This window comes from Ranitomeya variabilis, chromosome 4 (genome assembly GCF_051348905.1).
Source record: "Ranitomeya variabilis isolate aRanVar5 chromosome 4, aRanVar5.hap1, whole genome shotgun sequence".
NCBI classification, from domain to species: domain Eukaryota; kingdom Metazoa; phylum Chordata; class Amphibia; order Anura; family Dendrobatidae; genus Ranitomeya; species Ranitomeya variabilis.
In genome coordinates, this window is record NC_135235.1 from 603,838,859 (window position 1) to 604,127,216 (window position 288,358).

General features: G+C 45.7%; 2 protein-coding genes and 1 long non-coding RNA gene across 3 annotated transcripts in view; all 3 read right to left on the reverse strand.

Moving 5' to 3' along the window:
* Positions 1 to 6,713: 6,713 nt before the first annotated feature.
* LOC143766000 (uncharacterized) lies at positions 6,714 to 91,595 on the reverse strand. The gene is made up of 4 exons (XR_013213497.1): positions 91,535 to 91,595; positions 57,795 to 57,909; positions 40,205 to 40,334; positions 6,714 to 7,354 (listed from the first exon to the last, which is right to left on the reverse strand). It is a non-coding gene; the product is annotated as an uncharacterized LOC143766000 (long non-coding RNA).
* A 1,207-nt stretch (positions 91,596 to 92,802) lies between these two features.
* PTGIS (prostaglandin I2 synthase) lies at positions 92,803 to 144,918 on the reverse strand. The gene is made up of 11 exons (XM_077253304.1): positions 144,852 to 144,918; positions 140,080 to 140,187; positions 119,845 to 119,968; positions 108,944 to 109,122; positions 107,789 to 107,923; positions 107,563 to 107,702; positions 106,535 to 106,716; positions 100,340 to 100,496; positions 98,447 to 98,628; positions 98,021 to 98,172; positions 92,803 to 93,294 (listed from the first exon to the last, which is right to left on the reverse strand). Exons 2-11 carry the CDS (start codon positions 140,148 to 140,150, stop codon positions 93,135 to 93,137), a joined length of 1,482 nt encoding a protein of 493 aa, XP_077109419.1. The 5' UTR covers positions 140,151 to 140,187; positions 144,852 to 144,918; the 3' UTR covers positions 92,803 to 93,134.
* Positions 144,919 to 201,709: 56,791 nt separating this feature from the next.
* B4GALT5 (beta-1,4-galactosyltransferase 5) overlaps positions 201,710 to 288,358 on the reverse strand; it is a 103,092-nt gene continuing 16,443 nt past the window's right edge. The window contains 9 exon segments of the mRNA XM_077253305.1: positions 201,710 to 203,773; positions 211,987 to 212,088; positions 212,337 to 212,459; positions 212,561 to 212,748; positions 219,488 to 219,604; positions 219,728 to 219,849; positions 219,975 to 220,017; positions 220,020 to 220,090; positions 245,155 to 245,292. Coding sequence (XP_077109420.1) covers positions 203,626 to 203,773; positions 211,987 to 212,088; positions 212,337 to 212,459; positions 212,561 to 212,748; positions 219,488 to 219,604; positions 219,728 to 219,849; positions 219,975 to 220,017; positions 220,020 to 220,090; positions 245,155 to 245,292 — 1,052 coding nt within the window. The 3' untranslated portion in view covers positions 201,710 to 203,625.

A 288,358-nucleotide genomic window follows, 5' to 3' on the forward strand; every position in this document is an offset into this window, starting at 1 on the left:
ATTTCCAAAGGGTCGTTTGTTTAACCTATCTGTACCTGAGCATGCTGCCATGCGAGAGTATGTTAAGGAGTCCCTGGAAAAGGGACATATTCGTCCTTTTTCATCACCTTTAGGAGCTGGGTTTTTCTTTGTCTCTAAAAAGGATGGCTCGCTGAGGCCTTGTATTGATTATCGACTCCTGAATAAAATTACTGTCAAATATCAGTATCCGTTGCCGCTGCTTACTGATTTGTTTGCTCGCATAAGGGGGGGCTAAGTGGTTCTCCAAGATTGATCTCCGTGGGGCGTATAATTTGGTGCGAATTAAGCAAGGGGATGAGTGGAAAACCGCATTTAATACGCCTGAGGGCCACTTTGAGTATTTAGTAATGCCTTTCGGCCTTTCTAATGCACCTTCAGTTTTTCAGTCCTTTATGCATGATATTTTCCGTGAATATCTTGATAAATTTATGATTGTGTATTTGGACGATATTTTGATTTTTTCTGAGGACTGGGAGTCTCATGTTCAGCAGGTCAGGAGGGTTTTTCAGGTCTTGCGGGAGAATTCTCTGTGTGTAAAGGGTTCTAAGTGCGTTTTTGGGGTTCAAAAGATTTCCTTTTTAGGGTACATTTTTTCCCCTTCTTCTGTAGAGATGGACCCTGTCAAGGTTCGGGCTATTTGTGACTGGACGCAGCCTACTTCTCTAAAGGGTCTTCAGAAGTTCTTGGGCTTTGCTAATTTTTATCGTCGATTTATAACTGTTTTTTTCTGGTGTTGCTAAGCCTCTTACGGATTTGACTAAGAAGGGTGCTGATGTTGCCAATTGGTCCTCTGCCGCTGTGGAGGCCTTTCGGGAACTTAAGCGCCGCTTTTCGTCTGCCCCTGTGTTGCGCCAGCCTGATGTCTCTCTCCCCTTTCAGGTTGAGGTCGATGCTTCCGAGATCGGAGCGGGGGCGGTTTTTGTCGCAGAAAAGTTCCGATTGCTCAGTGATGAGACCTTGTGCGTTCTTTTCTCGAAAATTTTCTGCCGCCGAAAGAAATTATGATGTCGGTAATCGGTAGCTTTTGGCCATGAAGTGGGCATTTGAGGAGTGGCGTCATTGGCTTGAGGGTGCTAGACATCAGGTGGTGGTTTTGACTGATCACAAGAATCTGATTTATCTTGAGTCTGCCAGGCGCCTGAATCCTAGACAGGCGCGCTGGTCGTTGTTTTTCTCTCGGTTTAATTTTGTGGTCTCATATCTACCAGGTTCTAAGAATGTGAAGGCAGATGCCCTTTCTAGGAGTTTTGAGCCTGATTCCCCTGGTGATTCGGAACCTACAGGTATCCTTAAGGATGGGGTGATATTATCCGCTATTTCCCCAGATCTGCGACGTGCTTTGCAAGAGTTTCAGGCGGATAGACCTGATCGCTGCCCACCTGGTAGATTGTTTGTTCCTGATGATTGGACCAGTAGAGTCATCTCGGAGGTTCATTCTTCTACGCTGGCGGGTCATCCTGGAATTTTTGGTACCAGGGATTTGGTGGCTAGATCCTTCTGGTGGCCATCTCTGTCTCGAGATGTGCGTGTTTTTGTGCAGTCTTGTGATGTGTGTGCTCGGGCCAAGCCTTGTTGTTCTAGGGCTAGCGGGTTGTTGTTGCCCTTGCCTATTCCGAAGAGGCCTTGGACGCACATCTCGATGGACTTTATTTCTGATCTTCCTGTCTCTCAGAGGATGTCTGTTATCCGGGTGGTGTGTGACCGTTTTTCTAAGATGGTTCATTTGGTGCCATTGCCGAAGTTGCCTTCCTCGTCTGAGTTGGTTCCTTTGTTTTTTCAAAATGTGGTTCGCTTGCATGGTATTCCTGAAAATATCGTTTCTGATAGGGGTACCCAGTTCGTTTCTAGATTTTGGCGGGCATTCTGTACCAGGTTGGGCATTGATTTGTCTTTTTCGTCTGCCTTCCATCCTCAGACTAATGGCCAGACGGAGCGAACTAATCAGACTTTGGAGACGTATTTGAGGTGTTTTGTGTCTGCGGATCAGGATGATTGGGTTGCCTTTTTGCCGTTGGTGGAGTTTGCTCTTAATAATCGGGCTAGTTCGGCCACTTTGGTTTCCCCTTTCTTTTGCAATTCGGGGTTTCATCCCCGTTTTTCTTCTGGTCAGGCGGAGTCTTCGGATTGTCCTGGAGTAGATGCTGTGGTGGATCGGTTGTATCGGATTTGGGAACAAGTGGTGGACAATTTGAATTTGTCCCAGGAGAGGACTCCGCGGTTTGCTAACCGCCAGCGTCGGGTTGGTCCTCGTCTTCGTGTTGGGGACTTGGTGTGGTTGTCTTCCCGTTTTGTCCCAATGAGAGTTTCTTCTCCTAAATTTAAGCCTTGGTTCATCGGTCCCTATAGGATTTTGGAGATTATTAACCCTGTTTCCTTTCGTTTGGACCTCCCGGCATCTTTCGCTATCCATAATGTGTTCCATCGGTCGTTGTTGCGGAGATACGAGGTGCCGGTGGTTCCTTCTGCTGAGCCTCCTGCTCCTGTGCTGGTTGAGGGTGAATTGGAGTACGTTATAGAGAAGATCTTGGACTCCCGTATTTCCAGGCGGAGACTCCAGTATCTGGTTAAATGGAAGGGCTATGGTCAGGAAGATAATTCTTGGGTAACTGCCTCTGATGTTCATGCCTCGGATTTGGTTTGTGCATTTCATAGGGCTCATCCAGGTCGCCCTGGCGGTTCTTGTGAGGGTTCGGTGCCCCCTCCTTAAGGGGGGGGTACTGTTGTGATCCGCTTTTTGGGCTCCCCTAGTGGTGGCTGGTGGTACTGGAGACTTGTGTGTTCTTTTCTGCCTCAGCTCACCTGCTTCCATCAGTTTTGGGAGTTCCCTATTTAGCCTTGCTCTCCAGTCACTTCCTTGCCGGTCATCATTGTAACCTGAGTCTTTCAGTTGCATGTTCCTGCTACCAGTCTGCTGATCAGCTAAGTGGACTCTTGTCCTTTTTGTTTTGTGTTTTTTGTCCAGTTCACAGTTTGTCATTTCCTGTTACTGGAAGCTCTTGTGGACTGAAATTGCCACTCCTGTGTCATGAGTTGACACAGGAGTCTTAAAGTAATTTCAGGATGGGTTTTTGAAAGGGTTTTTCAGCTGACCGTGAAGTCCTCTTTTGTATCCTTCCTCTATCTAGTAAGTGGACCTCGCTTTGCTAAATCTACCTTCATACTGTGTATGTCTTTTCCTCTGAACTCACCGTTAATATATGTGGAGGCTACTATCATCTTTGGGGAATTTCACTAGAGGTAAGCCAGGTCTGTTCCTTCCTCTTCCAGGCGTAGTTAGTTCTCCGGCTGGCGCATGGCATCTAGGCAGCCGTAGGAATGCTTCCTGGCTACTGTTAGTTGTGTGGTAGATTTAGGTCACGGTCAGCTTGAGTTTCCATCACCCGAGGGCTAGTCTGTTATTTTGTGTTTCTGATGTTCCCATGCCATTGGGGAATCATGACAGGGCAGGCACAGCTCCGTGTTCCTTCTGTCTCGACCTCTGACAGGATCCCACCCCTGTCAGTGACCAACTAACTGAGCGAAGCTCAGCCAGCAATTAACTAACTTCCTCCCCAGGCAACCAGTTTTACCTAAGTGTGAGGAGTGCCCTAGTAAGTAGGACCAGAGCTTCCTCTGGTGGCCTGGAGTGCGAAATGTGTTGCATGTTTGTGATACCTGGATTCAGTTGTCTGTCTTTGCCTCCAAACGTAAGATCACTCCCCCCTAGAGGAAAATTACATTACTGCAATAATCAGGACCCTGGGGCGCTGCATATGTCTGGGCCCACAACAAGCCTTTGAAGGATCCTACACCTTGAGGCTCGAGGGACTCCAGAGGCACCAGCAGCTTCAAATAACTGTTTGCAGCTTTGTAATGGTATTTTGGCAGCTGCTCTCTTAATCCAATGAATTTGTCTGGCAGAAACCTTCCTCATTATACCTTTATCTGCATGAACTCTGTCTGTGCTCTGTTTCAGTCACAAATCTCTTCACAGTATGATGATCACTCTTAAGTTTTGTGAAATATCTAGTGTTTTCTATGTGCACTATTTAACGCTTTTCAGCAGCAGAGAGATCCTTTTTATTTCCCATATTGCTTGAAACCTGTGGCCTGCCTAATAATGTGTCATTTTTAAGTAGTTTTCCTTTAATTAGAATCACCTGGAAAACTAATTATCACATATGTTTAAGATTGATTTCAGTGATCCATTGAGCCCTGAGACACAATACCATCCACGAGTTTATTTGAAAAACAAAACAATTAAATCTTTATGACACTTAAATCCAATTTGCATAATAATTTGGAACACAGTTTATGGCAGGTTTCTTCATTATAGAGGTTGTATTTTTGGACGGAAATAGGACCCCATCTGGCATCACCATGAGTGGAGCCATGGGAGGCCATCCGCACCTCTCTGACTTCTATGGGAGTTCAGATCTTAGTTCAGCCTTGGGGTTCGGCTCTCATAGTTGACACTGGGTGCCATCATACGTGACCCCATTCTCCCATTGGAAGTACCTACATCCATCAGACATTTATGACATACTCTTTAAAGAAGTATTCTCAACTTTAAACATTACCCCTATATATAGTTTAGGGTATAACTTACCAATCATTGGAGGGCTGACTTCTGGGACCTCCACTGATCCCAAGAACTAGGACTTGGAAGCCCCCGTGTGAATGGAGTGGTGGTCAATCATGTACATTTTCGCTCTATATATTTTACATGGAACCTCCAGAGATACAGTAGCTGTGCTCCACGGTCAGCTGCTCTCCCATAATAATGAATGTAACAATAGGGCACATATTAGACCACGTCTCTATTCTCAGTGGTGGTCCCAGATATTAGACCCTCAGCGACTGGGACCATAGTCCCTCCATAGCCAATGCATCTCGAGAACAGGGGCTCTACAATGTGAATGGAGATAATGTCCCAATCTATGAGGTCTGATATCTGAGACCACCACCGATCCCAAGAACTGGGGCTCTACCATGTGAATGGGGATAAGGTCCCAATCTATTCTATTGGGGTCTGATATCTGAGACCACCACCGATCCCAAGAACTGGAGCCCTACCATATGAATGAAACAATGGTCAAATATGTGCTCTGCCGTTCCGTTCATATGGGAATGCCAGAGACCAGCTGACCACAGCACTTAGCGATCTCTGGCAGTCCTATTTAGAATGAATGGAGCAGGCATAAGGGGTAAATTTCAAATTTGTGAATAGCCCTACTCAACTTCAAGGGAACCTGTCACCCCCAAAATCGAAGGTGAGCTAAGCCCACCAGCATCAGGGGCTTATCTACAACATTCTGTAATGCTGTAGATAACCCCGCAATGTATCCTGAAAGATGAGAAAAAGAGGTCCCGGTCCGGTTATGGTCCGATGGGCGTCGCGGTCCGGTTTGGGGCCTCCTATCTTCATCAGATGACGTCCTCTTCTTGCCTTCACACTGCAGCTCTGGCGCAGGCGTACTTTGTCTGCTCTTTTGAGGGCAGAGCAAAGTACTGCAGTGCGCAGGCACCGGGAAAGGTCAGAGAGGCCCGGCGCCTGCGCACTGCAGTACTTTGCTCTGCCCTCAACAGGGCAGACAAAGTACACCTGCGCCGGAGCCGCAGTGTGAATACTAGAAGAGGACGTCATCGTAAGAAGATGGGAGGCCCATGACAGGACCGTGTCGCCCATCGTACCGGGACCGCCCCTGGGTGAGTATAATCTAACCTCTTTTTCTCATCTTTCAGGATACATCGGGGGCTTATGGAGCGGCCCCCAAACGCAGGACGACGGGGTACTCGAATCTGGGTCTCTCGGTTCTGAGGATGTCACGGTGGCCCGACCCGGTCCGTGGTCCTGCTAAGGGGCGCCCAATAAAAAGTGTAGGTGGTGGTGTAGGTCGCAGTAAATAACGAGGACACAGGGTTGCTGTCTCTTTACCTCTTTACTGAAGGCTTCGGCATCCGTAATCCAGAGCACTGCTAACAGGGCTGGCTGAGACCGGCCGGTCCGAAGGCACATCCAGAGTTCCCTTTGCAGGTGGAAATCAGTGCCTACCTACTAGCGCCTGTGTGTTGTAGTACTTCCCCGCTGAGCACCACGGGATAGTCCTCACAACTGTCGTGTACGTTTCTGTTCTTTCTCTCCGTCCCCCAGATGATATGGATAGGACGCACCTGTATGACGGGGTAGGCCTGGAGTTATTTTATAGGGACCCTAGAGACGCCCCTCTCCCACAATTGCCTCCGTTGTCTTCATTAGGTGATTTAGGTGAGGCAGCCAACCTAAAATTAACTGCCCTGCCGTTGGTTTGAAGTAATGCGTAGAGCCCAATACTTCCTCGGCGTTCTGGCCACCGGCTACGCGCCTCAGTAGGATGTTGCCGATCTCGGGGCACGACTGCTACTGGTTCTATCGCCTTTGTGCTGTGATCTCGTTTCTCACTTCTCCACAATATACTTCGCTTCGTGTCCTTTCTTAAGATGCCGCCGCAATGAAGTGTAGGCGCGGCTCCGTAACGATCTGTCCTTTTTGCTAGGCCTCTGCCAGGATCCCACCCCTGACAGGGACCCTCCTGGATCTTCCCAAGCAACCTCTTCTCTCACTAGGTGTTACCTGGGCAAAACCCAGTCAGCTTCTCCCTAACTTCCTATCCAACCCCCAGTTTTAACCAGAGTGTGAGGAGTGGCCTAATACATAGAACCCTTTGCTCCCCCTGGTGGCCGGAGTGTGAAGTGTAGTGTGTGACTGTGATACCTGGTCAGGTGAACTCCTTTAGTGCCATCAGACGTACCATCACTCCCCTTAGTGGCAGAGCGACAGTACTGCAACGACCAGGACTCTGGGGCGCTGCACTTATCTATAGCATTACAGAATGCTGTAGATAAGCCCCTGATGCTGGTGGGCTTAGCTCACCTTTGATTTTGGGGGTGACAGGTTCCCTTTAACCCATTTTTTTCTGCACTCCTGTTAGGTTGAACAATAAGAAATGTTCACTCTAGTTGCCTACTCCTGGCCTAATGCATATTGATCAGGTGCGCACTAAAGAAATACACCAGACAGACACAGTCAGATGTAAACTCTCCTTGATCAATCTATGGCTCAACTCCAAGGGTCCTTTATTTAATCAGAACACAGGTTTATGTAACCCCTGTAAGGGGGCTCGGTTAGCTCTGAGATGGGAGTGATCGTATGTATTCCATTGGTTAGTGGGTTGGGCAATGAGCAAGTCCGTGGGCGGATCCATGAGGTCATCAGGGTGGGTTGGTCCATGAGGTCATCAAGGTGGGCGTCACTGTGGGTGGATCCATGAGGTCATCAGGGTGGGCGTTATCTTGGATAGCAGCCCATGCTGTGCTGAAACAGGAAATGTAACAATAACTAATGAAAAACATTGGTTAGACTATTAGTAATACTAAACAGAAAAATGAAAATTAATATTTAACCAATGTGTCTATGGACAAGATATGGACAATCGTCGCTACGACAGCCTCTGTTTCTGTGTGAAACAGGAAATGGCAGCCATCTTTAGTGTCTCACTTTGATCTGAGAAAGCTTAAGTAAGGTTAAACAATACACGTTATGGGTCACTTCTCTCAATCTCTTATGTCTTGAGGTTAAATAAGTATTTGATCTTATGGCTCTCCTCAACAGTCCCCCCTGAATACTTTATTAACCCTTTTTTTTTATCTTGATCCCACCGTGGTTACATAAAATACACATGTGACTCACCCTGATGTACACATCCTAGATCCGACCGTCTCCCCGGGAGGGGGGAATTGGAGTTTTCACCAGTTTGAGACAAGTTTTCCCTTGTGGAAAACCTCCCTTTGTAGCTGGACTTTGACAAGCAGGTCAGATCCTACTCTGTCCCTAACTGTCTAACAAGTTTACAGTGTGAGAGATGGATCCAGGAGGCTCTCAGCAACCCTGACCGAAGTAGGAGTAGTCAAGAGCACTTGGTAGGGAGCCTAAAATCCCAACTCCAGAGATGTCTTTCTGATTAACTTCTTTACCAGCACGTAGTCACCAGGTTGCAAAGTATGGGTACCTTCACTGGAATCTGGATCTGTAATGGATGATAAAACTTGTACATGTGTTACTGACAGTTCTTTAGTAAGGACAATTACATAATTTACAAGAGTATCACTTCCTAAGGCTAGCTGTTGTGGAAAATATTGACCCAACCTTGGAGACCCCCAAAAAGAATCTCGTATGGTGTGAGTTTAGTGGGACCCCTTGGAGTGTTTCTGACTGAGTATAAGGCAATGCGCAAAATATCTGTCCAAGGAAGTCTGACCTCCTGACTGGCTTTCAGTATTTTATTTTTCAAGGTGCCATTCAATCTTTCTACTTTCCCACTGCTCTGGGGGTGATATGGAGTATGTAAACCCAAATCAGCGCCCACCAATGTCCATAGTTCCTTAGTCAGTGCTGCAGTGAGCGCAGGTCCTTGGTCACTCTCAATTACCTCTGGGATCCCATATCTGCATACTACTTCAGTCATCAGTCTCTTAACAGTCACTCTGGCAGTCATGTTTGTTACTGGATAGGCTTCGGGCCATCCTGAGAACATGTCAGTCACTACCAGTACATACTCGTACTTCCCTACTTTTGGCATTTGAATGTGATCAATCTGAATTCTCTGAAAGGGATAGAGTGGTTTAGCCAAATGTTTCTGAGTAACTTTCTGAGGCGGTGCTGGATTGCATGTTGCACACACAATGCAGGACTTGCAATATTTTTGGGTGACAGTAGAGATCCCAGGTGCCATATAAGTCTTCCAAATCAGGTCATTCATCTGATTCTTGCCTCTGTGGGTGATACCGTGTGCCCATTCTGTCACCGAGGGGTACAGATTATGGGATAGACAGACCTTTTTGTTCATCCTCCAGACTCCATCTTCATCCTTTTTAGCTCCTCCTCCTTGCCATGACTTCTTTTTATCATCTGATATCTTGTCTTGATGTAGATGGATAATGCTCATAAGACAGCCTTTAGGCCCTTCTTCAGTGTCTTGTGACACGTACACCGCTGCTTTCTCTTTCCCAAATGGATCCGCAGCATAGGTTTTTGCTGTTTTGTCAGCAAAGAAGTTCCCCCTTGCTTCTGGAGAATCCAATCTCCCGTGAGCTTTGATCTTGATCACTGCAACCTCCAAAGGTAGATCTAGAGCGGCCACAAGTTCTTATATGGTAGCAGCATGTTTTACAGGAGTTCCACTGGACGTTAGGTATCATCTGGCTGCCCAGATACTGCCAAAGTCATGAGCCACTCCGAAGGCATATCTTGAATCCATGTAGATGTTGACCACCTTCTCCGTCGCTTCCTGACAAGCCAACGTCAAAGCCTTAAGTTCCGCTTCTTGTGCAGACATGTGCGGTGGTAGGGATCCAGCTGAGATGACCTGGTCATGTGTAACCACGGCATATCCCGTATGGAATCTTCCTGTTTCATCGGCAAATCTGGAACCATCAGTGAAGAACGTCAGGTCAGCATGTGGGAATGGGTCTTCAGACACGTTTTTCTTGGAGGCTGCTTCTTCCTGCATTTGTTCGAGACAGTCATGATCCTCTGAGTGTGTAGAGGCATCTTCACCGAGAGCATCAGCATCATCATTCACATACCCCTGGAAAGAGGAAGAAGCATGGACGGGTTGAGGATGGTGCAGCGGACAAGAGTGACATTATCCAGACCAAGAGGGAACATTGAAGTCTCATATGACGCTGCAGCGACAGACGTTTAGGTTTCAAAAATAGCTTTTATGTTGTGTGGAGCCATTAAGAGAACCGAATGTCTTAAGATGATATCAGAATTTGGGATTCCAAGAGCTGGTGCAGACTGTATGGCCTGTTTAAGAGCGTAGAAATCTTCCACGGATTTGGGACATAGTGGAGATGCTGACGTCTTGAGGTCATCGTACAATGGCTGCATCAGCTTGGAGGCATCTGGAATCCATTGGCGACAATATGTGATAGGTCAGCCAACTCATCAGAGGCCCATGTCTTAAGTTGTTGGCAGAACCCAACACCAGAGTCCCATGTAGTGTCACTGGCAAGTGAGGCATCATTGAATGCGATTTCCATAACAGGCTAATATGCATCGCCTGTTTTAAGATTTGCCAGGGAAATGAGATCTTGCCACGTGGCTGGGTAATTACTTTGGATTTGAAGCATGCTTCTGTAGAAAGGCGTCAGCTGTTTTTCTGGATCTGGAACTTGGTTCAACAGAGTAGCAGCTTGCTGGGGTGTAAACTTGACATAAAGGGTGGGCTCCTCAGACATAAGCATTGGCACTGTTGGTGGTGGCACCTGAGGCGGGAGTAGAGATGGCAACGGGAGTACAGATTTAATCCCTTGTGTATGAGGAGCAGGAGGAGGTAACAGTCCTGGAATGAGGGGCTCTATTTGGGCAGCTCCAGTATTATGGTGTGGGGTCCAGGTGACGCAGGCAGTCTTAAAAGCTTTAACAGACCTGTCCTCATAACTTATTAACCTGATTTCGGAGAGTCAGCAAATGCTTGGGGGGCTACACTTATTTATATAATTCCAACGATTTCCCTTGTACATGCATGGACAGAGAAACCGAAAATGCCAACACCAATGGCAGGAATTGTCAAGGTCTCAATCTGCTCACTAATATTCGCATACTCTAAAATGCGAGTTATTGCTGCCCGGAGTTGTTGAGCACTAACGTCTGGATGTATAGGGTCAAAAGTAGGGGTCACAGTGTGTATGATCATTCTACACGGAAGATTGCCAGATTTAGTCACCGCTATGTCCCCAACAGCTATCTGACCACGTGACTCAACAATGATTTGACTGTCAGCTTGAATAGTCGCCCCTCCTGCTTCCACTATAGCTCTAGCTACACCTCCGTTGTGCTCTAACCGAGAATTGGCAGCATTAACAATAGCATCTGTCTCCATTGTTGTTATGTCACCCTTTCCGACCACTAACAAGGGTCCCTCAGGAAGTTCTTTTTCAAAAATAGGTTGCCAACATTCCCTCCCCTGTGTGCTGCTAAATTGGCAGTGGAAGTGACAGTAGAAAGGGTCTGTGACGGGGACAATCCAGGTGGGGGGATTGCTGGATTCACGACAGGAGTGATAGGGGAAAGGGTCCGTGCCCCATTGGAAACCACTGAGACGGGAAACATGGGTAAAGCCTGTTCACTTCCCGAAGGAATATAATATTGGCCATTGGTGGTCATTAAAGGGTAACAAGGATTTGGTGATGTGGTGTGTAGCCTTAGACTAAGATGTTCACCACCAGGAGCAGCACATTTGCCGTCCACAAAATGGCCGCCGCCAGAATTACATTTGCCATCCACAAAATGGCCACAGTTAGAATTACATTTGCCATCCACAAAATGGCCGCCTTCAAATTTACATTTCCCATCCACAAAATGGCCGCCATTAGAATTAATACTTTTGCCATCCACAAAATGGCCGCCGCCAGAATTAACACTTTTGCCATCCACAAAATGGCCGCTGCCAGAATTAACACTTTTGCCATCCACAAAATGGCCGCCGTTAGAATTAACACTTTTGCCATCCACAAAATAGCTGCCGCCAGAATTACATTTGCCATCCACAAAATGGCTGCCGTTAAAATTAACACTTTTGCCATCCACAAAATGGCTGCTGCCAGAATTACATTTGCCATCCACAAAATGGCCGCCGTTAGAATTAACACTTTTGCCATCCATACTATGGCCGCCGTTAGAATTAACACTTTTGCCATCCACAAAATGGCCGCCGTTAGAATTACATTTGCCATCCACAAAATGGCCTCCGTTAGCGTTAACACTTTTGCCATCCACAAAATGGCCGCCGTTACAATTAACACTTTTGCCATCCACAAAATGGCTGCTGCCAGAATTACATTTGCCATCCACAAAATGGCCGCTGTTAGAATTAACACTTTTGCTATCCACAAAATGGCTGCTTTTAGAATTAACACATTTGCCATCCATAAATTGGCTGCCATCAGAATTAGCTCATGGCCCATCCACAAAATGGCTGCTGCCAGAGTTAGCACATGGCTCTGGGCCACCGTTATACGGTGGTACCCGCTCACAGGATATATTTTTGTAATACACATAACTCAAAACTCTACCCTTTTTATTCCTTTCCTCTTCTACCCAATTTTCTCTATACAGACTTTCAGAGACTCTTTCCTATGTCCTAGCAGTAGACAACAATCCATTATCTTCTAGGATACCTTTTCTTCCTTTCAAGACAATCTTCCACTCCAGTGGCTGTAACCTCCCCCCTTCTGGCATTCCACACAACTTCATAAGCTTTTTACATTGTTTAACATGACTCTTCCCTTCACGAGTCGCCACTAATGTACACAGGTCTAACTTGCCATCTGAATTTGGCTTAGTGCCAATACGGCAGAACTGCATTTATTTCTCCATCTTTCTATAGATATATATACAACCCCTGGCAAAAATTATGGAATCACAGGCCTTGGAGGATGTTCATTCAGTTGTTAAATTTTGTAGAAAAAAACTGCAGCGCCCCAGAGACCTGGTCGTTGCAAAATCATCGCTCCGCCGCTAAGGGGAGTGATGGTACGTCTGATGGCACTGAAGGAGTTCACCTGACCAGGTATCACAGACACCAATACACTTCATAGTCTGGCCTCCAGGGGCAGCTAAGGGCGCTATGTATTAGGCCACTCCTCACAATCTGGTAAAACTGGGGGTTAGATAGGAAGTTAGACAGAAAGCTGACTGGGTTGGAACCAGGCAACATCCTGTGGCAGAGGGTGTTGCAGGGGAAGATTCAGGGCGGTCCCTGTCAGGGGTGGGATCCTGACAGAGGCCTAGCTGTCATGGTTCCCAATGGCAAGGGAACGTCAGAGAACTTAAATAACAGACTAGCTCTTGGGTGATGGAATCTCGAGCTGACCGTGAGCTAAACCTACCACACAACTAACAGTGGCCGGGTGACGTGCCTATGTTTTATCCCTAGACGCCCAGCGCCAGCCGGAGAACTAACTAACCCTAATAGAGGAAAAAACAGACCTGGCTTACCTCTAGGGAAATTCCCCCAAAAAGGAGACAGAAGCCCCCCACATATATTGACGGTGAGTTCAGAGGAAAAGACATACGCAATATGAAGGTAGGTTCAGCAAAGCGAGGTCCGCTTACTAGATAGTAAGAAGATACAAAAGGGAACTTCACGGTCAGCTGAAAACCCTATTAAAATACCATCCAGAAATTACTTTAAGACTCATGTGTCAACTCATGACACTGGAGTGGTAATTTCGGCCCACAAGAGCTTCCAGCTACAGAAACATAACATAACTGTGAACTGGAACAAAAATGCAAACAAACTTAGGACTAAGAGTCCAACTTAGCTGATAGTAGTCTAGAAGCAGGAACATGCAACAGAAAGGTTCTGGTTACATTGATGGCCGGCACTAGAATAACTGAGCAGCAAGGCTAAATAGGATACTCCCACATCCTGATGAAAACAGGTGAACAGAGAAAGTGAAGCACACAAGTCCAGTACCACCAGCGACCACCGGGGGAGCCCAAAAACCAAATTCACAACAGTACCCCCCCCTCAAGGAGGGAGCACCGAACCCTCACAAGAACCACCAGGGCGATCAGGATGAGCCCTATGAAAGGCACGGACCAAATCAGAGGCATGAACATCAGAGGCTGTCACCCAAGAATTATCCTCCTGACCGTAGCCCTTCCACTTGACCAGATACTGAAGTTTCCGTCTGGAAACACGGGAGTCCAAGATCTTCTCCACAACGTACTCCAATTCACCCTCAACCAACACCGGAGCGGGAGGCTCAACGGAAGGCACAACCGGTACCTCATACCTGCGCAATAATGACCGATGGAAAACATTATGGATAGAAAAAGATGCCGGGAGGTCCAATCGAAAGGACACAGGGTTAAGAATCTCCAAAATCTTATACGGGCCGATGAACCGAGGCTTAAACTTAGGAGAAGAAACCCTCATAGGGACAAAATGAGAAGACAACCACACCAAGTCCCCAACACGAAGACGAGGACCAACACGACGACGGCGGTTAGCAAAATGCCGAGTCTTCTCCTGGGACAACTCCAAATTGTCCACCACCTGTCCCCAAATCCGATGCAACCTATCCACCACAGTATCCACTCCAGGACAATCCGAAGACTCCACCTGACCAGAAGAAAAGCGAGGATGAAACCCCAAATTGCAAAAAAAAGGAGAAACCAAAGTGGCAGAACTAGCCCGATTATTGAGGGCAAACTCCGCCAACGGCAAAAAGGCAACCCAGTCATCCTGATCCGCAGACACAAAACACCTCAAATAAGTCTCCAAGGTCTGATTAGTTCGCTCAGTCTGGCCATTAGTCTGAGGATGGAACGCAGACGAAAAATACAAATCAATGCCCATCCTAGCACAGAACGCCCGCCAAAATCTAGACACGAACTGGGTCCCCCTGTCAGAAACGATATTCTCCGGAATACCATGCAAGCGAACCACATTTTGAAAAAACAGAGGAACCAACTCGGAAGAGGACGGCAACTTAGGCAAGGGCACCAAATGAACCATCTTTGAAAAACGGTCACACACCACCCAGATGACAGACATTTTCTGAGAAACAGGGAGATCAGAAATAAAATCCATAGAGATGTGAGTCCAAGGCCTCTTTGGAATAGGCAAAAATAACAACAATCCGCTAGCCCGAGAACAACAAGGTTTGGCCCGAGCACAAACATCACAAGACTGCACAAAAACTCGTACATCTCGAGACAGAGAAGGCCACCAGAAGGACCTAGCCACCAAATCCCTGGTACCAAAGATTCCGGGATGACCTGCCAACGCAGAAGAATGAACCTCCGAGATGACTCTACTGGTCCAATCATCAGGAACAAACAGTCTACCAGGCGGGCAACGATCAGGTCTATCCGCCTGAAACTCCTGCAAAGCCCGTCGCAGGTCTGGGGAAACAGCAGATAATATCACCCCATCCTTAAGGATACCTGTAGGTTCAGAATCACCAGGGAAATCAGGCTCAAAACTCCTAGAAAGGGCATCCGCCTTCACATTTTTAGAACCCGGTAAGTATGAGACCACAAAATTAAACCGAGAGAAAAACAACGACCAGCGCGCCTGTCTAGGATTCAGGCGCCTGGCAGACTCAAGATAAATCAAATTCTTGTGATCAGTCAATACCACCACCTGATGTCTAGCCCCCTCAAGCCAATGACGCCACTCCTCAAAAGCCCACTTCATAGCCAAAAGCTCCCGATTACCAATATCATAATTTCGCTCGGCGGGCGAAAATTTTCGAGAAAAGAACGCACAAGGTCTCATCACGGAGCAATCGGAACTTTTCTGCGACAAGACCGCCCCAGCTCCGATCTCGGAAGCATCGACCTCAACCTGAAAAGGAAGAGTAACATCAGGCTGACGCAACACAGGGGCGGAAGAAAAGCGGCGCTTAAGCTCCCGAAAGGCCTCCACAGCAGCAGGGGACCAATCAGCAACATCAGCACCCTTTTTGGTCAAATCAGTCAAAGGTTTAGCAACATCAGAAAAACCAGTTATAAATCGACGATAAAAATTAGCAAAGCCCAAAAATTTCTGAAGGCTCTTAAGCGAAGAAGGTTGCGTCCAATCACAAATAGCCCGAACCTTGACAGGATCCATCTCAATGGAAGAGGGGGAAAAAATGTACCCCCAAAAAAGAAATCTTTTGAACCCCAAAAATACACTTAGAACCCTTCACACACAAGGAATTAGCCCGCAAAACCTGAAAAACCCTCCTGACCTGTTGGACATGAGAATCCCAGTCATCCGAAAAAATCAAAACATCATCCAGATACACGATCATGAATTTATCCAAATATTCCCGGAAAATGTCATGCATAAAGGACTGAAAGACTGAAGGGGCATTTGAAAGACCAAAAGGCATTACTAAATACTCAAAATGGCCCTCGGGCGTATTAAATGCGGTCTTCCACTCATCCCCCTGCTTAATTCGCACCAAATTATACGCCCCACGGAGATCAATCTTAGAGAACCACTTAGCCCCTTTTATTCGAGCAAACAAATCAGTCAGCAGCGGCAGAGGATACTGATATCTGACTGTAATTTTATTCAAGAGTCGATAATCAATACACGGCCTCAAAGAGCCATCTTTTTTAGATACAAAGAAAAAACCGGCTCCTAAGGGAGATGAAGAAGGACGAATATGTCCCTTTTCCAGGGACTCCTTAATATATTCTCGCATAGCAGCATGTTCAGGTACAGACAGATTAAATAAACGACCCTTTGGAAATTTACTGCCCGGAATCAGATCTATGGTACAATCGCAATCTCTGTGAGGAGGTAGTGAACCAAGCTTAGGCTCCTCAAAAACATCACGATAATCAGATAAAAATTCCGGAATCTCAGAGGGAATAGATGACGAAATGGAAACCAAAGGTACGTCCCCATGAGCCCCCTGACATCCCCAGCTTAACACAGACATTGCTTTCCAGTCAAGAACTGGGTTATGAGATTGTAACCATGGCAATCCGAGCACCAAAACATCATGTAGATTGTACAACACAAGGAAGCGAATCGTCTCCTGATGGTCTGGATTCATACGCATAGTCACTTGTGTCCAGTATTGTGGTTTATTACTAGCCAATGGTGTAGAGTCAATACCCTTCAGAGGTATAGGAACTTCCAGAGGCTCTAGATCAAACCCACAGCGCCTGGCAAAGGACCAATCCATGAGACTCAAAGCGGCGCCAGAGTCGACATAGGCATCCGCGGTAATTGACGATAATGAACAAATCAAGGTCACAGACAAAATAAACTTAGACTGTAAAGTGCCAATTGAAATAGACTTATCAACCTTTTTTGTACGTTTAGAGCATGCTGATATAACATGAGTTGAATCACCACAATAGAAGCACAACCCATTTTTTCGCCTAAAATTCTGCCGTTCGCTTCTGGACAGAATTCTATCACATTGCATATTTTCTGGAGCCTTCTCAGAAGACACCGCCAAATGGTGCACAGGTTTGCGCTCCCGCAAACGCCGATCAATCTGAATAGCCATTGTCATGGACTCATTCAGACCTGTAGGTGCAGGGAACCCCACCATAACATCTTTAATGGCATCAGAGAGACCCTCTCTGAAATTCGCCGCCAGGGCGCACTCATTCCACTGAGTAAGCACAGACCATTTATGAAATTTTTGGCAGTATATTTCAACTTCATCTTGCCCTTGAGATAGGGCCATCAAGGTCTTTTCAGCCTGAATCTCTAAATTAGGTTCCTCATAAAGCAACCCCAAAGCCAGAAAAAACGCATCCACATTGAGCAACGCAGGATCCCCGGGTGCCAATGCAAATGCCCAGTCTTGAGGGTCACCCCGCAGCAAGGAAATCACTATCCCAACCTGCTGTGCGGGATCTCCAGCGGAGCGAGATCTCAGGGAAAGAAATAATTTACAATTATATTTGAAATTCAGGAAACGAGATCTATCCCCGGAGAAAAATTCTGGTATAGGAATTCTAGGTTCAGATATAGGGGCATGAATAACAAAATCCTGTAAATTTTGAACCTTCGTAGCAAGATTATTCAAACCTGTAGCCAAACTCTGAGGATCCATTTTAATCAGGTGAGATCAGAGCCATTCAAGGATTAGAAGGAGAGAGAGAGGCAAAGGCTGCAATTAGAGCAGAAATGCAACTGAGTCAACAATAGAGCAAGCTCAGAAGAAAAAAAAAAATAAAAATCTGCAGACTTCTTTTTCTCTCCTTTCTTCTGCCAACGGTTTTAACCCTTGGCCGGCCATACTGTCATGGTTCCCAATGGCAAGGGAACGTCAGAGAACTTAAATAACAGACTAGCTCTTGGGTGATGGAATCTCGAGCTGACCGTGAGCTAAACCTACCACACAACTAACAGTGGCCGGGTGACGTGCCTACGTTTTATCCCTAGACGCCCAGCGCCAGCCGGAGAACTAACTAACCCTAATAGAGGAAAAAACAGACCTGGCTTACCTCTAGGGAAATTCCCCCAAAAAGGAGACAGAAGCCCCCCACATATATTGACGGTGAGTTCAGAGGAAAAGACATACGCAGTATGAAGGTAGGTTCAGCAAAGCGAGGTCCGCTTACTAGATAGTAAGAAGATACAAAAGGGAACTTCACGGTCAGCTGAAAACCCTATTAAAATACCATCCAGAAATTACTTTAAGACTCATGTGTCAACTCATGACACCGGAGTGGTAATTTCGGCCCACAAGAGCTTCCAGCTACAGAAACATAACATAACTGTGAACTGGAACAAAAATGCAAACAAACTTAGGACTAAGAGTCCAACTTAGCTGATAGTAGTCTAGAAGCAGGAACATGCAACAGAAAGGCTCTGGTTACATTGATGGCCGGCACTAGAATAACTGAGCAGCAAGGCTAAATAGGATACTCCCACATCCTGATGAAAACAGGTGAACAGAGAAAGTGAAGCACACAAGTCCAGTACCACCAGCGACCACCGGGGGAGCCCAAAAACCAAATTCACAACACCTAGCGAACAGAAAAGAACGTTAAGGAACTGCGCCTGCACTACAACGCGGCGGTATCTCAAGAAAGGACAAGAATCGAGGTTTATTGTGGAGAGTGAGAAACGAGATCAAAGCAAAAAGGACATAACACCAATAGGAGTCGTGCTGTAAGATCGAGGCAACATCCTACTGAGGTGCGTAGCCGGTGGCCAGAACGCCGAGGAAGTATTAGGCTCCAAGGAATACTTCAAACAGAGGCAGGACAGTTGATTTTAGGTTGGCTGTCTCACCAAAATCACCTAAGAAGACATAGGGGGCAACTGTGGGAGAGGGGCGACGCTAGGGTCCCGGAAGAACTCCAGGCCTTCCCGTCATACGGGTGCGTCCTATCCATATCATCTGGGGGACGGAGAAGAACATCAGAATCAGTTGTGAGGGAACATCAGAAACAGACACAACAGTTGTGAGGACTATCCCGTGGTGCTCAGCAGGGAAGTACTACAACACACAGGCGCTAGAAAGAAGGCACAGATTTCCACCTGCAAAGGAAACTCTGGAGGTGCCATCGGAGCGGCCGGTCTCAGACAGCCCTGTTAACCGTACTCTGGATTGAGGATCCTGAAGCCTTCAATAAAGAGGTAAAGAGACTGCAACCCTGTGTCCTCGTTATTCATCACGACCCGCACCACACATCACCACCCTCAACTTTCATTGGACGCCCCTTAGCAGGGTCACGGACCAGATCTAGCCACCGTGACAACCCCAGAACTGAGACAGAGAGGCCCGGTACCGGGTACCCCTCGGCCCTGCGACAGTGGGGGCGCTCCAAAAGCAGATCACAGACATGGCACAAAACTAAAGTAATTTCAAATGGCAACTTTCTGGCTTTAAGAAACACTAAAAGAAATCAAGAACAAAAAATGTGGTAGTCAGCAATGGTTACTTTTTGTAACCAAGCATAGTGGAAAAATTATGGACTCACTCAATTCTGAGGAAAAAATTATGGAATCATGAAAAACAAACAAACATAAAAACTCTCCAAAACAGCACTAGTATTTTGTTGCACCACCTCTGGCTTTTATAACAGCTTGCAGTCTCTGAGGCATGGACTTAATTAGTGTCAAACAGTACTCTTCATCAGTCTGGCTCCAACTTTCTCTGATTGCTGTTGCCAGATCAGCTTTGCAGGTTGGAGCCTTGTCATGGACCATTTTAATCAACTTCCGCCAAAGATTTTCAATTGGATTGAGATCCGGACTATTTGCAGGCCATAACATTGACCTTATGTGTCTTTTTTCAAGGAATGTTTTCACCATGTTTGCTCTATGGCAGGATGCATTATCATCTTGAAAAATGATTTCATCATCCCCAAACATCCTTTCAATTGATGGGTTAAGATTAAGAAAAGTGTCCAAAATATCAACATAAACTTGTGCATTTATTGAAAATGTAATGACAGCTGTTGTGAGTTCCGTTCTTGGGCTCCATCCTGTGGTTGCAAATGGTATTTTTGGGAGTTCTGCTCTTGGGCTCCCTCTGGTGGTTTCAAGTGGAACTTAGCAGCTGCTTTCACTAATCGGTTCCCTGGCCTGGTTATTTAACTGGGCTTTGGGCTGTAGTGGATGCCAGCTGTCAATGTTCCTTCCTGTGGATTCAGTCCTTTCCTGGAAGTTCTCTGTTGGCCAGTCCATTTCAGCTTAAGATAAGTTCTGTTAGTTTTTGGGTGTTTCCCTGCCTATGACCTTTTGTTCAGTTTAAGTTATGTCTCTTTTGTCCAGCTTGTCATCATGAAATATTCCGGCTAGTTGGAAGCTCTGGGGTTGCAGATTTGCCCCTCCACACCGTGAGTCGGTGTGGAGGTTATTTTTTGTAAACTCTGCGTGGACATTTAGTTTTTATACTGACCGCACAGTAGCCTTTTCTTTCTCTGTCTATTTAGATAGTAGTGGCCTCCTTTGCTAAATCTAGTTTCATTTCTGAGTTTGTCTTTTCCCTCTTCACTCACCGTCAATATTTGTGGGGGGCTATCTTTCCTTTGGGGCTTTCTCTGAGGCGAGATAGTTTTCCGTTTCCATCTTCAGGGGTAGCTAGTTCTTAGGCTGTGAAGAGGCGTCTAGGCAGAGATAGGAACGCTCCATGGCTATTTCTAGTGTTGGTGTTAGGAGTAGGGATTGCGGTCAGTAAAGTTACCACCTCCTCAGAGCTAGTACATTATTTGTTTTACCCACTAGGTCATTTCAGTGCTGCTCCGTAATCACTAGGTCATATAGGTGATTACTGTCTGTAGAGCTGCCACCTCCTCTGTGCTTGTCCATGATTGGTTTTACCCACCAGGTCATCTCAGTACCACTCTGTAACCACCAGGTCATAACAGACAGCCTTCTCCCCAGTGCCTTTACCTGACATGCAGTCCCATATCATCAATGACTGTGGAAATTTGCATGTTCTCTTCAGGCAATCATCTTTATATATCTCATTGGAACGGTACCAAACAAAAGTTCCAGCATCATCACCATGCCCAATGCAGATTCGCGATTCATCTGTCATGTCGGACGCTGTTCAGACCAGGTCGTCCGACAGACAGTGGTAATTCCGCTTTTGTCCACTATGCGCTCATTGGCGTCCACTAGATTTTATGCAGCTGGTCCGCGGTTAATTTACCTGGTGATCGGATTGGAAGCTGGGCCACGCCCACTGCCTTTAAATAGTTCTCCTGAACATTGGGCGTCGCCGATTATAGCTTCTGTCTTGTGCGTTTGTTATCTCGGTCTGGAGTGGTGAGCAAGTAGTTGGAGTATCGTTGCTGGTGGTGTATTTCCCTTTGTCTTATTTACTCCTTCCTATATTTGTATTTACTTTGCCCTGCACATTTATAGTGTATTCCTGAGTGACTGCGGCGTGGTGTATATTTTCCGTTATCCTTGTCTGTGCTAACTGTGGGTATTGGTGCATTATCTTTTCACTGGGTGGTGAGCGGTGGTTTCAGCCTAGGGTTGAAACAGGAGACAGGGCGAGGGTCGAGGCCTGGACATGCACACCATCAGTGTAAACTCCAGGTTGAGGGTCAGTCAGTATTTCCCTAGTCTGAGGGAAATTGCAGGGGCCCGGATTATTAGCTCTCGCCCACCTAGTCTCCCCGTGACATTATAATCGGCCCAACAAAAAAAAAAAAAAAGGGGGTTTCTTTTTTTTGTGTGTTTTGTCATGGATCCCATGATTTCCATAAACCGCCAGTTGAGGGCGCTGTTCCTACAGGTCACTGAGTTGAGGGGGGCAGTGCAGCAACAGGGACTAGCAGTGTCTAATGTGCAAGCCGGAGTTACAGATAAAGTTGCTGAGCCTAAGTTTCCTTTGCCTGAAAAATTTACTGGGGAACGCAGTAAATTTGTTACTTTTCGTGAAGCTTGCAAACTGTATTTTCGGATGCGTCCGATCTCCTCCGGTAATGAGGCTCAGCGTGTGGGCCTGGTGTTGTCATTATTAAGCGGGGATCCCCAAGCATGGGCGTTTTCTTTGCCATCTGATTCAGCTGCATTTGACTCTGTGGAGAGTTTTTTTTCCCCTCTTGGAAATATTTACGATGAACCTGACAGAATGGCTCTAGCAGAATCTAAGATACGCACTATTCGCCAGGGTGAGCGAGTTGCAGAGGATTACTGTTCTGAATTTCGCCGCTGGGCGGTCGACACTCAGTGGAATGATTCCCCGCTGCGGAGTCACTTTATTCATGGAGTTTCTGATAGGGTTAAAAAAGCCCTCCTGATGTACGAGACTCCTACTTCACTAGATTCCGCTATGAGTCTTGTTGTCCGCATTGATCGCCGTTTGCGTCTGGGGGAGCATGAGACGCCGCCTGTGGGAGGAGGTTTAGGTTCACGTGAGGTTGCTGCAGGAGAGCCCACGGAACCTATGCAAATCGCAGGGGTATCACATGTTAAGCATCGAGCCCCTGTTCTCAGGAAGCAGGGAGCCTGTTTTTCCTGCGGTAAAACTGGTCATTTTAGTAATATCTGTCCTCTGCTGTCTAAGAAAAACGCAACGGCGGAAAAACGTCTAAACTCAGAGGGTGTGGAGGGGTCCAATCTGAGCTTATGTATATCCTCCATGATGGTTTCTCAGTGCATGCTCCCTGCCAAAGTTGTTGTCGCAGGCAGAGAGCTGCCAATCACCGCTTTTGTGGATAGTGGTTCTGCCACAAATCTCATTGATGAGGAGTTTGCGCGCACTGCTGGTTTTAGGATCGAAAAACTGCCTCATCCTATCCGCGTGGTCACCATCAATTCTGCTCCTCTCCCACAGGGGGAGATTACTGAGTTTGTGGCTGAGATTAAACTCCACATTGGGGTTCTTCATTTCGAGCAGGTTACATGCAAGGTGCTCAAGAGTCTTCCGGCACAATTGGTTCTGGGTTTTCCATGGTTGTCTACACACAACCCGGTGATTGACTGGAAAACTCAGGACATAATTCAGTGGAGTGATTTCTGTCAGGAAAATTGCTTGGCCACATGTGTTGCGGCTGTGACTCCAAGCGTTCCTGAGTCACTTCTGGATTTTGTGGATGTGTTCTCTGAGAAGGGTTGTTCAGAGTTGCCACCACATCGGCCCTATGACTGTACCATCAGGTTTAAGCCAGGGGCTAAATTGCCTAAAGCAAGGATGTTTAACATCTCCGGTCCGGAGAGACAAGCACTAAAGGATTACATTGCTGAAAGTTTGAGCAAAGGGCACATCAGACCTTCATCCTCACCTGTGGCAGCAGGGTTCTTCTTCGTTAAGAAGAAAGATGGTGGACAACGGCCGTGTCTGGATTTCAGGGAGTTAAACCAGATTACGATTTGTGATCCATACCCTATGCCATTGAAACCGGATTTGTTCAACCAGGTGGCAGGTGCTAAGTGGTTTACCAAGCTTGACCTCAGGGGGCATACAACCTCATAAGAGTCCGTCAAGGTGATGAGTGGAAGACGGCTTTTAATACCCCTGAGGGTCATTTTGCAAATTTGGTGATGCCATTTGGGTTGACAAACGCACCTGCAGTGTTTCAACATTTCATTAATGATGTTTTCTCGCATGTTTTGGGCAAATTTGTTATTGTGTACCTAGATGACATCCCCATATATTCTTGCGACCGTGATACTCATTTAGATCATGTCAGGCAGGTGTTACAGCTTCTCAGAGAGAATAAGCTATATGCAAAACTGGAGAAATGTGTGTTTTCGGTACAGGAGTTGCCTTTCTTGGGCTATATTGTGTCTGCTTCTGGTTTTAAAATGGACGCCGCTAAGGTGCAAGCGGTGTTGCATTGGGAACGGCCTGATAACCTGAAAGCACTTCAGCGGTTCCTTGAGTTTTCTAACTACTATAGGAAATTTATCAAGGATTTTTCCATCATTGCTAAACCTCTAACTGACATGACTAAAAAGGGTACCGATTTCTCCGTTTGGCCTGAGGCTGCTGTGTGCGCATTCGAATCTCTTAAGAACAAGATTGTTTCGGCCCCCATTCTTGTGCAGCCAGATGTATCGAAACCTTTTGTGGTGGAAGTCGATGCGTCTGAGGTTGGAGTGGGGGCGGTACTGTCACAAGGCTCATCTTTGAGTGATTTGCGTCCATGCGCCTATTTCTCCAAGAAACTGTCGTCCGCCGAACGTAACTATGATATCGGCAACAGGGAGTTGTTGGCTATTAAGTTGGCCTTTGAGGAATGGCGACACTTGTTGGAGGGGTCGGTACATCAGGTTACTGTTATTACCGATCATAAGAATCTGCTGTATTTGGAGTCAGCCAAGCGTCTGTCCCCCAGGCAGGCTCGCTGGGCTTTGTTGTTCACGCGGTTCAATTTTGTGTCACTTACAGACCGGGGTCTAAAAACACTAAGGCGGATGCTCTGTCCAGGTGTTTTCCGGGGTGAGAACCTCGGGAGGATCCAGTACCCATCCTCCAAAAGGGTGTTGTGGTTTCGGCTCTCACTACCGAGGTTGAGGCTGAGATTGCCGAGGCTCAGGAGGAGGTACCATCTGAGCTTCCCATCAACAAATCTTTTGTACCGCTTCATCTTCGCTTAAAGGTTTTGGCGGAGCATCATGATACTGTCCTGGCTGGTCACCCAGGGGTTAGAGGTTGGAGTTGGTGTCACGTCGGTTTTGGTGGCCCAAGATCCGACAGGATGTGGTCTCATACGTGTCAGCTTGTACCACGTGCGCTAGGGCTAAGACGCCCCGCTCCCGTCCTGTTGGCACACTACTTCCTCTTGAAGTACCTAGTAAGCCATGGACGGAAATCTCCATGGATTTCATTACTGATTTGCCCTCATCAGCTGGGAACACGGTCATCTTGGTGATTGTTGATCGGTTTTCTAAAATGTCGCACTTTGTGTCTTTGCCTTCATTGCCTAACGCTAAGACTCTGGCTCAGGTATTTGTGCAGGAGGTGGTCAGACTTCATGGGATTCCGTCTGACATCGTGTCTGATAGGGGGTCTCAGTTTGTGGCAAAATTTTGGAAAGCATTTTGCTCACGGCTGGGGATCAAGTTGTCTCATTCTTCGGCGTTCCATCCTCAGTCAAATGGTCAGACTGAGCGTATGAACCAAAATTTGGAACAGTACCTACGCTGCTTTGTCTCTGATAACCAGGAGGAGTGGTCTACCTTTCTTCCTTTGGCTGAGTTTGCCATCAATAATCACCGCCAGGAGTCGTCTGGGGAGTCTCTGTTTTTTTGTGTTTATGGGCTACATCCTCAATTTTGTACCTTGAGTCAGAGGGGCTCTTCCGGCATTCCGGAGGAGGATCAGTTAGGAGCACAATTGTCAGCAGTCTGGAGGAGAGTTAAACAGCGCCTGTTGAGTGTGGGTGCTAGGTACAAACGTGTGGCTGACAGTAGGCGTGTGCCAGGTCCGGACCTGAGTGTGGATGACTGGGTGTGGTTATCCACAAAAAACATAAGACTCAAAATACCGTCCCTTAAATTGGGTCCACGGTTTATTGGTCCATTTAGGGTCACCGCCGTCATTAACCCAGTAGCGTACCGATTGGAGCTCCCTACGGTGTATAAGATACACAACATGTTCCACAGGTCTCTTCTAAAGAAGGTGGTGGGTTCTGTGAACGCGGCGCCAATGCCACCTCCAGTCTTGGTGGATGGTAATTTGGAGTTTTAAGTCTCCAAGGTGGTTGACTCTCGTGTAGTGTGCCGCACTTTACAGTACTTGGTACACTGGCGTGGTTATGGGCCTGAGGAGAGGTCCTGGGTACCAGCCTCGGCTGGTCAGATTGATTCACCGCCGCCATCCGGACAAGCCGGGTCCTATAAGCCGTGAGGGCCCTAGGGTCCCTCGTAGAAGGCGGGGTACTGTCATGTCGGACGCTGTTCAGACCAGGTCGTCCGACAGACAGCGGTAATTCCGCTTTTGTCCACTATGCGCTCATTGGCGTCCACTAGATTTTATCCAGCTGGTCCAGGGTTAATTTACCTGGTGATCGGATTGGAAGCTGGGCCATGCCCACTGCCTTTAAATAGTTCTCCTGAACATTGGGCGTCGCCGATTATAGCTTCTGTCTCATGCGTTTGTTATCTCGGTCTGGAGTGGTGAGCAAGTAGTTGGAGTATCGTTGCTGGTGGTGTATTTCCCTTTGTCTTATTTACTCCTTCCTATATTTGTATTTACTTTGCCCTGCGCATTTATAGTGTATTCCTGAGTGACTGCGGCGTGGTGTATATTTTCCGTTATCCTTGTCTGTGCTAACTGTGGGTATTGGTGCATTATCTTTTCATTGGGTGGTGGGCAGTGGTTTCAGCCTAGGGTTGAAACAGGAGACAGGGCGAGGGTCGAGGCCTGGACATGCACACCATCAGTGTAAACTCCAGGTTGAGGGTCAGTCAGTATTTCCCTAGTCTGAGGGAAATTGCAGGGGCCCGGATTATTAGCTCTCGCCCACCTAGTCTCCCCGTGACATCATCATTGAATATGACTTTCATCCAGTCGTCCACAGTCCACAATTGCTTTTCCTTAGCCCATTGTAACCTTGTTTTTTTCTGGTTAAGGGGTTAATTATGGCTTTTGTTTAGCTTTTCTGTACGTAAATCCCATTTTCTTTAGGCGGTTTCTTACAGTTCGGTCACAGACGTTGACTCCAGTTTCCTCCCATTCGTTCCTCATTTGTTTTGTTGTGCATTTCCTGTTTTGGAGACATATTGCTTTAAGCTTCTGGTCTTGACTCTTTGATGTCTTCCTTGGTCTACCAGTATGTTTGCCTTTAACAACCTTCCCATGTTCTTTGTATTTGGTCCAGATTTTAGACACAGCTGTGAACAACCAGCATCTTTTGCAACATTGCGTGATGATTTACCCTCTGTTAAGAGTTTGATAAGCCTCTCCTTTGTTTCAATTGACATCTCTCATGTTGAAGCCATGATTCATGTCAGTCCACTTGGTGCAACAGATCTCCAAGGTGTGATCACTCCTTTTTAGATGCAGACTAACGAGCAGATCTAATTTGATGCATGTGTTATTTTTGGGTATGAAAATTTACAGGGTGATTCCATAATCATAATCCATAATTTTTTTCCTCAAAATTGAGTGATTCCATAATTTTTCCCTATGATTGGTTAAAAAAGTAACCATTACTGACTACCACATTTTTTGTTCTTGATTTCTTTTAGTGTTTCTTAAAGCCAGAAAGTTGCCATTTGAAATGACTGTAGTTTTGTGCCATGTCTGTGATCTGCTTTTTTTCTACAAAATTAAACAACTGAATGAACATTCTCCAAGGCCGGTGATTCCAAAGTTTTTGCCAGGGGTTGTATATATATCTATCAAGATAACAAACACCAAACAAACAATAAGACGGGGGAGATGACTCAAACCTGAGATTCTAAAGAGAACTGAGTCTGCAGCACACACTTCCTATTCCTTCTTGTCACGTGGTCCCTGTCTGACTTCCGTGTTCCGTACTTTACAAACCAATTATTCCCTACTTAATCAAATTACTCCTAAATTACCAGGCCCCATGCTGAGTCAATTCACTCCAAGTCACAAGGCAAAACTAAATTTAATAGGCTCGAACTGAGTCATCTAACTCCAACTTAACGGGCCGCTACACAATTTATTAGGCGCCAAACTGAGTCATCTCACTCCAAGTTAACGGGCCCCTACTTGTCATGCGGGTACTGGGTAGACTACAGCTGATTACCCGGGCCCCTGCAATATCCCTCAGACTAGGGAAAACCCTGTCTGTCCCTCTCCCAGAATTTACACTGATGGTGTGCTTGTCTGGGCCGCCAGGCCTGATCCTGACTCCTGTTTCAGTCCTATGCTGAAACCTCCACCCACCACCCAGTGATAAGACCAAACACCAACCCCTACAGAAAGCACAGACAGGGAAAACTAAAAACGCACCACGCTGCAGACACACAGGAAAACACTATAATGTGCACAGGGCAAAACAAATACAAATATAGGAAGGAGAAACATGACAAAGGATAATACAACACCAGATACGATATTTCTTCTCCTAGACCACCACTCCAGACCGAGATCACCAGGTACAAGACATAAGCTATAATCGGCGATGCCCAAAGTACCAGAATGACTATTTAAAGGCCATGGGCGTGACCCAGCCTCCAGCCCGATTACCAGCTAGATTAACCCCGGACAACCTGGATAAAGTCTAGCCGGCGCCACTGAGCATATAGTGGACGAATGTGGAATTACCGCTGTCTGTCGGATGCCCTAGTGTGAATAGCGTCCGACATGACACTACTAGGCCGAGTCAATTCACTCCAGGTCCTAGTTTCTCCTATACAGAACTGACAATCGTATCACAGGCGACAACCGTGTACTGTACCACAGACATTTTTTTTTTTTAAACACTGAAAATTCCACTTGCTCTCTTAACTACCAGTCATCTCCCCTCTTCACAGCACGTAACAGGCAGTAGGCAACTAAAGCATGTGACGGTTCTTGCAATTAAGTGACCAGCAGCGGAGAGACCCTTCTGCTGTCTTACAGATACCGCGAAAACCGGACACGGTCAGGCAATCTGCACAGGATACCCCGAAGGACACAGGTAAAGACTATAGATTATAAAAATCAGCAGACTTACCGTGTTCTGATAAGGAGGTGATCAGTCTCCTGGTTCGGGATATTCAGCGCGTCCTGCCGTTCCAGTCGCCGGTCCTCAGGGTTCAGGGCTTTTCCTCTGCTGGCCCCAGGTTGGGCAGCCAAATATGTTAAGTTGAACAATAAGAAATGTTCACTCTAGTTGCCTACTCCTGGCCTAATGGATATTGATCAGGTGCGCACTAAAGTAATACACCAGACAGACACAGTCAGATGTAAACTCTCCTTGATCAAGCTATGGCTCAGCTCCAAGGGTCCTTTATTTAATCAGAACAAAGGTTTGTATAACCCCTGTAAGGGGGCTCGGTAAGCCCTGAGATGGGAGTGATCGTATGTATTCCATTGGTTAGTGGGTTGGGCAATGAGCAAGTCCGTGGGCGGATCCATGAGGTCATCAGGGTGGGTTGGTCCATGAGGTCATCAAGGTGGGCGTCACTGTGGGTGGATCCATGAGGTCATCAGGGTGGGTGTTATCTTGGATATCAGCACATGGTGTGCTGAAACCGGAAATGGCAGCCATCTTTAGTGTCTCACTTTAACCCCTTTCTGTCATTGGACGTACTATTCCGTCCATGTGGGGTGGGCCCTACTTCCCAAGGACGGAATAGTACGTCCAGCACGATCGGCCGCGCTCACGGGGGGAGCGCGGCCGATCGCGGCCGGGTGTCAGCTGACTATCGCAGCTGACATCCGGCACTATGTGCCAGGATGCGGTCACGGACCGCCCCCGGCACATTAACCCCCGGCACACCGCGATCAAACATGATCGCGGTGTACCGGCGGTATAGGGAAGCATTGCGCAGGGAGGGGGCTCCCTGCGGGCTTCCCTGAGACCCCCGGAGCAACGCGATGTGATCGCGTTGCTCCGAGGGTCTCCTACCTCCTTCCTCGCTGCAGGTCCCGGATCCAAGATGGCCGCGGCATCCGGGTCCTGCAGGGAAGGAGGTGGCTTACCGAGTGTCTGCTCAGTGCAGACGCTGGTAAGCCTGCAGCCCTGTCAGTGAGATCGGTGATATGACAGAGTGCTGTGCACACTGTCAAATCACCGATCTGTGATGTCCCCCCCTGGGACAAAGTAAAAAAGTAAAAAAAAAATGTCCACATGTGTAAAAAAAATAATTCCTAAATAAATAAATAAAAAAAAATTATTCCCATAAATACATTTCTTTATCTAAATAAAAAACAAACAAACAATAAAAGTACACATATTTAGTATTGCCGCGTCCGTAACGACCCCACCTATAAAACTACATAACTAGTTAACCCCTTCAGTGAACACCGTAAAAAAAAAAAAAAAAAACCGAGGCAAAAAACAACGCTTTATTCTCATACCGCCAATCAAAAAGTGGAATAACACGCGATCAAAAATACGGATATAAATAACCATGGTACCGCTGAAAACGTCATCTTGTCCCGCAAAAAACGAGGCGCCATACACCATTATCAGCGAAAAAATTAAAAAGTTATAGTCCTCAGAATAAAGCGATGCCAAAATAATTATTTTTTCTATAAAATAGCTTTTATCGTATAAAAGCGCCAAAACATAAAAAAATGATGTAAATGAGATATCGCTGTAATCGTACTGACCCGAAGAATAAAACTGCTTTATCAATTTTACCAAACGCGGAACGGTATAAACGCCTCCCCCAAAAGAAATTAATGAATAGCTGGTTTTTGGTCATTCTGCCTCACAAAAATCGGAATAAAAAGCGATCAAAAAATCTCCCGTGCCCGAACATGTTACCAATAAAAACGTCAACTCGTCCCACAAAAAACAAGACCTCACATGACTCTGTGGACTCAAATATGGAAAAATTATAGCTCTCAAAATGTGGTAACGCAAAAAATATTTTTGCAATAAAAAGCGTCTTTCAGTGTGTGACGGCTGCCAATCATAAAAATCCGCTAAATAACCCGCTATAAAAGTAAATCAAACCCCCCTTAGGCTACGTTCACATTTGCGTTGTGCGCCGCAGCGTCGGCGACGCAACACACAACGCAGGAACACCGCATGCACAACGCTGCGTTTTGCGACGCATGCGTCCTTTTTTTGCTTGATTTTGTACGCACAAAAAATGCAACTTGCTGCGTCCTCTGCGCCATGATGCATGCGCCGCAGTGACGCATGCGTCGCAAAACGCAAGTGCAACGCATGTCCATGCGCCCCCATGTTAAATATAGGGGCGCATGACGCATGCGGCGATGTTGCGGCGCCCGACGCTGCGGCGCAGAACGCTAATGTGAACGTAGCCTTAGTTAGGGAAAAATTAAAAAAATTTTAAAAATGTATTTATTTCCATTTTCCCATTAGGGTTAGGGCTAGGGTTAGGGCTAGGGTTAGGGCTAGGGTTAGGGCTAGGGCTAGGGTTAGGGCTACATTTAGGGTTGGGGCTAAAGTTAGGGTTAGGGTTGGGGCTAAAGTTAGGGTTAGGGTTTGGATTACATTTACGGTTGGGAATAGGGTTGGGATTAGGGTTAGGGGTGTGTCTGGGTTAGAGGTGTGGTTAGGGTTACCGTTGGGATTAGGGTTAGGGGTGTGTGTGGATTAGGGTTTCAGTTATAATTGGGGGGTTTCCACTGTTTAGGCACATCAGGGGCTCTCCAAACGTGACATGGCGTCCCATTTCAATTCCAGCCAATTCTGCGTTGAAAAAGTAAAACAGTGCTCCTTCCCTTCCAAGCTCTCCCGTGCGCCCAAACGGGGGTTTACCCCAACATATGGGGTTCAGCGTACTCGGAACACATTGGAGAACAACTTTTGGGGTCCAATTTCTCCTGTTACCATTGGGAAAATACAAAACTGGGGGCTAAAAAATAATTTAGGGGGGAAATTTTTTATTTTTTTATTTTCACGGCTCTGCGTTATAAACTGTAGTGAAACACTTGGGGGTTCAAAGTTCTCACAACACAACTAGATAAGTTCCTTGGGGGGTATAGTTTCCAATATTGGGTCACTTGTGGGGGGTTTCTACTATTTAGGAACATTAGGGGCTCTGCAAACGCAATGTGACGCCTGCAGACCAATCCATCTAAGTCTGCATTGCAAATGATGCTCCTTCCCTTCCGAGCTCTGCCATGCGCTCAAACGGTGGTTCCCCCCCAGATATCAGGTATCAGCGTACTCAGGACAAATTGGACAACAATATATAGGGTCTAATTTCTCCTGTTACCCTTGGAAAAATACAAAACTGGGGGCTAAAAAATTATTTTTGTGGAAAAAAAATATTTTTTATTTGCACGGCTCTGCGTTATAAACTGTAGTGAAACACTTAGGGGTTCAAATCTCTCACAACACATCTAGATGAGTTCCTTAGGGGGTCTACTTTCCAAAATGGTGTCACTTGTGGGTTTTTTTTTACTGTTTAGGTACATTAGGGGCTCTGCAAATGCAATGTGACGCCTGCAGACCATTCCATCTAAGTCTGCATTCCAAATGGCGCTCTATCCCTTCCGAGCCCTCCCATGCGCCCAAACGGTGGTTCCCCCCCCACATATGGGGTATCAGCGTACTCAGGACAAATTGGACAACAACTTTTGGGGTACAATTTCTCCTGTTACCCTCGGGAAAATACAAAACTGGGGGCTAAAATATAATTTTTGTGGGAAAAAAGTTTTGTTTTATTTTTACGGCTCTGCATTATAAACTTCTGTGAAGCACTTGGTGGGTCAAAGTGCTCACCACACCTCTAGATAAGTTCCTTAGGGGGTCTACTTTCCAAAATGGTGTCACTTGTGGGGGGTTTCAATGTTTAGGCACATCAGGGGCTCCCCAAACGCAACATGGCGTCCCATCTCAATTCCAGTCAATTTTGCAGTGAAAAGTCAAACGGCGCTCCTTCCCTTCCGAGCTCTCCCATGCGCCCAAACAGTGGTTTACCCCCACATATGGGGTATCAGCGTACTCAGGACAAATTGTACAACAACTTTTGGGGTCCAATTTCTTCTCTTACCCTTAGGAAAATAAAAAATTGGGGGCGAAAAGATCATTTTTGTGAAAAAATATGATTTTTTATTTTTACGGTTCTGCATTATAAACTTCTGTGAAGCACTTGGTGGGTCAAAGTGCTCACCACACCTCTAGATAAGTTCCTTAGGAGGTCTACTTTCCAAAATGGTGTCACTTGTGGGAGATTTCAATGTTTAGGCACATCAGTGGCTCTCCAAACGCAACATGGCGTCCCATCTCAATTCCAGTCAATTTTGCATTGAAAAGTCAAATGGCGCTCCTTCGCTTCCGAGCTCTGTCATGCGCCCAAACAGTGGTTTACCCCCACATATGGGGTATCGTCGTACTCAGGACAAATTGTATAACATCTTTTGGGGTCCATTTTCTCCTGTTACCCTTGGTAAAATAAAACAAATTGGAGCTGAATTAAATTTTGTGTGAAAAAAAGTTAAATGTTCATTTTTATTTAAACATTCCAAAAATTCCTGTGAAACACCTGAAGGGTTAATAAACTTTTTGAATGTGGTTTTGAGCACCTTGAGGGGTGCAGTTTTTAGAATGGTGTCACACTTGGGTATTTTCTATCATATAGACCCCTCAAAATGACTTCAAATGAGATGTGATCCCTAAAAAAAAATGGTGTTGTAAAAATGAGAAATTGCTGGTCAACTTTTAACCCTTATAACTCCGTCACAAAAAAAAATTTTGATTCCAAAATTGTGCTGATGTAAAGTAGACATGTGGGAAATGTTACTTATTAAGTATTTTGTGTGACATATCACTGTGATTTAATTGCATAAAAATTCAAATTTGGAAAATTGCGAAATTTTCAAAATTTTCACCAAATTTCCATTTTTTTCACACATAAACGCAGGTAGTATCAAAGAAATTTTACCACTATCATGAAGTACAATATGTCACGAGAAAACCGTGTCAGAATCACCAGGATCCGTTGAAGCGTTCCAGAGTTATAACCTCATAAAGGGACAGTGGTCAGAATTGTAAAAATTGGCCCGGTCCATAATGTGCAAACCACCCTTGGGGGTGAAGGGGTTAATCTGAGAAAGCTTAAGTAAGGTTAAGCGATACATGTTATGGGTCACGTCTCTCAATCTCTTATGTCTTGAGGTTAATTAAGTATTTGATCTTATGGCTCTCCTCAACACTCACACTCAATCACAGACTACCATTTTTTGCGTTGCCCACCTTTGTCTACTTTGCACTCCATCTAGATGTCTTGGAGTTACCACATGGTCAATGTTATTTCTTAAATCCCTCTAACCCAAATACATCTGATCATGATCACCTGTTCTTTACACTCTACACTGTCTACAGCATCTTGCTAGTCTCTGTTGTCTGACTTAGAGGATACCCGCAGACACCTTTTATTATTTCCCCCTGGAGACCCACACTCCTATAGTGAGATCCAGCACACTGAGTGACTCTTCTCTTCATTAGTTACTTCCTCCCTGGCAGGTGCAACTCCCAGGCTGCAGGACACTCCATTGCCAACAAAAAAAGAACATCGCCCACTTGTGGCAGCATGCCATACTATCTCTGGCAGTTGCTATTTTAGGAACAAAGCTGGACACTTGGATGGGAGATGTCACCCTGAGGGAGTCCATGAATAATTGAGAAGATGTCAGCTTCTGTGTGTTATCGGTCACTGAATGGCAGAGTTAGCATTTTGCGTTGTGCCTGTTTTCTAGCACCCCACCCTCCTCGCATTGCTGAGATCTTCTCCCTTTGTTAGTAGATGATCAGCAGATATGAAATGCTAGCAGCAGCTTATGACCCACATTCATCTAGGCGGCTGCAGGAAATCTCTTGTCTTCTGCCGTTAATGAATTCACAAAGGTTCCTCCTAATGATGAGCGATTACACTGTAGGCGCCATGAGGAGCTGTGCTCGCTAAGTGATTGTGAACCACAGAAAGTTCACGTAATCGAGAGGCGAGCCCGCTCTCTGCTATTGTGTAGCCATTGTACGGAGAGCTTATCTCTGCCTCCATATGTTGAAGTCACTGTTCCCAGGTGGACACCTTTCATTTATGGGCCATTTAATCACTAAGACCCTTGACAGGAGCAGATGGGCCTATAAGATGTTGTGTGCATGGTGTTCAAAGGGGTGTTCTGTGTGGTTCTATGAATGTCTATATATAGTCAACGGTGTACGTACCATGGAGTTTGAAAGGGGCCAAAAGGTGAGGTGGCCCAGCCGGATATCAGATAGAAGAGCTGCATATTCCTGTGTTCAAATAATGGAGCCACAAGCAGGTATAGAACTTAAAGCCATCTTTAGAGATGGACAGTGACCATCATGATCAGGTCATAGGATTTTTACACCTATTGTGATCATTTTCTTTTCATGTCTGACCTTTCATATTATATCAAGGGGAAGTTTCGGCTTCTGCAGCCAGCATTTCCCTAAGTTTCCCACAGGCTCTGTCTAGTCATGGGGGTCCTATCGATGCCTCCCTTTGTTCCTGAAGTTACTGTCCTCAAACGTTTGTGTCCTTGCCTAATCATGGATGAAAATTTCCCATCTTAGATATCCTGTCCTACTAAATTATATTACGTTTTAAACTGTGTTTTTGAAAAGAACCTTTCAAAGTGTCATTCAACATCGCACATCTGAAGAAGTCAAAGACAACTCCAAGAAGTGACTGAAGCTTCCGGAATGCAGCCTCTACAGCCTCAGTTGAAGTCAATGCCCAGGTATACACAATAATGGTTGTAATGGAAGAATAAGAGCACTACTACCCAAGAGGTACATCAGTGCTCCTGTACTTTCTGCTCTAGATCCAGTAAATATGTGTAAAAGGTCCATGGTACAACCAAACATGGTGAAGGTGAGAACATTAATGTTCAGCTCGCACTGGAGGACTCCAAGCAGTGTGAAGAATATTCTGAGGATGGAGGGCTCAGAAATGGGCTCACAGATCCTTTTCTATCTGCTATTAAACATCACAGATCCTTTTATATCTGCTTTTAACCGAGTACACATCAGTAAGACAAATAAGGCCTAATCTAACAATCTTGTGGGGTGGTGGCTCTGCTTCCTTAAGGCCCCGTCTCACATAGCGAGATCGCTAGCGAGATCGCTGCTGAGTCACAAGTTTTGTGACGCAACAGCGACCTCCATAGCGATCTCGCTATGTGTGACACGTACCAGCGATCAGGCCCCTGCTGCGAGATCGCTGGTCGTGTCGGAATGGCCTGGACCTTTTTTTGGTCGTTGAGGCCCCGCTGACATTGCTGAATCGGTGTGTGTGACACCGATCCAGCGATGTCTTCACTGGTAACCAGGGTAAACATCGGGTTACTAAGCGCAGGGCCGCGCTTAGTAACCCGATGTTTACCCTGGTTACCAGCGTAAATGTAAAAAAAAACAAACAATACATACTCGCCTTCTGATGTCCGTCAGGTCCCTTGCCGTCTGCTTCCTGCTCTCACTGACTGCCGGCCGTACAGTGAGAAGTGAGAGCACAGCAGTGACGTCACCGCTGCGCTCTGCTCTCAGTGTACGGCGGCTCAGTCAGAGCAGGAAGCAGACGGCAAGGGACCTGGACACCGAAAGGCGAGTATGTACTGTTTGTTTTTTTTGGTAACCAGGGTAAACATCGGGTTACTAAGCGCGGCCCTGCGCTTAGTAACCCGATGTTTACCCTGGTTACCCGGGTGCTGCAGGGGGACTTCGGCATCGTTGAAGACAGTTTCAACGATGCCGAACTCGTTCCCCTGATCGTTGGTCGCTGGGGAGAGCGGTCTGTGTGACAGCTCCCCAGCGACCACACAGCGACTTACCAACGATCACGGCCAGGTCATATCGCTGGTCGTGATCGTTGGTAAATCGCTAAGTGAGACGGGGCCTTTAGGATCTGATCAAATGTATATTTGAGTTGTTAATTCTGCATTAGACCAGAAGATCTCGTTATATTACTGTAACATCTGTGCAAGTTTCTGCTTCGGCCACTAGACAGCGTTGCGCCTTTGTTGCCGATGATGGTTGACAGCATCAGTCCTATTTTATTGCTGGGATTTGTAGCTATGCCCAGTCTAGAAGCTATGGGGTTTACTTTATAAACCTATGCGAGTCAGTTACCATTGCCAGTCAATGTTTTTGCTACCTGGCTTTACCTATGTTTTGTGCTTCTGTTGTTTCATCCTGATTTATCCTGTTCTCTAACCTCAGCTAGGTAATTGACGGTTCACCGGCCAGATGATTTTGTACCTCTTGGATCTGACCCCGCTACCTGACTATCCTTCTTGCCAGCTTACGCCACTGAACAGCAGCTGACTCTGTGGCTCTTGCCCAGGGACCTCTGTGTAAGTCCAGATCCCTGTACAGGGGGTTAGGGGGTGAAGGTCCGAGCAACCCCTGGGTGGGTGACCACGAACAGTGCCAACGTGACAATTGCCCTCTTTATTTGTCACCCTTACTTCCTTGCCTGTCACCCTGCCCTCCTTATCTGTTGCCGTCTGTTAACCCTATTCTTTCCTGTTAACCCCCTACTTGATAATCTTATTCGTGCCTGTCAATCCCATCCCTGTCTGTTAATCTTGTTCTTGTCCTTGTCTGTTAACCCATTCTATGTCTTTTAAGAATGTCCCAGCCTATTTTCCTTTTAGTAGTTGTGAAACACATCGCTACCTGTTAACTACATTCCTGCCAGACCATCTGTCCCTGTCTGCTACTGTCCCTGTCTGTCAATTCCATCCGTTTCTCATAATCCCACTCTAACCTATTAATCCCACACCTGCTTGTATAGCCTATTCCTGCCTCTTATTCTCATCCCGATCTGTTACTCTATAAAGGTGTGTGGACTGGACTGACACATTCCTGTCCCTGAAGAAACCAATCGCATAGTGATGTATAATGTTGGTGGTGTAGGAGGAAAAGATCAGTGTCTTGTCCCCAGCTGCCGCCCCACTTCGCATAGTCGGCAGGATCAATTCTTGCATCTGTGAGGCTGTGTGGTACCTGGACTAAAGAAGTGCTCATGGGTCCACTGGCCGAATGCTACCAAGACCTTGGATCCAGAGGTATAGTCACTAACTATGACTCTCATCGGGGCCAATGATTCATTTGAGAGTTTGGAACTAACCACAATGTCTATGTGGAGAGATGAATTATAAATATAGAATATAGAATACCCATCGCAAGGTCAGTATGATCTCATGGCGGACGCGTGGGTCCAGTTTCTGAAAATGGAGGGTCGCAGCCGATGTTATGTGGTCTGTGTAATTTTTGGGGAACGGGGTTTTGCTGGACCTTGGTGGAGAACAGAGAGAAACTTAGGAGAGGGCTTTGAGGTTGGCCACCCTAGAGCTCCAACTACGGAAGGCTGGAGAGTTCCTCCACGGGCTCTTGGATCAATTGTCATTCAGGTCATGATTAGGGCATTTGTTAATGTCCATACCTCAGGAGCCCACTTGTGCCAGGAGATGGACCTGACTGATCTGGTGTATCCCCATGCTGGTCTAAGGGTCTTTAAGCTGTGAGAGGGTTCCACACCCATGGACTTTTGCTCCAAGAAGGACTGTGTCCTTATCACAAGGACCAATGTTTGGAGGAAGGGGTGAATTAGGACCTGATATCCTAACCGGGTTGAAAACTTGTGGGCCCTGGCGGAGCACTGCCAATGTTGAACCAGCAGGACTGCTGTTGAGGTCAAGTAGGTGGGACATGCCATTGGACTGATTGGGCAACTGTTGTTGTGTTGGTCTGCAGGTCCAAAGAACTTGAACTCTATGTTCCTGGTCCCAACCTAGTGGGCCTGGGGTCAGTAGTGACCAGTAAAAGAGACACTATATACCCCTGGGAGAAGAGACCATTGTTTAAGTGTTGTTGTTTGCATTGGTGTCTTACAGGCCATCACATGGTCAAGGACGACCATGGTTAAAGAGGGTAGGAAAGCAAGGGGAGTGGACTTGTATGTCACGCTCCTAACTCTGAAGACACCAATTGCGTAGTGATGTATAATATCAGTAGTGTATAGTATAGAATAAGACATAGTTTAGGGCTTAGGACATATATAGGCAGTATAAGGTAGTGACTATAGTTAGTGACATTAAGGTAAGTGTTAATGTTAGGGAGTAGCCCAGAGTGGGAGGGGCTTAGTATTAGGGCAAGTGACTGCTTAATGTAGATTGTTAGGGATATGTTCAAGTAAAAGCAAGAAGTGTCTGTGAGCAGTGCTGCCATTGTCAGTGAACTACACAGGACTAAATTAGTGGGACTAGTGGGTGGTCCCAACCCATAGATCCCGGGCACCAATAGTGGAAGAAGTAGGATGCGGAACCACTGAGCAGGTAGAGAGACCTTCTGATCAGGACTGTGGCGATAAGTTGTGACGAAGTATAGTGAAACAGTGTGCTTCACCCTCGCTTGAGTAGACTACAGTGGAAGGATACTGTGTGTGTGAAAATGCTTTACACTGTGAAAGAAACCTCCCCAAGACTTTGTACCCTCTACCCTTTGTACATAATCCTTGTCAAGTTGCCCTTCGGTAAAGAATGTGTTCTAGAATGAGAGACTCCTTTATTGAACTTTAGTACCTATGGTCCTGGATGGCCAATGTAGCGCCCCCACTGTCGCAGGGCCGAGGGGCACCCGGTACCGGGCCGCTACGTCTCGGTTCTGGGGTTGTCACGGTGGCTGGGCCCGGTCCGTGACCCTGCTGAGGGGCGTCCAGTGAAAGTTGAGAATGTGATGAGGTGGTGATGTTATGGTGCGGTGCAGGTCACAGTAAATAACGAGGACACCAGGTTGCAGTCTCTTTACCTCTTTACTGAAGGCTTCAGGATTCTCAGTCCGGAATACGGTTAACCGGGCTGCGGGAGTCCGGCCGGTCCGATGGCACCTCCAGAGTTCCCTTTGCAGGTGGAAATCTGTGCCTACCTTCTAGCGCTCGTGTGTTGTGGTCCTCCCCTGCTGTGCTTACGGGATAGTCCCCACAACTGTTGTGTCTGTTTCTGAAGTTCCCTCACAACTCGATTTTGATGTTCTTCTTCGTCCCCCCAGATGATATGGCTAGGACGCACCCGTATGACGGGTAGGCTCGGAGCTCTTCCGGGACCCTAGTGTCGCCCCTCTCCAACTGTTGCCCCCTATGTCTTCTTAGGTGATTTGAGTGAGACAGCCCGCCTATAACTGACTGTCCTGCCGTAGGTTTGAAGTAAGGCCTGGAGCTCAATACTTCCTCGGCGTTCCGGCCACCGGCTACGTGCCTCAGTAGGATGTTGCCTCGTCTTACAGCACGACTACTGGTGTTTCTCCTTGTTGCGTTGATCTCGTTTCTCACTCAGCACAACCAACCTCGCTTCTTGTCCTTTCTTAGGGTACCGCAGCGATCAGGTGCAGGCGTGGTCCCGTAACGTTCTCTCTGTTCGCTAGGCCTCTGTCAGGATCCCACCCCTGACAGGGACCCCCCTGAATCTTCCCCTGCAACACCCTCTGCCACAGGATGTTGCCTGGTTCCAACCCAGTCAGCTTCTCTCTAACTTCCTATCCAACCCCCAGTTTTACCAGACTGTGAGGAGTGGCCTAATACATAGCGCCCTTAGCTCCCCCTGGAGGCCAGACTGTGAAGTGTATTGGTGTCTGTGATACCTGATCAGGTGAACTCCTTCAGTGCCATCAGACGTACCATAGCCCCCCTTAGCGGCGGAGCATCAGTACTGCAACGACCAGGATTCTGGGGCGCTGCACTCCCCCCCCGGTTAAATCCAGTACTCCTGGACTGGGAAGAAAACAACAATACATGTCAGCAAAAAGACATACAATTTTGAAATGCAATAACAATAAGTAAATTTGAACAGAGCTTCCCTTTATGGGAGGTGAGGACACTTGAACGTTACAAACATGGTTAAATACTTTAAATAACATACTATAAATAACTTTTCTTACCCGACCGGGTATTCTACTAAGTGCAAACTTTTGAACAATAATTTAACGTTGCCTTTAAGGACGTACACGCTGAATCCACTAAAGACCTTCTTATAAAACACTATAAGGCTAATCAACTTTTCTTCATTTTCCATCTTTACATCTGCAGGACCGCCTGTCTATCTGCCCCAGGCCTACTGCCTCTCGTTCTGTTGCAGGACCGCCCCTTTCCGCCCGGGCCTTCTGCCTTTCTGCTACTATACACAGTATAGAACATATCATCCATCTCTCAGTTCAGGATCACCGAGCCATCTCTGTATGGCTCCTAGGAGGACTCACCGACTAACCCCGTACGGGTTCACTTCCTGACCTCATTCTCTAACACATTATTAAACATTCCTTACAATTAACTAGCTAACTACATATAACTGCTACCTGTCAGCATTATTACTTCTTCTTTTAAAGTATCATCATTCTCTAAGTGCTATCGATGAACGTCCCCTTTAAGAAGGGACCAAGTCTCTATGAGGTAGTGCAACTTCTCAAGCTGCAAGTCCGTATGCAGTAAGGACTCCGGTGCTGTTTCCAGGAACAGTTTCTTCGCAAAGAGTCCTTTCTTTTGTAAAACCAGTAGAGGGCACCTTTAAGAAGGTGCAAACTATTTACAATGAGTTTGTAATCATGCAGTCTTCATGATCCAGCAGTTCTTTCAACAACGATAAAACGAAAAACAAAAACAAAAGCAAAAAGGCAAAATAGGGATCCCGGGTAAACGAAGGGATCCCTTTAAGAATAACCCTAGTCGGGTTTAAAGCAGCAAAAAGCAGGGAAACAAACAGTTAACTATTTACATATCCATGGCATCGAGGTTTACTCTCGCTCTGGCAGCCGTAGCTCCACATAGACCTCGCTCGGCAAGGTGATCGGCGAGATCGGGGCCTTTAAGAAGTGCTCCATACCCGTGGCCCGATCCCAGGGTGTAAGGCGCCGGAGTCTATAGGTCCCAGGGAGAGGGGGTGCCGCGACGGGGCCTATCAGCAGGTCCTCTGCTGGCGGGGCAGGGTCGTTCTTCATACCTGCTTCAGATGCGGTCCCTCCGGTGACGATTTGCTCCGTCTCCGCTGGGATCTGGAACGCTGGTTGCAGGGCCTTGAGCTGCGGCGCTGTCCTCTCCGTTCGCAGCATCTCGCTTTTCGGCAGGGCATTGCTTTCTGGCTTTGGAGCGCTGGAACTTCTTTCTTGCTCCGAACCAGACGAGGCTGCCGACAGATGTCTGGTGAGGCTCCCGATGATGGTCTTCTTCCACCCGGCCTCAGTGCTCAGCTGCGTCTGCAGGAGTTGGTGGATCAGCTCGTCCACTCCGGTCTGCAGGAGGTCAGCGTCAACTGTGGAGGTCTGGCTGCGGTGCCTCTCCGGGTAGCTGGGGAAGTCCTCGGCTCCGACCCCACGCTTCGGCTCCGGGCGGCTGGCCATGGCATCCTCCATGTGGCTCGCTCCTTCTTCCTGGTCCTTTTCCCGCTCTCTCCTTCATGGGCGGTTTCGCTTCCTTTGTCTCCGCCCTCCATTGAGAATCAGGAGGCGGATCTCGGCTGCTGACGGACACGTCCTCAAGAGGCAGAAATACTTAGACTGGGCGGCCATTGTCTTTCGCGCTCTTCAGTTGGTCCACGCCTACTCCACGCCCCTCTTCTTCTCCTGCGCTCTCCTCAGCGCTGTAATGGCGGCGGTTTTTGGAGGCAAGTGGCAATGCACAGTCTTGGCAATAAGTCACAGTCCAAACACAGTAAATCACAGTTCCAAGGCACACATGATCTGATTCTTCAGGCTTAAGTAGATCCTGTTCGTGACGCCAAGTTGTAGCGACCCCACTGTCGCAGGGCCGAGGGGCACCCGGTACCGGGCCGCTACGTCTCGGTTCTGGGGTTGTCACGGTGGCTGGGCCCGGTCCGTGACCCTGCTGAGGGGCGTCCAGTGAAAGTTGAGAATGTGATGAGGTGGTGATGTTATGGTGCGGTGCAGGTCGCAGTAAATAACGAGGACACCAGGTTGCAGTCTCTTTACTGAAGGCTTCAGGATCCTCAGTCCGGAATACGGTTAACCGGGCTGCGGGAGTCCGGCCGGTCCGATGGCACCTCCAGAGTTCCCTTTGCAGGTGGAAATCTGTGCCTACCTTCTAGCGCTCGTGTGTTGTGGTCCTCCCCTGCTGTGCTTACGGGATAGTCCCCACAACTGTTGTGTCTGTTTCTGAAGTTCCCTCACAACTCGATTTTGATGTTCTTCTTCGTCCCTCCAGATGATATGGCTAGGACGCACCCGTATGACGGGTAGGCTCGGAGCTCTTCCGGGACCCTAGTGTTGCCCCTCTCCAACTGTTGCCCCCTATGTCTTCTTAGGTGATTTGAGTGAGACAGCCCGCCTATAACTGACTGTCCTGCCGTAGGTTTGAAGTAAGGCCTGGAGCTCAATACTTCCTCGGCGTTCCGGCCACCGGCTGCGCGTCTCAGTAGGATGTTGCCTCGTCTTACAGCACGACTCCTACTGGTGTTTCTCCTTGTTGCGTTGATCTCGTTTCTCACTCAGCACAATAAACCTCGCTTCTTGTCCTTTCTTAGGGTACCGCCGCGATCAGGTGCAGGCGTTGTCCCGTAACCTTCTCTCTGTTCGCTAGGCCTCTGTCAGGATCCTGTTGTGAATTCCTTTCTGGAGCTCCCTCCTGTGGCTGCTAATGGTATTTTTGTGAGTTCTGCCCTTGGGCTCCCTCTGGTGGTTTCGAGTGGAACTGCTGCTCCTTTAGCTGGCTGTAGCAGCTGCATTCACTGATCGCCTTGCCTGGGTTTGTTATTTAAACCTGCTCTGGGCTTTAGTTCATGCCAGCTGTCATTGTCTTAGGTTGGATTTTGTTCTCTCCTTGGATATCTCATATGGCCTGTCCTTGTCAGCAAAAGATAAGTTTCTGAGTTGTTGTTTGTCCATTTGCTTTGTACTCTATTGCTTTGCAAATATGTCTCATTTTGTCCAGCTTGTTGCTATGTCATATTCAGGCTAGCTGGAAGCTCTGGGGTAGCAGATTTGCCCCTCCACACCGTGAGTCGGTGTGGAGTTCATTTTTGTAAACTCTGATTGGATTTTTGTAGTTTTTAATACTGACCGCACAGTATCCTTTTCTCTCTGTCTATCAAGTTTAGTATTGGCCTCCTTTGCTGAAAACTGATTTCATTTCTGTGTATGTCATTTCCCTCTCCACTCACAGTCAATATTTGTGGGGGGCTATCTTTCCTTTTGGGGTTTTCTCTGAGGCAAGATAGCTTTCTATTTCCTTCTTTAGGGGTAGTTAATTCTTAGGCTGTGAAGAGGTGTCTAGGGAGAGTCAGGAACATCCCACGGCTATTACTAGTGTTGTTGTTAGGATTAGGGACTGCGGTGAGTAGAGATACCACCTCCTCAGAGCTCGTCCCATGTTGCGTTTTAGCCACCAGGTCATTTCAGTGTGGCCTCTTAACCACCAGGTCATAACAGTACAGCTGGCCCGCAAAGTGTTAAATGCATCTCAAAAGAGGGAAAAGAAAGTTCTGAGTAATTTTTTTTTCCTTTGTAGCTTGTTTTGTCTTTTTTTTCCCCTTAATCTCTGGGTGGTTCAGGATTTTGGTGCTGATATGGAGGTTCAGGGTCTGTCCTTGCGCGTGGATCAACTCGCTGCAAGGGTACAGAGTATCCAAGATTATGTTGTCCAGACTCCGGTATTAGAGCCTAGAATTCCTATTCCTGATTTATTTTCTGGGGATAGATCTAAATTTTTGAACTTTAAAAATAATTGCAGATTGTTTTTTGCTCTGAGACCCCGTTCCTCTGGTGACCCCATTCAGCAGGTGAAGATTGTTATTTCTTTGCTGTGTGGTGACCCGCAGGACTGGGCATTCTCCCTTGAGCCAGGAAATCCTGCATTGCTCAATATTGATGCATTTTTTCTCTGATCGCCCATGACGGCACCACGGAGAGAGGGGATCCGCCCACCAAGGACAGGAAACCTACGGATAAAAAAGGCGGTACCACTCTCCCGCATCAGTTGGTTTCCTGTCCTTGATGGGAGACCTATGGACTTACCAGATCGACGTGGGAATTCCGGGGCCATCTAGTCCGGTTCAGGCAGCTGGGGTCCCTCTGCCTCGGCTAAGGTGGTGACCCGAAGCGCCACCGCGAAGGGCTAGTGGGCCTCTAGGGTGTGCGGGGGAGGTGACAAGGAGTTCGCGGTCACCTCCCCAGGTAAGATGCAGCAGGCAACATCCAGGGGGGTCCCTCTGTGGTTGCGGGAGGTGCGGCGCGGCCCTCCCCAAAAAAACATGCGTCAGTCTGCACACTGCACTGCCATCGGGCGTGCAGAACCGCGCAGTAGGGACTGCATAGGACCGGAGGCGCCGGTCAGCAGCGCCATATATGCACTCCCGGCGCCATCTTGCTAGTTCGGCGCATGCCCGGGATTAAGCTGGTCTCGCGAGGCGCCGGCGAGGCGCTCGTACGGCTTCTGCGGGCGCCGCTTAAGCCCGATTGCGCAGGCGCCGGCGTTCGGCGCTCCTCGCCATCAGCCGGGCGCTACTGCGCAGGCGCCGACGTTCGGCCATCGGCTGGGTGCTACTGCGCAGGCGCCGGCGTTCGGCGCTCCTCGCCATCAGCCGGGCGCTACTGCGCAGGCGCGGATGTAAAAAAAAAAAAAAAAAAAAAACGGCGCGAAGGCTTTAAATGAGGAAAGTTACTTCCTCCTAGCGGCTCCGCAATATATCAGCAGAAGCCTCAAAAAAAAAAAAAGCTACTTGCAACTACACCAGAGTGTTGTCAAAGCAGTAACCGCAGACCAGCAGCAATATGAGCGACCCGGCATCTCCCTTGCCAGAATCATCTCCACCTATAGCAGCGCCACAGCAGCAGCAGCAGCAAAAAAGGCGACAGCAGCGCCAGGACACCAGCAACGAACGCCAGAGGTCCCAACGCAGTAAGGGGTCCAGTACGGCGTCGGGGAAAAAGCCAGAGGCGGAGAATCCCCAATCGGTATTTATGGGTCCTGGAGGTGGTAAGTGGATCTTCGTGAAAGTCAGAGACAGTAAGGTTATTATTTGTCTCTTTTAGGGGAGGAAGAGCGTAGGCAAAACAAAGCATAAAATTTGTGCCATCTGTAGAGAAGATCTTCCACCTGCCTGGGAGAAGACGCTGTGTAACACTTGCATACAGCAGACAGTATCTGAAAGTCTGCCAGGGTTTGCAACCGACTTAAAAAACCTGATTAAAGAGCAAGTAGAAGACACCCTTAGATCCCTAAAAAAGGGGAAAAAACGGAGAAAGACCAAGGATAGGTCTCCATCTCCGGTCTCAAAATCTGACAGCGACAGTGCGAGCTCAGTATCCTCCGACTCCTCCTCCTCATCTGCATCATCCACTTCTTCCTCGGGGGGGCACAACTGTTTCCCACTAGAGGACACCGATGGCATCATAAAGGCGGTGAGAAGTACTATGGGGTTAGTAGACTCCCACCCCAAAAAATCGGTACAGGACATCATGTTCGGGGGCCTAGAACAAAAAAAGAGGAGAGTTTTTCCACTTAATGATGCAATTGCGGCTTTAATCAAAAAAGAATGGAAAAAGCCCATGAAAAAGTCTCTCTTAACTCCCAAAAGGAAATACCCTTTTGAGGATGAATCCTGCTCCTTTTGGGAAAAAGCCCCCAAATTAGATGTGGCTATAGCCAAAGCATCAAAAAAATTCGCACTCCCGTTTGAAGACATGGGGGTACTAAAAGACCCTATGGACAAGAAGGCGGACGCCTTCCTCAAAGGCTCTTGGGAGGCAGCAGGGGGGGGGCTTAAAACCTGCAGTAGCAGCGGCGTGTACATCTCGCTCCCTAATGATTTGGCTAAACCAACTAGAGGGTCAATTAAAAGGGAAGACTTCCCGAGACTCAATACTGAATACTTTACCAGTAATGAGGGGAGCCGCGGCTTTCCTGGCTGACGCCTCGGCCGACTCAATCAGACTAGCCGCTAGGTCAGCAGCACTGGCTAATGCGGCCAGGCGCGCCCTCTGGCTTAAGAACTGGCCAGGCGATCTCCAAACTAAGACAAGACTGTGTACCATCCCCTGTGAAGGAGAATTCTTGTTTGGTTCCACTTTAGATGACATTTTGGAAAAAGCTGGGGACAAGAAAAAGTCCTTTCCTCCCTTGGGCCTCCCCTCTTACCGGAAGCCCTTTCGGAGCAAGAGGTTTTTCCGAAAGAACCCGGGGAGAGGCCAGGGGAAATGGGAGGATAAGAGGAACAAAAACAAGGGGTTTATCTTTAATAAAAACCCCAATGATAACAAGAAACCTCCGCAATGAAGGTTCGCCCCAGGTGGGAGGGAGGCTGTCTCGCTTTCTCCCAGCCTGGAAAAAGATTACATCCAGTCAATGGATACTGAACATTATAGAATCAGGACTGAGGTTAACATTCAAGAGATACCCTCGTCCCTCTTTTACGATGACATCTACAAGGTCTTCGGCAGAAGAGCAGCTGGCACTAGAAAGAGAAGTCATCGGGTTAGTAGAAAAGAGAGTTCTCCTGGAGGTCCCCCCTCAAGAAAGAGGACAAGGATACTATTCCCCTCTATTTCTGAGAAGGAAACCAGACGGGTCTTTCAGAACCATCATAAATCTGAAAAGTCTAAACAACTACTTAGAGGTTCAGGCATTCAAAATGGAAACGATAAAGTCATCTATCAAAATGCTGTTTCCTCAATGCTTCATGGTGGTTCTAGACCTAAAGGATGCATATTATCACGTCCCAATACACAAAGATCACCAAAGATTCCTCAGGATGGCGGTTCACATCAGAGGAGTCCTAAGCCACTTCCAGTTCTCAGCTCTGCCTTTTGGTCTAGCCATAGCCCCGAGGATTTTCACAAAACTGATTGCGGAGGTAATGGCCCACCTCAGAGAAGAAAATACCTTAATCGTACCATATCTGGACGATTTTCTGGTAATAGGCTCCTCCCCGCAGCACTGCGAGCATCAACTGGCAATTGTGATTCATTCCCTAAAAGAACTAGGCTGGCTAATAAACATAGAAAAATCCAGACTAATACCTTCTCAAGTTCAGGAGTACCTAGGTCTCACCCTAGACTCCATAAAAATGGAATGTCGGCTACCGGAGAACAAAATACAAAAACTAAAAAGTTTGGTATCGAGGGTTCAATCTCTCCCCTCCATAACACTCCGTCAGGGTATGTCCCTCCTAGGCTCCATGACCTCTTGCATCCCCGCAGTCCAGTGGGCCCAATTACATTCGAGAGACCTCCAATGGCAGATATTGTCAGAACAAACCCGTCTAGGAGAGCATTTAGACGGGCGGTTAATTCTATCTCCTCGTACCAGCCACTCTCTGACATGGTGGAAATCGCAGGAAAATCTTTCCCAGGGGGTCCCGTGGGTAATTCAGATCTCAAAAGTCCTAACTACGGACGCAAGCCCCTCAGGGTGGGGAGCTCATCTAGACGATCTGGTAGGCCAGGGCACCTGGTCTCCATCCCTAGCAGACAAATCCTCCAATATGAAGGAACTTCTGGCAGTCAAATTTGCCCTTCAGAAATTCTTGAAAGTCCTTCACTCTCATCATGTAAGAGTGATGTCGGACAACCGGGTGGTAGTATCTTACCTCAATCACCAGGGGGGCACCCGTTCCAAAAATCTAATGGAAGTGACCAACTCAATCCTGCAAATAGCCGAGAGCAACCTCCTATCCATAACAAGTCTACACATAAAAGGGGTAGACAACTACAAAGCGGACTTCCTCAGTCGGTCCAGCCTAAAACAGGGAGAATGGGAACTGAATCAGGCAATATTTACCCAGATCACAGAGAAATGGGGGGTTCCCAAAATAGATCTCTTTGCGAGTCACCTAAACAAAAAAGTAACCTCCTTTTGCTCCCTATCTCCCCTGGGGAACCCAGTAGTTGTGGACGCTTTCCTGATGTCTTGGAGCCATCATCTGCTCTATGCCTTTCCTCCTCTCATTCTGATTCCAGCGGTGCTGAGGAAGATTCGGGAGGACGGGGCGCTGGTTATCTTAATTGCCCCGTTCTGGCCGAAGAGACCTTGGTTCTCATGGATGAGGAAGATGTCAATGTCCGACCCCTGGGTATTACCAGACCTTCAGGATCTATTGTCGCAGGGCCCAGTCTGTCATCCAAGGGTCAAGAACTTGCACTTGACAGCTTGGCTCTTGAAAGGAAGCTGCTAAAAGACAGGGGGTTCTCCCCAGGGCTAATCTCAACCTTATTACAAAGTAGGAAGCCAGTTACAACGAAACAATATGGCAAGATATGGAAAAAGTTTCTGTCTTCATCAGGTGAAAAAATAGGGAAAGAAATTCCCCTTAATTCCATATTAGAATTCCTACAAAATGGGTTGCAGATGGGGCTGGCCACTAGTACCCTGAAAGTTCACGTGGCAGCATTGGGGGCCCTATTCAATTTTGATTTAGCTTCAAATAGGTGGGTCGCTAGATTCATAAAAGCAGCAGGAAGATCAAGGCCTCTTCCGATAAAAATCGTTCCTCAATGGGACTTAAACTTAGTCCTTAAAGCCCTGACCAGTCCACCATTCGAACCATTACACGAAGTTTCAATAAAAAACCTATCTCTCAAAACCGCTCTGTTAGTCGCCCTCACTTCTGCCCGTAGGGTCAGCGACTTACAGGCTCTTTCGGCTAACCCTCCTTACACACAATTTCTAGAGGATAGGGTCATTTTAAAAACAGACCCAGCATATCTCCCGAAAGTGGCATCAAAGTTCCACAGGTCTCAAGAGATTTCTCTCATTTCCTTCTGTCCCAACCCTGTAAACAAGAAGGAACAAACATTACATACACTAGATGTACGAAGATGTCTCTTACGCTACCTAGAAGTCACTAAGGAGAGTAGGGAGGATGCTTCTCTGTTTGTGTGTTTCCAGGGTCCCTGGAAGGGGAAAAAAGCATCGAAAGCCACCATAGCAAGATGGATTACGGATGCCATCAGTCTTTCATACTCAGCAAGTGGGATGTCCGTTCCCGGGGAGGTTAAGGCTCACTCAACAAGGGCAGTGGCATCTTCCTGGGCGGAGAAGGCCGGAGTTCCTATAGACCAGATATGTAGAGCTGCTACCTGGTCCTCACCATCTACATTCTATAGGCACTATAGATTGGACCTAAACTCCTCTTCGGACCTTACCTTCGGTAAAAGGGTTCTGGAAGCGGTGGTCCCTCCCTGAATGTACTATCTATGCAATTCTCTCCGTGGTGCCGTCATGGGCGATCAGAGAAAAATATAGTTCTTACCGATAACGGTATTTCTCTGAGCCCATGACGGCACCCGTACATTCCCTCCCTTCACTTATGGGTGCTCACATTAAATAGTTCCATAATTTATTCATAGTTTATTCATAGTTTTAAAGTCACGCGGTATCTCGTTATGCTAAACAGTTAAAGCTAACAAATGTTTTAGTAGTCTCCCATCATTTTCTATGTAAAACAACTGATGCGGGAGAGTGGTACCGCCTTTTTTATCCGTAGGTTTCCTGTCCTTGGTGGGCGGATCCCCTCTCTCCGTGGTGCCGTCATGGGCTCAGAGAAATACCGTTATTGGTAAGAACTATATTTTTCAAGCGCTCGGATTGCTGTATGACGAGCCTAATTCTGTGGATCAGGCAGAAAAAACTTTGCTGGCTCTGTGTCAGGGTCAGGAAGCAGCAGAAGTATACTGCCAGAAATTTAGGAAGTGGTCTGTGCTCACAAAATGGAATGAGTATGCCCTGGTAGCGATTTTCAGAAAGGGTCTTTCTGAAGCCCTTAAAGATGTTATGGTGGGGTTTCCCACGCCTGGCCTGCTGGTCTGAATTAGTCGATGTCTTTGGCCATTCAGATTGATCGGCGCCTGCGTGAGCGCAAGGTTGTGCACCATATGGCAGTGTCCTCTGAGCAGAGTCCTGAGCCTATGCAATGTGATAGGATTTTGACTAGAGCAGAAAGGCAGAAATTCAGACGTCAGAATGGCCTGTGTTTTTACTGTGGTGATTTTGCTCATGCTATTTCTGATTGCCCTAAGCGTACTAAGAGGGTCTCTAGGTCTGTTACCATTAGTACTGTACAGCCTAAATTTCTTTTGTCTGTTACCCTGATTTGCGTCATCCTTTTTTGTTATGGCATTTGTGGATTCTGGCGCTGCCCTGAACTTAATGGACTTAGAATTTGCCAAGCGCTGTGGTTTTTCCTTGGAGCCCTTGCGGAGCCCTATTCCCTTAAGGGGGATTGATGCTACGCCATTGGCCAAGAATAGACCTCAGTACTGGACACAGTTGACCATGTACATGGCTCCAGCACATCAGGAAAATATTCGCTTTTTGGTGTTGCATAATTTGCATGATGTTGTTGTGCTGGGTTTTCCATGGTTACAGGTACATAATCCAGTGCTGGATTGGCGATCTATGTCTGTAACTGGTTGGGGTTGTCAGGGGATACATAGTGATATTCCTTTCATGTCCATTTCCTCGTCCCCTTCTTCTGAAGTTCCTGAGTTTTTGTCGGATTTCCAGGATATATTTGATGAGCCCAAGTCCAGTTCCCTCCCTCCTCATAGGGACTGCGATTGTGCCATTAATTTGATTCCTGGCTGTAAGTTCCCTAAGGGCCGACTTTTCAATCTGTCGGTGCCAGAGCATGCCGCTATGCGGAGTTATGTAAAGGAGTCCTTGGAGAAGGGGCATATTCGCCTGTCTTCGTCACCGTTGGGAGCGGGATTTTTTTTTGTTGCCAAGAAGGATGGTTCCTTGAGACCCTGTATAGATTATCGCCTTCTCAATAAGATCACGGTCAAATTCCAGTACCCATTACCTTTACTTTCTGATTTGTTTGCTCGGATTAAGGGTGCCAGTTGGTTTACTAAAATCGACCTTCGAGGGGCGTATAATCTCGTGCGTATTAAACAAGGTGATGAATGGAAAACAGCATTTAATACGCCCGAAGGCCATTTTGAATATCTGGTGATGCCATTCGGGCTCTCTAATGCTCCATCGGTATTTCAGTCCTTTATGCATGATATCTTCCGGAATTATCTGGATAAATTCATGATTGTGTATTTGGATGATATTTTGTTTTTTTCCGATGATTGGGAGTCTCATGTGAAGCAGGTTAGGATGGTATTTCAGGTCCTTCGTGCTAATGCGTTGTTTGTGAAAGGGTCTAAGTGCCTCTTTGGAGTTCAGAAAGTTTCTTTTTTGGGTTTCATTTTTTCTCCCTCGGCTATTGAAATGGACCCTGTTAAAGTCCAGGCCATTCATGATTGGACTCAACCCACATCTGTAAAGAGCCTTCAAATATTTTTGGACTTTGCTAATTTTTATCGCCGCTTTATTGCTAATTTTTCTAGTGTGGTGAAGCCTCTGACCGATTTGACGAAGAAAGGCGCTGATGTGATGAATTGGTCCTCTGCGGCTGTTGAGGCCTTTCAGGGGCTTAAACGTCGTTTTACTTCTGCCCCTGTGTTGCGTCAGCCAGATGTTTCTCTCCCTTTTCAGGTTGAGGTTGATGCTTCTGAGATTGGGGCAGGGGCCGTTTTGTCTCAGAGAAATTCTGATGGCTCTTTGATGAAACCATGTGCTTTCTTCTCCAGAAAGTTTTCGCCTGCTGAGCGTAATTATGATGTCGGCAATCGGGAGTTGTTGGCTATGAAGTGGGCATTTGAGGAGTGGCGACATTGGCTTGAGGGAGCCAAGCATCGCGTGGTGGTCTTGACTGATCATAAAAATTTGATTTACCTAGAGTCTGCTAAACGGTTGAATCCTAGACAAGCTCGGTGGTCTCTGTTTTTCTCCCGTTTTGATTTTGTGGTCTCGTATCTTCCGGGATCTAAGAATGTGAAGGCTGATGCCCTTTCTAGGAGTTTTTTGGCTGATTCTCCGGGAGTTCTTGAGCCGGCTGGGATCCTCAAGGAGGGGGTGATTCTTTCTGCCATCTCCCCTGATTTGCGGCGGGTACTTCAGGAGTTTCAGGCTGATAAACCTGACCGCTGTCCAGTGGGGAAACTGTTTGTTCCTGATAAATGGACTAGCAGGGTGATTTCTGAGGTTCATTGTTCGGTGTTGGCTGGTCACCCTGGGATTTTCGGTACCAGAGATTTGGTGGCTAGGTCCTTTTGGTGGCCTTCCTTGTCGCGGGATGTGCGTTCGTTTGTGCAGTCCTGTGGGACCTGTGCTCGGGCTAAGCCTTGCTGTTCCCGTGCCAGTGGGTTGCTTTTGCCTTTGCCTATTCCTGAGAGGCCCTGGATGCATATTTCCATGGATTTTATTTCTGATCTTCCTGTTTCTCAGAAGATGTCTGTCATCTGGGTGGTTTGTGACCGGTTTTCTAAGATGGTCCATTTGGTACCGTTGCCTAAGTTGCCTTCCTCCTCTGATTTGGTTCCATTATTTTTTCAGCATGTGGTTCGTTTGCATGGTATTCCGGAGAATATTGTGTCTGACAGAGGTTCCCAGTTCGTTTCTAGGTTTTGGCGGTCCTTTTGTGCTAGAATGGGCATTGATTTGTCTTTTTCTTCAGCATTCCATCCTCAGACAAATGGCCAAACGGAGCGAACCAATCAGACCTTGGAAACCTATTTGAGATGCTTCGTGTCTGCTGATCAGGATGATTGGGTGACCTTTTTGCCGTTGGCCGAGTTTGCCCTTAATAATCGGGCTAGTTCGGCTACCTTGGTTTCGCCTATCTTTTGTAACTTTGGTTTTCATCCTCGTTTTTCTTCAGGGCAGCTTGAGCCTTCTGACTGTCCTGGTGTGGATTCTGTGGTGGACAGGTTGCAGCAAATTTGGACTCATGTGGTGGACAATTTGACGTTGTCTCAGGAGGAGGCTCAACGTTTTGCTAACCGTCGTCGGTGTGTTGGTCCCCGGCTTCGTGTTGGGGATTTGGTCTGGTTGTCTTCTCGTCACGTTCCTATGAAGGTTTCTTCCCCTAAGTTCAAGCCTCGCTTTATTGGGCCTTATAAGATTTCTGAAATTATCAATCCGGTGTCTTTTCGTTTGGCCCTTCCAGCTTCTTTTTCCATTCATAATGTGTTCCATAGATCCTTGTTGCGGAGATATGTGGTACCTATGGTTCCCTCCGTTGATCCTCCTGCTCCGGTGTTGGTTGAGGGGGAATTGGAATATGTGGTGGAGAAGATTTTGGATTCTCGTTTTTCGAGACGGAAGCTTCAGTATCTGGTCAAGTGGAAGGGTTATGGCCAGGAGGATAATTCTTGGGTTGTTGCCTCCGATGTTCATGCTGCCGATTTGGTTCGTGCTTTTCATTTGGCTCGTCCTGATTGGCCTGGGAGCTCTGGTGAGGGTTCGGTGACCCCTCCTCAAGGGGGGGTACTGTTGTGAATTCCGTTCTGGAGCTCCCTCCTGTGGCTGCTAATGGTATTTTTGTGAGTTCTGCCCTTGGGCTCCCTCTGGTGGTTTCGAGTGGAACTGCTGCTCCTTTAGCTGGCTGTAGCAGCTGCATTCACTGATCGCCTTGCCTGGGTTTGTTATTTAAACCTGCTCTGGGCTTTAGTTCATGCCAGCTGTCATTGTCTTAGGTTGGATTTTGTTCTCTCCTTGGATATCTCATATGGCCTGTCCTTGTCAGCAAAAGATAAGTTTCTGAGTTGTTGTTTGTCCATTTGCTTTGTACTCTATTGCTTTGCAAATATGTCTCATTTTGTCCAGCTTGTTGCTATGTCATATTCAGGTTAGCTGGAAGCTCTGGGGTAGCAGATTTGCCCCTCCACACCGTGAGTCGGTGTGGAGTTCATTTTTGTAAACTCTGCGTGGATTTTTGTAGTTTTTAATACTGACCGCACAGTATCCTTTTCTCTCTGTCTATCAAGTTTAGTATTGGCCTCCTTTGCTGAAAACTGATTTCATTTCTGTGTATGTCATTTCCCTCTCCACTCACTGTCAATATTTGTGGGGGGCTATCTTTCCTTTTGGGGTTTTCTCTGAGGCAAGATAGCTTTCTATTTCCTTCTTTAGGGGTAGTTAATTCTTAGGCTGTGAAGAGGTGTCTAGGGAGAGTCAGGAACATCCCACGGCTATTACTAGTGTTGTTGTTAGGATTAGGGACTGCGGTGAGTAGAGATACCACCTCCTCAGAGCTCGTCCCATGTTGCGTTTTAGCCACCAGGTCATTTCAGTGTGGCCTCTTAACCACCAGGTCATAACAGGATCCCACCCCTGACAGGGACCCCCCTGAATCTTCCCCTGCAACACCCTCTGCCACAGGATGTTGCCTGGTTCCAACCCAGTCAGCTTCTCTCTAACTTCCTATCCAACCCCCAGTTTTACCAGACTGTGAGGAGTGGCCTAATACATAGCGCCCTTAGCTCCCCCTGGAGGCCAGACTGTGAAGTTTATTGGTGTCTGTGATACCTGGTCAGGTGAACTCCTTGAGTGCCATCAGACGTACCATAGCCCCCCTTAGCGGCGGAGCATCAGTACTGCAACGACCAGGACTCTGGGGCGCTGCACCAGCACCATCGGCCACAGGTGGCCTGCACGGGCACAAGGCCCTCACAGCACCAACACCCAGCCAAGACCCACTCTTTCATGTAGCGCGCCAGGGCGTTACAGGAGAAAATCAGTGCCTAGCCCACGGCTACAACCCCATGCCAAGCTACAACCCCACCCCTACCTACTTTTGTTATCTGGCCCTTGCTTCATCTCAGTAGCTCCTCATAGTGTAATCTGTGGTTTCTCAGCAAGTCAACAGTGGATGCTCAGGATGTGATTAGTGGCTTCTCAACCTGTGATCAATGAATCTTCAGGGTGCACTCAGTGACTTTTCAGTGATTCATCAGTGGCTACTCCCAGCGTGATTAGTGGCTTCATAGTGTATTATCAGTGGCTCCTCAGCATGTACCGTAATCAGTGCTCCTAAGGGTACTGTCACACATTGGCACTTTGATCGCTACGACGGTACGATCCGTGACGTTCCAGCGATATCCATACGATATCGCAGTATCTGACACGCTACTGCGATCAGGGACCCCGCTGAGAATCGTACGTCGTAGCAGATCGTTTGAAACTTTATTTCGTCGCTGGATCTCCCGCTGTCGTCGCTGGATCGTTGTGTGTGACAGCGATCCAGCGATGCGTTCGCTTGTAACCAGGGTAAACATCGGGTTACTAAGCGCAGGGCCGCGCTTAGTAACCCGATGTTTACCATGGTTACCAGCGTAAAAGTAAAAAAAAAAAAACGTACATACTCACATTCCGGTGTCCTTCAGGTCCCTTGCCGTCTGCTTCCCGCTCTGACTGACTGCTGGCCGGAAAGTAAGAGCAGATCACAGCGGTGGCGTCACCGCTGTGATCTGCTTTCACTTTACGGCGGCACTCAGTCAGAGCGGGAAGCAGACGGCAAGGGACCTGAAGGACACCGGAATGTATGTACTGTTTGTTTTTTTTTACTTTTACGCTGGTAACCAGGGTAAACATCGGGTTACTAAGCGCGGCCCTGCGCTTAGTAACCCGATGTTTACCCTGGTTACCTGGGACCTCGGCATCGTTGGTCGCTGGAGAGCGGTCTGTGTGACAGCTCTCCAGCGACCACACAACGACTTTCCAACGATCACGGCCAGGTCGTATCGCTGGTCGTGATCGTTGGAAAGTTACAGAGTGTGACAGTACCCTTAGCATATGATCAGTTAATCCTCAGGGTGTGATCAGTTAATCCTTTGGATGTGATCAGTAATCCTCAGGTTATGATCACTTGCTACTCAAGGTGTGATCATTTTCTTCTCTGGATGTGATCAGTTATTACTGAAGGAGTGATCAATTGCATCTCAGAGTGGCATCAGTTGCACCTCAGGGTTTCATCAGTAGTTCCTTAGGATGTAATCAGTGGCTCCTCAGGATGAGATGAATGACTCCTCAGGGCACTGGTGGACACAGATATAAAAGGGCCCCTGTGCAAGAACAATATTTGGGCCCTTCCTTTACAGCCGAAGAGGTCCTAAAAATGCAAAATTGGAGGTAGAACTGGGCCCCCTCACTTCTTGGGCCCCTGTGCGGCCGCACAGGTTGCACCAATGATATGTCTGCCCCTGCCTCAGGGTGTGATCTGTGTCTGTTCTGGTTGTGATCAGTGATTCCCCCATGATGTGATGGGTGGTTCCTCAGGGTGTGATCAGTGGCTCCTCAGGGATTCATCAGTGGCTCCTCAGCCTGCGATCACTTTCTCCTCGGGGTGTGAACAATTATTTCTCAGTATGTGATCAGTAATCCTCAAGGTGCGATCTGTGGCTGTTTATTATGTGACCAGAGCAGGGGCGGACACTGACAGCTTGGGGCCCCTGTGCAAGAAATGTGTCTGGGCACCCCTCCTTTTATGGTGACAAAGCTAAGATATATATATAGTATATATAGCCACACACATATATATCTTAAATAGTCTCCTTTATTATGTATATTACCATCCCTTATTATACAGTGCCCTCTCTTGCTATGTACAGCACCGTACCATACATATTGGATTATATAGAGCCCTGTTCTTTACTATATACTCTCTTCTCTTGTTAGATAAATAATGCATTGACTGCTGATGGAGCATGGGAAAGCTTATTTTCTAATGGAGGAACTGATGGACTTGTCTTCTGGTCAAATGCTGCTCCATGAGCAGTCATTTTATATTATAACAAGAAAGGACTCTATGTAATAAAGAGAAGGCACTGAGAATAACAAAAATAACAAGAATATACTATGCAAGGGACAGCACTGTATGTAACAGCAGGTGAAGCTTTATAATAAGGGACGGCACCATATATAACTAGAAAGGATGGTACGTAATAAGCTATACACAAAAGGTGAGTACACTATGTACTAAGGAACTGTGCTATACATAATACGTGAGTACACTACATGCTAAGGGACTGTGCTATACATAATAAGTGTACTATATACTCAGTGACTGTGTTATACATAATAAACCTACATTCTTGCATCTGTGTGCAGTGTCGGTGTGCTGCCCTTTTTACAGACGTATTAAGCATGTCCTATTCTGTTCCTCAAATCTGTATCAGAACAAAACAATCTCTGACCCTCACGGATCTAATTATCAGATCCGTGATTTTACCAGATGTGTGTATGGATCTATAAAACTCTACGAGTCTGTCTTATAAAATAATTTGGTAGCACACAGACATTTTATAAATGTGAGATTGTACAGATTTTACAGATAACGTTATAACTCCAAGTCATACAGTGCAGATACAGAATAATACGTATTTATATCCAGGAACTTACTGCTGACATCTCGTCTGATTAGAGTCATTTTCTGATGTTTTTTCTCCATCTGATCAGACCTTTATGTCGACATTTCCTAGCCACGATACGTCTTGTCACGATGATCGTCGCAGCCCTAAAAAGGTCACATATATTGTATACATACGGTTGTGTGAAAAAGTGTTTGCTCCCTTCCTAATTTCCCATTCTTTTGCATATTTGTCACACTTAAATTTTTCAGATCACCAAATAAATTTAAATAATAGAGAAAGATAACACACGTAAACACAAAATGCAGTTTTTAAATGAAGGTCTTTATTATTAAGGGAAAATTCAAACCTACAGGGCCCTTTGTGAAAAAGTGATTGCCCCCTCTCTTAAAACATATATTAACTGTGGTTTATCACATATTTGGGAATTTCAAATTCCCCAGCCACACTCAGGCCTGATTACTGCCACACCTGTTCTCAATCAAGAAATAACTTAAAAAGGATCTGCCTGACTAAGTGAAGCAGACCAAAATATACTCAAAAGCTAGACATCATGCCGCGATCCAAAGAAATTCTGGGACAAATAAGAAACAAAGTTATTGAAATATATCAGTCTGGAAAAGTTTATAAAGCCATTCCTCAAGTTTTGAGACTTCAGCGAACAACAGTGAGAGCCATTATCCACAAATGGTGAAAACATGGAACAGTGGTGAACCTTCCCAGGAGCGGCTGGCAAACCAAAATTACCCCAAGAGCACAGTGACGAATAGAGATGGGAGAGCCCGAACAGTAAAGTTCGGCATCCCTACCGAACACCTACTGTTCAGGCACAGACACCAAACACTGTCTTCACCAGGAAGTCTGTGTTACTGTTTGTGTTCGGCCCTCTGAACATTGGGCATTTGCCGTGCTGTCATGAGCATGACAGCGCAGCAAACACCACTTCTGAATGGCGATAAAATCATCACTGTCAGTCAGACAGCCACGGTTCCCCCATTGTCAAAAGACAGGGTGAGCGCGCAGCTGTGATAGTATATAGTATAAAGTTTACCTCCGGTCATTGGTGTCAGCTGATGGGACTTATTTTAAAAAACAGCATGGATTCCCCTATATTTTTGATAAACAGCCAACTAAAACTCACATTTTAAAAAACGACGTGGGGTCCCCCCATTTTTGACAACCAGCCAAGAAAAGCAGACAGCTGGGGGCTGGTATTCTCAGGCTGGTAAGGGGCCATGGATATTGCCCCCAGCCTAAAAATAGCAGCCCACAGCCGCCCAGAAAAGGCATATTTATTAAATGCGTCAATTCTGGCGCTTTGCCCTGCGCTTCTCACTAGACCTGTAGCGGTGGCAAGTGGTTTTCATGTTTGTGGGGTTGACGTCATCTTTGTGTTGTCAGTTGACATCAAGCCCATGGATTAGTAATGGAGAGGCATCTTTAAGACACCTATCCATTAGTAATCCTATAGTTACATGGTAAATGGCGGCGAACCATTGGTGAATGAGCTACTGCGAGGGCAGCATCAGTGACTACCAGTGATGTCATTGAGGTTACTGACGGTATCTGAGTCTGCTTTCCCAGATGGGCAAAACTGCGGTGACCTAGGTGAGATCCCCACTAGCACCGTGAGAAAGTCTCATGGCACAGAGGCGAGTTCACCGCAGTTCACTGGGAGAATTTCATCGCAGTGAATTTGAACTGCGGTGAACTCGCCTCTGTACCGTGAGACTTTCTCATGGTGCTAGCGGGGATCTCACTGAGGTCACTGTAGTTCAGCCCTGCTGGGAATGCAGGCTCAGTGACCGACAGTAACCTTGGTGACGTCACCGCTAGTCATGAAGTCTGCGCTCACAGCAGCTCATTCACCAGTGGTTCTCAGCCTGGATGGTTGCATCTTGACAAAAAAACACCAGTATACAGGCAGAGATGCTTACCTGTTCAAGGCCTCCAACAATTGCACTAACCAAGGTGCAGCGGACCCAAGTTAAGATGGCAAGTACACAGGTGCAATAATACCGATAATGCAGCCACCCTACAATCAGGAATTGGCCGCTTGGTGCACCTGTGCAAACACATAGTCTGTATGTGGCATGGTCACACAGGAATGCAAAGTATATGGCTCCAAGCCTATTAATGACGCCATGTAGCGGGCTCACCATAATGCATCCTGTGTGAACAGAAGCCACAGTGTACAGAGCCATCTAGGGCCCAGCTGCACCCTGGAAAAATATACAGTGCACCAAAAACATAACAATGTATGCAAGGTATTGGTCGATATTATGGCCACAATATTTAAGCTGCCAACCCGCGTCAAGGGTCCTTACATATTGGCAGTCCTAATCTAAAAAAACACCATAAGAGGAAAGACCTCCACTATTCTAAACAAAAAAACACCGGTATACAGGCAGAGATGCTTACCTGTTCAAGGCCTCCAACAATTGCACTAACCAAGGTGCAGCGGACCCAAGTTAAGATGGCAAGTACACAGGTGCAATAGTACCGATAATGCAGCCACCCTACAATCAGGAATTGGCCGCTTGGTGCACCTGTGCAAACAAATAGTCTGTATGTGGCATGGTCACACAGGAATGCAAAGTATATGGCTTCAAGCCTATTAATGACGCCATGTAGCGGGCTAACCATAATGCATCCTGTGTGAACAGAGGCCACAGTGTACAGAGCCATCTAGGGCCCAGCTGCACCCTGGAAAAATATACAGTGCACCAAAAACATAACAATGTATGCAAGGTATTGGTCGATATTATGGCCACAATATTTAAGCTGCCAACCCACGTCAAGGGTCCTTACATATTGGCAGTCCTAATCTAAAAAAAACACCATAAGAGGAAAGACCTCCACTATTCTAAACAAAAAAAACACCATTATACAGGCAGAGATGCTTACCTGTTCAAGGCCTCCAACAATTGCACTAACCAAGGTGCAGCGGACCCAAGTTAAGATGGCAAGTACACAGGTGCAATAATACCGATAATGCAGCCACCCTACAATCAGGAATTGACCGCTTGGTGTACCTGTGCAAACAAATAATCTGTATGTGTTGTGTTCACACAGGAATGCAAAGTATATGGCTTCAAGCCTATTAATGACGCCATGTAGTGGGCTAACCATAATGCATACTGTGTGAACAGAGGCCACAGTGTACAGAGCCATCTAGGGCCCAGCCGCCCCCTGGAAAAATATACAGTGCACCAAAACATAACAATGTATGCAAGGTATTGGTCGATATTATGGCCACAATATTTAAGCTGCAAACCCGCGTCAAGGGTCCTTACATATTGGCAGTCCTAATCTAAAAAATAGAATAGTGGAGGTCTTTCCTCTTATGTTTTTTTTTAGATTAGGACTGCCAATATGTAAGGACCCTTGACGCGGGTTGGCAGCCTAAATATTGTGGCCATAATATCGACCAATACCTTGCATACATTGTTATGTTTTGGTGCACTGTATATTTTTCCAGGGTGCAGCTGGGCCCTAGATGGCTCTGTACACTGTGGCCTCTGTTCACACAGGATGCATTATGGTGAGCCCGCTACATGGCGTCATTAATAGGCTTGGAGCCATATACTTTGCATTCCTGTGTGACCATGCCACATACAGACTATTTGTTTGCACAGGTGCACCAAGCGGCCAATTCCTGATTGTAGGGTGGCTGCATTATCGATATTATTGCACCTGTGTACTTGCCATCTTAACTTGGGTCCGCTGCACCTTGGTTAGTGCAATTGTTGGAGGCCTTGAACAGGTAAGCATCTCTGCCTGTATACTGGTGTTTTTTTGTTTAGAATAATGGTTGCATCTTGGCACCGTCCAGGTTGAAAACTATTTATCCCACAGACATGGATTACGGTGTGGTATAAGACGAAGGACAGGTGAGGGATATTTTTTTTTCATTTTTGTTTTATTACAGAAGATGAGGTCTTCGGTGGAATTAGGCGTTACATGAGTATAACTGTTATTTTTAAATAAAAAAGTAAGTGTGTTTTGTTTCATTTAAAATAAAAGACTTTGTTCTGGCTGTGTCTTTAGTTAACATACAAGTATAGGATTAGTAATGGATAGGTGCTTATAGACGCCTCTCCATTACTAATTTGTGGGCTTGATGTCACCTGACAATACAAAGGTGACATCAACCCCCAAAATATGAACCCCACTTGCCACCACTACAGGGCAAGTGGGAAGAGCCGAGCGTATCTTTTCAGGTCGGTTATAGGCTGCTATTTTTAGGTTGTGGAGGCAATATTCATGGCCCCTTACCAGCCTGAGAATACCAGCCCCCCCAGCTGTTTGCTTTAGCAAGGCTGGCTGTCAAAAATGGGGGGGACCTCATGCCGTTTTTTAATCATTTTAAAAAACGATGTCAGTTTTGCCTGGCTGGTTATCAAAAATACGGGGAAATCCATGCTGTTTTGTTTTTTAAATTATTTATTTACAGCGCAGGAGACTGCTGATGAATACTTCCATCAGCTGCTGCTGCTCTCATTGTTATTAGCGGCAGCAGGCGGCAGAGCATTGTAAAAGAATAATTGCCAGCTATCGCAAACGCTTGATTGAAGTTGTTGCTGCTAAGGGTGGCCCAACCAGTTATTAGGTTTAGGGGCAATCACTTTTTCACACAGGGCCCTGTGGGTGTGGATTTCTTTTTCCCTTAGTAATAAAAAGATCTTCATTTAAAAATGCATTTTGTGTTTACTTGTGTTATCTTTGTCTAATGTTTACATTTGTTTGGTGATACGAAACATTTACGTGTGACAATCATGCAAAATAATTGGAAATCAGAAATGGGGAAACACTTTTTCACACAACTGTACATGTGTCTCCCTTGCACTGAGCCCCTGATTACAGATATGTGCGGCGCCCCAGTGTCCTAGTCATCGCAGTGATGTCATTATCCTTTTTAGGGGGAGAAGTGATGTCATGTCTGAAGGAAATGAAAGACAACCACATTCAGGTATCACACACATGCAACATGTTCACACTCCAGACCAGAAGGGGGAGCTCTAAGCCTGTTTAGGGTGAACTCCCCTATTTAACATCCTGGCTGGAGGAAGTCAGGGTTCAGTTCCTTTCAGGAGGACAGAGGGAGAGGAAGGAGTCCTGGAGCCTGAAGGGCTGCAGCTCCTGGAAGAAGACACTAAAGTGAATATATTGCAGAGAGTGTGCAGGAAAGCAGAGCACAGGAGAAGAATATCAGAGGGAGTTCAGCCAGGAGCAAGCTGCTTCCCTCTGAGGCGCAGAATCTGGTAGCCAGCGCACCGTGGAAGTGCTCTACACCTTGCTTCAGAGACTGGCAGAGCAGGTGATTCCAAGTTGCCTGTCCGGTGACACCGCTCAGAGGCCGGGGCGTGCTAGAGTCCCTAACCAAAGTCTCAAGTCACCAGCCATACGGGTTTGTCCTATCCATACCATCTGGGGGACAGAGAGAAAGAGACATTCCATCTACAATAGTTGTGAGGACCTTACCGAGTAGCTCAGCAGGGAGGTACTACAACACACAGGCGCTAGAGGAAGGCTACTGACTTCCACCTGGACAAGGGGACTCTGGAATTGCCTTCAGACCGACCGGACTCTGCCTGCCCTGTCACATACCTCCCAACCGTCCCGATTTCAGCGGGACAGTCCCGCTTTGGCACCGGGGTCCCGCTGTCCCGCTTCGGGCATTTAAAATCCCGAATTTGCGGCCGCCGGTGAAGCCCCGCCCACTTCCGGGACGTAGAGAGAGCCTGTTTTTTTTTTTTTTTTATAAAAGCTGCCTCCTGACCGCCCGCGCAACACCCCCCCCCCTCCCGCCCCCTGTGCGGCGCTGCCACGCTGAAGGAGAGAGCCTGCAGCAATCAAGAAGAAAGGTCAGCGATTCACTACCTCTGGCTGTGTGTGCACGGAGCTCCGGCTTCTGCTCTTAGCTGCTATCCCGGCAGAGAAGGAGAGACGGGGGAGGTGCCGGGATAGTGCAGAGCTGTGAGCAGGAGACTGAAGACTTCAGCAGAGAGCTGCACATGGACATCAGCCGCCCCTGCATCACAGAGGAGATTGTGTGTGTGTGATGTGTGTGATGGCTGCTTGTGTGTGTGTGATGGCTGCGTGTGTGTGTGTGATGGCTGCGTGTGTGTGTGTGATGGCTGCGTGTGTGTGTGTGTGATGGCTGCGTGTGTGTGTGTGATGGCTGCGTGTGTGTGTGTGATGGCTGCGTGTGTGTGTGTGATGGCTGCGTGTGTGTGTGTGATGGCTGCGTGTGTGTGTGATGGCTGCGTGTGTGTGTGATGGCTGCGTGTGTGTGTGATGGCTGCGTGTGTGTGTGTGTGATGGCTGCGTGTGTGTGTGTGATGGCTGCGTGTGTGTGTGTGATGGCTGCGTGTGTGTGTGTGATGGCTGGGTGTGTGTGTGTGATGGCTGTGTGTGTGTGATGGCTGTGTGTGTGTGTGTGTGATGGCTGCGTGTGTGTGTGTGATGGCTGTGTGTGTGTGATGGCTGTGTGTGTGTGATGGCTGTGTGTGTGTGATGGCTGTGTGTGTGTGATGGCTGCGTGTGTGTGATGGCTGCGTGTGTGTGATGGCTGCGTGTGTGTGTGTGTGTGTGTGTGATGGCTGCGTGTGTGTGTGTGTGTGTGATGTCTGCGTGTGTGTGTGATGGCTGCATGTGTGTGTGATGGCTGCGTGTGTGTGTGTGTGTGATGGCTGCGTGTGTGTGTGTGATGGCTGCGTGTGTGTGTGTGTGATGGCTGCGTGTGTGTGTGTGTGATGGCTGCGTGTGTGTGTGATGGCTGCGTGTGTGATGCATTTGTGTCAAAGCTGCATGTGTTTGTGAGCTGCGTGCGTGTGAGCTGCGTGCCTGTGTGTGAGCTGCGTGCCTGTATGTCATTATACAGTATGGAGCATCATGTGTGGTCATTATACAGTATGGAGCATCATGTGCGGTCATTATACAGTATGGAGCATCATGTGTGGCCATTATACAGTATGGAGCATCATGTGCGGTCATTATACAGTATGGAGCATCATGTGCGGTCATTATACAATATGGAGCATCATGTGCGGTCATTATACAGTATGGAGCATCATGTGCGGTCATTATACAGTATGGAGCATCATGTGCGGTCATTATACAGTATGGAGCATCATGTGTGGCCATTATACAGTATGGAGCATCATGTGCGGTCATTATACAGTATGGAGCATCATGTGCGGCCATTATACAGTATGGAGCATCATGTGCGGCCATTATACAGTATGGAGCATCATGTGCGGTCATTATACAGCCTGGAGCATCATGTGCGGTCATTATACAGTATGGAGCATCATGTGGGGTCATTATACAGTATGGAGCATCATGTGCGGTCATTATACAGTCTGGAGCATCATGTGCGGTCATTATACAGTATGGAGCATCATTTGCGGTCATACAGTATGGAGCATCATGTGCGGTCATTATACAGTATGGAGCATCATGTGCGGCCATTATACAGTATGGAGCATCATGTGGGGTCATTATACAGTATGGAGCATCATGTGGGGTCATTATACAGTATGGAGCATCATGTGCGGTCATTATACAGTATGGAGCATCATGTGTGTTCATTATACAGTATGGAGCATCATGTGCGGTCATACAGTATGGAGCATCATGTGCGGTCATTATACACTATGGAGCATCATGTGCGGTCATACAGTATGGAGCATCATGTGTGTTCATTATACAGTATGGAGCGTCATGTGTGGTCATTATATATTATGGAGCGTCATGTGTGGTCATCGTACAGTATGGAGCATCATGTGTGGCCATTATACAGTATGGGGCACTGTGTGGCCATATTTTTTTGTTTATAATTATTGTATATGAAACAGTGTGATCGGCAGTGCTAAATGGGTGTGGTTGGGATGTGGATATGGGTGTGACTAATTATGAATGGGTGTGGTCAGAGGCGTGGCCTAAAATTTGCCGCGGCGCGCAAAGCGCGCCGCAAACTTTGTCCCTCTTTCCCATCTTCAAAAGTTGGGAGGTATGCCTGTCATCTGGCGCTCCGGGCTGAGGATACCATCTGAAGTCTTCAGTAAACAAGGGAAAAGACTGCAAACCCGTCTCCTCGTTCTTTACTGCACCTTGCCCATATATAAACTCTTTTACTGGACACCCCTGAGGGCCACAGTCCGGGTCACCACCGTGACATTCCCCGAACCGAAGGACCCGGTGCCGAGTACCCCATTGCCCTACTCTGGGGGCGCTCCATATGTACTCCACCATTAATATACTATTAGCCACGCACCAATTTTAATATAAAGTGATAAGCAGTACTGTTCCCCCCATTAACTATAATTTCTTGTAGTGTATTTCACTCGTACTAATGAGTGGGGGGAAATACGCAATGAAAGCATGTAAAAAGTGGCAAAAAAATGCATGTATTTTAAGCAGCGTTCTTCCTGCCAACACATTAGGAAACGCAGCAGAATTTTCTCCTGCAAATCCTGAACGTGTGCACATAGCCTTAGTCCTGTCCTGTGTCCCCCATTCATTATAAGTATTTGATACCATCATAATGAATTTTGGGGTGGGAGAAGACATTATCAGGTGCTGAGCATCCTCCGCCACCTCCCATCTTTCAATTCATTATAAAGTGTCCTATGCACCTTACCGCCTCCTCTCCCAAGCAACAATACATTTTAAGTCCCTGATAAGTGTCATAATGAATTGTAAGATTGGGGAGAATGCTATCAGGGACTTAGCACCCTTCTCCATCAATCAGTTCATTTTACATTTATATCTAACGTCCCCCTTCCCCTCCTCCTGTTCATAACACCATTATAAGTCACCCTTACTCCCATCCCAATTCCCCACCCCCTTCATTGTCCTCTCACCCACATCCATCATTGTCCTCTCACTCACATCCATCATTGCCCTCTTTCCCACCTCATTCATTGTCCTCCACCCCACCTCCATAATTGTTCTCCCCACCACACATTAGTGTCGTCTCACCCACCTCACTCATTGTCCTCTCTACCACCTCCATCATTGTTCTCCTCCATCACACTTCAGTGTCCTCTCACCCACCCCACTCATTGACCTCTCCACCAACCCATCATTGTTCTCCCCATCAACACCTTAGTGTCCTCTTCCCCTCCCTCATCTTTGTTCTCCCCATCATACCTATGATGAGGGCAATCTGGCCAAGGACCCCGAAGCTTTGGACTCTGAGAAACAGGCCAGCTGGCCCTCAGTATTAGCCACCCTGCAAGGGTTCCCCTCCACCTTTGAGCCCTGGTGCAGCTGGAGACAAATTACTCCTCGGTGTGATCAGTGTCTTCTCAGCAAATCATCAATGGACCTATAGAGAGTTATCAGTGTCTTTCTCAGTGAGCAATGAGTAACTGCTTATTTCACTTTGTGGCATAGCATGGAATGGGAGCAGATCACCCTTGAAAAACTTATGTGCCCCCTGATAACATCATATGCAAATTGTCACTACCACTTATTTATAAGGGCCTTGCACCAGACTCTGATGTGGTCCCACCGTCCCCAGGAACTAGTTGTTACCTGGCAGTGGTCAGCAGTGAGAAGTGAAAAGGAATATGGACAGGGTACACCTGCATAAGCAAAGTGAACCATTTTTTACCCCTTCCCTCTGTCTTTCTGGCCTTCAGCTGTACTGGACCTAAGCCTTATTCATCTCCATACGATGTTCTAGGAGTTCTAATATCCGACCTTACTGCATTCTGTGTTTCTGTACTATAATTTACGGGAACTGTGGGGTGAGACGATGGTCTGGGATAATGCATGAGACATGATGACACCTTATGGAATGTGTGTGGACTAAATGAGGTAATGCTCTTATTGTGAAGGAAATGCAATAAATTAATCTAATACATAATTTATTGGGGTGTGACAATTTCTCACTTCTAGGTCTCCCAGTTACTTCCTTCACCAAGTAATAAGTGCAATTAGGCCTGACGAGGTGATAATCTTCTGTAATGGATCCTAATGGATGATGTTCTGAAAGCAAAGTTAATGGTAGTTTATAAGCTAAAAGCTAAATTCCAGGAGGAGGTCTCATTCCAGGATACAACACACTCATATTCTGGGATACACCACACTTGCATTCCAGGATATCACACATTTTTATTCTGGGATAAGGCACACTAACATTCCGGGACACCACACGCTCATATTCCTCCGGGATACACGACACTCACGCTCCAGGAAATGACACACTCATATTCTGGGACACACCACACTCACATTCTGCGATACATTGTGTAACGGGGTCTACCGTGCTGGAGTACCTCTTTCAGTACCACTCCGTGTTTCAGGAGGTCCACTCTGCTTTGGCTGGAGTCTGAATGAAAGGACGCTGGCTGGAATTCCTTGGTTACATGGACGCATATAAAAGATCACTGCTTCTCCATGTATTTCCAGTGTGAACAACAACTTTACTCACAGGACACAGAATATATATCACACAGATACAGAGGGCAGGCCAATTGAAAAGCGGCAGGCCAGACATACAGTACAATAGCCGCAGGTGGCCGGAGCCTGCCGTTATTTACTGTGGGAATTACAAAGGTGGGGAAGGTCAGAAGGGGGATATCTTGTCCCCTCTGCCCAGGGCGCAGCCTGTGGGCTGATGCATTAGGGACATGCATCTCCCATGGAACCTATTATACATACATATAATGGCACAACATATTCTGAGTGCTGTGGGGTTCCGTAACACGGCTCCCCTTTTCAGCGACGCGATCGGCATACACAGTCTGATCCTTAACGGATCGGTTTGGGGATGACCGAAGTTTATGGGGTTGGTACAAGTTCCGTTTGTCGACTTAGTCCATCGGCGTTACCGTTTTGTTTGCCGGGTCGGTAGTGGATGGTGAAGACCAGAGGTTGTAGGGCTAAACTCCACCGCAGTAATCTGGCGTTGTCTCCGGAGACCCGATTAAGCCAGACTAGGGGATTATGGTCCGTTAGGAGGGAAAACTGTCGTCCGTACAAATATGGTTGCAACTTTTTGAGTGCCCATACTACCGCCAGGCACTCCTTCTCGATGGCCGCATAGCTTACTTCACGGGGCAGTAGTTTCCGACTCAGGAAAGCTACCGGGTGTTCTTGGCCGTCCGGCCCGACTTGGCTCAGTACTGCCCCCAATCCAAACATAGAAGCGTCTGTGTGAACCAAGAAACATTTAGTTGGATCGGGTGCGGCCAATACAGGGGTATTGGTGAGGGCGTCCTTTAGCTGGCGGAAGGCTTCCTCACACTCTGGGGTCCAGGTTACCTGGCGGGGTTGGTTCTTACAGGTCAGATCAGTGAGGGGCTTGGCTATGCTGCTGTAATTGGGAACGAATTTCCAGTAATACCCCGCTGTCCCTAGAAACGCCATGACCTGGGTTTTACTGTGTGGGGTGGGCCATTTGGCTATGGCCTCAATCTTGGCTGGTTCTGGTCGCTGTTTCCCACTTCCCACCCAATGCCCTAAATACTGAACCTCTGCTTTGCCCACGTGACTCTTGTTTGGGTTCAGGGTGATTCCGGCCTTGTGGATCCTGTCCAATACTGTCTCTAGGTGATTTAGATGCTCTTCCTATGTCGCGCTGTAGATGGCGATGTCGTCCAGGTAGGCACAAGCATAGTCCTGGAGACCATCCAGAAGCCGGTCAGCCAGCCTCTGGAAGGTCGCCGGAGCATTCTTCATCCCGAATGGCATAACTCGAAACTGGAATAAGCCGAACGGGGTGACAAATGCCGACTTGGGAATAGCGTCAGGTCTAAGGGGAATCTGCCAGTAGCCTTTACATAGATCGATGGTGGTCAAATACTTTGCCCCCGCCAGCCGGTCTAACTACTCATCTACACGCGGCATGGGATACGCATCCATCACTGTTTTCTCATTGAGCTTACGATAGTCTACACAAAACCGTGTAGTCCCATCCTTCTTGGGCACTAACACTACGGGGGATGCCCAGGGACTATCTGAATCTTCAATGACTCCTAAACGCAACACCTCTTGTATCTCTTGTCGCATCCCTTCTCGTACAGACTCAGGGACGCGGAAGGGGGGTTGTCGCAGGCGGGTCGGATCCTGGGTCTCAACCTTGTGTTGTGCCAGGCGAGTGTACCCTGGTCCCCGAAAACATCCTCTGTTGCTGCCTCAACAACGCCTCCGCCTGCTGTCTCTCCCGGGGACCTAGGTCTTCACCCAAGTGTACCTGGTCCCATGTTTTAGACTGAGTCCTTTCCCCTAAGACATCAGGCAAGGGAAGTCCAGCTAAATCCTCTGCTTCAGGTGCACAGATGGCCACTACCTCTTCAGGGTGCTCCCGGTAGGGCTTCAGCATATTCGCGTGGAACATGCGGATAACCCTGGGGTCGTCACAATCGGCGACATTATAGGTGGTGTCGGCTATTTTCCCCACTACCTGGTAGGGCCCCTGCCATGCAGCTTGGAACTTGTTCTGCCTAGTGGGCTCTAAAACCAGGACCTTATGTCCTATTTCCAAGGTGCGTTCTCTGGCCCTCCGATCGTACCATACGCGCTGGCGCTGCTGAGCCACTTGCATGTTCCCACGTACAGCCTGGGTCAGCTCCTGTAGGCGATCCTGGAATTCCAGCACATAGGGTAGAATAGGTACCCCTTCTATGATGCCCTCCCCTTCCCAGTGTTCTAGCACTAAGTCTAGGGGTTTCCGTACCCGCCTCCCATATACCAGTTCAAACAGGGAGAACCCCGTTGATTCTTTGGGCACCTCCCAATAGGCAAACAGGAGGTGTGGCAAGAATTTCTCCCAGTCCCTGTAGGTCCTGGTAAAAGTCCCAATGAGTTGTTTTAACGTCCCGTTAAAGCGTTCACACAACCCATTGGTTTGCGGGTGGTACGGGGCGCTTCTAATGGACTTTACGCCGCACAGCTTTCACAGTTGTTTGGTCACCTCTGCTGTAAACTGGGTACCCTGGTCCGAGATAATCTCCCGGGGAAATCCAACCCGTGAAAAAACCTGGAGCAGGGCAGCCGCCACCGTCTCTGCCAGTATGTTAGGTAACGCAACCGCCTCTGGATACCGTGTGGCATAATCTACCACTGTCAATATATACCTTTTCCCTGATGGACTGGGTTTGGCTAACGGCCCTATCAGATCGACCGCTACTCGGCTAAATGGTTCCTCCACAATGGGGAGGGGGCGTAATTTGGCCTGGCATCGATCTCCCCTCTTGCCAATGCGCTGGCAACTGTCACAGGTCTGGCAGTACTGACGAACGTCATAGGTTACCCCCGCCTGTCATGATCTCAATGGCAAGAGAACATAGCATCAGCATATATAGGAACTAGCTCTTGGAAGATGGGAACTGAGCTGACCATGAACTAAACCTAACGCACAACTAGCAGTGGCTGGGTAGCATGCCTACGTTGATTCTAGATGCCCAGCACCAGCCGGAGGACTAAATAAAGCTAGCAGAGGAAAATATTAGTCCTAGCTCACCTCTAGAGAAATACCCCGAAAGGAGACAGAGGCCCCCCACATGTATTGGCGGTGAATTAAGATGAAATAACAAACGTAGTATGAAAATAGGTTTAGCAAATTTGAGGTCCACTTACTACATAGCAGAAGACAGAAAGGACACTTTCATGGTCAGCTGAAAACCCTATCAAAACACCATCCAGAAATTACTTTAAAACTCTGGCATTAACTCATAACACCAGAGTGGCAATTCCTGTTCACAAGAGCTTTCCAGACACAGTAACGAAACTACAGCTGTGAACTGGAACAAAAATGCAAAAACAAACATGGACAAGAGTCCAACTTATCTAGTAGTTGTCTAGGAGCAGGAACAAGCACAGAGAGGCTTCTGGTAACATTGTTGACCGGCAAGCAACTAACAGAGAAGCAAGGTTATATAGCGACTCCCACATCTTGATGGGAACAGGTGAACAGAGAAGATGAAGACACCAGTTCAATTCCACCAGTAGCCACCGGGGGAGCCCAGAATCCAAATTCACAACAGTACCCCCCCCTCAAGGAGGGGGCACCGAACCCTCACCAGAACCACCAGGGCGATCAGGATGGGCCCTATGAAAGGCACGAACCAGATCAGAGGCATGAACATCAGATGCATTCACCCAAGAATTATCCTCCTGGCCGTATCCCTTCCACTTGACCAGATACTGGAGTCTCCGTCTGGAAACACGGGAGTCTAAGATTTTCTCCACAACGTACTCCAACTCACCCTCAACCAACACCGGAGCAGGAGGCTCAACGGAAGGCACAACCGGTACCTCATACCTGCGCAATAATGACCGATGAAAAACGTTATGAATAGAAAAGGATGCAGGGAGGTCCAAACGGAAGGAAACAGGGTTAAGAATCTCCAATATCTTATACGGGCCGATGAACCGAGGCTTAAACTTAGGAGAAGAGACCCTCATAGGGACAAAACGAGAAGACAACCACACCAAATCCCCAACACAAAGCCGAGGACCAACACGACGGTGGCGGTTGGCAAAAAGCTGAGTCTTCTCCTGGGACAACCTCAAATTGTCCACCCCCTGCCCCCAGATCTGATGCAATCTCTCCACCACAGCATCCACTCCAGGACAATCCGAAGATTCCACCTGACCAGAGGAAAATCGAGGATGAAACCCCGAATTACAGAAAAACGGGGACACCAAAGTGGCAGAGCTGGCCCGATTATTGAGAGCGAACTCCGCCAATGGCAAAAAAGCAACCCAATCATCCTGGTCAGCAGACACAAAACACCTCAGATATGTCTCCAGGGTCTGATTAGTCCGCTCGGTCTGGCCATTCGTCTGAGGATGGAAAGCGGACGAAAAAGATAAATCTATGCCCATCCTAGCACAGAATGCCCGCCAAAATCTAGACACGAATTGGGTCCCTCTGTCAGAAATGATATTCTCAGGAATACCATGCAAACGAACAACATTTTGAAAAAACAGAGGAACCAACTCGGAAGAAGAAGGCAACTTGGGCAGAGGAACCAAATGGACCATCTTAGAGAAACGGTCACACACCACCCAGATGACAGACATCTTCTGAGAAACAGGCAGATCTGAAATAAAATCCATCGAGATGTGCGTCCAAGGCCTCTTAGGAATAGGCAAGGGCAACAATAATCCACTAGCCCGAGAACAACAAGGCTTGGCCCGAGCACAAACGTCACAAGACTGCACAAAGCCTCGCACATCTCGTGACAGGGAAGGCCACCAGAAGGACCTTGCCACCAAATCCCTGGTACCAAAAATGCCAGGATGACCTGCCAACGCAGAAGAATGAACCTCAGAGATGACTCTACTGGTCCAATCATCAGGAACAAACAGTTTATCAGGTGGGCAACGATCCGGTCTATCCGCCTGAAACTCCTGCAAGGCCCGCCGCAGGTCTGGAGAAACGGCAGACAATACCACTCCATCCTTAAGGATACCTGTGGGCTCAGAGTTACCAGGCGAGTCAGGCTCAAAACTCCTAGAAAGGGCATCCGCCTTAACATTCTTAGAACCCGGTAGGTATGACACCACAAAATTAAACCGAGAGAAAAATAATGACCAGCGCGCCTGTCTAGGATTCAGGCGCCTGGCGGTCTCAAGATAAATCAAATTTTTGTGGTCAGTCAATACCACCACCTGATGTCTGGCCCCCTCAAGCCAATGGCGCCACTCCTCAAAAGCCCACTTCATGGCCAAAAGCTCCCGATTCCCAACATCATAATTCCGCTCAGCGGGCGAAAATTTACGGGAAAAGAAGGCACAAGGCCTCATCACGGAGCAGTCAGAACTTTTCTGCGACAACACTGCCCCAGCTCCGATCTCAGAAGCGTCGACCTCAACCTGAAAAGGTAGAGCAACATCAGGCTGACGCAACACAGGGGCAGAGGAAAAACGGCGCTTAAGCTCCCGAAAGGCCTCCACAGCATCAGGGGACCAATCAGCAACATCAGCACCCTTCTTAGTCAAATCGGTCAATGGCTTAGCAATATCCGAAAAACCAGCAATAAATCGACGATAAAAGTTAGCAAAGCCCAAAAATTTCTGAAGACTCTTAAGAGAAGAGGGCTGCGTCCAATCACAAATAGCTTGAACCTTGACAGGATCCATTTCAATGGAAGAGGGAGAAAAAATATATCCCAAAAAGGAAATCCTCTGTACCCCAAAAACACACTTAGAACCCTTCACACACAAAGAATTAGACCGCAAAACCTGAAAAACCCTCCTGACTTGCTGGACATGAGAGTCCCAGTCATCCGAAAAAATCAGAATATCATCCAGATACACAATCATAAATTTATCCAAATAATCGCGAAAAATATCATGCATAAAGGACTGGAAAACTGACGGAGCATTTGAAAGACCAAAAGGCATCACTAAATACTCAAAGTGGCCCTCGGGCGTATTAAATGCGGTTTTCCACTCATCCCCCTGCCTAATTCGCACCAAATTATACGCCCCACGAAGGTCAATCTTAGAGAACCACTTGGCCCCCTTTATGCGAGCAAACAGATCAGTCAGCAACGGCAATGGGTATTGATATTTAACAGTGATTTTATTCAAAAGCCGATAATCAATACATGGTCTCAAAGAGCCGTCTTTTTTTGACACAAAGAAAAAACCGGCTCCTAAGGGAGATGACGATGGACGAATATGTCCCTTTTCCAAGGACTCCTTTATATATTCTCGCATAGCAGCATGTTCAGGCACAGACAGATTAAATAAACGACCCTTTGGGTATTTACTACCCGGGATTAAATCTATGGCACAATCGCACTCTCGGTGCGGAGGTAACGAACCAAGCTTGGATTCTTCAAAGACATCACGATAGTCAGACAGGAACTCAGGAATTTCAGAGGGAATAGATGATGAAATGGAAACCACAGGTACATCCCCATGAGCCCCCTTACATCCCCAGCTCAACACAGACATAGCTCTCCAGTCGAGGACTGGGTTGTGAGATTGCAGCCAAGGCAATCCTAGCACCAAATCATCATGTAGATTATACAGCACCAGAAAGCGAATAATCTCCTGGTGATCCGGATTAATACGCATAGTTACTTGTGTCCAGTATTGTGGTTTATTATTAGCCAATGGGGTGGAGTCAATCCCCTTCAGAGGAATAGGAGTCTCCAAAGGCTCTAAATCATACCCACAGCGTTTGGCAAAGGACCAATCCATAAGACTCAAAGCGGCGCCAGAGTCGACATAGGCGTCCGTGGTAATAGATGACAAAGAGCAAATCAGGGTCACAGATAGAATAAACCTAGACGGTAAGGTGCAAATGGAAACAGATTTATCAAGCTTTTTAGTGCGCTTAGAGCATGCTGATATAACATGAGTAGAATCACCACAATAGAAACACAACCCATTTTTCCGTCTAAAATTCTGCCGCTCGCTTCGGGACAGAATTCTATCACACTGCATACTCTCTGGCGACTTCTCAGTGGACACCGCCAGATGGTGCACTGGTTTGCGCTCCCGCAAACGCCTATCGATCTGAATAGCCATTGTCATGGACTCATTCAGACCCGCAGGCACAGGGAACCCCACCATAACATCCTTAATGGCATCAGAGAGACCCTCTCTGAAAGTCGCCGCCAGGGCGCACTCATTCCACTGAGTAAGCACAGACCATTTACGGAATCTTTGGCAGTAAATTTCCGCTTCATCTTGCCCCTGAGATAGGGACATCAAAGTTTTTTCTGCCTGAAGCTCCAAATGAGGTTCGTCATAAAGCAACCCCAAGGCCAGAAAAAACGCATCTACATTGAGCAACGCAGGATCCCCTGGTGTCAATGAAAAAGCCCAGTCTTGAGGGTCGCCCCGGAGCAAGGAAATCACAATCCTAACCTGCTGTGCAGGGTCTCCGGCAGAGCGAAATTTCAGGGACAAAAATAATTTGCAATTATTTCGAAAATTCTGAAACCCAGATCTATTCCCCGAGAAAAATTCCGGCAAAGGAATTCTCGGCTCAGATACAGGTGCATGGCAAACAAAGTCTTGCAAATTTTGTACCTTCGTGGCGAGATTATTCAAACCTGCAGTTACACTCTGAAGATCCATTACAAACAGGTGGACACAGAGCCATTCAAAGATTAGAAGGAGAGGAAAAAAAAAAAAAAAAAAAAAAAAAATTTCAGCAGACTTCTTATTTCTCTCCTTTCTCAGCCAAGGATTTTAACCCTTTAGTGGGCCGGTCAAACTGTCATGATCTCAATGGCAAGAGAACATAGCATCAGCATATATAGGAACTAGCTCTTGGAAGATGGGAACTGAGCTGACCATGAACTAAACCTAACGCACAACTAGCAGTGGCTGGGTAGCATGCCTACGTTGATTCTAGATGCCCAGCACCAGCCGGAGGACTAAATAAAGCTAGCAGAGGAAAATATTAGTCCTAGCTCACCTCTAGAGAAATACCCCGAAAGGAGACAGAGGCCCCCCACATGTATTGGCGGTGAATTAAGATGAAATAACAAACATAGTATGAAAATAGGTTTAGCAAATTTGAGGTCCACTTACTACATAGCAGAAGACAGAAAGGACACTTTCATGGTCAGCTGAAAACCCTATCAAAACACCATCCAGAAATTACTTTAAAACTCTGGCATTAACTCATAACACCAGAGTGGCAATTCCTGTTCACAAGAGCTTTCCAGACACAGTAACGAAACTACAGCTGTGAACTGGAACAAAAATGCAAAAACAAACATGGACAAGAGTCCAACTTATCTAGTAGTTGTCTAGGAGCAGGAACAAGCACAGAGAGGCTTCTGGTAACATTGTTGACCGGCAAGCAACTAACAGAGAAGCAAGGTTATATAGCGACTCCCACATCTTGATGGGAACAGGTGAACAGAGAAGATGAAGACACCAGTTCAATTCCACCAGTAGCCACCGGGGGAGCCCAGAATCCAAATTCACAACACCCGCCCAAAAGAAGTTTTGTGTCAGACGATGCCTGGTGCGGCTGACGCCGAAGTGCCCTGCCAAGGGTATGTCATGAGAGATTCGCAGTAACTCCTGCCTATACTTCTTGGGAACTACCAGTTGTCGTTTTATAGTGGGGCTCATCCTTGTTTGGTGCTGCTCTGTGATCCGGTAGAGGAGTCCCTGCTTCCATACAAACTGTTCCCCTTCCAGTACCCCTCTCCCCTCCTGTGCCTTCCCACGATATCCCTCCAATGAAGGATCCTCAAGTAACTCCCTCTTTAATTCAGCTGGGGTGGCCCAAGAAATGTGTCTGGCTATGGGAATACGTGCAGGGCTGAGATGTCTTACCTGGGCCTCCTCTGAGTGTGATTCCGCCTCCGCAGCTCGAGCTTGTCTCCAGGTGGTCACAGGATATGTCTCAGCCAGAGGGGCAACCGAGAAGGCAGACAACATTGGCCCCAAGTCAATTCCCAGCAAGACGTCTGCAGGCAAATCCTCCATCAAGCCGACCTCAACAAGGCCATCCCCGACTCTCCAGTTCAGGTGAATCCTGGCAGTGGGCAGTCGATGTATGGCTCCCCCTGCTACACGGACTGCCACTGTCCGGTCCGTCTTCTCTTGGTCCCGGATGAGATGAGGCTTCACAAGGGTCAAAGTTGCCCCGGAATCTCTTAGTCCCTGCATACGTTTCCCATTAACCCACACGACCTGTCAATGCTGTTGTCGATTATCTGCTCGGGCTGCCTGCACGGGTCTACTTCATGCAGCACTTCCTCCATCTCTTCCACCCCCTGGTTAGTCGTAGCCTCCCATGCCGGGTCAGCTTCGCCTTGGTAGCAGTGTACAGCGGCCCGGCTGAAGGTAGCTGTTCCCGCTTTTGGCCACTGGGTATGCTGAGTCCAGTTGGGACATTGTCTTTGCAGGTGGCCCAGCTGATGGCAGGTGTGGCATCGCGCCCCAGGGGGACTGTGGTAGGCTGGGTTTTTAGCTGGTCCCCCTACAATCTTCTGTGGTTTGGGGGCCTGCAGGTCCATGGGCGGACCCCTAGTGACCATCTTTGATCCGGACAACTGAGGCCTCCTAGCATCATGATGTTCATCGGCCAGACGAGCGGCCTCCTCAAGAGTCGTTGGCCGCCTGTCCCGAAGCCATTCCTGTGTCTCGGGGGTTAGTCCATTAAAGAATCATTCTAACAAGAAGAGCTGGAGGACATCCTCCTTAGTGGTTGCTTGGCTCCCTTGTACACACTGTAGCAGTGACCGCCGTAATTTACAGGCCCATTCAGCGTGGGTATCGGTTACGCGTTTTGTAAGTCCGCTGAACTTTTGGCGGTATGCCTCTGGTGTCAACGCATACCGGGCCAAGATCACTTCTTTGATCCGCTCATAGTCCATACAGTCCTCAACAGGTACCGTGCGATAGGCGTCTGCTGCCCGGCCTGTCAGCTTGCTGGCCAGAATCCGAACCCGTTTCTCTGGCTTCACTTGATGAAGGGCACACTGCCGCTCAAAGTCCTGCAGAAAGCCATCAATGTCTTCCTCTGCCTCCCCCAACTATCGGAAGGCATTATACTGGATCTTTTTGTGGCTTACCATTGAAGGTACCTGGGCGGAGGCCAGAGCTCCCCCTGCTCGCTGACTCTCCTCTCTCCGCTCTGCCATCTCCATCTTGGCCAGCTCCACTTTGGTCCGCTCTGCCATCTCCATCTTGGCTAGCTCTACCCTGTTCCGCTCGGCCATCTTTTCCTTCAGATCAGTACGCACATCAGCCATCACCTCTCGTATGATCTCTACTGCAGGGTTTGGGCCATAGAACGCCAGTCTGTTCTTTACCTCCCTCTGGAACTCAGTCTCCTCCATGTTCACACCTAGGGGGCGCTGCACTGTCGTGTTTCATGATGGCTGCTATCAAATCCGCTTTTGTTTTGTTGCTAGCGATTAAGCCTCGGGCTTCCACCAGATCTTTTAATGTAGTGCTCTTTAACTTCTGGTAGTTGTTTTCCATTCATTCCTTTCCTCCTGTAGACGGGGTATCACATCCCGCTGTCTGCCACCAGTGTAACGGGGTCTACCGTGCTGGAGTGCCTCTTTCAGTACCACCCCGGGTTTCAGGAGGTTCACTCTGCTTTGGCTGGAGTCTGAATGAAAGGACGCTGGCTGGAATTCCTTGGTTACATGGACGCATGTAAAAGATCACTGCTTCTCTATGTATTTCCAGTGTGAACAACAACTTTACTCACAGGACACAGAATAAATATCACACAGATACAGAGGGCAGGCCAATTGAAAAGCGGCAGGCCAGACATACATTACAATAGCCGCTGGTGGCCGTAGCCTGCCGATATTTACTGTGGGAATTACAAAGGTGGGAGAGGTCAGAAGGGGGATATCTTGTCCCCTCTGCCCAGGGCGCAGCCTGTGGGCTGATGCATTAGGGACATGCATCTCCCATGGAACCTATTATACATACACTCACCGGCCACTTTATTAGGTACACCATGCTAGTAATGGGTTGGACCCCCTTTTGCCTTCAGAACTGCCTCAATTCTTCGTGGCATAGATTCAACAAGGTGCTGGAAGTGCAGCGCCCCAGAGTCCTGGTCGTTGCAGTACTGTGGCTTCGCCACTAAGGGGAGCCATGGTGCGTTCGATGGCACTGAAGGAGTTCCTCCAATCAGGTATCACAGACACCAATATGTTTCACAGCTGGGCCTCCGGGGGGAGCTAAGGGTGCTATTCATTAGGCCACTCCCCACCATAGTGGGTAAACTGGGGGTCAGGCAGGAAGTTAGAGAGAACGCTGACTGGATTGAACGAAGCAACACCTAGTGAGAGAGGGTGTTGTGGAAGAAGAGACAGTAGGGTCTCTGCCAGGGGTGGGATCCTGGCAGAGGCTTGGCATTGAAAAGAACGTAACGGGACCGTGCCTGCTCAGCATAGCGGCGGTGCCCAAGAAAGGACTAGAAGCGAGATAGATTGTGCTGAGTGAGAAACGAGATCAAGCAGACGGAGAATACCAGCAGGGGTTTTGTTGAAAGAGGCAGCACCTTGCTGAGGCGCATTACCGGTGGCCGGAACGCCGAGGGAGTGGAATAATATACAGCTTTAAGCCATACTCCAAACAGCGGCAGGACAGTCAGTCTCAGGCGGGCTGTCTACCACATATCACCTATGAAGTCTTGGGGGGCAATTGCGGGAGAGGGGCGTCTCTAGGGTCCCGGAAGAACTCCAGGCCTACCTGACAAACGGGTGCCGTTCTTACTGTAACATCAGGAAGGGACGGAAGATTAGCAGAAGATCAGTTAATCGAGTTGTGAGGGAACTTAAGAAACAGACACAACAGTTGTGGGGTACTTTCCGTAAGCACAGCAGGGAAGGACTACAACACAAAGCGCTAAGAAGGAAGGCACTGATTTCCACCTGTGAAGAGAACTCTGGAGGTGCCATTGGACCGGCCGGACTTGCGCAGCCTGGTGAACCGTATCCTGGACTGAGGACTCAGAGATCTCCAGTAAAGAGGTAAAGAGACTGCAACCTGGTGTCCTCGTTATTTACCGCGACCTGCACCCCACAACTGCACCGCTACACCACCGTTATCACCACCTATTTCACCGGACGTCCCCCACTGACGGACAGGGCCACGGACCGGGTCTAGCCACCGTGACAACCCCAGGACGGAGATCCCAGAGGCCCGGCTCTGGGTACCCCTCGGCCCTGCGGCGGTGTGGGGGCGCTCCGCAATCTTGGCGTCACGAACAGGATCTACTTAAGCCTGAAGAATCAGGTCATGTGTGCCTAGAGACTGTGATTTGTTGTGCATGAACTGTAGCTTTATTGAGAGACTGTGTGTTACCATTGACCAAGAGAAGTTCCCGCCAAAAGCCGCCGCCATTGCTACTTTGGAGAAGAAGGAGGGCGTGCTATGGGAGGAGACTACCAGAATGGCGCGAGAAATGGATACCGCCCTCTGCGCTTCGGGCTGCAAGGAGATGACCTGCCCCAAAGCAGAAGACAACCTCCTGATTTGCAACGGCGGGAAGCAGGAGATGGAGAAGCCAGACCTCGGAGAAATGGCGGAGTCAGGTGCATGCACTGCCACCGACTATCAAGCAGCGATGATGAACAGCAAGTGCCTGAGCGAGGAAGATGCGACTCCGGCTTGCCTTTCTTCACCGGAGACGGACTTATGTCCCCTGCAGCCGGAGGACCTGAAACTCCTGGAACAGATAGCAGAGCTGAGTCCACCAACCCTGACCTTGGAGTCCGTGGAGGAGGAACCACAGCGAGCGGAGCAGCGTTCGGGGGCCGCATCGGAAGAGCCGCGGTCCGAGCAGCAGCCGACTCCAGCGTTCTTATCAGCGGACCGGATCGACATCGGTGGAACCACATCAGGCGTAGGTACGGAAGACGCCCCTGCTCCCCCTCACGAGTCCGCTTCCACGACCCACCTCCATCTCAGTAAAGGTCGACCCTTCTCGGCAGGGTTAATGGTGTTATCCCCTGGTGACCTGGGGAGGATGGTGCCACCGCTGTCGACTAGAGTGGGAGAGCCCGTGGATGTGAGTCTAGATGGAGTAGTTCTTCGGTGGGACAGCCCCTGGGTTGGGACAGATGGATCCCAGGAGAACGGGTTCACTCTTGCGGTGCTTACGTGGGAACAATATAGACAGTGCTTGATTCTACAGTGGAAAGGCCGGAAAGAGGCCGAGCCGATGGGTCCATCGAAAATACAACAATCCCCTCCGGCATGGGATGACAGAGACGTGATAAGGCGGGGCACTGTGTTGGCCTACCATGCAAGAAGGGGGTGGGGCCTCATACACGAGCCGGGATTGGATACTGACGTTTTTGTTGCGCACTGTAACGTGAGGGCTCCCTGCTGTGGCCGAAGTGGAGAACCATTGCAAAAGGGGGATCAGGTGACCTACAGCCGCCACCAGAACCCGCTCGGGTGGTATGCACGGAATGTTCGGCGGTGTATGTTTGGAGCCGCGACCCTTACCACCTCGGACCTGGTCCCAGGAGCACCCGACCTTGTCACCATCGCGACAGTGCGTCTGGTAGCGGCCACCGAGTTGGCCAGTCGAGTTCATTTGCACGTTTGAACCGCGGACACTGACACCACGGTGGTCGGGGGGCAGGAGCCCGAGCCACCTGAGAAAGAGTAAACCTCGGAAACCTGAAAATGTAAATAGTTACTGTTTGTTCTTTTGTTCCTGTTGCTGCTAAACCCGTTCAGGGTAAACTTTAAAAGGTGACCCCTTTGTTGACCCGGGGTCACTATTGTCGTTTTCTTGAAGTTTTGCACAAAGTTACACGAACTGCAGTAATCATGGACTGTGCATGATTCAAACTTTCCTGTAAATAGTTTGCACCTTCTTAAAGGTGCTTCCTACTGGTTTTAGTTAAAGACACTTTGCGAAGATGCCATTCCGGAGCTCTGGTATGGACTGGTAGGCTGAGAAGAAGAGCTACCTCAGAAAGACTTGATCTCCTCTTAAAGGGGAGGTGAGAATTGAACCTGAAAGTGATACTGTTTTGGAACAGTAATGTCATGATGATGCTTTGCAAGAAATGTAACCGTTTTACATGAAAAGTTATATGTGTTTAATATGTTTGAAATGTGAAGCTTGAATAATGTTCTTCAAAAGGAAAGATGCAGAAAGCCTGTTGAGGTAGACTAGAGTTCTGCATGGATAGAAACGTAAGAAAGTAATAATGAAGGTGAGGATAGAAGGTAAACCCTGCGTCCCCATAGAAAGTTAGTTCGTTACTAAGGACAGAAAGTAGACCCGTAGGGGTTAGTGAGTGAGTCCTTATAGGAGCCAGGCAGAGTGGGCTCCATGTTCTCAAACTGAAAGGAATGTTATGTCTATACTATGTATAGTAGAGAAAGGCAGTAGGCCCTGGCTGAACGGGGCGGTCCTGTAAAAGAAAGGAGAGGCAGTAGGTCTGGTGCCATAGGGACAGGCGGTCCTGCAGGTTCAAAAGTAGGAGAATGAAGAGTTACTTTGCCCTGTAATGTGATTATAGGAAGGCCTTTGATAAACTAAGAGTGTATGTTTCTTAAAGGCAATGTTAATTTATTGTTCCAGCATTTGCACTTAGTAGAATACCCGGTTGGGTAATGAGAGTAAATTGTAGCCTGTTGCTATGATATTTGATTATGTTTTGTAACGTTAAAGTGTCCTCACCTCCCATAAAGGGAAGCCTGTTCAAGTATGCTTATTGTTTTGCACTCAACAAATTTGTATGTCTTTTTGCTAACCTGTATTGTTGTTTTTCTTCCCAGTCCCGGAGTACTGTGTTTAACCAGGGGGGAGTGCAGCGCCCCAGAGTCCTGGTCGTTGCAGTACTGTGGCTTCGCCACTAAGGGGAGCCATGGTGCGTTCGATGGCACTGAAGGAGTTCCTCCAATCAGGTATCACAGACACCAATATGTTTCACAGCTGGGCCTCCGGGGGGAGCTAAGGGTGCTATTCATTAGGCCACTCCCCACCATAGTGGGTAAACTGGGGGTCAGGCAGGAAGTTAGAGAGAACGCTGACTGGATTGAACGAAGCAACACCTAGTGAGAGAGGGTGTTGTGGAGGAAGAGACAGTAGGGTCTCTGCCAGGGGTGGGATCCTGGCAGAGGCTTGGCATTGAAAAGAACGTAACGGGACCGTGCCTGCTCAGCATAGCGGCGGTGCCCAAGAAAGGACTAGAAGCGAGATAGATTGTGCTGAGTGAGAAACGAGATCAAGCAGACGGAGAATACCAGCAGGGGTTTTGTTGAAAGAGGCAGCACCTTGCTGAGGCGCATTACCGGTGGCCGGAACGCCGAGGGAGTGGAATAATATACAGCTTTAAGCCATACTCCAAACAGCGGCAGGACAGTCAGTCTCAGGCGGGCTGTCTACCACATATCACCTATGAAGTCTTGGGGGGCAATTGCGGGAGAGGGGCGTCTCTAGGGTCCCGGAAGAACTCCAGGCCTACCTGACAAACGGGTGCCGTTCTTACTGTAACATCAGGAAGGGACGGAAGATTAGCAGAAGATCAGTTAATCGAGTTGTGAGGGAACTTAAGAAACAGACACAACAGTTGTGGGGTACTTTCCGTAAGCACAGCAGGGAAGGACTACAATACAAAGCGCTAAGAAGGAAGGCACTGATTTCCACCTGTGAAGAGAACTCTGGAGGTGCCATTGGACCGGCCGGACTTGCGCAGCCTGGTGAACCGTATCCTGGACTGAGGACTCAGAGATCTCCAGTAAAGAGGTAAAGAGACTGCAACCTGGTGTCCTCGTTATTTACCGCGACCTGCACCCCACAACTGCACCGCTACACCACCGTTATCACCACCTATTTCACCGGACGTCCCCCACTGACGGACAGGGCCACGGACCGGGTCTAGCCACCGTGACAACCCCAGGACTGAGATCCCAGAGGCCCGGCTCCGGGTACCCCTCGGCCCTGCGGCGGTGTGGGGGCGCTCCGCAGAAGCATTCCTCAGAGATTTTGGTCCATATTGACATGATGGCATCACACAGTTGCCGCAGATTTGTCGGCTGCACATCCCAAAGATGCTCCATACAAGGCAGGATGGATCCATGCTTTCATGTTGTTTACGCCAAATTCTGACCCTACCATCCGAATGTCGCAGCAGAAATCGAGACTCATCAGACCAAGCAACGTTTTTCCAATCTTCTACTGTCCAATTTCGATGAGCTTGTACAAATTGTAGCCTCAGTTTCCTGTTCTTAGCTGAAAGGAGTGGTACCCGGTGTGGTCTTCTGCTGCTGTAGCCCATCTGCCTCAAAGTTCGACGCACTGTGCGTTCAGAGATGCTCTTAGGCCTACCTTGGTTGTAACGGGTGGCGATTTGAGTCACTGTTGCCTTTCTATCAGCTCGAACCAGTCTGCCCATTCTCCTCTGACCTCTGGCATCAACAAGGCATTTCCGCCCACAGAACTGCCGCTCACTGGATTTTTTTTCATTTTCGGACCATTCTCTGTAAACCCTAGAGATGGTTGTGCGTGAAAATCCCAGTAGATCAGCAGTTTCTGAAATACTCAGACCAGCCCTTCTGGCACCAACAACCATGCCACGTTCAAAGGCACTCAAATCACCTTTCTTCCCCATACTGATGCTCGGTTTGAACTGCAGGAGATTGTCTTGACCATGTCTACATGCCTAAATGCACTGAGTTGCCGCCATGTGATTGGCTGATTAGAAATTAAGTGTTAACAAGAAGTTGGACAGGTGTACCTAATAAAGTGGCCGGTGAGTGTATAATGGTACAACATATTCTGGGTGCTGGGGGGTTCCGTAACACACTGAATTCACATTCTGGGATACACGACACTAACTCACATTACGGGATTCACCAATTTCCCTTCATTCATATACATTCATATACCTAGTGTCACGATGGTATTGGGGAGAGGAAGGCCCTACAGATAGGGAAATGGTGGATGGTCACCACCTTAGCTCAAACCTGAGCCTGTCCCTGCACTCACCTTAGGCTACGTTCACATTTGCGTTGTGCGCCGCAGCGTCGGCGCCGCAGCGCACAACGCAAACAAAAACGCGGCAAAACGCACGCTAAAACGCTGCGTTTTGCGCCGCATGCGTCCTTTTTGGCCGAAAGTTGGATGCAAAAAAAATGCAACTTGAAGCGTTTCTTGCGTCCAATGCTTGCGGCCATGCAGCGCAAAACGCAGCACAACGCATGTCCATGCGCCCCCATGTTAAATATAAGGGCGCATGACGCATGCGGCGACGCTGCGGCGCCCGACGCTGCGGCGCTGACCGCAAATGTGAACGTAGCCTAACACCCTAAGCAGGTCCTTCCCCCCGCCGCCGTCATGAACCTAAGTCCCTCGCTGTCACCTAATACTGCCCTGGCTATTGCACTGGCCGGCAAGGGCGCTAGCCTCACCACTGCAGATAAAATCACACAGGGGACAGTGACAAATACCAAAGGAACAAGGTGAAAATACAGCACTTAGCTTCCAGATACCGCTGCCAAGCTCCACACCTCAGATAGCACAGCAACAGAACTGCAAACACCAGAAGTGGCTGACACAAGAGAGCTGCTCCTGCTAGGCTGGTCTCCACAGATAAACTCTATCACCAACAGGCAGCTGATGCATCGGGTGATCATTTAAAGGATGGCAGGAGTCACCATCGCGTCAGCTGACCCAGCAACACTTCAGTTTCACCAGATTGCCAGCGGTGGGGGGGGGGGGGGGGGGTCACTGGATCTGGACACTGTATGGTGAATTTAAAAGTCTCAATACTACATAGTTATTTTAAGGATGACAAAGAGAGAAGAATTTGGGAAGTCTAACGGATAAGAATGTTCAATTCTTTGACACTATGACTGAATTTAACACCTGGATTTATGACTCACTACATGGACACAACTCACACCTTCATCATATGGACTCCAGATGACTGAGGGAAAATTCCCATCACCTCTCCATTTGTATAAAAAAAACTACTTTGATTTCCTTGGCTTATCTTTAGGAGGAATCACCCCTTCCACCTCAAACTAATGTCCTGCTGTAATATCTCTTAAATGTTGTGCTCTTGTCTTTTTAATTCATTTGTAAACCTGCCTGAAGAAGGAGCCTATGTGCTCTGAAAGCTTGCAAATATATTTTTTCTGGTTTGCCAATAAAGGTATCACTCCTAGAATACTTTTCTCACTATTGGGAATAAAAGTATTTACATCAATTTTTCTGGCTAACACTGTGTCCCAATAAAATTATAATTTTTTTTATTGTTCATGATTATTTCCATGGGAAACCTTACAAGATGGTAGCAGGGACTCAATGTAACATAGTCCGAGAAGCTTCCCAAACGAAACCCCAAGGAATCATACAAAGTGTCCGCTAGGTCTGGATCTTCTCTATCCTCCTGCATGGTCGCTTACTTGTTATTGTCATTGATTCTTTATAGTACCATTTTCTGAAGCCTCATCCAAGGTATGCAATCTGTATAAAGGACCTGATTTGCACCACTGATTTCACCACTAATTACAGCACCTCTTGTGAGGTCTGCAATGCTTGCATGTCTGCATTACTTCTATCATTTTCAGATTCTCTTCTAACACAATAGCCTTCAAATATGTTTACTCCATTAAGGACCTCCCTGCTAGATAGTTTTCTTTTTTTTTGTTTGTTTGTTTTTATTAAATTTTGGAGAGCCCTGTCCAGTATCATAAAAATCTTCTTGACTTCTCTGGGAATCATATTCAAACTAAGTGGGTCAATCAATCCCCTGAACAATACTTTCCTACCCATTTCACTTTCCTCTGGGACAAATGAATGGACTTTCTGTAATTGTCACATCTCCAGCCTCTTGAAGGTCACCTTTCAAGACTATCTAAATTTGGTAGCTGTCTCTCGGCTCCCACTTTCAGTGCATAAATATTAGTGATGTCTGGGCTGAGGTCAACAAAACTTTAAAGTCTAATTAGTTTTAACTATGTACTTTTCTTTGGTGATGGAGAACACCCCTTTTTGGATCACTGAAAGCTTTGAAGTGCTCTAGAGTTAAAAGGCAAGAAATGAACAGATAGGAGACAACAGTCCAGTAATTAATCTGGGGATATGATGTGCCTTCATGATCTATTGAGCCATTTTGAGTGCTAAAACAGATTATCCCAATGACTTGACACTGAAGGCATCTTCCTACTCCCAGGATATCCTGCAGTATTCATATATTTTCCCACTTTTAGTGTGATGTCTATTGCTAAAAGTTACTTAGTGATTGGAAGGAGAGTTACCCATCCCTCCTTTGCTTTCACTGACCACTTATTTTCTCTTTCAAAGTTCCAGAGCCACTACCCAGTTCTCTACTTTTGTCTCTGGCCTCTTCATCCCTGGAACCCTGTCCTGTTATTTTACACTAGTCTCCTTGTCCTTATCACCCGGCCCTGTACTCCATTTTTTAAATCCTCATCCCTGATACCATGCTTCTATTCTCCATTTTTTTTTTATCTTTTGTGTTCTCATCTCTAGCACCCTGCCTTGTCCTCATCTTTGGTACTCTCCCCTATCCAACATTTTTAACTCTAATCTCATCTCTGCTACTTTGCCCTGTCCTCTATTTTTTACTCTTCCATGGTACCCTGCCGATGCTCTAAATTTTTTCATCTGAGTGCTTGTTCATTCCTGGTACAGTCATGCACAAAAGTTTTGAGACTCACACAAGGTTTTGCTTTCAGAAATTTTGCTGCTTCAGTTTTTATAGTAGCAATTTGCATTATCTCTAGATTATTATAAAGAGTAATCAGATGAATTGAAAAAAATTACAAAAGTAATTTCTTAAAATTATTTGGTGAAGAGGGTGCTCACTTAATAAGTCAGAGGTGCTCTGGAAAAATAATACAATAAGAAAAAACTCCGGCACACTACAATTCTTGAAATGAACAATTCTTTGTTTATTATTCTTTTTTCAAAATATTCTTTACTTTCTTTTTGTCTTCTTTTTTTCTTTTTTATTTGAAGATTCTCCTCAGGTATATGAAGCATGCAATGGCTAAATTATTCACACGGTGGTTGGGGATAATATGTTAATAAGGGACATGCTATTAAATGTCTCGACATTTGAAAGTCTTTTTATTCTTTTTGTTTTGTTGTCTTAAACAATTTTTCATATGTGTTACAGAAGGACATTATTTCTTGATAAAGGCTTTTCAGCCCGAAACGTTGAAAATATATGTGTCCATCAGAAGTTTGTTGAAGGTTTTTTTCATATATGGAATCCCACCGTTTTAAAGAATATTTTAAAAAATGAAAAAAGAATAAGAAAATATATGTGTCCATCAGAGAAAATATATGTGTCCATCAGAAGTTTGTTGAAGGTTTTTTTCATATATGGAATCCCACCGTTTAAAAGAATATTTTGAAAAATGAAAAAAGAATAATAAACAAAGAATTGTTCATTTCAAGAATTGTAGTGTGCCGGAGTTTTTTCTTAAAAGTACCGTAATTTTCGGACTACAAGACGCACTTTTACCCCCCAAAAAAGGGGGGAAAATGGGGGGTGCGTCTAATAGTCGAAATGCAGGCTTACCCGTGGCGGCAGAGGTGCGGTGGCAGAGGTGGGGCGGCAGACGTGCGGAGATGAGGAGGCGCAGTGAGCGGGGTCCCTTTCCCCGGTGAGGTGATGCAGCAGCCCGGTAAGGAGCAGAGCCGGGTGAATCCTGTTGTCATCGGTGGTGGCGGCCATCTTCCGGGGGCCGCGCGTGCGCAGATGTAGCGCTCTGCTTCCCGGGGCTTCAGGAAAATGGCCACGGGATGCCGCGCGTGCGCAGATGGGGATCGCGGCGGCCATTTTTCTGAAGTTCTTAGCTTCAGGAAAATGGCCGCGCGATCTCCATCTGCGCACGCGCGGCCTCCCGCGGCCATTTTCCTGAAGCCCCGGGAAGCAGAGCGCTTCATCTGCGCTCGCGCGGCCCCCGGAAGATGGCCGCCACCACCGATAACAACAGCATTCACCTGGCTCTGCTCCTTACCGGGCTGCTGCATCACCTCACCGGGGAAAGGGACCCTCTCACACCATACCTGTCACTGCGCCTCCTGATCCCAGCACCTCCTGATCCCAGCACCTCCTGATCCCTGCACCTCCTGATCCCTGCACCTCCTGATCGCAGCACCTCCTGATCGTAGCACCTCCTGATCGCAGCACCTCCTGATCGCAGCAGCTCCTGATCCCTGCACCTCCTCATCCCAGCACCTCCTCATCCCAGCACCTCTGCCGGTAACCAGTGCTGCAACCCTCCCATGGACACCAGGCCGTGGCATCGCCCACCTAAGCAGGAAGGGACCCTGCTCAGGTGCACGCCGTACCGCATCACCCCACCTCTGCCGACACCATGCCTCCTGTGACCCTGCTCTGCCACCGCCAGCCTTCAGGTAAGATACTGTAAATTCGGACAATAAGACGGACCCCCATCTTATAAAAAATCTTTTTTTCTGCAATTTTCACCCCAAATTTGGGGTGCGCCTTATGGTCCGGTGCATCTTATAGTCCGCGAAATACGGTAATTTCTTGCCATGAAAACTAAATTATTCACAAAAATCCAATTTCCACTGAATATCACCTTTGCCACAAAATGACCTGCTTAAATAATTTCAGTTATCTTCTTCTCAAGAGATAATAAGGACAAGACAACAGATTGGTTACTTTAAAATGGGGCTGGTGCTTAAAAGCAATGTCTTTTGTTAACCATGGTTACCCTTAAAGCGAACCTGTCACCCCCAAAATCGATGGTGAGGTATGCTCACCGGCATCAGGGGCTTATCTACAGCATTCTGTAATGCTGTAGATAAGCCGCCGATGTTACCTGAAAGGAGAAAAAGAGGTTAGATTATACTCACCCAGGGGCGGTCCCGCTCCGATGGGCGTCTCAGGTCTGCTCCGGCGCCTCCTATCTTCATTCCATGACATCCTCTTCTGGTCTCCGCGCCGCTGCTTCGGCGCAGGCGTACTTTGTCTGCCCTGTTGAGGGCAGAGCAAAGTACTGCAGTGCGCAGGCGCCGGTAAGGTCAGAGAGGCCCAGAAGAGGACGTCATGGAATGAAGATGGGAGGCACCGGAGCAGACCTGAGATGCCCATTTGACCACGGACCACAGCGGGACCGCCCAGGTGAGTATATTATAACCTCTTTTTCTCCTCTTTCAGGTAACATCGGGGGCTTATCTACAGCATTACAGAATGCTGTAGATAAGCCCCTGATGACGGTGAGCTTACCCCACCATCGATTTTGGGGGTGACAGGTTCCCTTTAAGATTGCCCATAAATTAAACATTTATAGAGTCAAGTACTTCAATGAAAGAGGTTCCATCACTGTGAAGGAGGCTTCAGGGCACTCGAGAAAGTCCAGCAAGTACAAATCTTCTAAAATGATTCATCTACGTGTTTGGTTCAATACTACTGCAGAGCTTGCTCAGAAATAGCAGCAGGCTGGTGTCACTCAATCTGTATGTACCGGGGCAAAATATTTTTTATCATGGTGTCAAGAAAGGGAGCAAAGAAGCCACTTCTTCTAAGTAAAACATCAAGGACAGATTTACATTCTGCATGAAGTACAGGGATTGGGCTTCAGAGGATTGGGATAAATCAAACTGTTTGAGAATCTGGAAGAATGAGTGTTTGGTGAAGACAAAGTGAGCACTACCATGTCCTGTATCATGCCAACAGTAAAACATCCTGAGACCATTTATGTGTGGGGTTACTTTTCATTCATGGAGGGGGCTCACTCACAATTTTGCCTAATAACACTTTTTACTTGCCTCTACTATCAGCCCACTGCAACTTGAACTTCACCTTGTTACTTAGCAAACAAACTCTCCTCTAGAAACAGGAAGCAGTTTTTACTTTATACTGGCCCTGATAGCTCCCACTGTGGGCCAGACCAAACACCTAACTATATCTGTCTCTTCCGCATGATGCTGGGCAGATCTCCCTTACAAACACTGTGCATCTTATAACTGTATACACTAAGCATGTTACAGTTACACTGCTTATCCCACTTTCTCCTATGTCTTAAACTCTAAACTATGTGTTGTCGTTTGCTTAGCCTAGACTTGTCCTGGAGTGTACATTACTCACACTAGGAATTACCTTTACAGTACCTACACAGCAACACAATTACCTAAAACACTATGCGTTATTATCTGTTACATTCCTAAAACCACATTACATAGTTCACACTTCACATATCACAATACATGTACAAAAATGCATGACACTATTCACATTAGGCGATTATTGTCTTTAGGGGCAGGAACACGACACTATAGTCCATATACCCTTTGCCACATCTGTGAATACTCACCCGTCCGTCGCCTGCCTCCGGCGCGCCTCCGACGGGGTCCCTTGCCGCTCTCCGCCTGTCATCTCAGGCTCGCAGTGCATCAGCGCTTCGCGCATGCGTGGTCGCGCTTTTCCCGCCGCTAAGCCCTCTGGGAGGTCGTGACCCACTGGCTCCGCCCCATCATGGCGGCGCCCATCCAATATTTCTTCTCGGCGTCTGCACAGGTAAGACGCCTGGTTATCTTTTGCGGTTACACTTGCCTTCCTGCTGGCGTACCCCCTTGGTCCCTGGCTTCCTTTCTCTGTTCGCTCTGCTCTGTGCCTCAGCCGTACCTGCCCTGTGCCTCAGCCTTACCTGCCCTGTGCCTCAGCCGTACCTGCTCTGTGCCTCAGCCGTACCTGCTCTGTGCCTCAGCCTTACCTGCCCTGTGCCTCATCCGTACCTGCCCTGTGCCTCAGCCGTACCTGCTCTGTGCCTCAGCCTTACCTGCCCTGTGTCTCATCCATGTCTGCCCTGTGTCTTGCCATGCCTGCTCTGTGTCTCTGCCGTACCTGCTCAGTGTCTTAGCCATACCTGCCCAGTGTCCACTCGTGCCTACCTGTTCCGTTTATTCCTGCTAGTTATTACCTTTTTCATTCCTCTCTTCCAGCATCATGCCACCGCTCCGTCTCTGGTCCTCCTGGTCCCATCTACCACCCATATTCCATAGTGTCCGCTTGTTCTCTGCTCTCGTCCACCACCTTAATACCCCAGTCTCTTCCCTCTCTTTATTTACCATTAGTCGCCCCTTTTGCCCCAGCCGTTGTGGTTCCATCCCCCCTTAGGCCTGCCCCTAACGCTTCCTGTATAGGGGGTGGTCCCATCAGGTCCGCTCGCCCTTGGGGGCTCTAGAACTATAGCCCAGAGGGTTCACTTTCGGGTCTTTCCTTCGAGCTCTGATACTCTTACACACTCTACACCTTAAGTCCTCAGTTCAAAACAAGCTGATTTTTAGAGGTTCTCCTGTTTTTATATGTAAAGGATCTATTGATCCATTGGAGCTCTCCTTTTTGAGTGTGTCAAGCAGGTTAAAACTAAAATAACCTGCTCAGCAAATAATGCCTCTCTTATGCTATTTTTTATAAATGAATAGAGTTTAGTTAGCTCTGGGAATCAAAGGACTTATGACCACCTCTTCCAAGTGACTCTATTAGACACCCTGACTCCTGGCTTGCCATGACTTCCTGCTTGGGGTGGAATCAAGTGATGTGATATACAGAATTAGAGATACTGTATATAAGAGACATATAGAGACGAAATGCAAACCCTTTATTGTCTGCATGTATATGCTATTTACAGTAAAACAATAGAGGATTGAATTTTCCAGTGAGTGGCTGCAGGAGAAACTTCTTGGATAATTGCGGCATCCATCTGGATGTAGATGTGCGTTGTGTTTCGTGGGGGCTTCATTCTGTGCTGTTGGAATCTATCCTATGATATTGGGCAGTGATCCACCCCCTATTTACTTGAACATGTCCCTTCCAGTTTTTCAGTCTGACCATATTATTTGGTTCTGATGGATTTTGGGACGGTGTCAGGTCACGGAGGACCAGATTGATCCTAAGAGGCTTATGTTCCACTACTAAATAGATATCTGTTCATATCGCCTTCGATATCGAAAGACCACATCGCCTACTGGTTGGACGACCCCAAATCCATATCGGCTCCGGTCAAACTCTGGAAAGGTTTCCTGTGGGTTTTTCAGTTCAAACTCAAAATTGAGCAGCATTAGCCAGACAAACCTGAAAGAGGGAAGCTTGGTTAGTGGGGATTTGTGTGGCCCCTTTTCAAATAGATGAGGATGGGAACAAATACAGAATGCTTGAAATTCACATAATTTTTAGACACCAAAGCCTCAAAAATTAAAGAAATATTACGAATAGAGAACTGCGTCTAATGGATAGTATTAGTGAGCTTAGCAATGGTGATGCGATTGCCGAGGGTGGCGCTCTTACTGAAGGTGGCGTGCTCATACAGAGATGAAAGTGCACCGATGAACGACCATTCATTGGACAAAAGATCAAACATTTGTCAATGTCCCCAAACACATTGCAGGCGAAATCAGACAATATTGGACCTTTTCAGCCAATGATGCAGCCAGTGCTGATTTTTGGCTGAAAAAAAAAAATCCCCATGCCTAATTGAAACTATTTCAGTCGTTCCTTCTTCAGTTGAAACAAGACAATCCTTCATTTCACAGAACCAGCTGGGCTTTCTTAGTGGTTGTGGTGTGCTTAGCATTAGAGGTGCTCTTAGGGTAGTGTACATTGTGATGGTAGTGTTCTACCAGAGGGTGTTTGCTCATAGAGGGTGGTTGTCTGACAGTGGTCAGAAGAATTACATTTCAGGTGTATATACATTGCATCATTATTTGGAAAGGGCATTCCAATGAACGCTCGTTTCACCGTTACCGGACAGTGTAAACAGGGCACTGATCATCCGATGAGCGAGCAAAAAACTTGATATTTGGATGAAATTATCTTTTGGTTTAGTTAAAAAAACATCATTCTGGACAGCAAATTGTTCAGTGTAAACAGGACCTGTGCTGCCAAAAACAATGGCAACCTTTGCGCGCAGAACAATTTATTTCTGATCGTTCTGTCCACTTCTGAAACAGAGCCTGCATGTTAAAAAAAGACTATTAAATGATAACCAATTGAAAAACATGTTGCAGAACTGCCGTTGTTTCACACTGGTCAGCTAGCGTAAACCCAGTTTAAATGACAAACATCCCCCAACTCCCCCACTACCTATATTTCATTCATTGACTTATTTCTAGAAGCTCAAACAATGGAGGTTCATTATCTTAGTTTCTTGGTCTAAGAAGGACACATGTCCTTTCTCTATGACTACTACTCTTTTAACTAACTTTTAAATCTCCAGTTGGTAATTTTTTGTTGTCTAGATGTTACATACCTTTCCCTTGTATCCAAGGCTCCATTTCCTTCCCCTGGTTTCGCTGCCCTCTGCTGCGCTCCACATTGGTTTTTGCAGGTTGCCCAGAGTGGATCAATGACATAGACCTATTATGGCCCATTTAAACACACGTCTGTGTCATGGGATTGAGACTCTAGTCCTACGTTTGGTGTGCCCCAGCAGCTGTGCTTTTTGTGTTTTTGTGCTTGCATTCATCCCTGCTGAGTTCCACTTCATCCATCATGCTGCTCCTGAGTTTCCTGTGTGTGCCTTTCTGCTTGCTGCATCAATGCCTGGGTTCCGTCTGCCCACCTGGACCTTAAGGTACCTTCACACGAAGCGACGCTGCAGCGATAGCGACAACGATGCCGATCGCTGCAGCGTCGCTGTTTGATCGCTGGAGAGCTGTCACACAGACCGCTCTCCAGCGACCAACGATGCCGAGGTCCCCGGGTAACCAGGGTAAACATCGGGTTGCTAAGCGCAGGGCCGCGCTTAGTAACCCGATGTTTACCCTGGTTACCAGCGTAAAAGTAAAAATAACAAACACTACATGCTCACCTGCGCGTCCCCCAGCGTCTGCTTCCTGACACTGACTGAGCTCCGGCCCTAACAGCAGAGCGGTGACGTCACCGCTGTGCTTTCACTTTCACTTTAGGGCCGGAGCTCAGTCAGTGTCAGGAAGCAGACGCTGGGGGACGCGCAGGTGAGTATGTACTGTTTGTTTTTTTTACTTTTACGCTGGTAACCAGGGTAAACATCGGGTTACTAAGCGCGGCCCTGCGCTTAGCAACCCGATGTTTACCCTGGTTACCAGTGTAAAATATCGCTGGTATCGTTGCGTTTGCTTTCAAACACAACGATACACGGCGATCGGACGACCAAATAAAGTTCTGGACTTTATTCAGCGACCAGCGACATCACAGCAGGATCCTGATCGCTGCTGCGTGTCAAACGAAACGATATCGCTAGCCAGGACGCTGCAACGTCAGGGATCGCTAGCGATATCGTTTCGTGTGAAGGTACCTTAAGGCTTAGAGGATCCACCTCAGCTGGTGAGCCCAACACAAGAGCATCTAGTCACCTATCTTTTAGTGTCAAATTGGTACTTTTTATCTTACACGGTCCGGTATCGTTTCTCCATGGATGTAGCGGCTTGTCACTTATTTTTGGGAGACATTCCGTTTCCTGTAAATTCCCTCAAGGTTCAGTCCTTGGCCCATGCACATGAAGGGGTTAAGGTTTTGCTCTCACATATGGCAGCAAATGGTGCACCAAATGACGGTGTCATAGAGTAGCTTCGTTGATCACTGGACCCTGCTCAGTGTTGGGTACACAAAGCCATAAACTAGATTTACACGCACATTTTTCTGAACTATCAGAATAATCTTGTAGATGATGAAATTGTTGGTGAGAGTTGGCCATTTACGCCGATACATATTTTGGTGAGATAAAACCCATTCTCAAATTCCTCATCTGTTATGACCATCCTAAAATAAAACCTCTCAATGCCCTACGATGAAATTGCCTTTAATTCACTTGATAAAAATAATATCAAATATCTATAAACTATCTTAAACTACTAACACTGACCTACAAAGCCATCCATAACCTTTCTCCTCCGTAGATTTCCAAACTAATCTCTCAATATCTTCCCTCACGTAATCTCCGGTCCTCCCAAGACCTCCTTCTCTCCTCCACGCTTATTCGATCCTCACCCAATCGCCTCCAAGACTTCTCCCGAATATCCCCCATCCTCTGGAATTCTGTGCCCCAACACGTCCGGTTATACACCACATTTGGATCCTTCAAAAGAAACCTGAAAACCCACCTCTTCAAAGAAGCTTACAACCTGTAATGACCACATGGCCACCTCAACACCATCGGAGCTACTGCAACCCTCAACCTACTGTCTCCTTCCCCATAATCCTGTAGAATATAAGCCCGCAAGGGCAGGGTCCTCTTCCCTCTGTATCAGTCTGTTATTGTTAGTTTTGTTTACTGTAAGTGATATTTGTAATTTGATATAACCCCTTCTCATGTACAGCACCATGGAATTAATGGTGCTATATAAATAAATAATAATTATAATAATAATAAATGAAAATGCATCTTTCTATATGGTTTTCTCTTCCATCAAGCTAGAATACGATTTATAGAACTGGTGTGATGAGTTTTTCATGGTGGAAATCCTTCCTCTTGCCACATATAGATGTCCTTCTTAACCAGGCTAGACAGCTGCTTGTAGTTCTGGTTTGAAGAGTCTTCAATGGCTTCTGTGTTGGATATCCTGCTTCCTATAACCTCCAGATGTTCACTAGGTTGAAATGGTTCACATAGACACAATGTGAACTAGGAGCCTTTTATGGCTTCAGATATTCTAGATCTTGTGTAAATAACCTTCTGTGGCATCAGTGATGGACGTCTTGTCTCTTGTAAACTCCAGATATTTTTCACTTCTGCTTTGGTTCTCTACCAGTCTCAACAGTGGCTTATAGACTTTGTGTAAGCAATCTTCTATGGACTCGGTGCTGGACATCCTGCTTCCTTTTAACTTGCAGATGTTCTTAACCTCAGCTCTCTTTCTACTCCAGGCTGGAGTGAAGCTTATAGACCTTAAAGCCTTAGTGTAGACATCCTGGCTCTGTTGACCTCCATATTCCGTGTCCTGAGTTCTGGGCAAATCTTCTTTTTTATTTTATTTCCATGTGGATCTGTCCTTGGACTCCCCGCTACAATTTTCATCTGATCACTATAAGGACTAGTGAACATGACCGTATTTTTGGCCCGAGTGCTGTATGTGAAAAAAAGCGGACAGCACCTGGATGTTTATTATTAAATGGGGCAGTGCAGATAAGCAATTTTTTTCATTGACGGATTAATGCGTGTTAAAAAAATTGCAGCGTGCACTAGTTTCTAAATCATATGAGACTCACCAATTCAAGTCTATGGGGGCGCGGAAAAAAAAATTGTATACTGTACGGAGCCATATTAAAGCATCCGATTTTTACAGACACATTGTAATTCTCTAACAAAGGAAACTGTGAATAGTCTTGTGAATGATTAATAGCTGCTGTTCAAAAAGTATTTCAACCAGAAAAATGGGATGGAAAAAAATCATCCCACTTTTCTGGATGAAACTCTGAATGATTTTTTATGTCAACCTACCCTCACGGAGATAATTGGGGCTCTTATTTACATTTGTGAGAGTTTTGGATCCTGACAATTCTTTTTTTTTCTGTGATGCTTTCATATTGGTTGTCTATCAGCTAGAAAATCTCCTTACAAATGGTGTACATGTTTTTGCTAGGTATCTTGTGGTAGGACACCTCTGGAATTTGTTGGTTTCAGGATTAAATGGGTGAAAGAGTTAAAGTGTCAGGAAGGTACACAGCAGTAAAGAGTGGTGAGCGCCTAGCAGTGATGTGTGGTGTTAAAAGCTAATTGCCTGATAATTATTTTTTGCAATACTGAGTTATGAGGCATCAGTGAATGGATTCGTAACTGCATGCTGCCAGACAGTACACATAATATCATCTCACGTTCCCTTACAGTTTAATGCTGTTGATTGCATGGAACCTCCCAATGCATATGTTCCTGCCGGCGCCCCAGGGCATGCTGATGTGCTTGAGTCTCCTGCCGGCCTTGTAGAAATCTGTCTTCTGAGAATAGTCTACATTGAGGAACCTGTCATACTGGAACATCTGGAAAAAGAGACCATCGATTACCTAAGTGCTTCCCCAACCCTTTATACACTTCAGGGATGATTATAGATCTATCTGCCTTCTGTACCCCCAGACCAGTAAATATTGTGCAGCATCAGGGCAGGACTTGCGGGACTAGTCCCAAATTCCTGCCTATTTGAGGACCATCAAAAAGAATGGCCATGATGAGTCTGTGGGGGCAGTTAAGCACCAGCTTGAGGCAGATGTTACGATTTGCCCTGTGTGTCCAATGTGTACGCTTTGCAGCAGTTACCTGCGGATCATGGTGGATCTCTGGGTCCATCTGAGGACTGACATAGGGAAAGAGGCAAAGCCTGTCTCCCCTCCTTAGGGTGTATTCCCTGCCATCCGCCAGCTTCAGGGACACCTCAGACAGCACTTCCCGTGTGACGAAGGGCGCGGTGGTTAAGCGCAGGCTCTCCTCTAAGGCACTGTCTGGAAAGAGCACAAATAAGCCTGTCTGTGATCACTGAGTATAATCTACATATTACAAGTCACCTGTGTCATACGTATAATACTCATGAAGAATATTATATGAAGGCCGTGGGCTGGAATTCCACTGTATAGCGGAGTTCACCTGCTATTATAGGTGACAGGATAACCGTACCTGTCATAGCTGTGATCACATGATGTGTCAGCACATGTGATCCTGTTTTTTTTTTTGTGATTCATGGCCTTCATCATATGTTGTGGTGTGTGATGGCTGCAGCCACTGTGTCTCCCACAGTTTTCCCTGTTTCTGCACCAAAGGAGCAGACACAAATTTGCTAGAAGGCCCCCATTTTTGCTCTTCCCCTAATGCAGGTGAGCCAGCAAATATTGGTAGTCACAGTGGCATTGAGTGGACGTCCCTTGTGAACTTTTAGCCCTTCCAGACTCCTTCTACCAGTCCACTACAGCACATGTATTGTAATTTGAAGAAAATTCTGATGTAATTATAATTTGTCCTGTAAACCTTTTATCTGTTGTTGTTTTTTTTTGCTGAAATCAGAAATACAAATTATAAAATGTTAAAAAAAGTTTTGTTTTTAAAATATATTTGCTATTTTTTAATTTATTTTTAGTTTCTATTAATGAAACAATTGTATTAGCTTATCTATTATTTATTTATTAGCTTATCAATTTTATTAGCTTACCCAATCTCCAAATGTAAGCCTAACCCTAACTAACCAGAAGCCTAAAGCTAATCCAATCTCTAGCCCCAACCTTAATGGGGTTGTTCAGCTTTAGGCTACAAGTCTCCAGTCACTCTATGTCCCTGCAGAATTGTGAATCCTCACACACCTTGAACTGCTCACTATGAGGATTCTCCGATGATGGCACTGGCAGCAATTTGCATACTTTCGGATACATTCTGACTAGACGTGTGTGGCCTCGCTCAGTGCAAGTGTGCATGCATCTAGTTGCATGTGGCATGTTATGCAAATCACATACATGCGCTCCCGAAGCTGTCACCAGAGAATCCTCAGAACACGCAGTGCAATTCACAAGTCTGCAGTCACACAGAGTGACTGTAGATTTGTAGCCTAACGCCAGGCAACCTCTTTAATGCTAGCCCTAATTAGTATTTAAAAAAGTGTAAAACTCTCAATGCAGCTTTAAGTAATGAATGAAGACAGTGTTGAATCAAGTACACCGCACATTATTCATCTGCACCGCACATTATTCATCTGCACCGCACATTATTCAAACTCTCTTATTCATTAACTACTCCTATTCGGTCATCTCGTTTATGTAGATTGTCAAAGACTGCTACGCTTTTCGTAGGCAGAAACTAACACAGCAAACCTCATTCGTTATACTGACCTTTGTCATGTCATTCACTGAGTAAGCAACTCATCTTGCCTGCTGTGTTCTATATAATCAGTGCCGCTTCAAGAAGTGGTACTTGCAGGCTCAAGTCATTTGTCATTAGAAGCATGGTGGAGGGTGGATTACTGCAACATTTTTTGATCTGATAGACTTTGGCGCTAGGAGCCACCGTCCCTGTAACCCCCCTCCTGCCGACATTATGCCTCGATGTAGATGTGACATCACCAGCCCCGCTTACCTTTCAATATGGAAATAAGAAAAAACCAGACGACTCCTTGAAGGAAAACAGACTTTTGACTGCACCGTGTACTTTACCCAGGTAGGGGCTACTCACTTAAGACAATGGCGTTGTCCAGTGTCTCCTGGCTAATCATGTGTCGCATTTCGTGGCCTCTCAGCAAATTCTCCAGTTCTGCTCGGATGGCAGCCATGGCCTCAGGGTTCTTCAGAAGAAACAGGAGAAGCCAAAAGGCGGCAGGGCCGGAGTTCCCCTAAAAAGAAATGATGGTAGTGAGAGTCACCACTTCACCTAAAGGTACCTTCACACGAAGCGACGCTGCAGCGATAGCGACAACTATGTCGATCGCTGCAGCGTCGCTGTTTGGTCGCTGGAGAGCTGTCACACAGACCGCTCTCCAGCGATCAACTATGCCGAGGTCCCCTGGTAACCAGGGTAAACATCGGGTAACTAAGCGCAGGGCCGCGCTTAGTAACCCGATGTTTACCCTGGTTACCAGCGTAAAATCTAAAAAAAACAAACAGCACATACTTACATTCACGTCCCCCTGCGTCCACTTCCTGACTGACTGAGCGCCGTACAGTGAGAGCAGAGCGGTGACGTCACCGCTGTGCTGCTTTCACTTTCACTTTGCGGCGCTGAGTCAGAGGAGGAAGCAGACTGCAGGGGACGCAATGTGAGTATGTGCTGTTTGTTTTTTTTACATTTTACGCTAGTAACCAGGGTAAACATCGGGTAACTAAGCGCGGCCCTGCGCTTAGTAACCCGATGTTTACCCTGGTTACCAGTGTAAAATATCGCTGGTATCGTTGCTTTTGCTTTCAAACACAACGATACACAGCGATCGGACGACCAAATAAAGTTCTGGACTTTATTCAGCGACCAGCGACATCACAGCAGGATCCTGATCGCTGCTGCGTGTCAAACGAAACGATATCGCTAGCGAGGACGCTGCAACGTCACGGATTGCTAGCGATATCGTTATAATGTCGTTTCGTGTGAAGGTACCTTAACACGTAGGTATTGTACAAACTGGACATTATACCAGGTAAATATAAACAGACATTGTCATGCCGGGTAAGTATATACTTTGATACATGGTGTAACTATACACATCGGAAATTATTGGGTAAATATCTGCCCTGGAAAAGAAAGTAAAGAGACATTCACCTGCGTGAAAATAATGCTGTGAATATGTTATGTTGATGTTTTCTTGCAGTTTAAATGGACAGTGTTACCTGAGAACTGTAGTATAAATAGTTTTGGCATAGTTCAGGTACCCCTCATTGATATTGCCACACGCTGGTAGCGTGAGTAAGACTGTGTATCTACCTGTTTTGCTTTTCAGACCTGGAGCAGAACTGTATGGCGTAGCGGAGATCAGGAATGGTCAATGCGCCTTTGTATATATATGTTTGCACTTTCTTCACCTGTGTGCACTTATGATAAATATTTTGTTTATGTAAGGTTTTGTTATGCAACGTTCAAGAACCGTACCTCCCATAAAGGGATGCTTCAGTTTTTCACCAGTTCACCTGTTGACATGCATGTCCAAAAATGTCTTTAACCTGTACTCTTGTTTTCCTTTCCCAGTCCGGGAGTACTGGAGTTAACGGGGGAGTGTATCACCTCAGATAACCGGATGTTACAATGATTTTGCCTTCCTTTCGGGGAGGGCGATATCATGCTTGGAAGCAAGGGGGATTCTCTTTACCAGGTAAGGCACCCACATACAACACGTTCTGAATCCTGGCCAGAAGGGGGAGCTCAGGACCCAAATTCAGAGGAGCTTTCCTCAGCTTCAAGTGTACTGGTCTGGAGGAGGAATTTGGTTAGTAGGAGAGAGACACTGAAGAGAAAGGAAGTCTGGAACGGAGTGCACACTACAGAGCTGTGCAGCCAGGACTGAGCTGCAGCTCCAGGGAAGGATGAGAACCCGAGGGGTGTTGAATGTGGTGGAGCTATTGAGGGAAGGAGCAAAGGAGTGGAAAAAGGGCTCAGAGGGGAACTGAGACCGGACACCCTCAGAGCCAGTGCGCAGGAACCTGGCACCTGGAGCCCGAGGTCGTGTTGTGCTCCAGGACACGCGGCAGAACTGGAGGGCATTGACTCTATGTAATTTGCCCACACCACACCTGAAGATGAAGCAGCACCTGAAGGGCCCGGGTCATGATAGAGACCCTGTAAAATGGCTCAAGCTGCCCGCCGTACAGGTACCTGTCCCAGGACAGGGGAAGGAAGGGGTCCTTTGCCATCAAGCTTCAGGCAGCAGGGACGTCGCACATCAGCGCAAGTAGGAAAGGCTTACGGACATCACCAGGAAGAGGGATCTACCTTTGCCTCCAGGCCAGCCGGGCCATACCATCACCTGTTCCTGGTACTCTGGACTGTGGGCTGCTACTGCCAGTAAACCAGGTAAAGAATTTACCACTCTGTGTCCTCCACTTATTTAACGGCATACACCATCCTTACCATATACCTTGGGAGCCCTAGGGACCCCGCTTCACCTGTGGGAAGCGTCACCATCTTGCTGCCACAACATCACCCCAGAGGACCTCTTTAAGCAGCGTCGGTCCCTATTGACCGAGAACCACAGGTGGCGTCACGAAAATACTTTCACGATTCCCCTAAAATACTTTTCCCCTTTAATTGAGTCCCAGGGCCACGGACCGGGTTACAGCCACCGTGACATCCCCTTTAAGTGCGACCGCACCCAGTACCGAGTACCCAAAGGCCCAGGCGGGCGACTCATATACACTGGATGTTATACCAGTTGGATTTATACACAGTTTGGCCTGATTCATTACGCATTTGTGCCTTTTTTCTCGTTTTTGGTGTTTTTCTACTGATTTTCATTTACACCATATTCTTCCTTTAATTTGCTCCTTTTTACAATCTATTTTATAAGTATTTGTCTCTTTTTTATGTTCGCGAATGTGGAATTTGTCGTGGCTTTCAGATATTTTCATCTGATTTATCAAATGCAACTTTTAAAAAAAATGTTGCAAAAAATGATAAAGACAATAATAAAGAACCTTTTTTATTTTGGGCAAAATTCACAAGCCATTTTGAAGAATTTGTTGCAAAAGACATCAAAGGATACCACAAAGAAAAAACACAAATGACAAATCATGCCCTTAATATTATGGTGGGTAAATACATTCACTGGATGTCATACTGGCTACATATAACCCTGGTTATTATACTGGTTGAAAATATTAGGTTATTATACACACACGAGTTTAAAACAGGTAAATATACGCTGGATGTTATACTGGGTTAATATTCATTATCTGCAGTAAATATACCATGTTTTTTTTACTAGATAAAAGTAATCTGTCAACAGGGTTTTGCTACCCCATCAGAAAGCAGCATGATGTAGAGAAAGAGAACCTGATTCCAGTGATGTGTCACTTACTGGGCTGATTGCTGTAGTTTTGATAAAATCATTGTTTTCTCTGCTGCAAATCTACCAGTTCTCTGAGCTTTGTATGACTCCGCCCACACCACTGATTGGCAGTGTACACTGTGCATAAGAAGATAGCTGCCAATCAGTGGTGTGGGCGGGGTTATACAGAGCTCAGCATTCAGAGGACTGCTAGGTATGCAGCAGAGAAAACTGTGATTTTATAAAAACTACAGCAAGCAGCCCTGTAAGTGACACATTGCTGCAATTTAGGGTCTCTCTCTTCATTATACTGCTCTCAGATTAGACCCTTTAAATATATGTTATGAAGGATAACTATACACAGTGGATATTATCTAGTCCTTGCAACATGGATGCCAGGTGGCTGGAGTGATGGAGTCTCGGGTAGTGGGTGTACACTATGTTCCAAATTATTATGCAAATTACATTTTTATCGGATTTTCCTAAATGGTCGTGCAAACGACAGTCAGTCTAATAAAAGTAATCACCCGTTAGATTATACATCAAATTTTATTGAAGAAACCTCCCAATGATAACAGTATAATCTCCAAAATGAATAAAAACTCAAAATGCACTGTTCCAAATTATTAGGCACAGTAGTATTTCTAAACATTTGATATGTTTTAAAGAACTGAAAATGCTCATTTGTGGAATTTGCAGCATTAGGAGGTCACATTCACTGAACAAAAAAGCTATTTAACGCCAAAACATCCTAAAAGGCCAAGTCACATGTTAACATAGGACCCCTTCATTGATATCACCTTTAGGCCATGTTCACACTTTGCGGGTTTTACCGCGGATCCGCGGCGATTTTGATGCTGCGGGTCCGCAGCAGTTTCCATAGCGTTTACATTTACATGTAAACCGTATGGAAACCGCAATCCGCTGTGCACATGCTGCAGGAAAAAACGCGCAGAAACGCAGCGGTTTACATTCCGCAGCATGTCACTTCTTTTGTGCAGAATCGCGGCAATTCTGCACACATAGGAATGCATTGATCCGCTTACTTCCCGCATGGGGCTGTGCCCACGATGCGGGAAGTAAGCGGATAATGTGCAGATGGTACCCGGGGTGGAGGAGAGGGGACTCTCCTCCAGGCCCTGGGAACCATATTAGTGTAAAAAAAAAAGAATTAAAATAAAAAATAATGATATACTCACCTCTCAGCGCTGCACGCGGCTGTCCGGTCTCAGGGTTGCTGTGCGAGCAGGACCTGCGGTGACGTCGCGGTCACGAAGGTCCTTCTCGCACAGCATCTTTGGAACCGGACCGCCGCGTGCAGAGGCGAGGAGATCGGGACGTCAGAGGGTGAGTATAAACCATTTTTTATTATTTTTAACATTACTATTGATGCTGCATATTGCTGCATATGCAGCATCAATAGTATAGGAGTAAACCCGCAGTGGAAACCGCAAAACAAACCGCGATAAATCTGCAGGGATAACCGCAGCGGTTTTGCCCTGCAGATTTATCAAATCCGCTGCGGGAGAACCCGCAAAGGACCCCGCAAAGTGTGCACATAGCCTTACAATTCCTGCATCCATTGAACTTGTGAGTTTTTGGAGAGATTCTGCTTGTATTTCTTTGCATGAAGTCAGAATAGCCTCCCAGAGCTGCTGTTTTGATGTGAACGGCCTCCCACCCTCATAGATCTTTTGCTTGATGATGCTCCAAAGGTTCTCTATAGGGTTGAGGTCAGGGGAAGATGGTGGCCACACCATGAGTTTATCTCCTTTTATGCCCATAGTACCCAATAACTCAGAGGGATTCTTTGCAGCATGAGATGGTGCATTGTCAGCATGAAGATGATTTTGCTCCTGAAGGCACATTTCTGCTTTTTATACCATGGAGGAAAGTTGTCAGTCAGAAACTCTATATACTTTGCAGAGGTCATTTTCACACCTTCAGGAACCTTAAAGGGCCCCACCAGCTGTTTCTCCATGATTCCGGCCCAAAACATGACTCCTCCACCTCTTTGCTGACGTTGCAGCCTTGTTGGGACATGGTGGCCATCCACCAACTATCCACTACTCCATCCATCTGGACCATCCAGGGTTGCTCAACACTTATCAGTAAACAAGACTGTTTGGAAATTAGTCTTCATGTATGTCTGGGCCCAATACAACCATTCCTGCTTGTGAACACTGTTTAAGGAAGGCCGAATAGTAGGTTTATGCACCACAGCAAGCCTTTGAAGGAGCCTACACCTTGAGGTTCGAGGGACTCCAGAGGCACTAGCAGCTTCAAATATCTGTTTGCTGCTTTGTAATGGCTTTTTAGCAGCTGCTCTCTTAATCCGATGAACTTGCCTGGCAGAAACCTTCCTCATTATGCCTTTATCAGCATGAACACGTCTGTGCTCAGATTCAGCCACAAATCTCTTAACAGTACGATGATCACGCTTATGTTTTTGGAAAATTTCTAATGTTTTCATCCCTTCACCAAGGCATTGCACTATTTGATGCTTTTCAGCAGCAGAGAGATCCTTTTTCTTTCCCATGTTACTTGAAAACTGTAACCTGTTTAATAATGTGGAACATCATTTTTAAGTAGTTTTCATTTAATTAGAATCACCTGGAAAACCAATTATCACATGTGTTTAAGACTGATTTCAGTGATCCATTGAGCCCTGAGACACAATACCATCCTCGAGTTTATTTGAAAAACAAAACAATTAAATCTTTATGACACTTAAATCCAATTTGCATAATAATTTGGAACACAGTGTAGGTGCTTTATGCAATTCACTGATGAGGAGTCGTGTGATTGTGCGTCCCTCCGGTTATTCCGGATGTTTATTTTCGCCATGTTATTCTTATTTCATTTATAAACCCCTCTTTCCCATAGTCAAGTGCGACTCTTACCTGTGTGGCCCACAGTTGGAGCAGCAGGGCTCTGCGCTGCATTGTCGTAGTTACACCCAGCTCCTGCAGGTGGCACTGATAGCTCTCCAGCCATTTACTTCTGCCAGGTTTTCTGCAGAGTTTCTCTGGGTCCAGGAGCTCCCAAAGCTTGTCCTTCACAGATCTGATCTCCTTCTTCTCCCCTACACAAGACAAGGGCATATTCACCTGTGTGTATAATAGGGGCATCTGGACAGATTATGTAGGACAGCCGGAGCGGAGGTTATCGGGGGTCTAGGGGGGGGGGGGGGGGGAGAAGGAGGGTCTGTGCTGTTCATCCCTGATGTTTTATGCCATTGCATTATGGACAGTTGACCCACAATAAAAAGTGATCAAGATGTATATATATCTCTATATCTCAAAATGTTCCAATAGAAAATACAGGTCAACACGCTAAAAACAGCTCCATCGACGGAAAAAAACAAACCAAAAAACGATAGTCAGATTGTCTCAGACAATGGTGACACAAAACCCTTTTTTTCTCTCTTTCAAAGGTTAGAAGGTTTTATAACCAGTAAAAAAATACGAGTTTGGTACCAAAGTAATTGTGTTGATCTGAAAAATTTAGTTTCCAAAATTCAAAAGCAGAATTGTAGGTTTTTTTTATTCTTAATGCCATTTCTCCCCACTTTGATCATTTTTTTTCAGTGCGCTAAAAGTTAAAATAAATGGTTTAATTCAAAACTATGATGCAAATAATAAGTCCTGATATGGCTATGTGAAAAAAAACCACAAAAAAATGAAAGCTGAAAAATGAAAACTGTCTCTGACAGGAAGGGGTTAAACAGCTGCATGGTAAAATGACTACATATAGTCTTATATACAGTAGGTGACAGCACAGCACTGGTCTATAGTGTATAAGGTGTGCCAGGGCTGCCCTCTAGTGGAGCTCAGGATGACTGCAGCTTTCTGTACACATCCAGTGATGCCAGCAGGTTATTTCCAAGGGACGATTGACCACTGTTCTGCAATTTTGTCTCCTGACTCACCGGCAGATAATTGGCCACGAGCGCTCTTCATCAGCAGCCGATCGACCTTCCTAAATTCGTTGTAAACATCCAGAGAATGTCTGAGGTCATCTTCCCTGCCCTGGTTGGACTCTGAGCCAAAGAGGGTTAAATACCCAGATCTGAGAGACAAGGAAGCCACCATGTTATCTGCAGCACCCCCTTTCTATGTCCTATCATGAAAAAAAAATCAAAACGCTGAATGTACCGTAACATCACACCGTAGCTGAAGTGTAACAACCCGTCGTCTCGCCATATTGTCCCCGATTCACTGCTTAGAACTGAAGAAAGATGGCAGAACATGGCGCTAGTCAGCTGCCGCAGACTCTGGTGTTGTAGATGCCTATAAAGAAAAAACAAGAAAAGAGCAAAAAGCTAAATGATGGAAGACACACAATGGGTCGTCGCTGTTGTCACACAAGGAGCAGTCGCCATTATTTTTATATAAGAGGTGGACACCCTTAGGCTACGTTCACATTTGCGGTGTGCGCCGCAGCGTCGCCGCCGCAACGCACAGCGCAAATGTGAACACATGCACAACGCTGCTTTTTGCGCCGCATGCGTCCTTTTTTCCATTGATTTTGGACGCAGCAAAAATGCAACTTGCTGCGTCCTCTGCGCCCCGACGCGGGCGCCGCAGGGACGCATGCGGCGCAAAAAGCAAGTGCACCGCATGTCCATGCGCCCCCATGTTAAATATAGGGGCGCATGATGCATGCGGCGCCGCTGCGGTGCCCGACGCTGCGGCGCTAGCCGCGAATGTGAACGTAGCCTCATAACGCACAAGGGTTGGTCACCATTATTACGCAGAGGGGGCATTCATGATTATGACACACACAGGGCGGTCGCCATTATTCCGCACAAAGGGCATTCATCATTATTACATACAAGGTTGCAATTATTATGCACAAGGGGAGGTCACCGTTATTACACACTAGGTCGCACAAGGGGAGGTCACCATTATTACACCCAAAGGGCGGTTGCCATTGTCATACATGAGGTGAGGTTGCCATTGTCATACGTAAGGGTATGTCACGGTAATACACATGTGGGGTATTCACCATTCTGATTACATATGTGCACAGGGGCGGTCAGGATCTGTATGGCGGGCACCATCCATATCCTACATTTCGCTATGACAGCAAAACTGGGACATTGAATAGCCAATGAGAGGAGTTAGTTATTATCCTGTGACCTAAGCCCCGCCATCTTACCATAGTGTTGCATTGTGGGCCGTCGCATACCACCACTATTATATGTCCAGAACCATATATACGATACCATAGCCCTTACTCCTCCCCCAAGATACCACCATAATTCATACAGATATTACCCTCTCCTTTACTATTCAGAGGATCCTTACGTTTTTAACATTTTCCTCTCCATTGCAGGATCGTAATCAGGGAGGCGGACATCAAACATCCTTTCCATTAATATCCTTGCATATTTCCCAAAATCAAGCTTGTCAGGAGATTCCATGAGGACGCCATCATAGGAATGGGGGTCCAGCAGCACTGTAACAAATTTCCCAGCAACCTTTATCTGAGGGGAACAACAAGAAGCCATGGTGTGTTAAGGGTGTACAATTGTGAGGGTATTCAGTTTGGGTTAAAAAAAGGCGAGGGTTCATTGTGAGAGGCGACTGGGCATGAGTGTTTGGGGTAGAGCCTAGCAAAAAGGCTCTCGGCGGCGCACATGGGCTCGCTAGTGTCATTTACGTATGTTTGGTGGGTGTGGGTGGATACTCTACCACTCTGTATGTTTAGTAGGTTAGCCCAAACACCTCGACTATGGACAAACCAAAGATAGTATCACACCAGGGAATAAGGTTTTAAAAAAACAACTTTTATTATACAATTGTAGTGGCAACAAATATTACATAAAAAATATGTTACATAAAATTTTATGTAACATATTTTTTATGTAATATTTGTTGCCACTACAATTGTATAATAAAAGTTGTTTTTTTAAAACCTTATTCCCTGGTGTGGTACTATCTTTGGTTTGTCCATAGTCGAGGTGTTTGGGCTAACCTACTACACGTGGTGGTGGTAATCACCCATTCTGCACAGAGTATACTAAAAGGTATATGTATATATATATATATATATATATATATATATATATATATATATATATATATATATATATGTCCTTATTTGGGATGTATTAAAATTGATAACCGGTGGTATATCTGTGTTCTAATACACTCTGTATGTTTGTGTGGGTGTCTTTGCTCTGATGAGACTGTACACGTTGGCAGGCAGGTTGCACTTATGCAGTTTCGTACCCATGGCTCAAAGACTGAGTCTCTAGTCTGCTACATGCTTAGGGTGCTGGTCAGGCACAGGTTCAGTAGTGTCAGGACTGGGGTAACTGGCCGCTTGGCTTAGCATCTGTTTTGTTCATGTGCATGATGGGCACAGTTCACTTACAGAGCAAGCTCAACCCTTATGCTATACTTCTCGGTGAAAGCGACAGGGTATTGTACCTAGCGTCAAAGAACTCTCTTGGCTCTGCATCTGCTTCAGTCATGTATGCGGTTACCACCATTTTGTTGCAGAGCAAGCTCAATCCTCGAGCTACTATCCCTGTGACGTTAACAGGGTATAGCACTTTGCATACTTGTGCCGTACCTCTCGGTGAAGTAACTGACCTTTGTACTCAGTGTTCCGTTCACACTGTGTGTTCAAGGTAACTCTTGCTATTTAGTTCAATTATTGTTCACGCTAGCAGCAGGGATCATCTCTGCACGGTCAGTGGCGTATCTAGGGGGGGGCAGCTGGGGCATGTGCCCCGGGCGCAGCCGGCAGGGGGGCGCAGTCGGGCCGCCTAATTCGGCGGTCCGCAGTGTCTCCCCCGGCGGCTGCATTCTGCCGCCCCTGGTCTGGGGTCAGCTGTTCTCTGTGCCGACTGTCAAGCTGACAGCCGGCACAGAGAAGCTGCAGAGCGCCGGCTCCCAACGTGTGCAGAGGTGGAGGGGGCCCCTGCAGGGTGGCTGCGGCGGGCAGCGAGAAATCCCTGCAGCTCCGCTGCCCAGCGATCTGTCTTCCTGCTTCCTCTCACACAGACGCGCCGCTGGATGACGTCATCATTCAACGGCCGTCTGTGTCAGAGGAAGGCGATGAGATGCTGCGGCAGAGCGCGAGGAGAGGTGAGAGGTGTGTGTGAGAATGTGTGTGTGTGAATATGTGTGTGAGAATGTGTGTGTGAGAATGTGTGAATGTGTGGGCGCGGGCAGGAGGAGCGCGGGCATACAAGGCCCCTTTATATGAGACTCTTCTCTGCCGCTGTTCCCACAGACGTGAGGAAACACAGCTCCTCCATAACAAAGGGCCCGTCCTGTCTGCTGCCGCACCGACTCTGTCCAGACACCTCTGGCCGCCATTACTGAAGCCTGTCCTGTGTAATACTGGGGTGTGAATGGTGAAAGTGAGGTAAACATGGCCGACCATAGAAACCGAATTCTACCATAGACCTACACCATGGATGGAAGTGTCGTACAATGGCACAAAGAAGAGGTTCGAACATTTTTGATGTGTGAAAACAGAAAAATAGCTGCTGGCATGGTGACCCCTAATGTCTAAGTCAGGGGGACCCCCATAAGTGTCACACACTCCAGGCCCCCATAAGTGTGTCAGGCATGGGGAAACCCATAAGTGTCACACACTCCAGGGCCCCCATAAGTGCCTCAGGCATGAGGACCCCCATAAGTGGCTCAATGGCACTAATGAGGGTTATGGAGATTTACCATGTGTGAAGACAGAAAAATAGCTGCTGGTATGGTGACCCCCATAAGTGTTGTACACTCAGGAGCCCCCATAAGTGTCTCCGATATGAGTCCCCTATAAGCATCTCAGGCATGGGGACCCCTATAAGTGTTGCACACTCAGGGGCTTCTATAAGTATTTGAGGCATGGAGACCCCCATAAGTAGGTCAGACATAGGACCTCCATACATTTTTCAGGCACACGTGCCCCCATAAGTAGCTCAGACATGGGTGCTCCATGAGTGTTTCTGGCACAGGGACCCCATAGGTTTCTCACACACAGGTGTCCCTATGAGAGGCTCAGACATGGGGACTCCTGTAAGTGTCTCAACCCCTAACAGACCCTATAATTTTCCAGACACAGATCAATACTTTGTGCTATTAATTTGGGGATTTATTGTCATTTTCCCAAGTCACATCTAGAGCTGCGTTCACATTTTTGGCAGCACCTGACCTTGTGATTCATAACCTGAGAGCCGGGATCTCACCGTGTAACGCTCCTCTAAGCAGAATTGTGAATGTAGCTCTGGACGGGACCGGAGTATAACTGAGTATAACACATGATGTACAGGGGGATGGGAGAGCTGGCTGACATCTGACATGTCTGGTTATACCGCCACACGGCCCCCCGGTTTCCCACCTTGCGGCGGCCATATTGATTGTACACACAGTGTATAATATCACTCAGTGTGTATGTGAATGTGTGTATGTGAATGTGTGTGTGTGTGAATGTGTGTGTGTGAATGTGTGTATGTGTGTGAGAATGTGTGTGTGTGTGTGTGTATGTGAATGTATGTGTGTGAGCATGTGTGTGTATGTGAATGTGTGTATGTGTTTGTGTGTGTGTGTATGTGAATGTGTGTATGTGTGTGGCTCAGTATTGGGTGTGTGTGTGTGTGTGTATCGCGCTGCAGGGGAATGTGCAGAGAAGTGAATGGTGTGGGGGGGGAGGAGAGGGCAATGATGGGGCTGACGGGGAAAGCGCAATGATGGGGATGGTGGAGGAGGAGAGGGCAATGATGGGGCTGACGGGGAGAGAGCAATGATGGGGATGGTGGAGGAGGAGAGGGCAATGATGGGGCTGACAGGGAGAGAGCAATGATGCGGATGGTAGAGGAGGAGAGGGCAATGATGGGGCTAACGGGGGGCATATGTCCTTGGGGGGGGGGGGGGCAAAATGAATTTTTGCCCCAGGTGCCAGAAACCCTAGATACACCTCTGTGCACGGTGGACCCCGGGTTGCAATTGCACTTTATTTATATTTTATTTAGTGCAATCAGACAACCCTAACAGAGGGTCTGCAGTATGAGGCATATAATGATGACTGTCCACAATGTGATCGATATAATAATGAGGGTTCATTGTATGAGGGGATATGAGTGTGAGGCTAGTCAGTTTCAGCGACATGAAGTTGAGGGTCTGCTGTATGAGGGATATGATGATAATTATTCACAATGTAAGGGATATGATGGTGAAGGGTATGATGCCTGGGGTCCACTGTATGAGGGTTATGATGGTGACGGTCCACAATTGTGAGGGTCTACAGTGCTAGGGGTATGATAGTGAGGGTCTGCTGTGTGAAAGATATGATGATGAAGAGTATAATAGTGAGGGGGCGCTGTATGAGGGAAATGATAGTGCAGGGTCCGCTGTATCAGGGGTATGAAAGCAGGACAAAATATAGGAATATATTAGGATCAGAACATTGTGTTACTATGTACAATTATATACAAAATGGCATTATGAGGGTAATGGTTTATGTATAGAATTCATGAGATGCACAGTCACCCTCTCCACTTCTTCCTCTGTAAATCACTATAATATCAGTCACCCCGCACTTGGAGGATTTTTATGTTTTCATTGTTACTAATCTCAATTTAAACTTGGCACATTCTTTACAAGTGACTTACTTCCTGCATCTCGGATTTTTCCATCACATAAGGCCGCTGCTTGAAAATGGGTTGTAGCTTTGTGCAGATGGGGTTGTGGCTTAGCTGAAAAGGGGCGCGGTTTAAAGTGTGACAATGTGTACAAAATTGTGCCAAAATTTTGAAAGCGAACCTGTCAGCAGGATTTTGCTCAGTAAACTACAGACAGTGTCAGGTTGGCGCCGTTATACTTATTAAACAACAACCACAAAACAGATTTCATCAGCCCAGGTATCATTTTAATCTGTATTTGTAACTTTCATTGAATGAGTGAGATTCTCGTGCTTCGGGGCGGTCTGTGTGTGGGGTGGTTATGTGATGCTCTGCTTAGATATGCATATGTACAGCTTATGACAGGTCACTGATCCTTCACTGACCTGTCCTCTATTTTTCAGACTGCATATATTATTGTGGGGTTAGATTAAAAAAATTTACTTCATCTAAAAGACACCAGCGGTGGTGTCTGCGCAGTAGCATCTATCACTTTCCGATAGAAGCTACTGCTAGAGAAAAAAAAATGTGGCTGTAGCAAAATGGTGCAGGCGCTTTCGCAGTAGCATCTATTGGAATGTGATAGATGCTACTGCGCAGACATTTGATGAAGTTAATTTTTTTTTACCCCATAATAGTATATCCAGTATGTAAAATAGGGGGGCAGGTCCCCGAAGGATCAGTGACCTGTCATAAGCTATACAGATGAATATGTAAGCAGATCACCACATAAAGCCCCGCTCACAGGTCACCCCAAAGCACAAGAATCTCATTAGCTGAAAACTACAAATAAAGATTAAACAACAACCACAAGGCAGATTTTATCAACCAAGGTATCATTTTAACCAGTATAACAGCGTCTCAAACCTGACAGTGTCTGTAGGTTACGGAGCAAAATCCTGCCGACAGGTACGCTTTAACCCCTTTCTGACATCTGATGTAATAATCGTCCATATGCCCTGGGTCTCTCTGACCAGGGACATATTATTACGTCATCGCGATTGCCGCCGGATGTCAGCTGATTCTGACAGCTGACACCCTGCACTAAGTGCCAGGAGCGGTCACGCTCCGCTCCCGGCACTTTAACTCCCTAAATGCTGTGCAGAGGGCTGACAGCCCCCCTGCCTATGGCTTGGAGACCCCGCAGCGTGACATGGTTTCTGATCATTGCCAAGGTGACCTGATATCGTCATGACGACATCTGGGTCACCAGAGCTAGGAAAGTTGCTGATCATGCGCAGTTGCTGATTAGCAAGTTTCTGTGTCAGTGCAGAGCTGACAGTTAGTACGGCATGGGGATGCTGCTGCATCCCTATGCTGTACAAGCAATCACCCTTCAAAAAATGATAGTCCCATAGTGAGGCAAAATAAAAAAAGAAACATCTTTTTAAAAAAATTGTAAAAAAATTAAAAAAAATAAATAAAAAAAGTCAAATGATATTGTATATCTAAATTAATATTTGTATGAAAAAAAAATAAACAATAAAAGTACACATATTTGATATCACCGCGACCGCAATGACCGACCTATAAAACAGTCCCACTAACCCCTTTAGTGAACATTATAAAGAAAATAAATGAAAAATACAAAAAAAATTCTTTATTATACCGCCAAATAAAATATGATAAAAAAGATGGATATAAACAAACATGGTACTGCTGAAAATATCATCTTGTCCCGCAAAAAAAAAGCTGCCAAACAGCTCAATAAGCAGAAAAATGAAAAAGTTATAGCCCTCAGAATAAAGTGATAAAAAATAATTGTATTATGTAAAAGTGCCAAAACATATGAAAATATATATAAATGGGGTATCGCTGTAATCGTACTGACCCTAAGATTAAAACTGCTTTATCAATTTTACCACGCACGGAATGGCATAAACCCCCCCAAAATAAAATCCGGAGTTGCTGGTTTTTGTTCATTCTGCCTCTCAAAAATTGTAATAGAAAGTGATCATAAAATGTCATGTGCCCGAAAATGGTACCAATAAAAATATCAACTCGTCCCTCGTTTGCATCGAGGTTTCCAAGTAAATCTTTGAAATACATGATTCAGACAGAATCTCTGGCTGAAGATTCCCTACAATGAGGCAGATGGAGGCATTGCGGCCCTGTCTGACATGTTATCCAGTGGTGTCTGGCAGAGGCTGCCCAGATGAAGTCCAGAGTAAAGGTACCGTCACATTTAGCGACGCTGCAGCGATATAGACAACGATCTAGATCGCTGCAGCGTCGCTGTGTGGTCGTTGTGTGGTCGCTGGAGAGCTGTCACACAGACAGCTCTCCAGCGACCAACGATGCCGGTCCCCGGGTAACCAGGGTAAACATCAGGTTACTAAGCGCAGGGCCGTGCTTAGTAACCCGATGTTTACCCTGGTTAAAAGTGCTAATGTAAAAAAAAACAAACACTACATACTTACATTCCGGTGTCTGTCCCCCGGCGCTGTGCTTTCCTGCACTGACTGTGAGCGCCGGCCGGAAAGCACAGCGGTGACGTCACCGCTGTAATCTGCTTTACGGCTGGCCGGCGCTGACAGTCTGTAGAAAAATTCCCCAAGGGGTATAGTTTCTAAAATGGGGTCAGTTGTGGGGGGTTTCCACTGTTTAGGCACATCAGGGTCTCTCCAAATGGGACATGATGTCCACTAATGATTCCAGGAAATTTTACATTCAAAAAGTCAAATTACATTCCTTCCCTTTCGAGCCCTGCCGTGCACACAAACAGTAGTTTTCTCCCTCATATGGGATATCGGCGTACTCAGGAGAAATTGCACTACAAATTGTAAGGAGCATTTCTCCTGTTACCCTTATAAAAATGCAAAATTTGGGGCTAAAAATAAAGTTTTTGTGAGAAAAATGTGATTTTATTATTTTCACGGCTCAACGTTATAAACATCTGTGAAGCACCTGGGGCTTCAAGATGCTCACCACACATCTAAATACATTCCTTGAGGGGTCTAGTTTACAAAATAGGGTCACTTGGGGATTTTCACTGTTTAGGCATATCAGAGGCTCTCCAAATGGAACATGGCATCCGCCAATTGTTCCAGCAAATTTTGCATCCAAAAAGTCAAATGGTGCTCTTTCCCTTCCGGGCTCTGCTGTGCACCCAAACAGTGGTTTTCTCCCTCATGTGGAATATCGGCATGCTCCGTAGAAATTACACAACAAATTTTGGGGTGCATTTTTTCCTGTTACCCTTGTCAAAATAAAAAAAAAATTGGATCTGAAATAATTTTGGGGGTGAAAAAAAGTTAAATGTTCATTTTTTTTCCACATTCCAAAAATTCCTGTGAAGCATCTGAAGGGTTAATAAACTTTTTATATGTGGTTTTGAGCACTGTGAAGGGTGCAGTTTTCAGAATGTGTCACTTTTGGGCATCTTTTATCCTTTAGACCCCTGAAAGTGGCTTCAAATGTGATTTGGCCTCTGAACAAAATGTTTTTGTAAATTTTGTGGTCAACTTTTAACCCTTATAATTTCCTAACCCCCCCAAAAACTGTTGGTTCCAAAATTGTGCTGATGTAAAGTAGACATGTGGGAAATGTTGCTTATTAAGTATTTTGTGTGACATCTCTCTGTGATTTAAGGGCATCAAAATTGAAAGTTACAAAATTGCTAAATTTTCTAAATTTTTGCCAAATTTCCATTTTTTTCACAAATAAAAGCAAGCCATATTAAATAAATTTTACCACTATCATGAAGCACAATATGTCACGATAAAAACAATCTCAGAATTACTGGGATCCGTTGATGCATTCCAGAATTATTCCCTCACAAAGTGACAGTGACATTGTAAAAATTGGCCTGGTCATTAATGTGCAAACCACCTTCGGGGAATAAAGGGGTTAAAGCAATCATGTAAAGTGAGCCAAGCAAGGGGTGGTGTAACATTAAACAAGTCAGTTACTGTGATAATTTTGGTGCATATTCAGACTGCTCCAATGACTTGACATGACCCCAGAACCGTTTTTAATTAATCCGTGTCTGTTATGTCATTACTCCTATGAAGCCCACCCTCCGCATAGCATTGTTCCCATATAATTCAGCCTGTGGCTGGGATTCATAGGAGATTGGTAATTATAAAATAAATTGTGTATTGTATAGGATATTTATTTAAAAAATAAATTAAAAGTATAAAAAAATTACATATTTGGTATTTATGCTGGAGCTAATCAAATATCACATACTTCCATATGAAAAAGAAAGTCGAATGCTAACATTTTTTCTGGTTACAGGGAAAGGTTCCTATAGATGTTGGAGAGAACAGTGAGCTTTTGACAATGATGCTTCTTAGATTTGGGGCTGCCTGAAACCCAGAAGTCGGGGGGTCTGGAAATATGGATTGTAATTGGGGATCTTTTTGTCATAAAGGTTGTAACTTCCGTGCAGCTCCCCCTAGCACCTCCAGATTTGGATAGTAGGTGACTACTAGAGGCAACCAGTTGCTTTCTTCTTTAGTTTTGTAATGTAGGAGGAGATTTCTAGATACTCTGGTGGCTCTCGTAATCTGGTTTTCAATTGTTCTTGGATGGTAGCCTTGGTTCAAAAAGGTCTTTCCGAGGCTTCCAAGAAAGCAACCAGGTGCTTCTAGTAGTCACCTACAATCCTAATCTGGAGGTGATAAGGTGGAGCAGCATGGAAATTACCACCTTTACTACATAAAGATGCCGGACTACAATCCATATTTCCAGACTTCCCTACTTCCGTGTTTTTGGCAGCCCCCAAATCTAAGAAGCATCATTGTCAGAAGCTCCCTGTCCTCTCCAACAGCTACAGGAACCTTTCTCTGCAACCAGAAAAAATGCCAAACTTGTCCATTTATAATGACCACGGACAAGGTAAAGATCCTCAACTCACATCAGGACTACAAGATCCCAGGTACTTTCAGCTGCGACACTTCTTATGTGGTGTACTTAATTATATGTAATAAATGTCCAGCTGGGGGTCTCTATGTAGGGGAGATATGGCAATAACTTAGAACAAGGATGAATTCTCATCGCCACACAATAAAAGAAAAAAGAATAGATCTTCCTGTGGCCAAACATTTCTGTATCCCTGATCACAGCATCATGGACATGAAATTACTAGTATTAAAAGTGCAAATTGCCTCTTCAGAGAGAAAGAGGACTTGAACTCTATAGTGCCACCTGTTAGACGTAGCGATCCTTCAAGTCATAATCAACCCTTTAACGAGTCTTGCAATATGATTTAGGATAAAAGCCAAATCAGAATCTCAATTTGCAGACACGGTGTTTCAGGCTATTGGCCCTCGTCAGTGCAAAGTATCAGAACTAACACTGACTTGGCTAGGTGGTGCTATAGAGTTCAAGTCCTCTTTCCCATTGTGAGTGGCACGATGAAGTGCGGAGACTTCAATTAGATCAAGCACCATGAGAATTTTGTCACTAATAATAGATGGAAGAAGAGGTCATGGCGGTCTGGGCCAAATGGGAAACAAAAGGGAAAATGAATGACGACAATCAGCGAAAATATCACTAGTGAGAACCTGTACAGTACACACATATACAGTCTGCAGAGCACTGGTGCAGGACAGATATAACCATTATATGGTGACTGTATTGTGGTGATATCAGTCCTAGTAGTGATTTTGAGGAAAGATTCCCCAGGCTTGAAGTTAAAGTCTGCAGTCAGCATATGTGCAGTATTATTATTCAATCTTATATAGCAATATTATTGGTAGTATTAGAAATATTAGTCTTGTAGTAAATCTTGTAGTACCAGTGCTAGCGGTGATCTCAATTTCTACTTTTGCATTGATGACCTATCCTCAGGATAGGTCTTCAATATCTGATTGGCCGGGGTTCGGCACCCCTGGCGATCAGCTGTTATTGGTGCTGAGGCCGGCTGGAAGTGTTCACCAAGCTGCTCCATTTTCTGGTAGTTCCGTACTTTACATCCGCCTCCTATTCAAATCAATAGAAGGCAGATGTGCAGTACCCTACGGCAGCCAGTACAAGTAGACAGATCAGCCATGCAAGTGAGTACTTCCGAACGGCTGCAGCCAATACCAGTAACTGATCGGCGGAGGTGCTGGACGCAAGGATAGGTCATCAGTGTAAAAGTAGTGGACAACCTCTTTAAGTATTGCAGGAGAGCCAGGTAGGCTAGGGTTAAATCCTATCACTACCGGTCCTGATTAGGTGCACCTGGATAGCTAGGACTATAACCAATACATATGTTCACTAGTCAGTCAGCTGGGAGAAGCTGAGCAGAGTGGGTTGTGTTGGAGCTGGAAAAGCCAGAATCTGAGAAGAGACAGCACAGGCTATGTGCACCAAACTTCAAGTATCACTGTTTGCTATTGATGGTTGCTGTTCTGTGTGACCAAACTGAGACTAGCTCAGCCACGTCTGAGTAGCCAGGTTCTGTATTGTTAGTTAGGACCTGGACAAGACTATGGATTTTGTGTTTATGATTTTGTTTTTGGTACTGTACAACCAGCGAAATTAAACATTATTCTGTTTATGATATAAAAACCATGTGGTTTCGTGTTCCAAGTGGACAGATTGAACCATAAGCATACATTATTGATATTGGTGATGGCTACTCACTGTGAATATGTCTCCATGTTTTGCCTTCATACGTGTTAAGAACATGGCTGCATCACTTCCAAATTCCAGTGCATGTCCTAGCCATGGAATGAGTCCACAGTCCAGGGGTGGCTCGTCATTCCGTCTAGAAACAGAAATAGTAATTCTGTGTCACTGAACTACTGACTCCATCATCGTCATCATCAAGTAGCATCAACATTACAGGCTTACACGCTCTTAAGCAGGTGCTGGATTTAGTTAAAGTGGGGCCTCACATATTGCACCATCACACAGAAACATTTCTGTTGTATTTATATGTGCTGAGTTCAGGGAGTCAAACAAGCGTGATCGACAATATTGAAATCATTCAACGCTTGTTTCCCAGACTCTTTACTCCAGCTGAGGAAGAATGATGGGTACAAATAGTCCTCGATACAGTATAATCCAGGTCCCATATAGTACATATAGTATAATTCACTGACCATGGTCCTAGATAGAGTATAATGCAGCCTCCTCAGAGTACAATGCAGGCCCCTTCAGAGTATACTGCAGCCCCCTCAGAGTATACTGCAGTCCCATACACAGTATAATGTAGACTCCTGAGAGTACAATGTAGTCCCCTCAGAGTACAATGCAGCCCCCTCAGAATATAATGCAGTCCCCTCAGAGTATACTGTAGCCACACACAGTATAATGTAGCCCCCTCAGAGTATAATTTTGGCCACACACACAGTATAATGTATCCCTCTCAGAGTATAATGCAGCCTCCCACAGAGTATAACGCAGCCCCTCTCAAAGTATAATGCAGCCCCCTCAGAGTATAATGTATTATCCTCATAAAGCATAATGCAGCCCCCTCAGAGAGTATAATACAGCCCCCTCAGTATAATACAGCCCCCTCAGAGTATAATGCAGCCCCCCTCAGAGTATAATGCAGCCCCCTCAGAGTATAATGCAGCCCCCTTATAGAGTATAATGTAATCCCCTCAGAGTATAATGTAGTCCCCTCATAAAGCATTACGTAGCCCACTAAGAGTATACTGCAGCCCCCTCAGAGTATACTGCAGCCCCCCTCAGAGTATACTTCAGCCTCCCTCATAGAGTATAATGTAGTCCCCTCAGAGTATAATGTAGTCCCCTCATAAAGCATAATGTAGCCCCATCAGAGTATACTGCAGACCCCCTCAGAGTATACTGCAGACCCCCTCATAGAGTATAATACTGCCCCAAACACACAGTATAATGTAGCCCCCTAATAGAGTATAATGTAGCTTCCTCAGAGCATAATGCAGCCCCCCACACAGAGTATTTTGCAACCCCCACCACACACTGTATAACAAAGCCCCTCACTCAGTGTAATGCAGCCCCCACAAACACAGTATAGTACAGCCCCCACACACAGTATAGTGCAGTCCCCACACAGAGTATAGTGCAGCCCCCCCACACACACAGTATAGTGCAGCCCCCCACAACGTATAATGCAGCCCCTCACCACACAGTATAATGCAGCCCCCACCACACAGTATAATGCAGCCTCCACACACAGAGTATATTGCAGCCCCCACACATACAGTATAGTGCAGTCCCCCCACACAGTATAATGCAGCCCCCCACACACAGTATAATGCAGCACCCCCCACAAAAACATGCTCAGTTTAATGCAGCCCCCCACATACACAGTATAATGCTGTAAGAAGAAGGTAGGAACCTCTCTCTCCCACGTGTCGACCTTGTGCATTTTGTTGAGTTAACTGTACTGTGCTGTATATTGCTGTCATATATGTTAATATGTGTCTGCTGTTGTATTTACTTTATGCAATGTAATGCAAGTGCTATGTTTGCAATGTTGTATCATGTAGAGTTCCCCTTTAATTGTCTTGTAATGTATGTGCTGTGATGTCTCTTGTGTTTGCACTGTTATGAACCTGTATTGTGTAAAGTTCGGTTAAGGACAGTAAAGGGTTAGTTTTGTGGGCTGGACTAGCAGCCCAAGGAACAGGAAGCTGCTGCTTCCAGTTCAGTTGCCCAGGCATGTTGGTCCTGGGCATATGCATGGGAACAGCCGGGGCATTGCCAGATCCCAGGAGGAAACCAAATCTGCTGCCCCGGACTAAAGACTGAAGTACCCCAACATGGCCCTAGGAATTCAGAAGGGCCCCTGCTGAAGTGACTAAAGCATCCAGATCCCAGCGAGTGGACTGCTGCTCAATTTCGGCTACCGTGGCTGTAGTGGGTGCAGCCGTGGAAAATGTCAGGGAAAGAACAGGAAGCCAGTATTGTATCCCTTGGACTTTAATACCCTGGACTGCCGCGGCTGGGGAAAAGCAAAGGTAAATATTGTGCGAGCTACATCCGTCCGTTTTTTCTTTTATGTACAAGGGGGTTGGGGTGCTCGCTGACCATTGGCTCAGTGGACTCTTTGTGGACTGTGACTTTAAGTGACCCTGCCAGGACTACCACCCCGGTTCTCCCTTGCAGGGCTGGCGTTAGGGGCAGGCAGACCAGGCAGCTGCCTGGGGCCCCCGCTCCTCCAGGGGCAGTGCTGTATACTACTGTGTGGGCTGTGCTGCATACTACTGTGTGGGCTGTGCTGTATACTACTGTGTGGGCAGTGCTGTATACTTATGTGTGGGCAGTGCTGTATACTTATGTGTGGGCAGTGCTGTATACTTATGTGTGGGCAGTGCTGTATACTACTGTGTGGGCAGTGCTGTATACTACTGTGTGGGCAGTGCTGTATACTACTGTGTGGGCAGTGCTGTATACTACTGTGTGGGCAGTGCTGTATACTACTGTGTGGGCTGTGCTGTATACTACTGTGTGGGCTGTGCTGTATACTACTGTGTGGGCTGTGCTGTATACTACTGTGTGGGCAGTGCTGTATACTACTGTGTGGGCAGTGCTGTATACTACTGTGTGGGCTGTGCTGTATACTACTGTGTGGGCTGTGCGGTATACTACTGTGTGGGCAGTGCTGTATACTACTGTGTGGGCAGTGCTGTATACTACTGTGTGGGCTGTGCTGTATACTACTGTGTGGGCTGTGCTGTATTCTACTGTGTGGGCAGTGCTGTAAACTACTGTGTGGACTGTGCTGTATACTATGTGGCTGTGTTATATATTTGGGGGGTACATTATACATTATATTCTATGGAGGAGGCAGTGTTATATACTGTGGGGAGCTGCATTATATTCTGTGGGGGGCTTTATAAGATTTTATGAGGGATGATTGCATCATACTCTTTGATGGGGCTACATTATATTCTATGGGGAGGTGGGCTGTATTATGTCCTGATCGGGGCTACATTATATTCTATGGGGGGCTGTATTATATTTATATTCTATGAGGGGTGATTGCATCATACTCTATGAGGGGGCTGCATTATATTCTATGGGGAGGTTACATTATACTCTGTGGGGTGTCTGTATTATACTCTGTGGGGTGGTGGCTGCATTATACTATATGTGGGCTGAATAATACTGAATCGAGAACTATGGGGAATACATTATACTATATGAGGAACTATGGGGTGCATTATACTATGGGAAGTGAATTGTACTACATGGATGACTGGCGGTGCATTATACTATATGGAGCACTGTGAGGAGTGTATTATGCTATATGGAGGACTGAGGAGTATATTTTAATATATGGAGGTCTATGAGGAGTGTATTATACTATATGGAGGACTATGGGAAGTGTATAATACTATATGGAAGACTATGAGGAGTGCATTTTACAATATGGAGGACTGTGGTGCACATTATAATATATGGAGGAGTATGGGGTGTTTTATACTAAACAAGCAAAATGCTGCATATTCATTAGCGAGACCGCTAAGTCATCTGGGTAATTTCGCAATGAATCTCTGGGAATGGAAGCTGGCGGCAGCCACGCGCGCATCGACACAGCTTCGCTGGACAACGGAGGGTGAGTATATAACTATTTTTTATTTTAATAATTTTTTTTAACAGGAATATGGTGCCCACACTGCTATATACTACGTGGGCTGTGTTATATACTACGTGGCCTGTGTTATATACTGCGTGGCCTGTGTTATATACTGCGTGGCCTGTGTTATATACTGCGTGGGCTGTGTTATATACTGCGTGGGCTGTGTTATATACTGCGTGGGTTGTGCTATATATTACGTGGGCAGTGTTATATACTGCGTGGCCTGTGTTATATACTGCGTGGCCCGTGTTATATACTGTGTGGGCTGTGCTATATATTACGTGGGCAGTGTTATATACTGCGTGGCCTGTGTTATATACTGCGTGGGCTGTGCTATATACTGTGTGGGCTGTGCTATATACTGTGTGGGCTGTGCTATATACTACGTGGCTGCTATATACTATGTGGGCAGTGTTATATACTACGTGGGCAATGTTATATACTGCGTGGGCTGTGTTATATACTGTTTGGTACGTGGCCTGTGCTATATACTATGTGGCTGTTATATACATACATATTCTAGAATACCCGATGCGTTAGAATCGGGCCACCATCTAGTATATAAATAACAGGCACCCCAAGCAAAAGTCAGACATTGAAAGGCAAACCTCCCAACTTTCTAAAGAAGCCCTCCTCCTCCTCCCATCAAAATTTGTATCCTCTTAATATATTACAGTCATCATATTATATGACACTGTGCACTTACAATTCCTAATTTTGCCTTTCTACCCAGGTAATTCTTCTGTTTTCCATTATCTCTATGACATCACGTGAATAAAAACTGACTAGCGGAATCCTTCTAAGCTCTATGATGAAACAGGAGGTCAATTTTCCCTGTTAGGCCGGGGTCACACTTGCGAGTGTGATGCGAGAAACTCGCACGTGTCTCTCACATCAATACACGGCACAGCTGCCGGCACTTGGGACCGGAGCCTTCAGCTTCATGTATTTCTATGCCGCACACTCCAGTTCGAGTGCCGGTGGCAGTGCCAGGTATTGATGTGAGAGACTCGTGCGAGTTTCTCGCATCACACTCGCAAGTGTGACCCCGGCCTTATATCATAATTCACTGAAAAAGACCCTGGCAGAGAGAATAAGTAGCAGCTGGGTCAGGAGTTGAAGAGGGGAATAATAAATGCAGGGACAAGAGACTTCCTGTTTCTACACAGAGTAGAGAAATGAGAATTAGCTCGGTAAAAACTGAGCAATTGTAAGTACACAGTACCATATAATATAATTGCAATATATTAAGAGAATAAAAACTAAGAGTACATATCCCGACATGGTCGGGATATGTATTGCGGCACTTGCACAATTATTTTGCCCTTTTTGCCCCACACAGTATGATTTCCCCACAAGCCAAACACAGTAAGATGGTCAATACAGCCCATGGTATTCACCACAGTCCCCAATATAGAGCTTGTATTTATTTCTATGTAGCTACATAGTGGGCCCCAAGAATGATTTTCTCTGGTGGGCCCAAGGTGATCCAGTTCAATTCTGCTTGTACCCCTCCCCTGTCTCAAGTTATGACTATCGCAGCTGACATCTGGCACTATGTGCCAGGAGCGGTCACGGACCACCCCTGGCACATTAACCCCCGGCACACTGCGACCAAACATGATCGCAGCGTTCCGGGGGCATAGGGAAGCATCGCGCAGGGAGGGTGGGCATGAGCTCGGGGGGTTTGTGGCCCCACTGTGCTACAAACCAGACTACCCTGGAAGGGGCGTGACTATGACAGCTGCCTGGGTTTTCACTGGAGCCTCTGATGGTGAGGTCAGGCTTGTGCAGCAGGCAGCTGCCAGGTGCTACTCCAGCGTGGTGTCTGGCTGTGGCTGCTGATCCCACTTGGGAGACAGGAACACCAGGATTGGTGCGGGCATCAGGCAGGACTGGCAGAAGAGCACGGCTGAAACTCAGACGAGTAGGCTGGCACGGCTGAGACACAGGGCTGGCAGAGACACGGCAGAGAACACAGGGCTTGCAGAGACATGGCAGAGAACACAGGGCTGGCAGAGACACAGGACTGGCAGGGACGGCAGGAACACAGGACTGGAAGGCACGGCAGGACTGGCAGGAACACTGGATTGGAAGGCACGGCAGAGAACACAGGACTGGTTGATGTGGTTTATGAAGGAACAGGTAGGGACCTGTTCACACTGGAGGTGCAGGTATGGATACGTAGTGTGGAGGAACAAGTAGGGACCTGTTCACACAGGAGGTGCAAGAACGGATATGAAATATGAAGGAACAGGTAGGGACCTGTTCACACAGGAGATGCAGGAAAGGAAATAAGCAGAAAGGAATGAGGTATGAAGGAACAGGTAGGGACCTGTTCACACAGGAGATGTAGGTACAGAAACAAGCCAGAAGGAAAGGAGAATGAAGGAACAGGTTGGGACCTGTTCACACAGGAAGAGAACCGCAAGGCTGCGAATAGGAATGGTAGAGCAGCAAGAGATAGTGTAGCAACAAAAGCTAAGCAGAGCAGAACCGCAAGGAATACGGAGAGTAGCTGCAGCGAGAGGTTTCTGCAGCAAAGCAGAGCGGAGCCACAAGGAATGTGGAGAGGAGCTGCAGCAAGGGATAACTGCAGCAGAAGATAAGCAGAGTAGAAAGGAGCAGAACCGCAGGAGTGCGGAGCAGAGGTAAAGCCACAAAGGTAAAGAGCAGGCAGAGCCGCAAGAGTGCCGAGTGTAAGCAGACTGAGAACACGAGGAAAGACACAGCAGGGAAGGAAGCCAAAGACAAAGACACAGGGACCAGGATATTCTGCCTCCTGGAGGGCGGACAACAAGATCAAGGCAATAAGACAGAGAAAAGCCTCCAGAGAGGGAGTAACTCAGAGCAAGGCCTGGCAAACTCAGAAGCTAAACACAAACTGAGCTAACACATTGCACAGGCCCAGAGCTGCATTATATACTGGAGGCCTCTTGGTAATTGGTCAGTAACAGATTAGGCAGATGCACCTGATTCCTATAAGAACCAGAGAGTTCAGGCGCTGCCCCCCTATACACACAGTCATGAAGCATGCAGACAGCAGAGACACAGAACATGGAGCTGGCATGAAACAGAAACCACATCATGGCCTGGAGCAGTGGGTAAAATAGTGTGAGAGATGAGAGGCCATGCCGTGATGCCAGCAGAGTTGTTACAGGGGCTCCCTGCGTGCTTCCCTGAGACCCTCGGTACAAGGCGATGTGCTCACCTTGTACCGAGTGTCTCCTCCCTGCAGGCCCCAGATCCAAAATGGCCACGGGGCTGCATCCGGATCCTGCAGGGAGGTGGCTTACCAAGCGCCTGCTCAGAGCAGGCGCTGGTAATCCAGGAGCAGTGCACGTCAGATCGCTGATCTGACATAGTGCATTGCAAAGTGTCAGATCAGCGATCTGACCTTATAACATGATGCTCCCCCCTGGGACAATGTTATAAAGTAAAAAAATAAATATTTAGATGTGTAAAAAAAAATAAATTCCTAAATAAAGAAAAAAAAATATATTGTTCCCATAAGTACATATCTAAATAAAAAAAAACAAAACAAACAACGCTTTATTATCATACCGCCGAACAAAAAGTGGAATAGCACGCGATCAAAAAGACAGATATAAATAACCATGGTACCACTGAAAACGTCATCTCGTCCCGCAAAAAACGAGCCGCCATACAGCATCATCAGCAAAAAATAAAAAAGTTATAGTCCTCAGAATAAAGCGATGCAAAAATAATTATTTTATCTATAAAATAGTTTTTATCGTATAAAACATAAAAAATTATATAAATGAGGTATCGCTGTAATCGTACTGACCTAAAGAATAGAACGGCTTTATCCATTTTATCAAATGCGGAACGGTATAAACGCCCCCCCCCCCCCCCCCCGGTCCCCAAAAAAAAGAAATTCATGAATAGCTGTTTTTGGGTCATACTGCCTCACAAAAATCGGAATAAAAAGCGATAAAAAAAGTCACGTGCCCAAAAATGTTACCAATAAAAACGTCAACTCGTCCTGCAAAAAACAAGACTTCACATGACTCTGTGGACCAAAATATGGAAAAATTATAGCTCTCAAAATGTGGTAACGTAAAAAATATTTTTTGCAATAAAAAGCGTCTAATAGTGTGCCAATCATATAAATCCGCTAAAAAACCCGCTATAAAAGTAAATCAAACCCCACTTCATCACCCCCTTAGTTAGGGAAAAATAACAAAAATAAAAAAAAGTATTTATTTCCATTTTCCCATTAGTGTTGGGGCTAGGGTTGGGGCTAGGGTTGGGGCTAGGGTTAGGGCTAGGGTTAGGGTTAGGGCTAGGGTTAGGGTTAGGGTTGGGGCTAGGGTTAGGGTTTGGATTACATTTACGGTTGGGATTAGGGTTAGGGGTGTGTCAGGGTTAGGGGTGTGGTTAGGGTTATGGTTGGGATTAGGGTTAGGGGTGTGTTGGAGTTAGGGGAGTGGTTGGGGTTGGGGTTAGGGGTGTGGTTGGGATAAGGGGTGTGTTTGGGTAAGGGTTTCAGTTAGAATTGGGGGTTTCCACTGTTTAGCCACATCAGGGCTCTCCAAACGCGACATGACGTCCCGTCTCAATTCCAGCCAATTTTGCATTGAAAAGTCAAATGGCGCTCCTTCCCTTCTGAGCTCTGCCATGCGCCCAATCAGTGGTTCCCCCCACATATGGGGTATCAGCGTACTCAGGACAAATTGGCAACAACTTTTGGGGACCAATTTCTTCTGTTACCCTTGGGAAAATGCAAAACTGGGTGTTACAGATAATTTTTGTGGAAAAAAATGATTTTATATTTTCACGGCTCTGCGTTATTAACTGTAGTGAATCACTTGGGGGTTCAAAGTTCTCACAACACATCTAGATAAGTTCCTTGGGGGGGTCTAGTTTCCAATATGGGGTCCTGTTATGATCCTTAGTGGTTGAGGATCACAAAATACTCCAGCTAAGTAACAAAACATAGGACAAGCTCTAGAGAGGTGGCAAACTGGACTGACTGCAAATCTGAACCTATCCAACACACTAAAGGTAGCCGGTGAACGTGTCTAAAATCCTAGACGTCTCGAGCCAGCCTGAGGAACTAACTACCCCTAGAGAGAAAGAAAGACCTCACTTCCCTTCAGAGAAATAATCCCCAAAGATATAGAAGCCCCCAACAAATAATAACGGTGAGGTAAGAGGAAGGCACATACACAGGGGTGAAAGCAGATTCAGCAAATGAGGCCCACTAATACTAGATAGCAGAAAATAGAAAAGGGGTCTGTGCGGTCAGTAAAAAACCCTTACAAAATATCCACACTGAGATTTCAAGAACCCCCGCACCAACTAACGGTGTGGGGGGAGAAACTCAGTCCCCTAGAGCAACCAGCAAGCGAGGAAATCACATTTTAGCAAGCTGGACAAGAAACATGATGAATGCTGATAATCAAAAAATAAACAAACAAAAACTTAGCTTGTCTTGGAGAGACTGGGAGCAAGGTAGTCACAAGGAATCTGAAGAGCACTGAATACATTGAGAGCAGGCAAGGAACTGAGTATCCAGGTGAGCTAAATAGGAAACCAACCAAGGATAACGAACCAGCTGATGCTGCCAACCTGCAGAAAGACAACACTGCACAGTACCGCTTGTGACCACTAGAGGGAGCCCAAAAATAGAGTTCACAACAGTACCCCCCCTTGAGGAGGGGTCACCGAACCCTCACCAAGACCCCCAGGGCGATCAGGATGAGCCGCGTGGAAGGCATGAACCAAATCGGCCGCATGAACATCAGAGGCGACAACCCAGGAATTATCCTCCTGACCATAGCCCTTCCACTTAACCAAATACTGGAGCCTCCGTCTAGAGATACGAGAATCCAAAATCTTCTCCACCACGTACTCCAATTCGCCCTCGACCAGCACTGTTATGATCCCAATGGCAAGGATCTCAGAGATTACAGCAAAAGTCTGCAAACATAAATACCAGCTCATAGGGACGTGGTAACTAGGCTGACCATATACCTGATCCTAGCATAAACACTAACAGTAGCCGGGGAACGTGCCTACGTTGATCCTAGACGTCTCGCGCCAGCTGGATAACTAACTAACCCTATCAGGGAAAATAAGACCTCTCTTGCCTCCAGAGAAAAGACCCCAAAGTAATACAAGCCCCCAACAAATAATAACGGTGAGGTAAGAAGAAAAGACAAACGTAAGAATGAACTAGATTTTAGCAAAGAGAGGCCCACTGACTAATAGCAGAAAATAGTAAGATGACTTATATGGTCAGCAAAAAACCCTGCAAAATATCCACGCTGAATATCCAAGAACCCCCAAACCGACTAACGGTGAGGGGGAAGAATATCAGCCCCCTAGAGCTTCCAGCAATATCAGGAATCACATTTTGTACAAGCTGGACAAAAATATGAACAAAGCAAAATAACAAAAAATAAGGAAGCAGGACTTAGCTTATCTTGCAAAGAACCAGGACCTGAAGACAGGAGCAAACAGAAATGAACTGATTACAACGATGCCAGGCACTGGACTGAGAATCCAGGAAGTTTAAATAGCAACACCCCAGGCCTAACGAAGCAGGTGAGTACCAACCTGGTAAAAGACAATCCAAGTGCCAAAACACTAGTGACCACAAGAGGGAGCCAAGAAGTATAGTTCACAACACAGCACCGGAGCAGGAGGCTCAACAGAAGGAACCACAGGTACCACATACCTCCGCAACAAAGACCTATGGAACACATTATGAATGGCAAACGATGCTGGGAGATCCAAACGAAAAGACACCGGGTTAAGGATTTCCAAGATCTTATAAGGACCGATGAAGCGAGGCTTGAATTTAGGAGAGGAGACCTTCATAGGAACATACCGAGAAGACAGCCACACCAAATCCCCAACACGAAGTCGGGGACCCACACCGCGGTGGCGGTTGGCAAAGCGCTGAGCCTTCTCCTGTGACAACCTCAAATTGTCCACCACATGGTTCCAAATCTGCTGCAACCTATCCACCACAGAATCCACCCCAGGACAGTCAGAAGGCTCAACCTGACCCGAGGAAAAACGAGGATGGAAACCAGAATTGCAGAAAAAAGGCGAAACCAAAGTAGCAGAACTAGCCCGATTATTAAGGGCAAACTCGGCCAATGGCAAAAAAGTCACCCAATCATCCTGATCAGCAGAAACAAAACATCTCAAATAAGTTTCCAACGTCTGATTAGTTCGCTCGGTTTGGCCATTAGTCTAAGGATGGAAGGCCGACGACAAAGACAAATCAATGCCCATCTTAGCACAAAAAGTCCGCCAAAACCTGGACACAAACTGGGATCCTCTATCAGACACAATATTTTCAGGAATGCCGTGCAAGCGAACCACATTCTGAAAAAATAGAGGAACCAAATCGGAGGAAGAAGGCAACTTAGGCAAGGGCACCAAATGGACCATCTTGGAAAAACGATCACACACCACCCAGATGACAGACATTTTCTGAGATACTGGAAGATCCGAAATAAAATCCATGGAAATGTGCGTCCAAGGCCTTTTCGGAATAGGCAAAGGCAAAAGCAAACCGCTGGCACGAGAATAGCAAGGCTTAGCCCGAGCACAAATCCCACAAGACTGCACAAAGGAACGCACATCCCGCGACAAGGAAGGCCACCAGAAGGACCTAGCCACCAAATCTCTGGTACCAAAAATCCCAGGATGACCCGCCAACACCGAAGAATGAACCTCGGAAATAACTCTGCTGGTCCATCTCTCCGGGACAAACAGTCTCTCTGGTGGACAACGGTCAGGTCTATCCGCCTGAAATTTCTGCAGCACTCGTCGCAAATCTGGGGAAATAGCAGACAAAATCACTCCCTCTCTGAGAATACCAGCCGGCTCAGAAACTCCCGGAGAGTCAGGCACAAAACTCCTAGAAAGTGCATCAGCTTTCACGTTCTTCGAACCAGGCAGGTATGAGACCACGAAGTTGAAACGGGAGAAAAACAACAACCAACGAGCCTGTCTAGGATTCAGGCGCTTGGCAGATTCAAGGTAAATCAGATTTTTGTGATCAGTCAAGACCACCACGCGATGTTTAGCTCCTTCGAGCCAATGTCGCCACTCCTCAAATGCCCACTTCATAGCCAACAACTCCCGATTACCAACATCATAATTCCGCTCGGCAGGCGAAAACTTTCTTGAAAAGAAAGCACATGGCTTCATCACAGAGCCATCAGAGCTTCTCTGCGACAAAACAGCCCCTGTCATGATTCCCCAATGGCATGGGAACATCAGAAACACAAAAATAACAGACTAGCTCTCGGGTGATGGAAACTCAAGCTGACCGTGACCTAAATCTACCACACAACTAACAGTAGCCTGGAAGCATTCCTACGGCTGCCTAGATGCCATGCGCCAGCCGGAGAACTAACTACGCCTGGAAGAGGAAGGAACAGACCTGGCTTACCTCTAGAGAAATTCCCCAAAGATGATAGTAGCCCCCACGTATATTAACGGTGAGTTCAGAGGAAAAGACATACACAGTATGAAGGTAGATTTAGCAAAGCGAGGTCCACTTACTAGATAGAGGAAGGATACAAAAGAGGACTTCACGGTCAGCTGAAAAACCCTTTCAAAAAACCCATCCTGAAATTACTTTAAGACTCCTGTGTCAACTCATGACACAGGAGTGGCAATTTCAGTCCACAAGAGCTTCCAGAAACAGGAAATGACAAAACTGTAAACTGGACAAGAAAAACAAAACAATAAGGACAAGAGTCCACTTAGCTGATCAGCAGACTAGTAGCAGGAACATGCAACTGAATGACTCAGGTTACAATGATGACCGGCAAGGAAGTGACTGGAGAGCAAGGCTAAATAGGGAACTCCCAAAACTGATGGAAGCAGGTGAGCTGAGGCAGAAAAGCACATACAAGTCTCCAGTACCACAAGCCACCACCAGGGGAGCCAAAAAGCGGATCACAACAGTACCCCCCCCTTAAGGAGGGGGCACCGAACCCTCACAAGAACCGCCAGGGCGACCTGGATGAGCCCTATGAAAGGCACAAACCAAATCCGAGGCATGAACATCAGAGGCAGTTACCCAAGAATTATCTTCCTGACCATAGCCCTTCCATTTAACCAGGTACTGGAGTCTCCGCCTGGAAATACGGGAGTCCAAGATCTTCTCTATAACGTACTCCAATTCACCCTCAACCAGCACAGGAGCAGGAGGCCCAGCAGAAGGAACCACCGGCACCTCGTATCTCCGCAACAACGACCGATGGAACACATTATGGATAGCGAAAGATGCCGGAAGGTCCAAACGAAAGGAAACAGGGTTAATAATCTCCAAAATCCTATAGGGACCGATGAACCGAGGCTTAAATTTAGGAGAAGAAACCCTCATTGGGACAAAACGGGAAGACAACCACACCAAGTCCCCAACACGAAGGCGAGGAACAACCCGACGCTGGCGGTTAGCAAACCGCTGAGTCCTCTCCTGGGACAAATTCAAATTGTCCACCACTTGTTCCCAAATCCGATACAACCGATCCACCACAGCATCTACTCCAGGACAATCCGAAGACTCCACCTGACCAGAAGAAAAACGGGGATGAAACCCCGAATTGCAAAAGAAAGGGGAAACCAAAGTGGCAGAACTGGCCCGATTATTAAGAGCAAACTCTGCCAACGGCAAAAAGGCAACCCAATCATCCTGATCCGCAGACACAAAACACCTCAAATACGTCTCCAAAGTTTGATTAGTTCGCTCCGTCTGGCCATTAGTCTGAGGATGGAAGGCAGACGAAAAAGACAAATCAATGCCCAACCTGGCACAGAATGCCCGCCAAAATCTAGAAACGAACTGGGTACCCCTATCAGAAACAATATTTTCAGGAATACCATGCAAGCGAACCACATTTTGAAAAAACAAAGGAACCAACTCAGATGAGGAAGGCAACTTCGGCAATGGCACCAAATGAACCATCTTAGAAAAACGGTCACACACCACCCAGATAACAGACATCCTCTGAGAGACAGGAAGATCAGAAATAAAGTCCATCGAGATGTGCGTCCAAGGCCTCTTCGGAATAGGCAAGGGCAACAACAACCCGCTAGCCCTAGAACAACAAGGCTTGGCCCGAGCACACACATCACAAGACTGCACAAAAACACGCACATCACGAGACAGAGATGGCCACCAGAAGGATCTAGCCACCAAATCCCTGGTACCAAAAATTCCAGGATGACCCGCCAGCGTAGAAGAATGAACCTCCGAGATGACTCTACTGGTCCAATCATCAGGAACAAACAGTCTACCAGGTGGACAGCGATCAGGTCTATCCGCCTGAAACTCTTGCAAAGCACGTCGCAGATCTGGGGAAATAGCGGATAATATCACCCCATCCTTAAGGATACCTGTAGGTTCCGAATCACCAGGGGAATCAGGCTCAAAACTCCTAGAAAGGGCATCCGCCTTCACATTCTTAGAACCTGGTAGATATGAGACCACAAAATTAAACCGAGAGAAAAACAACGACCAGCGCACCTGTCTAGGATTCAGGCGCCTGGCAGACTCAAGATAAATCAGATTCTTGTGATCAGTCAAAACCACCACCTGATGTCTAGCACCCTCAAGCCAATGACGCCACTCCTCAAATGCCCACTTCATGGCCAAAAGCTCCCGATTACCGACATCATAATTTCTTTCAGCGGCAGAAAATTTTTCGAGAAAAGAACGCACAAGGTCTCATCACTGAGCAATTGGAACTTTTCTGCGACAAAACCGCCCCCGCTCCGATCTCGGAAGCATCGACCTCAACCTGAAAGGGGAGAGAGACATCGGGCTGGCGCAACACAGGGGCAGACGAAAAGCGGCGCTTAAGTTCCCGAAAGGCCTCCACAGCGGCAGAGGACCAATTGGCAACATCAGCACCCTTCTTAGTCAAATCCGTAAGAGGCTTAGCAACACCAGAAAAACCAGTTATAAATCGAAGGTAAAAATTAGCAATGTAAATTATACAACACGAGGAAGCGAATCATCTCCTGATGGTCTGGAGTCATACGCATAGTCACTTGCGTCCAGAACTGTGGTCTATTACAAGCCAGAGGTGTAGAATCAATACCCTTCAGAGGTATAGGAACTTCCAGAGGCTCCAAATCAAACCCACAGCGCCTGGCGAAGGACCAATCCATGAGACTCAGAGCGGCGCCAGAGTCCACATAGGCATCCACGGTAATAACTGATAATGAACAAATCAGAGTTACAGACAGAAGAAATTTAGACTGTAAAGTGCCAATAGAAACAGACTTGTCAACCTTCCTAGTACGTTTAGAGCATGCTGATATAACATGCGCGGAATCACCACAGTAGAAGCACAAGCCATTTTTGCGCCTATAATTCTGCCGCTCGCTTCTTGACAGAATTCTGTCACATTGCATTTTCTCTGGCGTCCCTTCAGAAGATACCGCCAAATGGTGCACGGGTTTGCGCTCCCGCAAACGCCGATCAATCTGAATCGCCATTGTCATGGACTCATTCAGACCTGTGGGCGTAGGAAACCCCACCATGACATCCTTAACGGCATCAGAAAGGCCCTCTCTGAAATTTGCCGCTAGGGCACACTCATTCCACTGAGTAAGCACAGACCATTTACGAAATTTTTGGCAGTATATCTCAGCTTCATCTTGCCCTTGAGACAGGGCTATTACAGCTTTTTCAGCTTGAATCTCCAAATTAGGTTCCTCATACAGCAACCCTAAAGCCAGAAAAAACGCATCCACATTGAGCAACGCAGGATCCCCTGGTGTCAATGAAAATGCCCAATTTTGAGGGTCACCTCGCAGCAAAGAAATCACAATCTTAACCTGCTGAACAGGATCTCCAGAGGAGTGAGGTCTGAGAGAAAGGAATAATTTACAATTACATTTGAAATTCAGAAACCGAGATCTATCTCCGGAAAATACCTCTGGTGTAGGAATCTTAGGTTCAGAAATAGGAGTACGTATAACATAATCTTGTAAATTCTGAACCTTCGTAGCAAGATTATTTAAACCTGCAGCCAAACTCTGAGGGTCCATCCTTAAACCGGAGAGATCAGAGCCATTCAAGGATTAGAAGGAGAGAAAGGCAAGGCTGTAAATAGAGCAAAAATACAACTGAGCCAACTAAGTAGCAAACATGAGAGGAAAAAAAAAAAAAATCTACAGACTTCTTTTACTCTCCTTTCTTCTGCCAATTACTTTAACAGCGGCCGGTCATACTGTCATGATTCCCCAATGGCATGGGAACATCAGAAACACAAAAATAACAGACTAGCTCTCGGGTGATGGAAACTCAAGCTGACCGTGACCTAAATCTACCACACAACTAACAGTAGCCAGGAAGCATTCCTACGGCTGCCTAGATGCCATGCGCCAGCCGGAGAACTAACTACGCCTGGAAGAGGAAGGAACAAACCTGGCTTACCTCTAGAGAAATTCCCCAAAGATGATAGTAGCCCCCACGTATATTAACGGTGAGTTCAGAGGAAAAGACATACACAGTATGAATGTAGATTTAGCAAAGCGAGGTCCACTTACTAGATAGAGGAAGGATACAAAAGAGGACTTCACGGTCAGCTGAAAAACCCTTTCAAAAAACCCATCCTGAAATTACTTTAAGACTCCTGTGTCAACTCATGACACAGGAGTGGCAATTTCAGTCCACAAGAGCTTCCAGAAACAGGAAATGACAAAACTGTAAACTGGACAAGAAAAACAAAACAATAAGGACAAGAGTCCACTTAGCTGATCAGCAGACTAGTAGCAGGAACATGCAACTGAATGACTCAGGTTACAATGATGACCGGCAAGGAAGTGACTGGAGAGCAAGGCTAAATAGGGAACTCCCAAAACTGATGGAAGCAGGTGAGCTGAGGCAGAAAAGCACATACAAGTCTCCAGTACCACCAGCCACCACCAGGGGAGCCAAAAAGCAGATCACAACAAGCCCCTACTCCAATCTCAGAAGCATCAACCTCGACCTGGAAGGGGAGAGAGACATCTGGCTGACATAAGACTGGAGCTGAAGAAAACCGGTGCTTCAGCTCCCGAAAGGCCTCCACGGCCGCAGGAGACCAATTAGTAACATCAGAACCCTTTTTGGTCAAATCCGTCAAAGGTTTAACCACGCTAGAAAAATTAGCGATGAAACGACGGTAAAAATTAGCAAAACCCAAGAACTTCTGAAGACTCTTAACAGACGTGGCCTGAGTCCAGTCATGAATAGCCTGGACCTTGACTGGGTCCATCTCCACAGTAGAAGGAGAAAACATAAAACCCAAAAAGGAGACCTTCTGTACTCCGAAGAGGCATTTTGAGCCCTTCACAAATAAAGCATTAGCACGCAGGACCTGAAACACCATCCTGACCTGCTTCACATGGGACTCCCAATCATCAGAAAAGACCAAAATGTCATCCAGATAAACAATCATAAATTTATCCAGATATTCTCGGAAGATGTCATGCATGAAGGACTGAAACACAGAAGGAGCATTAGAGAGTCCAAAAGGCATCACCAAGTACTCAAAATGGCCTTCGGGTGTATTAAATGCTGTTTTCCATTCATCTCCCTGCTTAATGCGCACAAGGTTATACGCACCACGGAGATCTATCTTGGTGAACCAACTGGCACCCTTAATCCGAGCAAACAAATCAGACAATAGTGGTAAAAGATACTGGAATTTGACTGTGATTTTATTCAGAAGACGATAATCTATACAAGGTCTCAAAGAACCGTCCTTCTTGGCCACAAAAAAAAATCCTGCACCAAGAGGGGAAGAGGATGGGCGAATATGTCCCTTCTCCAAAGACTCCTTTATATAACTCCGCATCGCGGCATGCTCTGGTATAGACAGATTAAAAAGTCGTCCCTTAGGGAATTTACTACCAGGAATTAAATTTATAGCACAGTCACAATCCCTATGAGGGGGCAGGGCACTGGACCTGGGCTCATCAAATACATCCTGGTAGTCAGACAAAAACTCAGGGACCTCAGAAGGAGTGGAAGAAGCAATAGACACCAACGGAGCATCGCCATGAATTCCCTGACAACCCCAACTTGACACAGACATAGCTTTCCAATCTAAAACTGGATTATGAGCCTGCAGCCATGGCAGACCCAAAACGACAACATCATGCAAATTATGCAGAACAAGAAAGCGAATCACCTCCTGATGTACGGGAGTCATGCACATGGTCATTTGCGTCCAATACTGAGGCTTATTCTCAGCCAATGGCGTAGCATCAATTCCCCTCAGAGGAATGGGAAATTCCAAAGGCTCCAGGACAAAACCACAGCGCCTGGCAAACGACAAATCCATCAGATTCAGGGCAGCACCTGAATCCACAAAAGCCATAACCGGGTAGGACGACAAAGAACAAATCAAAGTAACAGACAAAATAAATTTAGGCTGCATAGTACCAATGGTGACAGGTTTAGCGATTTTTTTTTAAGCGTTTAGAGCATGCTGAGATAACATGAGTAGAATCACCACAGTAAAAGCACAACCCATTCTGACGTCTATGACTTTGTCGCTCAATTCTGGTCAGAGTTCGGTCACATTGCATAGACCCAGGTCTCTGTTCAGAAAATACCGCCAAAGGATGAGCAGATTTGCGCTCCCGCAAACGCCGATCAACCTGAATGGCTAAAGCCATAGAATCACTCAGACTTGTAGGGGTGGGAATACCTTAGAAGACGTCCGCAGCTTCTGATTGGTCGCGTAGCGGTCGCGTGACCGCTACGTGACCAATCACAAAGCCGTGAAGTCTTCTAAGGTATTTCAAGCGCTTGAAAGACCTTAGGTGACGTCACGGCTTTGTGATTGGTCGCGTAGCGGTCACGCGACCGCTACGGACCAATCAGAGCGCAGTGACCCCATCTAAGGCCCTTCAAGCGCGCATTCTTAGGTACAACAGCTCCCGGTTACGGCGGTAAAGTCCAGGCTGCGCCGGAGAGGTGAGTATATCCCTATTTTTTATTTTAATTCTTTCTTTTACACATTGATATTAATCCCGATACCGATTCCCGATACAACAAAAGTATCGGATCTCGGTATCGGAATTCCGATACCGGCAAGTATCGGCCGATACCCGATACTTGCGGTATCGGAATGCTCAACACTACTCACCACACATCTAGATAAGTTCCTTAGGGGGTCTACTTTCCAAAATGGTGTCACTTGTGGGGGGTTTCAATGTTTAGGCACATTAGTGGCTCTCCAAACGCAACATGATGTCCTATCTCAATTCCAGTCAATTTTGCATTGAAAAGTCAAATGGCGCTCCTTCCCTTCCGAGCTCTGCCATGCGCCCAAACAGTGGTTTACCCCCACATATGGGGTATCGGAGTACTCAGGACAAATTGTACAACAACTTTTGGTGTCTATTTTCTGCTGTTACCTTTGGTAAAATAAAACAAATTGGAGCTGAAGTACATTTTTTGTGAAAAAAATTAAATGTTCATTTTTTTTTAAACATTCCAGAAATTCCTGTGAAGCACCAGAAGGGTTAATAAACTTCTTGAATGTGGTTTTGACACCTTGAGGAGTGCAGTTTTTAGAATGGTGTCACACTTGGTTATTTTGTATGATATAGACCCCTCAAAATGACTTCAAATGTGATGTGGTCCCTAAAAAAAAATGGTGTTGTAAAAATGAGAAATTGCTGGTCAACTTTTAACCCTTATAACTCCCTAACAAAAAATATTTTGGTTCCAAAATTGTTCTGATGTAAAGTAGACATGTGGGAAATGTTACTTATTAAGTATTTTGTGTGACGTATCTCTGTGATTTAAGTTAGAAAATTGCAAAATTTTCAAAATTTTCGCCAAATTTCCATTTTTTATCACAAATAAACGCAGGTAATATCAAAGAAATTTTATCACTATCATGAAGTACAATATGTCTTGAGAAAACAATGTCAGAATCACCGGGATCCATTGAAGCATTCCAGAGTTATAACCTCATAAAGGGACAGTGGTCAGAATTGTAAAAATTTGCCCGGTCATCAACGTGCAAACCACCCTCGGGGCTTAAGGGGTTAAAATATGTATATCTATATATTAGGAAACACATACGCATATTTATACACTCCTATACATTTATCAGCACCCACATATATAAATAATCTCACCCCCCCCCCCCCCCACACACACACACATATATATACACATCCATACACACATGCAAATATATGTTTATAATTAATCTGGTGATAATACAGACAGAGAGGATTTGACGTTGCGGAGCTTATCACCCTGGGGAAGAACTTTATGGACTCACCTGCGTCTCCTGAGCAAAGCTGCCCAGATGAGGGCTGTGAGGGAGATGGCGAGGAGCAGCGGAGTTATCATTGTGCTGGGATGATGAGGAGCAGCCAGGACTTATATCCTGCGTGGGGAGGGAGGATGTGATGAGCTGACATCATGGGCCACTCACACAGCAGCAGCAGTTGCAGCCTTTTTTAGTGTTCACCAACCCAAAACTATGCTGATTTTGTGTTTATCCACTTTCCCGCTAGATTTTATACACAGAAAATGTATTTTTTTTTTAGCTCAGTAGTTTGTTGCAGCCTCATAGGAAATGAATGGCGCGGTGGTCGAGCATGCGCACTGCCACATCATTTTCGTGTAATTGAAAATTCACAATTCTGCTGATCCGTACAGGTCCCAGCAGATAAGTGATGACTTTTTGTAACCGGACGACTCATTTAATGATGATATTTTTTATTGCAGCTATAATGGCATGAAATTGCAAAGATGACCACTTTCTAATTTGAATAAGTAACAGGTATTTTTCATAGACTAAATCAGTGTGGGCTACTGATTTACTGGGTACAAAGTCAAAACGTGAAATTGTAAGTATGATGACTGCAATATATTTAGAGAATAAAAACTTTGATGGGAGCGCTTTTTTAAGTTCCCACGATGACTTTTTGACTCTGCAGCTTTTAACAGTTCCAGCGAAGTGGATGGGATTTATAGAAATCTCCTGCCCTCTGTGCTTCTATTTTACGCAGGGTAAAGTCACGTATGGTGCGAGTCTCAAAAACGCAACATGTCAATTTCTCATGAGGGCATCATCAAAAAGTTAATTTATTTCAGTTCTTCAATACAAAAAGTGAAACTCATATATTATATAGAGTCATTACAAACAGAGTGATCTCTTTCAAGTGTTTATTTCTGTTAATGTTGATGATTATGGCTTACAGCCAATGAAAACCCAAAAGTCATTATCTCAGTAAATTAGAATAATTAACAAAAACACCTGCAAAGGCTTCCTAAGCATTTAAAAAGGTCCCTTAGTCTGTTTCAGTAGGCTCCACAATCATGGGGAAGAATGCTGACTTGACAGATGTCCAGAAGGCAGTCATGACACACTCCACAAGGAGGATAAGTCACAAAATGTCATTGCTAAAGAAGCTGGCTGTTCACAGAGTGCTGTATCCAAGCATATTAATGGAAAGTTGAGTGGAAGGAAAAAGTGTGGTAGAAAAAGGTGCACAAGCAACCGGGATAACCGCAGCCTTGAAAGGATTGTTATGAAAAGGCTATTAAAAAATTGGGGGGAGATTCACAAAGAGTGGACTGCTGTTGGAGTCATTGTTGCAAGAGCCACTACGCATAGACCAGATGTATCCAGGACATGGGCTACAAGTGTTGCATTCCTTGTGTCAAGCCACTCATGACCAATAGACAACGCCAGAAGCGTCTTACCTGGGCTAAGGAGAAAAAGAACTGGACTGTTGCTCAGTGGTCCAAGGTGTTGTTTTCAGATAAAAGTAAATTTTGCATTTCATTTGGAAATCAAGGTCCCAGAGTCTGGAGGATGAGTGGAGAGGCCACAATCCAAGCTGCTTGAGGTCTAGTGTGAAGTTTCTATCAGGAAATTTTAGAGCACTTCTTGCTTCCCTCTGCCATCAAGCTTTTTGGAGATGGAAATTTCATTCTCCAGCAGGACTTGACATCTGTCCACACTGCCAAAGGTACCAATACCTGGTTTAAAAAAACAGCAATATCCCTGTGCTTGATTGGCCAGCAAACTCGCCTGACCTTAACCCCATAGAGAATCTGTGGGGTATCATCAAGAGAAAGATGAGAGACACCAGACCCAACAATGCAGACAAACTGAAGGTTGCTATCAAAGCAACCTGGGCTTCCATAACACCTCAGCAGTGCCACAGGCTGATCGCCTCCATGCCACGCCACATTGATGCAGTAATTGATGCAAAAGGAGCTCCGACCAAGTATTGAGTGCATTTACTGAAAATACATTTTAGTAGGCCAACATTTTGGAATTTTGGATTTTAAAATCATTTTTCAAGCTGGTATTATAAAGTATTCTAATTTACTGAGATAATGACTTTTAGGTTTACATTGGCTGTAAGCCATAATCATCAACATTAACAGAAATAAACCCTTGAAATAGATCACTCTGTTTGTAATAACTCTATATAAGATATGAGTTTCACTTTTTGTATTGAAGAACTGAAATAAATTAACTTTTTGAGGATATTCTAATTTTGTGAGAAGTACTTGTATATGGACCTTGAAATACCACCCAACTGAACCAGGCCTTTTTGTTAAGATAAGTCCCAATATTGGACAAGGTAAAAAAAATGAAATTTTCTGTGAATTGTAAAATGCTGAATAAAAAAAACAACTTCAGGCCAGAATAAAAGACTGGACGAATTACATGAGTGATTTATTATGTAGAGGCACAGAGTATTTCAGATTTAGGGAGACAGTTTATGTAGAGAGCGGCAGAGCCCTGTACTCCCTTGCATTCCTTAAAGTACATGTTGCAAATGAATGACCACTATGTCTCAAGATGTGGAAATGAGGAGGGGCTGTAATCTCTAGTATAATACAGACATACTGTGTATATGGAAACACAGTATGGTTCCATATACACATGGAGATTCACTAGCGAACTCCGCATTACTGCTCTCCTTAAACAATCAGCCATGTATGGAATCTGACAAAACCCAAGATAAAAAGATAGTAAGCAAATACCCTGCAGTAAATAAATAAATAGCAATAGTGCATGAAAACAATATAGGGGGTTTAGTTAACCTAATTTTGATTTAAAAAAATGTAAAATCCATCACACCACGTCATGGTGACCTTATTTGGGACAGTCCTAACCTCTAGTATTAAAACCTTACCATTTGTCAAGTGACATACATGTGGATAAGGGCTGAGAAGGACTGAGGCCCGACTAATGGACACCCAGCCATGGGGAACAACATGATTGTAATGTCCTGCTCAAAGTAGAAGGATGTCACACCCTTATTTACACAGAGTGCAAAAAAACTGAAACAAGATGTATGGAGTATGAGCTTACACTTCAGATAAAGGGGCATCCAGGGGAATATGCTACAAGGTCACTAACAATATTAAAAAACATAGCAACTGAATCTCTAAAAACAAAAATGACAGCATAGGGGCCACAGAAATGGCAGTACGGGGCAACAGGCAGCACAGGGACCACAAAAATGGCAACACAGAAACCATAGAAAAGGCAACACAGGGACAGCAGAAAAGGCAACACAGGAGCCACAAAATCGCAGTACATGGAACACAAAAATTCACAGCACAGGGACCATAAAAATGGCAGCACAGGGACCACGTAAAAGGCAACGCAGGGAGCACAGAAGTAGCAACACGGAGACCACAAAAATGGCAGTCACTAATACCAGAAATGTGACATCATGGAAATGGCATCAAATTCACTACAGATATGGCTGCATGCTCAGTAATAGAAATGGCAGCATTGGAACAACAGAAACGGCAGCACCATCACTAATAACAAAAATGGCATTATATTTACCACAGAAATGGCAGAACCGTCACTAATAACAAAAATGACACTATAGTTATACAGAAATGGCAGAATCATCACTAATAACAGAAATGTCACTATAGTTACACAGAAATGGCATAACCGTCACTAATAACAGAGATGGCACTATAGTTACCACAGAAATAGCAGAACCGTCACTAATAACAGAAATGGCATTACAGTTACCACAGAAATGGCAGAACCGTCACTAATAACAGAGATGGCACTATAGTTACACAGAATTGGCAGCACCGTCATTAATAAAAGAGATGGCACTATAGTTTCCACAGTAATGGCAGAATTGTCACTAATAACAGAAATTACATTATAGTTACCACAGAAATGGCAGAACTGTCACTAATAACAGAATTAGCACTATAGTTACACAGAAATGGCAGAACTGTCACTAATAACAGAATTAGCACTATAGTTACACAGAAATGGCAGAACCGTCACTAATAACAGAATTAGCACTATAGTTACACAGAAATGGCAGCACCGTCACTAATAACAGAGATGGCACTATAGTTACCACAGAAATAGCAGAACCGTCACTAATAACAGAAATGGCATTATAGTTACCACAGAAATGGCAGAACCGTCACTAATAACAGAAATTACATTATAGTTACCACAGAAATGGCAGAACCGTCACTAATAACAGAATTAGCACTATAGTTACACAGAAATGGCAGCACCGTCACTAATAACAGAGATGGCACTATAGTTACCACAGAAATGGCAGCACCGTCACTAATAACAGAGATGGCACTATAGTTACCACAGAAATAGCAGCACCATCACTAATAACAGAAATGGCACTATAGTTACACATAAATGGCAGAACCGTCACTAATAACAGAATTGGCACTACAGTTACCACAGAAATGGCTGAACATCACTAAAAAATGAAAGCAAAGTCACTAATAACAGAAATGTTAGCACAGTAATCTAACCACCAAAATGGCAGCTGAAACTCTAACAACAGAAATGGCAGCATCGTCACCACAGAAATGGCAGCATCGTCACCACAGAAGGGCAGCATAGTCACTAATAACAGAATTGGCAGTGTAGTTACCACAGAAATGGAAGAACAGTCATTGATGAAAGAAATACCATATCACTAATAACAGAAATGATGGCACTGTTACCACAAAAATGGAAGAACAGTGGCTAGTAACAGAAATGGCATCCTATGTGCTACAGCATACCTCCCAACTTTTGAAGATGGGAAAGAGGGGCAAATTTTAGGCCACGCCTCTGACCACACCCATTCATAACTAGCCACACCCATATCCACGTCCCAACCACACCCATTTAGCACTGCTGATCACACTGTTTCATAAAGAATAATTATAAGCAAAAAAATATGGCCACACAGTGCTCCATACTGTATAATGGCCACACATGATGCTCCATACTGTATAATGGCCACACATGATTGTCCATACTGTATAATGGCCACACATGATGCTCCATACTGTATAATGGCCACACATGATGCTCCATACTATATAATGGCCACACATGATGCTCAATACTGTATAATGGCCCCCATGATGCTCCATACTGTATAATGGCCCCACATGATGCTCCATACTGTACAATGGCCCCACATGATGCTCCATACTGTATATTGGCTGCACATGATGCTCCATACTGTATAATGGCCACACATGATGCTCAATACTGTATAATGGCCGCACATGATGCTCCATACTGTATAATGGCCATTCAGTGCTCCATACTGTATAATGGCCACACATGATGCTCAATACTGTATAATGGCCACACATGATGCTCCATACTGTATAATGGCTGCACATGATGCTCCATACTGTATAATGACTGCACATGATGCTCCATACTGTATAATGACCGCACATGATGCTCCATACTGTATATTGGAAGCACATGATACTTCGTACCGTATAATGGCCACACATAGCTACTCCTACACACGCGGCTTCGCTCTGTACACACGCGCTCCGCTCCGTACACCTAGTACACACAGGACTCCGCTCCGTACACCTCATACACACACGGCTCCTCTCCATACACCTTGAACACACACGGCTCTGTTATGACCCCAGTGGACAGGGTCTCAGAGGAACGTGTAAGTCTGCAAGATACAAAAATCCAGCTCATAGGGCTGTGGTAACTGGGTTGACCAAATAGCTACTCCTAACGCCAACACTAGAAGTAGCCGGGGATCATGCCTACGGTGATCGCTAGATGACTCGCGCCAGCCGGAGAATCTAACTACCCCTAGGAGAAGAAAACAAAGACCTCTCTTGCCTCCAGAGAAAGGGACCCCAAAGCAAGATACAAGCCCCCCACAAATAATAACGGTGAGGTAAGAGGAAATGACAAACACAGAAATGAACCAGGTTCAGCAAAGAGAGGCCAGCTTACTAATAGCAGAATATAGCAAGATAACTTATCTGGTCAACAAAAACCCTATAAAAATCCACGCTGGAGATTCAAGAACCCCCGAACCGTCTAACGGTCCGGGGGGAGAAAACCAGCCCCCTAGAGCTTCCAGCAAAGGTCAGGATACAGATAGGAACAAGCTGGACAAAAATACCAAACAAAACAAAAGCAAAAAGCAAAGAAGCAGACTTAGCTTGAAAAACAGGAACCAGGATCAGAGGACAAGAGCACAACAGATTAGCTCTGATTTCAACGATGCCAGGCATTGAACTGAAGGTCCAGGGAGCTTATATAGCAACGCCCCTGAACTAACGGCCCAGGTGAGGATATAGGAAAAGACAGACGCTCCAGAGTCAAATCACTAATGACCACTAGAGGGAGCAAAAAGCAAAATCACAACACGGCTCCTCTCCATACACCTCGTACACATTCAGCTCCGCTCCATACACCTCGTACACACACGGCTCTGCTCCATACACCTCGTACACACACGGCTCCGCTACATCCACTCTTTACACCTCCTGACCCCACACACGGCAGCTTACCTCATCCAGCACCATGGCAAGTTGGCAACCAGCACAGCTGAGTCCTGCAATCCACGAGGTCCCGATCATGTGACCCCCGACTCCTCCCCCCTGTGACCTCATCACAAGTCCTGTGGCCACGAAGCAGCCAATATGTTCTGTGCTGTGCTCAGGCAGCTCTGCGGGTGCAGGGATGAGGCTGACCGCCTGATATTGCAGCACACCTCCCAACCACTGCGGGACAACTAATGTCCCGCCCGGGATCACGGGGCTGACTGTCAAAATCGGGACAGTCCCGCTGTATCCGGGGCGGTTGGGAGTTATGGCTACAGTATTAGATGTAAAGTCACCTTTGAGCAAAATACACTCTCTTCTATGCCTTTCAGACTCCAAATTAAAAGAAACAAAGTCACCAAAATGGCAGCACAAACATCAATACCAAAAATGGCAGCACGGACATCACAAAAGTGACATCCCGTCAGATCACAGGCTCTGTGAATATGTAGGCTGTACATAACAAACACTGAAGACAGAATGAACAATGGCTAGCAGATTTTTTTATCCATCCCCCATTACGACCTTCTTGCCTGGTATATGGTGCCACCAGATCACTCATTACAGAGAACGGTGAAGATTTCATGGGGGTTTCAGGCCACATTCTCTGCAGAATTTTTTGCGCCATCATAGGATTTAATTCCTGGATCAGGATGTATGCGGCTTCTTTTCTATTAACAGTTTACAGAAACAATAAACTGTGGACTGGACACGCGTCTGATCTCCTGACATCACCAAATGTGGGAGGATTAACCCAAAGTTCAGCTCTAAAAATATCATCAGCTCTACAACTACCCGCTGCCCATCATCTGCTCCCCTGATGGGAGTCTTCTCATGCTGGCCCATTACCTCCACAGTGCACTGTCCATTACTCTATTGGGAAGTGAAACATCATCGATGTTAAGGGTTAAATACAAAGAAGTGATTTTTCATCTGCTCCTCTTTAATCTTACAATAAATCAGAATATCTGATTATTTAAAACCGATAAAATCCAATTAATTCCAGAATAGAGGAAATATTGCTGCACTTGTTTTTGTGACCCGAGTAATGGAGTTGTGTTGTGACTGGGTACATGCCAAGTATGTGGGTAGGAGCTATGTATGGTCACAGTTTTGGGAGAACTTGAATCTAAATGTGAGTAATAATGATGTGGGTTTTTTGACGGGATTATAGGGTGCAAGGATTTTGTCACCAGCACTTTTTCCTAAGATCTATTTGAACATATAAAGATCATTAAGGAGGTATCTTGGTTAAAACTTCCATTATTAGCCAAAACAGAGAGATGCTCAAAAGACTGAAGGCAGCATGTTGGACCAGATTTGTCCACGCTATGTCCATTTTCTTCTTGGGCAATCCACATAACAATTATGTATTATATTTCCACTAAAGAGACTTAAAGGGATATTCCCATCTCCAAGATCCTTTCCCAATATCTAGTAGGTGTAATAATAATAATAATAATAATAATAATAATAATAGCAAATACCTCCAATTATAAATGTAGTCTAGTTTTTCTGATTCTCTATGTCTCTTTCCTCATGTGCATGCATTACAGAGCCTTAGGTATCCATTGTTACGACCACTGATATATTGCCCATTAGTTAGCTACTTGATAGTGGTCATAACCATGGATACCTAAGGTCCTACAATGCCTGCACACGAGGAAAGAGACATAGAGAATCAGAAAAATTCTACTACATTTCTATTTGGAGGTATTTGCTAATATTATTATTATTACACCTACTGCATATTGGGAAAGGATCTTGGAGATGGGAATACCCCTTTAAGATCTTCCTTTGCTGCCATATAGGAAGCAAAAGCCGCTCTCATCCATATACATACTGTATAGTGTTCAGTATGGATGAGCACTGAAAGGGTAAGTTCACACGTGGCATTTTTGCAGCATGTTTGCTGCATACTTTTTTTTATAAATCAATTAGCTAGGAAAACCCAAAAGATTGCCCCGCTTTCGTATCAGATTAGATATAGCAAAAATGGGATTAAAATATTAGTTTTAATAATTTAATTAAAAAGTCTATATAAAAACTCTACAAAAATAATTTTATGACAGCATAAATCCACAAAATGCTAGGTAACTAGGCAGCATAGATAATTTCTGTGACCGCAAACAGGCGGTGAGGTACTTATGAGTGACGTGAGGAACCACAGCTATTATCACTAACTTTCCTGATGAATGGCAGGCATTGCACTGCCCCTTCTCCGTTTCTTTGTTACTGGGGGTTTTTGGTGTCTTCCTTCCCACCCCAATGTATCAGGTTGGCATTAGTATGTTCCCCGTTGTTGGCCAATAACAAACCTGACAGGCAGGGCCGACTCCAGATTTTTGTGGGCCCATTTAAGGCTACGTTCACATTTGCGTTGTGCGCCGCAGCGTCGGCGCCGCAGCGCACAACGCAAACAAAAACGCAGCAAAACGCATGCACAACGCTGCGTTTTGCGCCGCATGCGTCCTTTTTTTAATTGATTTTGGACGCAGCAAAAATGCAACTTGCTGCGTCCTCTGCGCCCGGACGCGGGCGCCGCAGCGACGCATGCGGCGCAAAACGCAAGTGCGACGCATGTCCATGCGCCCCCATGTTAAATATAGGGGCGCATGACGCATGCGGCGCCGCTGCGGCGCCCGCCGCTAATGTGAACGTAGCCTAACACATACCACAATTCATGATGCACAGATGCCAAAGATTTCACTTACTTCTTTATCATTACAGGAGTAATATCAATAGCTCAGAAAACGGACAGTATATTCCTCCATACAGTATTATGGGCACCACATAGTGCTCCATACAGAATAATAAACCCCATATATTGCTCCACACATTGATTTGTTGCGGCTTGATGGCTGAGTTAACACTGCATGTGCAACAGGGCATTTGGCCATGAGCTTGGTTATAAGAGTTAAGTTGTTGATGTTCCAGTGGGATAACTCCATACTCTGCCTTTAAAGGGCCACTGTCACCCCCTCCAGCCGTTATGAACTAAAAGAGCCACCTTGTGCAGCAGTAATGCTGCAGTCTAACAAGGTGGCTCTTTTAGTTTTTGATTAAGTTATTACCTCAATAAAGCGTTTTGAAAATTGTCCACAAAGACCAGATATTGTACCTGGAGGCGGTCCTAAGCGTCCTGTATGAATCCCCCAACGGCCGTCACTCTTCTCTTCAGGGGCGCTGGTTTCCGCCCCCTTCGCGGTGTTTCTTCTTAAATCCGGCGCCTGCGCTGTGCGTGCCTGCCTGGGGCCTGTAAGCACAATTAAACCATAATTACTCCCAGCCGTTACACCACAGGCTCGGGAGCACCATAACCCAAAGGGTTCCATTGCACACTTAAACTTCTAGGGATCCAATATTCAATTGCCATGAGTTCCCTCAAAATTCACCAGATTAAAAAATATACTTTATTTCCAGTTGAGGAATCCATATCCTAATGGATCCCCCAAACCAAATTAGAACCAACTTCAAGGACCCCCCAGCGGCCAATAGCCACCATGACCCGAAAATGTTCCCATTAACCACAACCAGAATGCTAAACTTAAGGGCGGGTTGGCAGGACTGTTCCTAACCCCTGCAATTGGGAAAGTGCAGGACCCCTCCTCTTAACAGCCCTATAACATCCACACTTGGACCCACCCCCACTACCTAAACACTCCCACCCCCTCCAAACCATTGTCATGCCAGCCTCTCCTTTAGAGGTGGAAAGGGAAGCGGCCTGGTGCTCCAGATTGGGGTCTTTGCAGTCTCACCAAGAGGAAACCTGAGTCTTTTGTTAACCTATGTAACTGTGTATTTTGAGCCCTGCTCCATTTTTGCGAAGACACAGAATGTCAATTTTTTTATTACAGCATTTTTAACTCGACCAAATTAATGTGTGAAAAACGCAAGTAAAAATAAAGCAAATACGCATGTAAAAACAAATAAAAAACATGCATATTGTAAGTAGTGATTTTTCCTGCCACCACTTTGGTTTTTGGACCAGAAAATGCAGCACATACTTCATAGATAAACATAATGTTAGGATAGTGTCCTCTGTAGGTCTGCACCAGTGGCAGACATAAACAAAAAAGGGCCCCTGTGAAAAAACAGTACATGGACCCTTCGCAGTCTAAGGCTGCCGTCACACTAGCAGTATTTGGTCAGTATTTTACATCAGTATTTGTAAGCCAAAACCAGGAGTGGAACAAATAGAGGAAAAGTATAATAGAAACATATGCACCACTTCTGCATTTATCACCCACTCCTGGTTTTGGCTTACAAATACTGATGTAAAATACTGACCAAATACTGCTAGTGTGACGGCAGCCTTATAGTTCTGCTATTGCAGAAGTTCCTGCTGCTTTGGAGGTGGAAGTGGTCCCTCTCACCTCTTGGGCCCCTGTGCAACTGCTCAGGCTGAACCAATGATATGTTCATCCCTAGTCCGCGCTATGCAAGGTGCAGAGAACAGAGTAGGCAAAGCCTTGTGTGTGGCCTAATTAGTACTTATCAGCATTTCCTGACCCACCAAGCTGCAGACAAAATATGTAAGGCTGGTCATGTATCCATAACCTCCCTAATTACAAAGGAACATACTCCATAGGATTAACCCTTGTCTGCTTGGCGTGCTTTTGGTACTGTTTTAATGTAGAGGGAGCATCTTCATGAAGACAGACCAGCTTTCCTGCATTTGGACGTGAGGAATGAGTATTGACTATGCTAAATTTATCACACATGTTCTTCATTACAGATGACTCATGACCGTACCAGGGTCGAATCAAGGTTGTTGGAGACCCTTTCCCCTTTTGCCTTACCTATAATCTGGACCTGCCAATGACATAAATGTCCATGAAGAAGTGAGGAAGTTCCAGAAAACATTCTAGGCAAGATGGATATTTGTGACTGGACTAGATATATCATTACCTGACTGCTAACTCTGGGAAATAAACACGTTGGATGATGGGCAAGAGGCAGTGCTAAGAGATGGAATATGAGTTGCCAATCTGATTTTTTTTCTTTATTTTTGGGCAACTTATAAAAAATTCATTGATAGCCAACATTCTTTGCAGTTTGGTAAACCATAATGAACTATAAAGATTATAACTAACACGTGTTTATTGCCCAGAATACTGATATGAAGACATTAGTAGCAGTTACTGTAATCTGTAAAATGCCCATAATTACAATGACAATAAGATCCTCCATCTTCTTTAACAGCTATTAGATGCATTAATTTTTTTTAACGACCAGGAATTTACTGACAGTTGGCAACTCCGTCTATGATGAGAAGCTTCTTGTGTCCATTCTTTCCCTTGTTGTCCTTGTCTGATCGCCTTGTCTCTAGAATCACTATCATTGCAGTCATCAATTACTTGGTACTGTCATGCCAGCAGGTGGCACATGTGTTTCGTGGACACACTGTGCCCAAGGGCTGGACCTGCCTAGGAAGGGGCGTAAGTAAGCGTCTACCTGGTGTTCTCTGGAGTTCCTGATGGTGGAGACAGACTGGGCTGCAGGTAGCCACCAGGTGCCACTTTTAGGCAGGCGCCGGTACGGCAGCTGCCAATCCCAGGGGTCGGGTTCGCTGACACGGGGAGGCGTGAGAGGTCACTGACAAGTAGGTAACAGAGCCTAATGGACTGTATGAACAACGTGGATATTGAAGATAGGTTCTTGTTCACACATGTAGGGAAACAGTTTTGGAGCTGGCAGAACTAGGACTAGGGACAATGGACACAGGATTGAATGAATTGGGACCAGGAGACTGGGGATTGGTACCACAGACACGGTTTCTGGATTAGGATGCCACCGGAGTTGACACAGAAACACGGACAAACTATACCAGGCTATCAGGAACACAGGATACGGGAATAACTATAACAGACTAGAATGGGGGACCTGGCAATATGCAGTTGCACACACCAACACTTCTAAGACTAAGCTATAGGGTTTGCTCAGGCACCTCCCTATTGGAAAGGATGCATTTTATGCAAGATACCTCCCAGCTGTTGGCTGGGAGACACAATGCAGGTGATCACTTTAACTAAATGCCACCCAGTTGTTAGTTAGGATCATTTTACCATGTGTGCTGTCCCTTTAAGAGCAGTGGAGCCAGGGCACACGTGCTCTAGGTGCGTCGCCAGAATACAGTGCAGCGTGCACAGAGGAAGAGGAGGAAGCTCACCAGGATGCTGCTGCAGCTGGGGCAGATGTTACGGGTATCAACTACTAAGTCTTAATAAACCTTTCCTGATATCAATGATTCACCAGAACTGGTGCTTCATAATGGGTAGTTCAGCACTGAGACCAATAATCCCCAAGACCACTAGTACTTCAGATTAGTGCTCCCCAAGACTGAAGCTTTTTAAGACCAATTCATCTCCAGATTAATGCTTCCAGAATCATTGCTACTTCAGGCGAGTTATCCCTAAGATCATGACTTCCTGAGATCACTGCTCTTGAAGATCTTTGCTCCTCAAAACAAGTACCGGTACTCAGTATAAGGCTGCGGTCACACTAGCTGTATTTGGTCAGTATTTTACATCAGTATTTGTAAGCCAAAACCAGGAGTGGGTGATAAATGCTGAAGTGGTGCATATGTTTCTATTATACTTTTCCTCTAATTGTTCCACTCCTGGTTTTGGATTACAAATACTGATGTAAAATACTGACCAAATACTGCTAGTGTGACGGCAGCCTAATAGTACTGCCTTACTGCCTCCAAGATTAGTACCTTTGAAGATCAATGATTCACCATACTGATGCTCCCCAAGAATTACCAATTAACAGCGTACCACAAAAACTTCTAGACCAGTGTTAACTAGCATAGTTCTTCTACCTAAGACCAGAGTTCAATGAGATCAATGCTCCTTCCTTAGTACTCCTCATGACCAGTGCTCCCTCAGATCAATGCTTTTAAAGAGTGGCCCTTTCAAATACCATTGCCAAACTACAGTGTGACATCACGGTTCCATTATACACTATATGACACAAAAAGAGGGTTGGGTGGGATTTCACCTCTTACTGCTCAATCTAAATGTTTTAATTTTGCACCTTCACCGTTTCAACCTTATTCTTACCCATCTTCAAGTGGCCCAAAGTCCCTCAGACTACTCCCCTTCTAGACTTTTAGTCAACTGCATTTTCTGCAACCTAATATGCAGGTGATCTTCAATCACCCCCATTAGCCCTCCTTTACCTATTCCTCCCACCATCTCAGGAAACTAGGATCACCAGGACCTTCATACCAAGCCATATTTCTCTAATTTCCTGCAAAACCACTACCGCTGCCCCTTTCGTACTATAGGCAACTATTAATAAGGGCACTAAAGCATCCCCAGTGGAGGAATAACTTCTTGTGTGAACTGTGGAATAGATAAGGCTACGTTCACATTTGCGTTGTGCGCCGCAGCGTCGGCGACGCAACGCACAACGCAAACAAAAACGCAGCAAATCGCATGCAAAACGCTGCGTTTTGCGACGCATGCGTCCTTTTTTTGGTTCATTTTGGACGCAGCAAAAATGCAACTTGCTGCGTCCTCTGCGCCCGGACGCGTGCGCCGCAGTGACGCATGCGTCGCAAAACGCAAGTGCAACGCATGTCCATGCGCCCCCATGTTAAATATAGGGGCGCATGCGGCGACGCTGTGGCGCCCGACGCTGCGGCGCCGACCGCAAATGTGAACGTAGACTTACTGGAATGTTGGGCTAGAGTCATAAAATTGCCTGTGTCACCCAACTTCTTGGGCTTTGGACTAAGGACCCTGCATTCTTCAGAAGTCCTCATTGTGCATTTTCCTGCCCTTCCTTCCTGCAGTGCAGATAATTGTGGCTTTAGTTTCTGGATTGTGTCAGTAAACATGTGAAATCCTATAGACAATAATATTTATGTGCACCCCCGTTGTCCCCTGCTGCTGGACTTCTTATTCTGGTACACAAAAATACCAGTGGAGGATGCAACAATAAGATGACACCATACTCCTCGATGTGTTTGGTATTCCAGGATCATAAGACTTTCCATCCTAGCAATTTATACATGTAATTTATATATACAGTGCCTCCACCAGCAGAATAGTGAATGCAGCTCTGGAGTATAATACATTATGTAACTCAGGATCAGTACAGGATAAGTAATGTAATGTATGCACACAGTGACTGCACCAGCAGAATAGTGAGTGCAGCTCTGGAGTATAATACAGGATATATCTCTGGATCAGTACAGGATAAGTAATGTAATGTATGTACACAGTGACTGCACCAGCAGAACAGTGAGTGCAGCTCTGGGGTATAATATAGGATGTAACTCAGGATCAGTACAGGATAAGTAATGTAATGTATGTACACAGTGACTGCACCGGCAGAATAGTGAGTGCAGCTCTGGAGTATAATACAGGATGTAACTCAGGATCAGTACAGGAAAAGTAATGTAATGTATGTACACAGTGACTCCACAAGCAGAATAGTGAGTGCAGCTCTGGGGTATAATACAGGATGTAACCCAGGATCAGTACAGGATAAGTAATGTAATGTACGTACACAGTGACTGCACCAGCAGAATAGTGAGCGCAGCTCGAATATAATACGGGATATAACTCAGGATTAGTACATTATAAGTAATCTAATGTGTGTACTCAGAGATTTAGCTGTACACGGAAATAATATCTATGTGCAGGCTTGGACTGGCCCACAGGAGAGCAGGAGAATCTTGCCCTGTGCAAGATTGGGCCACCACCCTCTTATATGAGCATGAGCAGTTCTTGGCACAATATACTTGAATCACGATGTACAGACAAAGGCAATGTTTTATTAATTTACCAATCTACACAGTTCTTTGTTCTATATATTTGTGATTGAGGATAATGTCACTTATGCATGTAGTTGAAAAGTGTGGCCCTGGAGTTGGTTACTGGTGGACCATTGGCTCCCCAGTCCGTTACTGTTTATATGATCTGTATATTGGGTGCAGCTAAATAAAAAATTCACATTGATGTACAGTACGTAGATGACAGACTATTATGTTGATGTCAGATCTATGTCTGCAATAAGGGATGTTGCAGCAGATTGAGGTCATTTTCATACACTGAATCACGGCAGAACTCATGTCTCGGTACATTCCTGGTTTCCTCATTCTGGACTCTTTGGGTTTTTCTCAGTCCGAGAAGTGACTGTGCAGTGGGAGACATGGCAGCCAGGAGCCTCTGTGCTTCTACAGCACATTCCTTTCCAGTAGAGACATCGCTTTGAAGCAGGCAGGTAACATTAATCTCAAGTATCCAACAGACCATAATTCTGCTAGATTTTACTCAATGCTACATGAACTCCTGGACACAGGCCAGACAGCTGCATCTCGCAAGAAGCTGGACCCTCCAGGACCTGGGCATCATGAAAAGAGGGCCCCAAGGTTTACTTACCAGCCATCACTGATGCTTACCAGCCGCTGATGCTTTTATTGGGAACATGAAGAACATAAGGCCACTTCCATTATTATGTGGAAGATTCATGAGTAGGTATATTATCTCCATGTTGGCACATAAGATCCATTTCTACTTTACAGATTTTTATAGGTGTGTTAGGTATATCTACTTTTACGGATCCAAAATTTGGTGTTTTGGGTCCATGTCTGTCTTCCTGGGTCCATGATTAAGTTTGCTTGGTCTGTTTCTGTTTTCATGGATCCATGTGGACACGGCAGGACTGGGACTAAAATTCAGCCCTGGCATTTGAAGTTTCACAGGCCCACTTGTCACATGGTGACTGTATAATATCTTTGTACACTTGTAGGTTACAAGAAGTGAGAGGAGTGTAACAGGACTATCTATATATATAATTGTCTAAGGGTTTTTCTGTCTGTCTGTCTGTCTGTCCTGGAAATCCCGCGTCTCTGATTGGTCGAGGCCGCCTGGGCCTCGACCAATCAGCGACGGGCACAGTATCAACGTAGAAATCCCGCGTCTCTGATTGGTCGAGGCCGCCAGGCCTCGACAAATCAGCGACGGGCACAGCATGGCGACGATGATGTCATAAAGGTTGCCTCGACCAATCAGCGACGGGCACAGTCTGCCGCGAATTCGCCTCGACCAATCAGCGCCGGGCACAGTATCGACGTAGATGTCATAATGGTTGCCATGGCAACAATGATGTCATAAAGGTTGCCTCGACCAATCAGCGATGGGCACAGTCTGCCGCGAATTCTGGAATCATCATTGTCCATATACTACGGGGCCACCATCTAGTATAACATATAATTACAGCTGTATCCAGCATTACAGCTCGGTCCTATTTATTGCTTTTAGTTGCAGTACCAAGAAAAGCCGCTACTTTACCTACATAACTGGATCTCGTAGATAATGAAGGGATTGAGACGACCAAAAGCTATGGAAGCTCATTCTGATGCTCCATAAACTTTGCCTACAGCCACTTTTGGTTCCGCTGCACAGCACGAGACCCGGTGACTCTGAAGAGCAGTGACATCAGTAACGTCACCGCTCTGCAGATATTCCGTGTCTTGCGCTGAGCTCAGTGACTGTGAAGAGCGGTATTGTTACTACCATCATGGCTCTTCAGAGTCGCTGGGTCTCGCCAGGTCTGGGCTAGTTGTGGGGGTGTCTGATAGACACCTCTCCATTACTTACACCAGGGATTGATAGCAGCTGACATTACGCAGCTGACATCAACCCTAAAAATCATTACACATACCAGAATTAAGTGCTCTGGCGGCTGGGAAAAGCAGTAGAGTTAGCGCTATTCCCAGGCGCCGGGTGCTAACTACAATGGTCATCATCCTTGCCTGGTCTCCCTGTGAAGCATTTCTGCTGTACTTACATGCACTGATCTCAGGCCGCTAAACGAGTGTGATTGACAATAGTGAAGTTGTTCGCTTGTTTCCTGGCCTCTTTACACCAACTGAGAAAGAATGATGGGGACAGAACAATCACAATTAGATCAATCTGTCCCCATACAGTATCATGTTATCAGCAGCACAACTACAGTTTACACCGGCGATGTGCTGCTGAGAACAAGGATTTCTGTTCCCACATAAACAATCCAATCACTCGATGAATAGGCAGCATTTTGCTTGTTTAGTATAATACACCCCATAGTCCTCCATATATTATAATGTGCACCTCAGTCCTCCATATAGTATAATACGCTCCTCAGTCCTCCATAGTATAATACACTCCTCAGTCCTCCATGTAGTATAATACACTCCTCAGTCCTCCATATAGTATAATACACTCCTCAGTCCTCCATATAGTATAATACACTCCTTAGTCCTCCATATAGTATAATACACTCCTCAGTCCTCCATATAGTATTATACACTCCACATAGTCCTCCATATAGTATAGTACACTCCTCATAGACCTCCATATATTAAAATACACTGCAATTCCTCCATATAGTATAATACACTCCTCAGTCCTCCAAATAGTATAATACATTCCTCAGTCCTCCAAATAGTATAATACATTCCTCATAGTGCCCCATATAGTATAATGCCCCGCCATTGTCATCCATGTAGTACAATTCACTTCCCATAGTATAATGCACCCCATAGTTCTTCATATAGTATAATGTATTCCCCATAGTCCTAGTATAATGCAGCCCACATATAGTATAATGATGCCACCCCAGACTATAATCTAGCCACCCCACAGAATATATTTTAGCCCCCTGAGTATAATGTAACCCCCCAGAGAATATAATGCAGCCCCCTCATATAGTATAATGCAGCCCCTGCATATATAATATATGGTAGCCCCTCATAGAGCATAATGCAGCCCCCCATAGAATATAATGTAGCCATCCATAGAATATAATACAGCACCCAATAGAATGTAATTCAGCCCTCCCCCATAGAATGTAATGCAGCCAGCCACCCATAGAATGTAATGCAGCCAGCCCCCATAGAATGTAATGCAGCCAGCCACTCATAGAATGTAATGCAGCCAGCCCCCATAGGATGTAATGCAGCCAGCCCCCATAGAATGTAATACAGCCAGCCCCCATAGAATGTAATACAGCACAGCCCCCATAGAATGTAATGCAGCCAGCCACTCATAGAATGTAATGCAGCCAGCCCCCATAGGATGTAATGCAGCCAGCCCCCATAGAATGTAATACAGCCAGCCCCCATAGAATGTAATACAGCACAGCCCCCATAGAATGTAATGCAGACAGCCACCCATAGAATGTAATACAGCAAGCCCCCATAGAATGTAATGCAGCACAGCCCCCATAGAATGTAATGCAGCACAGCCCCCATAGAATGTAATGCCGCACAGCCCCCATAGAATGTAATGCAGCACAGCCCCCATAGAATGTAATGCAGCACAGCCCCCATAGAATGTAATGCAGCCAGGCCCGATAGAATGTAATACAGCCATCCCCCATAGAATGTAATACAGCCAGCCCCCATAGAATGTAATGCAGCACAGCCCCCATAGAATGTAATGCAGCCCCCCCAATAGCCCCACAATCCAGTTATCACTCAGTGATATATTTAAAAAAAAAACAAAAAACACTCACCTCTCCTCGTGCCCCCTGCGCTGCTCCTGGCTCCGGTCTCGGCAGCTGCAGTCTGCCCACCCGACACACAGCAGGTGTGCGATTATATGATGTCATCTCGCACCTGCAGTGTCAGCGCCAGGCAGGGCGGGGAATGATGGGAGAGAGAGCATCAGCAGACTCTCTCTTCTCCATCATCGCATTCAACTGTATCGGCGTCATAGACGCCGGTATAGTTGAATGCGGCGGCGCTGGCGGGGGGGGTGAGTCGGCGGCGCTGGCTGGGGGGTGAGTTGGGGGGGGGGGAGTCGGCGCTGGCGAGCGGCCCACGACTGCCACCGGCCCTTCTGGCATTTGCCAGAACTGCCCGATGGCCAGTCTGGCCCGGCATCTAGATTTCTAAGGTGCAATTAAGTGTGTTAAGTTCATCTATTCCTATTTCTCTCTACATGGGCTAAGAACTTACTGTATATGTTAGGTCCATGTAGGTATGTTAGGTCCAGGTCAGCCTTCACAGATTAATATAGGTATTTTAGGCCCATATCTGGATTCCTAGGTCCAAGAATATTAGGTCCTTGTTTGCCTTTACATTTGCCTTCACATTCACTTCACATACATTTAGTTGGGTTATAATGGAAAGAAGCCTCATATTTCCTCGTCACCAACAGTCTCCAGACCTGATGTTTTATTCCATGATGAACCAGGCAAACAATATTTGCCTACAATACTTGTTTAACCCCATGAACATGACAAGGCCAATGAGAAAAAGCAATAAATACAGAATGGGGAGGGGGTTTCTCCTGAGATGTGGAGGTCCAAAGTTTATATAATGGAGACATATTTACTGAATTTCACAATGGGGCAATCTGAAGGATTCATGGAGTCACTGGGTTTGTCTAATACAATTGTAAGAAAACGTCCAGACGAGTTTCCTTTTTGAAGCCTGAAACAACAAGATCGTAAGGAATGAAATCAAACCTAGGAAAAATTTCCTGTGAGCCACGGGATGTGAGACCAGAAGCGCAATGATAGAGTAGAAAATGCTTAAAAACATACAAAGAGAAAAGCGCTCAGGAAAAAAACTTTATGGCAGAGTGTACAAGGGATATGATTCTTCCTTATAGTGGCCTGTTCGTCTGTGTGTTGTACTAAAACACCTTTTGATAATCCTACTGTTTCTGTCAGTCCTGTGTAAGCGAGAAGAAACCTAGTGATAATGCCAAATACATTGAAATCTTGTAAGTCAGGACTAGATATCAATTAACAAAAGACTCACTGTCACTTCCAAATAGAAAACAGGTGTGTACATGTGTATACTAAGAGTAGCCATCTCCTTATATAACTGACAAATGAAGTTGCACTCTGTAGCACTATAGCATGAAAACATGAAATATATGAAATTTGAATTGCATTACTGCTCTAGAAAATAGGAAAAAATGAGAATACTTAGCACATAAATTGCCCAATTCATGTATGCCCAGCAGCAGCGATAAGGCGATTCTCTTTTCTGGGAACCTATCTAATGTGAATCCTCTCCTAGGCTGAAGCCTACCTTTATGTGGGAAGGTTGGATCCTGCTGTGATTAAAACCGCCAGAGGCTGATTGGTGAAGTGATTGGTCAGAGGGCCTATGTATACCAATAACAAAAGACTGACCATCCCTTCCAAACAGAAACCAGGTATAGGTGTGTAGCGCCCCCACTGCCGCAGGGCCGAGGGGTACCCGGTACCGGGCCTCTGAGTCTCTGCTCTGGGATTGTCACGGTGGCTAGACCCGGTCCGTGACCCTGCTGAGGGGCGTACAGCAATAGATGTGGATAGTGGTGGTGGTGCAATGCAATAAATAACGAGGACACCAGGTTGCAGTCTCTTTACCTCTTTACTGAAGATCTCTGGGTCCTCAATCCGGAATACGGTTAACCAGGCTGCGCAAGTCCGGCCGGTCCGGTGGCACTTCCAGAGTTCTCCTTGCAGGTGGAAATCTGTGCCTTCCTGCTAGCGCTATGTGTTGTGGTCCTTCCCTGCTGTGCTTACGGGATAGTCCCCACAACTGTTGTGTCTGTTTCTTAAGTTCCCTCACAACTCGATTAGATGATGTTCTGCTAATCTTCCGTCCCTCCCTGATGTTACGGTTAGGACGGCACCCGTATGACGGGTAGGCTCGGAGCTCTTCCGGGACCCTAGAGTCGCCCCTCTCCACAAGTTGCCCCCTATGTCTTCGTAGGTGATTTAGGTGAGACAGCCCGCCTATGACTGACTGTCCTGCCGTTGGTTTGAAGTATTGCTTGAAGCTAGATGTATGAATACTTCCTCGGCGTTCCGGCCGCCGGTTGTGCACCTCAGTAGGATGTTGCCTCGGTCTCACAGCACGACTCCTACTGGTATTCTCCTTGTTGCTTTGATCTCGTTTCTCACTCAGCACAATCTATCTCGCTTCTAAACCTTCCTTGGGCACCGCCGCTATGCTGAGCAGGCACGGTCCCGTGACGTTCTCTCAAGTTGCCAGACCTCTGTCCGGATCCCACCCCCGACAGGGGCCCTACCGAATCTTCCCCCACAACACCCTCTGCCACAAGGTGTTGCCTGGTTCCAACCCAGTCAGCGTTCTCCCTAACTTCCTGCCTGACCCCCAGTTTTACCAGTATGTGAGGAGTGGTGTTATGATCCCAGTGGTAGAGGATCTCTGATATTCCGGCAAGATAGCAAAAACATAAATACTGCTCTAGGGAGGTGGAAACTGGGCTAACCGCATACCTGATCCTAACACACACAACTAGAAGCAGCCGGTGAACGTGCCTACGTTGGTTCTAGACGTCTCGAGCCAGCCGGAGAACTGACTACCCCTAGAGGGAAAATAAGACCTCACTTGCCTCCAGAGAAATTGAACCCCAAAGATATAGAAAGCCCCCAACAAATAATAACGGTGAGGCAAGAGGAAAACACAAACGCAGAGATGAACTAGATTCAGCAAAGTGAGGCCCACTAGTCTAGATAGGCAGAAAATAGATAGTGGACTATGCGGTCAGCAGAAAACCCTACAAAAACATCCACGCTGAACATTCAAGAACCCCCACATCGACTGACGGTGCGGAGGGAGAATATCAGCCCCCTAGAGCTTCCAGCGAGCCAGAAAATCAAATATTAAGCAAGCTGGACAAAAACACTGAAAAATGCAAACGATCCAAATTATACAAAACGGACTTAGCTTTTCTTGCATGAGACAGACTGAAAGGAATCCGGAGGAGACCATATAGGTCTGGATACAACGATGCCAGGCAAGAGACTGAGTCCAGAGGAGACTTAAATAGGGAACACCCGCTGCTTAACGACACAGCTGGAGCTCAGGCCTGCAACAAGACATGCCTAACACAATACCGTTAGTGATCAGCAGAGGGAGCCCAGAAACACAGTTCACAACAGTACCCCCCCTTGAGGAGGGGTCACCGAACCCTCACCAAGACCCCCAGGGCGATCAGGATGAGCAGCGTGAAAGGCATGAACCAAATCAGCCGCATGAACATCAGAGGCGACAACCCAGGAATTATCCTCCTGACCATAGCCTTTCCACTTAACTAAATACTGGAGTTTCCGTCTAGAGATACGAGAATCCAGAATCTTCTCCACCACGTACTCCAACTCGCCCTCAACCAAAACCGGGGCAGGAGGCTCAACAGCAGGAACCATAGGCACCACGTACCGCCGCAACAAGGACCTATGGAACACATAATGAATAGCAAATGACGCTGGAAGGTCCAAGCGAAAAGACACCGGGTTAAGGATTTCCAAAATCTTATAAGGACCGATAAAGCGAGGCTTGAACTTAGGAGAGGAGACTTTCAAAGGAACATGCCGAGAAGACAACCAAACCAAATCCCCAACACGAAGTCGGGGACCCACACCGCGGCGGCGGTTGGCAAAACGCTGGGCCTTGTCTTGTGACAATTTCAAATTGTCCACCACATGGTTCCAAATCCGCTGCAACCTATCCACCACAGAATCAACCCCAGGACAGTCAGAAGGCTCAACCTGGCCCGAGGAGAAACGAGGATGAAAACCAGAGTTGCAGAAAAAGGGTGAAACCAAAGTGGCAGAACTAGCCCGATTATTAAGGGCAAACTCGGCCAGTGGCAAAAAGGTAACCCAGTCGTCCTGTTCAGCAGAAACAAAACATCTCAAATAAGTCTCCAACGTCTGATTAGTTCGCTCGGTCTGGCCATTAGTCTGAGGATGAAAAGCCGACGAAAAAGACAAATCAATACCCATCTTAGCACAAAAGGATCGCCAGAATCTGGACACAAACTGGGATCCTCTGTCAGACACAATATTCTCAGGGATGCCGTGCAAACGAACCACATTCTGAAAGAACAAAGGGACCAAATCAGAGGAGGAAGGCAACTTAGGCAAGGGCTCCAAATGGACCATTTTAGAAAAACGATCGCACACCACCCAGATGACAGACATCTTCCGAGATACCGGAAGATCCGAAATGAAATCCATGGAAATGTGCGTCCAAGGCCTCTTCGGGATAGGCAAGGGCAAAAGCAACCCGCTGGCACGAGAACAGCAAGGCTTAGCCCGAGCACAAATCCCACAGGACTGCACAAAAGAACGCACATCCCGCGACAAGGAAGGCCACCAAAAGGACCTAGCCACCAAATCTCTGGTACCGAAAATCCCAGGATGTCACGCCAACACTGAAGAATGAACCTCAGAAATAACTCTGCTGGTCCATCTGTCAGGGACAAACAGTCTCTCTGGTGGGCAATGATCAGGCCTATCAGCCTGAAATTTCTGCAGCACTCGTCGCAAATCTGGGGAAATGGCAGACAAAATCACTCCCTCTCTGAGAATACCAGCCGGCTCCGAGACTCCCGGAGAGTCAGGCACAAAACTCCTAGAAAGTGCATCAGCCTTCACGTTCTTCGAACCAGGCAGGTACGAGACCACAAAGTCAAAACGGGAGAAAAACAACGACCAACGAGCCTGTCTAGGATTCAGGCGCTTGGCAGACTCGAGGTAAATCAGATTTTTATGATCAGTCAAGACCACCACACGATGTCTAGCTCCCTCGAGCCAATGTCGCCACTCCTCAAATGCCCACTTCATAGCCAACAACTCCCGATTACCAACATCATAGTTCCGCTCAGCAGGCGAAAATTTTCTTGAAAAGAAGGCGCATGGCTTCATCACAGAGCCATCAGAACTTTTTTGCGACAAAACAGCCCCTGCACCAATCTCAGAAGCATCAACTTCAACCTGGAAGGGAAGAGAGACATCCGGCTGGCACAAGACTGGCGCTGAAGTAAACCGACGCTTCAGCTCCCGAAAGGCCTCCACGGCCGCAGGAGACCAATTAGCAACATCAGAACCCTTCTTGGTCATATCCGTCAAAGGTTTAACCACGCTGGAAAAATTAGCGATAAAACGACGGTAAAAATTAGCAAAGCCCAAGAACTTCTGCAGGCTCTTAACAGACGTGGGCTGAGTCCAGTCATGAATGGCACGGACCTTGACTGGGTCCATCTCCACAGTAGAAGGGGAAAAAATAAAACCCAAAAAAGAAACCTTCTGTACCCCAAAGATACATTTTGAGCCCTTCACAAATAGAGCATTCTCCCGCAGAACCTGAAACACCATCCTGACCTGGTTCACATGGGACTCCCAATCATCAGAAAAAAATCAAAATATCATCCAGATAAATAATCATAAATTTATCCAGATATTTCCGGAAGATGTCATGCATGAAGGACTGAAACACAGAAGGGGCATTCGATAATCCAAAAGGCATCACCAGGTACTCAAAATGACCCTCGGGCGTATTAAATGCCGTTTTCCATTCATCTCCCTGCTTTATGCGCACAAGGTTATACGCACCACGAAGATCTATCTTGGTGAACCAACTGGATCCCTTAATCCGAGCAAATAAATCAGACAACAATGGCAAAGGATACTGAAATTTAACCGTGATCTTATTCAGAAGACGATAATCTATACAAGGTCTCAAAGACCCGTCTTTCTTGCCCACAAAAAAGAATCCTGCACCAAGAGGAGAAGAGGATGGGCGAATATGTCCCTTCTCCAAAGACTCCTTTATATAACTCCGCATCGCGGCATGCTCTGGCACAGATAAATTAAAGAGTCGTCCCTTAGGAAACTTACTACCAGGAATCAAATCTATAGCACAATCACAGTCCCTATGAGGAGGAAGGGCACTGGACCTGGCCTCATTAAATACATCCTGAAAGTCTGACAAAAACTCAGGGATCTCAGAAGGAGTAGAAGAAGCAATAGACACCAATGGAGAATCGCAATGAATCCCCTGACACCCCCAACTAGACACAGTCATAGCTTTCCAATCTAAAACTGGATTATGGGCCTGTAACCATGGCAGACCCAAAACGACAACATCATGCATTTTATGCAGTACCAGAAAACGAATCACCTCCTGATGTACAGGAGTCATGCACATGGTCACTTGCGTCCTATACTGAGGTTTATTCTCTGCCAATGGCATAGAATCAATTCCTCTAAGAGGAATAGGATTTTCCAAAGGCTCCAGGACAAAACCGCAGCGCTTGGCAAACGACAAATCCATCAGACTTAAAGCAGCACCAGAATCCACAAAAGCCATAACTGAGTAAGAAGATAATGAACAAATTAAAGTCACAGACAAAATAAACTTAGGCTGAAAAGTACCCATGGCGACAGGATTAACAATCCTTTTTAAGCGTCTAGAGCATGCTGAGATAACATGTGTCGAATCACCACAGTAGAAACACAACCCATTTTGACGTCTATGATTTTGTCGCTCAACTCTGGTCAGAATTCTGTCACATTGCATAGAATCAGGTGACCGTTCAGACAGCACCGCCAAAGGATTAACAGATTTGCGCTCCCGCAAACGTCGATCAATTTGAATGGCCAGAGCCATTGAATCATTCAGACCTGTAGGGATAGGAAACCCCACCATCACATCTTTAATGGCTTCAGAAAGACCATTTCTGAAATTTGCGGCCAGTGCACACTCATTCCATTGAGTAAGCACGGACCATTTCCGAAATTTTTGACAATATACCTCAGCTTCGTCCTGACCCTGAGAGATAGCCAGCAACATCTTTTCAGCCTGATTTTCAAGATTAGGCTCCTCATAAAGCAAACCAAGTGCCAGGAAAAACGCATCAACATTCACCAATGCAGGATCTCCTGGCGCCAGAGAGAAGGCCCAATCTTGAGGGTCGCCGCGCAAGAAGGAAATAACAATCTTAACTTGCTGAGCGGAATCACCAGAGGAACGAGGTTTCAGAGACAGAAACAATTTGCAATTATTCCTAAAATTCAGGAACTTAGATCTATCTCCAAAAAAACGGCTCAGGAATAGGTATTTTTGGTTCAGACATAGGGCTATGGATAACAAAATCCTGAATGCTTTGCACCCTAGCAGCAAGCTGATCCACACTAGAAGTCAGAGTCTGGACATTCATATCTGCAGCAGAGTTCCAGCCACTCAGAGAAAATTGGGGATGGAAGAAGCTAGGCAAACTGCAGCAACAAAAAAAAACAAAAAAAAACCTCAGAACTTCTTTTTAATCCCGCTTCTGCGATGCAATAAACATTTTCTTTTGGCCTTGCATACTGTTATGATCCCAGTGGTAGAGGATCTCTGATATTCCGGCAAGATAGCAAAAACATAAATACTGCTCTAGGGAGGTGGAAACTGGGCTAACCGCATACCTGATCCTAACACACACAACTAGAAGCAGCCGGTGAACGTGCCTACGTTGGTTCTAGACGTCTCGAGCCAGCCGGAGAACTGACTACCCCTAGAGGGAAAATAAGACCTCACTTGCCTCCAGAGAAATTGAACCCCAAAGATATAGAAAGCCCCCAACAAATAATAACGGTGAGGCAAGAGGAAAACACAAATGTAGAGATGAACTAGATTCAGCAAAGTGAGGCCCACTAGTCTAGATAGGCAGAAAATAGATAGTGGACTATGCGGTCAGCAGAAAACCCTACAAAAACATCCACGCTGAACATTCAAGAACCCCCACACCGACTGACGGTGCGGAGGGAGAATATCAGCCCCCTAGAGCTTCCAGCGAGCCAGAAAATCAAATATTAAGCAAGCTGGACAAAAACACTGAAAAATGCAAACGATCCAAATTATACAAAACGGACTTAGCTTTTCTTGCATGAGACAGACTGAAAGGAATCCGGAGGAGACCATATAGGTCTGGATACAACGATGCCAGGCAAGAGACTGAGTCCAGAGGAGACTTAAATAGGGAACACCCGCTGCTTAACGACACAGCTGGAGCTCAGGCCTGCAACAAGACATGCCTAACACAATACCGTTAGTGACAACCAGAGGGAGCCCAGAAACACAGTTCACAACAGAGTGGCCTAATGAATAGAACCCTTAGCTCCCCCTGCAGGCCCGACTGTGAAATGTATTGGTGTCTGTGATACCTGGTCAGATGAACTCCTTCAGTGCCATCAGACGTACCATAGCTCCCCTTAGTGGCGGAGCCACAGTACTGCAACGACCAGGACTCTGGGGCGCTGCACTCCCCCCCGGTTAAATCCAGTACTCCTGGACTGGGAAGAAAACAACAATACAGGTTAGCAAAAAGACATACAATTTTGAAAATGTAATAACGATAAGTAAGCTTGAACAGAGCTTCCCTTTATGGGTGGTGAGGACACTTGAACGTTACAAACATGGTTAAACATTATAATTTACAGGCTATAAATAACTCCTGTTACCCAACCGGGTATTCTACTTAGTGCAAACTTTTGAATAACAAGTCGACATTGCCTTTAAGGACGTATACTCCCTATCCACTAAAGACTTACTTATAAAACAATATGAAACTGACTTCTTCTTCAAGGGCGTACAGACTAAACCCACTAAAGAATTATTCTGAACTCTTTCTCTTTCATTCTCCTTCGTTAAATCTGCAGGACCGCCTGTCCTAACTGCTCCAGGCCTACTGCCTCTCCTTTCTTTACAGGACCGCCCCTTTCAGCCCGGGCCTACTGCCTTTTCAACTACTATACACAGTATAGAACATAACATTTACTTTCGGTTTGAAATCACTGAGCCATCCTTACATGGCTCCTAAGAGGACTCACTGACTAACCCCGTACGGGTTCACTCTCTGTCCTCATTTTTCTATCAACGTTATCAATCATTTCTTACAATCAACTAGTTGGATACATATAACTTTTACATGTAAGCATCATCATCACTTTCTTTTTGTCAAGACATTATTTCTATCTATCTGTCTTAAAGCAATACCATTCTTTAAGTGCAACAAGTGAACATCCCCTTTAAGAGGGGACCAAGTCTTTATGAGATAGCACATCTTCTCAAGCTACCAGTCCATACTCAGCAAAGGCTCCGGTGCGGTATCTTCACAAAGAGTCCTTCTTTAAGTAAAACCAGTAGGGATCACCTTTAAGAAGGTGCAAACTATTTACAAGCAGTTTGTATCATGCACTGTTCATGATTGCGGCAGTTCTTGGTAGCGAAGAAGAAAATAGAAAATAACCAAAAAGCAGTAGGGATCCCGGGTCAACAAAGGGATCCCTTTAAGAATAACCCTAAACGGGTTTTAGCAGCAACATGGTGAAAACAGTTAACTTATTTACAGTCATTAAAACTTATTCACTACTCAGTTTCTGGCAGCCCCCACCGAGGCTTTACCTGGCAGGTGGCTTTCTGCGGCCCGGATAAGTTGAACTCCAAGTCCACTCCCGCAGCCAGGTGTACCCCGTGGGTTCGGGTCTTCTGCACGACCAGGTCGTGCGCTGCAATGAGGGTCTGTGTGGGTCGATGGATAATGCTAGCAGCGGCGGCGGCGGCAGCAGCGGCTTCAGCGGCGAGCTCCTCCCCCTCGGTTCGGGATACCGACAGAACGGCGGTGCAGCGCTGCATATCCCGGGCCCACCAGCTGCTCGCCTTTAGGTGCCGGCGATATGTGACCACATCCCCCGGCTTCAGGAAGGACTTGGCGCCGTCTCCGCACAGGCAGGGCTCCACTTCATCCCGAGTGATGCGGACTCTCAGGGCTTTCCCGATCTCCTGCACGAAGCCCTATCCTGTCTGAGGCAGGTAAACAATCACGACACCCCACTTCGGCAGGGAGCCCTCTACCAGCTCACCACGCGCCTCCCGCTCCACTTCCCGCTGGAACTCCGCAATCAGGTAATTCCTGTATTCTCCCCAAGGGAAGGGCCCCATGTCTGGCCCCTCCGGTTCTTTGGGCGCAGGCGGCAGGAATGCTGGAGCGCCAGTGGCCGCAGCGGCGGCCGGGTCTGGTGCAGAGGTGATGCGACCTCCCTGGGGGCCGCGGCACTCAGTACCCCTACCTGGGGTGACTCCTCTAGCGTCACTCCTTTCCCCTGGGGGAGGCACACGGGCTGGGGACTGCGCAGGCAAAGGATGCCCCATCGACAGCTCCCACGGATCCAGATCCTCCAGCAGGGGCATATCAGAGTAATCCTCCGGTGATGGGGGTCGATGCGGGGCCATCCTTTTCTGCAGGCCTTCTCCAGTCTCCAGTCCCACCTCATCTGAGTCATAGTTTCGTTTCTTCGGTCTCCGCCCGCCATAGAAGATCAGGAGGCTGATCTCCCCTGTTGACGGGCCCGCCCTTAGGATGCAACAATATTTAGACTGGGCGGCCATTGTCTTTCGCGCTCTTCAGCTTGTCTACGCCCACTCCACGCCCTTCTTCTTCTCCTGCGCTCTCCTCAGCGCTGTAATGGCGGATTTTGGCGGCAAGTGGCGCGGCACAGTCTTTGCAATAAGTCACAGCCCAAGTATAATAAATCACAGTTCCAAGGCACACATGACCTGATTCTTCAGGCTTAAGTAGATCCTGTTCGTGATGCCAAGTTGTAGCGCCCCCACTGCCGCAGGGCCGAGGGGTACCCGGTACCGGGCCTCTGAGTCTCTGCTCTGGGATTGTCACGGTGGCTAGAACCGGTCCGTGACCCTGCTGAGGGGCGTACAGCAATAGATGTGGATAGTGGTGGTGGTGCAATGCAATAAATAACGAGGACACCAGGTTGCAGTCTCTTTACCTCTTTACTGAAGATCTCTGGGTCCTCAATCCGGAATACGGTTAACCAGGCTGCGCAAGTCCGGCCGGTCCGATGGCACTTCCAGAGTTCTCCTTGCAGGTGGAAATCTGTGCCTTCCTGCTAGCGCTATGTGTTGTGGTCCTTCCCTGCTGTGCTTACGGGATAGTCCCCACAACTGTTGTGTCTGTTTCTTAAGTTCCCTCACAACTCGATTAGATGATGTTCTGCTAATCTTCCGTCCCTCCCTGATGTTACGGTTAGGACGGCACCCGTATGACGGGTAGGCTCGGAGCTCTTCCGGGACCCTAGAGTCGCCCCTCTCCACAAGTTGCCCCCTATGTCTTCGTAGGTGATTTAGGTGAGACAGCCCGCCTATGACTGACTGTCCTGCCGTTGGTTTGAAGTATTGCTTGAAGCTAGATGTATGAATACTTCCTCGGCGTTCCGGCCGCCGGTTGTGCACCTCAGTAGGATGTTGCCTCGGTCTCACAGCACGACTCCTACTGGTATTCTCCTTGTTGCTTTGATCTCGTTTCTCACTCAGCACAATCTATCTCGCTTCTAATCCTTCCTTGGGCACCGCCGCTATGCTGAGCAGGCACGGTCCCGTGATGTTCTCTCAAGTTGCCAGACCTCTGTCCGGATCCCACCCCCGACAGGGGCCCTACCGAATCTTCCCCCACAACACCCTCTGCCACAAGGTGTTGCCTGGTTCCAACCCAGTCAGCGTTCTCCCTAACTTCCTGCCTGACCCCCAGTTTTACCAGTATGTGAGGAGTGGCCTAATGAATAGAACCCTTAGCTCCCCCTGGAGGCCCGACTGTGAAATGTATTGGTGTCTGTGATACCTGGTCAGATGAACTCCTTCAGTGCCATCAGACGTACCATAGCTCCCCTTAGTGGCGGAGCCACAGTACTGCAACGACCAGGACTCTGGGGCGCTGCAGGTGTATACTAAGAGTAGCCATATCCAGATTAGAATAGGATCCAAGCAAAGAGAATCGCCTTATCGCGGTTGGTGGGTATACATGAATTTGCCAATTTATGCGCTAAGCATTCTCATTTTTTCCTATTTTCTAGAGCAGTAATGCAATTTAAATGTCATATATTTTATGCTTGCATGCTATAGCGCTACAGAGTGCAACTTTTTTAGGACCAGATATCAGTTAACATTCTGCAGGCAAAAGAAAATCGGTATGCCAGTGGATGACTTTCTTTTAGACATCTACATGCGTTTCAGGGCTGGATTGACCCCTTCATCAGAATGGAAAAATGCGCTAAGTGTCAACGGCAGTTTACGTAATAACAAAGGGCCCCACATTTTGTAATATCACATATTGGGTGGGTTTTAAGTAATGCAAAATGCTGGTTAGTCTGGTGAAATGATCTTTTGTGCTGAAAAAAGGTCATTGTTCTCGTTAGCAAATCATTTTGTGTAATCAGGACTCGCACTGCCAACAACAATGGCAGCCTACTATATATGCACAGAACGATCTACCACAGATCATTTAGTGCTCATCTGAAGTCCAGTCTGACGGTATAAGCGGGCTATTAGATGACTGCCAATCAGCTATAAACTAAACAATTTGGTGAGCATTTAATGCTGCCGATTTGTGTAAATTAACATTAACTCTGCTGACTCCGTGTGTAATCTTTTACAATAGAGGTAGCAAAAGACTATTGTGGAAAAAAAAATGTTAAATCTTAAAGGTTAAATGGAATATGTAACCCTCTGTGTAGGTTGTGTACATACAGTGTAAAGTCTTCAACAATGAAATTGCAGCATCAAGAAGGAAACGTCTTGGAATTATGGAAATCAGAGTATGGAGACATATTACTGATACGCAAATGATGAAAAAATGGAAACAACATTTTCAATACATGTAGATTTATTCAGTATGGAATATGAGCACCATGTGCAGAAATCCTGGCACTTACAGCCTTGGCTGCTATCAGTGAGGATATTAATGGGTAGCACATTTAGGCCATGCAGGATGCTCACAGCAGCACAAACAACATGTGGCCTGGTATTGTAGTGTTCAAAACAATTCCTGGGCAACTGGGATGAAAACTAGAGGGGTCCAACTACTGTACCAGTATGACACCCACACCAAAATCCCGTTAGTAGGATTATGTTATCCTTAGCAATGAGATTGGAGTTCATAGATATGGACCCCAATTTATATATAAATATATATTTTTAAATATTTCTGCAGACTCCATATGAAACCCAAGCAGCTGACGCTGGACCCAGGGAGGGCACGAGTAACTGCTCTGTTTGTTATTTTAGGCATTTTACAGCATTTCAGGTCTACTGTCCTGAAAGTGGAAAACCCTTTGCGCTTATAAAAGAACTGACTTCTTGGTAAAAGTATGTGCTCCCTTTTACAGATTGTTAGCAGTTGTATGTGACTAATTAGTGGCTTAAAGTCAAGAAAGCTGCTGAAGTTAATCTTTGTAGTAATGGTTGCATAATGAATTCCCATAACATATCGCATCTACAGTAAGATCAGTAATGTGGCATCACTATGGGTAGAGACGCCATAGCTCAGCAATGTCTCAGTGTTGTCCTGGAAAAACCTCTTCTCATCTGAAGTAAAATCTGTTTCCTCACAAACATCGGAAATTTCAGGGCTGCATTTCTTCCATTCCCACAGTAAAATATATCGATATCTTCATCTCCACCCACTGGCTCCAACAACATCCGCTTAACAAAATATTACACCCTGCATAAAGACCAACAAAAAAGTGTTACTGTGCTTCTCGTACCTACAGAATAAGATAAATTATAATGTGCAGTGCAGTACAGTTACTGAGCAGCATAATGAGAATTGCAACCACCATACAGGACAGAAGTGGTACTGTGCAGAGTATATACAGCATAATGCAGATACTGAGAATTACGGCCAGTATACAGGACAGGAGAAGTGGTACTGTGCAGTATATACATACAGGATAATAGAGATTCTCCACCTGGCTTCTTCACTTTCTCTCTCCTGACATCCCCACCATCATCATGGGCGACTTTAATATCCCTACTGACACCTGCCAGCCAGCAGCTTCCAAACTCCTGTCCCTTACCTCATCCTTTGGACTTACTCAGTGGTCCTCCACAGCCACCCACACAGATGGACATACACTAGACCTCATCTTCACCCGCCTCTGTTCCCTGTCTAAGCTCCTCTCCCTTCCCCCATCTGACCACCATCTACTCATTTTCTCATCCTTGTCCTCCTCACCCGCCCCCATGTCCAGCTGCTAGAACATCCTTGCAGAAACCTTGCACACCTAGACATTCACAGACTCTCAGACTCTCTTCTACCTCTGTCCTCTATATCTTCACTCTTCACTCCACAACATTGACAGCCCCACCGCTTTCTATAACACTACCCTCACATCAGCCATAGACTCAGTTGCCCCTCTCATGCATGGCAAAGTGCGACAAATCAATAGGCAATCCTGGCATAACAATCTCACCCAAAAACTTCGACAAGCATCCAGGGTCGTGGAGCGGCGTTGGAAGAAAACACGCCTGCCAGACGACTTCACTGTCTTCAAACAAGCTACACTTGCTTTCAAATTAGCCTTCACCTCTGCTAAACAGACCTATTTCACAAACCTTATATCTTCATTATCCTACAACCCAAAACAACTGTTCAGCATATTCAACTTTCTCCTCCGCCCACCACTGCCACCTCCAACTCCCCTCATCTCGGCCGAGGACTTTGCCACCTACTTCAAAAATAAGATCGACCAAACAAGGCAAACCTTTACTGTTGCCTCACCCCAGCCACTCCATATACCAGACTTCTGCCCTTCCCTAATAACCTCCCTCTCAAACATCACTGAGGGAGAGCTCACTCATCTCCTTTCCAAATCACACCTCACCACCTGTGCACTCGACCCCATCCCTTCCCACCTGCTCCCCAACCCATCTCTTCAACCTATCGCTATCTTCTGGTACCTTCCCCTCTGCCTTCAAACATGCCACCATCACACCCATCGTCAAAAAAACTAACCTTGACCCAACTGCCAGGCCCAGGTATCGCTCCATGTAACTGCTCCAATTTGCTTCCAAACTCCTTGAGCAGCATGTCCATGCTCAACTTTCCTCCCACCTCTCATCTAACTGTCTCCTTGACAACCTACAATCTGGCTTCCACCCCTACCACTCCACCGAAACTGCCCTGACCAAAATTACTAATGACTTACTCACAGCCAAAACTAAAAGATATTTCTCCATCCTTCTCCTTCTCGACCTGTCCTCTGCCTTCGACATAGTCGACCACTGCCTACTGCTACAGATTCTTTCTTCCCTTGGCATCAAAGACCTTGCCCTGTCCTGGATTGCCTCATACCTTTCCGACCGCACATTTAGCGTTTCCCTGTCCCACACTACCTACCTCTCCCTGTTGGAGTCCCTCAAGGCTCTGTCCTGGGGCTCCTACTTTTTTCCAACTATACCCTTGGCCTAGGACAACTCAAAGTCCCATGGCTTCCAATACCACTTGAAAGCGGACGACACTCAGATCTACCTCTCTGGCCCAGATGTCACCTCTCTGCTGTCCAGAATCCCAGAGTGTCTATCAGCCATATCCTCCTTCTTCACCTCTCACTTCCTAAAATTCAATGTAGACAAAACCAAACTCATAATCTTTCCTCCATCTCACGTACCTCCCCTACCCGACCTATTATGGTAAACGGCATCACGCTCTCTCCCTCACCTGAAATCCGCTGCCTCGGAGTAACTCTCGATTCTGCCCTGTCCTACATACCGCACGTGCAAACTCTTGCCATCTCCTGTCGCCTCCAACTCAAAAATATTTTCAGAATCTGTCCCTTCCTCAGCAGTCAATCTACTAAAACTCTTGGGCATGTCCTCATCATCTGCCACCTCGATTACTGCAACACCCTCCTCTGTGGCCTACCTCTCTTGCACCACTCCAGTCTGTCCTCAATTCTGCTGCCCGAATAATCCACCTCTCTCCTCGCTACTCCCCTGTTTCTCCCCTCTGCAAATCCCTCCACTGGCTCCCAATTCCCCAATGAATCCAGTACAAATTACTAACACTGACCTACAAAGCCATCCACAACCAGTCCCCTCCCTATATCTCTGAACTAATCTCCCAATATCTTCCCTCACATAATCTTTGATCCTCACAAGACCTCCTACTCTCCTCCACACTTATTCGTTCCTCACACAACCGCCTCCAAGATTTCTCCCATATATCCCCCAAGCTCTGGAATTCCACGCCTCAACACGTACGATTACCCACCACCCTCCGATCCTTCAGATGGAACCTGAAAACCCATCTCTTCAGGAAAGCTTACAGCCTGCAATAACCATTCTGTTGTCTCACCACCACCGGTGCTGCTGCCTCACCCCCACCTGACCGTCTGTCTCTTCCCCAATATCCCGTAGAAGTCTGAAAAGACAGGGTTCTCTCCCCTCTGTACCAGTCTGTCATCGGAAATTTGTTTACTGTAAACAATATCTAAAACTTGGTATGCAACCCCTTCTCATGTACAGCACTATGGAATTAATGGCGCTATGTAAATAAATAATAATAATAATACTGAGAATTACACCCAGTATACAGGACAGGAGAAGTGGTACTGTACAGTGTATATACACAGGATAATACAGATACTGAGAATTACACCCAGTATACAGGACAGGAGAAGTGGTACTGTGCAGTGTATATATACAGGATAATACAGATACTGAGAATGACACCCAGTATACAGGACAGGAGAAGTGGTACTGTGCAGTGTATATATACAGAATAATACAGATACTGAGAATTACACCCAGTATACAGGACAGGAGAAGTGGTACTGTGCAGTGTGTATACAGGATAATACAGATACTGAGAATGACACAAGTGGTACTGTGTAGTGTATATATACAGGATAATACAGATACTAAGAATGACACATGTGGTACTGTGCAGTGTATATATACAGAAAAATACAGATACTGAGAATGACACCCAGTATACAGGACAGGAGAAGTGGTACTGTGCACTGTATATATACAGAATAATACAGATACTGAGAATTACACCCAGTACACAGGACAGGAGCAGTGGTACTGTGCAGTGTGTATATACAGGATAATACAGATACTGAGAATTACACCCAGTATACAGGACAGGAGAAGTGGTACTGTTCAGTGGACAGAGACAACATTTTTCTAATTTTGGTTATAGACATTACCACAATGAATTTTAAACAAAACAATTCAGATGCAGTTATAGTTCAGACTTTCAGCTTTCATTTGAGGGTATCCACATTAAAATTGGATGAAGGGTTTAGGAGTTTCAGCTCCTTAACATGTGCCACCCTGTTTTTAAAGGGCCCAAAAGTAATTGGACAATTGACTCCAAGGCTATTTCTTGGACAGGTGTGGGCAATCCCTTCGTTATGTCATGAAAGTAAATACAGAGGGTTCACTGCACGGTACACGTCACTCATAAGCATCAAGAATAAAAAGGCTAGACTGGACTTTGCTAAAAAACATCTAAAAAAGCCAGCACAGTTCTGGAAGAACATTCTTTGGACAGATGAAACCAAGATCAACCTCTACCAGAATGATGGAAAGAGAAAAGTATGGCGAAGGCGTGGTACAGCTTATGATCCAAAGCATACCACATCATCTGTAAAACATGGCGGAGGCAGTGTGATGGCTTGGGCATGCATGGATGCCAGTGGCACTGGGTCACTAGTATTTATTGATGATGTGACACAGGACAGAAGCAGCCGAATGAATTCTCAGGTATTCAGAGACATACTGTGTGCTCAGATCCAGCCAAATGCAGCCAAACTGATTGGTCGTCGTATCATACTACAGATGGACAATGAGCCAAAACATAAAGCCAAAGCAACCCAGAGTTTATTAAAGCAAAGAAGTGGAATATTCTTGAATGGCCAAGTCAGTCACCTGATCTCAACCAAATTGAGCATGCATTTCACTTGTTAAAGACTAAACTTCAGACAGAAAGGCCCACAAACAAACAGCAACTGAAAACCACCGCAGGCCTGGCAGAGAATCAAAAAGGAGGAAACACAGCGTCTGGTGATGTCCATGAGTTCAAGACTTCAGGCAGTCATTGCCAACAAAGGGTTTTCAACCAAGTACTAGAAATGAACATTTTATTTAAAATTATTTAATCTGTCCAATTACTTTTGGTCCCTTTAAAAACAGGGTGGCACATGTTAAGGAGCTGAAACTCCTAAACCCTTCATCCAATTTTAATGTGGATACCCTCAAATGAAAGCTGAAAGTCTGAACTTCAACTGCATCTGAATTGTTTTGCTTAAAATTAATTGTGGTAATGTCTACAACTAAAATTAGAAAAATGTTGTCTCTGTCCAAATATACTGTGTATGGACTTAACTGTATACCCAGCATACAGGGTAAGCGTAGTGGTTCTGTGCAGTGTCCAGTCAAATAGGATAAATTGTAATTTATTAATATGATGATGTCGGATTCTATTAATTTACACTTGGATGCTGTTAGTACGACTGCATGCATGGGGAGCAGTAAAGTTGTGACAGAAAACATATCCTACTTTGCTATGTAACCTGAGGATCCTGCTAGAAGCGCTGACCGCAGACCACCCCCTAGTGGTCATAGAATAAACAGGCCACACTAAGTAGAATTAATTTACAATTATGGTCACAATACAAATATTGTGGGTGGGTGCAGCAGTACACCTGGACAAGAAGCCTCCACTCCGAAGAGTCTATCCAACCCGAATCAGACAATTTAGTCTTTATACAGAATCACCTTGAAATGTCGGAGGCGAGGCAGGTGTGCAGTGTCCTTACTGCTTCCTCTTCTGGAGTTATAGTTTTCCAGAGTATGTGATGGGAAGCTCCTATCTCAGGAGCTGAATGAATCCATAAGTCCCTACTTCTGCCAAAACAGAGTCCATCGTGCCAGGAAGTATTTTTATTGTTTGGATTACTGTAGACTTCTCTTCTTACTGATACAGAAACATCCTGTAGTATATCTTAATGGCTGTGGAGAACTATGCCAATAGTGCAGTGAGCTTTCTCTATTACTGTAGTCGGTCATCCATTCATATAGAATGGGAACGTCTGTACTACGCAAATAGCACTGACAGTCACCGTGTGGACTGTTACCTCAGACATCGGACAGAAGGCTCAAACCTGATTTGCACAGAACATAATGTTGCCTAAGCCTCTGGCACAAAACCCTGACCTGCTGCAGTAGTACCTATCCTACTTGCCTCCACTAGATACCAACATTGGTGTTGGTAATTGATGGCTGCTTTAGTCAAGTACCGTTCTTCCTGGGACTGCCTCAATCCCATCAGACACTTCCGTTTCTGAATGGGGTTTATGTAAGCTGTTACAGCAGGCCGGTGACCCCCAAAGTGTAAGTGAAAATTGCTTAAACATTTATATGGGGAACTTCATGGCCCTGAAGGGGTTAACAATAGTTCTTCGGACTGTGGAAGCACTCCTCCCTTCTTTTTGATGCAAAAAGCGCCACGTCATTTAAATACTAAATTGGGGTTTTCCCATTGCTCGTCACCATCCTTGCCAATGGCTGTGGTCCAGCCTTCCTAATTTAAATCTCCCTTTCGATCCATCCTCTTCCTCCAGCAGTCTGGGACCTTTCCTATTGAGGGGTGGAAGAAGATGGATCCATAGATATTGGAAACACTGTGCTTTCATGCACAGCAGGAAGGTTAGGGTTGGCTGCTTCGCTTGTTTGCGGAGTTCAGTTCTCAACTCAGTGGCAGGTACAGACTGGGGCTGAAATTCAGTCCTGGCATTTGAAATCACACAGGCCCATGTCTCTGTCCCCATGAACCACATGGAAGATCAGTTGCCCACCAGGGCAGGGCAGCAGGGTACTCGGCACCGGGTCCGGTCGCTATTAACCCCTTAATCCCGTAGAGGTGACCTGGGACTTAATTCCCAGGGACAGGATAGTACGTCATAGGCGATCAGCCGCGCTCACAGGGGGAGCGCGGCCGATCGCCGCCAGGTGTCAGCTGATTATTACAGCTTACATCCGGCACTATGTGCCAGGAGCAGTCACAGACCGCTCCCGGTACATTAACCCCCGGAACACTGCGTTCAAACATGATAGCAGCTTTCCGGCGGCATAGGCAAGCATCGCGCAGGGAGGGGGCTCCCTGCATGCTTCCCTGAGACCCTCGGAACAACGCGATGTGATCGCGTTGTTCCGAGCATCTCCTCCCTGCAGGCCCCGGATCCAAAATGGCCACGAGGCTCCATCTGGGTCCTGCAGGGAGGTGGCTTGCAAGCGCCTGCTCAGAGCAGGCATCAGCAAGCCTGGAGCACTGCCTGTCAGATCGCTGATCTGACACAGTGCTGCGCAATGTGTCAGATCAGTGATCTGACACTATACTGTGATGTCCCACACTGGGAAAAAGTAAAAAAGTAAAAAAAATATATATTTACATGTGTAAAAAAAATTCCTAAATAATGAAAAAACAAAGATAATGTTTCAATAAATACATTTCTTTATCTAAATAAAAAAAACAATAAAAGTATACATATTTAGTATCGCCGCGTCCGTAACGACCCGACCTATAAAACTGTCCTACTATTTTGCCCCTTCAGTGAACACTGTAAAAAAAACAACAACGCTTTATTATCATACCACCGAACAAAAAGTGGAATAACACGCGATCAAAAAGACGGATATAAATAACCATGGTACCGCTGAAAACGTCATCTTGTCCCGCAAAAAACAAGCCACCATACAGCATCATCAGCGAAAATAAAAACGGTATAGACCTCAGAATAAAGCGATGCAAAAATAATTATTTTTTATATAAAATAGTTTTTATCGTATAAAAGCGCCAACACATACAAAAATGATATAAATGAGGTGTCGCTGTAATCGTACTGACACAGAATAAAACTGCTTTATTAATTTTTATCAAACATGGAATGGTATAAACGCCCCCCCCCAAAAAAAAGAAATTAATGAATAGCTGGTTTTTGGTCATTCTGCCTCACTAAAATCGGAATAAAAAGCGATCAAAAAAATGTCACGTGCCCGAAAATGGTGCCAATAAAAATGTCAACTCGTCCTGCAAAAAAACAAGACCTCACATGACTCTGTGGACCAAAATATGGAAAAATTATAGCTCTCAAAATGTGGAGAAGCAAAAACTATTTTTTGCAATAAAAAGCATCTTTTAGTGTGTGAGAGCTGCCAATCATAAAAATCCGCTAAAAAACCTGCTATAAAAGTAAATCAAACCCCCCTTCATCACCCCTGAGTTAGAGAAAAACAATAAAATAAAAAAAATTTTTATTTCCATTTTCCAATTAGGGTTAGGGTTGGGGCTAAAGTAAGAGTAAAGGCCCCGTCTCACATAGCGAGATCGCTAGCGAGATCGCTGCTGAGTCACTAGTTTTGTGACGCAACAGCGACCTCAGTAGCGATCTCGCTATGTGTGACACGTACCAGCGATCAGGCCCCTGCTGCGAGATCGCTGGTCGTGTCGGAATGGCCTGGACCTTTTTTTGGTCGTTGAGGTCCCGCTGACATCGCTGAATCGGTGTGTGTGACACCGATCCAGCGATGTCTTCACTGGTAACCAGGGTAAACATCGGGTTACTAAGCGCAGGGCCGCGCTTAGTAACCCGATGTTTACCCTGGTTACCAGCGTAAATGTAAAAAAAACAAACAGTACATACTTACATTCCGGTGTCCGTAACGTCCCCCGGCGTCTGCTTCCTGCTCTGACTGAGCCGCCGTACAGTGAGAGCGCAGCACAGCAGTGACGTCACCGCTGCGCTCTGCTCTCACTGTACGGCGGCTCAGTCAGAGCAGGAAGCAGACGCCGGGGGACGTTACGGACACCGGAATGTGAGTATGTACTTTTTTTTTTTTTACATTTACGCTGGTAACCAGGGTAAACATCGGGTTACTAAGCGCGGCCCTGCGCTTAGTAACCCGATGTTTACCCTGGTTACCCGGGTGCTGCAGGGGGACTTCGGCATCGTTGAAGACAGTTTCAACGATGCCGAAGTCGTTCCCCTGATCGTTGGTCGCTGGAGAGCTGTCTGTGTGACAGCTCCCCAGCGACCACACAACGACTTACCAACGATCACGGCCAGGTGGTATCGCTGGTCGTGATCGTTGGTAAATCGCTATGTGAGACGGGGCCTTAAGGGTTGGGGCTACAGTTAGGGTTAGGGCTACAGTTAGGGTTGGGGCTACAGTTAGGGTTGGGGCTTCCGTTTGGGTTAGGGTTGGGGCTAAAGTTAGGGTTAGGGTTGGGGCTAAAGTTAGGGTTAGGGTTGGGGTTAGAGTTGGGGTTAAAATTAGAGTTAGGGTTTGGATTACATTTACGGTTGGGATTAGGGTTGGGATTAGGGTTAGCGGTGTGTCAGGGTTAGGGGTGTGGTTAGGGTATGGTTGGGATTAGGGTTAGGGGTGTGTTGAGTTAGGGGTGTGGTTAGGGTTGGGATTAGGGTTAGGGGTGTTGTGGTTGGGATTAGGGTTAGGGGCATTTCGGGTTAGGGGTGTGTTTGAGTTATGGTTAGGGTTGGGATTAGGGTTAGGGGTGTGTGCTCCTTCCCTTCCAAGCTCTCCCGTGAGCCAAAACAGGGGTTTACCCCAACATATGGGGTATCAGCGTACTCACCACAAATTGGACAACTTTTGGGGTCCAATTTCTCTGGTTACCCTTGGGAAAATAAAAAACTGGGGGCTAAAAAATCATTTTTGTGGGGAAAAAATTATTTTTTATTTTCACATCTTTGCGTTATAAACTGTTGTGAAACACTTGGGGGTCCAAAGTTCTCACAACACATCTAGATAAGTTCCTTGGGGGGTCTAGTTTCCAATATAGGGTAACTTGTGGGGGGTTTCTACTGTTTAGGTACATCAGGGGCTCTGCAAATGCAACGTGACGCCTGCAGACCAATCCATCTAAGTCTGCATTCCAAACGGCGCTCCTTCCCTTCCGAGCTCTGCCATGCGCCCATACGGTGGTTCCCCCCACATATGGGGTAACAGCATACTAAGGACTAATTGGACAACAACTTTTGGGGTCAAATTTATCCTGTTACCCTTGGGAAAATACAAAACTGGGGGCTAAAAAATAATTTTTGTGGCAAAAAAAAGAATTTTTATTTTCACGCCTCTGCGTTATAAACTGTAGTGAAACACTTGGGGGTTCAAAGTTCTCACAACACATCTAGATAAGTTCCTTGGGGGGTCTATTTTCCAATATGGGGTCACTGGTGGGGGGTTTCTACTGTTTAGGTACATCAGGGGCTCTGCAAACGCAATGTGATGCCTGCAGACCATTCCATCTAAGTCTGCATTCTAAACGGCACTCCTTCCCTTCCGAGCTCTGCCATGTGCCCAAACAGTGGTTCCCCCTCACATATGGGGTATCAGCGTACTCAGGACAAGTTGGACAACAACTTTTGGGGTCCAATTTCTCCTGTTACCCTTGGGAAAATACAAAACTGGGGGCTAAAAAATAATTTTTGTGGGAAAAAAAAGAATTTTTATTTTCACGGCTCTACATTATAAACTGTAGTGAAACACTTGGCTGTTCAAATTTCTCACAACACATCTAGATAAGTTCCTTAGGGGGTCTACTTTTCAAAATGGTGTTACTTGTGGGGGGTTTCAATGTTTAGGCACATCAGGGGCTCTCCAAACGCGACATGGCATCCCATCTCAATTCCAGTCAATTTTGCATTGAAAAGTCAAACGGCGCTCCTTCCCTTCCGAGCTCTGCCATGCACCCAAACAGTGGTTTACCCCCAAATATGGGGTATCAGCGTACTCACGACAAATTGCACAACAACTTTTGGGGTCTAATTTCTTCTTTTACCTTTGGGAAAATAAAAAATTGGGGGCAAAAAGATCATGTTTGTGAAAAAATATGATTTTTTATTTTTACGGCTCTACATTATAAACTTCTGTGAAGCACTTGGTGGGTCAAAGTGCTCATCACACATCTAGATAAATTCCTTAGGGGGTCTACTTTCCAAAATGGTGTCACTTGTGGGGGGTTTCAATGTTTAGGCACATCAGGGGCTCTCCAAACGCGACATGGCGTCCTATCTCAATTCCAGTCAATTTTGCATTGAAAAGTCAAATGGCGCTCCTTCCCTTCCGAGCTCTGACATGCGCCCAAACAGTGGTTTACCCCCACATATGGGGTATCAGCCTACTCAGAACAAATTGTACAACAACTTTTGGGGTCCAATTTCTCCTGTTACCCTTGGTAAAATAAAACAAATTGGAGATAAAGTAAATTTTTTGTGAAAAAAAATTAAATGTTCATTTTTTTTTAAACATTCCAAAAATTCCTGTGAAGTACCTGAAGGGTTAATAAACTTCTTGAATGTGGTTTTGAGCACCTTGAGATGTGCAGTTTTTAGAATGGTGTCACACTTCAAATGTGATGTAGTCCCTAAAAAAAAATGGTGTTGTAAAAATGAGAAATTACTGTTCAACTTTTAACTCTTATAACTCCCTAACAAAAAAAAATTTGGTTCCAAAAATTGTGCTGATGTAACATGTGGGAAATGTTGCTTATGAAGTATTTTGTGTGACATATCTCTGTGATTCAAGGGCATAAAAATAAAAATTTGGAAAATTGCGAAATGTTAAAAAGTTTCGCCAAATTTCAGTTTTTTTCACAAATAAATGCAGGTAATATCAAAGACATTTTACCACTATCATGAAGTACAATATGTCTTGACAAAACAGTGTCAGAATCATCACCATCTGTTGAAGCGTTCCAGAGTTATAACCTCATAAAGGGACAGTGGTCAGAATTGTAAAAATTGGCCCGGTCATTAACGTGCAAACCACCCTTGGGGTTTAAGAGGTTAAAGGAGATGTCACGGTGGCTGCGTCCCGGTCCATGGCCCTGGGACTCACTGTAAAAGGGGAACGGTCTTTAAAGGGAATTGTGATTAAGTCTGTCATGATGCCACCTGTGGGGTTCGGTCAATAGGGGGACCGACGCTGCTTTAAAGAGGTCCTCTGGGGGATGCTGTTACAGCAATGATGGTGACGCTTCCCACAGGTGAAGTCCGGTCCCCAGGGCTCCCAAGGTGTATGGCGATGATGGTATATGCCGGACAATGAGTAAAAGGACACAGTGTTGCAGTCTTTACCTGGTTTACTGAAGATGTAACAGGCCTCTGTCCAGGGTACCGGCAACAGGTATATTAGGTGTCCAGGTAGCCTGGAAACAAGTGAAATCCCCCTGGCAAGGCAGGTTGGGAGCCTTCCACTTTATGCTCGCTATAAGTCCCTTGCTGCTTGAAGTGTCCTAACAAGGTCCTGGCTCTTTCCCGTGTCCTGGGACAGGTACCTGTATGGTAGGCAGCTTGAGCCGTTCTTTCTGGGGTCTCTGCACGGTGACTCCAGGCTCCAGAATGCTGCTGTACCACAGGCTTAATTTGGGCAATATACGTGTAGCTCTGTGCCCTCTGTTCTGCTATGGGGCTTGCAGCTCCCCACAGCCTCAGGCTCCAGGTACCCGGTCTCTGCGCTCTGACTCCTTGGAGTCCCACTCGCAGCCTGCTTGAGCCCTATACTCACCTCTTTTCTGTCTCTGTTCACTCTCAGACTGTCTAACTCCTCCTCCAAACCAGGATCTTTATCCAGGGAAGCTGTCCTAAAACCAGGTTTTGAGTTCCCCCTCCTGGCTTGGATTCAGAAGGTGTTGTGTGTGTGAGATTACCTGCCAAAGGGATCTCTCTTGTCTCCAGGCATAGCACTACCCTCCCCGAGACGACGGCAGCACTACTGTGGTACCCAAACTCCTAGGGTGCCACAGATATATTACTAATATTACCCTGGATGGAGGAAAGGGAGATTTTCTACAAGACCAATATTTCTAATGATACCCGTGGTCTGCTGGAGTAAGTGACGGAGTCAGCAACTTTGTGCTCCATCATAACTCTTAACAGTATGGGTAGCTTGAGAACACAGATTCTGTTAACGATGTATCAGACAAGGCAGCCCATGACCAGACAGGCCCTTCTGGCATTTGCCAGAATTGCCATATGGCCAGTCTGGCCCTGCTCAGTGGTTCCTGTAGGAGGCCAGTGGTCCACATGATGCTTCAATTCTTCTGACAGGCTTTGCCCAAGTGTTTCCTCCGGTTATATTGTTGACTGTAGCCTCGTCTGCTCCTGCTGTTCTTGGCCACAATGTACATACAGCCTGTATCACTTCCAGCAGAGTCCTTCCTTCCACACTATTCTCCACAAGCAGTACATGATTTCTTAACTCCTCATCCAATAATGGTAGGGAATAAGTGTGCGCTACTGAGGACAGCACAAATGATAATTCCGACATGACACCAGTCAGTGAAAGCCAGGTTCATTCACAGTCTGAGGTTCTGTTACCTTTAACTCAGGCTCCCACTATTTCCCGTACCCTTTGGCTGAGGCTATATCACATCCTCTATCTATCTTAGAAGCTGATACCCCAGAAGAGTCTGTTACTACACATCAACTCACTCGCCCACTATCCCAGCAACCAAGGTTGGACTGGCCCACCAGAGAACCCGAGAATCCTCCGGAGGGCCCTGGCTTCTCCTTCAGGAGAGTTCATAGTGCAAATCTTGCAGTTGCTATGGGGCTCTTCAGTTGAGGAGAAAGGTGGGCCCTCAGAATCAAATCCTCTGGTGGACCCAATGTTCTTCAGTATGACACTGAGAGCAACCACTAATTACTACATCCTACCTGTGCGTATGTTTTTCATTGTGCATGGTCTCTTTCTCCTTGTGTCCCCTTGGTTGATACAGCTTTGGAAAAATAATTTTCCAATAAAAAAATCTGGTTTTGGACAGATAATTTAAGTGAATCAATTTCCTGCACTCATTATTCCTCCAAGTCTGAGGTCTTTTACGTCACTTCATTCTCCCTTGTCTTGAAAACTATATTTATTTCAGGGCTTGCAACATGCCTGACATTGCAAATGTGGTTGCTGATTCACTGACTTATTTCCACTTCAAGGAATTCCATATTCTTTTCCCCAAGGCCAATCCAGAGGGCTATACATGCCCCAAGGTTATGTGGGACCTAGTAGAAGAGACCAATTGATGCCGCTATTGAGATCTTCAGTTTCCCCTCCAACATGGCACCTATATGGCCTGGGAGCACTGGAAAAAAATTGTGGGTAGCAATTCAGTAGACAATGATGATGGGGCGCCTACTGAGGTCACTCTGCAGTACTTGACTCACCTCCACAGCCTTGGTTTCCCAATTTGTAGCCCCAAATAGCCCATATAGCATTCCATTTTAAATTGTTAGGATGGTCTGACATTAACCATCTTGGAATGGACTGGCTCCGACAATAGAAGACCAATTCTGCACCCATTACTGTTACAATTAATTGATAGTTAAAACTTGTTTTGCTTGTCCGCTTTCAAATCATCCTTACTGTCAGCTTCCTTTAGTCTTTCCTTTTTTGGGGCCTTACGTATTAGTTAACTGTTACCTCTGTCCAAAACAGAAGCAAGTGGCCTTCAGTATAATGATATTTCCCTCACAGAGTCCTGTTTACATATTCATATTTGTAAATCAAAAACTGATAAATTGGCCATGGGTTCATGGACACTTGTGTACTCAACATTATGCCATGCTGTCTATGGGTATGGATCTTCCATTAATGAATTTCAATCCCTTTTTTGTCGCTGCCTCGTTGCCAGTTGTTTCCAATCCCCATTTTTGTGTACTCTTTTAGAATTGGAGCTGCAACAGAGGCAGCCAGGGCGGCCACCAAATTCAGACAATCAGCATATTGGTCACTGGCATTTAACTTGCTTCACCACGTTCATCCAGACCTTTTGCACTGTTCTTTTCAATGTAAGTGTTCTGGTTCCTAAGCTCAAAGAGACCCACCATATGGATCCTCAACTACTCCTATGTATTCTCGGCTGCCCAGATGGCTAAAGATCGACTTTAGAGGCAAGAATTTGGGTTTCAACATCTTGGAAGTCTCATGGTAGTGCATTAGGAGTGTCAGATGGATGTAGGTCTTCTCAGGTCCTACATGCCAGGGAAAATTACTTATGTACTTTGAAGCTGGCTGAGCTCCTCACCCTGATACCATTCGACCTAGACAGACCATTTTCATTTTTTTTTCTCCTAGCTTCCTAGCTCGGGTTTATATGGTTGGAGATAGTTCCACAGTTCATCTGGCAGGGTTCCTGAGATGCAGATTCTATCAAGCTGGCTCGCAGAACTGAAAATGTCCATATAACTTATTATATACACTTCATCCAGGGATGTTTTAAGGTATCACCAAATGGACGGTGACAACAGCCATTTGGGTAAAATATTCTTCACTGAAGACAGATTTTATCTGTGAATTGATAATTTTAGGAATGAATTATCCCTCCAGGAATAGAAATAATTTTCACAAGTACTATTGATTTATGAAACAAATAAATAAATGAATAAAACTATTCTTTAACCCCTTTCCGACATCGGGCATAATAGTACGCAGATGTTGGACTCCCTCCCTCTGGCTTGGGCTGCGGTGCTGAGCCCACATCTGTCATCTAGTTAAATGCCGCTGTCAATCTCTGACAGCGGCATTTAACACGCGCTTCCGAGAAGCGCACCGGAAATCCTGCCCATCGGCACCCATGTCACACGACCGCAGGTCGCCGATGAGTTGGTATGACAACCAGTGATCTCCAGCAGACCTTTATGGTTGTCACTGCCGGATGGCTATGAGCACCGCCCGGTGGTCAGCACTCATAGCAAGTGAGCAATTCTACTTCATACAGACGATCTGATCATCGCCTGTATGTAGCAGAGCCAATTGAGTTATGGCAGCTTGTAGTCTCCCATGGAGACTATTGAAGCATGCCAAAAGTAAAAAAAAAAAATGTTTTTAAAAATATTTAAAAAAATATATAAAAGTTCAAGTCACCCCCCTTTCGCCCCATTCAAAATAAAACAATAAAAAATCAAACATATACATACTTGTTATCGCCGCGTTCAGAATCGCCCTAATCTATCAATATAAAAAAAGAACTAACCCGGTCGCTAAATGGCGTAACGGGAAAAAAAGTAAAAAATGCCAGAATTAAGTTTTTTTGGTTGCCACGACATTGCATTAACCCCTTCACCCCCGGAGCTTTTTTCGTTTTCTGTTTTTGCTCCCCTCCTTCCCAGAGCCATAACTTTTTTATTTTTCCGTCAATATGGCCATGTGAGGGCTTATTTTTTGCGGGACGAGATGTATTTTTGAACGATACCATTGGTTTTACCATGCCGTGTAACAGAAAACGGGAAAAAAATTCCAAGTGTGATGAATTTGCAAAAAAAGTGCAATCTCACACTTGTTTTTTGTTTGGCTTTTTTGCTAGGTTCACCAAATGCTAAAACTTACCTGCCGTTATGATTCTCCAGGTCATTACGAGTTCATAGACACCTAACATGTCTAGGTTATTTTTTATCTAAGTGGTGAAAAAAAATTCCAAACTTTGCTTAAAAAAAAAAAATAATAATAATAGCAGCGTGATTTTCCGATACCCGTAGTGTCTCCAATTTTCGTGATCTGGGGTCGGGTGAGGGCTTATTTTTTGCGTGCCAAGCTGGCGTTTTTATGGATACCATTTTGGTGCAGATACGTTTTTTTGATCGCCCGTTATTACATTTTAATGCCATGTCGCGGCGACCAAAAAAATGTAATTTTGGCGTTTTGATTTTTTTTTCTCGCTACGCCATTTAGCGATCAGGTTAATCCTTTGTTTTTATTGATAGATCGGGCGATTCTGAATGCGGCGATACCAAATATGTGTAGGTTTGATTTTTTTTTATATTGTTTTATTTTGATTGGGGCGAAAGGGGGGTGATTTGAACTTTTTATATATTTTTTATATTTTTAAACACTTTTTTTTTAAAATTTTGGCATGCTTCAATAGCCTCCATAGGAGGCTAGAAGCATGCACAACTCGATCGGCTCTGCTACATAGAGGTGACGTACAGATCACCTCTATGTAGCAGAAATGCTGGTGTACTTTGAACGCCGACCACAGGGTGGCGATCAAAGTAATCGTCCATCAACAACCATAGAGGTCTCAAGGAGACCGCTGACCCCCGATCATGTGACCGGGGTCAGCGGTGCGAGCACTTCCGGCCGCGCGGCCGGGAGCGCTAGTTAAATGCCACTGTCAGCGCTTGACGGCAGCATTTAACTAGTTAATGGGCGCGGGCGGATTGCGATTCCGCTCGCGCTCATTGCGTGCACATGTCAGCTGTACAAAACAGCTGACAAGTCGTGGCTTTGAGGTGGGTTCACCGCCGGAGCCCACCTTAAAGCAGGGGATCTGCCAGCTGACGTACTATTCCGTCAGCTGGCAGAAAGGGGTTAAAATGCAATAACAAGCGACCAAAAGATTGTATCTGCACCAAAATGGTATCATTAAAAACGTCAGCTCAGCACGCAAAAAATAAGCCCCCACCCAACCCGAGATCACGAAAAATGGAGATGCTATGGGTATTGGAAAATGGCACAATTTTTTTTTTAACAAACCTTGGGTTTTTTTTTTCCACCACTTAAGTAAAAAAGAACTTAAACATGTTTGGTGTCTATAAACTCGTACTGACCTGGAGAATCATAATGACAGATCAGTTTTAGCATTTAGTGAACATGGTTAAAGAAAAAAACAACTGTGGAATTTTACTTTTTTTTGCAATTTTACCGCACTTGGAATTTATTTCCGGTTTTCCAGTACACGACATGTTAAAACCAATGGTGTAGTACAAAAGGACAACTCGTCCCACAAATAAGCAAGCCCTCACATGGCCACATTGACAGAAAAATAAAAAAGTTATGGCTCTGGGAAGAAGGGGAGCAAAAAACAAAAATGCAAAAATGAGAATACCACTGGGGGTTAATACCAATACCATCATGAAGTTTTGACCACTTATTTATACAGCTATGGCAAAAATTAAGGGACCACTGCACAGTTTTATAAAAATCAGCTTCTCTACATGTCTGACAGCCATTCCAATGTCAGTTGAATTCCAACCAGAGTACACCTCATTCTACTTAATGTGCTTCTGATTAGGTGATCACCTGAACCAAATTTTATTTAAGGAGTGAAAGGATAAAAAACCTGCTGTGGTATTCACAATCCTCTTGCAATAGGACAAGCTGGATGGCAAAACAAGTGCTAGTAATATCCCTAAAGTAATAGGAATGAAAAAATAACTTTTAACCATGCCAAAGGAGTGGAAAAGAAAAGTCTTAAAGGGCACCTGTCACCCCGTTTTTTCCGTATGAGATAAAAATACTGTTAAATAGGGCCTGAGCTGTGCATTACAACAGTGTATTTTGTGGACCCCGATTCCCCACCTATGCTGCCAAAATACGTTACCAAAGTAGCCGTTTTCGCCTGTCAATCAGGCTGGTCTGGTCAAAAGGGCGTGGTGTCTTCCCCCAGATCTTGCTTAGTTTTCCGTTGGTGGCGTAGTGGTTTGCGCATGCCCAAGGTCCCGAATCCACTGCAGAGGGGAGTGAAAAGAGACGCGATGTGCGTTATTTCCCTGTTGATCGGTGGGGGCGGCCATCTTCCTTTGGCCGCGCGTGCGCAGATGGAGCGCTCTGCTGCCCGCGGCTTCAGGAAAATGGCCGCGGGATGCCGCGCGTGTGCAGATGGAGATCGCGGCGGCCATTTTCCTGAAGCAGAATTCGCATCTCAGCTTCAGGAAAATGGCCGCCGCGATCTCCATCTGCGCACGCGCGGCATCCCGTGGCCATTTTCCTGAAGCCGCGGGCAGCAGAGCGCTCCATCTGCGCACGCGCGGCCAAAGGAAGATGGCCGCCCCCACCGATCAACAGGGAAATAACGCACATCGCGCTCTTTTCACTCCCCTGTGCAGTGGATTCGGGACCTTGGGCATGCGCAAACCACTACGCCACCAACGGAAAACTAAGCAAGATCTGGGGGAAGACACCACGCCCTTTTGACCAGACCAGCCTGATTGACAGGCGAAAACGGCTACTTTGGTAACGTATTTTGGCAGCATAGGTGGGGAATCGGGGTCCACAAAATACACTGTTGTAATGCACAGCTCAGGCCCTATTTAACAGTATTTTTATCTCATATGGAAAAAACGGGGTGACAGGTGCCCTTTAAGTGAGGAAAAGAAGGGCTCAATTCTTGCTTTACTAGTGGAGTGACACAGTGAGCGTCATGTTGCCTCCATCTTTAAAATTTCTAAGACAGCAGTCTATTGCAACAAGGTCAAGCAGCAGACATTGGGGACAAAAAAGCTACAGACCGACAGAGGGCGAAAACGACTCTCCACTGACCGGGATGACCATCATCTTATTCGAACATTCAGCAACTGCAGGATGACATCAAGTGACCTACAAAAGGAATGGCAAATGGCAGCTGGAGAGAAGCGCATGGCAAGAAGAGTTCATAACAGGTTCCTAGAGGCTCCTGCAGGACTCAAGTCATGTAAAGCTTGAAAAAAGCCTTTCATAATCTACTATATAATTGTCTAAGGGTCACTTCCGTCTTTCTGTCTGTCCTTCTGTCTGTCTGTATGTCTCGGATATTAATTGGTCGCGGCCTCTGTCTGTCATGGAAATCCAAGTCGCTAATTGGTCTCGGCAAAACAGCCACGACCAATCAGCGACGGGCACAGTCCGGCGGCAAAATGGCCGCTCCTTCCTCCCCGCAGTCAGTGCCCGCTCCATAATCCCCTCCAGTCAGCGCTCACACAGGGTTAATGGCAGTGGTAACGGACCGCGTTATGCCGCGGTGTAACGCACTCCGTTATCGCTGCTATTAACCCTGTGTGACCAACTTTTTACTATTGATGCTGCCTATGCGGCATCAATAGTTAAAAGATCTAATGTTAAAAATAATAAAAAAATAAAAAATCGTTATATACTCACCGTCCGTCGGCCCCTCGGATCCAGAACCAGCCTTTCCCGCTCCTCGCGACGCTCCGGTGACCGCTCCATGCTTTGCGGTCTCGCGAGAAGATGACGTAGTGGTCTTGCGAGACCGCTGCTTCATCATCTCGCGAGACCGCAATGCACTCTTGGGACCTGAACGCGCAAGGAGTGTCGGTAACCGCTTCGCCTGGATCCGGGGCCAACGGAAGGTGAGTATATAACTATTTTTTATTTTAATTCTTTTTTTTTAAACAGGGATATGAAGCCCACATTGCTATATACTATGTGGGCTGTGCAATATACTATGTGGGCTGTGCAATATAATACGTGGGCTGTGCAATATAATACGTGGGCTGTGCAATATGCTACGTGGGCTGTGCAATATGCTACGTGGGCCGCAACCAATCAGCGACGGGCACAGTCCGGCCGCGAATTCGCCCTTCCCTACTCCCCTCCAGTCTGTGCTCCCTCCATACTCCCATCCAGTCAGTTCCCCCATTGCGGTTTAGCAGTCCATTAAACGGACTGCGATACACCGCAGCATAACGTGGTGTAACAGTCCGTTAACGCTGCTATTAACCCTGTGTGACCAACTTTTTACTATTGATGCTGCCTATTTTGTGCTATATACTACGTGACGTGGGCTGTGCAATGTACTATGTGGGCTGTGCAATGTACTACGTGGGCTGTGCTATATACTACGTGGGCTGTGCAATATACTACGTGGGCTATGTTATACACTACGTGGCCTTTGTTATACACTACGTGGCCTGTGTTATACACTACGTGGGCTGTGTTATACACTACGTGGGCTGTGTTATACACTACGTGGGCTGTGTTATACACTACGTGGGCTGTTATATACTGCGTGCGTCGGCTGTTATATCCTACGTGGCTGTGTTATATGCTATGTGGGCTGTTATACACTCCGTGGGCTGTGTTATATACTACGTGGCTGTGCTATATACTCCATGGGCTGTGTTATATACTACGTGGCTTTGCTATATACTCAGTGGGCTGTGCTATATACTCCGTGGGCTGTGCTATTTACTACGTGGCTGTGCTATATACTATGTGGCTGTGCAATATACTAGGTGGATGTGCTATTTACTACGTGGGCTGTTAAATACTACATGGCCGGCCACGAACAATCAGCGACAGGCGCAGTCCGGCCGCAAATTGGCGCGGGATTTGAACCATGCTTCGCTAATTGGTCGCGGCCGGCCGAATACTGTGTATTCAATGTATTATTCTAAAATCTTCATAAATAATCTACATACATATTCTAGAATACCCGATGCATTAGAATCGGGCTACCATCTAGTAATAATAATCATCTTTATTTATTAGTGATGAGCGAATATACTCGTTACTCGAGATTTCCCGAGCACGCTCGGTGGTCCTCCGAGTACTTTTTAGTGCCCAGAGATTTAGTTTTTCTTGCCACAGCTGAATGATTTACATCTGTTAGCCAGCATAAGTACATGTGGAGATTCCCTAGCAACCAGGCAACCCCCACATGTACTTATGCTGGCTAACAGATGTAAATCATTCAGCTGCGGCAAGAAAAACTAAATCTCCGAGCACTATAAAATACTCGGATGACACCTGAGCGTGCTCGAGAAATCTCGAGTAACGAGTATATTCGCTCATCACTATTATTTATATACAGCATAGTGCTAACATATTCCGCAGCGCTTTACAGTTTGCACACATTCATCATTGAGAAGCAAAGGAGAGCCAGGCTGAAATTTGCCAACGACCATAAAGATTGGACCATAGAGGACTGGAGTAAGGTAACCTTCTCTGATGAGTCTAATTTTCAGCTTTGTCCAACGCCTGGTCATCTAATGGTTAGACGAAGACCTGGAGAGGCGTACAAGCCACAGTGTCTTGTACCCACTGTGAAATTTGGTGGAGGATCGGTCATGATCTGGGGATGCTTCAGCTAGGCTGGAATTGGGCAGGTTGTTCTTTGCAAAGGATGTATGAATCAAGCCGCATACAAGGTTATCCTGGAAAAACAGTTGATTCCCTTCTGCTCAGGCGATGTTCCCCTACTCTGAGGACTGTTTTTTTCCAGCAGGAAAATGCGCCATGCCACACAGCTAGGTCAATCAAGGTGTGGATGAAGGACCACCACATCAAATCCCTGTCATTGGCAGCCCAACCTCCAGACCTGAACCCCATTGAAAACCTCTGGAATGTAATCAAGAGGAAGATGGATAGTCACAAGCCATCAAACAAACAAGAACTGCTTACATTTTTGTACCAGGATTGGCATAAGGCACCCAAAAGCAGTGTGAAAGACTGGTGGAAAGAATGCCAAGATACATGAAAGCGGTGATTAAAAATCATGGTTATTCCACAAAATATTGATTTCTGAACTCTGCCTGAGTTAAAACATTACTATTGTTTTTTTTGCATTATTTGAGGTCTGCAAGCAATGCATTTTCTTGTTATTTTGACCATTTCTCATTTTCAGAAAATAAATACAAAATGTATTGCTTGGAACTTCGGAGACATGTTGTCAGTAGTTTATAGAATAAAAGAACAATTTACATTTTACTCTAAAATATATGTGGCGCCCCTGAGGGTCCAGTCACCACAGAGGTACTGCACCTCAGCCAGAGGTGTGGTACTCCGCTCTCGGCTAAGGAGGGGGCAATACCCGGGACTCATACACTAGAATCCAACACCACACCACTCCAGGCCCGGGGATCTGGGTGGACCTTATTTTAGGGAGATCCCCATCTCAGGTTGGGGGGGAACTAGATAGAGGGTGTGGGTGGAGTGTGACAGTTGGAGGGAAAGTAGTTAGGAGTTGGAGGGGAGGAGCTGAGGAAAGCAGACTTGAAGGAAGGAGCTTCTGAGAGAAGGGAATTTAGGGGCCAGGGAAGTGAGGAATCCACCAGTGGTGCCCGAATCCACGCCGACCGTAGTCAGGTGGAAGGACCAGGTCGCAGTGGGGGACAGGCGCCCAGACTAGTGGAAAAATTGCAAGACTCAGCTAGCAAACCGGAGGCTGTTGTATCTGTAAGTGCCACAGCCACATCCACACATATTCGCTGAAAAGGCAGCCACATAGGGTCAAGGGGAGCAAGAGGACGTCGCCCAACAGGACCTGAGGCTGCTGGCTTGGGACACTGTGCGTGAGGCGCAGGGCAGGAGGGTGAAGCCAGCGCAGAGAGATGGCCAGGGAAGGTACACAAGAAAGGGAGTCTCTGTAAAGTGCACCCAAGTTACCTGAGAGCTGGCTGGACCACAGACCCGGAGGACACAGCACCCGGCTGGAGACTGTAACCATCTGTGAGTAAAGAGAGAAAGCTGCACCCTGCTGTGTCCTCAGAATTATTACTGCGCCACCTGCCCTGCACTTCAACATTCACCATCATTGACTTTAATACTTCATTTGCCCTGGGGCCTAGCTTTACTCGTGGAGAGCTGCAGCACTTCTGCTGTGTCACCAACTGCCCCAGTGGACCTGAACCGCAGCGTTGGCCATCTTCCTAATTGCCAAACACCACAGGTGGTGTCACAAACTAATCCTCTGTAAACTTTATTTCCCCTTCATTTCAATTTTCATTGGACGCCCAGGGCCACAGACCGGGTCACTGCTGCCGTGACAAACTCACGAAGAACCGTCGGACCAGGCCCGAGTAGCCCACGGCCCTAGCGGGCGCTCCATATACCTGTGAAGAGAAAAATCAGACAGACTGAAAATTTTGCAGAGGTCTCTTAATTTTTGCAGGAGCTGTATATTGTCTCTCATTTTTACTGAGCTACCTAGTGGTCCTACTTGATATTTACACTCTATATTATCTGTACTTATGCCACTGTTTTACATCAGCCTTTTTCCCTCTCATTTTGAATTGATTTTAATTGTTGTGTTATTTTTTTTTTTTTTTTTTATAAGAAATTACAGTTTGCCATATAATAATGTGCTAGTTTGTACATAATTAATAAAGCGGGGATCTCTTTGGAGGATTGAGGTCTTATTTTGTTATTTTTTGGCCCATTCCGAAAGTCTATTCTATATCTACATATTTCCAATTCTACAGTTTTTTCTTCAGTTCTGTTGCTGATTTACCTGAAAACAGTTATTTTATTGCCTTCCTTGACCTATTCGGCCATTTCTTCCTCTTTTGGAGATATTTGTATTATGTTTTACGACGTTGTTAACTTCACTTCTACTTTTTTCATACCTGGTATTGTCAGACTTCTCCTTTTTTTTATTACTGTTTTTTAATCGTAGTTTATAAAATTACAAACAGGGCAGAGAAGAGTAACCTTGTCAATGAGGAGTCATACAATAGCGGGCGATACAAAGTAACTGTAATGTAAATTGTGGTTTCCTCATCACTTTACTTCTGCTGATTTTGCCATTTATAATAGAGTGTACTGGGCTCTTTTATCTTACCTTTTAAACATTTCATAACATAGGACGTATTATTAATTCCTATGTGAGGTGCGGGTGTATAGAGCAGAGTCATGAGCCCAGGTTTGGACTGGCCCACAGAAGAACAAGAGAATCCTTCCGTGGGCCACCACCCTCTTATATGAGCAGTACTTGGCACAATATACTTGAATCACTATGTACTTACAAAGGCAGCAAGTAATTCATTTAACAATCTACCCAGTTCATGGTTATATGAATTTGTGATTGAGGATAATGTCACATTTGCATGAAGCTAAAAAGTGGTGCCTTGGCATCCCAGCAGCCCCATACCCAGCTGGTGCCATCTGTGTTATACAGCCAGCAGGAGTGTAGTTTGAAACTCGTGGGTCCCAATGCAAAATTTTCATGGGGCTGAAATAGTATTGGTTTTGATATATAGGGCCAAAGATACTAATTTGGATCTCTTAGGCTACTTTCACACTTCCGTCAGTACGGGCCCGTCACAATGTGTCGGGCCGAGGTACTGACGGACGTTGTGAAATAACTGTAAGACGTGGTCAGCGGATGCAGTTTTTCAACGCATCCGCTGCCCATTCTGCAGTCCGGGGAGGAGGGTGCGGAGTTTTGGCTGCGTATGCGCGGTCGAAAATGGCGGACACATCGCACAAAACAAGTTACATTGAACTTTTTTTGTGCATCGCGTCCGCCAAAACACGACGCATCCGTCGCACGACGGATGCGACGTGTGCCCATCCGTCGCGATCCGTCGCTAATACAAGTGTATGGGCAAAAAACACATCCTGCAAGCACATTTGCAGGATCCGTTTTTTGCCCATAACGACGGATTGCGACGGAGGACAAAAGACGGAAGTGTGTAAGTAGCCTTAGTGTGTGTTTTATTAACCATTTCATACTATTGGATTAATAATGGATAGGTGTCATAATTGACTCCTCTCCATTATTAACCTGGCTTAATGTCACCTTACAATAGCAAGGTGACATTAACCCTTCATTACACCATATCCCACCGCTACACGGGAGTGGGAAGAGAGAGGCCAAGTGCCAGAATAGGCGCATCATCCAGATGTGCCTTTTCTGGGGTGGCTGGGGGCAGATGTTTTTAGCCAGTGGGGGGCCAATAACCATGGACCCTCTCTAGGCTATTAATATCTGCCCTCAGTCACTGGCTTTACCACTCTGGCGGAGAAAATTGCGCGGGAGCCCACGCCAATTTTTTTCCGCGATTTAACCCTTTATTTTACAAGCTACAGCGCCCAAATTTTGCACATACACACTACTAACATTAGTAGTGTGGAATATGCAAAAAAAAAAAAGGGATATGAGATGGTTTACTGTATGTAAACCATGTGTCATATCATGTCAGGTTTGTGAAGGAGAAATGAAAAGCCGGCAATTGAATTACCGGCTTTTCTATAGAACACCGCTGCGTATTTCTCGCAGGTCACACTGCTGGTCCGTGTGTAATCTGTATTTTTCTCGCCCCCATAGACTTTCATTGGCGATTTTTTTGCACAATACGGTGACAAACGCAGCATGCTGCGATTTTGTACGGCCGTCGAAGACCGTATAATACGGATCAGTAAAATGCGGCTGATAGGAGCTGGGCCATAGAGAATCATTGGGCCGTGTGTTATGCGTATTTTACGGGTGTATTTTCTGCGCTCATACGTCCGTAAAACTCGCCAGTGTGACGCCAGCCTTAGGCTCTGTGGCTTGGGTGTGACAATAATTACAGCCAGTACCTGCTGCTCATTGCAGCAGCCAGGGTAATTAACCATTTAAATGTTACTGTCAATCTCTGACAACCGCATTTAAATGGAGCTTTTGCGTGACACAAATGTTACATTGTATGTACCCAAAAATGGTATGGATAATATGTGAGATCAGCACATAAAAAACCCCAGCGTTCACAGAGCTCTATCGATGGAATAGTTAAAAAAAAAGTCAATCATGTAAAAAAAGAACTCCACAAATCTTTTTTTTTTTTACAGAATTCAGATTTTCTTTGAACTATCAAAATATAAATAAGAACTATACAATTCTCCTGACCTAGTGATCGACACTGCCAGGTAATTTTTACCATACAATGAGTGGTGTAAAAAAACCCAACAAACTAAAATAATGGTGGAATTGCGTTTTTTTACCCATTTCATAACAATTAGATTTTTTTCCCAGTACTTTACATGATGTAATGCATGGCATTATTCAAACCTACAACTTGCTGATGGAAAAATATAAAAAATATGGTTACAGAAGAGAAGGATGAAAGGAAGGAATGCAAAAAAAATTCCAGAAAATCGGACATGAAGTGGCTATTTACCCATTTCCTTGAGTCAGGAACCCAAATTGTCTCCTCCTAATATATACTGTCCCCAACCTGCAAGCACTCTAGAGAGAGTGGCGTCAGCGGTATGTCCACCTGTTCTAATCACACTTTCTGGGCAGAAGAGTCTTCAAAGCACACAGCAAAGGTACATGAAGAAGGCATCACCAGCGATTGTCTACTAGGGAGCGACAAAACCCAACAGCAGAACTATAGCAAAAGAGAGAAAACTATTTTAGGGGACCCCAGACAAGACCAGGACAAGGGATGGGCTGCTGTATGGGTTGTTACTTATGCATTACATTTGTGGTGTCACCATTTCGACTGGATTAAGAAAAATGTGCAAATGTGGAAGTTGCAAATGACAGCAGCAGTCAGGGATGTCATCAAAGTCCCAACTATGATAATTACGTCATGAGCAGAGGCCATCGGGGGCCACAAGTTTCTCTGCACTAACGTTTAGTGTAATACCACTACCAGCCTGTGGAGGGAATGCAGCCAGGACTTTTGAGAAGCTCTAGAGTTTTGGATAGGTGCAACCGAGAGAACACAATTGACAGGAGCTCACACCGCTCAGTCCTCTCTCTGGCTGCAAAAGTCGTAAAAGAATTGACTTGTTTTATGCTAATGATCACATTACTTCTGGTCAGTGGAATGGACAGTAGACATCAGTGATATCTATCAGACCCTTATGCCACCTCGGTAGGCTACTAAAAGGTTTAGGATACTGTTGGGAGTCTGAAGCCCTAGGTTCATTTCCACGAAGTTGTTGTATATTGTCGCTTGTTCTTGTAGATCGTGGAGATACTGAGGGGCATTTAGGAACCTGATGGTGGGAGTATGAAGGACTTAAGACTTGGAGCTTTCGTGAGCCCTTTCATGTCTGACCTTCTTTTTCCAGTATTAAGACTTGTGTCTTGAAGTCCATAGCGGTCACTGGCCCGGAGAGCAGTAATTTGGGTGAAGCTGTGCTTGACTGTACCTATAGTGTATACACATTGTGACCCTTATACACTGATATTGAGTATAGACTGCATGGATGTAAATTCCACTTATCTCTTACTGTGTTTATAAAGGGCATAGAGCAGGATTTGTGCTCATTCTCAGGGGGCACCGCATGCATGGTTTGTGCCAGCTGACATCAGCTTTTTACCACTATGAAGACACGTTCAATACAGACATGCACAGCGCCACCTCCTTGAAATATATGGTGTACATTTCCAATAAGGTTAAGGTACAAAAGTGATTAATAAAAAATGTATATTCCCTAAAGAATGCTTATTAAATTTACCTGTTGTACTCCTTTTGCATGCTTCTGCTTCCGGTCCTCCAATTCCAAGGCCTGTCTTCTTTCCCCCAACATAGCCAACAATGCTTCTCAGCCTGTCCAATACTCCCAGCATTGGCCTCTCCCAGACTGACATCACTGTTCGAGGACAGGCATTATTGTAGTTGGTGCATTTTGCTTCACCCAGTGTGTGTGTATATGTGGGAACTGAGTTGGCCGCCTGCATCTGACTCAGTGGGTAAGGAGACTGAAAATCCTACAGCACGCAGTGTGAGTTCACAAGTCTGTAGTCAAATAGAGTGACCGCAGCCTTATAGACTAGGGTCGGACAATCCCTTTAAGTAATGTGCTCTTCTGACCATTTGGGGGCATCACAACTCGGGACCAGACTTCAATCGGTGGACAATAAAACTTTCACACTCCTCATCAATGAACTGTTCCAATATTGACTTCCACAACTGTTTTTTGCCGCCCCATTCTGATAGTTCTGCTTCCTATCACTTATTACTGCTCTATTCTATGTTCTGTTGTGTACTAGTATTTGACTCTTCATAGTTTGTGTTACACTATGCCTGATGGAGATCTCAGTAGTCTCGAAATCTGTTTTTTTGTTGTTGCCATCTTTTCAGTCAGCCAAGAATAGGTATGAACCACTGAGGATTCTTTATATAATAAGTGGCCCTTGAAGTTTTCCCTGCATTCCACTATTAGAATCCTGCTCTATTTAGTGTGCAGCAATATATACAGCACTGTGCAATAGTTTTATGGTCCCCACAGAGCAATGATGTCAAATTATCAAGTCTGCCTGGGGTTACATGAAGGATTTGCACAAAGGACATCCACAGAAGATAAGTTTTATGATGTTTCTTTTGTTCGTTCCCTTTGCTTTTTGTTAATTGATAAAAATAATCTAACACTTCTATTTTTGTAAGCTCTGTTACTCTGCAGAGGAAGAAACAGTAGACAAGCGAGGGGCTGCAGAAGACAAGGCAAGTGTACCTTGCCTTCCTCTTCACTACTGCACATGCCTGTATTATCTGATCATCCGATAACCTGTAATTGAAGGGAACAGAACTTTCCACATTCCTGTAGCTGTGATATCTCGTTCTGTATGTAACATATAATGGCTGACATTTACAGACTGGATATTTATCTCGCAGATCGAGTGATCACATGTCATAAGATAAGGCTGTGCAACGAGCAAAGGAAACTGAATAGAAATACTTCAATCTTTGGACTTGCTTGGACTTTTGACTTGGTTTAATGTCCTTCAAATGTTAGATATAGCATATATAAAGAGAATACCAGCAGCCATAAAGCAGGGAAGCTGCCCATAAAAAATATCTGCAGCTACAAGGCTGAGAGCCTAGTCATACAAAATATGGAGCAGCCGTGGCATCCCATGAGTTCACTGTATACTAGCCTCTTTTTGGGGGGCGCTGTGGACCCATCTTGAAGTATCAACAGAGAAAGTACACATCTTAACATAAATGGTTTTGTCAATGAGAATTTTACTGAAAAACAAATTCATAAATTAATTCATATAAAAATGTAGAAATAATAAGAACAGAATATGACGACATTTTACATTTCAGTGCAAGTCCTCCCCAACATTTGTCTATAAATGCAAATGGGGCACAATATAAGTATGTCTCACAGGAGATGACCCCAAATGCCTAGAAGATCATATATGGCTTGTTCAAGCTTCAGTGACTCTCCATGAACCTGGAGACTAACTGTATGTTCCCCCTCATTGGTCGGTGATGATATTGTGTAATGTAGACACCGCAAAATCTTCCATTATCTCGTATTTCACACAAAGTCATAAACATCACAAAATGTAGATGAATCAATGGTGGGAGTCACTCCAAAACAGTCACAGCAAAACAAACCTTATGTTCCCTGGGCACTGCAGCAAAATTCACCCAAATTCTACTACATCCCAAATCCTGCTGATCTCTGTGTTTACCTAGAGCTAATGCCCTGCTGATCCCCATATCTACCCCAAATGTCCTGCTAATCCCTGCATCAGACACTAATGTCCTGATGATCTCTAGATCCAACCGCTACGTACTGCTGGTCTCTACATTTCCCCTAAAATCCTGATGATCCCTACATTCACCGTGAAGTACTGCTGACGCCTTCTATCACCCTCTATGTACTGCTGTTCTCTGTGTCTCCCCCCAATGTCCTGATAAACATTGCTTGCACCCCCATTGACCTGCTAATCTCAGCATTCACCGGTAACTACCAATTGCTTTCACCCCGATATCCTCCTAATCCATGCTTCCACCCCATAATGACTGTGTCTATCACCAATGTACTACTAGACCCAGCCGTCACTTCCTACTTTCCAGCTGAGAACTGCCTTCACCTCCAATATCCTGAAGATCCCCGAGTCCACCCCAACATCCTGCAGATCCCGAGTCTGCCAAAATTACCTGCAGATCCCCCTTTCTTCTCTTGCTGTTTCGTCACAGAATTATCATTAAACCTACTACCTAAGCATACAATCATCCCAGCCAGGTTCAGGGCGGAAGCCGTTCCCTTCATTTTGACTAGTGAAGATGGGGTTGTCCCGCTCCTGTCAGGAGGATCATTTACCCACAAAAAAAATAAATAAAATAAATCCAGTAATAATCTTGTATTTCCCATACATCAGTGCTTCACAACTATGACAGAGGACATGTACTCCTACGAGTAAGGGTCCTGTCCAGCCATATTGTCATGCAGAGGGCTCAACGGAAGCTCACTCTATGTGCGTGGTGTTCAGAGCTTCCACTATAAAACAGGCATATATAAAGAATCATGACATCATACCCTGCATGATGACATCACAGCCCCCGCATCATGTGACTGAATATAAAGTATCAGCGCCTCTCAACAAACAAGCATAAATGAGGGAATTATTTGGCATTGCACAATTTGGGTAAGGTACAAATGAGGCCCTGATGGTTGACAGTCTCATGGAGAAGCCAGACCTTATGATTGGGAATGAATGGAAAGGAGGACTGGGGTCAGAACCACCATCACACTATAGAACAGACAGCACTGGGGGGAAGAAGTACATGGTTGTCACCATCCATCCAGCCAGCAGTAGTAAAATACACCAATCTATACAATGTAGAAAGAGAAGACATTAATCAGCTAGGACTGATTATCATGATGCTCCTCCTCAGTCCCAGGCACCCTCACAACTCAAAAAATGAATCTGGACCCCCTAATACTGAAAACTGTCACCGGACATAGGGAAAAAAAAGCAGCGTGATGTCCGTGTAAACAGTGGGGATGGGGGGATGGTCCATGTTCTGGGATTTTATACTCATATTCCCGGTGAACTGGAGATCTTCACTCGCCCTCATCATGTCGGCACAGCCTGCAGTGATGGAGGAGACACTGATTTCAAGGCTGCATTCAGTAATCGCTCACCATGGCCAGCTCAGGGCTCAGATCTACGGTGATGTTCTTGTACAGGGCGTCATATGTGATATTTGGGTAGTAGTTCAGGTTATTGAGGCCGTCCATTTTCTGACGTTCTTTGGATCTTCTCAGCAGTCCATACCTGAGAAGAGACACGTGTCACCGTCATGGAAGATGAAAACAATGGACACAACCATGAGTTGCACTTTAGTCTCTACTGTACAGTATATATGGGAACTGGTGCTGACAAGTCTGTAGAGGAACAGTCTAAAGTCTAAGACAATAAATTCTTTATACATGGGAGGCACAGATGGAGTGGGATTGTGTGCACCACTCTTTAACTTTCAACAAAGATGTTAATTTTTAACTATGGAATATATAAAATTACCGAATTTGTATGGTAAGAACTGGGGTGTTAGATGATGCCTTTAGCCAACGGCATTCCTCCCAACCTAACCGTACAAATCCACACTCACCTCACCGGACATGTATGTGTTTACTATTGGAAAGCATGACTAAGCCTATCGAGGGCTAACCTTCCATGAGAGCAAAATTATTGCTTGAAAATCTTTGGCAAACCCGACTCTAATGTGTATTGTGTCTGAAACCTGTAGAAGACAGGTAGATTTCCTGGCCAAGCAAAAGAGCTGTTGAAATGAGAGTTGATTGATTTTCAATTGACAATCTACACTGGTTTAAAGGGTCAATATACACTGTATGGCGATGATAGTTGATATGTTGCATAATTTCAGAAAAATACACTATATGGAGAAAAGTATTGGGACACACATTTTAATCATTGGATTCAGGCTCTTCATTCCGACCCATGACCCTCAGTGTAATACATCCAGGACCTCGCTCTCAGTGGACAACATCTGCCCCCGCTATGCTGTCTGCCTTTTATTAACGTGACAGAACGACCAGTGGTACTGAGCTCCCTGATACCAATAGGAGCTACTTGAGTAACAAGTCAGATCATTAAATTTCTTCCTTGTAAATATTCCCTCATCACCGGTGAGTGATATTGTTGAGAAATGGAAAGAACCGTAGCAGCTTAGCCATGAAGTGGAGACCACATAACGTTACACAGCGGGGTCATCAAGTGCTGAAGAGCAGACGGCAGAAAAGTCACGACCGCTTTGCCAAGTCCCTAACTGCAGAGTCCAAACCTCCACTGGCATTAACATCACTACAAAAACTTTGCCCCGGCCAAGAGCTTCATGGCCGGGCAGCTGCATGCAGCCTTACATCACCAAGCACAATGTGGAGAGTTGATTGAGTGGTTTTAAAGCCGCCACCACTGGACTTTGGGGTAGTGTAAACATGTTCTGTGCAGTGCTGGATCACACTTCTCTCTCTGGCATCTGATGGATGAGTCTGGGTTTGGCGAAAACCAGGAGAATGTTGCCTGCCTGACTGCAATGTGCCAGCTATAAAGTTTGGAGGAAAAGGGATAATGCTATGGGGGTGTTTTTCAGGTGGTGTACTAGTTCTCTTAGTTTTCAAATGCTCTCCTGGATGAATGGGAAAAACTCCCCCAGACACCTCAAAACTCTTGTAGAGAGTCTTACCAGAAGTGTGAAGACAGGAAAACCAACTCTATATTAATGTTGTGTATTTAAAATGGGAGGTCATAAAAGCTCTCATAGGTGTAATGTGGGGGGCACATAATCTTTATGGAGAAAAACAGGATTTTTGGTTACTCATCGTAAAATCTGTTTCTCTGAGCATTCATTGGGGGACACAGGAAACCATGGGTGTGTGCTGCTGCCACTAGGAGGCTGACACTATGCACACAAAAATTAGCTCCTCCTCCGCAGTGTACACCCCTCCGACTGGCACTAGGTTAATCAGTTAATGAGAAAGCAGTAGGACAAGCAACATGTAAATAAGAAACAAACACCCAAGCTCAAGCTCTAACAATATAATACAGTAAACAGAGCTGTTAAACTTGGGAGGGTACTGTGTCAATATAGGCTGCGAGAAACAGATTTTACGAGTTACCAAAAATCCTGTTTTCTCTATCGCTTCAATGGGAGACACAGGAAACCATGGGACATCCCAAAGCAGTCCCTGGGGAGGGAAAATCAGAAACTCCGTTCAGGTCGGACCCTGTAAAATTTGGCGAACGTGTGGATGGAGGACCAGGTTGCCGCTTTGCAGAAGGCGCTCTGTTCTTGACCCAGTATGCCTCCAAAATTGCTGTCCGGATCCAGTGAGCAATCATAGCCTTGGAGTCTGGAAGGCCTCTATGTGCACCCTCAGGTATGACAAAGAGAGAGTGTATCTTCAGAAAGGGGGTAGTCCTAGCCAGATAGACCTGTATTGCCCTGACCAGGTCTAACCTATTCAGGGAATTCTCCAGAGCATGAGTCGGAGCCGGGCAAAAGAAATGGAGGATAATATCCTCATTTGGGTGAAAGGCGAACACCACCTTGGAGAACCAGGAAAAGGGGATGACAGGAAAGTGCCGCCAACTCCGAGACGTGAATAATGGAGGTGATGGCCACAAGAAACACCACCGTCCAAGACAGGACAGAGAAACTTCTCGAAGAGGTTCAAAAGAAGAACTCCTAAGGGCCTCCAGGACTAAGTTGAGGTCCCAGGGGTCAACAGGTGACCAGTATGGGGGCGCGGCATGCCCTACCCCCTGGAGAAAAGTTCTGACCTGAGAACGGGAGGATAAGTTCTTCCGAAAAAGAATGATAAGCTCTGATACCTGGCCTTTTAGCGAACTAAGAGCAAGGCCAGCGTCAAATCCCGCCTGAAGAAAAGCCAGAATAGAAGGGAGAGCAAAGGACATAGGCGCAATGTGATTAGACTCATAACAGCGGAAATAGGCTTTCCAGGTTCGATAGACCCGAGACGACAACAGCTTCCTAGCTGGATCTTGGTTTGAATCACCTGATCGGAAAATCCGGACGCTCTTAGAACCGTGTTTTCAACAGCCACGCTGTTAAATCGAGCGAGAATTCTGGTGGGGGATGAAGCCTCCAGGAGGCGTCCCTGAAAAGATTGATGACCTCTGCGAACCAAGACCTCCTGGGCCAATCCAGTGCTATTAGAATGACCGACACCGCTTCCGACTTGATCTTTTTCAACAGCCTGAAGTAGGGGGAGGGAACAGATATGGAAAGGTAAACTGTGACCAAGGTAACGCCAGAGCGTCGGGCCCACAGAGAGAGAATCGCGGCACCTGGAATCGAACTGTGAAACCTTCCTGTGCAGCCGGGAAGCCATGAGGTCTACATTGGGAGTGCCCCATATAAGTCAAATTTGATGGAAGACTTCCGGATGAAGGGACCACTCTCCCGCTGCAAGACCCTCATGGCTGAGAAAGTCAACGGCCCAGTTGTCCATGCCGGGGATATGCACTGCAGATATCGCTGGAAGCCTCACCTCTGCCCAGAGGAGTATCTTGGATAACTCAGCCATCGCCAAAGAACTCAGAGTTCCTCCCTGGTGATTGACATATGGCACAGTCGTGGCATTGTCTGTCTGAAATCAAATTGGCAGGTCCCTGAGAAGCCTCTCCCAGTGATGGAGGGACAGAAGAATGGCCCTTATCTCGAGAATGTCGACCAATGTCCCTGATGGTCAGGTTGCAAAAGACCACACCCCAGCCGAGAAGGAAAGAACGACCCTGGAAGATGAGCGGGGATGACAGCCACCAACTGAGAGACTTCTTGACTAGGGAGAGCCAAACTGTATGGTCCAGAGAGAGAACAGACTTGTTCCACTGTGATAGGATAGCCTGCTGAAGCTGTCTGGAGTGGAATTGCGCAAAAGGAATCACTTCCTACGCTGTCAGCATGCTTCCCAGGACTGCCATGGCCAAGCGGAAGTTGGAGGCCGAGGACCCTGCAAAGAGCGAAATCCCTGGTGAAGGGTTGCCCTCTTCTCCTTGGGAAGGAAAACCCTTGTCTGACGGGTTTTGAACAGCATGCCTAGCAAAATGAGGCACTGAGTCAGGACAAGGCAAGACTTTTCTCTGTTGATTAGCCAATCAAGTCGAGACAGAGTTTCGAGAATGATGGACAGACTTTCCTGGGCCTGGTAAAAGGATTATAATGTCGTCGAGGTACGGGATGAGCACTAGACCTTTGAATCACAGAATGGCTATTTACTGCTGCTGCCATGATCTTTGTGAAGATCCTGGGAGCGGTTGCGAGCCCGAACGGCAGGGCGACAAACTGAAAATGGTCCAACCGCACCACAAAACACAGGAATCTCTGATGCCCTGAGAAAATAGGGACATGCAGATAGGCGTCTTGGATGTCTATGGAGCACAGGAATTCCTGCGACTCCATGGAAGTAATTACTAAACCAAGGGACTCCATCCTGAAATGTCGTAGATTGACCCTTTTGTTCAATAATTTTGATCCAGGATGTGTCGGACCATGCCATCCTTTTTTGGCATGATAAATAGGTTAGAATAAAACCCTGTGAAAAGTTCCTGGGGTCGGACGGGAACGATGACTCCTGAACTGAGAAGGGAGGCAATGGAGGCAAAGAACCCCAGAACCAGAGAAGCATCTCTTGGAGGACGGTATTCGAAGAATCCATCTTGGGGCCGTAAAACAAAATTTATATTGTGTCCTGAAGACACAACCTCAGTGTCCCATGTGTCCTCCACCGAGGCGAGCCAGACGTCCCTGAAAAAATGGAGGCGGACACCAAACCTGGGAGATTCCCTGGGATCTGAAGATGAGTCATGCAGAAGAAACTCTGCCAGGTCTAGTCCTAGTGGATCTATCCTGCGCATTACGGGAATGCCAGGAGGGGGTGGGTTTAAAGGAAGCCCTTTTCCTATCCTGGCAAGCCTGTGACCTCTCTTGGCAAGAGAAATCCTCTGTCGAAGAGAAAGGGCCGAAAGGACCGAAACTTACGCTTCAAAGGAGGGCGACGAGGTTTGGCCTGAGCGAAGGAGAGAGCTCATCCCTCCGGTGGCCTCCTTAATAATTTGGTCCAGCTTGGAGCCAAATAGACGGAAACAATGGAAATGTAAGTTGGTAAGGGACTTTTTTGAAGATAAGTCCACCTACCACGCCTTAAGCCAAATGGTCTGTTAGATGGCCACTATATTGCTGGTCCGTGAGGTTTACCATTTCCTCCGGTCGGGCTCCAGAAAGAATGCCCTTACGTAGCTGCTTAGCCCATGCGGCTGTAGACTTTGACACCCAGGTGGCAAAGACAGGGCACAATGTAGAAGCGGCCGCTTCAAAGGCTGACTTTGCAAAGGACTCTGTGAGCCTGTCATGAGGGATGCTCCATCCGTAAGAGGGAGGGCCGTGTTGGTGGACAGTCTGGAAACTGGAGGGTTCACAGTTGGAGAAGCGGTCCAATTGGCAGTGAGCTCAGAGGTGATATAGGATGCCGAGGCGCTTCCCTCTTTGGAAGCGTCTGGTCGGGTTTTCCCGTTCCCGGGAAAGTACAAATTCCCTATGAGTAGCAAAAGACCTTAGGAGCTGGTCTCGACCATCTAAATGAAACCGCCTGTTCTGCGGGTTCCATAGTGGCATCCTTAATGTTAATGGTCTGGTTGGCTGCCACAATGAGGCTCTGAACCATGTCTCTCATATTAGAAGCCTGGTCAGAATCCAGGTCTGAATCATCCTCGAACAGTACATCCGAAACCTCGGCAGGTGAATCAGAAGAGGAGGATTGGAAAGAAGCTGTCCGCCAGGAGAGGCCAGGGGGAGAGAGGGAGCGGGAGGAAGACCTAGAACAACACTTCTGCCTAGATCTCTTATGGCCCATGAAGGTAGGCACACCCGGTGAGTCCTGCGATACATTAGCAACGGCGGAGGGGAGGACAGGCAATCTGTCAAGAACAGACACCAGGGTCTGCGACACATTGGTGAGCTCTGCCACAGATTCAGACAGAGAGGTAGCCCACACTGGGATAGGGGTACCACTCGCTCCTGTGGCAGCAGAGGACGCCTCGGTAGCAGGTGCAGGGGGGTTGCTGCAGTCCTCACAGAGGAATGAGAACTGACCTGAAGAGAGTGTGCATTTACATGAAGAACAAAGTGCCTGACAATAGCAGAGGAGGAAGAAGAAGAAGAAGCAGCAGCAGGATGGCGAGAGCGCTCTCCCTTAGGATTATGCATGATAGAAAGCAAACCCACTAACTAATGCCAGAAGGTTAGGGGACCGAAAGATACAGCTCTTGCAAAAATTAAGAGACCACCACATCAAAACCCTGTCATGGGCAGCCCGATCTTCAGACCTGAACACCATTGTCATCAAGAGAATGATGGATAGTCACAAGCCATCAAACAAAGAACTGCTTACATTTTTGCGCCAGGAGCAGTGTGAAAGACTGGTGGAAAGCATGCCAAGGCGCATGAAAGCTGTGATTAAAAATCATGGTTATTCCACAAAATATTGATTTCTGAACTCTTCCTGAGTTAAAACAATAGTATTGTTGTTTCTAAATGATTATGTACTTGTTTTGTTTGCATTATTTGAGGTCTGAAAACACTTGTTTTTTGTTTTTTTTTGTAATTTTGACCATTTCTCCTTTTCAGAAAAAAAAACCCAAAATTTGTTGCTTTGAAATTCGGAAACTTGTTGTCAGTAGTTTATAGAATAAAAGAAAAATTACATTTTACTCAAATATATACCTATAAAGAGAAAAATCAGACAACCTGAACATTTTGCAGTGGTCTCTAAATTTTTGCCAGAGCTGTATATGCTGAGGAGAATGTCAGTCTGCAGAGCAGAGCTTACTCACAGGAAGATGCAGGTCCTGAAGTCTGCTACCAGGCTGTAGAAAAGCTCCAGGAGACAAGCAGGGCTGCAGGGCAATTGCAGGATTAGATGCAGAGTTCCCTGCAGAGAGATGCCACCTTTCGGGTCCAGATGCCGACAAATGGCGACTGCAGGGAGGAAGAGGAGGGCCAAAGAGAGAAAGCGAGTGCAGATGCCGCACTACTGAGAGGAGAGGAGGGGGCGTTTGCAGAAAAGCCCACTAAATGAGGCTGTAAGGGGGACGAGAAAACAGTTGGAATTGAGAGGAGGGGGTGTGACAGCGATGGGCGGGAGAAAAAGCTTGCACGATAATGCCGGGAGGAGAGGGCGGAGCTAATCACTGGAAACAGGAAGAGGAGGCGTACCAGTGATGGGCGGGAGAAAACCCACCCAAAGTTGCCGAGATAAGGGGGTGCAGCTAACCGCCGAGACTAGGCCCTGCTGAAGTCAGGGCCTAGATTTGTGAAAGCAGCCACCAAGACAGGGGAGGGCAGTGCAGAGGCCCAGAAATTACCTGAAAGGTAACCCTGATCCACGAATCTAGATGGAAATAAAAGGAGAACAGGCCCCATCTAGACCAAAAAGGTCTATACCGATATAAAGCCCTAGGAATAAAACCCTGCCCATACCTCACTACCGGGACACCTTATCCTTCTTTTTCCAACTTTCTCTATCTTGAACCTGTCTTCATTATCTTCATCTCCTTTAACTTCTTCTTTATCTTATTCTTCTCCTCTATCACCTCTGGACCGGACCTGAAGATGAGACCTTCATTAGACGTCCGAGCTTCTTGGAAATGTGGGACATCCATGCCTCCTCAAATCAACAGGCTCAGGTGGGCAAGTGGGAAGGAGACAGGGGCCAGAACAAAAATTTGGATCACCTAAACACTCTTCATGTGTTAGGGGTTGGGGTCCTGCTGGCTAGACATATAAGGATACGGGGTGGCAGTTCACACCGTACTCATAGTCTCCACCTAGGAATACAGTGTTCACACTATATCTCTCCAGAGGTAAAGGAGAAAATCCATCTAAAAAATGAAAAAAGTGAAACGTTGCTGGGAAACAATGAAAACCGAGGTAGATATGAGTCTAGTAAAAGACCCCTGTCCACCTCCTACTGACACTAAGCTAAACTGAATAACCTAGTGCCAGTCGGCGGGGGGGGGGGGGGGGGGGACACTGCTGAGAAGGAGCTAATTTTTTGGGTGCATAGTGTCAGCCTCCTAGAAGCAGCAACATACACCCATGGTTTTCTGTGTCCCCTAATGAAGCAATAGAGAAAGTATTTACTGATTACATGAGATGTACTGTCCTACCGACAATGATGATTTTAGGACACAGAATAGATTTGTTGAGCCAAATACCAGCTTATCTCTGCCGTGTTCACACCATTGGCCAATGATCAGGTATGAGCCTTCTTACGAATGTTCTTTTGGGCTGATTATTGGCCCATATATAATTTAATGGTGAGCAGAGTTAATACCCTATTAAGGGGCACCCACACACTCATGGCCAGGGAGGAACTGGCAATATGTTCTGAATTAAGTCAGCAAATATCTACATGTCACAAACGTCCAACAACGCTCAGAGCACTTACCGTCCAAGAAACTGGACTTCACCTCGGTGGTGGTGGGGGATGGACTTGTATTTCCCAATATCTCCTTCTGGTCGTGACACTGTGTACCCTGCATTCTGCACCCTGCGGGTAGATGATTAGGGCATCCATTAGTAATACAACACTATGAATTATGCCTATGAGGCTGAGGTTCAGATCAGGGAACATCGCGGTCTGAACTTTAACCGTCAGTTGTTTAAAACTGGCCTAATTCAGAGACCTCAGTTACATTGTTCACCAATAAGAGCAGCAGAGAACAAGAGAAGCTCAGATAAAATGCTGTTTCTCCTATTAAGATGAGGTCTCAGACAATGAACACCACATTACATTACCTATTCCAGAGATCATCATCTTCCCCTCCCCAACCCCAGAATGCATTGGGGAATCCATTAATGTTACGAAACTGCTCCACTGTAAGACCGCTAACGCCTCCAAAGAATTCACTGTACGGCAGCCTGTGGGAGGGGAGCAGGGAACATGTCAGCGTTAAGTCACAGCTCCACCATCTTCTGTTATGAGGTTTTATAGGGCAGTGCGCTACATGATGGTAACTTACAGGTACATGTATTTGTCCAACTTGGCAGCAAAATGTCGTGGCATATTCTGGCAGCCATAGTAATTGCGGTCATTCTCGGGAATATGGTCGACATCATGAAATATCAAACAGTCCCACTCGAGGTCCTTCATGGCTTCAAGGAAGCCTATATTAAAAAGCATTGCTCGGTTAAATTGGTGATTCCCAGTCTGCAGAGATAAACATATAATAAAAGTCATGGTAAATGCGAACGGCTCTGTAACTGTGAGTGCACTGTGAATCCACAGTTGATCACTAAGATTAGTGCTATATCAACACTGAATGTCCAAGATAGGGATGAGACCAAAAATCTATTAGTTACAGACTATCAAAGGAAAAAGATTATCCCTATTGAAGACTTTAAAATAAATAATATAACTTATATTAGTACAGTTAATAATTTATAACACCTACATATGGATAAAGAGTATCACACAAGAGTAAAAAATCAATACAATTTTATTAAACATTTTTTAAAAACACGTATCATACAAAAAGAAGACACATGTATGAGGATTTCAGCAAGGAGGATAAACAAGTACAAAAAGTGATGGTGAGTTAAGTGTAATTTAGGGCATAGGTACTACATCAAATCAACTCAATCATAAAAAATACTAGCTTAGATCTCCTGATGACAAAAGCAGGCGAAACATGTTGAAGAAGTTATGAGTGTTGTACACTAGCTTTGTTCCCCTGATGATACATGCAGGTGAAACACATCAGGGAGGCTATGAGTGTTGTATAATAGCCTCAGTCCCCTGATGATGCTAACAGGCGAAATATATTGGGAGGCTAGGAGTGTTGTTTTAAAATAATGGGTGTGACTGATCCTGAAAATTGAAAAAATGAAAGCAAACCATTGTTGAGGACTGCAGCCGCTGTAGTAGCTGATCTGAATGATACATGGTGTCTCAATGTCAGTATATACACAGAATAGTTGAGATTGAGATTGTAAGTATTGAGGAGTTTCTTTAAGTGGCGTTTAGCACAGCAATGATTACTGGCAGTATCTTACAGTCAGTTCCGTCCCAAATTGTGATTTTAAATTTCCTCAGGATGGTGTGTATAAAATATAAAATAGATCATTAGTAGGTCTAAGAAAGGTTAACCTTAATTTATTTCACAGTCCTGAATAACAGATAATGCTTTCAATCTGAAAATAATAGTGTAAGCTTATGGGATATAAACACTCCTGACATTGTCTACTTTAGCAAATATTTCTACTCTTCATGAAATAAGCATTCTGAAGCTTCTTTTCTTATAATTCGGCATTGTGCCGTTTCTCTTTGTATCTCCAAGAAATGTATACATTGACCGTACTGTTAGGACAGTGTTAGGCTACTTTCACACACAGCATATTTGCTGCGTATTTTTACGCGCGCGTATTTTGCTGCTGCTTTACCTGCGTTTTTTTACGCAGGCAAAAAACGCAGCTGCTTTCACACACAGCGTTTTTTGCTGCGTTTTTTGCAGCTGCGTTTTTTTCAGCATTGTGTACTGAAAATAAAGTTTGTTTGAAAAAAAAAAAAAGGGGGAAAAAAAAAAAGAGTCATTGAGGTCATTTCCTGTCTTTATGACTCGGAATACAATACACATTGGAGTTAACATCATGTCGATTCTGCCAGCTGCAATGGCCTTGAGCCAAAGACGCCTCAGCAAGCGGAACAGACATCAGCTGGGGTTTACTAACCCCACTGTCACTAACCCCAGGTTACTAGGGCAGGCGTCAGTCAGACACCCCCCCTCGTAACCCTGTACGGTAAGGGTATGTTCACACGATCCTGATTTCAATCCTTTTTTTTCAGGACAAAAACCGCAGCTCTTGGCAGAAAACGCAGGTGCATTTTTGGTGCGTTTTTGATGCGGTTTTTGATGCGGTTTTTAGTGCGGTTTTTTATGCAGTTTTCTCTGCAGATTGTCTGTGTTTGACACAAATAAAGCTTTAACTGCAGTGGGGGAAAAAAAAAAGAAATGATGTCATTTCCTTGTCCAACCCTTTTCTTCTTCCATCCTCCATTTTGGGACTAAACACCAAAATGAGTGGACGTGTTTTGAATGACAGCGCTCCGCAGAGTGCTGAGCGTAGGCCAGATCACAGCCCGCGGATCCAGCTCTATCTAGCTATTTAAGTCTACGTTCACATTTGCGGTCTGCGCCGCAGCGTCGGGCGCCGCATGCGTCATGCGCCCCTATATTTAACATGGGGGCGCATGGACATGCGTCGCACTTGCGTTTTGCGCCGCATGCGTCACTGCAGCGCACGCATCCGGCCGCAGAGGACGCAGCAAGTTGCATTTTTGCTGCGTCCAAAATCAATCAAAAAAAGGACGCATGCGGCGCACAACGCAAATGTGAACATAGCCTAAGTGCCACGTATTTAAGTGCCACGTATTTCAGTGCCACGTATTTCAGTGCCACGTGCCACGTATTTCAGTGCCACGTGCCACGTATTTAAGTGCCACGTGCCACGTATTTAAGTGCCACGTATCACGTATTTCAGTGCCACGTATTTCAGTGCCACGTATCAAAGTGCCACGTGCCACGTATCAAAGTGCCACGTGCCACATATTTCAGTGCCACGTATCAAAGTGCCACGTGCCACGTATCAAAGTGCCACGTATCAAAGTGCCACGTGCCACGTATTTAAGTGACACGTGCCACGTATCAAAGTGCCACGTGCCACATATTTCAGTGCCACATATTTCAGTGCCACGTGCCACAAGTGCCACGTATCAAAGTGACTGAGCGCCGGCCCTAAAGTGAAAGTGAAAGCAGAGCGGTGACGTCACCGCTGTGCTGTTAGGGCCGGCGCTCAGTCAGTGTCAGGAAGCAGAGGCTGGGGGACGCGCAGGTGAGTATGTACTGTTTGTTTTTTTTACTTTTACGCTGGTAACCAGGGTAAACATCGGGTTACTAAGCGCGGTCCTGCGCTTAGTAACCCGATGTTTAATCTGGTTACCCGGGGGCCTCGGCATCGTTGGTCGCTGGAGAGCGGTCTGTGTGACAGCTCTCCAGCGATCAAACAGCGACGCTGCAGCGATCGGCATCGTTGTCGCTATCGCTGCAGCGTCGCTACACACACACACACACACACACACACACACACACACACACACACACACACACACACACACACACACACACTCTCCATGCTGCTTCACTGGGGGGCGGGGGCTTCCCTCTTCCTGTCCGACGTCACGTCCGGTCCTGGGTGTCAACCCCTCCGTACAAAGACGCCGACACCCAGGACAAAGGCGCTGTGTGTGGACGGTAAGATGGGGCCCTATGGGGATACGCAGACACGCCGCTGCGTAAAGAATTGACATGTCAATTCTTTTTACGCCGGCGTGTTTGCAGACAAAAGCGCCGCGTTTTTTTGCGGTGTGTCTGAACGGCAAAGTGAATTTCTCATTCACTTTGCCGGCAGACGAAAATGACATTGCGCATTTTTGAAAAGCGCCTGCAAAATAGCGCTCAAAAATGCGCTATGTCTGAAAGTAGCCTTAGGCCCCCTTCACACATTCTGGTGATTCTTTTACTGGAAAAAGAGTACTAATGAGCAGTGATGAGCGAGTATACTCATTGCTCGGGTTTTCCCGAGCACGCTCGGGTGATCTCCGAGTATTTGTTAGTGTTCGTAAATTTAGTTTTCATCGCAGCAGCTGAATGATTGACATCTGTTAACCAGCATAAGTACATGTGGGGGTTGCCTGGTTGCTAGGGAATCCCCACATGTATTCAAGTTGTGTAGCAGCTGTAAATCATTCAGCTGAGGTGATGAAAACTAAATCTCCGAGCACTAAAAAATACTCGGAGATCACCCGAACGTGTTCGGGAAAACCCGAGCAACAAGTATACTCGCTCATCACTACAAGTGAGATCCATGGTCCGTTTCTGCGTGCCATCCACATGTACGTAAGTGACATCTGTGTGACATCAGTGTATCCGTTTGGGGTCCATGTGTCACATCCATGTGGCAGTAGTGTGCTCGTGTGACACGCTCCGGCGCCTGGGAAAAGCAGTACAGTTAGCTGGTCCCAGGCGCCGGGTACTGAAGGCAGCTCTTATCATTGTCGCCTGGTCTCCCAGAAATCAGCATGACCAGGCGAAAATCATGTGAGTTGTATTCAGCACCCGCTGTGTACATTGTGTATAAAATAAATAATTTAAAGAAAAATGGTGTGGGCTCCCACATAAGTTTTTGAACCAGCAGAGGGAAAGCCGAGCGCTGGGGGCTGATGTTAATATTTTGGGAAAAGGGCCAATAGCTATAAATGTCCCAGGCTATTAATATTAGCTCACAGCAGTTTGTTTAGCCTTTACTGGTTACTGTAGGGGAGACCACCCCCAAAATGACGTGAGGTCCCTCATATAATAAAAAAAAAGCAAAGGCTAACCGGATAGCTGCATGCTGATATTAATAGCCTAGAATGGACTAAAAACATCAGCTTTCAGCTGCCCCAGAAATAGCGCATTCATATGATGCGCCAATTCTGGTGTGTAGCCTTGCTCTTCACACTTGCCCTGTTGTGGTGGCAAATGGGGTAATAGGATTGGGGTTGATGTTAGCTTTGTAATGTCAGCTGACATCAAGCCTAGGGGTTAGTAATGGGGTGGCTTTTATAAGACGCCCCTATTACTAACTCCATAGTGAGTTTTGAGATAGACACACAGAAAGATAAAATCCTTTATTTTAAATAAATATTCCCCAACCCTCTTTTTCCCATTTATTACAGTATAAATAAAAAATAAAAAAATTCATATTCCTCACCTGTCTGACAATAATCCATTTGTCCCACGTCATAATCTATCTCTGCTTTATCTGGATGCGCAGCTAGCTGATCGGTGGCATGATGCAACAGTTCATCCTGACATCCAGGAGACACCCTAGCTGAAAGTCAGAGCGCAGCTTCATTGACCTGCGGTGACGTCATTGAGGTTATTGCCGGTCACTGAAGCTGCAGTTCCTACGGGCAGCTCATCCTGATTGGCCAGATGAACTACGGTGACCTCAATTAGATCACCGCTAAAACCGTGAGAAATTTCTCATGGTGCTAGTGGTGACATAAAGAAGGTTACCACAGTTCTTCAGCCAGCTCACAATGAACAGAGTGGGAACAGCTGGCAGTGTCCAGCAGTAACCTCTATGACATTACCGTTCGTCATTGAAGCTGCGTCCCAAGCTCAGATCAGTGTGTCTTGGATTCATGGCTGAGAAGTCATTTCATGCCACTGCTTAGCCATGTAATGCAGATGTAGCAAAGCTGGACTTCTTCATGGGACAAAAGGATTGTTTTTGTACAGGTGAGGAATATGTTTTTTTATTATTTTCATGTTTACAGTAATAAATGGGAAAATGAGGGTGGGGTGTGTTTATGTCAATCAAAGGATTTTATTCTTGCTGTGTCTTTTTTACAATATGACCGTGGGGTTAGTAATGGGGCAATCACCATTACCTTTCCATTACTAACCCCTGGGCTTGATGTCAGCTGACAATACAAAGCTGACATCAACCCCAACCCTATTACCCACTTGCCACCGCACCAGGGCAAGTGGGAAGAGCGAGGTTAAGTACCACATTTGTGCATCTTATGGATGCACCATTTCTGTGGTGGCTGATGGCTGATGTTGGTACCCTGGAAGGGATGGCAATATCCCTGGCCCCTTTCCAGGCTATTAATATCAACCCACAGCTGTCTGTTTAACCTTTGCTGGTTCGAATTTATAGGGAGGCCTACATCATTTTTTTTCTGGGGTCCCCCCATCAACTAGCCAGTAAAGGCTAAGCAACCAGCTATGAGCTGTTATTAATAGCCTGAGAACCTTTTGGGATATTGTCTCCTTTCAAAGATTAGTAACATCAGCCCCCAGCTGTGAGCTTTCCCACTGCTGGTTATCGAAATAACGCAGGCCACACCATTTTTTTATTTAATTCTGAATACAACTACCACCATTGTCGCCTGGTCGCACTGATCTCAGGGAGACAAGGCGACAATGATGTGAGCTGTTGTCACGACTCTTTTTTTGAGTCATCACAGCTCTGGTTCTGCTTTAATTTAAATGGTTTTTACTTTTGGGCCAGCAAAAGTTAATGTCAGTTTCCTTGCGGGCAGTTGCTGTGTTGCTGGTCAGCTGATCTGGGTGGTAACCTCTCCCACCATCCTTTAAATAGTCACGTTACACATCAGCTGACTGTTGGTAATAGAGTTTTTCTATAATGACCACCCTTGGAGTGTGGAACTCTCTGGTGCCAGTGGTTTATCTGCTACGTATGTGGAGTTCGGTTTACTGAATCTATGTCCTTTGCTGTGTGGCGCATGGCAGCAGTGGTGGGAGCTAAGTTTCTTGCTCCCCTTTTCTTGTAATCTCGGGCTTGTCACTATCCCCTGTATTTACACCATCTGCAGTAATGAGGCTAGTGTCCTTCCCAGCCAATGCACTAGTCAGGGTTAAGTGAGGTGACAGCTAGGGACCAGGCACGTGACAGCGGCGGGGAAAGGACCTGCATAGGGAGTTAAGGGAGCTTAGGGATAGGCACAGGCTGTGTTAGGAGGTGCCCCATCCCTCGTTCCCTACTGTTTTTCCATCCCGTTGTTGGTGTTTGTTGTGCCGTTCTGCTGGACCGACCCTTGTGGGTTGTGACAGCTGTCTTCAGCATCCGGCAACTGGGAACAGTGTGAACTGTACCAATTTTTCCCAGGCGCCGATACTAGTCACATGGATGACACACGAATATCATCTGTGTGCACGTGCCAGCAATAAAATAAAGGGAGAGATTGAAGGAAAACCTGCTGCAGTCTGTAATATCTATCAGACTGCAACTATCTTGGAAGATTTTTTTCACAGAAATGGCCACAAACAGCAATGTTAATGTGCTGGTCAATGTGCATGAGAATCTGTGATACTTACTTGCTCAATGACATAGAAGGCAAATTGCAAACGTTGTTTCTGCAGCATTGGGATCAGATGCTTGAACAGAACAGGAAGATGCTCATGACGATTCCGGAATGGGATGAGAATGGCGACCTGGATGCACAGATATGAATATTAGACTGGATCCCTTGACAATACAGATAATGAACCCCCAACACTGCATTACTATACAAATATTGTCACATTAGCGAATCTGCCATTTTTTCATGTTTTTACCTTCCATTGAGGAACACAATCACTCGGCCTCCAGTGACCTCCCATTTTTATAAAGTCCTTGGCAAACATCTTGTGGACGTCAGCCATCTCCACCTCACTCATGTTCACATCGACTGCACCTCCTAAATATTAATACAAAGACGAGTAAGAGGGAAATCCACAGAAGAGAAAAAGGAATGCAATAGCTCCTGGCCTGGAGCTGAAAAAGACAAGAGACCAGGTTCTGCTGGGTACACTGCCTACTTACTCATGAAGGGGAGACGCTCCGGGCATGGCTGGTGAGGGCGGTATAAGTGAAGAACGGAGGGAGGAAAGTTGTCGTCTGAATAAATGATTCATTTTGGTTCAAATTAATAGGGATTTCTGAACGGATAAGAAACATAAATGAATCTATTTTTTTTAGGAAGGTCCACTCTGTGATCCACCTGAAAAAACACCAACTAAACGCTCAAAACAATGATCATATACATTTCTCTTCAAAAATGACTTGCTGGTCATAAGTTAAGGCTTTTGAGCGTCTTTAATCAATTCACTACGAAGCCTGTTTTCACCTTCCTGACCAGGCCAATTTTTTCACTTTATAAGGTAATAACTCTGGAACACTTCAATGGATCCCATGACACTGTTTTTTTTGTGACATATTGTACTTGATGACAGTGGTAACATTTCTTTGATATGACTTATGTTTATTTGGGAAAAATAATCTGAAATTTTACAAACATTTTGAAAAATTTGCACTATTCAAACTTTTAATTTTTACACCCTTCATTCAGAGAGTCATGACACACAAAATAGTTAATAAATAACATTTCCCACATGTCTACTTTACATCAGCACAATTTTTGAAACACAATGTTTTGGTTAGGAAGTTATAAGGGTTAAAAACTGACCAGCAATTTCTCATTTTTACAATAAAATTTACAAAAACTTTTTTTAGTGACCACATCTCATTTGAAGTGACTTTGAGGGGTCTATATGACAGAAAATACCCAAAAGTGACACCATTCTAAAAACTGTACCCCTCAAGGTGCTCAAAACCACATTCAAGAAGTTTGTTAACCCTTCAGGTGCTTCACAGGAATTAACGGAATGTGGAAGGAAAAAATAAACATTTTTTCACAAAATTTTCCTTTAGACCCAATTTTTTACTTTCACGGGAGAAAATGCACCATACTGCTTGTTGTGCAATTTCTCCTGACCACACCAATATCCCATATGTGGGGAAATCCACTGTTTGGGCGCATGGCAGGGCTCGGAAGGCAAGGAATGCCATTTGACTTTTTGAATGTAAAATTTGCTGGTATAATTAGCGGATGCCATGTCGTGTTTGGAGAGCTCCTGATGTGCCTAAACATGAATGTAGAAATACCTCATGTGGCTGTACAGTATTGCTTAGCCACACGACGAGACTAAGGAGGGACGGAGCGCTATTTGCCTCTTGGAGAATGGATTTTCCTAGAATAGTTTGCAGACTCCATATACAGAGCCCCTAAGTGCTAGAAAAGCAGTATCCCCCCTCAAGAGACCCCATTTTGGAAATTATACCCCTTTGGGAATTTATCTACAAGTGTAGTGACTAGTGATGAGCGAATATACTTGTTACTCGAGATTTCCCGAGCACGCTCGGGGGTCCTCCGAGTATTTTTTAGTGCTCGGAGAATTAGTTTTCATCACCGCAGCTGAATGATTTACATCTGTTAGCCAGTATAAGTACATGTGGGGGTTGCCTGGTTGCTAGGGAATCCCCACATGTAATCAAGCTGGCTAACAAATATAAATCATTCAGCTACGGTGCTGAAAACTAACTCTCCGAGTACTTACAAATGTTCGGAGGACACACGAGCGTGCTCAGGAAATCTCAAGTAACGAGTATATTCGCTGGGTGTTTTCCAGAAACAAGCAGTAGTGGATGTTGCTGAGTGAAAATTAGAAACAGTATAAATGTGAGCAGAGCCTGAGGGTATGTCTCCACGGCACGGATGGGCGGCGGTATCGCCGCAGCGGCGAAGCCGCTCGGCGCTAAGCCCCGCCCCCTTTCTGGGACGCGATCATGCCGGATGTGTTAACTCTTCACATCCGGGATGATCGCTCTCTCCCATAGGGCCCTGTGATATGCCTTACGGGGACGCTGCGTCCCCGCAAGGTGTACGGGCATGCTGCGATCTGAAAAGACGCGCAGCATGTCCGTAGTCGCAGGGCCGCCGCGTGCGGGTTTCCACGCATAGTGGAGACAGGATTTCATCAAATCCCCTCCACTATGCAGGAACATCTGGACGCTGCTTGTTTGACGCTGCAGCGCTGCGCAGCGTCAAACAAGCAGCGTTTCCTGAACGTGGAAACATACCCTTACTGCGATCTTTCGGAGGCAGAATGAACAATCAATCGCAGGTGAAGAATTGGTTTTATTTATTTTTTAAGCAGTTCCTCGTGCGGTATAATTGATTATACGACTTTATTGTTCCTTGTCAGTGCGATTACAACAATACAAGATTTATATTGGGTTTTTATGTTTGTTTTTATGTTTGGCAGCTGTCACCTAGTAAAAGACACTTTTTATTGCAAAAATTAATTTTTGCATTGCCATATTTAGACAGATATAATTTTTCCAGATTTCGGCCAAAGCGAGTTGTCGTTTTTATTGGTAACATTTTAAGGTGAAATGCATTTTTTTATCTCTTTCTATTCCAAATTTTTTCAGGTAGAATGAACGAAAACCAGCAATTCAGGAGTTATTTTTTTTTTTATACCATTCCATGTGTGGTAAAATTGATGAAGTAGTTTTTTCTTCTGGTCAGTACGATTACAGTGATACCACATTTATATAATTTTTTTTATGGTTTGGCGCTTTTACACAATAAAAACTATTCTATAGAAAAAATAATTATTGTTGCATCACTTTATTCTGAGAGCTATAACTTTATTATTTTTCCGCTGACGGAGCTTTATGGTTGCTTGTTTTTTTTGCGTGGGAAAAAAAAAGCAAATGTTCCAGCTTCATACGAATAAAATCCAGACTTTAATGAAAATTTATTAAAAAGTGCATACTCTGCGGATCTCACAATAGCCCCGGGAGGAGAGCAACGCGTTTCGACTGCAAACGCAGTCTTTATCCAGTCGAAACGCAATGCTCTCCTCCCGGGGCTATTGTTAGATCCGCAGAGTATGCACTTTTTAAAAATTTTTCATTAAAATTTGGATTTTATTCGTATGAAGCTGGAACATTTGCTTTTTTTTTCCATGGATTCATTACCTCTCAAGACGGAGTTCCGTGCTTCTGAGAACCGGTGAGCTGGCTTTTTTTCTTTTCTCTTCAATTGTTTTTTTGCGTGACTAGATGACATTTTCAACGGTACCATTTTTATTTACATTCGTCTTTTTTATCGGGTTTTATTGCACTCTTTGTATGATGATAAAGCATAGTGTTTTGCCTTCGTGTTTTTTTTTTTTTTTTTGTACTGTTCACTGAAGCGGTTAACTAGTGACACAGTTATGTAGGTTGGATCATTCCGGATGTGGCGATACAAAATATGTGTACTTTTTTACATAAATAAATGTATTTATTGGATTAATATTTTTGTAAAATATTTGTATACTTTTTAATAACTTTTTTTTTACTTTTCTACATTGTCATCCTTCTTATGCTGACAGATCGCTGATCTGATACTCTGTAATGCTTCCGCACTGCAAAGCATCAGAGCAGCGTTTAACAGGCAAGAAGAAGGCGTGTCAGTTCCTGCTCTTAGTAGACGCTCATCCGTGGCCATCTTGCCCGTGGCCATCTTGCAGCCCTGGGTCACCATGGAGACCATCGGCACAACGAAATTGCATCGCGTTGTGCTGATGGAAGCACAAAGGGAGCTCACTTCCTCTGCGATGCTCCTTAATGCTGCTGTCACTATTGACTGCGATATCAGAGGGGTTAAACGTCCGAGATCGATGCTAGCACCGATAGTGGGCATTGCTGCAGGGTGTCAGCTGTCACATAGAGCTGACACCTGAACCTGATCGCGATGCCGTACACATACGGTGGTTTGCAGGAATGCAGCTCCTGTGGCGCCGTATGTCGAGAAGGGGATAAACCACTTCAGTCTTCCAAAAAAAGCCAAGCAGTTAAAAGAAGTGACATGTCCACTCTTCCGGAGTTTCCTGTGCTGAAGACACTCTGTACGTTACAATAAGTGATTGAGAAACTTAAAAGATGATCTCTGGGGGACCGTAAAGACTCCATGTTGGGGAACACTGCCTTAACACATCAACTGTTAATTTAATTATACAAATGAATCCAAAAGTATCTCACACTTTTCCTTAACACTCAATGCCCCATCATAAAAGTAAGAACTATGGAGCAATGAGAGATAAATTTAGGCACAACCCTCTCTTTAGACTATGGGCATCACTTCTGTCATACCCCCTTTAACATTACCGATCAGTCTCCTTAAGTCTCTGTTTAACTACTATATAGGAACTTATGACATTCTTTCCTGCCCTGATACCTCCAATATCAGAACAATGTGTGGCGCCCCTAGGGGTATTTGCCACAAAAATAGTTATTGACACTAAATACAAATATTAAAATAGCAAGACTGCACTACCATCTCCGGCCAGAAAGGGGAGCTCCAGAGACTCCCCTTGATCTATTCTGGTTCGAGAAAAAGACTGGCAGTTGGGCTGAGGAGCTGAAAGTGAGAGGTCGTATAACTGAACTCCTAACAGCCCTATGACGGATTATAGGCCCGTAATACTCATAGTAGGAAAAGAGGAATAGAGAAAAAGTACAGTGTGAGAACCGGGTAGCAATAATCACTACCCATAATAGGTGCAGAGACGGATACCGGATCCGTGGCTATATTCATTATATATAATACAGCAACCGGAAGGACGTGAGGTGATATCAGCTTCACTAGGGTAAGACGCAGCAACAGACACAGAGTTCAGCGGTACTCCCAGAGGGGGTAAGCAGACAAAAAGGACTCGGGTTGTCCGTCGAACCAGAGCATAGAAGAGACAGATTGGGCCGGCAGCCAGTTCACAAACAGCAGCAGGGCCATACAGAAACTGCGCATAATAAGAGGTGGAAATCCTGACAGGGTCAAAGTAATTTCAGAGTTCTTATACAGACTCCGGTGACAGTGTTGGTCACAAATCCCTTTTTGTTGAAGTAAACTGGTTAAACGTTCCAGCGCCTCAGTCTTTCATTTGGACAATAGCCATCAATCCAGGATCGGAGTCATCACAGCTGAGAGGACCTGCTGCTGATCAAGTAAGTGTCTGTTCCTTCATGATATCCCTTACACTGTGCATCGCCTGAGGCCACAGCACCGGGTCAAGCCACTAGCGACATCCCCCTCAAGAGACGGACCTCATTGATCTGGTGCTGGGTACCTCGGTCTCCCGGGGCGTCACAACTGGCGTCACGAACAGTATTGGGCCAGCCCATACACCGGGTATTGTGTGCCGTAATTGGAGTCTGAAACTGTGAAAATTTTGATGAAAAATCTTGGAAATTGACTTTGTTAAAGAAAATCCCGTTCCCCATTGAAAACTATTGAAAGTGACTTTTCTCCATTGGTTATAATGGGGTAAAAATGGCCGCCATCCCCTGATGTGATCATCTCATAACCGTTAGGCACAAAACTGTTAATCGAGCTACGTCATTACCCAAGCCCCAGTCTAACTGAAAAACTTCGAAATCCACCATCACAGAGCGTGCGGCAGTTAGAGGCAGCAGGGGGCGTGTCATTGTCATCCCGCTGCACAGAGGAACGAATCTACATTATCTAGACGGAAGCTGGGACCGGAGGGGTCAGGATTAACTAAGGGGGTACAGTATGTCGCAGCACGGAGACGCCGCAGCACCCGGCGACGCTAATGCAGCTGAAAGACAGAGTGTCGATAGAGAGCCCGGCAGCGCAGCAGTGCAATGAGTGGCGCCCATCATGCCGGTGTTGATGCCATATACCCCGGGTGGCCCGTGGCTTCCAATGTATGAAGGTGAACCTAATACCCTTGACGGTTTCAGGGAAAAGATGCTGGCTCATTTTGATATGTTCCCCGTGGGTGAAGCTCAGCGTGTTAGTCTCCTGATGATGCAGTTAAGTGGCCATGCTAAGCGAGAAGTCATGGCATGGGCAACTGATCTAAAAGGTACTGTTGAACGCATATTTGCTGGATTAAAAGCTACATTTGAAACCACTGCCAGCAGCAAAGCTAAAGTACGATTCTTTAATTGCAAACAAAAAGCTAATGAGGGCGTGAGAGATTTTGCCTTAAACCTGCAAGAAGCCCTTAAATCACTTACACTGGCTGAACCCATTTTTAACACAGGAGCCGATAAACTGCTGAGAGATCAATTTATTGAGGGACTCTACACCCCTTCTCACCGGGGGGCATGTGAGCATGCTTGTTTTTAAGAACCCTGAATTGACATTTGCCCAATTAAAGGAGAGCGCTATACGTCTCCAGCTGGCAGAGGCACCTCGGGATCAGGATCTCACACAACCCATGGCAGATGCACTTCAGCAACGGGGAATGCCAGTGACATCGGCTATGTCCGATGCCAGTGCTAAGTCCCTGGGGCCCATTACTAATGAGGCTCTTCAGCAAAAGCTTGACTCTTTAAGTGTTGTTGTTGCTTCAATGGCTAAAACCATGCAGGAGATGAGAGAACCCAAGATGGAGTTGGCAAACCGTAGAGAGGATGTTCCATGGATGAGGTCCCGGAGATACCCGACATGGAGAGGACGACCCCGTGACCGCTACCAACCGGATGGATGGCCCATTTGCCGCCGTTGCCAGCAGCCAGGCCACTTTGCACGAAATTGTGATTTAAACGGGAATCCCCTGGGAATGCGGGCCACTTCGCAGGAATGAATTTTCAAGGCCCAACACCCTGGCACAACAGGTACATCGGAGGACGACCCATCATCCCTATCGTGCTGGACGGAATTCCCCTCAACGCTTTGCTGGATACAGGTTCCCAGATTTCATCTATACCATATATCCTTTATAAGAGGTACTGGGCTGAGGTAGATATTGATAAAGGACCCTCTGATGTTGAACTAGATATATGGGCCAGTAATGGTAAGTTGGTACCGAAACTAGGATTCAGGGAGATGACCATAAAGATTGGTAAACCAGAATTGGAGAAACAGGGTATAATTGTCGTTGATGTTGACCGGCAGAACTGTGAACCAGTTGTATTGATAGGAATGAATGTGTTAGAGAATTGCTTTTCCGAAGTTATTTCTGTCTTACAACAAATTGCTGAAACTGCCCGATCCTGCCAGCAGAGAGTTCTCCGGAGGGAAATAAAAGTATTAATGTTAAGGCAACAGATAGAAGTTGCAGGTGGAGAAATCGGCAGTGTGAGGGTGAGTGATCCAATGTCTATTGTAATCCCACCAAAAACAGAAATGCTGGTATGGTGTAGAGCGGCCATTGGTAATAAAGGACGAGACTATCAAGCCTTAATAGAACCAGCGTACACCGACAGCAGGCCCACTATACTCACGGCACGAGGGGAGGTCGAGGTACACCGGGGACGGGTGCCGGTACGACTTTTGAACTGTGGAGAGGAAGAGGTCACTTTGCCAAGGTACGCTACAGTGGCAAAGTTATATACTGTTGACAACAATGCCATCACAACCGTTGAGCCCTTAGAATCGACCTATCAGGTGGAAAATAACGGTTCAGATGGAGAATCGGAGGATTGGCGCCAACAGCTAGACATGGGTGTAGATTCAACACCTACCCATCAAAGACAAGGGGTGTATAGATTAGTGACAGAATATGAACAGGTCTTCAGTAAACACCCATTAGACTTCAGACGGATAGAAGGGGTGGAACATTGTCATGAATCCCCAATGGCTAGGGATAGCACAGGATAAGCAAGGTATAATAAATATCGGACGAGCTCTAGGGTGATGGAACCTGGGCTGACCGCTGCCCTACGCCTGACAAACGCAACTAGAGATAGCCAGGGAGCGTGCCTACGTTGGTTCTAGACGCCACGCACCAGCCTAAGTGCTAACTAGTACTGCAGAGAAAACAAAGACCTCACTTGCCTCCAGAGGAATTAACCCCAAAAGATATAGTTGCCCCCTCACATGTATTGACGGTGAAATGAGAGGAAGGCACACACATTCAAAAACTGAACTCGGTAATTATAGGCCAGTAAGTTTAACCTCTACTGTGGGTAAAATCCTGGAGGGCATTCTAAGGGATGCTATACTGGAGTATCTGAAGAGGAATAACCTCATGACCCAGTATCAGCATGGGTTTACTAGGGACCGCTCATGTCAGACTAATTTGATCAGCTTCTATGAAGAGGTAAGTTCCGGACTGGACCAAGGGAACCCAGTGGACGTAGTGTATATGGACTTTTCCAAAGCTTTTGATACGGTGCCACACAAAAGGTTGATACATAAAATGAGAGTAATGGGGATAGGGGAAAATATGTGTAAGTGGGTTGAGAGCTGGCTCAGGGATAGGAAACAAAGGGTGGTTATTAATGGAGCACACTCGGACTGGGTCGCGGTTAGCAGTGGGGTACCACAGGGGTCAGTATTGGGCCCTCTTCTTTTTAACATATTTATTAATGACCTTGTAGGGGGCATTCAGAGTAGAATTTCAATATTTGCAGATGACACTAAACTCTGTAGGGTAATCAATACAGGGGAGGACAATTTTATATTACAGGATGATTTATGTAAACTAGAAGCTTGGGCTGATAAATGGCAAATGAGTTTTAATGGGGATAAATGTAAGGTCATGCACTTGGGTAGAAGTAATAAGATGTATAACTATGTGCTTAATTCTAAAACTCTGGGCAAAACCATCAATGAAAAAGACCTGGGTGTATGGGTGGATGACAGACTCATATTCAGTGGCCAGTGTCAGGCAGCTGCTACAAAGGCAAATAAAATAATGGGATGTATTAAAAGAGGCATAGATGCTCATGAGGAGAACATAATTTTACCTCTATTCAAGTCACTAGTTCGACCACACTTAGAATACTGTGCACAGTTCTGGTCTCCGGTGTATAAGAAAGACATAGCTGAACTAGAGCGGGTGCAGAGAAGAGCGACCAAGGTTATTAGAGGACTGGGGGGTCTGCAATACCAAGATAGGTTATTACACTTGGGGCTATTTAGTTTGGAAAAACGAAGACTAAGGGGTGATCTTATTTTAATGTATAAATATATGAGGGGACAGTACAAAGACCTTTCTGATGATCTTTTTAATCATAGACCTGAGACAGGGACAAGGGGGCATCCTCTACGTCTGGAGGAAAGAAGGTTTAAGCATAATAACAGACGCGGATTCTTTACTGTAAGAGCAGTGAGACTATGGAACTCTCTGCCGTATGATGTTGTAATGAGTGATTCATTAATTAAATTTAAGAGGGGACTGGATACCTTTCTGGAAAAGTATAATATTACAGGGTATATACACTAGATTCCTTGATAAGGCGTTGATCCAGGGAACTAGTCTGATTGCCGTATGTGGAGTCGGGAAGGAATTTTTTTCCCCATGGTGGAGTTACTCCTTGCCACATGGGGTTTTTTTGCCTTCCTCTGGATCAACATGTTAGGGCATGTTAGGTTAGGCTATGGGTTGAACTAGATGGACTTAAAGTCTTCCTTCAACCTCAATAACTATGTAACTATGTAACATAGAGATGATGTATATAGCTATAGCAAATAGAGGCCCGCTGAAAACTAGAAAGCAGAATGACACAAAAGGGGACTGAGCGGTCAGCAAAAAACCCTAATCAAAAAAACCATCCTGAGATTACAAGAACCCATGTGCCAACTCATGGCACATGGGGAGAACCTCAGTCCACTAGAGCAACCAGCTAACAAAGAGACATTCTAAGCAAGCTGGACAAAAAACCAAACAACTGAAAATCAGCACTTAGCTTATCCTGAAAGATCTGGGAGCAGGTAGGCAGGAACCAGACAGAGCACATCTGAACACATTGATAGCCGGCAAGGGAAATGACAGAGAGGCCAGGTAAAATAGGAAACAACCAGCCTCTGATGGACAGATGGAAACCAAAGGCCGCAACCCACCAAAGTCACCCAGTACCAGCAGTAACCACCAGAGGGAGCCCGCAAACAGAATCCACAACAGTACCCCCCCCTTGAGGAGGGGTCACCGAACCCTCACGAGAACCCCCAGGGCGATCAGGGTGAGCTCTATGGAAGGCGCGGACCAAATCAGTCGCATGAACATCGGAGGCGACCACCCAGGAATTGTCCTCCTGACCATAACCCTTCCACTTAACCAAATACTGGAGTCTGCGTCTGGAAACACGAGAATCCAAGATCTTTTCAACAACATACTCCAATTCTCCCTCCACCAGCACCGGAGCAGGAGGCTCGACCGAAGGAACAACAGGCACCTCATACCTCCGCAACAACGACCGATGGAACACATTATGAATAGCGAACGATGCTGGGAGATCCAAACGGAAAGATACAGGGTTAAGAATCTCCGAGATCCTATAAGGACCGATAAACCGAGGCTTGAACTTAGGAGAAGAGACCTTCATAGGGACAAAACGAGAAGACAACCACACCAAGTCCCCAACAAGAAGTCGGGGACCCACGCGGCGACGGCGATTAGCAAACTGCTGAGTCTTCTCCTGAGATAACTTCAAATTGTCCACCACCTGATTCCAAATGTGATGTAGCCTGTCCACCACCACGTCCACTCCAGGACAATCCGAAGACTCCACCTGACCAGAGGAAAAACGAGGATGAAACCCCGAATTACAAAAAAAAGGAGAGACCAACGTGGCCGAACTAGCCCGATTATTAAGAGCAAATTCGGCCAGTGGCAAAAAAGCAACCCAGTCATCCTGATCAGCAGAAACAAAACACCTCAAATAAGTTTCCAAGGTCTGATTAGTTCGCTCCGTCTGGCCATTCGTCTGAGGATGGAATGCAGACGAGAAAGACAAATCAATGCCCATCTTGGCACAAAACGTCCGCCAAAATCTAGACACAAACTGGGATCCCCTGTCAGAAACGATATTCTCCGGAATCCCATGCAAACGAACCACGTTCTGAAAAAACAAAGGAACCAACTCAGAGGAGGAGGGTAACTTAGGCAAGGGCACCAAATGAACCATCTTAGAAAAGCGGTCACACACAACCCAGATAACGGACATTTTCTGTGAAACCGGGAGATCAGAAATAAAATCCATGGAAATGTGCGTCCAAGGCCTCTTCGGGATGGGCAAGGATAACAACAACCCACTAGCCCGTGAACAGCAAGGCTTAGCTCGAGCACACACTTCACAAGACTGCACAAAGGTACGCACATCCCTAGACAAGGAAGGCCACCAAAAAGACCTGGCCACCAAATCTCTTGTACCAAATATTCCAGGATGACCAGCCAACACAGAAGAATGGACCTCGGAGATGACTCTACTGGTCCAATCATCCGGAACAAACAGTCTTTCTGGTGGACATCGATCCGGTTTATCCACCTGAAACTCCTGCAATGCGCGTCGCAAGTCTGGGGATACGGCGGACAATATTACCCCATCCCTAAGGATACCAGCAGGCCCAGTGTCTCCAGGAGAGTCAGGCACAAAACTCCTGGAAAGAGCATCTGCCTTCACATTCTTTGAACCTGGCAGGTATGAAACCACGAAATTGAAACGAGAAAAAAATAACGACCAACGAGCCTGTCTAGGATTCAAACGCCTGGCAGACTCAAGGTAAATGAGATTCTTGTGATCAGTCAAGACCACCACGCGATGTTTAGCACCCCCAAGCCAATGACGCCACTCCTCAAATGCCCACTTCATGGCCAAAAGCTCCCGATTACCCACATCATAATTGCGCTCGGCGGGCGATAATTTTCTAGAGAAGAAAGCACATGGCTTCATCACCGAGCCATTAGAACTTCTCTGTGACAAAACCGCCCCCGCTCCAATCTCGGAAGCATCAACCTCCACCTGGAAAGGAAGTGAAACATCTGGTTGACACAACACAGGAGCAGAAGAAAACCAGCGCTTAAGTTCCCGAAAGGCCTCCACGGCCGCAGGAGACCAATCAGCAACATCAGCACCCTTTTTAGTCAAATCAGTCAAAGGTTTAACAATACTGGAAAAATTAGCAATGAACCGACGATAAAAATTAGCAAACCCCAAGAACTTCTGAAGGCTCTTAACAGATGTAGGTTGTGTCCAGTCACAAATAGCCTGAACCTTAACGGGATCCATCTCAATAGTAGAAGGAGAAAAAATGTACCCCAAAAAAGAAATCTTCTGGACTCCGAAGAGACACTTTGAGCCCTTCACAAACAGAGAATTGGCCCGCAAAACTTGAAACACCTTCCTGACCTGTAGAACATGAGACTCCCAGTCATCAGAAAACACCAAAATATCATCCAAATACACAATCATAAACTTATCCAGATATTCACGGAAAATATTGTGCATAAAGGACTGAAAGACTGACGGAGCATTGGAGAGTCCAAAAGGCATTACCAAATACTCAAAATGGCCCTCAGGCGTATTAAATGCGGTTTTCCACTCATCACCCTGTTTTATCCGCACCAGATTATACGCACCACGAAGATCTATCTTAGTGAACCACCTAGCCCCCTTAATGCGAGCAAACAAATCAGTAAATAATGGCAATGGATACTGGTATTTGACTGTAATCTTATTCAGAAGGCGATAATCTATACAAGGCCTCAGGGAACCATCTTTTTTAGCCACGAAAAAAAAACCTGCTCCCAGAGGGGACGAAGATGGACGAATATGTCCCTTTTCCAAGGACTCCTTAATATAATTCCGCATAGCAGTATGCTCTGGCAGTGACAGATTAAATAAACGACCCTTAGGGAACCTACTGCCAGGAATCAATTCTATAGCACAGTCACACTCTCTATGGGGAGGGAGCGAATTGAGCTTAGGCTCCTCAAAAACATCCCTATAATCCGACAAAAACGCAGGGATCTCCGAAGGAGTAGATGAAGCTATAGAAATCGGAGGTGCATTATCATGAACCCCGTGACATCCCCAGCTTAGCACAGACATTGTTTTCCAGTCCAGGACAGGATTATGAGTTTGTAACCATGGCAGACCAAGCACTAGTACATCATGTAAATTATACAGTACAAGGAAGCGAATCACCTCCTGATGAACGGGAGTCATGCGCATGGTCACTTGTGTCCAATACTGCGGTTTATTCATAGCCAATGGTGTAGAATCAATTCCTTTCAGAGGAATAGGAACTTCCAGAGGCTCTAGACTAAAACCGCAGCGTTTAGCAAATGACCAATCCATAAGACTCAGGGCAGCGCCTGAATCCACATAGGCATCGACGGAAATGGAAGACAGTGAAAAAATCAGAGTCACAGACAAAATGAACTTAGACTGCAGAGTATCAATGGCAAAAGATTTATCAACCCTTTTTGTGCGTTTAGAGCATGCTGATATAACATGAGCTGAATCACCACAATAAAAACACAAACCATTTTTCCGCCTATAATTTTGCCGTTCACTTCTGGACTGAATTCTATCACATTGCATAGTCTCAGGTGCCTGTTCAGAAGACACCGCCAACTGGTGCACGGGTTTGCGCTCCCGTAAACGCCGATCAATCTGAATGGCCATAGCCATAGACTCATTCAGACCTGTAGGCGCAGGGAACCCCACCATAATATCCTTAATGGCCTCAGAAAGACCATTTCTGAAGTTTGCAGCCAGGGCGCACTCATTCCACTGAGTAAGCACCGACCATTTCCGAAATTTCTGACAATATATTTCCGCTTCATCCTGCCCCTGAGAGAGGGCTAATAAAGCCTTTTCAGCCTGAATCTCTAGGTTAGGTTCCTCATAGAGCAATCCCAATGCCAGAAAAAACGCATCCACACTGAGCAATGCAGGATCCCCTGGTGCCAATGCAAATGCCCAATTCTGAGGGTCGCCCCGTAGGAACGATATAACAATCCTGACCTGTTGAGCAGGGTCTCCAGAGGAGCGAGATTTCAAAGAGAGAAACAATTTACAATTGTTCCTGAAATTCAGGAAGGTAGATCTATCTCCAGAAAAAAACTCTGGAATAGGAATTCTAGGTTCAGACATGGGAGTGTGAACAACGAAATCCTGTATGTTTTGAACCTTTGCCGCGAGATTACTCAGGCTGGAAGCCAAACTCTGGACATCCATGATAAACAGCTAAGATCAGAGCCATTCAAGGGTTAAGAGGAGGTAAGAAGCAGCTAGACAGCAATTAAGGGCTAGGCAGCAAAACTCTGAAGGGAAAAAAAAAAAAATTTCCTTGAAGACTTCTTTTTCTCCTGCTTCAGCCCAAACAATTAACACTTTGTGGGCCGGCTATACTGTCATGAATCCCCAATGGCTAGGGATAGCACAGGATAAGCAAGGTATAATAAATATCGGACGAGCTCTAGGGTGATGGAACCTGGGCTGACCGCTGCCCTACGCCTGACAAACGCAACTAGAGATAGCCAGGGAGCGTGCCTACGTTGGTTCTAGACGCCACGCACCAGCCTAAGAGCTAACTAGTACTGCAGAGAAAACAAAGACCTTACTTGCCTCCAGAGGAATTAACCCCAAAGATATAGTTGCCCCCCACATGTATTGACGGTGAAATGAGAGGAAGGCACACACATAGAGATGATGTATATAGCTATAGCAAATAGAGGCCTGCTGAAAACTAGAAAGCAGAATGACACAAAAGGGGACTGAGCGGTCAGCAAAAAACCCTAATCAAAAAAACCATCCTGAGATTACAAGAACCCATGTGCCAACTCATGGCACATGGGGAGAACCTCAGTCCACTAGAGCAACCAGCTAACAAAGAGACATTCTAAGCAAGCTGGACAAAAAACCAAACAACTGAAAATCAGCACTTAGCTTATCCTGAAAGATCTGGGAGCAGGTAGGCAGGAACCAGACAGAGCACATCTGAACACATTGATAGCCGGCAAGGGAAATGACAGAGAGGCCAGGTAAAATAGGAAACAACCAGCCTCTGATGGACAGATGGAAACAAAAGGCCGCAACCCACCAAAGTCACCCAGTACCAGCAGTAACCACCAGAGGGAGCCCGCAAACAGAATCCACAACAGAACATACAATCCCCACCGGTGACCATCCCCCGATAAAAGAAAGATATAGACCCATACCGCCCGCTCACTATCAATGCGCGAAGGACATGTTGAGAGAGATGAAACAGGCCGGGGTAATAAGAGATAGTTGTAGCCCTTGGGCGGCCTGTCATGATCTCTGCAGGCAGAGATCATAGCAAGCCTATAGAGGGACAAGCTCTCGGAAGATGGAACTATACTGACCATGAACTAAGCCTGCCGCGCAACTAGAAATAGCCAGGTAGCATTTCCTATTTAACGCTAGATGCCCAGCTCTGGCCTAAGACCTAAATAGCTAGCAGAGGGAAATATAAGACCTGGCTCACCTCTAGAGAAATATTCCAAAGAAGACAGTAGCCCCCCACATATAATGACGGTGAGTTCAGATGAAACAACAAACGCAGCAGGAAAATAGTCTTAGCAAATTTGAGGTCCGCTTACTAGATAGCAGAAGACAGATAGTATACTTTCATGGTCAGCAGAAAAACACTAACAAAACACCATCCAGAGATTACCTTAAACTCTGGCATTAACTCATAACGCCAGAGTAGCAATCCCTGATCAACGAGAGCTTTCCAGACACAGTAACAAAACTTCAGCTGTGAACTGGAACAAATAGGCAAAACAAAACATGGACAAAAGTCCAACTTATCTAGTAGTAGTCTAGAAGCAGGAACAAGCACTGAGAGGCATCAGATAACATTGTTGACCGGCAAGAAACCACCAGAGAAATGAGCTTAAATAGCGACACCCACTACTGATGGAATCAGGTGAAACAGGAAAGAGGATGACAAGTCCAATTCCACAAGCGGCCACCGGGGGAGCCCAGAATCCAAATTCACAACAGTACCCCCCCCTCAAGGAGGGGGCACCGAACCCTCACCAGATCCACCAGGGCGACCAGGATGAGCCCTATGGAAGGCACGAACAAGATCAGAAGCATGAACATCAGATGCATTGACCCAAGAATTATCCTCCTGGCCGTAACCCTTCCAGTTGACCAGATACTGGAGTTTCCGTCTGGAAACACGAGAGTCCAAAATTTTCTCCACAACGTACTCCAACTCACCCTCAACCAACACCGGAGCAGGAGGCTCAACTGAAGGTACAACAGGTACCTCATACCTGCGCAATAACGACCGATGAAAAACGTTATGAATGGAAAAGGACGCAGGGAGGTCCAAACGGAAAGAAACAGGATTAAGAATCTCCAATATTCTATAAGGGCCGATGAACCGAGGTTTAAACTTAGGAGAAGAGACCCTCATAGGGACAAAACGAGAAGACAACCACACTAAATCTCCAACACAAAGCCGAGAACCAACACGACGATGACGGTTGGCAAAACGCTGAGTCTTCTCCTGGGACAACTTCAAATTGTCCATAACCTGCCCCCAAATGTGATGCAATCTCTCTACCACCGCATCCACTCCAGGACAATCCGAGGATTCCACCTGACCGGAGGAAAATCGAGGGTGAAACCCCGAATTACAGAAAAACGGGGACACCAAGGTGGAAGAACTGGCCCGATTATTGAGGGCGAACTCTGCCAATGGCAAAAAAGCAACCCAATCATCCTGGTCAGCAGAGACAAAACACCTCAGATATGTCTCAAGGGTCTGATTAGTCCGCTCGGTCTGGCCATTAGTCTGAGGGTGAAAAGCAGACGAAAAAGACAAATCTATGCCCATCCTAGCACAGAATGCCCGCCAAAATCTAGACACAAATTGGGTACCTCTGTCAGAAACAATATTCTCAGGAATACCGTGCAATCGGACAACATTCTGAAAAAACAGAGGAACCAACTCAGAAGAAGAAGGCAACTTGGGCAGAGGAACCAAATGGACCATTTTAGAGAAACGGTCACAGACCACCCAGATGACAGACATCTTCTGGGAAACAGGCAGATCTGAAATAAAATCCATCGAGATGTGTGTCCAAGGCCTCTTAGGAATAGGCAAGGGCAACAGCAGTCCGCTAGCCCGAGAACTACAAGACTTGGCCCGAGCACAAACGTCACATGACTGCACAAAGACTCGCACATCTCGTGACAGAGAAGGCCACCAGAAGGATCTTGCCACCAAATCCCTGGTACCAAAAATTCCGGGATGACCTGCCAATGCAGAAGAATGTACCTCAGAGATGACTCTGCTGGTCCAATCATCCGGAACAAACAGTCTATCAGGCGGACAACGATCCGGTCTATCCGCCTGAAACTCTTGCAAGGACCGCCGCAGATCAGGAGAAACGGCCGACAAAATTACTCCCTCCCTAAGGATACCTGTGGGTTCAGAATTACCAGGAGAGTCCGGGTCAAAACTCCTAGAAAGGGCATCTGCCTTAACATTCTTAGAACCCGGTAGGTATGACACCACAAAATTAAAGCGAGAAAAAAATAAAGACCAGCGCGCCTGTCTAGGATTCAGGCGTCTGGCAGTCTCAAGATAAATCAAATTTTTGTGGTCAGTCAATACCACCACCTGATGTCTAGCCCCCTCGAGCCAATGGCGCCACTCCTCAAACGCCCACTTCATGGCCAAAAGCTCCCGATTCCCAACATCATAATTCCGCTCTGCGGGCGAAAATTTGCGAGAAAAGAAGGCACAAGGCCTAATGACGGAGCAGTCGGAACCTTTCTGCGACAACACTGCCCCAGCTCCGATCTCCGAAGCGTCAACCTCAACCTGAAAAGGCAGATTCACATCAGGCTGACGCAACACAGGGGCAGAGGCAAAACGGCGCTTAAGCTCCTGAAAGGCCTCTACAGCATGAGGGGACCAATTAGCAACATCAGCGCCTTGTCTGGTCAAATCAGTCAGTGGTTTAACGACATCCGAAAAACCAGCAATAAATCGGCGGTAAAAGTTGGCAAAGCCCAAAAATCTCTGAAGACCCTTAAGAGAGGAGGGCTGAGTCCAGTCACAAATAGCTTGCACCTTGACGGGATCCATCTCAATGGAAGAGGGAGAAAAAATATACCCCAAAAAGGAAATTTTCTGGACCCCAAAAACGCACTTAGACCCCTTCACACATAAAGAATTAGACCGCAGAACCTGAAAAACTCTCCTGACCTGCTGGACATGAGAGTCCCAGTCATCAGAAAAAATCAGAATATCATCCAGATATATTATCATAAATTTATCCAGAAAATCGCGGAAAATATCATGCATAAAAGACTGGAAAACTGAAGGGGCATTAGAAAGACCAAAAGGCATGACCAAATACTCAAAGTGGCCCTCGGGCGTATTAAATGCGGTCTTCCACTCATCCCCCTGCCTGATCCGCACCAAATTATACGCCCCACGAAGATCAATTTTAGAGAACCACTTAGCACCCTCTATACGAGCAAACAAATCAGTAAGCAATGGCAATGGGTATTGATACTTAACAGTGATCTTATTCAGAAGCCGATAATCAATACATGGTCTCAAAGAGCCGTCTTTTTTTGAGACAAAGAAAAACCCAGCTCCCAAGGGAGAAGAAGATGGACGAATATGTCCCTTTTCCAAAGACTCCTTTATATATTCCCGCATAGCAGCATGTTCCGGCACAGACAAATTAAACAAACGACCCTTTGGATATTTACAACCCGGTATCAAATCTATGGCACAATCGCACTCACGGTGCGGAGGTAACGACCCAAGCTTGGGTTCGTCAAAGACGTCTTGATAATCAGAGAGGAACTCAGGGACTTCAGAGGGAATGGACGACGAAATAGAAACCAAAGGTACGTCCCCATGAATACCCTTACATCCCCAGCTCAACACAGACATTGCTCTCCAGTCCAAGACTGGGTTGTGAGACTGCAACCATGGCAATCCCAGTACCAAATCGTCATGTAAATTATACAGCACCAGGAAACGAATAATCTCCTGGTGATCCGGATTGATACGCATGGTTACTTGTGTCCAGTATTGTGGTTTATTATTAGCCAATGGGGTGGAGTCAATCCCCTTCAGAGGAATAAGAGTCTCCAAAGGCTCTAAATCAAAACCACAACGATTGGCAAAGGACCAATCCATAAGACTCAGAGCGGCGCCAGAGTCAACATAGGCGTCCGTGGCAATGGATGACAAAGAGCAAATCAGGGTTACAGACAAAATAAACTTAGACTGAATGGTGCTAATGGAAACAGACTTATCAAGCTTCTTTGTACGCCTAGAGCATGCTGATATAACATGAGTAGAATCCCCACAATAGAAACACAATCCATTCTTCCGTCTAAAATTCTGTCGCTCGCTCCTGGACAGAATTCTATCACACTGCATACTTTCTGGCGTCTTTTCCATAGACACCGCCAGATGGTGCACCGGTTTGCGCTCCCGCAGACGCCTATCAATCTGAATAGCCATTGTCATGGACTCATTCAGACCTGCAGGCAAAGGGAACCCCACCATAACATCCTTAACGGCATCAGAGAGACCTTCTCTGAAAGTTGCCGCCAAGGCGCACTCATTCCACTGAGTAAGCACAGACCATTTACGGAATTTTTGGCAGAAAACTTCAGCTTCGTCTTGCCCCTGAGATAGTGCCATCAAAGTTTTTTCTGCCTGAAGTTCCAAATGAGGTTCCTCATAAAGCAAGCCCAAGGCCAGAAAAAACGCATCCACATCGCGTAACGCAGGATCCCCTGCTGGCAATGAGAAGGCCCAATCTTGAGGGTCACCCCTGAGCAAGGAAATCACAATCCTAACCTGCTGAGCAGGGTCTCCAGCTGAACGAGACTTCAGGGACAAATAAAGCTTACAATTATTTCGGAAATTCTGGAAGCTAGCTCTATTCCCTGTGAAGAACTCCGGCAAAGGAATTCTCGGCTCAGATACCGGAGCATGTACCACAAAATCTTGTAAATTTTGTACTTTCGTGATGAGATTATTCAAACCCGCAGTTACACTCTGGAGATCCATTATTGTCAGGTGCACACAGAGCATACAGAGATTAGGAGGAGAGAGAGAGAAAAGACTGCAGCAAGGCAGACTGGAGGAAAAAAAAAAAAAAAAAAATTTCAGCAGACTTCTTATAACTCTCCTTTCTCAACCTGGGTCTTTAACACTTTAGGGCCGGTCAAACTGTCATGATCTCTGCAGGCAGAGATCATAGCAAGCCTATAGAGGGACAAGCTCTCGGAAGATGGAACTATACTGACCATGAACTAAGCCTGCCGCGCAACTAGAAATAGCCAGGTAGCATTTCCTATTTAACGCTAGATGCCCAGCTCTGGCCTAAGACCTAAATAGCTAGCAGAGGGAAATATAAGACCTGGCTCACCTCTAGAGAAATATTCCAAAGAAGACAGTAGCCCCCCACATATAATGACGGTGAGTTCAGATGAAACAACAAACGCAGCAGGAAAATAGTCTTAGCAAATTTGAGGTCCGCTTACTAGATAGCAGAAGACAGATAGTATACTTTCATGGTCAGCAGAAAAACACTAACAAAACACCATCCAGAGATTACCTTAAACTCTGGCATTAACTCATAACGCCAGAGTAGCAATCCCTGATCAACGAGAGCTTTCCAGACACAGTAACAAAACTTCAGCTGTGAACTGGAACAAATAGGCAAAACAAAACATGGACAAAAGTCCAACTTATCTAGTAGTAGTCTAGAAGCAGGAACAAGCACTGAGAGGCATCAGATAACATTGTTGACCGGCAAGAAACCACCAGAGAAATGAGCTTAAATAGCGACACCCACTACTGATGGAATCAGGTGAAACAGGAAAGAGGATGACAAGTCCAATTCCACAAGCGGCCACCGGGGGAGCCCAGAATCCAAATTCACAACAGCGGCCCCTCTGGTGATTGTCAAAAAAAAGGACGGAACCATGAGAATGTGCGTAGACTACCGGCGGATTAATAACATCACCCATAAAGACGCCTATCCCTTGCCTAGGATAGAAGAGTCCTTGACTGCTTTGAAATCTGCTAATTATTTTTCCACCTTAGACTTAACAAGCGGGTATTGGCAAGTCCCTGTGGCTGAGAGGGATAAAGAAAAAACGGCATTCACCACACCAATGGGTCTAAGCGAATTTAATCGCATGCCGTTCGGACTCTGCAACGCATCCGGTACTTTCCAGCGGCTGATGGAATGCTGCCTCGGACATAAGAACTTCGAGACCGTCCTCCTGTACCTAGATGATGTGATCGTCTACTCAAAGACTTACGAACAGCACTTTACAGACCTGGCAGAGGTGTTCGAAGCCTTATCCAAGTATGGTATGAAAATCAAACCATCCAAATGTCACTTTCTCAAGCCAAAGGTACAATACTTAGGGCACATCGTGAGTTCGGAGGGAGTAGCACCGGATCCCGAGAAAATAACTGCCATAAGGGATTGGCCAAGACCTACCAACGCAAAAGAAGTGAGGCAATTCTTGGGATTAGTGGGTTACTATCGTAGATTTATAAAAGGATTTACCAAATTGGCAGCGCCCTTGCAAGATGCTTTGATAGGGCAGACGAAGAAACCTTCAAACCGAAACCCTCCTTTTCGGTGGGGCGACGAAAGAGAAGACTCCTTTGAACAACTAAAGAAGGCACTAACCGGAGAAGAAGTTCTGGCGTACCCGGATTACCATCAACCTTTCATCCTCTACACCGATGCCAGTAATGTGGGATTGGGAGCGGTGCTGTCACAAAAGCAAGAAGGTCGGGAGAAAGTCATCGCCTTTGCAAGTAGAAAACTCCGGCCTACTGAAAGAAATTCAGAAAATTATAGTTCCTTCAAATTGGAGCTACTGGCAGTAGTTTGGGCTGTGACTGAACATTTCAAACACTATTTGACCGGTGCAGAATTTATTGTCTATACTGACAACAATCCATTGACCCACCTAGACACAGCTAAATTAGGTGCGTTAGAACAGCGATGGATAGCCCGGTTATCTAATTACAACTTCATGATCAAGTATCGAGCAGGTCGCAAGAATGGAAATGCCGATGCCCTATCCCGGATGCCACACTTGAGAGATGTAGAAGAAGGAACGGGGGAGCTTGAAGAAATTGAACTACCAGCCTTCCATCAGCCCAAGGCAAAACATCGTCAGTCAAGTACCTATCAGAAACAACAAGAAGTTAATTTTAATCCGTTAGCACACCATAGATGGGCTGACACCCAAGATAGCAATCCGGCTGTGAAGTTGGTGAAAGAACTGTTGACTGAGCAAAGTGCATATCCCGATGAGGATGCCCCAGAAGAGACGCATCAACTCTGGAAAGAGAGGCAAAATGTTCCTGTATCAAGGGAAACTCTGTAGAAGATATACCAATCCGAAAACACATGAATTGGTTTGGCAGATTATCGTGCCTAAACAAGATGTGAGGATGGTTCTCGAGGCTTACCACAATGGTGCTGGTCACTTTGGTTGGAAAAAGCTAGAAGTACTTCTGAGAGAAAGATTTTATTGGGTCGGGATGAGAAAATCAATCGAACAGTGGTGTAGAAACTGTGGCCCGTGCAACCTCAGAAGGAACGATCAAAAGAGCCAAAGAGCACCACTGCAGCCTATAATCACCAAACAACCACTTGAACTGGTAGCCATGGACCACGTGAAGTTGACACCGAGCCGGTCCGGGTTCGTCTATGCCTTGACCATCGTGGACCATTATTCGCGCTTCTTGGTAGTAGTACCTGTAAAAGATCTGACTGCAAAAACAGCAGCCAAAGCGTTCCAAACGTACTTTTGTAGACCCCATGGATATCCGGAACAGGTTCTCACTGACCAGGGTACAGCCTTTGAATCAGAGATCTTCAGAGAATTCTGTAATATGTATGGTTGCAAAAAGATCCGGACGACGGCCTATCATCCGCAAACAAACGGCTTATGTGAGAAGATGAACCATATTGTGATAGACCTACTAAAGACTTTACCTGAAACGGAAAGGAATCAATGGCCAGAGAAATTGCCTGACTTGGTGGATCTGTATAATCATGTCCCGGTGAGCTCTAGCAACTGCACCCCAGCTTATCTTATGCGTGCAAGACCCGGCCAATTGCCAATCGATCTAGAAATGGGAATTCTGAAACCAGACGCAGAAGTTCAAGACTCCAATTGTGATGTTGTACGACAAAAGCAGTATCGCCAAGTACAAGAGAGTGTGGAAAGAAGCCTCCAGCAAACCAGAGAAAGACAAGAGCGAACTTTCAACCAGAATGCTCTAGCAACTCCATTAAGACCGGGTGACCAAGTACTCAAGAGGAATCGTCGAACCAATAAACTGGATAATCAGTGGGAAGCTGTACCCTACACAGTTTTACCAACAAGAATGGATAATCCTAAAATGTGTCTCATTAGCAAAAATGGAGGTTTAACATCTGTACTAGTGTCAAGAGACAATCTTAAATTATGTCCGGAAACGTTGAAAGAACCAGAAGTTGTAGAGCCAGAATCAGAAGTTATTCAACCTATACAGGTTCAACCAGTAAAGGAAAAAGAGGAGGAAATGTATCACACCTGTATAGGAGATTTTCCCAAAACCCTACTAACATACCATGGTGCAGTAGTGGTTCCCATGGTGGCCTTTTATCCAACACCGAACCCAATATTAGAAGTCCCAAGACAGGAAGAGGCTGACCCCGTACTACAAGAGGTTCCAGGTCAGGAAGAACAGATTCCTGATCAGAGTGATCCCATTCACGGTGGACTTGCCAACCCCATAGTGGTGGAATTATCTTTAGCAGAGAGGGCAGATACTATATCCGCAGTAGACAGAAGTACACCACATAAAGAGACACCACTATTACGTAGATCCCAGCGTAGTACCCAGGGTCAATTACCGGCCAGGTATGCGGATTACCAACTATAAGACTATAGTCATTGTTATCATTCTGTAACGTTTAAGCCCAGTACCTACAGAGACTTACCTGTATGAACTTCTTGCATATTCTTGAACTTTTTATCAGCCCGGAAATACTAAATCAAAGCCCGGAAAGACTGCTTTGTGAACTTTGCTTCCTACCTTCAAGGATAGAACTGTATTAATGGACGCTATTTGAAGTGACTTTTTACAGAATTCCATTTTTTTTTGTTTCTTTGAGTGGTTTTTGTAATTTTTTATTTTTAAGACTCTGTACATATCAATTGTTATTTCAAAATGTTATCATCCCACAGTCCCGGAGTACTGTTCTTAACTAAGGGGGAATGTGGCGCCCCTAGGGGTATTTGCCACAAAAATAGTTATTGACACTAAATACAAATACTAAAATAGCAAGACTGCACTACCATCTCCGACCAGAAGGGGGAGCTCCAGAGACTCCCCTTGATCTATTCTGGTCTGAGAAAAGGACTGGCAGTTGGGCTGAGGAGCTGAAAGTGAGAGGTCGTATAACTGAACTCCTAACAGCCCTATGACGGATTATAGGCCCGTAATACCCATAGTAGGAAAAGAGGAATAGAGAAAAAGGACAGTGTGAGAACCGGGTAGCAATAATCACTACCCATAATAGGTGCAGAGACGGATACCGGATCCGTGGCTATATTCATTATATATAATACAGCAACCGGAAGGACGTGAGGTGATATCAGCTTCACTAGGGTAAGACGCAGCAACAGACACAGAGTTCAGCGGTACTCCCAGAGGGGGTAAGCAGACAAAAAGGACTCGGGTTGTCCGTCGAACCAGAGCATAGAAGAGACAGATTGGGCCAGCAGCCAGTTCACAAACAGCAGCAGGGCCATACAGAAACTGCGCATAATAAGAGGTGGAAATCCTGACAGGGTCAAAGTAATTTCAGAGTTCTTATACAGACTCCGGTGACAGTGTTGGTCACAAATCCCTTTTTGTTGAAGTAAACTGGTTAAACGTTCCAGCGCCTCAGTCTTTCATTTGGACAATAGCCATCAATCCAGGATCGGAGTCATCACAGCTGAGAGGACCTGCTGCTGATCAAGTAAGTGTCTGTTCCTTCATGATATCCCTTACACTGTGCATCGCCTGAGGCCACAGCACCGGGTCAAGCCACTAGTGACATCCCCCTCAAGAGACGGACCTCATTGATCTGGTGCTGGGTACCTCGGTCTCCCGGGCGTCACAAATGCTTCGAAGCATGTGACGTACCTGGTGATATCTGGTACATATGGTGGACTTGCCCACAGTAGTGTCTCTATGATGTAACCTAAAACGTCTAATATTTACTGCCAAGCCTCATTTCTAGCCCAATAACTGCCTGTGGATGTGGTGTGCACACTGTTACACATAGGTCGCTGCAGGAAACTGCAAACTATACAGGTCATGCAGGATTGCAGGTTATTGTGGTCAACGTGTTACTGCAGGAATTGGCACACAAACCTGTGTCATTAATGCAGCTGTTGTTCCTCAACGCGTAAGCTCCACGCACCACTTGTTCATACATCTGGACTCCCATCGTCCGTATGTTCTCCCGGATGATCATCCCATGAGCTTGCATCATAAAAAGGTAAGTAGTCACTGTGAAGATAGAACACGGATATACAATGAGTTAGTGGTGGCCCACATGTTAATCCGCAATAGGTTTTATTGTGGGGAATACTCCACCAATCTATACCAGAGATGGTCCTCATGTTCTCCTCAGACACCTCTGTGACTTCTCCTGCCTCTTACGTATCAGTATAACCATCAACAGTAGACATCTTAAGCTGGACATAGACATAAAACTATGATCAGCCAAAACACAACTGATCAATCGCCTGTTGAATTCATGCCATACATGTGTAGTTTCAGATAGTCACAACTCGTCAGATCACATTTTTGGTAGAGAATAGGCAGCCATCGGTCACTTAGATAATAGTTTGTGTATAATTTTCAAATGATCGTTGGCCAAAGTGATCAAAATTGTCTATTTCCATGATTCTGATCCAATGTGTATGGGCAACTTTCGGAGCATCTTTACAACATGAATGATCCTGTGATTTTATAGTCTTGTAATTCTTCTAAAGAGTAATTTTGTGCTAAGTTGTGGGCAGTCAAGACAGAAATTTGCTCCTAGTACAAAAGTTAAGTTTACACCTAACAATAACAACAATTAGTAGCCAATGGTCCCAGGAAACTGTTGCCAGAATTAAAGGTCCTTAAACCACTACTAACCTAAGGTCATGTTCACACATGGCGTTTTTTTGGAATATTTTTCTGATAAGAAACAAAGCTGGATTTTACAGTGCCAGCAAAAACTTTGAGATTTCAGAAATCTCATACACATGCAGCTTTAATTTTCCTGACTGTATTGGAGTATGGCAGCATTTTTAAAAATATAAAGCATGTCAATTCTTTAAGGGTTTTTGGATCATTTTTTTAATCTTTGAAAGGAAAAACTGGGAAAAAAAAGTAAAAATTGCAGCAAAAAATTTGAGCTACGTTTTTGTTGACTAACTTTATTAAAACGCACTATAGACAAATCACACATGTAATCTGGTTGGAAAACGCAGCAAAAAAACTAGGCTATTTGTTACTTTTATACAGTATCTTTCTGCCAAGAGTAAAGGTTTTGGCTGTAGAAAAAAAATGTAGCAATGCTGCATAAATGGCATGTGTGAACATACCCTAAGTGATTGGGAGAACTTAATATGCATTTATGGTGGTATCACTGATCTACAGACTCAGGTCTGAACGAAGCCAATCACGTGAAATCTCTACAATTTTTTTACATAAAAATAGTCAACAGTAAGAAAAAAAACTTTCAGAATTTATAGTTTTGTGCTTTTACATCAGGAGATTACCCAAAAAAATAGAAAAATAGTTTTAAACATTCTTAAAGTACATTACGATTCTGACCAAAAAAGTGGATCTTTGAGCTGGTTTCCAATGGCTAAACTAAGATGTAGAGTATATATGCAGAGGGACAAATCAGACAGGGAGTTAGCGGTTCCTTACCCATGGGTCTATTATTTGGGAGCCCAGGTTCAATATTTTAGAGGATGGGAGGATACAGGTAAAAATGTGTTAAAGGATCTCTTGCAGGGGGAGTAAATAGCCGATCTTTACATGAAGCACTAGAGGGTAACAAATTCAAATCTTCTCCAAAAAAAGTCCCACATTATTGTTAATGCATAAAATATGGTGGAAAATAAGAGATTTGCAACTAATAGAGAGTTGTGCACAATTTACATCAATATGGGACACCCCATGGTTAGTTAATCTGAGAAGTTTGGTGGGTTTTGGAAATTGGAGGGAGAAGGGGGTGGGCAGGGTATCCCAGCTATGTCATGCATTCAATGCGGACTTTACGGAGAGTGGTTTGAAAGTCTATGTACCAAATACAGTTATACAGTTAATTAGTAGATCAAATAGATCATCTGGGATAATACCGCGGCTATATAGATCTTTATTAACATTAGTGCTAAGCAAACATCCAATTCATAGTAAAGGGAGGTGGGAGGCAGAGATCGGCCCAGTAGAAGAAGGTCAATTAATAGAGATATTGGAAAGGGTACCTCAACTCTCTGTTAGTGAAGTGCATAGACTTTCTCAACTTTAATACATAAGGTGTATAGAACACCGGAGTTTATGTGTAGGATTGGGGCCAGAGCAGTCGCATGCTGTCCTAGGTGTGGAGTGGAGCCGGCTACTCTACTTCATATGATGTGGTCATGTCCTAAACTGGAGGGATAATGGAGGAAAGTACTAGGATTAATTAGACGAGTGTTTAAGGAGGTGTTGGAAACTACGCCCTTAGTTTGTGTGCTGGGGTATGTGGAAGATCTACAGACAACTGAGCTGGGTAAAATAGCTATAGCACGAATGCTATTTAGCAAGGAAACTAATAGCGCAACACTGGTTGAATACTGAGAGCCCAACAAAAAAGGAATATATTAACAAAATAAACTGGTTTATAAGTTTGAAAAAAGGTGTGAACAAAAAAAGAGGCAATATTAATAAATTTGAACAACTTTGGGCTGCCTGGATGGATGAACCAGTGCTCCCGTGGAGGGAATTAGTGAGATATAGATTGGGCTTGATTTAATAAAGAGGATTACGAGAGATATGATCCATGTTTACCCATGAGCAATAATGATTGCATGGCTAGAAGCTCCAAAACGAGATGTTTTCTTTGTAGGCATTACAGTGGTGATGACTGTATGTTTTGCCCCTTTTTTTTTTTTTGTAGCATGGGAATTTTTGTTTTTAATTTAATTTAGTCTTTCCCTTTCCATGTCCCATCCCCCCCCCCCCCCCCCCCTTCCCAGTTGTTCTTAATTTTCTGTGTTTACCCGAAGCGGGTAATATCTTTGTGTAAAAATTGTTGGAAAACTTCAATAAAGATTACTTTATTAAAAAAGATGTAAAGTATAAGGAATCTCCCTCTTCACCCTTCTTACGAGTATATGTGTATAGACTTTCTGGTGAGATACCCAGGATGCAGTCCCAAGCATAGTCACTTATTAGTAGGCCTGTGGAGTCGGAATCGGAGTCGTGGAGTTGGTGTTCATTTTGGTGGAGTTGGTATAAAATGGACCGACTTATAAAATGTTTAATAAATTGGGTTCAGTAGTTCAGTGCAGGATGTGCTGTAATTTTTATCATAATAATTTAAGAAAGTTCTGAAATGATCTAAGGATCTCAGCTTTTAGTTGAGATGAATCTGTGCAGCACTTTATGTACATGATCAGAAGTGAGGCAGTCCTGTGGAGTCAGAGTTGGGGGTCAGGAAATTGAGGAGTCGGAGGTTTGGCTTATTAGCTGTCTGAGACACATGTGATTATAAAGTTGTGTATACGAGTCATTTTTTTGCCACTGATTCCATCAATAATCTCTATCAGCTTCCATTGTATAATTCAAAGAACGTCTAGCTGGCTTCTGCAGAGTCCCTACTGAGCTATGTTCACCACCAGCTACAAACTAGATGAGTAAATCATGTCCTTCATCATTTTGATACTCCAGCAGAAATGTTACAGACATTTTATGCTATCTGAAAATGGTAAAATAAGTTTGGCTTCCCTAAAATCATAAGTTCTAATCCTCAATGACCTTGTTACATCATGTCACTTCGAGAGCTGCGTGAGGAATCACTTGTTACCTGGAGGCAATTGAGTCATGAGGGAAGAACTGGCTAGAAATGCAAAACAAGACCCAACATCCCAAGAGGAAACCAGTTTTTGTCTTTGTAATCCCAGAGCCGTCATTACCTTCATGTTTTCCAGGATCTAGCGATAAAAATAAAACACCTCTGATAAGAAAACTCTTCACCTGTTCTATCTGACTAACTCATTTACCACTTTCATCTGAAAAGTAGAAAAACAAACTGGAGTCAGATATCTCAGGGCTTTTCATCAAGTCTCCAGTGAAAGCATCAGGTAAATATAATAGCCATTATCCTTGTCAAAAACTTTAAAAGCTAATTAGTCATGAATCAAAATTCTTCACAATTCACCTCATCCTCAAAACCCGGGCTTAAAGTCTCCCAGCCTGTTCAAAAGATATCCAAATTTAGGTCGTAAAAATAAACATTTTCATTTCTGTCATGCCACTTTGCATTCATTCCTGACAAAACACCCGAAGAGTTATTGAACTACCCCCAAAGCAATTTTGAATACGTTGAGAGGTGTGGTTTTTAAAAGGCATCACTTTTGGAGGTTTCCAATATAAGACCCGCAAAGTCAATTAAAAATTTAACAGGTCCGTAAAAAAAATCTGGTTTGTAAATTTCCTTGAAAAAATAACAAATTACTGCTACATTTTTAAACCTTCTAACAAAATGAAAGAACATTTTACAAATGGTGCTGATGTAAAGTAGATGAGGGAAATGTTATTTATTAATGTTTTGTGAGGTATAACTATCTGGTTTGAAGGGATCATCAAAGTTTGAAAATTGCTCATTTTTATTTATTTTTGTCACATTTCTGATACTTTTATAAATAAATGCAAAACTTAGCAACACTAAATTTACCTTTATTGTAAAGTATGATGTGTCATGAAAAAACAATCTCAAAATCGATAGGATTTGTTGAAGCGTTCCAGCGTTATTACTACATAAAGTGACACTGGTCAGTTTAAAAAAAAACTGGCCCAGTCACTAAGGGGTTAATATTTTGGTACTCAAACCTTATACTGGATCCGGTACTCTAGAAGAACTTTTTTTTTTTTTTTTATTTAAATTTTTTTTGTATTACGAGTGTTACTTGTGGTTTCAGTGATAATGACTGGCAGGATAGGCTGATAACCAAACTTACCACATGCAAGCTGACGAAAAGGCTTGTGTCAGACTACTATACATTCCTAAGATCTGAGACCGAGAGGGAAGAACATTCCACAGGAATAATGAAGTGGCAGCTCAGTGACCCGTCATTAACACCTACTCTGATTCTACAAATGTTGAGGAATACGCTTAAATTTACACCGTTTACATCTTATTGGGAAATGACGTTGAAGATTATGCATAAATCCTATATCTCGCCAAGGCGCAACTTTCTTATGGGTAATATACCGAGTCCGATCTGTTCCAGGTGTGGAGAGGTCGAGGCAGACATGTTCCACTGCTTGTGGGCTTGCCCACAAATCCAACAATTTTGGCAACGCATACTTGTATTTACTCATACGCATACACCATATAGGGTGGCTCTCACTCCAGCCTGGGCTCTTTTCGGATACATTACTAATGAAGGGGCTGTGATCCCCACTTATGGTAGAAAATTCTTGTACATGATTTCGGCCTCGGCCCGGAAAACGATTTTACAAACCTGGCTGGCACCTAATGTGCCCACCCTGAGGATCTTCCTGGACAAACTCTCCTTCCTATTTAGGATGGATTGGGTGGAAGCATCCCTTCAGAAAGAACTAAAAACCCAAAATTTTTTTGAACTATGGCAGCCACTTATACCCATTCTTCCGACGCATATACAACAGAGGCTCAAACAATGCTTCTGCACAACTACATGGTTCCTGGAACAGACGGTAGCGGGCCGGGCACCCTTGTGAGTGGTGTTGTCTCTTAAATAACACATTGGGCGAAGTGCGGAGCCGTGTGTTTCCCCCTCCCCCCTCCCTTCGACTTTCCCTAGTCTGTCTGTTGACCCCTCCCCCCTTTTTTTTTTTTGTTGTTCTTCATTTTCTCTTTGGCTATAACTTCCCCTCTTTCACCATTTAGGGTTATCTAGTTACAGAATGGTAGTCCACTCGTATTGTATTTCCATGTTGAATTCTATGCTTTATCTTGATTGAGAGGTATTTTGCCTTTAATTTGCAAACTGGAACGCTAAATTAGTTACCGTCTTTAATAATGGGCTTCTGTAATACCGGAAAGAGGGAAATAATCCCGTGTACCTATGTTTGCATATTGATATGTTAATGTTGAAAATGTTTAATTGAAAATGTTTAATAAAAACAGTTTGGAAAAAAAATTTTTTTGTATTTAATTTACAGAGGCACTGACCACAATCAGTCTTTTTCGTCGACTTCTACTACAGTATTATGCATTGGGACATTTATGCACATTTTATCTAAATGCCATATTTTGTCAATTTTCATTCAATAGTTCATTCATCTGTTGTGTTCTAACCCTTCTGAGGCCTGCATCCCATTCCTATGTCTGTAAATATCTGGTATTTAATGGTATATATTTAATTATTTAATCCATGATATTGTGGTCTCACTTACTTTTACAGTTTATGATCCATGTTGGCCTGCAAGATTGCTTGTATGTCTCTGCATTTTATTGCCTCCTGCTGTCTTATGTTAGTTGATAGATTGCTAATGAGTTAAATTAGTGTTAGAGCTAAGACATGGGCAGACATACCGCCGGTTCAACCGCTACAGCGGGGCTCGGAAGCTCCAGGGGGCCCCTGCAGGCAGGGTCGGCGTTGGGGGCAGGCAGCTGCCTAGGGCCCCGCTCCCCCAGGGGCCCCAGCTAATGGCACATCACGCAGCTGCTATGGGGCCCCTGTGAGGCAGGGGGGCCCGCCTGCCGCCAGCACAGACTCCCCCGCCGCATTGAACTATACCGGCGTCTGCCAGTACAGTTCAAAGCAATGATGGAGGAGAGAGCGTCAAATGATCCCATCATTCCCTGCTCTGCCTCTGATACTGCGGGTGCGCAATGACGTCATCGCGCACTCACTGTGTGTCGGGAAGTGCAGACTCGGAGACAGGAGGAGGGAGCAGCGTGGGCACGAGGACAGGTGAGGACTTTTTTTTACTATAACAGGAAGATGCGGGCTGTGCTATATACTGGTACGTGGGCTGTGTTATACTACGTGGCTGTTCTATTTACTACGTGGCTGTACTATATACTACGTGGGCTGTGTTATACTATGTGGGCTGTGTTATACTAAGTGGCTGTGCTATATAGTAAGTGGCTGTGCTATATAGTAAGTGGCTGTGCTATATAGTAAGTGGGCTGTGCTATACTACGTGGCTGTTCTATTTACTACGTGGCTGTGCTATATACTACGTGGGCTGTGTTATACTATGTAGCTGTGTTTACTATGTGGCTGTGTTATATACTACGAGGGCTTTGCTATATACTAGTACGTGGGCTGTGCTATATACTACGTGGGCTGTGTTAAATACTATGTGGGCCATGATATATGCTACATGGGCTGTGTTATATACTACATGTGCTGTGCTATATACTATGTGGCAGTGCTATATACTACTTGGGCTGTGTTATATACTACGTGGGCTGTTCTATATACTAGGTGGGCTGTTCTATATACTAGGTGGGCTGTGCTATATACTACGTGGGCTGTGCTATATGCTACGTGGACCATGTTATATACTATGTGGTTGTGCTATATACTGTACTAAAGGGTTGTATATTATATTCTATGGGGAGGCTGTGTTATATACTACGTGAGCTGTGTTAAATGCTATATGCTACATGGGCTGTGCTATATACTATGGGGGGTATATTATATTCTATGGGGAGGCTATGTTATATATTATGGGGGATATATTATATTCTAAGGGGGAGGCTGTGTTATATTTTATGGGGAGTACATTATATTCTATGGGGGAGACTGTGTAAGGATTACGGACTTTCCTTGTGCCTGTTCGCCCTGATCCAAGATGGAGTCTTTGATCTTGCCCAGTCATGGAATTTCCTGTCTGTCCTGATTATTGAAGTCCGAGTCATGTGTTTTCCAGTGCCTGAGTATTTTGTGCTGCTGGCTCCTGAGCGTCTGCCTGTGGTCTGGTGAACTCCCTGCTTCTGCTGCTCACTACTCGGTGGTCTGCCTCGCCCCTTTCAGATGCCTCTTACCTCTGGAACTGCTGTGACGGGCAGTACACTAGTGGAAGGATTACCCTTGTTTGCTTGTCAGCTGCCTCTCACCTCTGGAACACACGGTCAGCCTGTAACAAACTCTCATACATCTATGACTTTTTCTTTTCAAATTTCCTTAACCTTCTGTTTCTTACTGAAATCTGGATCCAGCAGTCAAACACCACCACCGCTGCTGCACTCTCATTTGGTGGCCTACAGTTTTCATATACCGCCAGACCTAACAACAGACCAGGTGGAGGTGTTGGTCTGTTCCTCTTATCAAAATGTACTTTTCAGGTTGTCCTCCCCATTACCCTCACTTTTCTTCCCTTGTTTTGAGGTCCACGCTGTCAGACTCTACAGGCCCTACTCCCTGCGAGTGGCAGTTATGTACTGCCCCTTCAGTCAGTTCCTGGATCACTTTGACACCTGGCTCCCACAATTCCTATCCTGTGACATCCTCACCCTTATCATGGGGAACTCCAACATTCCCATTGGTGATCCCCTTTCTCCATTTGCCACTCACTTTTTATCTCTAACTTCCTCCTTTAGCCTTTTACAGCTTACTAACTCTCCTACACATAAAGACGGGAATACTCTGTACCTGATCTTTTCCCCACTCTGCTCAGTGCATGATTTTACTAACTCCCCTCTCCTGCTCTCTGACCACAATCTTCTTTCTTATTCTGTCAAGAACTGTTGCATCACTCAGGACATCCCCACTTACCACACATATAGGAATATACGTGCCATTAAAGGGAACCTGCCAGCAGAATTGTACAGACAGTATCAGGTCGGCGCCGTTATACTGATTAAAATGATACCTTGGTTGATGAAATCTGTCTTGTGGTTGTTATTTAAAGGGAACCAGTCACCTGAACTTGGCGGGACATTTTTGCGGTCATATGGGCGGGGTTTTCGGGTGTTTGATTCACCCTTTCCTTACCCGCTGGCTGCATGCTGGCTGCAATATTGGATTGAAGTTCATGCTGTGTCCTCCGTAGTACACGCCTGCGCAAGGCAAGATTGCCTTGCGCAGGCGTGTACTACGGAGGACACAGGATGAACTTCAATCCAATATTGCAGCCAGCATGCAGCCAGCGGGTAAGGAAAGGGTGAATCAAACACCCGAAAACCCCGCCCATATGACCGCAAAAATGTCCCGCCAAATTCAGGTGACAGGTTCCCTTTAATCTATTTTCAGCTTTTAGTTAATAATATGCCTGTGCCCTGGGGCAGGCCTAGAGGGGGGTTCTTTATGTGGTGCTCTGATTAGGTATTCATAATGCAGACTGCTGACGGGTCACTTTAATCAGTATAATGGCGTCGAGCTGATACTGTGTGTAGGTTACTGTGCACAAACCTGCTGACAAGTACCTTTTAACACCCAGAAACTAACAAATAATTTTCAGTCATCATTGGCCCCAATCTGCTCCCTCTCATTTCCTGATTCTACACCGAAACATTATAATGAAACATTGATAAGTGCCCTGGATGACGCTTCATCTCCTACACATAGAGCACCTCAACACAGACGGCGACAAACCTTGCACACGCTGCAAACACATTTTCTCCAGCGGTCCTCCAAGTGCGCCAAACGTCTGTAGAGAAAATCCAATCTGGCTGAAGATTTCATCCATTACAAATTTATACTTAAAACATACAACTGTGGCCTTCACCTCTCCACACAAACCTACACCCTCATAATCGCACTATCCAATAATTCTAAACGACTATTTGACACTTCTCATTCTCTCCTCAATCCAAGAATGCAGCCCCCCCATCTCCGACCTCAGCACTGATTATCCGGCCAATTATTTAAAAGAAAAAATGTTCCACATCAGACAGGACATTTTCTTACAATCCCCTAATGCTATGCATTGTCCTACCTACTGCACTGCACGTAGCTCCCTTTCTGTCTTTGAAATGGTCACTGAAGAAAAAGTAAACAGACTCTTGTCATCTTCTCGCCCTACTACCTGCAGCAGTGACCCTATTCCCTCACATCTCCTCCAGTCCCTTTTCCCGGCCACTCACCCAACTAAAATATTTAATCCCTCTCATTTGGTATCTTTCCCTCCTCATTTAAACACACTTGCGTACACCTATTACTTAAAAAACCATCCCTCGACCACAACTGTGCTTCTAAGTATAGACCTGTCACTAATCTTCCCTTCATATCTAAACTCCTGGAACGCTTGGTCCACTCCTGTCTAATCCGCTATATTTCAGGTAATTCTCTTCTTGACCCTTTACAATATGGTTTTCGCTCTTTACACTCAACTGAAACTGCCCTCACTGAAATCTCTAATGATCTACAAACAGCTATATCTAACGGTCACTGCTCCCTGCTGATTCTCCTGGATCTCACTACAGCATTTGACAGTGTGGATCACCAGCTCCTCCTCATTATACTCCCCTCTACCATTCTCTCCTGGTTCTCCTCCTACCTCTCTGACCTCGCCTTTACTGTGTCTTTTGCTGGCTCTTCTTCCTCTCCTATTCCCCTTACTGTTGGCATTCCTCAAGGATCAGTCCTAGGCCCCCTCCTTTTCTCTCTATATACTGCCCCTATTGGACAAACCATTTGGTTTTCAGTAGCATCTCTATGTGGATGATACCCAATTATACACATCGTCTCCTGGCATCACCCCTGCAATTACTACAAAATACCAATGATTGTCTTTCCTCTGTCTCTAACATTAGGTCCTCCCTTTATCTAAAACTGATTTTGTCAAAAACTTAACTCCTTGTCTTCCTCCCTCCAGTAATCTACCTATGCCCGATATTGTTATTTCCATGTGTGGTTCTACCATTACTCCCCAGCAACATGCCCACTGTCTTGTGGTCACTCTTGATTCAGATCTTTCCTTCACCCACAACATCCATTCACTCACTTGCTCTTGTTACCTGCACCACAAAAATACTTCTAGAATTAGATCTTTTCTTACCTTTGACTTGGCAAAAGCTCTTACTGTAGCTGTTATGCATTCTCGTGTGGACGATTTCAACTCTCTACTGATCGGTCTCCCTCTTACTAAACTCTTCCCTCTCCAATCCATCTTTAAAGCAGAAGCCAGGACAATATTCTTTTCCAACAGATACACCGATGCCTCCCCCCCTGTGCCAGTCACTACCCTGGCTGCCCATCCGCTACAAAGTTCAATATAAACTTACCAATCTCACCCACAAAGCATTCCATGTATCAGCATCACCCTACATACAGTTAGGTCCATATATATTTGGACAGAGACAACATTTTTCTAATTTTGGTTATAGACATTACCACAATGAATTTTAAACAAAACAATTCAGATGCAGTTGAAGTTCAGACTTTCAGCTTTCATTTGAGGGTATCCACATTAAAATTGGATGAAGGGTTTAGGAGTTTCAGCTCCTTAACATGTGCCACCCTGTTCTTAAAGGGACCAAAAGTAATTGGACAGATTCAATAATTTTAAATAAAATATTAATTTTTAGTACTTGGTTGAAAACCCTTTGTTGGCAATGACTGCCTGAAGTCTTGAACTCATGGACATCACCAGACACTGTGTTTCCTCCTTTTTGATGCTCTGCCAGGCCTGCGGTGGTTTTCAGTTGTTGTTTGTTTGTGGGCCTTTCTGTCTGAAGTTTAGTCTTTAACAAGTGAAATGCATGCTCAATTGGGTTGAGATCAGGTGACTGACTTGGCCATTCAAGAATATTCCACTTCTTTGCTTTAATAAACCCCTGGGTTGCTTTGGCTTTATGTTTTGGCTCATTGTCCATCTGTAGTATGATACGACGACCAATCAGTTTGGCTGCATTTGGCTGGATCTGAGCACACAGTATGTCTCTGAATACCTCAGAATTCATTCGGCTGCTTCTGTCCTGTGTCACATCATCAATAAACACTAGTGACCCAGTGCCACTGGCAGCCATGCATGCCCAAGCCATCACACTGCCTCCGCTGTGTTTTACAGATGATGTGGTATGCTTTGGATCATGAGCTGTACCACGCCTTCGCCATACTTTTCTCTTTCCATCATTCTGGTAGAGGTTGATCTTGGTTTCATCTGTCCAAAGAATGTTCTTCCAGAACTGTGCTGGCTTTTTTAGATGTTTTTTAGCAAAGCCAGTCTAGCCTTTTTATTCTTGATGCTTATGAGTGGCTTGCACCATGCAGTGGACCCTCTGTATTTACTTTCATGCAGTCTTCTCTTTATGGTAGATTTGGATATTGATACGCCTACCTCCTGGAGAGTGTTGTTCACTTGGTTGGCTGTTGTGAAGGGGTTTCTCTTCACCATGGAAATTATTCTGCGATCATCCACCACTGTTGTCTTCTGTGGGCGCCCAGGTCTTTTTGCATTGATGAGTTCCCCAGTGCTTTCTTTCTTTCTCAGGATGTACGAAACTGTAGATTTTGCCACTCCTAATATTGTAGCAATTTCTCAGATAGTTTTTTTCTGTTTTCGCGGCTTAAGGATGGCTTGTTTCACCTGCATGGAGAGCTCCTTTGACCACATGTTCACTTCACAGCAAAACCTTCCAAATGCAAGCACCACACCTCAAATCAACTCCAGGCCTTTTATCACCTTAATTGAGAATTACATAACGAAGGGATTGCCCACACCTGTCCATGAAATAGCCTTGGTCAATTGTCCAATTACTTTTGATCCCTTTAAAAACAGGGTGGCACATGTTGAGGAGCTCAAACTCCTAAACCCTTCATCCAATTTTAATGTGGATACCCTCAAATGAAAGCTGAAAGTCTGAACTTCAACTGCATCTGAATTGTTTTTTTTTAAATCCATTGTGGTAATGTCTATAACCAAAATTAGAAAAATGTTGTCTCTGTCCAAATATATATGGACCTAACTGTACATCTCCTCCCTCATTTCAGTCTGCTACCCTACCCGTGCTCTCCGTTCTTCTAATTACCTCAGACTAAGGGTACCGTCTCACAGTGGCACTTTTGTCGCTACGACGGTACGATCCGTGACGTTCCAGCGATATCCATACGATATCGCTGTGTCTGACACGCAGCAGCGATCAGGGATCCTGCTGAGAATCGTACGTCGTAGCAGATCGTTTGGAACTTTCTTTCGTCGCTGGATCTCCCGCTGTCATCGCTGGATCGTTGTGTGTGACAGCGATCCAGCGATGCGTTCGCTTGTAACCAGGGTAAACATCGGGTTACTAAGCGCAGGGCCGCGCTTAGTAACCCGATGTTTACCGTGGTTACCAGCGTAAAAGTAAAAAAAAAAAAAAACGTACATACTCACATTCCGGTGTCCTTCAGGTCCCTTGCCGTCTGCTTCCCGCTCTGTCTGACTGCCGGCCGGAAAGTGAGAGCAGATCACAGCGGTGACGTCGCCGCTGTGATCTGCTTTCACTTTACGGCAGCAGTCAGTCAGAGCGGGAAGCAGACTGCGAGGGACCTGGCGGACACCGGAATGTGAGTATGTACGGTTTTGGTTTTTTTACTTTTACGCTGGTAACCACGGTAAACATCGGGTTACTAAGCGCGGCCCTGCGCTTAGTAACCCGATGTTTACCCTGGTTCCCCGGGACCTCGGCATCGTTGGTCGCTGGAGAGCGGTCTGTGTGACAGCTCTCCAGCGACCACACAACGACTTACCAACGATCATGGCCAGGTCGTATCGCTGGTCGTAATCGTTGGTAAATTGTTATGTGAGACGGTACCCTAACATCCTCAATAATCTGAACCTCCCGTCTCCAAGACTTCTTGCATGCTTTGACAATCCTTTGGAATGCACTACCGAGGACAATTTGATTAATCCCAAATATCCACAGATCTAAGTGTAGCCTAAAATACATTTCTTTAGACTGGCATATCACCGCACCACACTTATCTAAGTATCCCTGTTTTGCCCATACAAAAATTTCCTCAAAATCAGGGCCCTCTTAGCATGTGTTTACACACCCTCCACTCACTTATTAGCTCTCTGTGTCAGTACTTGTACATACAGAGTTGTGAATCCCCCTATGTATTTTTATCAGGCTGGACCATACAATACAACCATTTTTTACCATTCTCCTTACGTGTCTCCAAGATTTCCTCATAGATCATAAGCTTGCAAGCAGGGCCCTCACTTCTTTTGGTATCTATTGATTTATATGTTATTCTGTAAAGTCTTTATTGTCTGTACAAGTCCCCTCGAAGATATAAAGTGCTGCGGAATATGTTGGCACTATAGAACTAAAAATTATTTTTATTATTCTGTCCAGTTTCTCCTTTCTTGATTTCCTCATCATGGACATGTTCATAAAAGTTTAATTAAAATTCATAAGTCATCTGTTATTTGTGATGTTTTCAGTAGCCACTCTACTCTGTTGATCCACTTAGGTGGACAGTAATGGAGGTCTGGCAATTTTGCAGTCTTTGCTCTGTTTTCAGGTAGCTTCCATGAGACACGCACAGATCTGATCTTTTACACAAAATTTCCATACCGTTTAGCCTCCTTTGGAAGATAAACCTCACATACTGATAGGATGTGAATAGGTTGAAACTTGAGGTAGCACCTCCATCTCACTCATCTGCATTATATAATGTTCACAAAGACCTATTATGGTCGAAACGTTGCATGATGGCAGAATAAAGCTCTATTATGGGATGCTGTTCCTTTTTTGTACTGGACTGTGCCTTCTCTCCAACTGGGCCATTGGATTGGAACGTGCATTCCTGCGTTGAAGTGCTGTTGGCTACAATTTATTTCTATTTACCCATCCAAGAGGTCACAAAAGATCCTACAACAAATCCAAAGAACTGCAGGCCTCACTTGCCTCTGTTAAGGTCAGTGTTTATGACTCCACAATAAGTAAGAGACTGGGCAAAAATGGCCTGCATGGAAGAGTTCCAAGACAAAACCACTGATGAGTAATAAGAACATAAAGACTTGTCTCAGTTTTGCCAGAAAACATATTGATTATCCCCAAGACTTTTGGGAGAATACTCTGTCGACTGATGAGGCAAAAGTTTAACTTTTTGGAAGGTGTATGTCCCACTACATCTGGAGTAGAAGTAACACAGCATTTCAGAAAAGGAATATGGTGGTGGTAGTGTGATAGTTTGGGGCTGTTTGGCTGCTTCACGACCTGGAAGATTTGCTGTGGTAAATGATACCATGAATTCTGCTGTCTACCAAAAAAATAAAGTCTGGCCATTTGTTCCTGACCTCAAGCTGAAGCACACTTGGGTTATGCAGCAGGACAATGATCCAAAATACACCAGCAAGTACACCTCTGAATGGTTTAGAAAAACAAAATTAAGATTTTGGAGTGGCCTAGTCAAAGTCCTGACTTTAATCCAATTGAGATGCTGTGGCATGACCTTAAAAAGGAGTTCATGCTCGGAAATCCTCCAATGTAGCTGAATTGCAACAATTCTGCAAAGATGAGTGGGCCAAAATTCCTCCAGAGCGTTGTAAAAGAGTTATTGCCAGTTATCGCAAATGCTTGAATGCAGTTGTTGTTGCTAAGGGTAGCCCAACCAGTTATTAAATTTAGAGGACCCTTAATAATAAAAACCTTATTTTAACCCCTTAACCCCCAAGGGTGGTTGCAAGTTAATGACCAGGCCAATTTTTACAATTCTGACCACTGTCCCTTTATGAGGTAATAACTCTGGAACGCTTACATGGATCCCGGGGATTCTGACAGTTTTCTCGTGACATATTGTACTTCATGTTAGTGGTAACATTTATTTGATATGACTTGCGTTTATTTGTGAAAAAAAAAAAAAAGTGGAAATTTGGCAAAAATTTTGCAATTTTCCACATTTTGAATTTTCATGACCGTAAAGAACAGAGATATGTTACACAAAATACTTAATAAGTAACATTTCCCACACCTCTACTTTACATCAGCACAATTTTGGAACCAAAATTATTTTGGTTAGGAAGTTATAAGGGTTAAAAGTTGACCAATGATTTCTCATTTTTACAACACCATTTTTTTAAGGGACCACATTACATTTGAAGTCACTTTGAGGGGTCTATATGATAGAAAATACCCAAAAGTGACACCATTCTAAAAGTTGTACCACTCAAGGTGCTCAAAACCACATTCAAGAAATCTATTAACCCTTCAGGTGAGTCACAGGAATTTTTCGAATGTTTTAAAAAAAATGAACATTTAACTTTTTTTTTTTTTTACACAAAAAATGTACTTCAGATCCAATTTTTTAAATTTTACCAAGGGTAATAGGAGAAATTGGACCTCAAAAGTGGTTGTTCAATTTTTCCTGAGTACGCCGATACCCCATATGTGGGGGGGAGGAACCACTGTTTGGGCGCATGGAAGAGCTCGGAAGGGAAGGAGCACCGTTTGACTTTTTCAAACTAAAATTGGTTGGAATTGAGATCGGACGCCATGACGCGTTTGGCGAGCCCCTGATGTGCCTAAACAGTGGAAACCCCCCACAACTGACCTCATTTTGGAAACTAAACCCCCTAATGAACTTATCTAGATATGTGGTGAGCACTTTGAACCCCCAAGTGCTTCGCAGAAGTTTATAACGTAGAGTCGTAAAAATAAAAAATCATTTTTTTCACAAAAATGATCTTTTCTCCTCCAATTTTTTATTTGAACAAGGGTGGCAGGAGAAATTGGACCCCAAAAGTTGTTGTCCAATTTGTCCCGAGTATGCCGATACCCTATGTGTGGGGGTAATTCACTATTTGGGTGCACAGCAGAGCTCGGAAGGGAAGGAGCACCGTTTGACTTTTTCAACGCAGAATTGGCTGGAATTGAGATCAGACGCCATGTCGCATTTGGAGAGCCCGTGATGTGCCTAAACAGTGGAATCCCCCCAATTCTAACTCCAAACCTAACCCCAACACACCCTTAACCCTAATCCCAGCCCTAACCATAACCCTAACCACAAACCTAACTCTAACACACCCCTAACCCTTATCCCAACCCTATCCCTAATCCAAACTCTAACCCTAACTTTAGCCCCAACCCTAACCCTAACTTTAGTCCCAACCCTAACGGGAAACTGGAATTACACTTTTTTTATTTATTTTTCCATAACTAAGGGGTGATGAAGGGGGTTTGATTTACTATTTATAGCAGGTTTTTATAGCGGGTTTTTTATGTTTGGCCGCTGTCACACGCTAAAAGATGATTTTTATTGCAAAAAATAGTTTTTGCACCACCACATTTTGAGAGCTATAATATTTCCATGTTTGAGAGCTGTGAGAATCAGCTGACACTCGGCCGCGCTCCCTCCGTGAGCGTGGCTGATCGCATGTGACGTACTATTCCGTCCATGGGAATTAAGTCCCAAGTCACATGGACAGAATAGTACGTCGGATGGCAGAAAGGGGTTAAAAACTGCATTCTGTGTTTACTTGTGTTATCTTTGTCTAATATTTAAGTTTGTTTGGTGATCTGAAACATTTAAGTGTGACAAACATGCAAAAGAATAGGAAATCAGGAAGGGGCAAACACTTTTTCACACCACTATACAAACAGAATAATACAGATACTCCAAATTACACCTAATATACGGGACAGGAGAAGTAATAATAATAACAATCTTTATATAGCGCTAACTTATTCCGCAGCGCTTTACAGTTTGCATACATTATCATCACTGTCCCCGATGGGGCTCACAATCTAAATTCCCTATCAGTATGTTTTTGGAGTATGGGAGGAAACCAGAGGAAACCCACGCAAGCACGGGGAGAACATCCAAACTCCTTGCAGATGTTGTCCTTGATGGGATTTGAACCCAGGACTCCAGCGCTGCAAGGCTGCTGTGCTAACCACTGAGCCACCATGAAGTGGTACTGTTCAATGTTCATATATACAGAAGAAAATGATATGGACCATGGTGTGAAACATAGGACATCCAAATGTTGGTGCACAAAATAACTTGGCAAAAGATCCTAAAAAAGGCATTGTTGAGCAGCAATTAATGATAACTATTATTGTTAGCAAAAAAACCTTTATTTTATACTGTCGAAGATTATTCATTTCCACAAACGCAGCCCAGGTACCGTGATCTCTCCACTAAAGTGAATTACCATATTTTGGGGGTGCGTCTTATAGTCAGAATATACTCACAAATAAAAAAATTATCCCGAATATGATTCCAGGGTTGGCTCCAGGTACTTGTGGGCCCCCGGACGAAAGGCCCCTTAGGCTGTGTGCACACGTAGCAGATTTTTCGCGGTTTTTTGCTATAAAAACGCGAAAAAAATGCTCACAGTAAGCATCCTATTTAATAGAATGCAATCTGCATTTTTTGTGCACATGCTGCATTTTTTTCCTGAGCGGAATCGCATTCCAGAAAAAACGCAGCATGTTCATTAAATTTGCGGAATCACGGGGATTCCGCACACCTAGGAATGCATTGATCTGCTTACTTCCCGCAGGGGGCTATGCCCACCATGTGGGCAGTAAGCAGATCATGTGTGGTTGGTACCCATGGTGGAGGAGAGGAGACTCTCCTCCACGGACTGGGCACCATATAATTGTTAAAAGAAAAAAAAATAATTAAAATTAAAAATCATGATATACTCACCTTCGATGGCCCCCGGAGTCTTCCTGCCTCGTGGCCACTTCCGTTCCTATAGATGTTGTGTGTGAAGGACCTGCGATGACGTCGCGGTCACATGACCACGATGACGTCGCGGTCACGTGACGTCATCGAAGGTCCTGCACACACACCATCTATAGGAACAGAAGCCGCTGAGGATATCGGCTGTTTGCGGAAGGTGAGTATAACCATTTTTTTAATTTTTTTAATTATTTTTAGCATTCTATCTTTTACTATTGATGCGGTATAGGCTGCATCAATAGTAAAAAGTTGGTCACACTTGTCAAACACTATGTTTGACAAGTGTGACCAACCTGTCAATCAGTTTTCCAAGCGATGCTACAGATCGCTTGGAAAACGCTAGCATTCTGCAAGCTAATTATGCTTGCAAAACGCTAGTTTTCTGCGGGAATATGCATGCTAATTCCGCATGCGATATACCCGCGGCAGGAGTTGCAGAATTGCCGCATTGTGCAACGTGTGCACTTAGCCTTATAGTCAGAATATGCTTACAAATAAAAAATTATCCAGAATATGATTCCAGGGTCGGCTCAGGTACTCGTGGTCCCCGGACGAAAGAGTCTCAGAGGGCCCCTTTAACACATACCATAATTCATGATGCACAGATACAGCAGAGAAATATAAATAAAGTACATGAGTGATATCTATTGTAAATTTTACAATAGTTCAGAAACCAGACAGTATAGTCCTCCATACAGTATTATGGGCACCACATAGTGCTCCATACAGAATAATGAACCCCATATATTGCTCCATACAGTATAATGAGCCCAATATATTGCTCCATACAGTATTACGGGCACCACATAATGTTCCATACAGAATAATGGACCCCATATATTGCTCCATACAGTATTATTGCCATCACATAGCGCTTAGATACAGAATAATGAGCCCCATATAATACTCCATACAGTATAAGGGTATGTTCACACGTTCCTGATTTCAATCCTTTTTTTTCAGGACAAAAACCGCAGCTCTTGGCAGAAAACGCAGGTGCGGTTTTTGGTGCGTTTTGGTGCGTTTTTGGTGCGTTTTTTGGTGCGTTTTTTGATGCGGTTTTTTATGCAGTTTTCTCTGCAGATTGTCTGTTTGACACAAATAAAGCTTTAACTGCAGTGGGGGAAAAAAAAAAAAAGAAATGATGTCATTTCCTTGTCCAACCCTTTTCTTCTTCCATCCTCCATTTTGGGACTAAACACCAAAATGAGTGGACGTGTTTTGAATGACAGCGCTCCGCAGAGTGCTGAGCGTAGGCCAGATCACAGCCCGCGGATCCAGCTCTATCCAGCTATTTAAGTCTACGTTCACATTTGCGGTCTGCGCCGCAGCGTCGGGTGCCGCAGCGTCGCCGCATGCGTCATGCGCCCCTATATTTAACATGAGGGCGCATGGACATGCGTCGCGCTTGCGTTTTGCGCCGCATGCGTCACTGCGGCGCACGCGTCCGGGCGCAGAGGACGCAGCAAGTTGCATTTTTGCTGCGTCCAAAATCAATCAAAAAAAGGACGCATGCGGCACAAAACGCAGCGTTGTGCATGCGTTTTGCTGCGTTTTTGTTTGCGTTGTGCGTTGCGCCGACGCTGCGGCGCACAACGCAAATGTGAACGTAGCCTAAGTGCCACGTATTTAAGTGCCACGTATCACGTATTTAAGTGCCACGTATATACGTGCCATGTATTTCAGTGCCACGTATATACGTGCCACGTATTTCAGTGCCACGTATTTAAGTGCCACGTATATACGTGCCACATATTTCAGTGCCACGTATATACGTGCCACGTATTTCAGTGCCACGTATTTAAGTGCCACGTATCACGTATTTAAGTGCCACGTATATACGTGCCACGTATTTCAGTGCCACGTATTTAAGTGCCACGTATCACGTATTTAAGTGCCACGTATATACGTGCCACGTATTTCAGTGCCACGTATATACGTGCCACGTATTTCAGTGCCACGTATATACGTGCCACGTATTTCAGTGCCACGTATTTAAGTGCCACGTATCACGTATTTAAGTGCCACGTATATACGTGCCACGTATTTCAGTGCCACGTATTTCCGTTGCACGTATTTTTGCTATTGTAAGGTGGCATTAATCCCGGTTAATAATTGAGAGGCGTCAATAAGACGCCTATCCATTATTAATGCTATCAAAGGGTTAAATGGCGGAAAAAATTGGCATGGGCTCCCGCGCAATTTTCTCCGCCAGAATGGTAAAGCCAGTGACTGAGGGCAGATATTAATAGCCAGGAGAGGGTCCATGGTTATTGGCCCCCCCCCGTGGCTACAAACATCTGCCCCCAGCCACCCCAGAAAAGGCACATCTGGAAGATGCGCCTATTCTGGCACTTGGCCACTCTCTTCCCACTCCCTGTAGCGGTGGGATATGGGGTAATGAGGGGTTAATGCCACCTTGCTATTGTAAGGTGGCATTAAGCCCGGTTAATAATGGAGAGGCGTCAATAAGACGCCTATCCATTATTAATCCAATGAAAGGGTAAAAAAAAAAAACACAAACACTAGAAAAAAAATATTTTAATGAAATAAAGACACCCACTTTTTGACCATATTTTATTGTACGCTCAATCCGTCCTGAAGACCCTCGACCTGAAAAAGATGAAAAATAAAAAAACAAATTCATACTCCCTGGCCCTGTCCGCAGAAATCCATCGAGGGTCCCACGAAGATCTTCCATGGAGAACAGACACATCCAGAGATATGTCTGCTCTCCACGGCTGCAGCAACACACTGACAGGAGCCATAGTTCCTGTCGGTGTGTCACTGCGCATGCGCGAGCGAGTTTACCGGCGGTCATTGACCCGGCACTCTCGCTTAACGGCAGTGCTGCGTGGGAAAGTTCAACGCAGCTGTACTGCCGTTAACCGAGACGCCGGAGCCATTGAACTCCGGAACAGTACGCGATACACTGCTAGGAGCTTCGCTCCTGGCAGTGTATCGCCGGAGAGCAGGGGATCGGCGTGGGACACTCGTTTTATGGATTCTGCGGACAGGGAGTATGAATTTGATTTTTTATTTTGTGATTTTTTCCTGGAGGATCGAGGGCTTCGCCTACAAGTGTGCTGTTGGTGAGTATATACTCTATGTTATGTGTTGTATGTACTGTGTGTCATGTATGTGTATTGTGTGTAGGTGTTTTGTGTAACTTTACAATTGTGCTAAGTCGCCGGACACAGGGACAACTCTCCCATCCTAATACCGGATGGGAGTAGTAGTCCCATACGGCGACTTAGCACAATGGAGGCACTATCGTCGCATGGGGACACACACGCACACACACACACACACACACACACACACACACACACACACACACATACCAAATCAATCACGATCCCCATGCGACGGTATGCCTCCGTCACTTCGGAACACACTCTGCCCACGCACTTCCGCCCACGCACTTCCGGCCGCTTCCCCGCACTTCCTGCTGCAGCGGTTCTGCACCACAAACCGCAATTAAACCCGCAGATATATTTTTGATCTGCGGGTTTTACTGCGGGTTTGACCTCACAATGGAGGTCTATGGGTGCAGAACCGCTGCAGTTTCGGACAAAGAAGTGACATGCTCCTTCTTTTTTTCCCGCAGCTATTCAGCGCGGCTTTTTTTTTTAAATTCAGGATCATGTGCACAGCGGTTCCTGTTTTCCATAGGGTACATTGTATTGTACCCTGCATGGAAAAAAGCTGCGGAACCGCAGTAAAAAACGCACTGTGTGAACATGGCCTAATGAGTAGCAACCAAAATCCCATGTACATACTTAGAGACCAGGGTGGCAGAGAATATCTGTCTGCAAACCCAAATCAAAAATCAGCTCCAAACAGTATCAGATAACAGCAGGAGGACAAAAAGAGCAAACTGATTATATCTAAAAGATATCATATCATTTTATTATATCATCGACTTTGGATGATTTCAACTTTTGTAATTTGTATACATTTTGTGATGTTATAGTTATATGCAGCCAGGTTGTTACACTTTTTTTTTTCATCCAGTTAATTGTCCTCATACATGCTCTCATGGCTGTGCGCATCTGCGACCTATTGTTTCCTGTCTGCGGGTGGGCGTCTTTACGGTGTGTGCACCGCTTGGTGGGCTCCCCCCTGGTGTGTGCGCACTTCCTGTGACGCCCTATCTGCAGTTCAGGACCTGACGGCCGCAGTGCGCATGTGCCGACTCTAGCCGTCCTGATTGGCCGTTTCAGGCCATGTGACTAAGTTCATGGGGTTATTAGAAGGTCCTGCAGGGACCTGAGACACACTCCCTTGAAAAAGCGGCCTCTACCTGCCGCGAAACGCGTGTCGGGACCCTCCATCCACCCCCCTCTTTGTTTCCACTCATCTGTTGGTAAGCGCTGCATTTCTTGCCATGCACTATTACACCTTAGATGTTAGATAGACGGGTGTAACTTTATTCCCGATCATCTGGTTCATGCATGCTGCTTCCCTGACGTCCATGTTTGGACGCACTATCTTTTCCCTGAGTTACGGTCTTTGGACCTTTATTTATCTTTCCAGGGACTGAAGTGTATATGTGTGGTGGGGATAGGTGTGGGTGGGGTTCATAACAGTCTGCATTGTTTTTTGGTGTTCTATATATTGTTGTGACATTTTACCTTTTCTATGATATAATAAAATGATATATCTTTTAGATATAATCAGTTTGCTCTTTTTGTCCTCCTGTTAACAGTATAATGAGCCACATATATTGCTCCATACAGTATAATGAGCCCCATATCAAGCTCCATAAAGAATAATAAGCCCCATATATTGCTCCATACAGTATAGTGAGCCCCATATAACGCTCCAAACAGTATAATGAGCCCTATATAATGCTCCATACAGAATGGGCCCCATATATGATGGGCCCATATAATGCTCCATATATAATGGGTCCCATATGATGCTTCAGTGTATGATGGGAACATATAATGCTCCATATAAAATCCTTCATATTTGATGGGTCCATGTAATACTCCATATATGATGCTCCAGTGTATGATGCTCCAAATATGATGGGCCCATATAATGCTCCACATATGATGGGCCCATATAATGCTCCATAAAGGAGCCCCATATATTGCTCCATACAGTATAATGAGCCCCATATAATGTTCCATACAGTATAATGAGCCTCATATATTGCTCCATATAGAATGGGCCCCATATAATGCTCCATATAGAATGGGCCCCATATATGATGCTCCAGTGTATGATTGCTCCATATAATGCTCCATATATAACGGGCCCCCTATATGATGGGCCCATATAATGCTCCATATATAATGGACCCCATAAGATGCTCCAGTGTATGATGGGCACATATAATGCTCCATATAAAATGCTCCATATATAATGGGCCCATATAATGCTCCATATATGGTGGTCCATATATGATGGTCCAGTATATGATAGTCCCCATATATGATGCTCCAATGTATGATGGGCCCATATATGATGCTACAATGTATAATGGGCCCATATTTATATGATGCTCCAGTGTATAATGGGCCCATACATGATGCTCCAGTATATGATGGTCCTCATATATTGCTTCAAACATAAAAAAATACATACTCACCATTCATTGCTCTGCTCCGGACTCCTCAGTGTCACTGTCTTCCGGCTCTCTGCTCTGTGACAGCTCAGGCAGATGGTGCACAGATATTACGTCATTGTGCGCTCTGACCTGAATGTCACAGTCAGAAGACTAGGAAAGACGTCGCAGCGGTGTCCCCGATAGTGAGTACCCCACCGCCTGCTCATGGTTCCAGCTCTTGCCCGGGTGTGCCAGGTGCTGACGTCGACCCTGCATGATCCAATCATTTGAGTTCGGACGGAAATGTTCTAGAATGTCTACAGTGCAAGTGCAATCCAGCTGCAATCTGTTTTTTGAAATTCATTAAAAAACAGTCTGCCTAATTTTTTTAAAGTTGTCAATAAAGCAAAGCAAATAGCAACAGTACCCGTTTTTTTTTAGGGGGGCTAACACTAAAGTCTATGGACAGTGATCTGTTAATTCACCCTTTAACACATCTGTTTTGAAGCACTGGAGGTGTTCAGAGACAAAAAGTGATTGAAAAATTAACACCAACGTATGCATCCGTTTTTGCTCTGTTGGCAAAAGATTCAGTTATTTTTAAAGGGAATCTGACAGCAGCTTTTTACCATGTAATCTGGGAGCAAGATGCTACACACACAGCCTAGTAAGTCACACATCGCTGGAATCAGGGTCTCTGCCTCTACATCACCTTGCTCCAAGATTACATGGTAAAAAGCTGCTGTAAGGTTCCCTTTAAAAATTACTGAATCCATGGCGAACAGAGCAAAAATGGATGCATATTTTGGTGTTCATTTTTTATTCACTTTTTGTCTCTTAACCCCTTCACCCCCGGAGCTTTTTCCGTTTTTCCGTTTTCGTTTTTCGCTCCCCTCCTTCCCAGAGCCATAACTTTTTTATTTTTCCGTCAATTTGGCCATGTGAGGGCTTATTTTTTGCGGGACGAGTTGTACTTTTGAACGACATCATTGGTTTTAGCATGTCGTGTACTAGAAAACGGGAAAAAAATTCCAAGTGCAGTGAAATTGCAAAAAAAGTGCAATCCCACACTTGTTTTTTGCTTGCCTATTTTGCTAGGTTCACTAAATGCTAAAACTGACCTGCCATTATGATTCTCCAGGTCACTACGAGTTCATAGACACCTAACATGACTAGGTTATTTTTCACCTAAGTGGTGAAAAAAAATTCCAAACTTTGCAAAAAACAAAACAAAACAAAATTGCGCCATTTTCCGATACTCGTAGCGTCTCCATTTTTCGTGATCTGGGGTCAGGTGAGGGCTTATTTTTTGCGTGCCGAGCTGGCATTTTTAATGATAGCATTTTGGTGTAGATACGTTCTTTTGATCGCCCGTTATTGCATTTTAATGCAATGTCGTGGCGACCAAAAAAACGTAAATCTGGCGTTTCGAATTTTTTTCTCATTACGCCATTTAGCGATCAGGTTAATGCTTTTTTTTAATTGATAGATCGGGCGATTCTGAACGCGGCGATACCAAATATGTGTAGGTTTTTGGTTTTTTTTATTGATTTATTTTGATTGGGGCGAAAGGGGGGTGATTTAAACTTTTATGTTTTTTTTATTTTTTTCACATTTTTAAAAACTTTTTTTTTTTACTTTTGCCATGCTTCTATAGCCTCCATGGGAGGCTAGAAGCAGGCACAGCCCGATCGGCTCTGCTACATAACAGCGATCATCAGATCGCTGTTATGTAGCTAAAATGCAGGTGTGCTGTGAGCGCCGACCACAGGGGGGCGCTCACAGCCACCGGCAATCAGTAACCATAGAGGTCTCAAGGACCTCTATGGTTACAATGGAGGAGCATCGCCGACCCCCGATCATGTGACAGGGGTCGGCGATGCGCTCATATCCGGCCGCACGGCCGGATGCGGTAGTTAAATGCCGCTGTCTGCGCTTGACAGCGGCATTTAACTAGTTAATAGCGGCGGGTGATCGCGATTTCACCCGCCGCTATTGCGCGCACATGTCAGCTGTAAAAAACAGCTGACATGTCGCGACTTTGATGTGCGCTCACCGCCGGAGCGCACATCAAAGCGGGGGTCCCGACATGTGACGTACTATACCGTCACATGTCGGGAAGGGGTTAATACCTCCCCAGGATAGAAAATGAACCAGCGCCTACAGTTAATGAGCCCCTGTGGACCTCACCTCCCAAAAGTTATGAACCACAGATTCCTGATTTTGGGGCGCAATCAGGAATCCAATTTGACACTTTGGCTTCACAGAAATTGACCTTTTCTCTGAAGATTTTCTAAATCTCATGGCATCCCAGACACATTTGTACGCACAACAATTTTTATCCCAAAATCCCACTTCATCATCTGCCAACTGGACCCTTGTAGACAAGGTAGAAATGATGAAGTTTTCTGAGGTGTACGTTCCCCAAAAGGACATCAGTGTTGATAAGTCGCTAATACATGTCAAGGGGGGGATCAAAATCCGGCAATACCTGCTCAGTAAGAGGGCCAGGTACGAAATTAAGCTCTACAAACTGTGTGAGAGTACCTCAGGATGCGCCCACAAGTTTAGGGTTTATGAAGGAAAGGACATCCAGATGCAACCCCCTGAATGCCCCATCCAGGGAGTGAGTAGGAAAATTGTGTGGAATTTGGTGCACCCACTGAAAGAACAAGATTATCACCTCTATGCAGATAACTTTTATCTCAGCATCCCACTCTTCAAGTCCCTCTCTACCACTGCTTACGGTACTATTCGTAAAAATCAGAGTCATCCCTAGTATGTTAACTGGGCAGCTGCTCAGAAAGGGTGAGAGCAGAGTCCATTGTAGTGACAACATCAGGCACATCAGGGGTTCTCCAAACACAACATGGCATCTGCTCTTGATTTCAGCCAATTTTCCATTCAAAAAGTCAAACTGTGCTCCTTCCATTCCAAGCTCTATCGTGCGCCAAATCTGTCACTCTGTAACTGTACGAGATTAGGAAAGGGGCCCTGCACCATCCCTGGAGCCAGGGCTCTAACGAGTCCTGCTTCCAAAGGTACCTCTAAAGGTGAGGAGGTTTGGGCACCCAGCTTTACTGTTTTCCTGCCATACCCTAAGCTGTTGCCTTCCTCTCCCCCAGGAGGCCTGGGACAGAAATGCTAGTGCATAAACACATAAGATAAACAGGGATAACAAAAATCAACTAACATACAAAACACTGTCCAAAGGTAGAGAAGAGTACGGGGAGGTGAAGGAATACACAAACCAAATGGGAATAAAACAATGAGCAAAGCATACACCCAAAAACAGCAACAACAATCTCTAGCAGCAACAACGATCTCCAACTTCAGCACAGCAACTCCAGCAAACCAGGAAGTAAACTTTCACTGGCAAGGAAGAGAAGGTCTGGCCAGATTTTATAGAGAGAGAAAAATGATCAGGTTAGGAGCAGGTGTGAGATGAGGCTGCATGATCCTAACCAGCATAGAAACAGTCGCTAACCTCATCATTTAATTCATTTAATATGGGGAACAAAACACAAATGGAACACTTGCGATTGACAATATGTAATGACTTCCTAACTCCAGATCTCCCACGAGGACGTGACACACTTGTTTCAAAGTTTGACACAAAGTTTCAAAGTCTAACTGACTTCTTCATCAGGAAATACCACTCAAATACCATTTGAGTGGTATTTCCTGATGAAGAAGTCGGTTAGACTTTGAAACGCATTGAATAAACCACCATTCTTTATGAGACACATTTGGACCTTCTATTATTCAGCAGCACAGACCATATCCACATTAACATTTTCATCTATCTACTGTACACTTGTGACACAAACAGTCGTTTCCCCCCCCCCCATATGGGGTATCGGCGTACTCAGGAGAAATTGCACAACAATTTTTGGGGTACATTTCCTCCTGTTACCCTTGTGAAAATTAAACATTGTGGGTTAAACCAATATTTTTGCAGAAAAAAATTGAGTTTTTATTTTAACGGCTCTACGTTATAAACTTCTCTGAAGCACCTGGGAGTTCAAGGTGCTCACTACACGTCTAGACTAGTTCCTTGGGGGGGTCGAGTTTACAAAATGGGGTCACATGTGGGGTTGTTCCCATTGTTTAGGTACATCTCCAAACGTGACATGGCCTCGGCTCTTGATTCCAGTCAATTTTGCATTCAGGAAGTCAAACGGTGCTCCTTCCTTTCCAAGCCCTGCTGTGCTCCCAAACAGTAGATTTCTCACATATATGGGGTATCAGTGCACTAAGGAGAAAATGCACAACATATTTTGGGGTCTATTTTCTCCTGTTACCCTTGCGAAAATAAAAAAATTGGGACTAAAATAGCTCAATGTTATTTCTGTGAAGCACCTAGGAGTCAAGGTGCTCGCCACACATCTACATAAATTTGATGGGGGGGTCTAGTTTCCAAAATGGGGTCACTTGTTGGGGGTTTCCATAGTTTAGGCACATCAGGGGCTCTCCAAATGCAACATGGCGTCCTCTCTCAATTCCAGCCAATTTTGAGTTTCAAAAGTCAAACAGTGGCCCTTCCCTTCTGAGCCCTGACGTGCGTCCAAACAGTACTATTCCCCCACATATGGGTTATCAGCGTGCTCAGAAGAAATTACTCAACAATGTTTGGGGTCTACTTTCTCATTATGAGAATAAAACATTTGGGGATAAATGAACGACAATAAAACATTTGGGGATAAATGAACATTTTTGTGGAAAAAATGTGAATTTTTATTTTCACGGCTATACATTATAAACTTCTGTGAAGCACCTGGGGGATGAAGGTGTTCAACACACATCTAGATAAGTTCCTAGTCTAGAAGTCTAGATTCCAAAATGGAGTCATTTCTAGGGGTTTCCACTGTTTAGGAACATCAGGGGTTCTCCAAACGCGATATGGCGTCCGCTCTCGATTCCAGCCACTTTAGCATTTAAAAAATCAAACGGTGCTCCTTCTCTTCCGAGCCCTACCGTGGTCCCAAAAAGTAGTTTTCCCACACATATGGGATATTGGCGTACTCAGGAGAAATAGCACAACAATTTTTGGGGTCCATTTTCTTCCATAAGCCTTGTGGAAAAAAATGGGGCTAAAAGAACATTTTATATGGAAAAAAATTAGATTTTTTTATTTTAAAGGCTCTACATTATAAACGTTTGTGTAAAGCCTGGGGGTTCAAGGTGCTCAGTATACATCTAGATAAGTTCCTTGGGGAGTCCAGTTTCCAAAATGGGGTCACTTGTTGTGGGTTTCCACTGTTTAGGCACATAAAGGGTTTTCCAAAGGCGACATGGTGTCCGCTCTTGATTCCAGCCAATTTTGCATTCAAAAAGTGAAATGGTGCTCCTTGCCTTACGAGCTCTGCCATGCACCTAGCCAGTAGTTTTTCCCCACATATGGTGTATCGGCGTACTAACGAGAAATTGCACAACGATTTTTGGGATCCATTTTCTCCTGTTACTTTTGTGAAAATAAAAAAAAGGGATCTAAAGTAAAAATATTTTGAAAAAAAGGTTACATTTTTTCCTTCCACATTGCTTTAGTTCCTGTGAAGCACCTGAAGGGTTAATAAACTTCTTGAATATTGTTTTTGATCACAATTTTTAGAATGGTGTCATTTTTGGTTATTTTCTGTCACATAGGCCCCTCAAAGTCACTTCAAATGTGATATGGTCCCTAATTTTTTTTTTTTTAATTTTGCTGCAAAAATAAGAGATCGCCGGTCAGCTTTTAATCCTTCTAACGTCATAACAAAAAAAATTACGGTTCAAAAATTGATGTAAAGTAGATATGTGGGAAATGTTATTAACTATTTTGTGTGACATATCTCTCTGATTTAAGGACATCAAAATTAAACATTTGAAAATTGCAACATTTTTATAAATAAATGCAAGTCATATTGAACAAATTTTACCACTACCATGAAGTATAATGTGTCACGAGAAAACAATCTCAGAATCACTGGGATACGTTGAAGAGCCCCAGAGTTATTACTTCATAAAATGACACTGGTCAGAATTGTAAAAATTGGCTTCGTCATGAAGGTGAAAACCGGCTCGGAGATGAAGGGGTTATTATTGGATCTATTACAAATGGATGACAACTGGACATGTAAGCAGAGTCTTACTGATGCTATGAATCATATGGTTGAATTATGTTTTTTGTCACATTTATTGTAATGTTTTGCACTTTTATATAAATAAAAAATCTCCAGAGATCTTAAGCCCTTTATACACTTCAGATAGTTGTTAGACGAAGGATGATAAAGCTGTTTGTTCATCCAGCGGCTATCTTGCCTGACTATCCATATACACAGTAGTGCTCGCTATGCTCTGCTGGGCATTCCTGTGTTCAGTATGAGAAAGCTGCTGCCAGATATCTCCGGGCGACATCTTATCTCGGAGAAGAAAAGAATCATCAGTCCAAAATCAAACATTCTTGATGTTTTTCATCGCTGACATTACCAATATACATTAAACATTGATATTGTCTGGATCGGTCAATATCAGTCTAATATATAAGGGGACCTGTAGGCTACCAACTTACATCCAAAGACATCTCTGCAAAGCATCTTAGCTGAACAATCTACACAAAATGCAGAGATTGCAGTAAACTGACTGAGATCATATCCTCCTATGAACAGTTTAGAGATTTCTGTCCACAGCCTGCATTTTGTGCAGCAAACCCTGCGCTGACCTACTGCATGTGCTAAGGGCTATACAGGAAATAACAAGTCACATGCTGATATTGCAGCCATAGGATTATAGCTGGTGCATTGTGCCCAAATCATGTGTATACCAGTGTGAAATCTCACTGAATCAGCTGCTCCATGTGCTGGTGACAACAGCTAAATATCTGATCAGGTTAAGGCCTCGTCATGCTACCCTTCAGCAGAATATATCACATTTCTGTTAATGGAGCATGGCTTTAATATCAGCAGATCTGAAGGATCTTCCTAAACTTGCTCTGAGGGCAGACATGACAGGAAACACAATCTAGCCTCCTTCAAGACCTCCTTTAGTTCAGGTCACCACCCTGTGACCTGTGTGTATACCTGTGTGTATCCTCCCAACATTCACACATATAATCCTGACATGGTTATTTCCTGCTTCCGCCATTGTTTCCTACATCTGCTTCCTGACACTAGACGATTGTCTACACATCACTTTATTGATTTTGCAGAAAGGATTTCCTCAGTTCTGAGAATGGTAAAGTAACCCTAATCCAGTTCCTAAATTCACACAAACCGACAGTGGCAAGTCAATAGACGATATATTCTGTCGCCTTGGCACCGTACAGCTCAAGGACTTCAGAGCACCAGAATAGGGACCACTTCTACACTCATGACCTTGTGAGTCGGATGCAGATTGTAGGAAATTAGAACACGGATCATCTTCATTTGCTAAAGTTTAACTGCAACGTCAGAAAACTTTTGACATGTCAAAATAGAGACATGTCGGAAGAGTTGACAAGTTGGGATCTAGTTGCTGAATCCCCCACTGTTCGTTAAAATAAAGGAACAGTAGTACTCAGCTGAATCAGATCTTCTTCGGTCTCAGTACAAAATCTATGAGCCCCTCTTCAGTCTCCAAAAATAGCAGAGAGCAATGCTTGGCTGAGCACTAGTGACTGTTCAATTTAGTGACGGGCAGGACTACTGGCAGTGAGTACCCAAACAACCAAACCTTCACTGACCAGACATTGGTCCCTGTACTGATTTATCACTGATCAGTCCTAGATCGTAGCTACCACTGACCAGACATCAGTCCCTGTACTGATCAGTCGCATATCTGAGCTACCACTGACCAGACATCGGTCCCTGTACTGATCAGTCCTATATCGTAGCTACCACTGACCAGACATCGGTCCCTGTACTGATCAGTCACATATCTGAGCCAGCACTGACCAGACATCGGTACCTGTACTGATCAGTCCAATATCTAAACTACCACTGACCAGACATCGGTCCCTGTACTGATCAGTCCTATATCGTAGCTACCACTGACCAGACATCGGTCCCTGTACTGATCAGTCCTATATCGTAGCTACCACTGACCAGACCTCGGTCCCTGTACTGATCAGTCCAATATCTAAACTAGCACTGACCAGACATCGGTCCCTGTACTGATCAGACCTATATCGTAGCTACCACTGACCAGACATCGGTCCCTGTACTGATCAGTCCTATATCTGAGCTACCACTGACCAGACATCGGTCCCTGTACTGATCAGTCACATATCTGAGCTAGCACTGACCAGACATCGGTCCCTGTACTGATCAGTCCTATATCTAAACTAGCACTGACCAGACCTCGGTCCTTGTACTGATCAGTCCAATATCTAAACTAGCACTGACCAGACATCGGTCCCTGTACTGATCAGTCCTATATCTAAACTCCCACTGACCAGACATCGGTCCCTGTACTGATCAGCCCTATATCGTAGCTACCACTGACCAGACATCGGTCCCTGTACTGATCAGTCCAATATCTAAACTAGCACTGACCAGACATCGGTCCCTGTACTGATCAGTCCTATATCTGAGCTACCACTGACCAGACATCGGTCCCTGTACTGATCAGTCCTATATCGTAGCTACCACTGACCAGACATCGGTCCCTGTACTGATCAGTCCTATATCTAAACTAGCACTGACCAGACCTCGGTCCTTGTACTGATCAGTCCAATATCTAAACTAGCACTGACCAGACCTCGGTCCTTGTACTGATCAGTCCAATATCTAAACTAGCACTGACCAGACATCGGTCCCTGTACTGATCAGTCCTATATCTAAACTAGCACTGACCAGACATCGGTGCCTGTACTGATCAGTCCTATATCTGAGCTACCACTAACCAGACATCGGTCCCTGTACTGATCAGTCCTAGATCTGAGCTACCACTGACCAGACATTGGTCCCTGTACTCATCAGTCCCAGATCTGAGCTACCACTGACCAGACATCGGTCCCTGTACTGGTCAGTCCTAGATCTGAGCTAGCACTGACCAGACATCGGTCCCTGTACTGATCAGTCGCATATCTGAACTACCACTGACCAGACATCGGTCCCTGTACTGATCAGTCCTATATCTGAGCTAGCACTGATCAGACATCGGTCCCTGTACTGATCAGTCACATATCTGAGCTAGCACTGACCAGACATCGGTCCCTGTACTGATCAGTCCTATATCTGAGCTACCACTGACAAGACATCGGTCCCTGTACTGATCAGTCCTATATCGTAGCTACCACTGACCAGACATCGGTCCCTGTACTGATCAGTCCTATATCTAAACTAGCACTGACCAGACATCGGTCCCTGTACTGATCAGTCCAATATCTAAACTAGCACTGAGCAGACATCGGTCCCTGTACTGATCAGTCCTATATCAGAGCTACCACTGACCAGACCTCGGTCCCTGTACTGATCAGTCCAATATCTAAACTAGCACTGACCAGACATCGGTCCCTGTACTGATCAGTCCTATATCTGAGCTACCACTGACAAGACATCGGTCCCTGTACTGATCAGTCCTATATCATAGCTACCACTGACCAGACATCGGTCCCTGTACTGATCAGTCCTATATCTAAACTAGCAGTGACCAGACATCGGTCCCTGTACTGATCAGTCCAATATCTAAACTAGCACTGAGCAGACATCGGTCCCTGTACTGATCAGTCCTATATCTGAGCTACCACTGACCAGACATCGGTCCCTGTACTGATCAGTCATATATCTGAGCTACCACTGACCAGACATCGGTCCCTGTCCTGATCAGTCGCATATCTGAGCTACCACTGACCAGACATCGGTCCCTGTACTGATCAGTCCTATATCTGAGCTAGCACTGACCAGACATCGGTCCCTGCACTGATCAGTCGCATATCTGAGCTAGCACTGACCAGACATTGGTCCCTGTACTGATCAGTCCTATATCTAAACTAGCACTGACCAGACATCGGTGCCTGTACTGATCAGTCCTATATCTGAGCTACCACTAACCAGACATCGGTCCCTGTACTGATCAGTCCTAGATCTGAGCTACCACTGACCAGACCTCGGTCCCTGTACTGATCAGTCCTAAATCTAAACTAGCACTGACCAGACATCGGTCCCTGTACTGATCAGTCGCATATCTGAGCTAGCACTGACCAGACATCGGTCCCTGTACTGGTCAGTCCTAGATCTGAGCTAGCACTGACCAGACATCGGTCCCTGTACTGATCAGTCGCATATCTGAACTACCACTGACCAGACATCGGTCCCTGTACTGATCAGTCCAATATCTGAGCTAGCACTAACCAGACATCGGTCCCTGCACTGATCAGTCGCATATCTGAGCTAGCACTGACCAAACATTGGTCCCTGTACTGATCAGTCCTATATCTAAACTAGCACTGACCAGACATCGGTGCCTGTACTGATCAGTCCTATATCTGAGCTACCACTAACCAGACATCGGTCCCTGTACTGATCAGTCCTAGATCTGAGCTACCACTGACCAGACATCGGTCCCTGTACTCATCAGTCCCAGATCTGAGCTACCACTGACCAGACCTCGGTCCCTGTACTGATCAGTCCTAAATCTAAACTAGCACTGACCAGACATCAGTCTCTGTACTGATCAGTCCTTTATCTGAGCTAGCACTGACCAGACATCGGTCCCTGTACTGATCAGTCGCATATCTGAGCTACCACTGACCAGACATCGGTCCATGTACTGATCAGTCGCATATCTGAGCTAGCACTGACCAAACATTCGTCCCTGTACTGGTCAGTCCTAGATCTGAGCTAGCACTGACCAGACATCGGTCCCTGTACTGATCAGTCGCATATCTGAACTACCACTGACCAGACATCGGTCCCTGTACTGATCAGTCCTATATCTGAGCTAGCACTGATCAGACATCGGTCCCTGTACTGATCAGTCACATATCTGAGCTAGCACTGACCAGACATCGGTCCCTGTACTGATCAGTCCTATATCTAAACTAGCACTGACCAGACCTCGGTCCTTGTACTGATCAGTCCAATATCTAAACTAGCACTGACCAGACATCGGTCCCTGTACTGATCAGTCCTATATCTGAGCTACCACTGACAAGACATCGGTCCCTGTACTGATCAGTCCTATATCGTAGCTACCACTGACCAGACATCGGTCCCTGTACTGATCAGTCCTATATCTGAGCTACCACTGACCAGATATCGGTCCCTGTACTGATCAGTCGCATATCTGAGCTACCACTGACCAGACATCGGTCCCTGTACTGATCAGTCCTATATCTGAGCTAGCACTGACCAGACATCGGTCCCTGCACTGATCAGTCGCATATCTGAGCTAGCACTGACCAGACATCGGTCCCTGTACTGATCAGTCACACATCTGAGCTAGCACTGACCAGACATCGGTCCCTGTACTGATAAGTCCTATATCTGAGCTACCACTAACCAGACATTGGTCCCTGTACTGATCAGTCCTATATCTGAGCTAGCACTGACCAGACATCGGTCCCTGTACTGATCAGTCGCATATCTGAGCTAGCATTGACCAGACATCGGTCCCTGTACTGATCAGTCGCATATCTGAGCTAGCACTGACCAGACATCGGTCCCTGTACTGATCAGTCCTAGATCTGAGCTACCATTGACCAGACATCGGTCCCTGTACTTGTCAGTCCTAGATCTGAGCTACCACTGACCAGACATCGGTCCCTGTACTGATCAGTTGCATATCTGAACAACCACTGACCAGACATCAGTCCCTGTACTGATCAGTCCTATATCTGAGCTACCACTGTCCAGACATCAGTTTCTGTACTTCCCCCATCACTAACTAACATCGGTCCCTGTACTGATCAGTCGCATATCTAAACTAGCACTGACCAGACATCGGTCCCTGTACTGATCAGTCCTAGATCTGAGCTACCTGTCACGGCCCGGGGAGACTAGGTGAGCGAGAGCTAAAAACCCGGGCCCCTGCAGTTTCCCTCAGACTAGGGAAAACCTGACTGACCCTCTACCTGGAGTTTACACTGATGGTGTGCATGTCCAGGCCTCGAACCTCACCTTGACGCCTCTATTAACCCTAAGCAGATATCTCCGCCCTCCACCCAGTGAAAAGGTAATATTCCAATACCCACAGTTAGCACAGACAAGGATAAAGGAAAATATACACCCCGCCGCAGTCACTCAGGAATACACTATAAATGTGCAGGGCAAAATAAATACAAATTTAGGAAGGAGTAAATAAGACAGAGGAAAATACACCACCAGCAACGAATCTCCAACAACCAGCTCTCCTCACCAGACCGAGATAACAACGCACAAGACAGAAGCTATAATCGGCGACGCCCAATGAACAGGAGAACTATTTAAAGGCCATGGGAATGGCCCAGCTTCCAATCCGAGGATTAGGTAAATTAACCCCGGAACAGCTAGATAAAATCTAGCAGACGCCAATGAGCAAATAGTGGTCAAAAGCGGAATTACCGCTGTCGTCGGACGACCAGGTCTGAACAGCGTCCGACATGACACTACCACTGACCAGACATTGGTCCCTGTACTGATCAGTCCTATATCTGAGCTAGCACTGACCAGACATTGGTCCCTGTACTGATCAGTCCTAGATCTGAGCTAGCACTGACCAGACATCGGTCCCTGTACTGATCAGTCCTATATTTGAGCTACCACTGACCAGACATCGTTCCATGTACTAAACAGTCGCATATCTGAGTTACCACTGACCAGACATCAGTCCCTGTACTGATCAGTCCTATATCTGAGCTACCACTGACCAGACATCGGTCCCTGTACTGATCAGTTCTATATCTGAGCTACCACTGACAAGACATCGGTCCCTGTACTGATCAGTCCTATATCTGAGCTACCACTGACCAGACATCGGTCCTTGTACTGAGCAGTCCTATATCTGAGCTACCACTGACCAGACATCGGTCCTTGTATTGAGCAGTCCTATATCTGAGCTATCACTGACCAGACATCGGTCCCTGTACTGAGCAGTCCTATATCTGAGCTACCACTGACCAGACATCGGTCCCTGTACTGATCAGTCCTATATCTGAGCTACCACTGACCAGACATCGGTCCCTGTACTGATCAGTTCTATGTCTGAGCTACCACTGACCAGACATCGGTCCCTGTACTGATCAGTCCTATATCTGAGCTACCACTGACCAGACATCGGTCCCTGTACTGATCAGTCCTATATCTGAGCTAGCACTGACCAGACATCGGTCCCTGTACTGATCAGTCGCATATCTGAGCTAGCACTGACCAGACATCGGTCCCTGTTATGATCCCAGTGGTAGAGGATCACTGATATTCCGGCAAGATAGCAAAAACCTAAATACTGCTCTAGGGAGGTGGAAACTGGGCTAACCGCATACCTGATCCTAACACACACAACTAAAAGCAGCCGGTGAACGTGCCTACGTTGGTTCTAGACGTCTCGAGCCAGCCGGAGAACTGACTACCCCTAGAGGGAAAATAAGACCTCACTTGCCTCCAGAGAAATTGAACCCCAAAGAGATAGAAAGCCCCCAACAGATAATAACGGTGAGGCAAGAGGAAAACACAAACGTAGAGATGAACTAGATTCAGCAAAGTGAGGCCCACTAGTCTAGATAGGCAGAAAATAGATAGTGGACTATGCGGTCAGCAGAAAACCCTACAAAAACATCCACGCTGAATATTCAAGAACCCCCACACCGACTGACAGTGCGGGGGGAGAATATCAGCCCCCTAGAGCTTCCAGCGAGCCAGAAAATCAAATGTAAGCAAGCTGGACAAAAACACTGGAAAATGCAAATGATCAAAAATACAAAACGGACTTAGCTTTTCTTGCATGAGACAGACTGAAAGGAATCCAGAGGAGACCATATAGGTCTGGATACAACGATGCCAGGCAAGAGACTGAGTCCAGAGGAGACTTAAATAGGGAACACCCGCTGCTTAACGACACAGCTGGAGCTCAGGCCTGCAACAAGACATGCCTAACACAATACCGTTAGTGACCACCAGAGGGAGCCCAGAAACACAGTTCACAACAGTACCCCCCCCTTGAGGAGGGGTCACCGAACCCTCACCAAGACCCCCAGGGCGATCAGGATGAGCAGCGTGAAAGGCATGAACCAAATCAGCCGCATGAACATCAGAGGCGACAACCCAGGAATTATCCTCCTGACCATAGCCTTTCCACTTAACTAAATACTGGAGTTTCCGTCTAGAGATACGAGAATCCAAAATCTTCTCCACCACGTACTCCAACTCGCCCTCAACCAAAACCGGGGCAGGAGGCTCAACAGCAGGAACCACAGGCACCACGTACCGCCGCAACAAGGACCTATGGAACACATTATGAATAGCAAATGACGCTGGAAGGTCCAAGCGAAAAGACACCGGGTTAAGGATCTCCAAAATCTTATAAGGACCGATAAAGCGAGGCTTGAACTTAGGAGAGGAGACTTTCAAAGGAACATGCCGAGAAGACAACCAAACCAAATCCCCAACAAGAAGTCGGGGACCCACACCGCGGCGGCGGTTTGCAAAACGCTGGGCCTTGTCTTGTGACAATTTCAAATTGTCCACCACATGGTTCCAAATCCGCTGCAACCTATCCACCACAGAATCAACCCCAGGACAGTCAGAAGGTTCAACCTGGCCCGAGGAGAAGCGAGGATGAAAACCAGAGTTGCAGAAAAAGGGCGAAACCAAAGTGGCAGAACTAGCCCGATTATTAAGGGCAAACTCGGCCAGTGGCAAAAAGGTAACCCAATCGTCCTGATCAGCAGAAACAAAACATCTCAAATAGGTCTCCAACGTCTGATTAGTTCGCTCGGTCTGGCCATTAGTCTGAGGATGAAAAGCCGACGAAAAAGACAAATCAATACCCATCTTAGCACAAAAGCATCGCCAGAATCTGGATACAAACTGGGATCCTCTGTCAGACACAATATTCTCAGGGATGCCGTGCAAACGAACCACATTCTGAAAGAACAAAGGAACCAAATCAGAGGAGGAAGGCAACTTAGGCAAGGGCACCAAATGGACCATTTTAGAAAAACAGTCGCACACCACCCAGATGACAGACATCTTCCGAGATACCGGAAGATCCGAAATGAAATCCATGGAAATGTGTGTCCAAGGCCTCTTTGGGATAGGCAAGGGCAAAAGCAACCCGCTGGCACGAGAACAACAAGGCTTAGCCCGAGCACAAATCCCACAGGACTGCACAAAGGAACGCACATCCCGCGACAAGGAAGGCCACCAAAAGGACCTAGCCACCAAATCTCTGGTACCGAAAATCCCAGGATGCCCCGCCAACACTGAAGAATGAACCTCAGAAATAACTCTGCTGGTCCATCTGTCAGGGACAAACAGTCTCTCCGGTGGGCAACGATCAGGCCTATCAGCCTGAAACTTCTGCAGCACTCGTCGCAAATCTGGGGAAATGGCAGACAAAATCACTCCCTCTCTGAGAATACCAGCCGGCTCCGAGACTCCCGGAGAGTCAGGCACAAAACTCCTAGAAAGTGCATCAGCCTTCACGTTCTTCGAACCAGGCAGGAACGAGGCCACAAAGTCAAAACGGGAGAAAAACAACGACCAACGAGCCTGTCTAGGATTCAGGCGCTTGGCAGACTCGAGGTAAATTAGATTTTTATGATCAGTCAAGACCACCACACGATGTCTAGCTCCCTCGAGACAATGACGCCACTCCTCAAATGCCCACTTCAAAGCCAACAACTCCCGATTACCAACATCATAGTTCCGCTCAGCAGGCGAAAATTTTCTTGAAAAGAAGGCGCATGGCTTCATCACGGAGCCATCAGAACTTTTTTGCGACAAAACGGCCCCTGCACCAATCTCAGAAGCATCAACTTCAACCTGGAAGGGAAGAGAGACATCCGGCTGGCACAAGACTGGCGCTGAAGTAAACCGACGCTTCAGCTCCCGAAAGGCCTCCACGGCCGCAGGAGACCAATTAGCAACATCAGAACCCTTCTTGGTCATATCCTTCAAAGGTTTAACCACGCTAGAAAAATTAGCGATAAAACGACGGTAAAAATTAGCAAAGCCCAAGAACTTCTGCAGGCTCTTAACAGACGTGGGCTGAGTCCAGTCATGAATGGCACGGACCTTGACTGGGTCCATCTCCACAGTAGAAGGGGAAAAAATAAAACCCAAAAAAGAAACCTTCTGTACCCCAAAGATACATTTTGAGCCCTTCACAAATAAAGCGTTCTCACACAGAACCTGAAACACCATCCTGACCTGGTTCACATGGGACTCCCAATCATCAGAAAAAAACCAAAATATCATCCAGATAAATAATCATAAATTTATCCAGATATATCCGGAAGATGTCATGCATGAAGGACTGAAACACAGAAGGGGCATTAGAGAGTCCAAAAGGCATCACCAGGTACTCAAAATGACCCTCGGGCGTATTAAATGCTGTTTTCCATTCATCTCCCTGCTTTATACGCACAAGGTTATACGCACCACGAAGATCTATCTTGGTGAACCAACTGGCACCCTTAATCCGAGCAAACAAATCAGACAACAATGGCAAAGGATACTGAAATTTAACCGTGATCTTATTTAGAAGACGATAATCTATACAAGGTCTCAAAGACCCGTCTTTCTTGCCCACAAAAAAGAATCCTGCACCAAGGGGAGAAGAGGATGGGCGAATATGTCCCTTCTCCAAAGACTCCTTTATATAGCTCCGCATCGCGGCATGCTCTGGCACAGATAAATTAAAGAGTCGTCCCTTAGGAAATTTACTACCAGGAATCAAATCTATAGCACAATCACAGTCCCTATAAGGGGGAAGGGCACTGGAACTAGCCTCATTAAATACATCCTGAAAGTCTGACAAAAACCCAGGGATCTCAGAAGGAGTAGAAGAAGCAATAGACACCAATGGAGAATCGCCATGAATCCCCTGACACCCCCAACTAGACACAGTCATAGCTTTCCAATCTAAAACTGGATTATGGGCCTGTAACCATGGCAGACCCAAAACAACAACATCATGCATTTTATGCAGTACCAGAAAACGAATCACCTCCTGATGTACAGGAGTCATGCACATGGTCACCTGCGTCCAATACTGAGGTTTATTCTCTGCCAATGGCGTAGAATCAATTCCTCTAAGAGGAATAGGATTTTTCAAAGGCTCCAGGACAAAACCACAGCGCTTGGCAAACGACAAATCCATCAGACTTAAAGCAGCACCAGAATCCACAAAAGCCATAACTGAGTAAGAAGATAATGAACAAATTAAAGTCACAGACAGAATAAACTTAGGCTGAAAAGTACCAATGGCGACAGGATTAACAATTTTTTTTAAGCGTTTAGAGCATGCTGAGATAACATGTGATGAATCACCACAGTAGAAACACAACCCATTTTGACGTCTATGATTTTGTCGCTCGGCTCTGGTCAGAATTCTGTCACATTGCATAGAATCAGGTGACCGTTCAGACAGCACCGCCAAAGGATTAACAGATTTGCGCTCCCGCAAACGTCGATCAATTTGAATGGCCAGAGCCATTGAATCATTCAGACCTGTAGGGATAGGAAACCCCACCATCACATCTTTAATGGCTTCAGAAAGACCATTTCTGAAATTTGCGGCCAGAGCACAATCATTCCATTGAGTAAGCACGGACCATTTCCGAAATTTCTGACAATACACCTCAGCTTCGTCCTGACCCTGAGAGATAGCCAGCAACATCTTTTCAGCCTGATTTTCAAGATTAGGCTCCTCATAAAGCAAACCAAGTGCCAGGAAAAACGCATCAACATTCACCAATGCAGGATCTCCTGGCGCCAGAGAAGGCCCAATCTTGAGGGTCGCCGCGCAAGAAGGAAATAACAATCTTAACTTGCTGAGCGGAATCACCAGAGGAACGAGGTTTCAGAGACAGAAACAATCTGCAATTATTCCTAAAATTCAGGAACTTAGATCTATCTCCAAAAAACGGCTCAGGAATAGGTATTTTTGGTTCAGACATAGGGTTATGGATAACAAAATCCTGAATGCTTTGCACCCTAGCAGCAAGATGATCCACACTAGAAGTCAGAGTCTGGACATTCATGTCTGCAGCAGAACTCCAACCACTCAGAGTAAAAAGGGGATGGAGGAAGCTAGGCAAACTGCAGCAACAACAAAACAAAAAACAAAAAAACCCCAAAAAACTCAGAACTTCTTTTTAATCCCGCTTCTGCGATGCATAAACTTTTTCTTTCTGGCCTGGCATACTGTTATGATCCCAGTGGTAGAGGATCACTGATATTCCGGCAAGATAGCAAAAACCTAAATACTGCTCTAGGGAGGTGGAAACTGGGCTAACCGCATACCTGATCCTAACACACACAACTAAAAGCAGCCGGTGAACGTGCCTACGTTGGTTCTAGACGTCTCGAGCCAGCCGGAGAACTGACTACCCCTAGAGGGAAAATAAGACCTCACTTGCCTCCAGAGAAATTGAACCCCAAAGAGATAGAAAGCCCCCAACAGATAATAACGGTGAGGCAAGAGGAAAACACAAACGTAGAGATGAACTAGATTCAGCAAAGTGAGGCCCACTAGTCTAGATAGGCAGAAAATAGATAGTGGACTATGCGGTCAGCAGAAAACCCTACAAAAACATCCACGCTGAATATTCAAGAACCCCCACACCGACTGACGGTGCGGGGGGAGAATATCAGCCCCCTAGAGCTTCCAGCGAGCCAGAAAATCAAATGTAAGCAAGCTGGACAAAAACACTGGAAATGCAAATGATCAAAAATACAAAACGGACTTAGCTTTTCTTGCATGAGACAGACTGAAAGGAATCCAGAGGAGACCATATAGGTCTGGATACAACGATGCCAGGCAAGAGACTGAGTCCAGAAGAGACTTAAATAGGGAACACCCGCTGCTTAACGACACAGCTGGAGCTCAGGCCTGCAACAAGACATGCCTAACACAATACCGTTAGTGACCACCAGAGGGAGCCCAGAAACACAGTTCACAACAGGTCCCTGTACTGATCAGTCTTATATCTAAACTAGCACTGACCAGACATCGGTCCCTGTACTGATCAGTCGCATATCTGAGCTAGCACTGACCAGACATCGGTCCCTGTACTGATCAGTCCTAGATC

Coding starts and splice junctions, on each gene's coding strand:
- PTGIS (XM_077253304.1), bottom strand. CDS start 140,150: ATGATAACTCCGCTGCTCCTCGCCATCTCCCTCACAGCCCTCATCTGG. Junction 119,969..140,079: donor GCTTTGCTCAGGAGACGCAG/GTGAGTCCATAA, acceptor TTCTGTTTCTAG/ACGGAATGACGAGCCACCCC. Junction 107,924..108,943: donor GAGAGGAAAATGTTAAAAAC/GTAAGGATCCTC, acceptor TTTTCTTTATAG/GCATCTACAACACCAGAGTC.